At 38.6% G+C, this 247504-nt stretch overlaps 20 protein-coding genes and 2 long non-coding RNA genes across 34 annotated transcripts; 11 read left to right on the forward strand and 11 right to left on the reverse strand.

Moving 5' to 3' along the window:
• Positions 1 to 1556: 1556 nt before the first annotated feature.
• Positions 1557 to 10970, forward strand: LOC116248115 (uncharacterized). The gene is made up of 7 exons (XM_031620724.2): positions 1557 to 1952; positions 2039 to 2108; positions 2187 to 2292; positions 3215 to 3281; positions 8951 to 9026; positions 10181 to 10473; positions 10556 to 10970. Exons 1-7 carry the CDS (start codon positions 1743 to 1745, stop codon positions 10643 to 10645), a joined length of 912 nt encoding a protein of 303 aa, XP_031476584.1. The 5' UTR covers positions 1557 to 1742; the 3' UTR covers positions 10646 to 10970.
• A 2039-nt stretch (positions 10971 to 13009) lies between these two features.
• LOC116248114 (high mobility group B protein 9-like) lies at positions 13010 to 16024 on the reverse strand. 2 transcript variants are annotated; one of them, XM_050076404.1, is made up of 7 exons: positions 15956 to 16024; positions 15460 to 15669; positions 15300 to 15378; positions 14994 to 15159; positions 14691 to 14849; positions 14257 to 14603; positions 13010 to 13317 (listed from the first exon to the last, which is right to left on the reverse strand). In XM_050076404.1, the coding sequence occupies exons 1-7, from the start codon at positions 15994 to 15996 to the stop codon at positions 13084 to 13086; spliced, it is 1236 nt and encodes a 411-aa protein (XP_049932361.1). In that variant the 5' UTR covers positions 15997 to 16024; the 3' UTR covers positions 13010 to 13083. The 2 variants fall into 2 exon arrangements, with proteins under 2 accessions (XP_049932361.1, XP_031476582.1); XM_031620722.2 differs by lacking the exon at positions 15956 to 16024 and having other exon boundaries at positions 15460 to 15746.
• Positions 16025 to 20417: 4393 nt separating this feature from the next.
• LOC116248116 (uncharacterized) lies at positions 20418 to 29906 on the reverse strand. Of its 3 annotated transcripts, XR_004170967.2 has the most exons (4): positions 29452 to 29899; positions 29194 to 29346; positions 23936 to 24077; positions 20818 to 20949 (listed from the first exon to the last, which is right to left on the reverse strand). XR_004170967.2 is itself a non-coding variant. In XM_031620725.2 (3 exons), exons 1-3 carry the CDS (start codon positions 29821 to 29823, stop codon positions 20815 to 20817), a joined length of 660 nt encoding a protein of 219 aa, XP_031476585.1. In that variant the 5' UTR covers positions 29824 to 29894; the 3' UTR covers positions 20418 to 20814. The 3 variants fall into 3 exon arrangements, 2 of the variants coding, with proteins under 2 accessions (XP_031476585.1, XP_049932362.1); XM_031620725.2 differs by lacking the exon at positions 23936 to 24077 and having other exon boundaries at positions 20418 to 20949; positions 29452 to 29894; XM_050076405.1 differs by lacking the exons at positions 20818 to 20949; positions 23936 to 24077 and adding an exon at positions 20990 to 21489 and having other exon boundaries at positions 29452 to 29906.
• Positions 29907 to 35761: 5855 nt separating this feature from the next.
• LOC126409815 (uncharacterized) lies at positions 35762 to 37507 on the forward strand. The gene is made up of 3 exons (XR_007572596.1): positions 35762 to 36132; positions 36511 to 36827; positions 37046 to 37507. It is a non-coding gene; the product is annotated as an uncharacterized LOC126409815 (long non-coding RNA).
• Positions 37508 to 40163: 2656 nt separating this feature from the next.
• On the reverse strand, positions 40164 to 50199 carry LOC116247582 (DUF21 domain-containing protein At5g52790-like). 2 transcript variants are annotated; one of them, XM_031619758.2, is made up of 13 exons: positions 49407 to 50190; positions 49066 to 49142; positions 48888 to 48971; positions 48556 to 48669; positions 46612 to 46698; positions 45215 to 45354; positions 45048 to 45135; positions 44843 to 44916; positions 43963 to 44156; positions 42570 to 42823; positions 41181 to 41227; positions 40837 to 41098; positions 40164 to 40394 (listed from the first exon to the last, which is right to left on the reverse strand). In XM_031619758.2, exons 1-13 carry the CDS (start codon positions 49585 to 49587, stop codon positions 40383 to 40385), a joined length of 1614 nt encoding a protein of 537 aa, XP_031475618.1. In that variant the 5' UTR covers positions 49588 to 50190; the 3' UTR covers positions 40164 to 40382. The 2 variants fall into 2 exon arrangements, with proteins under 2 accessions (XP_031475618.1, XP_031475619.1); XM_031619759.2 differs by lacking the exons at positions 40164 to 40394; positions 40837 to 41098; positions 41181 to 41227; positions 43963 to 44156 and having other exon boundaries at positions 42650 to 42823; positions 49407 to 50199.
• Positions 50200 to 54582: 4383 nt separating this feature from the next.
• Positions 54583 to 67824, reverse strand: LOC116247072 (uncharacterized). Its single transcript, XR_004170788.2, has 3 exons — positions 67619 to 67824; positions 66895 to 67068; positions 54583 to 54934 (listed from the first exon to the last, which is right to left on the reverse strand). It is a non-coding gene; the product is annotated as an uncharacterized LOC116247072 (long non-coding RNA).
• LOC116247071 (signal recognition particle 43 kDa protein, chloroplastic) lies at positions 62734 to 64188 on the forward strand. Its single transcript, XM_031619025.2, has one exon. It carries the CDS (start codon positions 62858 to 62860, stop codon positions 64028 to 64030), a length of 1173 nt encoding a protein of 390 aa, XP_031474885.1. The 5' UTR covers positions 62734 to 62857; the 3' UTR covers positions 64031 to 64188.
• A 5985-nt stretch (positions 67825 to 73809) lies between the features above and the next one.
• On the forward strand, positions 73810 to 77785 carry LOC116249129 (uncharacterized). Its single transcript, XM_031622280.2, has 5 exons — positions 73810 to 74727; positions 75892 to 76359; positions 76466 to 76843; positions 76935 to 77002; positions 77387 to 77785. Exons 1-5 carry the CDS (start codon positions 74065 to 74067, stop codon positions 77598 to 77600), a joined length of 1791 nt encoding a protein of 596 aa, XP_031478140.1. The 5' UTR covers positions 73810 to 74064; the 3' UTR covers positions 77601 to 77785.
• Positions 77786 to 79349: 1564 nt separating this feature from the next.
• Positions 79350 to 87813, forward strand: LOC116249093 (uncharacterized). The gene is made up of 16 exons (XM_031622221.2): positions 79350 to 79725; positions 79819 to 79900; positions 80164 to 80625; positions 81272 to 81437; positions 81542 to 81694; positions 82322 to 82419; positions 83156 to 83247; positions 83832 to 83902; positions 83984 to 84119; positions 84263 to 84322; positions 84404 to 84486; positions 84570 to 84646; positions 86699 to 86769; positions 86852 to 86909; positions 86976 to 87115; positions 87502 to 87813. Exons 1-15 carry the CDS (start codon positions 79481 to 79483, stop codon positions 87108 to 87110), a joined length of 1989 nt encoding a protein of 662 aa, XP_031478081.1. The 5' UTR covers positions 79350 to 79480; the 3' UTR covers positions 87111 to 87115; positions 87502 to 87813.
• A 1763-nt stretch (positions 87814 to 89576) lies between these two features.
• On the reverse strand, positions 89577 to 92143 carry LOC116247484 (uncharacterized). Its single transcript, XM_031619662.2, has 2 exons — positions 91024 to 92143; positions 89577 to 90410 (listed from the first exon to the last, which is right to left on the reverse strand). The coding sequence occupies exons 1-2, from the start codon at positions 92127 to 92129 to the stop codon at positions 89927 to 89929; spliced, it is 1590 nt and encodes a 529-aa protein (XP_031475522.1). The 5' UTR covers positions 92130 to 92143; the 3' UTR covers positions 89577 to 89926.
• Positions 92144 to 101220: 9077 nt separating this feature from the next.
• Positions 101221 to 104802, forward strand: LOC116247592 (uncharacterized). The gene is made up of 5 exons (XM_031619774.1): positions 101221 to 101779; positions 102101 to 102602; positions 103057 to 103258; positions 103350 to 103835; positions 104382 to 104802. Exons 1-5 carry the CDS (start codon positions 101329 to 101331, stop codon positions 104763 to 104765), a joined length of 2025 nt encoding a protein of 674 aa, XP_031475634.1. The 5' UTR covers positions 101221 to 101328; the 3' UTR covers positions 104766 to 104802.
• Positions 104803 to 113162: 8360 nt separating this feature from the next.
• Positions 113163 to 116386, forward strand: LOC116247591 (uncharacterized). Its single transcript, XM_031619773.2, has 5 exons — positions 113163 to 113759; positions 114055 to 114556; positions 114752 to 114953; positions 115065 to 115550; positions 115846 to 116386. The coding sequence occupies exons 1-5, from the start codon at positions 113255 to 113257 to the stop codon at positions 116245 to 116247; spliced, it is 2097 nt and encodes a 698-aa protein (XP_031475633.1). The 5' UTR covers positions 113163 to 113254; the 3' UTR covers positions 116248 to 116386.
• A 973-nt stretch (positions 116387 to 117359) lies between these two features.
• Positions 117360 to 121346, forward strand: LOC116247594 (trihelix transcription factor GT-4-like). 4 transcript variants are annotated; one of them, XM_031619777.2, is made up of 4 exons: positions 117360 to 117613; positions 120241 to 120585; positions 120672 to 120896; positions 121007 to 121346. In XM_031619777.2, the coding sequence occupies exons 2-3, from the start codon at positions 120243 to 120245 to the stop codon at positions 120881 to 120883; spliced, it is 555 nt and encodes a 184-aa protein (XP_031475637.1). In that variant the 5' UTR covers positions 117360 to 117613; positions 120241 to 120242; the 3' UTR covers positions 120884 to 120896; positions 121007 to 121346. The 4 variants fall into 4 exon arrangements, with proteins under 4 accessions (XP_031475637.1, XP_049931742.1, XP_049931741.1 ...); XM_050075785.1 differs by lacking the exon at positions 117360 to 117613 and adding an exon at positions 117682 to 117736 and having other exon boundaries at positions 120991 to 121346; XM_050075784.1 differs by lacking the exon at positions 117360 to 117613 and adding an exon at positions 117682 to 117736.
• Positions 121347 to 132447: 11101 nt separating this feature from the next.
• LOC116247593 (uncharacterized) lies at positions 132448 to 136799 on the forward strand. Its single transcript, XM_031619775.2, has 5 exons — positions 132448 to 132949; positions 133339 to 133840; positions 134824 to 135025; positions 135117 to 135602; positions 136177 to 136799. The coding sequence occupies exons 1-5, from the start codon at positions 132526 to 132528 to the stop codon at positions 136576 to 136578; spliced, it is 2016 nt and encodes a 671-aa protein (XP_031475635.1). The 5' UTR covers positions 132448 to 132525; the 3' UTR covers positions 136579 to 136799.
• A 560-nt stretch (positions 136800 to 137359) lies between these two features.
• On the reverse strand, positions 137360 to 146060 carry LOC116248472 (uncharacterized). Of its 2 annotated transcripts, XM_031621273.2 has the most exons (16): positions 145783 to 146055; positions 144319 to 144710; positions 143971 to 144091; positions 143727 to 143847; positions 143011 to 143090; positions 142839 to 142910; positions 142221 to 142289; positions 142036 to 142116; positions 141832 to 141951; positions 141625 to 141699; positions 141458 to 141538; positions 140360 to 140433; positions 140192 to 140252; positions 138899 to 138954; positions 137905 to 138106; positions 137360 to 137793 (listed from the first exon to the last, which is right to left on the reverse strand). In XM_031621273.2, the coding sequence occupies exons 1-15, from the start codon at positions 145879 to 145881 to the stop codon at positions 138025 to 138027; spliced, it is 1584 nt and encodes a 527-aa protein (XP_031477133.1). In that variant the 5' UTR covers positions 145882 to 146055; the 3' UTR covers positions 137360 to 137793; positions 137905 to 138024. The 2 variants fall into 2 exon arrangements, with proteins under 2 accessions (XP_031477133.1, XP_031477135.1); XM_031621275.2 differs by lacking the exon at positions 137360 to 137793 and having other exon boundaries at positions 137928 to 138089; positions 145783 to 146060.
• Positions 146061 to 148966: 2906 nt separating this feature from the next.
• LOC116248922 (uncharacterized) lies at positions 148967 to 153387 on the forward strand. Its single transcript, XM_031621961.2, has 5 exons — positions 148967 to 149226; positions 150487 to 150656; positions 151667 to 151736; positions 152899 to 152968; positions 153045 to 153387. The coding sequence occupies exons 1-5, from the start codon at positions 149037 to 149039 to the stop codon at positions 153163 to 153165; spliced, it is 621 nt and encodes a 206-aa protein (XP_031477821.1). The 5' UTR covers positions 148967 to 149036; the 3' UTR covers positions 153166 to 153387.
• A 2299-nt stretch (positions 153388 to 155686) lies between these two features.
• On the forward strand, positions 155687 to 164157 carry LOC116248030 (protein FMP32, mitochondrial-like). The gene is made up of 7 exons (XM_031620595.2): positions 155687 to 156456; positions 156612 to 156743; positions 156934 to 156993; positions 163086 to 163162; positions 163238 to 163294; positions 163658 to 163724; positions 163822 to 164157. The coding sequence occupies exons 1-7, from the start codon at positions 156295 to 156297 to the stop codon at positions 163939 to 163941; spliced, it is 675 nt and encodes a 224-aa protein (XP_031476455.1). The 5' UTR covers positions 155687 to 156294; the 3' UTR covers positions 163942 to 164157.
• Positions 164158 to 175147: 10990 nt separating this feature from the next.
• LOC116248857 (cytochrome P450 84A1-like) lies at positions 175148 to 178578 on the reverse strand. The gene is made up of 2 exons (XM_031621867.2): positions 177589 to 178578; positions 175148 to 176030 (listed from the first exon to the last, which is right to left on the reverse strand). Exons 1-2 carry the CDS (start codon positions 178495 to 178497, stop codon positions 175407 to 175409), a joined length of 1533 nt encoding a protein of 510 aa, XP_031477727.1. The 5' UTR covers positions 178498 to 178578; the 3' UTR covers positions 175148 to 175406.
• A 6251-nt stretch (positions 178579 to 184829) lies between these two features.
• Positions 184830 to 189187, reverse strand: LOC126409729 (uncharacterized). Its single transcript, XM_050075754.1, has 7 exons — positions 188431 to 189187; positions 188114 to 188335; positions 187943 to 188019; positions 187813 to 187852; positions 186264 to 186315; positions 186074 to 186143; positions 184830 to 185648 (listed from the first exon to the last, which is right to left on the reverse strand). The coding sequence occupies exons 1-7, from the start codon at positions 189095 to 189097 to the stop codon at positions 185538 to 185540; spliced, it is 1239 nt and encodes a 412-aa protein (XP_049931711.1). The 5' UTR covers positions 189098 to 189187; the 3' UTR covers positions 184830 to 185537.
• A 4979-nt stretch (positions 189188 to 194166) lies between these two features.
• Positions 194167 to 211754, reverse strand: LOC116248856 (cell division cycle protein 27 homolog B). Of its 3 annotated transcripts, XM_050075752.1 has the most exons (19): positions 211636 to 211754; positions 211457 to 211552; positions 210489 to 210870; positions 209067 to 209139; positions 208799 to 208908; positions 206944 to 206990; positions 205772 to 205869; positions 205261 to 205574; positions 203654 to 203806; positions 203097 to 203135; positions 202627 to 202846; positions 201725 to 201939; positions 201569 to 201634; positions 201354 to 201473; positions 200093 to 200169; positions 196341 to 196460; positions 195992 to 196211; positions 195132 to 195413; positions 194167 to 194777 (listed from the first exon to the last, which is right to left on the reverse strand). In XM_050075752.1, the coding sequence occupies exons 3-19, from the start codon at positions 210624 to 210626 to the stop codon at positions 194730 to 194732; spliced, it is 2340 nt and encodes a 779-aa protein (XP_049931709.1). In that variant the 5' UTR covers positions 210627 to 210870; positions 211457 to 211552; positions 211636 to 211754; the 3' UTR covers positions 194167 to 194729. The 3 variants fall into 3 exon arrangements, with proteins under 3 accessions (XP_049931709.1, XP_031477725.1, XP_049931710.1); XM_031621865.2 differs by lacking the exon at positions 211457 to 211552; XM_050075753.1 differs by lacking the exon at positions 203097 to 203135.
• A 4302-nt stretch (positions 211755 to 216056) lies between these two features.
• LOC116248063 (ribose-phosphate pyrophosphokinase 1) lies at positions 216057 to 224957 on the reverse strand. 2 transcript variants are annotated; one of them, XM_031620647.2, is made up of 9 exons: positions 224419 to 224957; positions 223458 to 223631; positions 221765 to 222013; positions 220493 to 220636; positions 220167 to 220334; positions 218061 to 218130; positions 217660 to 217741; positions 216869 to 217028; positions 216057 to 216528 (listed from the first exon to the last, which is right to left on the reverse strand). In XM_031620647.2, exons 1-9 carry the CDS (start codon positions 224590 to 224592, stop codon positions 216490 to 216492), a joined length of 1260 nt encoding a protein of 419 aa, XP_031476507.1. In that variant the 5' UTR covers positions 224593 to 224957; the 3' UTR covers positions 216057 to 216489. The 2 variants fall into 2 exon arrangements, with proteins under 2 accessions (XP_031476507.1, XP_031476508.1); XM_031620648.2 differs by lacking the exon at positions 224419 to 224957 and adding an exon at positions 224068 to 224389.
• Positions 224958 to 228009: 3052 nt separating this feature from the next.
• LOC116248231 (tobamovirus multiplication protein 2B) lies at positions 228010 to 230416 on the reverse strand. 2 transcript variants are annotated; one of them, XM_031620893.2, is made up of 5 exons: positions 230167 to 230409; positions 229157 to 229222; positions 228981 to 229045; positions 228409 to 228502; positions 228010 to 228328 (listed from the first exon to the last, which is right to left on the reverse strand). In XM_031620893.2, the coding sequence occupies exons 1-5, from the start codon at positions 230284 to 230286 to the stop codon at positions 228317 to 228319; spliced, it is 357 nt and encodes a 118-aa protein (XP_031476753.1). In that variant the 5' UTR covers positions 230287 to 230409; the 3' UTR covers positions 228010 to 228316. The 2 variants fall into 2 exon arrangements, with proteins under 2 accessions (XP_031476753.1, XP_031476754.1); XM_031620894.2 differs by lacking the exon at positions 228409 to 228502 and having other exon boundaries at positions 230167 to 230416.
• Between the last annotated feature and the right edge of the window lie 17088 nt (positions 230417 to 247504).

The raw sequence follows: 247504 nt of genomic DNA on the forward strand, positions 1-247504 counted from the left end.
ACGACAATGTAGTGAGTTCAATTGAATTTGATTTGATTGCATTGTGATTTGATCACAATGTGCTGTTAGTTCAATTGAATTTGATTTGATTGCATTGCGATTTGATGACAATGTAGTGGGAATATAATGATTGCACTAAATTTTATACTTTATAAAAAAAAGTTTGTTATGTAGTGCTAATATAATGATTGCACTAAACTTTATACTTCTAGAAAAAGTTTGGTTGAAAACTAATGTGGAAACAATGAATCTATTAGAATTATAATTACTGTTTATCAATTATAAATGAATAATATTTTTATATAGTTGAATAATATTTTTGTATAGTTGTATATTGAGCACAATTTCATGAATATAATATAATATTAGTATTTTTTTATAGGATTTATGAAATACTATTTTAGTATTTCTTTGGCTAAACTCTTTGTGACATTAAAGTAGATTCATGAAATATTACAATGTTCTTATTACCAAATAAGTGTTTAAATGTTCATTTCATGGCTCATAAAGTTACATTATTTTACATTATTTTTTTAAAACCGAACCCGTAGATACGTTTTTTTGTAAAACTACAATAGTAAACATTGAATCATGTTTTGCAAACATATAAGAATAGTTTTGTAAGTTAAAAAAATGACAACTAATTTCTTGAACTTTTACAAACTATAATCATTTTCATTAAGGTTTCCTACAGACGGCAGATTTCACAAAAAAGAAGAAGTAAAAATGTAAAAAATAGGTTTGCTGATCTGTTAATAGAAAGTGCCAACTGTTCCTACTTTATCTTTCCCTCCCCCCCCCCTCTCTCTCTCTATATATATATATATATATACACAACAGATCTGGATCCCGTTCAAGTTCCGATTGAAGTTCACAAATTTTATAGGGATTTAAGATTGGGCATAAAGGGCGTGATCCACTTGCGTAATGAACCTGGATTATTTGAGATGGAAGGTCATTGGTTTGGATATGGATCTGGTCGATTACAAAGCTGGATATCTGTAGTAGGACGAAGTGTGTTGCATCAATTCCTTCAACCGAACACCTACTGTTTCCAAGCATGCATCTGGAAAAGGGGAAGAACAAGTTTAAAACCCAAATCCAGATCATGTAGAGTTTAATACTGTGGATTCGGATATGGATCAGTTTATGAGGCTTTGCGGAGGGATATGGATAGCTCAGATCAATTTTCTGATCTAATTGTATTCTGACCCGAGTACGCTAGATCCATCTAAGGGTGACAGGGGCGGATGGTGTAGATCCAGATCAAAAATCAGTTGCAGGATTTGGGCCCGAATTCAGAGCCGAATCAGATCCAATCAAGTGCAAGTGATAAAATGGGGGACTTGAGATATATGTAACGACATTAGGTGTGGACGTGCCCCTAGAATTTGTTCCCATGTTGGATTTTTTGATCCAGAACTAATTTGGATCGACGAAAAAACTGGATTATGCTCTAGATCTAAACAGATGCAATTCAAACAACGATCAAAATCCATTACGAATCCGATAAAGACACAGATATTCAGCTAGCAACTGTATCTGATCCATTTGCATCCCTAGGGTCCGAGTCCCAGACTCCCAGGAAGAGGGACCGGGGGAAGAAGAAGTCACAACTCAGTAGAGAAGAAAGAAGAAGAAGACGAAGAGGAGGAGGAGGAAACAGAACTGCGGCTGCTCCCATCATCATACTCTAGGCTGCTAGGGAAGGAGGAAGAAAGAAAAGAAATCGAGTTGCAAGAATGGAGTCGGAGTCAGGAGGGAAGGCGTTGGAGGGGGAGATGGAGGTGGAGGCATTCAAGCGACTCTTCCCGCTTCCCTTCTACGAGAAGCACCTCTCCCAATCCCTCCGCCCCGACTCGAGGTCCCTCGACGAGTCCCGCCCCACCATCCTCGTCCTAGGCACGGTCCAGACCGCCGACGGCTCGGCCACCGCCAAGATCGGCCACACTGTAAAAAAAAAAGAAAGAAAAAACTTATGTGGCTTGCTTAATATTCTACTGTCATTTCCTTCCTTATTCTATTGTTTTGCTTGCAGACGATGATGGCTGCAATCAAGTTGGAGATCATGATTCCGACATCTGAGTCGCCTAACGAGGGCGCCATTGGTTGGTAACCATCTCTGGGTCTCTTGGTAGTGGGTTTCAAATTGGGCGTGATTCTTAATGCGGGATTTCTCTTAGCAGCTATCGAATTCCATATGCCCCCTGTATGCTCGCCTATTGTCAGGCCAGGTCGACCTGCAGAGGTCGCTCCTGTGATTTCTAAGCAGCTTTCGGATGTCATATTGAGGTACAACGATTGTCTTTTTTTTTTTTTTTTTTTTTAAAATTGGTTTTCGGAGTTCTTTGAACCCAAACTCATTGCCAGTAAGCGGAAATACTTGAATCATTCGTTCTTTACTTCATTTTATAACTCAAAATGTATGTAAGACATACTCTCCAGTGTTTAACATAAAATTTATATAAGATATGCTTTTGCTAGTTAAGAACTTACGTGAACCAACATCTATTGCTTGTGCTATTGCCTTCGAACAAGTTATCTTGTGAAGCTAGTCATGAGTGGTTCATTTCACTTCCAACCTCTGAAACCAGTTGAGAATGTTCTTTATGTGAATGCGCTGATATGTTTGATTGGTTGGTTGAGCTTCTTAACTTCTAGTGATAGTTAATCTTTCTCCCCTTTTCAGTGGAAGAATGTGCGACTGTGCTAACATGTGCATGAACGTTGTGTGATATGGAGGTCAAAGATGGACTTTCAGATTCTAAACAATGAGATTCACAGGAATTATCTGGTGAATGTTTCCAATTTATGTGCAAAAGTCGTCGTTGCCAAAAAATGGACAAGGAAGAGAAATAGCTAAAAGTAGATACATATTTAGGTTGGGGTTAACCTGTTTGTTAATGAAGGATTCATCCTGTTGAAAAAAACAGAACCAAACCTTTGACTTTTCTTCTTTATGTTTCACTATCTTGACTTTGCCCTTTGATATTTCCAGCATTGCCTTCTTTTGATCGTCCATCTAATTGAGGGTTTTTTATGCCACAAAGTTCATCTACTCCTTTTGGTGAATAGGATGTAGTCTTGCACATTCTTTAATAGTTTATGTAGATTATATTTGGTAAATCTTTTCGTTAGTTTGCAACTTTGTAGTAGCATATAGTAAAGGTGAGACACATGACCGTGATAACAGGTTGAATTTTTGTTTGTACAGTTCTGGTATGATAAATTTGGGTGAACTTTCAATAATTAGTCGAAAAGCAGCATGGATGGCCTATCTGGTAATTCTCTTTGCTACTCTTTTAATGACTTGATTTGATCTAAGATTTTGTAATATCAGATTACTGTCATCCACCAAAGACACGCACAAAAAAACAAGAAAGAAGGAGAAGAGAAGTGCCAAAGGATAGGGACGGCAACAACAATAACTGTCTGTTGAACCCTAAGATTATATTGAAAAATCAATCTTTTACACCATGGACTGATAAGTCCTATTAAAAACAAAGAATATTACAGCCATGCCGTTAATGAGAAAACATAACGTTAAAAGGAAAAACACCTAATATGATGTTTGGATCTGATCCAGATCGTGACGTCATGACCCAAACCTTATACACGTTTTAACACTCTCCTTCAAGTTCTACATGGTCTTGCATCATGTACAACTTGTTCTTTAGCAACCAGAATTGTCGTCTTGTTAATCCTTTAGAAAATAAGTTTGCCAACTGATCTTCAGTTCTAGCATGTTGGAGCTTTATCTCCTTTTCCTCAACCTTTTGTTGAATAAAATGTTGATTGATTTCAATGTGTTTGGTCCTGCTATGTTGGATGGGATTAAGAGCAATGTTAATTGTGCTTTGATTGTCACTTAGGAGCATTGAGCAAGCAATCTTCTCTCCTAAATTATTCAACAAATGTCTAATCCAAGTAGCTTTTGCTATGCTTGCAGCCATTGACCAGTATTCTATCTTGGTACTAGATCGTGCCACAACCTTTTGCTTTTGACTGCTCAAAGACACAAGATTATGCCCTATGAAAACACAATAATCACTCACTAATCTCTCATTTGGATCACCTGCCCAATCTGCATCTGTGTAAGTGATTATCTCATGTCCATGATCCACATTATCATTTTTATGGTAAACAAGGCTTTCTTTTATAGTGCCTTTTAGATATCTTAAAAATGTGTTTCAATGCCTCCATATGACCTTCTCTTGGAGCATGCATAAACTAAGAAAACCTGATTAACAACGTAAACAATGTCATGCTTGGTAAATGTAAGATACTGTAACATACCAACAACGCTTCAATATCTTGTAGGATTGGCATAAGCCTCACCAACTTTAGAACTTAATCTGTGATGTAATACGCTAGGAGTAGTAGCCGGTCTACAGTTTGTCATGCTTGTCTTTTCCAAGAGATCAAGAGTATACTTTTGATGCATGAGTGTCAATGTGTCCCCTTGTCTATCAACCTCTACCCCAAGAAAGTACCTTAATTCTCCTAAATTCTTCATCTTAAAGATCTTCATTGAGCATTGTTTTACCTCTCCCTCATGCTCATTTGTACTTCCTGTTATAACAATATCATCAACATATATAAGGAGAAGAGTTGTGATACATTTCTTTTGGTAGAAAAAATTTGTAAAGAAAAACTCTCAAACCAAGAACGAGATGCTTGCTTTAACTCATACAGAGAGGTTTTCAATTTGACAGCCAAGTGGAAGGATCTTTTTATGCATATCCTGGGGGTTGTTCCATATAAACTTCTGCCTTCAAATCTCCATGCAAGATGCATTCTTAACATCCATCTTTCTGAGTGTCCATCATTGATCAAGAGCTAAAGTTATGATGTTACATATTGTACCCATTTTAACCACCGGACTATAGGTTTCATCATAATCTTCACTCTATTGTTGCGTGAAACCCCGATCCACAAGACGTGCCTTATATCTTTCAATGCTCCCTTCTGGTTTATATTTTATTTTATAAACCCATTCGAAACCAACAACATTCTTTCCTTCTGGTCATGGTACCACATCCCAAGTCTGACACTCATGAAGAGCTTCCATTTCTTCATTCATAGCTTCAATACAGCTTGATTGAGAGAGAGTGGCTCATCCTGCATTGTCAGTTGAAAAACAAGAGAAAATGTATCATGACACCCAACGTTGAATTGGATGCTGAATACGAGTCGATCTCCGCCTTTGTTCAGTGATGGTTACCTCTAGATTACTCGGCCCCTTTTCTATGCCCCTTCTGACATATACTTATCCAAAAAAGTGCTCAATAGGATGTTCTTCATCGGTTTGATGGTTGCTTAAACCCTCACTACTGTTTGAGGATGATTGAATGGTGGATTGACATGTGTGCTCCATATTGGTAAAAAGATCAACACTCAACCATGGATCATACATCTACACTATCTTGGGTTGCACTCGATTTGACACGTCCACGCCAAAATCTTGTTCATCAAAAACAACATTTCAGGAGGTTCTAATACGTTTTGAAGTGGGATCATAACACTGATATCCTTTATACTCGTCTACATATCCTACAAATTTGCACTTTGTCGCCTTGTCCTGAAACTTATTTCTCAAAGATGAATCAATATGCACATTACATACACACCCAAAAGTACTCTGTTCATTATAGCATGGATGTTGATCAAACAAAATATAATAAGGAGATTTCCCTTTCAAGATGGACACAGGAAGAAGATTTATAATGTAGACCGATGTATTAAAGCTCTCCATCAAAAGGGTATTGGGCACATTACTGTCATATAACATGTTTATAACACTTTCTACGATATGATGATGTTTACTTTCTACAACACCATTTTGTTGCGAGGTATATGGGCAAGAAATTTGTCATCCTATTCCATTATCTCGAAGAAAGACAATAAAATCGTTTGCCTCTTACTCTCCTCCACCATCACATTGCAGATGCACAATATCATAGGAAAATTTTATTTTATCCATAGAATAAAAATTTTGAAATACATCGTGTTTATGTTTCATGAAATATATCCTAGTATAGTAGGAATATGAATCAATGAAATGACATAATATCGGCTTCTAGATAAAGAAGGAATACGAGCGGGTCCCCAAACGTCAGAGCAAGCAATTTCAAAAGGCCTCGAAGCTCTTTTGTTAATAATATGAAATGGAAGAACAAGAACATGACTCTTATAGAGTTAATTCAAGCACTTTCTTAGACTTTGAAGGAGATGACAAACTGGACTCTAGAATAAGATTGCTAGAAACAACTTTCAACAAAATTTTTACTACAATGACCCGAACGACCGTGTTAGAGTTCTGATTTATTACAATAGCTAGAGACTCTCAATGAACGAATTAGGACTGAAAAACTTTGATGACTCTGAAGAAGGCTTCGATGTCTTCAATTGAAGAACAGGGACTGAAGAAACTGAAGAGGTGATTGGGTTCTCCTTGAAGATATACATGTCTCCACGTTGTTTTCCCTCAGCGAACATCTCCTTCGTTTGAAGATTCTTAACATTGACAGATGGAGTAAATTCGCTGGTTGAATGCATATCATCAACAAGTTTAGCTACAGACACGTTATTCTTTTTAATGTTAGGAGTGAGAAGGACATTGGACAAAGGAAGAGACGATTTTGACATGTAAATTTGTGCATTTGCCAATATGACTTATGGAGTGATGAGATCTATCACCCGTAACTATACTACCTTTCCCAAGATAAGGAAATAGGTTAGATAAGTTACTTGCATTGTCCGTCACATGTGAGGCTGCCCCTGAATCAACGTACCACAGTCCTTGCTCATTCTGCTTGAACGTCCTTTGTGATAGGGCTGACAATAAGACATGATGTACATCTCCTGGTGGTATCCTCGTTCCATGAGAGTTAGTTGGCCTATTTTCTGGTTTATGCATTTTTCTTTTATTCTGAGGGTTAAACCAACAGTTAGCTTTCACATGTCCCCTTTTATTGCATTGGAAGCATGTGGGGATTCTCTTTTGATTTCCTGTAGTAGAGCTTCCTGGAATGATGGGTGTAGGCAAAATGCCTCGTCCTCCATGTCCAAAATGACCTCTGGCCCTGCCTGCTTGATGTCTTCCATTCCCTCGTCCATAACCTACGAAAGTCTCTGTAGCAGGCATTGAATGAAACTGGTTGAATCTTTCTCTTCTGCTCTCTGCGTCATGATATTCTTGTGATGGAGAAGCTTTGCCTGTAGTTCTTCAAAAGTGGGCAGCTGCGGATGACACTGCAGTGCTATAGTCAGCATGCCAAAATCAGGTCCTAAGCCATTTATAAGCTGTTGGACTTTGTCCTTATCTGAAATAGCACTACCAATGGCTACCAACTGATCGGTGATGGCCTTCCTGCGACCAATATACTCCATGACTGACATCAAACCCTTCTTCAAATTCTGAAATTCTTTCTTCAAAAATAGAACTGTGCCTCTGATATTTGAGAATAAGTCTGAGATAAATGAGTCCATATCTCTGCTGCAGTGTAATCATCTGAAAGAGTAGCCAATATTTCTTGAGAGAGTGTTGAAGTGATGTAGGCAACCAAAGATTGTTCGCGTTTTCTCCAATATGTATATTCTGGATTGTTTGTGAACTTGGAACATGTGGCACCTTTCTCATCCTTAGATTCCTGTACAATAACCTTCGGTGGTGCAGGAGACGAACCATTGTGATGCTTATCGAGATCTTGACCTCATATAAACAGAAGTATTTGTCTCTTCCAGGTCAAGAAATTAGAATGAGTGAGTTTTTCAGTGACTAGCTGATTCAAGAAGTTGGCTAATGGACCAGAATGCATAGAGGAATCCATTGACAAGGGAAGAACAAAAACAAGATCAGAAAAATTCAAAGACAAGTAAGAAAGAAAGACGAATATGAAGAAGGAGACCTCTAATCAGCAATAAAACAGTATCAGCCCCTATCAACCCGCCTTTCAAACAAGGTAAGCTGATATAAGCAAAAAGCAAAAGCTCGGTTTTTTTATATATATTTTTTTAACGAGCCTGCTGAAGGGGTAAAACCTGCTGGAAGTGGGGCAAAGAAAGAAAGGCTTATTGTGAACATTCGTTTTTTTTTCTTTTTTGGGCGGGGGTGTTTTTTTTTAGGTGGGGGGGGGGGGGGGCTAGAAGCCTGCTGGAAAAGAGCAAAGATGGTAACCTGTTTCTGTCAACCTGCACAAGCTTGGCAGATGGACAAAACTGGAGACCAAATATGGAGGAGAATAAAAGAACTACAGAGTAGATAGAAAAATGAAAACGTCAACCAATTGTGATGATAAAGAGTGGTTTAATACTGCTGTTACTAACTTATAAGGAACTGACTAGACAAAAGGGACGTTGGTCTACTGAGAATGGTCAAGACTAATGGGCAGACCTCAAACACGTGCAGGGAGTAGAGAATACAGACTAAAGAGAGGACTATACGGCGTCATTAAGAGCATAGCTTAAAAGGAATACCAAAAGAAACAGTAACAGAGAATGATGAGAGATCACCAAGAATAGAAATAAGAAGACAGGAAAGATGACAGATCAGATTATCGTCAGAAAAGAGGGATTTCTTGAGTGAAAAGACAACTTAGATCTCTTTGAGCATGCCTCTAGTAAATGCCTGCAACCTGGCTTGATACCATCTAACATTTTGTAATATCAGATTACTGTGGCATCCACCAAAGACTTATGCACAGAAAAACGAGAAAGAAGGAGAAGAGAAGTGCCAAAGGATAGGGACGACGGCAGTGGCAGTAACTGTCCGCTGAACCCTAAGATTATATTATAAAATAAATCTTTTACACCATCGACTAATAAGTCCTATTAAAAATAAAGAATATTTCAGCCATGCCATTAATGAGAAAACATAACGTTAAAAAGGACAAACAGTTTCTTGCTATGATGATGACAATGATGGCAATTACTACGTGGGTTTTTGTAGGACATTTACTGTTTGGATGCAGATGGCTCTCTTTTTGATGCCGCATTACTTTCAGCTGTTGGCGCCTTTGTTAATTGTAAGTTATGTCTTTCCTCATTCATGAAATGAATGCTAACTTGTATTGATGGAGCTTATTAATGCACTTTTCTCATTTAGCAGTTCACCCAAAAAGTTATGATGTCTGTATGAGTTTGGTTCATCTTAACAATCCTGGTGTTTCTCTGATCATGTCTATTGACTGTTGTTATGAATTGTTAACTAAAAATTGTAGTTGCTTAAGATCACTGACTGCTAGTAGCTTTTTTCCTCACATGCTTAAATTTCTTTTATTTTCTCTGTTATCCTGGATGGTTACACCTGCAGTTCACCATTACAACCCTTGTGGAGCAAGCTTTGGTGCTTGAAAATCTAAGAATCCTCTTACAAATTATTGGTTTGGGAGCTTTGTCCTGCTGTCTTAACTTCACATGGACATTGCATTTGTCACTTCATTAGACCAGATCCTGAGCTCCACATTCAAAACTTGGAACACTTTATGGAGGTAGCTGAGTTAATCCTTGTCTGAGTTAGGAAACAAGTCTCTCTCAAATCTCATCTTTGTAATCTGCTTCCTACTCGGCTACCTAATTTGGCCAAGCTACTGGGTCAAATTTGTTGACTCCATGTTTGCCAATTGTACTTTTGTATAAGACTTAGGTCTCTAAGTGTCTAGTCAATTGTTATGTTTGCCAACTATATCCTGAGCAGGGATAACTCTTGAACAAGCAAAACCCGCACCTTAGGTTTGATTCATTTGCTTCCCCAATCAAACTTGCATTGTACTTTTGCAACCAATTACTCCTTAGAAACCTTATTTTTAGGAATTTTAGTGCCATTTTCCTCTCTCAGTGTCTTACTTGAATATAATTGCTTATGTTAGTCATTTATTATTTGCATCTAGTCTATATTGTTGAGCATCACCTAGGTGACACCTAGTCGCTAGTTCTATGTAGATCTTGAAGGTTAGAATCCCAGAGAACAAAATTCTTGACTTTTATAGGCTGAATGTTGAACTTCCTGTACTCTTGACTTTTGGTGATGCCATTGCTCTGTTTACTAGGTTTCTCTAATCAACAAGCACTAAATGATTAAAAGTTGCTTCCATAAGTTTTTTTTACCCTGCAATTATTTCAGTTTATCATTTGTGTTGGTAATCGTGGAATGAACCACGTTATTATCACTCCTGTGCAGTGGAAATCCCCCCTGTTTCTCTCAGTGATGAAGGACGGATAACTGTTGCTTCTGCGGAGCTTTTAGAACACACAGAAGTGGTAGGCAGTAAGGAGAAAAGGAAGTTGCAGCTGGGGGAGATTCCATTGTCACTAACATGTGTGCTACACAAGAAGTATATACTGGCGGACCCAAATGCAGAAGAAGAATCCATCATGGACACACTTGTAACCATCGTGTTGGATACATCAAGCCGCCTCCTGTTCTTGTATAAACCAGGGGGTCTATTTCTTGCTAATTCGTCAATGCTCCAGGTTCAATTTCTCTTACTCGTTTGGAATTTGTGCTATTGTTACATTCATGTCTCCTAAGTAACAGATTTGCGGTGAATTACAGTCCTGTGTGCAGCTTGCAAAATCTAGACTGACTGTTTTGAAAGAGATATTGAGAGATGCACTTTCAGAGATGGATGTTGATGAAGAGTAAATTCTCATGTGACCGAGTTGCAATGTGATGACATACTTTTGTGGCATGTGAGAGATTGTTGCAATTGTCTACAATCCGGATGTTGAATTGGTTAGCCACCTAACCCTCTTCAAGTGTGGTTACTGACAATAGGTTGACTTCTAGGTTCAACCCAAATGGGACCAAGAGGATGATCACTTAGATTGAAGTGGTATCATTAAATTCATGCCTCAAGAGGCTGTTTGTGTATCCTAACTTTTTGACAGCCTGCTGTTGCTGCTGTAACAGGAGGAAGAGAAAAAAAAATTGAGGCTAAAAAATCTGAAATTCATTTGATTAGTGGGAATTTATGCAACTTTTGATTTGCTTGGTATGCATTTTCAGTCAACCTTGTTACTTAGACGCTGCCCCGTTTTTTTAGGAAAAAAAAACACGAATAATTAGTTTAACTGATAAGTTCTAGGCTTATGATGATTGGTCATGGTTGTCTGTTGGAATTTTTGAGGTATTGCTCATTTAAGTCAGACACAAGTGGTTGGCATAGCGGGGTGGCGAATTTATTGCAGGTGTTCATCCTGGGTTATACAGGTACAGTAGGGTTGTAGCGTTCTACTTCTCCATAGCCTTCATGTCTGGGTTTAATTCGGGTTGAAATTTTCTAGGTCATTAATGCAGTCTCTAACCTACAAGCCAGATATTATTCACTGATAACGTTCACTGGTTTACAAATTTGGTTGTAGTTTTTGTGGGAAATATCATATTTCGTAAGTTGGTTGTAGCTTTTGTGGGAAATATCATATTTCTTAATGCTACTTCATGCTGCAGCATGACCATTTGAAGATATCTGACTTGAATCCTTGACAAACATTGAGTTTTTCATGGTGGGGGCAAGATTCGAGATCTGTTGTTTGAATGCCTCAAGATATGAAACCTGTAGTTTGAACACCTCAGATGTGGGCGGTTGCCCCTTCGGAAAGGACATGAATGTCGTGCCGAACTCTCAGGACTTGAAGAAGAGAATGAGGTGTTCATTCTTAGCTCTTTTTAGACACAGCTTCAAAGATAACTGAGTTTCTACTGGTTTGCGGTTCAAGCTGGCTGGAAGGCGCTTAAGTGGGCTGAGCTCAAAGGTGCTTCTTCTCCGAGACATGCCATTTATGGGTGTGTAATCCATGACAGGCATTGGGCCAAATCCAGAGGCTCTGGCATGTTGGTAGTTTATTTTTAATGAATATTAATTTTATCATCTTTATAAAAATGTTAGGATACTAATCCATCGATCTCCCCCCTTTGTGACTTCCGAATACATTTGGAACTTGAATGTCAAATTCGAATACTCACACTCGAAATGTTGAATTCTTCGAGTAATCGATCAGCTTTCTCTAATATCTCAGGATTTTACAAAATAAAGTAAAATATAGTTAAAAATCGGACATTTTGTGAGGTGGGTCTGCAGTTGCCTGGAACTTGGATATTGAGTTGGTCACTAACAAAAAAGTAACGGGTAACTTTTACAAAGTACAGCCGCTAAACTGCAATCAGAAATCGACCGGATGTTGACGATGGTGTCATTGATAAGGTCCACAAGGGAAAAAGCTAAAAACTTCAGACTTAATGTCGTTTTAAGGAAATCTATTTTCAATACAAAATCAAACTTCGGTCATCCCAAGACAAACATTAATTCTGTTCTCAATTAATGGCCCAACTGGTTGGCAGGCTGCCATTTATTTTGGTCCTTGTTTCCTTGACCTGTCAAATATTCCTGTTTATTTTATCCTGTTTTCTGCAAATAATGTCCTCGGGAGTCTGCAACAACGCTTGACGGGACCGCACCTTTCCCCGATCAGGAGAGTCCGGAAGGACCAGATCCGAGTATCGGAGTCGAGCATCAGATTGTCAGATCATATATTTGGATATGACGTTTCTTCATGTAAGCTGAGCTATTTAAAAACTATACAAACACCGAAAAAAATACAAAGCAGAGACTCGATACGCAGATCCACATTTAAATAGATAAAAAATCTAACACAAGATTTTTAATCTGCCGTGCATCGTTTTATCAGATCAGTTAAGCTTTCCTTAAGCATGTAACCATCAAACAAATTGAAGTGACAACATTATAATACCATTTTAAATAAAGCTCCCCACCCATTTTGAAGATATTCTCTCCCATTGTTCCACAAGATGCAGCCATCATGACCTGCATTTGCGTGATTCTTTATCCATACGCAGTTGCAGTTGGATATTAACGTCCAAACTCAAGCTCGATAGGACATTCATGACCAAACTAAAAGAGAAAATTGACTTGTAAGCAAAGGAAACCTACCATTCAATAGCGGTGACAATTTTAAATAGCCATACGAAGATATTATCTTGCAAACAAAATCCATGTATTCAACGAAAAGTACATAAAAGGTTTTCCTGTATGTTTCCTGTATGTATATTCACTTTATCACTGTTTACTCTTTCTCATCCACAGTACCCACAGTGGCAACATCAGGTGGTAAACTAACAGCACTTGTTCCAACAGCTGCTTGATCTGGCACTAAACAAGACGATACAGCAGACAGTCTTCTTCTTTGCCTCCTCTCGCTCATCCCTTCATTTGGCTGTAATAACTTCAACCTTTCCCTGTATTCCTGCATTTCATTCTTGTATCTCTCCTTGTCTTTCAACCCACAGGCTTGGTAAACCTGCAGAATAGATACTCGGATCTGAAAAAAAAAACATGGACCAAACAAGAATTTAAAAGCATTTTGGCTCCCCACTACTACTTCATCCTTCCTGAAGGATAACAACTCGTGGTGTCTGGCGACTCTCATGATGGCTAACATATACTATCATACTGAAAAACATAAATCAAACTGGTTATGTTTTTAGTGACTAACTTATCGTGTGAAAGACCTTATGGTTCCTTTGGAAACCACACGAGAAAGAAGCATAGAGGAAATCATCACCGGTATGTAACACAGAAGGAAATAACTCAAGCATGAAAAACATACAAGAAGGTGTTGTGCTGCTACACTAATCGTACTATTCTTAACTCGGGGAGATATCATATTTCGTATAGAACTCTCAGATGTTCTAATCAACGTAACGCCTATGTTCATCTACATACTGTTAACTGGTCTCGAACTTATGTCACATACATCTGATGGGAGTATGATAAGGACAATAATACGCGGTATTATCCCTAATACAAATAAAAACTCACAGCACAGTGAAGCCGAGTAATGTAACCTTAGTTGAAATACTTTCAAAGTTTGAAGCATTTCAACTAAGATTATCCTAGTTGGCTTCACTTCAAAGACGGTTGCGAATTGCGATCAAGAGCTCCACATAATGATCCATACTAAACGATTGAAGAGGCAACGTTTTAGTAAACGACGAATTTCAAAAGGAAAAACACGAAACTACATATCAAACATTGAAAAAAAACTAACAAAAGAAAACACGCGCGGGTAAAACAAGATACTCAACAGGGGAATGGGTCATTTTATCAACTAAAGGTTACGGCTTCTGAGATGGTTGACACTAGAACCACGCTATCTCCACACCGAAATATCATACACAGGGAAGTTTTAGGCTACTGCAAGATCAAATCGTACTAGAAAGAGAAGAATGCAGTTTACCATCCTCTCCTCATCAGTGAGCTTGTTCCAGGATTCCCCAATCATCTTGCTGAACTCACGCTCTCTTTGCGGATACAGTAACTTAAGTTTGGAGTGCTTCTCAGCGAAGAAGAAATTATAGGCACTCCTATTAGGTTTGGGGTGATTGGGATCCCTCCTCCTCCCTTTCCTTCGCCGGCGAAGCCGACCGGCTGCCATGATGCCACTAGCGCTCCCACCATTGTCCTCCGATCTCCCCGGATGATAAAGCACTCCATGAAGAACTTCTGAACCAAGTTTCACACTCACCAAATACCCATGGTCAAACTTTCCATCTATGATCCCCACAACAGTAGAATTCAGTGGTGCTACAACAGAAAAACGATTGGATATCAGATAAATGAAAGAAGAAAAAGAAACAGAAGCTTAAAATAAGTGATCCGGTGAATGGTCACCTCCTATTTGCAGACCGGTCTTGCTTCTTCTCCTTCTCTTGCTTATTTGTATTTCTTCTTCTTGCTGTTGGTCCTGTGATTGTCTCGTAGGTGTCGTGACAGACTCTGAAGCTAAGATGTTTGCAGGCCGGCATGATGGGCTTTTAACAGACAAAGAAGCTGAAGGAAGATACAAAAGGTATAAAGTAAAACAACAGAGAGAGAGAGAGAGAGAGAGAGGTTGTGCATGTGTAGAGAAAGGAGACAAAAACCATGACAGGATTAATAAAAACCAGACAGAGTTCGTTCACTTGAGCATTTTACCTGCAGCAGGTGGAACTAAAGGTCCCCCCCTCTTGAAAAAGTAAACTTGCTCATAATGATGAAGCAAAGTAATGTAATACTTTCTCAACACGAAGGAAGCGCTTGTGGTTGTAGGTGGAAATTTAAAAACAGCAATCACCTCCTTCCACTTCCTGTCTGCAACAACCTAAAAAATGGAAACCAAATGCATAAAATACCAAATATAGAAAACGAAAGGAAGAAAATAATGGTAATATATATTCAGCATTGCCATTCAAATAGAACTTCAAAGAACATAAGCAGAAGGCATGAGCAAGGCAATTAAACCTTTTCCAAACCACCTCTCCGCGTCACTTCCACATAAAGAAGATGCAAATCCAGCTCCTTCCCTCCAATGACCGGAATCCTTCCAATAAAAACGATAAGTCTCTAATATGTTCATCTGCACTCTTTCAGTAGAGTGTGTCTGTGGGACCAATATACTTACATGAACCTCGTGCCAAGGGTAGAATGAAACTTCTTCAGCGTGTCCATGAAACCCACGGGATCCTTGAGTACATCTTCATGTGAGGCAAGAGAACAAGGATAAACCTTCTCATCCTTCGAAGTTTCCGACTTCTTTTCCAGTGGGGAGTGCACATCCTCTTTGCCGTCCACCATGGTCCCAAGAATTTCCGACTGCCCAAATGACCAAATCCTAAAAACCACAAAGTAGAGAGAGAGGAAGAGAGAGAGAGAGATAAGAAGGTAAGGTCACCAACCAGACCTGGGACTTCCCTGTAATCGCTCATAAAAGCAAGATAAAAGGTACAGTATTTTATTTTACGCATATAAAAGCACCGGGGTTGAGTGCTGCTAAGGAAAACCATCATGGTTATGATGGACGCGTGGAAGTTAAACGGCTAGATTATACTGCTTTATCTTTATAAATTTTTTTTTTTCATTTCACGGCTGGTTAGAGAGAGACAGAGGTGTGCTATTACTGAGGAAGGGCGGGTTTTTTGGCGAGACATGCAATAAACATAATTGCTGTTGCAGAATGTCAGCAGCTTCTGATTCTGCTCTCACTTGGGAAGTCGGTACGCTAGCTTTTCTCACTGCAGGCCTACATACAATCTCTCCCTCCGGCTCTCTCTCTCTCTCTCTCTCTAGTTTTTCTTTCTCTCGATTGTTTGCCTCTCTCTCTTCATTCTCTTCCTTTTTTATTATGAGACCGTATCACGTATCGTATCTTGGCCGTACGAATTCAGATCAACACCACCGCCTGCGCCACCTTTGACCTGCTGTGCAGCGGCCATGCAGAAAAGCAAGGGTCAGGCTCAGGCGCTCTCTCTCCATCTCTATCTCTCCCTCACGCTTTCCAAGCAAAGCACAGGGCACCCTCTTTCTCCCTTCGCTTCTTCCATTAATGAGTTATAGATAGCTCACCTACTTCCCTATTTCCCTCTCAGCTGCCAGCTCTCCTAGGTAGCCTCTGCCGAGCCTAGGCTCGAGCTGCTCGGTCTGGACTCATGCGTCGCATCAAACCCCGCCATCACAGGCACTTGTTTCATGCCTTTGCCGAGTACTGCCGTTGATTTATCAATATTCTTCTGCGTGATTGCATTTATTTAACGCGAAGAAGTCATGATGCTTATGGTGGAAAAATTGAACATCTTTTCGAGCTTGGTGTTGGTGTCTGAGAAAGAAGGTAAGACGGGGGAAAATTTGCTCCCACTTGCAGGGGGCTTGCTTTAAGCACACTCGTCGCAGAAATTTTCTTTTAATCGCATGTTTCTTCAACTTTATACGTACCCGTCTTCTTCTCCGGCGAAATGGGTACATTTTCGTAGGAATTCACCTTTTAGAGTTCTGTAAAATCTGCTCTTCTGGGAGATAATATTAGAAAATTAGTTGCATATCCTGTGCAGTTGAACGTATGATCTTACACAAAAAGAGGATAAAGAATAAGGTAAAAGGAAAACTAGCTGGAAAAGTTTGATGGTATCAGAAAAGTTTTACTGACAGTTTAAAATGTTTCACAAAAATAGTTGAAGGAGTTACTTATAATTTTCACTCATTGTCCTGTAAACTAAGTTAATGTTTTCAAGCAAAGGTTAAGTTACCGACGGCATGGGCATGGGGGCCGGCCGTCCAGGTTCAGCCCGATACTCAATACCCAAGTTCACCGTGTCTCGAATCAATTAAAATAAAAAATATTTTTAAATATAAATGAAAAATTTTAAATATACTTCAATTATCAGATTTTGTTTTCAAAATCAGGTTTTAAAAATATTTTAGCTGCCATTAAAGTTAGGTTAAACAAAACTAGTTTCGACAAAGTCAGGTTATGCAAAAGACAGCAAAAAGCATAATCTCCCTCAATTTATTGTTAGAAACTGAGTTTTGGGTGTGCTACTCAAAAAAAACAAAACATATTTATAAAACTCATAAAAAAGTTTTTGAGGGAGGCAGATGAATGTGTCATCCAAACGAGCCCAGATAGTATGTTATTTTTAATGAAAAGAAAAAAGTACTTTCCTTAACTTAATTTATTTTCCCGCAACAACCCTGCTGGGATCGAGGCCCTACTTTTATTCCAACACAACTATACGACTTAACTTCTATAGTTCTATTTACTTCACATAATAACATTAACATAAGAATCATAAATAAATTTGTGATTATCTTCTTAAAAGTCGCGCACTTAGATGGAGCAACCAATGGACATTTTCGGCGTGCAAGACTTCTCCAGGGCTTTACAATGACGAAAACCTTCTTAATAAATGCATTCTTCTTGAGACTGTCCAAGAATTTGAAAGAAAATAGCATTACTCACATGAATGCAGTTCCTATCGAAACCTTCCTTACCTCCTAAATTTTTGGTCTTCTTCCCAATTGGTACTTGGAGGAGATTGTTCCGTAAAATTGTGATTTAACACGTAATTTAACCAGATATAAGGATTTCAACGATTTTCCTTTTTTTGACCTACACATTTTTTCCCGCCTTAATGGAGTTTAAAACTGACCATGGAATGCATAATAGCGTTGTTCAGTTATCCCTGCACAATATGAGTTGAAGAGTTTAAGTAATGACGTGCAAATTGTCCTGCCAACCAAATCGGTGGAGCTGCCAGTTATATATGAATTGGTTAAAAATATAAATAACTAGTTGGACAGGCGGCTATACAGAAGCCACGTATCATCTCATGAGTGATGTTTTTTTGGACTGTAAAAAAGTGGGATCGTGACAGTCAAATTGAAAGAGGTACCATCAGGAGCGGAGCCAGGATTTTCTTTAGGGGCGGGCCGACAGTCCAACCTTTGGATTCGAGTAAAGTCAAACTGAATTCAAATCTAAAAAATACATGGCGCAATTAAAATTTTTTATTTTTTTCAATATAATTTTTTTTTTCATTAGCCAGTGTGGGGCCATGGCCTAGGCCCTCCCCTCCCTCTGCCCCTGGGTACCATATTCCACCCAGGTCCTAATGCAATCCAAAACCCCAAAGGTAGGGAGAACTGCGAGATTTTCGTGTCTTCTTCATGCCATAAGCTGTTAACCTTCTACTCACCTAAAATAATCAACCATTTCAAAATATCATGTAAGCCTGATTTAATATGAGGAAGAGAAGAATCTAATATTGAATCTATTGATATCATATCTAAAGGATCAAACAACAAATTAGATCAAAGGTAATTAGAAACCCTTAGCTTGGTTTATGGCTAAATAATAATTGGAAATGCATCACACACCCAACCACAGGCAGGGTATTGGGCTAGTGGTAGCTGCAGATCCCTTGCCAGGAAGTTGAACAACTCACATTTAAGGGATCACCAAGGGGGTTGGTGCATCGTCCAAGGCGGGGGCTGGTAGGTGGTCACTCTCATTTTCGATCTCTCGTGGTGTCAATTCTCTGTGCTGCAAAAAAAGGGAGCACTGATATGCAAATAGTGCATAGTGAGAAAGCCTCCTCATGACACCACACCTTAAGAGAATGTTTTGGTCTTCACTCAAGAGTGGAATTAGCCTCTTGCTCACCCAAAAACTCACATTCAAGGGGTTTGTGGTTCGGAATCATGGTTGCTATCATGTTCTAGTGCATGGGCTTGGAGAACACTTGAGTTGAAAAGTGTGCCATAAATATACTTAAGCCCCAAAACAAGCTAAAACCTTGAAAATATAAGAATATAACTTTAAAGGTTTTATACCCAAGGCATTTTCCCCCAAGTGAACATTAAGCAATTCACACTAGGGTTCTTAATTTTGGATTTCACATTGACCGCAGAGCACTTTGGAGAGTTCTGGCAGCACATTAAGATACTGCAGGGAGGATGAGATCAACGCCTTGAAGAAGTAAGCCCATATTTTTATTTCGTTCTAGTCTGTAAACCGTGAAGATGTCTCCGATCCGTCTGGTGATCAAATTTTACACCATCCACTTGGTCGGATTTCAACATACCAATAAGCTGGCTTTGCCTGACCGAAATCCCAACCAACCAATCAACGGCAGGCTGAGTTGTCTGAGTTCAACCAAGCGACAGCTTGGTCAAGCTGAAAGTGAAGTTTAGGTGGCTTAAGCCGCCAGGTTTATCTAGTCCTAGATTGAGCGTATAAAATTTATTGTACTCTTATTCCTAATCCATGCTTATGATCCATTGATCCATAACGTGAGTCGAGTGTCTATTTACTTCTACAGAGTGACATAACGTATATGTCTTTATATATTTTATTTGAGTAAAGGTTCCGACTACCGACTATTTTTATTTATTCAATAAATTTGATTGATTGATACGAGTTGATTTTCTGTTACGATAGATCGAAGAAACAATAGCTGGTCCAATAGCTGCTTCGGCGGCTGCAATAGCGATAACAAAGATCGAGAAAACGTCTCCCTTTAATTGGCGACTATCAAATAAATCAGAAAATGTTATGAGATTCATATTAACAGCATTCAGTATAAGTTCAAGACACATAAGTGCTCTAACCATGTTTCGACTTGTGATCAATCCATAGATACCAATAGAAAATAAATAGGCACTCAAAACAAGGAACCTGAAAAGCCAGATGCAACAACGACAATGCAACCTTGACCATAGTTTCTTGGTGAATGTTTGCTGTTATTATAAATATAATTGTCAAAAGCATCTTACCATGTCAAAATTTTCAGAAAGCCAGACCTCTGGCACCAAATCTGATCCAGGTCCCAAGTCTAAGAGCGCCAAGCAACGCAACGCTCTCATCATAATATTCATGAAAATTTCGTGTTTTGGATTAACTAGACCTACACCGGGACTTATATGTGTGTTTGTGTGTGTGTCAGCCTTCTGGAGCCGTCTTACACAAAGGTTGTCGGATCAACAGGAGAAATGCAACGGTGAGAGAAACTTCTCATCAGAATCTGAAGTAATTAACACAGACATGTTAAATATCGGCAGCATAAAGCAGTAGATCGTAAAGCAATGTTGGAAGCAACAAAGTTGTAAATGGCCAAATTAGCATTCACAATGGGGATATGATCTCAATACTTGTACAAGCCAAGAATGGCAGCGCTTAAACTTAAGTCTAGTGTTCTAGCACTCAGGAAATCGTGCCAAACAATTCTTACCCAGTGTCAATGTAGGTGAGTGGAATGAAATGTAATGATGAATCGGTAAGCAGTTTCTCTGATCCTGCCAAGTTATTATGACGAAAAGTATCAGAGAATACAGATTAATCGTGTGCAGACTCTTGCTCCACTTCTGTTGCATTAATACTTCATCTTAACCGCTCCTTTTTTCTTGTTCTTAATGATTCTGCACCTTGCTTTGTTCTCCACAACAGAAATGAATTGATGTGGGGAATGCTCAATTCCATCATCACTTAATCAGCCATTTTTGAATCAGCACCATGTTCATTGTCATTAGACCTTTTACCAGCAGATCCTGCTTTCAGACCCAAATTCAAGTCCAAGCTTGTCTCGCTCACTTCCCTTTTTACTGAAGAGTCCTCAGCTGCCTGAGTATCAGAAAAACAAGATAAGGGAAGGGAATTAACTTGTTGCAAATGTCTCTGCTACATGAAAGAGTACAAAACTCAAAAGAAATTAACTTGTTTGAACATGTCAGCAACAAAAAGGGAGAATCTGCCCATAAACGAGAATGGTGAGAGGATCTGGGCTGTAAAGAAGCTCCTAACCCTACGACTGGCTGTTTGATCTTGCTTCCTACAATAGGCACCAGACATGCAGTTGGTGCAGCTCAGTTTCATCCACAATTTTCAGCAATAATGATCCAAAAGGAAAGGAATTGAAGATGGACACCATGCAGACATTCAAGCCACAGCAAATGCCTCAGAACATCAGAACATCTCTCAGCAAAAATGGACTGTCATGGTTGTTCACATTAGCTTATCCCCTGAACTAGGTAAGTACAAAGTACAAACATATATTTTATACACAAGGAACAAAGAAGGTTTTCCACATCCGAACTTTAAGACAGGGCAGCATATTTTTACTTGACAGGCCTTGCGAAAGTCAGCAGCCACAAGTTTGAACTCCTGGATGGATATCTCCCAATTCCGGGAAAAAGAAAAAAAAAAGTTAAAAACCTAATATGCTTATGAAGAGCAAGGTGTAGTCACAAAGCAGCTATCAGCGGCCAAAACCTGAACCATGGACAAGGAACATGTCAAAAGAAACAAGAGAGTCCAACTTAAACATGTAAAGACAATCTAACAGGGTTATCTAATTGACACCCAAGACATAGAAGAAGACTAATATGAACATCAAATAGAAATCAAAATACTCCTGACATAGTTGAAGTGTACACTACGCCTCTTATTGGAATAGAGAATGACAAGAAAAGAGCACATTTCTAGCAACTCGCCTTGATTATTAGATCCAGTACATCTTGCCAACGACTTGTCAGGTATGTTGTTAAATGTGCTAGGTGGATCTAGGGAATGGACCACCCAAAGTGTCTAGTCGTGTCCCAGCTGAAGGCCTAGGTGGGCCAGAAAAATTAAAAATGAACAGACACTGAACATAATTTTCAGAAATATTCATGTTCACTACAATTTTTTGCAATTTAAGAAATGAGTTGCATATATTTAAATACAATATTCAATATCATTTACTTATATTCAGAGTACTTGTCAACAATAAAATTTAAGAACAAGGCAGGCCAGGCATACTGCCCACGCCCTATGCAGAAAGCCATATTGCCTGCCTGCCAAGTGCCCAGGGTGCAAGACTGGGCATACCTTTGACTAGAAAGCTTGTTGGCAAAACAAACCTTCATTGGGGGAATTTACATACTTCATTTAAATATAACTAACAGGATGGTTTTGGAATGTCAATGGTCCACTACAATCTAGAGATGCTGAATGGTTCATGTATTCAACTAGACCGCTGCAGCCCAGAGTTAGAACAAAATTCTTCCAACAAATTCTAGCGTAGAAGCCACTCCTAAACAGGCCCTTACACATTTAGCGTTGCTGCTCAAGATAATGCCTACAATGGAATGATATCATTTATTCAATAGTTATGGTGCCTAAATTCATCACTAGGAGGCTCTTTGAGCATGGCTGATTGCTTCCTGCAATCAAAGAGGCCATCAATCCAGCAAAAGATGCCAATACTATTTATAGAGAAATGGTTTTGAAGCCCTTAGGTCAAACAAACTTGACCTGAGTATTTGTAATGTCTCATCCGCCATAATGCCCATGTTATGGTTGCTCAATTGCTTAACAAATCGCATCTGTAACTAAGTTGAAACAGAAGAAAGAGAAAGGAACTTATGTTCCTGTGTTGGAAGTCATGCAAGGTAAAAAGTGTGCAGACCATTGTCTTGAACCACTTTGATGAAATGCATTTGAATTCAGAAGCCTCTTTGTAAAATGTCAGATATATGAATGATTGGAGGATGGTTTTGTATCCAAGAAATTCATAATGAACGGTGCCCATCTCCAACTGGAACTAGTTCGTACCTTCGATCCTTCACCCTTTTTGGTGTAGAATTTCAGTTCGCCATTACAGTTGACATCCAAGCCATGTTCCAATTTGGTACCTCAAGGTTGCATATCCCTCGATGGGAATAGTTTGTAATATCATATACATAGGATTTTTTTGAGAATAGTCACATCCAACGAAAGTTGTAAAGAATGATGCCTGAATCGATTTATGCCTAATTATTACTTATATCCTGCTTTCTGTTTCTCTAGATGCCAAGTTGAAATATCACTTTTGGGCCAGGTTTTCTATATTATCCACTAGAGCATTAAAGCTACCATGATGAGGTAATGAACAACTTAAAATGGAAGTTGTTTATATGTAGGAGTCAAGAATAACAAGTAAACAAAACAAAACCTAGGCACCATTTCCTTTTTTGCGCCCCCATGTCCCTCCACCATTTAAGGATTTTATGAAGCCAATTAAAGAAAGAAAAATAGGCAGGTCCATTATCTTCTTAATGGAGACAGCTTGGCCTTTACCAATCCCCTTGAGAATTACTCCCTTGGTCCCTACCTTGTCCATGTTATTTTGTTTTATTATATGCCACTTTCAGTTGCATGTTGACTTATATTTCTTTACGTATGAATCATCCTTAATTGGACAACAAGACAAGGGGATGAAAAAACATCAATCAAGCAAAACAAAGCATGGGAATGCCTGCTGACGTTCATTGAGAAATTATTTCTTCAAGATCATTTCTCACTGGAGATGAAACACCTATATCATGATTGAATTTATCCATATGAAAGAGAATTCACAAAGAAACTTGGTAAAGAAAAAGGTCACTTGGATGTGAATTATCGAACTTTTGACCATTTAAGCAGTTCTGCAGAATATTAAATTCACATCAAGTAGAAGCAGAGTTTTCACATTCACGCAGATACCTGCTGATGCCATGAAGAACAATGCTTATGGTATTGCATGCCATGGCATAAATAGAACTTACAACTGATGCTAATTATGGTGCAAATGAAAACATACTCAGCCTACCTTTTTATTTCCTTCAACGAAGGAGTCAATTCTTGTAGGTATTGGCCAAATTCCAATACATAAGAAGGCAGCCTTTTACTTCCTGGTGCTACTCTTCAATTCATTTGGGAAATGATCAAAATCGACCATATTCTGTTTGAGCCTGAAATGAAAAAGCTTGTTTGGATGGAGAAGGATGAAATGATGTGATCTTCAGCCTCATTACACATTCCCTATCATTTGACCACGTCAAACCATGCTTTGGATGACCATTAACCCAAAGCACTAACATTGTGGTAATAAAAGTACTAAAAGGCAGCTGGAAAGAGAGCTTCCCATGTATACTCTAAGAGATAGAAATAGCAACTGGCTCTTGGCTCACATAGCTTTTCTATAAGCTGTTGTGTATCTGGTGCCCCTTAAGGTGTCCAGGCATCTTTAAGTAATTTTATATTGTTCAGAGATGAGGACTTCCTTCAGTGATGTCACAGGTTAGAGAAAAACAAACGGCTGTTGAGGAAGTAATATGGCTTTATTAATTTTTCTTTTATTCTTCACACATCAAAGGGATAACATAGCTTGTGATAGTATGCTGATGAGATCTTGTAGAACTGCCTTGATGCTTTGATCGTTGTAAGTATTACTCCCACCTTCCCTCCACACCTCCCCACTCCACCCCCCCCAACAAAAAAAAAAAACCAAAAAACAAAAGAAAAAAACTCTCCTCTTCCCCTAACTTCCATAGTCTAAGTCTACACAGTTACATAATACAAAAAATTCTCCAAGAGTAGTTTTTTTAATTTTATTTTATTTTAGGAAAATAAATTGCCATCAGAGAAAATGATAATATGAGAAAGATTAAACGGAGCCAGGACAATACATAAACTAAAGTAAAAACATGACAGTGAAAGATACAAGAAAAATCAGTGTTTTAAAACTCAGCCAGTCAATTAGTCGACTCGGTTGAATCAGCTCAACTCGGCCTCCTACCTGGTGAATCCAGTAGAAGGGCTCATTTATGATTAAATCTCGGCTTGACTCAGCCAAAACTCAGTTTGAATCAGCCATAACTCATTTGACTCTTCACAGATTGGCGACAAACTTTGTATTTTGCAATAAAAAAAGTAATTGTAGGCCAATTACTTATTTTTTCATGAATCTTCTAACCAATTGGAATACAAAAATATAGACTTATTCTTCATTTATTAAGCTTGCCTATTGCAAATGAAAAATAAAGCTGCTTAAGATTTGTATTATGTGAAAGCAAATATCAATCAGTTATTACTGAATGTTGGACTGATTCATTCTAAGCTATGCATGTAATCAAGTCATTCTACACTCTACAGCCTTTGTACATTTAAATCATAGCCACAAATGTCGCGATATTTACGATAAAAACAAGAAAAACAAAAAAAGGCAAAATACCAGGATATTTTCACAATACTGCCAAAAAATATATATCGCGTTTTTATTGCAATAAGAAACTCGATTTTATCACGATAAAAACATGATTTTATCACATTTTTTGTCGCTATTTAAACCTGTGCTTAAACAGGGGCATGCTTAACATAATTTTTAATATGAATTTAGGTGATCCAGTTTTTGTCCTTGACCTAACTGGTCTGGGATATAAACGTTCTTTTACATACATACATACATACCATGTTATTTTTCTCATATTATAACATTATCTTAGTAACCTTATTACAAGAAGAGTGATATATCTGTTTTACATGTTGATGAAATCCTGTTGACTAAATTATAAGCTCATTCATAGGCATTGATAATCGGTCACTCATTTTGTGCTTAGCAGTCAAGCTGTCCCCTTCTTTTTGCATCTCTATGGTGCAAGCCTGCCACATGAACTCACCTAGAAGAGCACCACACCCATGTCAATATGTTTGAACATAGATGAGGAACGGGACACAACTTGAATGCCAATATGATAGTTGATAACTTTTGTTTATTAATTTATACTATATTATATATATATATATATATATACATATATATATATATATATATATATATATATAGAGAGAGAGAGAGAGAGAGACACACACACACACATATACATATTTCTACATTAAAAAAAAAAAACCTTGAGGACAGGTTCTGTAAGATGGTTTTACGAATTAACCTTTCTTTAACTGACGTTGATGAAAAGTTGTAACTTCAAGCTGCCAATACTTACATAAAAGTATTTTTCTGAAAATGACAACACTAAGAGTAAATCTATTAATTTTAAGAAATATTCATGTGTTTACAGGTCCACATTTGAGATGGTGAGAAGCAGGCACCTATGTCATTAGAAAATACCTTAAAAATTTATCACGCCTAACACAATCCATAACTTAAATCATAGATTCATAGACTATCAATGAGTTATTTCTAAAATTAAAAAATGGAAATCTTACTACAATTTCAAGATGATGTCCTTTTTTGTTGTTCTCTTGTGTCAATTATCTCGCAAACAATTTGCATAGACCGGCCTAGATGCTAAGCTAGCCAAGATCAACACTTGATTCAGGGTTTTTGCCCCAGCAGACAACTGCCCATAACTTGATTGCGATTACTAAACAAGCATAAGCTACACAACAGAGACCAGTTATTATGGTCAAACAAGAAACTTGATGGATGTAAAAACGAAATAACGACATAGCTCCCATATTAGAGAAGCCATCACTTTCACCTTCTCCCATCTGAAGCAAAACGTTTCTTCTTATTCAGTTTATTTAGCACCAGATTGTTGTCTTTTTCCTTATGAGACAGCAACCTCAGTACGTCCAATTATTATGCAACTTTATGAGGAGCCACAATCCTACTCTAAACAACACAGAACACATATCTCATCCTTAGAAACAAAGACATCATGAGAGAAAGCTTATTCAATTAGGAAGCAAAAGAGTTACATACAAACAATATCTCTAACAGAGATCACACACGAAAAAACATTTTAGGAATGGATATCAAGATACAAGGAGCTTCTATTGAACTACAACCGGAAAGTTTTCCAATATGATTGCCTGCAAAACTCTAACCACAAAAGGTTGATGTGTTACATTAATGCATTACATGTTCTTAATGACACGAGGCTTTTATGTTAGTTAAATTGATCTACTGATTAGTTTTTTCTTTTGTGACTATGTAATTTTTGTACGTGTATCAGTTACTGAGGTCAAACTGCAGCAGTTGGCTAAGTTTTCTAATCAGGTGGACGGACCTACTCCTGCTCTATTAATTCAAAGTAACCCGAGTATCTCTTCCACTAGTGAGAACCCATGTGTTTTTAGTTAGTTTAGCTACGATTTTCTTGTACGCTCTTCATGCTGATTATGGAAGTAAGTTGGACTAAGTGAAAGGGGATATTTTGGCAACTAAAACATTTAAGAAATAGACTCTCATCCATCTATCTAAATGAGCCACCTATCGAATCATTGCAATTGATGTCACATCCCGAAGAGAGGAAGAGTTCTTCGGGAAATAGAACTTTACAAACCCGATACAGAATCAAACTTATTTAAATGCTCCAGCTATTCTATATTTCCTTAAAAAAGAAGCTCAACCCATGGGAACTGTTCATAATATTTCAAAAAAAACAGAGGTATTTAAGGAACTTCGAGTGACTTGGCTCTGCTCAAAGTGAACAGTGAACCTTCTGCTAGGAGCTTAGGAAGAAAATAGGGATAAGAGGAAACCAAACTGTTGGTATTGATGAAGAAATACCATTCCAACAAACTTTGATTTGTGCCATGCAGGAGTAGCATGGAAGCAAAAGAAAATTACATGCTTATTAAGCAAAAAGAAGCAAGGTTGAGAGTAGATCTAACACCATTTCCAGAATGAAGGGAGGTATTTATGGTCCATCAAACCCAAGGTCATCTAGATCTATTGATTCTCAGATCGTGACCTTAAATTTCATAACTTGAACTCTTGGAGGAGGTGATCCATCTTACTTGCTTCACACAGAAAAATTATCGATGCATGCATTGACCTAAATGAATGGTGATCTAGAGCACCTTTTAACTTTGGAAGGAACGACTATTCCGATACGAAATTCAGCCCTATGTTTCAAGGCAAGATCTCTTATTTGTTTCAAATGAGTGGATTGGTCCTATAAAATAGGAAAATCTAGTGACTTCCATCACTAAACTTGGGCAAAGTTGTACCTCAGGAGACCATTAATCTGAATTCATGAGTTTGGCAACAATAAAATGGATGATCAAATTCTTTCAAAATTAGAGGTTCTATGATTCCATCTATCATTGAACAGATGGCCTTCACTTGTAATCTTTGAACCTCTATAACAAATACTCTCACATTTGCAATTGTCAGGAAAAGGTTGGAAAAAATGAAAGTAAAGGTCGGTTGATGTCTGGATTGCATCTATGATCCATAGATAGCTCATAACACCCGAAGAATATATAAAGAGGTGAGACTAGCCAGCAAAATACCCATACATCTATCTGGATGGATTAAGTTTACGAACTTCAAGTTGAAGGAAGTCAAGAGTTGGATAACTTGGGCGCATCTATTGGCATAATCTGGCAGAAGTATGCCTGGCTGCAGCTTGCCAATCAAAAGGGGAAAGCAGAAAAAAGGACACAAGGCACAACGGTTCACGTCTTACATTTATAGAATATAAATAGAGGAGGCATCATTGATTATACCATGATTACCATGAAAAGCTTCGTCCATCTCACGTGTGCAAATTGCTAAATTTTCATTGGATGATTCAGGGACAACTTAGTCCACAGTCACAGAAGAAGACCCCAGCATACAAAACGGATCAAATATGAAAGAAACATCACTCCTTGGTCGACTCAATGAGACTGAGTTAGTTATTCATCCTTTATGCAATTTCTCTAGAAGATTAACCGTGGAGGTGTAATATTTTGGCTAACCCAGGCTCCTAAAATTCGTCTCGTAATACCACGTGACTGCAAGTGTCTTCAGTTAGTTCCGCAACTCCTTCTCCACTCTCCAGTATGCTACGTCCCCACTACTAATCAAGCTAAATGAAACTGCAAGCAAGGGTTGAAATAATGTGGCTCCTCTCGAGATAAACCTAAAATCTTCGTCCAAACGAAGACCCTGCTGGTTCTATAGAATGATTAAGCCGATTAAGACAGAAACAATGAGAACTCATTCCTTCGCCGTCTATATATTGCCGCAGACAATCACGATAATGGAATAGACCGTCAATCAGAAATACCCACAATGGCACAGGAGAACCAAATTGATCAAGACAAAAGAAAACGCGAGAAAACCAGGTAAACCTGAGAGTCTTCCATCTCCAGATCGGTGGAATTGGGCGCCGTATCTCCGTCGCCTTTGTTCCCTTCGGTAGAATTCCCGTCGTTCTGCCTTGTTTCTTCATCAACCTCCGATGAAGCCTCTTTCTTCTGTTCCTCCTCCTCCAATGCAACAATCTACAAGACGAAAAAGGGAATTGATTCAACGTGCCCATCACCAGGGCATGAGAGAGAGTAGAGAGAGAGAGAAGGAGAAAGAAGAAGAAGAAATGGGGATCATACCGGAATATAACGGAATTTCCGGCGGGGAGGCTCCTCGGAGGGCGTGGGAGAAGAATCGTCCTTGTTCCCGTTGCTCGCGGTGGCCGTGCCATTGGCGGTGGCGCCATTGCTGGAGGCGGTCGCGGGGGTCCATTTGTAAAGAAGGAGGTGTGAGGAAGAGGAGGCGGAGGTAGAGGAGTTATGGAGGGAGGAGGAAGGTGGGTTGTGGCCGTGATTGTGGTTGTTGCTACTGCTGTTGTTGTTGTTGGCGGCGGAGGGAGGGGATATCTCCACCCACTGCTTCTTCCACTTCCTGACCGGGCCGCTGAACACCGTCGTCGACACGTATCGTGTGGACGACCGCCCCAGCCGCGTGCTACCCGCCCCCTCCATCTCACACTCTCTCTCCCTCCCTCCCTCCTTCTTCTTCTTCTCACTCCAGAGGGGAAAGTTCAGGCTCCTTCCGCCTGAGGTTGGGTATAGTCCATCGGCTGGTTCGACCCAGAACCTTTCGGGTCGACCCTTTTCATCGCTGCTTGTTTGATATGTATAATCCAACTTTTTTAACGTCGAAATATGATTGGAGTGTGTTTGAGAAGGAACAAATTGTGTCTGAGATACATGTTTGCTTCTGATGTTTTCCTTTCATTAGATCCAAGAATGCAACACTGGACATAATCAAGCCATGTTTATTAGAAAAGAACATAATGTCCTTATATATAACATATGCTCTTATAGAATATGTTCTAACAATATGGTGTACTTACCAAATGCCCTTTTTGATTACGAGCAATAGTGACGAAAACTAAGAGACTCTAATAAGCAAGTAGGCGAACCCAACTCCGGCTAGATTTGATTCTCAGGCTTAGGTTAGAGCAAGATTAGATCAGTTAAAAATTCAAGTCTCAGTATTTTAAAATTATAAGATCTATTGGACGTGGAGATTTCACACTCGTTCAACATAAAATTTCAATATTCGAGACACAACGCACCGCTCAAGCCAAAAGACCCACGAGACAGAGACAAAGAGAGAACATATCTACTAGCAGCATGAAAAAATAGGTGTGCATTTTGAAGGGGCGTTTAATTTTTCCTGATCTAGAATTATAATGATTTGAGAATCATAGATTTAATATTAGGCTTTCTCTTAAGTGTAGATCTTAGGTCTGGCCTAAATGAACCATGAATTTTGCCATGCATATTTTATTATATTAGCAAAAACATGTCTCATCATATCCATATTAGATACTATGAAATTCAAATCTAATGTAATCAAACGCCTTCTGTTGACAAAAGGTAAAAAAACAGAAAGGAAACCATTTTATAGGTAAGAATTTCTTTTTTTTTGTTTTTATTAGTCAACGATGATACAAGTACAAAAGTCAAATAAGACTGTTCTAACTGACGATCAAATCAAGGCTGACTTGTGAATAATCCTTGGTATCGGGCCTAATACCCGACAGGCACCCGCTACTGCCCGATAGGCCCGTAACTCATGCCCAAAAAAATCAGCCTGTGCTGACCCGATAGGCTCGATTCTATCTGTTTTATTTTTTAATATTATTTTATTTAATAATAAGACATATTCTATTATTAAAAATATATTTTATATTTAAATTTTGTTATTTTATATTTAAAATAATATTTTTTTATCTTAACAGGGCCTGGCCCAGCCCAAGCTAGAATGTCAGGTCTTAGGCCATGCTCGGACTTGATTTTCGGGTGTCAGGCCATCCTGGGCAATGCCCAGACCTAACTTTAAATCCATGCTGCTGTTAAATCTACTTTTTAAGGAAGCAGTGGGTTTCAATGGCATGGATCTAAATTATTCGAGATCTTTGGCTATCAAACACAAAGATCCGTGGCTATCAAACACAACCTTACTTCTTCTTGTTTCATACTTATCCAAAAATTTGATGGGCATGTGAACACTTCCATTTAAGCGACTTTTTAAATATTACTCATAAATTAACAGTTCATATTTAGTTGGTAATTTGAGAAGTTCCTTGTTCTTCCACAAGAACAAAAAGGTATTGAACAACAACATCACATGAGACTTTTATACCGTAAGAAACTGTTTGCATGGGGATATCATTGCACCAAGTTTTTATCCGTTGCCTTACGTTAAGAATAAGACGATTATTAATTAATGAATGCATAATGATCAAACAGGGTTTTCTAGCTCTCATGGGCCCCTAAAAATAGTGGCCATATCTCACAATTCTTTTACAAGCTAGCTATGTCGCAGGGACACTTGGAGCTTGATTGCTATGTCTTTCAATACACATCAAACAAAATAGTACACCTGAATAAATTCTTTTAAGGGGCCTTTTGGAAACAGTAAGATTATGTTCCAAAAAATCGGTTATATTCATTCGACACTTTAAAATGCATGCCATGAATCAGTTAATATATTGTTACTGTTTCCAAACAGCCTCAGGAAAAGGAGCATTGTATTATTCTTGAAATATACATTCTTATATAAAAAACTACTTCAAGAGCAACGTGCTGATTACATATCATGTCTAATATTTTGATCGTTGAATTTATAAACGATGTATCTATAATCACATAATGTCTCAGAACAAAAATATGCATGATTTTTAGATCATACATTTCAATAGCATGTGTTTCAAACTTAAACATAATGCTTTTTAGTAAATGCCTTCACAGACATGCAAACAGGGAAGCTTTTAAGACTCTCGACACAAGTTTTTGCATTTCTTAAATGTCCACCGGTCGTATGGTTTACCATGCATGGAATTCATAGAGAACAACGGTACGACCTACACACACACACACACATATATATATATATATAGTTTACCATGCATGGAATGCATAGAGAACAAAGGTAAGAGAGTGTTCAAAATACCACACCCCGTGTCCTGTTTCCAGTACCATGTGAAGTATAAGTAGATTGGGCAAGAGACACTAGCAATCAAAGGTTGGTGATTATAAGAATTTGGTTGGCCAGACTGAGAATGAAGTCAGGCCATGTACGAAGCTCTTCTGATCAGTAGACTCTTCGTTGTAATGTTCAGCACAAACCCCAATGGAGAAAAGAGAAAACTAAATATGTTGGCACAAAGATTTCAAGAAACAAAAAAGAGAAAAAATACAAGGAATTAATGAAGGTGCAGCATGCAGTAAGGAAGGTCTTACGAGGCTCATAAATTTTGGTCTGAATGCCTTCCTTGGTAGTGTCTTGATCATATTACGCCTTACAGAGAATCTTAAATCACGAGCCTCATTAATATATTATTTTGGCAACACAAAATTTTATTGTCTTTTTCAAATTCAATGATGCAATTTTAGTTCGTCTTTTGCTCTTTTCCCCTGATCAGTTATTTCATGTAGGTGGCAGGATTCGGGAGTCGTCCTGTAAAGCTGAACATCAGAGAACGAATATTGCAGTTGGCTGCGTGTTTGAAAAATCAAACAAAGGGATGCCTTTTTCCTGTATGGCGAACATAGTGAGATGTATGTATAGGTTATCGAGCAAGAGCAGCATTTCACATAATGAATACCTAACAAAAGGGCTAAAGCTCACACCTTTCCCCGTCCCCTCAAGATATCAAGCAGCTTGTTTTTGGTGCTTCGGAGCACAGCTACTATGTTTTAACTTGTATATTGATATTTTCCATATTAAAATACAGGAAGTTGATGTATCAAAAATTTGAAACAAAAACTGACTGCCTAATAGCCACACTCCGTTCATTTTGCCAACCCCTTAAAAATTACTTACATAATAATCAATTTATTTGCACAAACAAATTTAAGGGCAATGTAGTTAATCATCTTAAAGGCATTCCAACTTCTTTGAATGAGGAGAGAAACAATTGATTTGTCTGAAGCATCTTTACCCATCCCCATTTTGACCGTTCATTGATTAAAAACGTCAGGTACTCTTTGCATTGCCTATGGAAGATTTTTCCTGTTGCAAATATGTAGACCTCATGTCTCCTAAACTATAGACAATCTTCATTTGAAGAGTTTTTTTTTTTTTTTCTTTAAACTTTGTGATACCCAGTCCGGGAGACTTTACAACTTTGCCCGTGGTGTAAAACCTCATACAATGGCTCTCTACACCAAGCCTTGAAATTCTTTGAATTGCAAGGAGATGAGAATCTCCAGACGTCCGATAGTTCTCTTCTTGTCCCCGGGCAAATTGGTGAACAGCTCGGGCTTCCTAATAGAGTAGAGCAAGTTTTCCCTTCTTCTTCTGTAAGTATTTGAAAGACTTTGTTTTGTTTTGTACAAAGGATTGACACCCACAAGAATCAAACTAGCAACTGGCCTTCTGCTAACTCGCTAACCTGTCCAACGACCCCAAACCCCTTGAGGCAACTTCAGATCAGTTTCATGGCTAGATACGTTTAGGTAAAGTGATGATCACTAGCTGGATGGTTGGCCTCACAATGGTTGAAAGAAAGAAGGCTCATTTGCAAGATTTGTTAGATAGGAACTATTCCATCAACCATTAGTGTGACCGAATGCCTTTAATATGAGACTAAAAGTGATTTGAGCTCCTAAAACTCAAGATCCCCAAGATTTCAGATCCATGGTTTTCATCATAAAATTAAAGTTTTTCTTCTAAAGATGCATCGTAAATTTTTTTTAACCTTGCATACATCATTAATTGATGCATCTGAAGCCAGTCCTTTCTCTGGCTATCGATCCATCATTTAAGAGATAACAAGGATCTTGAATTTATGGCTTGATAATACAAAGTTCGACAAAACCATAAATTTTAAATGGGTCCCATGATAGATCTGAGATCCATAATAATCAGACACCCCATTTAGAGTGGTTTTGAATTCTTGAATAACCTTCACCTACACATAAAGGTTGTCGGGAGGTGGGTGCAAACATATGCGCTAATCCATGTCTTGAATGATTTCTTCCTTCTCACAGTGAAAAAGAAAAACTTTCCTAGATTTTCAATCGAAACAAACGGACTGGAAAATTTATGAACTTTTTTGAGTTAGACAAATAGAAAAGCTGTTCCACACGGCAAGATCTACAAATTTATGCTTTTGAATCTACATTCAAAAGCGAGATTCCTTTTTTTTTCTAACAATTTCAAGAAAGTCAAAGAAAAGTACTACCAAATGTAAATGATGCGTACTACCTTCGAACTGAAGTGTTCCTGGTCCTTTTGCTTTTTCCCCTTTCAAATTCAACCTTGAGGACACGCCTACCATCACCAACTCTTGCGTGTCAAAACTCAAATCTTCGTTCCTTTAACCAAAAAGCTACGCCCTTCCTTCCCCATAAATATTGCTCACCTAAATCCTTGACTATTTATTGTCAAGTTTTATTAAATCTTATCAAAATTCAAATACTAGCATACAAAGAGGCAGATAGGGTCCTGTAAGCATATTTCAATACCTTTTGTTCTCAGACTCACATACTACGCTTCATCCAAATATGTGGTTGCGGTTTTTCTTGTATAAATTTAATGTAAACAATGGTCTCAGTGGGCGTAATATAGCTGGTCAACAGAGGTCCTGCAAAAAGGCACAACTTTAGTTTGATTCTTGTTGGGTGTTATTTTTTTGAACTATAAATGATGGGATCACAACACTCTAGTTGACAGATATATAGTGTCACATCCATATACCAATGCAACTCATGACCCTAAGGATAGAGAGAATGAGAAGGAAGGAGGCTTTCGGACCTCTTTTCCAAGTGCTTCTGCTCACCTGAAACTAAATAGGAAAGTTAAGTACCCTTATTTCCATTTGCCTCAGATTCTGGAAGTGTATAAGAGTTTGTTGGGAAGACTGCGTAGGGTATTCATAGATGCTGGATGAGCAGAAGCCACCAAGAAGAGAGCGTGAGCCTCTCCTTCTCCTTGCATACATTGCTTGGAGCGGTATAGAAGTTTGATGGGAAGACAGTGTACCATCAACTTGGTATTGGGCTAGTTCACTGTAGTTCAGGAGATAAAGTTTTGAATGGTTTATAACCAGATTTTGTGAACCCATAAAGCCAAAATGGTTGTTCTTGAAACCCCTTAGAAATTCGATTTACAGTAAAATCGGTTCCAAATAGTGGATAGCACAGTTACCCATCCTTTCATAAGCTAACCCGGTGCAAACTGGATTTACATAATTTTTACCTTGGATCACTTGCTTACTCATGAGTCATGTCTTGGCATATTCTCTTGCACCATTTATGAAGCAAGCTCATATTGTTCATGAATGATGAGCTTTTATATATATATATATATATATATATGAGAGAGAGAGAGAGAGAGAGAGATCGTTAATGGGATAGCAATAACTCCCCAGAAACAGTGGTGTGCGGTTCTTGGGAGGGGCAAAGGGCGTGTGTGCAACTGCAACGGTTCGGTGATGGAAACGTAGAGAAAGAGGAGGAGGAGGAGAAGGAGCAAAGGAATATTGTGGGATGTGTTTCCGTTTTAATGGCTCTGCCAACTCCTCCTGCTTTCTTTCTCCAAATTTAATGCTCTCCCTCTCTCACTCTCTCTCCTCAACCCTCTACTTAAGTTCACCACCACTGAAGGACATTCCCTCCCATCGACCACAGCACTCTCCGGCTCAAGTCCCAACTAGGAGAGCCTTCCCTGTTCCTTCCTTCAACTCCCCATCTTCCTTTCTTCTTCTTCCTTGCTTCCCATCTTCCCTTTCGCATCCTTCTGCGAAATATCTCATGCTTCATTTTGATCTCTGGGTATGCAGTCCTCATTCTTTGAAGCTGGTGATGCCGATTCGTTTACTTATATATGGGTCCTTTTAATTTCTAGTATTGTGGTTGGGGAGATCACGATCTCTTTATTGATGCGAATGTTGTAATAATAATCATATGTTGATCATAGATGCATGGTGATTGCGATGTTGGCTCGGTTCAATCAGAAAACACTGCTCAGAACAGCTGAGTCGTGTACTTTGATTGAGCCGTGCCAATATCACAGTACTTGTCTCTCTCTCTCTCTCTCTCCATTACAGGGAAGTGCAGAATTAGACAGACCGCCCCCTCGTTCTCACATTGACGTTGTTTTCATCGTTTTTCTTTCTTCTTTTTTCGCACTTTCTTACGCTCTTTTTGCAGGTTTCTTTCTTGAAGATCAACGTGTTAAGTTCTTTTTGCTGTTCCTGTGTCTCAAGAAGGGTTGAGCTGCCTGCAGAGAATAACTTTTTTGTTGCCATCTTCACTATCCTCTCAACGGACGAAGAGAGACAGGGAGAGAGCGAGAGGAAATAAATGAGGGGGGTGAGGGACGGAGGGTCTCTTTAATGAGGGTAGTAAATGTTATTCGGCGCGGTTGAAAGAATAGAAACTGTCGGCATTTAAACAAAGGTGACCACGCATTTATAATGGCAGTCAGACAAAGATTCCTCTACTGCAGACCCTCATTACTTCCACCAGTAACTCCCTTTCTTCCTCTCCCTCTCTCTCTCTCTCACGCACACATTTACTCACTTGTTTAAAAGTCTTTTTGGAATTAAAGACTACTCACACTTACTGGCTGTTTCTACCTCTTTCTTGATGATGACAAGAAGTTCTTAGTTGCTACCGAACAAGCGAATGCTCTCGCTTTTACCTTTCCTTGAGTTGCTTTTCACACCTCTTCATTGCCGTGTAGGACGAAGGTGGTTGATACGTAAAGAAGAAAACTTGGTGCAGTTACAGGGGTTGGTGAGGAAGATGCATGATGCAATCCTTTTGAGGAACGAAGTCTTAATTACGCTGTCGCGTCATAGTCTGTTTCTAATCCAGACTGAAACTCTGCTTTATGAATCTTCCAACTCGGTTGTTGGTTCATCTCTCTGCTTACAGCTTGGAACGTTATGGTTGGACTTGGGCAACTCTTCGAATCCTTGAGCTTGAATGCTTTAATTCTTTTGTCTACTTCCAACTCCGTTTGTTGTTGGTATGCCCATGTAGCAAAAGTTGCAACTTTCAGTTGATGCATTTGCCAATTCAAGCTCTTCTTTTCCCTGCAGCGTCGTTAAAAATATCAAATTAGTTACATTATCAAATCTAGAAATCTTTTGAAAAAAAGTCGTCCTTCTTCCTTTTTTTTTTCCTCCATCTGCTTTCACCACCCACTTTTCTGGTGACTTGTGTAACGCGTCGTGACGTATAACATTCCATTTAGTACAAGCCCCACTTTAATCTGGTTCATGCCATGAGTACTTAGCTAAAGAATTCAAAGTATCTACTCACATTATTTCAGATACTGGTAAGAACCGATCTTGAAACCCATAAATTATTACATCTTTTTCCTCTTGGAGGATGAGGAACCCTTCAAGAAGAAAAACCTTGAGTGAGCCCCGATCATCAGGGCCTATGAAGAGAACGCCATGTTTCAAAACATGGTGCAATTTGTCAAGCTTGCATCTGCAGTTGCATTGGTTCACTAATATAAAGCAAAGCATACACACTTGGAGCCTTCTCATTGTTTCTTTTTCACATTCTGTAGTTAGATCACGAGACAAGAAGATCAGGAAAAAGCACTAATGCTAGGAACATTTGATAAACCTCTTACATAGCAAGTTAATCACTCTCACACTTTCCATTGGTAGGGCAACATATAATTGTCTCTTAACATAGATCACATTCGATCCCTGCAGCATATGTACCTTTCTCATTGTCCCTCGCATGTTTCTTTGATAATCCATTGCCTGGCATATTAAGCATAATCCTTCCAATGCGGACCTAACCAATCATAGGCCCAAACTCAACCTCTTTTAACTTGGTCTCTACTCAGCCCCTTAAACGTAAGGACATATACAGCTCTTATTGGCACATACATAACCAAGTCCACCATTTGGGCAAGATTGGAGACCAATGGATGAGGATAAAAGGTAGGATACTTGAGCACTCAACTGATGGCAGAATGAAATACTCCTCTTGCCCACCCAAAATACCATGCGAGAATCCTAATTTGAGAATCAAAACAGGCTCTTTCACCGTAGTTTTCATGTTAAAACCAGGTTTGTCACATTCGTTACACGTGATCCGGAGAAGAGAATTCTCTTCTAATGCGGGTACGATGATGAACAGAGCGTAGGACCTTAGAGTGTAAAAGCTTCACCTAGATTAATGCTCTGACACCTTGGTCGGCCTCTCTCACATTTAAAAGAAAGAAGTTAGATTTCTGCTTTTAAGAGTTGCGTTGGGCTCGAGCTGCAGTGGCAAATTTCAAATGTTTTCAAACGCTGCAGTTGATGAATCACAATTAGACAAAATAAACAAACATCAAACCGCATAATTCTTTTGTTGGTCCTCGTTGGCAAACTAGGATTAGGCAGATGCTTGTATCCTAAGCCACAAATCGTTAACTATTAGCCTCTTTTAATGGCATCCATATATCTGCCTCCTACCCAAATAGTGAAAGCTCTTGTTCATGGAGTCAAGAGACTTGGGTGCAGATAAAAGAAAACTCTACAATTGCAACTCGCAAGCTCTTGATCATCTGTTATCTTCAAGTAAAAGCTCTGCTAGTTCGTATAATCAACGTCTCCTTATTGCATCACATCTCATCGCTTCAATAAGTGTTCTTTGTTTTTTGATTCTTTCAACAAAAGAATCTGAACGTATAATACTATTGCTCTGCATTATTATTGATGATGGCTAACAGAAAATGAGTACGAGGAAAGATTTCGAAAAGATGCATCACATGAAGTTTGCAAGAGCGAATAGCAATAGTACTAACGTATTAAATACGCTAGAGGGGCGAGTATGCAGATTGTATTTATTTTTGCAAAATAAATATATTTCTACGATTGATATTTAATTAGACCGAGGAATCAAAAGGAAAACCCATCTCGGGAATGCGAATCGTTAATCAGCCAGACTTAACCGGTTCCCTTCTTCTCATAGTAACCTTGGTGTTTAGATGGAAAGAAGCTTACATTTAAACCTATACAATCTAATGATTTTATGAAGGCCAATCCACATATGGACATTGTTATCTACAAATTTCGGAGTATGAAAAATATTCATATTGCTGCATGCATTGGGCTGCGTGTAAGAGGCTGGAGAATCCGGACGGCCAGAGAAATCTACGTCATGTACTCATGTGCTCAACCGGTCCCAAGGAACGGCCTTTTCACCCTTTTTCTCTATTTTTTGTTTTTTCTTAAGCAAAATTAATCACCTTCAACCTATGGTTAATGGATTTTAGAGATTGTTGGGAACCTAGAAAACCAGTCCAAACATTAGACAGTTTTTACTCATTTCTTATATATACAATTTACCTTCTTGAGGCAGAGCGAGGCCAAGCACTTGCTATGGTAAAACAAGGTTCTGCTCAGACACTACGATTTCCATGGTATTGTTGAAAAGAATAATTATGTAACCAGAACATGCTTACAAACATGTAAATGGACATGAAACTCCTTTTTTTGGGATATGTACAATGAATTTTAAAACCAAACGGATGGCTAATCCACACATTTAAAACATCAATTTTTATAAGCCAAACGGATGACTAATCCACATACTTAAAACAACAATTTTTATATATTCATAATGTTATGGACGTAGAAATGATATATCATAAAAAACGAACCAGTCCCAATTTTTTCATCCTCTTCTCCCTCTCTCTCTCTTTCTTTACAGTCATCCATCTCGCTACAGGATTTGTAGGTTTCAGAAAGCGATTTTACTCATTTTCCACATATGTGTGTGTGTGTGTGTGTACGCGAGTGTTAAACTGCAGGTTCAGTAGGCTGGGTGCTGTAAGAAGACATACGGAAGACTGAAATGTTCAATGTTCTAGGCTTCTTAAAGAGTTGGTACATAACAAAATATAAACAAATCATTCTGCAGTTATTACATTTGCAAGCCTATACACCTCATCTTGGAAATAATTACATTGATTGAATTTGAGATTTTTGGAAGGATGACAAGAGAGATGGAGACGATGCACTTGAATGTCATAAATCATCCATTTTTTGTAGCTCTTCATGGGATTACCTAGAGACCTGCCATCGTAGATGAGGATAAAACTCAGTATGGAGTATGGTCCTCCACAATGTGAACTAAAAAATAACAGCATTGCTCACATAGTGATCATAGTAGTACCCTAAAAAAACATATTTACATGGGTAACAAACAAAATGTTACATGATAAGACAAAAAATCCGTACATTTATGTGTCAATAACAATAAAATGTAAAAGTGGACTAAAGGTCATGATTTTTTCAGAAAAACTATGACATATCAATAAATTCTGGCCGAGGCTTTTTAGAACATCAATCAACGTGGGTAAAAGAAAAAAAAGACTTCAGATATGCCATTTGGAATATAGTAACTAATGATAACACTATGTGAAACGAACGAAGATAAAAAAAGTTTGGGTGCCACATAGATCTGCTAATGTTACACCACTGATAAATAAACATGTAACAGCCATGGTCCACTTACTTGAATGGAAGACGGTGATAAACGACCTTGCACTGCATTGTTCACTGGCGAAGATGTGACAGACTTGTCGGGAGAGAAAGTCTGAGTAGGTCGCTGGCCTGGCACACGAACATAAGAGGAAGTGGGTGACTGCGATGGAGGAGATTGATTATAAGAGGAAAGTGGTGAAGCCCCTGGAGTTCTGCGTGGTAATGAAGGAAACTGTGCAGCTTTAGGTGATTTCGGTGATGATTTTCTTGGAGGCAGCATATTGATTGTGATCCTGTAAGCAAATGAGATTCCCTTATCACGCAAAATGCATAGTTTAACTGGAGAAAGGCTAGAAGAGAAGCAGCAGAACTCACTTGTTGTGGACGTCAACGTATTCATCGGTTTCATCTAATATCTCCTCCTGCATGAGCAAGAAAAGTACTGTGCTTGAAGAGGGTATGACAACACAATAAAGTTCTAGATTCATGGTTGGAGAGGGCGTTTTGTTCAGAAGAAAATTGTGCTCTTAGAACACGTTTCCAAAATGTCATGTTCTTATTCCAAAACATATGGTCCGATTATGGATATTGCTCCTACTAAAAGCAACAATCAAATGTTGGACATTATAACCACATTCCTTGAAACAAGAACCTGGTGTTTTTGAAACATTCATTTTATGAACATATGTACACCAACTTCCAAACACACAATATTCTTCCCACAAAATGCCCTCGTAGATGCATACAAAAGAGAAACAAATACGGTAGTAGCAAACTCAGTCCCATGATCTTGCAAAAAAAAAAAAAAGGATTCCTTGACCAGACAAATATGAAACTGGTTAACACATAGTCCTGCATTCTTAACTCTAAATGCATCATCATGTTCTCTATGGAATATTCCTGACGTTCTTTTTTCATTTTATCAAGCATTAAACATGAGATTGCAAAAAACCTTCTAACCAACACAATAGATGATATATCCAGTTAGACCTTAAAACAATCAGAATAGCGGAAAGTCCATAAATATAGGAAGTGTGCACTAAAGCAGACAGACAAAAGATGAACACACATAATTTAAAGGTGTTATCCAGTTAATCTCCACCAATATAGCATAGTATTACTATCAATCAATTCAAGATATCTCATATTTATCTAGTGGTTATAACGATTACACTTTTGCCAGGCAAGTTCATGGCACCAATTACTATCTACTCATTTTCCTTCTGTGGAGAACCTTGAGGAGCAGATGACATAATACAAAATATAGAATAAGAAACAATACTGAAAAAAAAAACTGGTTTTCTAGTGCCATTTTGCAACAAAATACCCTACCTTAAGCATACCTTTTTCAGTCAATTCCACGGTATAAATGATAGTAATGAAATCCCATTTTTAATAAAATTTTTGTAATATCTATTCAATTTTCTTTCTGTGAGAAACCTTGAGAAGTAGTCAACATATAGAACATGGAAAAAGAAACAATACCGAAAGCAAATAAACACTACTTTCAACAATTTGCACTTTATCTGGCATTCTGTTGGCATTTGAAAATATCTAGACAAAATATGAGTATCAAAAGGTTTGCCATATTTAGGATTATGATACCTTACTAGAATATATCAATACCAAGAAGAAAAGAATATTGGCATGTGATTTCTTGTGGGTGATACTGATAGTTCCGTGGCTCAATAATTCCAAGAATACTCAATCCACGTACAATGACATGAAAAAAAATATTTGTTTGGACATTTCAGTCGAGCATACCTGTAATAGTTCCTCCATAACATCCTCCATCGTTATTATTCCAATAACTTCCTCATCTTCTGGGAAACTGGGAAGGGATTCCGAATTGACATCAAGAATGTCATTTTCACCAGCTCGTTCCCATTTTCTTGGTTGCACAGCCGTTTCTCCATGCCTTTCTGTACCAACTTTTGATGCAGGGCTGCGCATTCCAGTTGTACTAGGATACCCTGAGCATACAGTAATTTGTTCAAGTTGAGTAGATCGAGACCCATCTGCAAAATCAAATCATCAATGGGTTAAAAAAATGCATCGTCTCCAATGTGAGAAAAAAAATCACCCTTCATAGATGTCTTACTATGACAGAAAAGTAGACTGTGTGCAAAAAAAGGCAAAACCATATGTGGCTGGAGTACTCTGATAATGATAAAGCTCTATTCATCTTGCTGACAGTTGTTTCAATTTTCTCATCATGAAAAGTACTTTTGAGAGGTCAACTGAGGTAGCAATTCGTGTATCAAACATACATACAATCAAACTAACTGCTCTCCCCTCCCAACCACCACCACCATCGAATATATGATGAAGTCTCTGTGGATCAAGTTAGTCCAGATCTTGTTTTATTAAGAGAAAATATCATCATACAATCAGATTTGATCTAACTGTGTTGACCTAATCAGCTCAGGCCTGATAACCACAAATGTCATTTACAAGTGATTTTCATTTCCAAGGAAGAGCATAAATGATAGTAATGGTACATCACCTTTCTTTTTATGTGCTAAAGTTTATGCATATCTGAACCTTACAATTGAATCTGATGAAAACCTAGATGGCACACTTTAAGTGCAGCTTCTTCTGTGTTTGCATGTGCACATCCATTTTTCCTACCTGCCTCAAGAGAATGTGAATTCATAGGCAGTTTCATCCAATACTCCCTGCCATTCATTGCCTTTAGGCATGATATTCACATGTTGCAGATGTTCACTATAGCCTCGTATTTGTCAATATTGAGAATAAAACTCAGTTGGACCAGCCTATCGGCATCAACATGAATTTTTATACACCAGGCAGAGGCACTTCATTGCACGATCATGCAGATAGTACTTACATTGTCTCACACAAGTTCTTGTTATCCTCTGTTATAATTGTAATAATCATCAATTCTCTCCTTTGCAATGGTTTTCAGTAAGATTATGTGGACTTTCAAATTAAGAGAATTCCTCCATTATAAAAAAAGGACATGGAGTTCTGGTTTTCTAACTTTAGGATAGAATATTCTTAAAGAAGGTGTTAGCATGTTTCTGAAGAAAAATATCAAATATGCAACACATTGGGCAATTCTGTTTTTGCATGAAAAGAACATCTGCATCTATATACTATCACTATTAAATAGTGATAGGGTCTTAATCCTTACCATGAATTGCCTTCCCCTCAATGTCCCTTCTTTTCTTATTGATGCCAACCCTACTCTCTAGCATCCTGGTTCTCCCGTTTATGTTTTCTGTGGGCTCCATTGTATCTTTGGAACATTTGACAACCACAGCCATGTGACTATGGCCCTTCTGAAATTCATTTAGTAAGGAGTAAAGTGGCAGATACTCACGTACCCTATCAAAGAACAGATAATTAATTGTTTTCTATTTATTGTACCACAAAAAAGGTAAAATTAAAATTACAGTTCAATTTACTTTTAACATATGTAATAAGAGAGTATACATCATGAAGAAAAATATCCATGCCCTAATAGGAGAGTAATTTATCTTAATTGTTATCATTGCTACATTGGTTTCACAGATGATATAGCAGACCTGTCGTCGGATTTCTTAACAAAAATCTACGTTACCAGCATAAAGTATCATTGGTTCTAGCAAGAGTAAGTTTTAGTAATAAGAAACCTTCTATATAGCCTACAAACATTCAAATATTATGAACAAAATTCCACCAGACCACAAAGATGGCAAGCACAACAGCTTTACGAGTAAGAATAAAAGTGGACAAATTTATAAAGAGGCTTCAAGGAAGGAAAAAAGGAGGAACCAGTTGGACAAATCTCACTAGCCTTAAGGTCACCTTATTAGAGATCCAAAAGCCCAGCCAACACTGTGTGGAAATGCCCAAAAGAGGCATCAATGGAGCGTGGCACCTTGCTTTTGGAAAATACGAGAAGCTAGGTCATTGTTGGTCCAATGTATGTCTCACAGTTCTCAAATCCGTAAGATTATATGAAAAAGAACATACAACAGCATATGAAGATATAATACAATAAACAAAATAAGAATGACTTTCTGATCTACCTAGGTATCTTCCGGATAGTAACACTCCTAATAGGAACTTCATCTTCAGGGCGACAAGTAATTAGATTTTTTACCTGAAAACAAAAGGAAAGGTGAACAGATAGTGTGCAAGCACAATTTACTAATTTAGCACACATTTGCTCTTGCAGCATCCAGCATCTTAAATAAAAAAGGATATTGAAATCATATAAAAGAAAAAACTTACAAGAATAAGTCCAACAACGTTAGTAGGATTTCCAGAGTATATAGGTACGCGACTGTGACCTCGAGTCATTATCATACCCATTGTTTGCCTGAACAAATAATAGTTTTAAGAGCATGAAAAGGAAAAAATGTAGTGAAAAGTGAAGTATCCATTAGGTATCACAATACATGTCCAGTTTGGAGTTTATATCGAGAGAGAAAGTCTCAGCTATTGGTGTCATTGCATCTTTGGCAGTCTTCTGTGTTAGATCCAACGCCCCGCTAATTATTGTTGTTTCATCATGAGTCAATTCACCTCCTTTTCCTGCCTACAGACAAGGACCATATATCAGAATTCCATTTGAGCATCTACCTAGACACTTTCTCTATTTCTGATATGCCAGTGCCGGTACAGTCACAAATAACAGCTGGTATGCAAGGATTGCCTAAATGCCAACCAGCTGCAGGATTATGACCAATTGATCATTACGACTTCTAATGCGGTTCATTGCTAGTTACAGTTTGGCTTTACTCGTCCAGAAGATTAGGCAACCACTTACTAACAATTTTGAAATCCAATGCTAACCTGTGATGGCAATCAACCTAGACCATTTGTGTTCATACTTGTTTTAAGTAATCTGGTGTCCTGGAGACAATTCAGCAAGAAGAAGTAAACTCAAGATACAGAATCAAGATGTGTCCATCAGAAATACAGCAACATGTCCAATCTTGAAGGACACAGTTATCAAACAAAAAAAATGACTTTTTCACTAGAGAAAAGAAAATAACAATAAGGAGACATATCAACACAAAAACTTGTCAAGTTAGAGAACTGTTTCCAATAATCAACTAGTGTCTATAGCATGCTCATGACTGCCACAATTTCCATATATCAACAACTTAACCACATTTTACTTAGAAGCATTTGGAGTTTCCAATCTTGAAGGACACAGTTATCAAACAAAAAAGATGACTTTTCACTGGAGAAAAGAAAATAACAATAAGGAGACATATCAACACAAAAACTTTTCAAGTTAGAGAACTGTTTCCAATAATCAACTAGTGTCTATACTCTATAGCATGCTCATGACTGCCACAATTTCCATATACCAACAACTTAGCCACATTTTACTTAGAAGCGTTTGGAGTTTCGTAGAGCATAGCAGCACCTTAGTTGTCTTAACATGTGCACGCCAACATGGTATTCATTACAACAATTACAGGTGAGCTAACACCATTTTAGATGATTGACGTACCTTTTAAACAAAAACCTACACAAATCCAGGTCTAAGGCTTTAATGGTATGGGAATCGGTTCCACCTTAAAAACTTGCTTTGCTACTACACATTTCATTCAAATATTGAACACTGAAACAAATTCTTCCCAACAGTTACATGTGTGCTTTACACCTCCTAATATGAATCTACATTCTTAAAATGGAAAAGGAAAAAGAAAAAATAACGGGAAACATAAGACCAAATCAAGGCCTGTTAATACCAAGTTTCTTTCAAATATTGAGCTAAATAAATTCTTCGGGTTGCTGCAAAGAAAACATCAATAACAGTGAAAAAAAATTGGAGATTTACCTCATTTCCATGCATATCAACAAGCGTCTTCAACTCAGCTCTTCTCAGAAGTACAAAATGTCCCTTTCCCAGCAGCCAGTCCAACAACTGCATAGATTAAGAAAGCTAAAACCTTTTTAACATTTTGAGCAATAACCTAGAGGAAGGACACCATTTAATGAAAATCTCCAAAACAAAGTAAAATGCATTGGTGTGATAGTTGTTCTGATGATAAATGATTCAAGAAGGTGGGGGAAAAAGGGAATGGAGCATTATATCAAGTCACAGAACTAAGACACAAGCCTGACACAACCTCAAACAAAATGAAGACAATAAAATTGTTCTAAGTGAAAAAAAAAAAACTTTAATGGCAAGCTAGGAAAATAAAATACTTTAAGCACATACTTGTAGACAAGGACCCAGAATTCTGATACTCTAAAAATCCTAACATTCATAAAATCCTGGTTTTACAATTCATTGCTTCACACCTGTCTTCAATTTCTTTTCAAACTTCAGGATTTTTGCCAACCTCAGATAAGAAAAATGCTGATGACAGACTATATTCAAACTGCTATTAGCAGCAGACCTATTTCCATCAATAATAGATAAATAATGAAAGGCGGTACCGGTGCAGCTCTCCATGAAAGGAAGCAAGTGCACTCACTATAGCGCACAAATAAAAAGAAAGGTGTGAGAAGTATCTATGTTTCTTCAACTGCTGAATGCATGCTCAGAAATATTATATAAATATTTAAAATGGATGTTTGTTTCCTCAAATGCTTCTATTAAAACCTTAGCCTGACTAAAAATTGTGGTTATCAAACATTTGACACTCCATGATGCAACTGAGAAGCCAAAACTGAACAATCTTCAAAAAAATTTGCTCCTGAAAAATAGGTTTAACAATTTTGAACTTGGAGGGATAATATTGGACCTGGAGTTTGTGAAATAAGTGTAGCATCCCAGAGGGGTTCATTTGTTTTGCAACAAAATAAAGAAGGATCCATAATGAGTCGGATGGGTGCCAGTACCTGGCTGGTGCTAATCCCAAATTCCAGGGATAGTGTAAAGTCCCTGTTCACCAGTATCTAACCTGAATGACACATAGGTAGAAACATGGCTTTGAGATACCCAACTCAAAACAGAGTTACTTGTAATTCCAAGTAAAATTATATTTAAGCTCTCCTGCTATACAACCTGGAAAGAGCATCCATTTTCTCAACTCAGTATATCTGCCTGCACTCTCTAGCAGATTGTTTTGCATAGTAACAACACTGGCTACAAACTTTTTGTCAATACATTGCCTGTCAAACACAACCAAATATGGAATGTGGAGGTATACAACTGATATTGATATTAGCTCACTTGAAGCATAATAAAATTGGTGATAGATTGGTACTGGACCCTTGTGTCATATTCCAGAAGAATATTGACAAGATGTCAAATATGAAACTCATGTTTTCTAGTTCTTCTACCTCTTACCTTTTTCTTAAGATATACCAAAGGGAGCAAATCCATTGGTAAGTTCAGTTATGTGCTCTGGGTTAGATAATAAGTAAAGATTCTGGAATCTTTACTATGAAAAAAAAAAAAAACCATCCGTCAAAACCAAATGATGCAATATTAGCTTGCATTAACGTGGATCACTGGTAATTAATTGAAGAAGACTTCTATGCGTTGAGATAATGCATGCCAGCCTTTATTTGCCGCCTGAGATAGCATTTACTGCTCTTTGCAATTGCTAACGTGTGAACAAAATCCACTTTCAGTACACATCTATCAACACATTGCTCATAGACAAGTATTTATAGAATTTAAGGATAGGTCTCTTATGAAGAATCAAAAGAACCAACAAAGAAAGAGTAGCAAATAGCCTGTGCAACAATTAAGGCACATCAATTGTACTTCAAAGAATTGAAACATAGAATAATACAGCAAAGACAATGCACTGGTAAGTCGATATACCTTACTGATTGGATATGTGATGGGCAGGAAGATCAACAGAAGCACACGAACAACAGAAGCAAGCTTCGCACCAATTTTCAATCCATAACGAGAGCACACTGCCTGAGGAATAATCTGGAACAACCCTATTTTTCACCAGTTTAGTCATGATTTTTCCCATATTCTAAAGTTTTTAAATTATCACGATATATGGAAGGTAGCTCAGATTTTGCTATCTCACAGCATTTGCAAACCCGCAATAAATATTTTCTCATAGTATTCGAAACCACAGGCTATATTTGTTTGTCAAATAATTCATAATGAAAGTGAAAACCATGGGAAGAGGAAAATACCTCCCCAAATGCCAGAATCAAAGTCACTGACATCAAGATCGCACCCCAAGCGGGAAGAAGTGCATCAAGAAATATGGGGAGCGCCTGAACACATTAAAAAAATAACATACTACGTCAACGATTAAAAAGAACAAAGAGAGCCCACCATGGGGACAACAAACCGGTTGCATTTTCTTACTTCCATTGCCAAAGAGTTGCAAACAAGCAACGTACAAAGGAGCAGATGCTGATTCTTTACAACCGGAAGTATCTTCGCTGCAAAAAGCTCCAAACAAAACCACCAAAATTAGAAAGCTAACAAAATCTTGTCTGTACTAAAATTTTCAAAGCCGAACAGCGGAACACGAGAAATCTAGACATGCACTTCCACTGCAATGATCCAACCGCACCACCAAAAGACCGAACACAATCAGCAAAATTGACAAAAATACAGAATAAGTGTAGGACCTTAAAATTCAGGCGATAACAATGAAAAATCACAAGAGAAAAGGACGAAAAAAAAAAGCCAAGAACTAAAACCTGCATGTTTCCTGTCCTGGGGTTTGCCTGCCTTCATCAAGACTTCAAGATCGACGAGGCTCAATGACATGAGGCCCAGGGTAAGTCCGGACATCAACCCGGCGAAGAGTACCAACCCTGTGCAAGTGAGAAGGTACACCCAGAACATGGGTTTGCAGCAAGGGACATCGTTGGCTGCCATTTTCGGAGCTGCCGGCTTTACAATAACTCCAGCTTCTGCTATTCCATTCCTCCAAATGGCCAAAAACCCAGTATCTACAAAGAGAAAAACTCCCCAAAATAATAGATTTTGTGATGGTACCTAATACCCCGACTCAGTATGGAAAATAAAGAATCAGAGAGAGAGAGAGAGAGAATGAGTGGAGGTTTCACAGGCAAAGGGTTTTAATAAGGGAAGGCAAGTGGAGATGGTACTCAGCGTCACGTTTCACTTGGCCGCTGTGCTGCACTATACGACGAAGGAAGACAGTGGTATTTTCGTGTTTTGCCTTTTCGTTAGTTGGATTTCGCCGAGTGGTGAACCACTTCGTTAGACGATCGATGGTCTCTCACCTTTGTTCTTTTTTCACCGTTTTCGCAACTGTTTGATGACACCAAGTAACCGTTTGTCCCACGCTGGGATTATGGATAATGCGATCAAGTTGGGAGTTGGCTTGGCATCAGAGAATCTGCTTATCGGAATTTTCCGTTGCCTGTATCATCCTTTTGCTGTCGTTTGGAAGAACATAGAGTTCATATTGGCTGACAGCCTTACATACGTAAAACATAGAAAGTGAGAAAGAAGCGTAACTATTACAGCACTACACCCTTATAAAAAATTAAGGTACTACCCTCTAACAATATATTGCGGTACACTTCCTAAATATAAATTTCAGCAAGCAAGTTTTCGACCAAATTCAGAGCCCCATCGTAAAGTGTCTCCGAAAGAAAAGCCTGTGTTTGGGTCATACTCAATCTATGCTAAGATCCAATTTTTAGAATGCAGTACTATCCAATCCGACTGAGAAAGGTGGTGGGCAATTGACCAAACGAGGATTTCCCACCTTTGAAGAGTAGTGAATGAAAGCTAGTTGAAAACTTGAATAGCAACAAAGGCTGAGAAACGTCAGCAAATGTGTATAATTACAGAAAAAGCTAGCGACCTAAGCTTTAGCTTATAAGGAAGATGCATCAAGAAAACGTTAAGTGGTTATTTGATTGCGGGGTAAAAACTTATTACAAACTTAATTCCCATGCATTTTGATTCTGGGAAACAAACATCAGAACAGGAATGGAACCAGAAATTTCTAACTAAGGGGCACTAGTAATAAATTTTAATTTTTTAAAGAGCATCAACATATGATAAGAAAAATTGTCCTAAGGTGTCAATATAAAAATAAGTAATTTTTTGTGGGTATGTATGGGCAACCCACACCTAGCCTACACCACTGCATAAGAACTTCTCTTATGCACATTTAGACATTTGGTTTCAAACCTCTTCGTTAGATATGTGGTCATGTCCATTTGAAAAACAAATTGAAGAACACTTGAGATCATTTCTAGAGTAACAATTTCAGGTTGGCGACTTTTACGCACAAACCCTTTTAGAAAGCTCGATTTGAGAGTAACAATGAGAATGAAGCGACAAATGGAGATTGGTTTAATCAACATTATCCAACGTAAGCAGTTTAAAATAACTTATCTCCACCCCAATTTTTACTCCGTTCCCATCTGTGCTCTCATCTCCATATTTCATGCTTCCTCCAGAAACAAGTGTGGCAAGAGGCATTCAAAGCTCGTTATAGATGCTGGGCCAGGCTACATGGCTAGCTACAAGACGGTGGGGCTTTTTTATGGGATGGTATGACAAGCTAGATCCTGTTATGGAAAAGCTTGAACATCGACGCCATGTATTTGTCACAAGCAGAAATGATGATGGCATTGGCACCTTTCATAGAGGCCCCATCGGTGGATACTTGGTTTGGTGCACCGAATTTGCATGCACTATCTTTTTTCCACATTCAAGAACTTAACCAGAATCGGGGAAATCTCCCTCTTGGGCCTTAGATTAATTTGGGGAGCGAGCTACGTACCTGGCTTTTGCTTGCCTGCCATTTCTGGCTAAAAAAGTCATGGTGATGCTTAGATCTCTCTCTCTTTCTCTTTTGCCTGCCCTTTTTCTTCTTGCTACCTGGCCTCCTTTGGTCCCTCTGTCGCGTCACTCCCCCCCGGTCTCTTTGGTCCCCTGGCCCTTCTTCTCGAGCCATTGCTTTTGTTTGGCTTCTTCTGACTGGCCATATCAACACTTTTGATCACCTACAGCGCCTTGGCATCAGTTTGGCTAACCAGTGTCCCATATGTCTTGTTGCGACTGAGTCTCGGGTCCACCTTTTTACTTCTTGCCCTTTTTTCTCTAGTGTCCTTGCTTCTACTTGGCCTTTCCTTGTTAGTAATCTTTCAAACCCACCATCCATTCGTCTTTTCTTCCTCTTTTGTCCTTCCTCCACCTGACTGCTTCCTGGGGTCATGTCTGGAGGCCATGGCTCATTTCAGCTTGGTGGCGCATTTGGGTGGAGCGCAACAACAGGGTCTTCAGGGGCACATTCTCTTCACCAGATTCTGTGGCTCGTCTTGTGCAAGGGAATATCCAGTTCGCCATTCGGTTAAAGCGCCGCCGCCTGACTGCGGTTGGGTGACTGTGTCGTTTCGTCTTTCCTCTTCTCTCCTATTTTTCTGTGCATTGTATTGTTTATGTGTTCCTCCTGCTTGTGTTTTTTTGCGTAATTTTGTTCTTTGCGGATTGTTTTTGTATTTAGGGGACCTCTTGTCCTCAAATTTTGTTATATATTTCCATTTTATTGGTTATATATATATATATATATATATATATATATATATATATATATATATATATATATATATATATATATATATATAGTAAGGTTTTTGAACGGAGAAAAAAGTGGAACAAGATGTCAGATATGATTGATTCAACACGATACCCATCTCATTTACAATTTATGGTTGTCAGTTCCTTGCCTGTGTATGATTAAGAAACATTCACGGGGTAGGCCCACAAACCCCGGCCCACAAAATAGTCTACACTAAGTGTTAGGCACCAAAAGATTTGGAAGTTAAAGCACAATATTACTAGGAATGAGGGATTAACGAACGCTTGGGGATGTACCTTACTACTGTCAAACCCGGTACAGTGCCCAAGCTGAAAGACTTTTACCAACCGAAAGCCTCCAAAAAAATAGCTAGTTCTGCTAGAGCTTTCCAAAAGAATTAAAAAATAAAACAGCAAAGTTGGCGTCACCTGTGGGAGTTTCTGACAACAAAAGGTAGGCCTTTCCATCTCCATCTGTATTATTTTGTACCTTCACTTCTTTTAATAAGGGTTTGAGAGGCCCTAACTCTAGCGAGTTTGCATCTCAATCTGCACAGTGGAATACTGTCACATTCTTTCACACGCACACATGCAACACACACAACACAGAAAAAGGGTGCAACAACAAGGGGTTGGAGTCAGTAATTTTTTATCATAAGAGCCAAAACTATAGTTTTGAAATTTTAACAGAGGTCAAAATAAAAAATTTCAAATTTTGTATATATATTAAACTAAAATTTTGTAGATTTACATATAAATTTTTAAAGTTTTTAAAATCGAAAGGAGGCCAAGACCCCTACCAGCCCCCCTTCCCTTCGCCCCTGACCGCAACCTTTATCCTGAAAGGTCGCATGACTTCACCCTCAGCCTTTAACCTGTAACACTAACAGGCTCACCAGAATCAGGGTGTACGGGAGAGAGAGAGAGAGAAACAGAAAGAGTGAGAGACAGGATCCATTAGAAAGTGTTTTCCATAAACTTCTCCAGGTCCTCACAAAACATGATTCTGCCTTTTTTTATTGACATTGATTATTAGAATTTTCTCATGGTCACTAATTAATAAATCTATGTACTTCAAAGTCGCTTTCCACTTTTGTTGAGGAGAAAATTGAACGGCTTTACCTTCACCTAAACTTGATAATGGAGAATACATGGTTCTTATCATCGACTTGATCCACTGCTTATTCAAGTAAACAGAAGAGGATAAACAACATCTCGTAGATTAAGCAAAATAAAACAAAAGAACTTCCTAGTGTGCTTTCTTCAGGTGCTTAACTGGGGTCAGCAAAAGCAAGTCCTTCCCATTTGCCTAATTGCAGACACATCCCGTCTGTTTCGAGTAATCAGACATTGTAAGTGGAATTAAACTGTTGATTGATCGTAGGATTAAACCATTGCATAATTTTTTTTTTCTCGAAAAGTCTTTTAAAATGTTTATCTTAATATTTTCTAATCATCAGAAAATTCCACAAAAGGGTGGCATTCACATGAACCTAACTTTTGCCTCTACCAAGGTATAGAATCACATCCCAAGACCAAACATGGTGACTTATATATAAGTAAAGAGACAGAAAGGCTCCCCATTCTTCCTGTCTCTAAGGTCCTAAACTGCATGAGCCTTAATTATGACAGTAGTGTATTTTTTAAAAAAGGTACTTTGTTTCACCACTTAATACTCAAAAGTATAGCACGCATGACCTGTCTTTTTAAAGGCCTCTAACACGACCAACCAGCTATGTTATATTTATCAAACTAAAATAGTTCAACCATTTAAGTTTGCTCATTTCATAAATGTTTTTATGAGAAAAGGTCGAAACTCACAACTTTGGCGCACTTAAGATTTTCGTTTTTCGATATTTGATACCTAAAAAACTGACTCTCTCTCTCTCTCTCTCTCTGACTCTCTCAACTGGTTGGACTTGGGTCGTGGTCCAATTGGCTTTCCAACCCAAAACTTTTCTCATCTCACATCTCCGGTATCGAATGAAGCTCCCACTACAAAACAAAAATAGGCTCAAAAGATGCTTCCACCATTTGAGCATCCAACGTGCGGAATAGAAACCGGACGCACTCAAGGGCTCTACCTATCAGAATAATTTTCATTAGAGATCCAGAACTTGGTCAAAATTCCAATAAGGGCCATCAGAACTTTTCAGGGAAACCCGGCTTGTTTGCTGCCAATTGTCACAAGGTTGCTTTCTTGACGGCCCACTGACTCAAGCTAAAATACAGCGTGCTCAATATGAGCCTATATCAGCCTGAATCTGTCAGTGACCCTTTATAATATCAGTTGATTTTCAGCTAGAATTGAAAAAACGGACCAATATCAGTCCCTTCTATATTATTATAGTTGTTCTTTAAAACGTACAATGCCATTTTCTTTACAAAAATCAGACAGTCAGTATTCAAAACTTCAGATGATTCAAAACGACTTTAACTGGAAGTCCTATTTATTAGCAAACAATAGTAAAAATCTGAACTCACAGGAAAATTCAAAAATATGAGTATGGAATATTCCCAGGCCAGTGGAGAGAAATATGGGCATCATTCATATTTGCCAGAAAACGAATCTAAGGCCCGACCCAGTGTCCGCACTTAAGGAACTCATCTCGCTCCACCCTCGACAGATTAAGGTAGGTCCGGTTCCTGAACCCGGTTCCTGAAACCATAATCCAACTATGAGTTGTAGACAAAACCTGGAATCAGGTTCTTATAAGAAAGCCTAAATACAAACGCAACACAACGTAAATAAACATTGACATAGTAAAAGACTTAACAGACTGTTTAGCAACAGTAACAATTCACATGAACCTACTAAAGAAAAGGAAACAAATTCCTAGAACACCATTACAAGTGTTCCAAGAATCTATTCTATTTTTTGAGCAGGAGACAGCAAAATATGTTACCTTTGACAAACAACTTTTAGAGGCTATTGGATTGGTGGAACACGATCCATCCTTGGGTCTTGAGACTCATGTAGGACACGAAGCAGTAGCATAGCTACATATAGGCTGGCGTAGGCAAGCAACAAAATTTTTATTTATGTTACATGTTTTTACATAGATTTTTTACAATTATTTACTTGTTTATATATGTTGTGCCCCTTTAGAAATGAGAATTTCTATACCACAGCCAAAAATTTATGGCTCCGCCAGTGTTCTCAACCAAATGAACTAAATCCATGAGAAATGGGATTCCCTATAACCAAATATTTGCACTAAGATCATATCGGAACCAATTAAAACCCTGAAATTCAGAACCTATGAGCAGCAGTAAGCATTAAGTGGACCGACTTATAGCACAAATCGCGAATCTTACTGTGTCCACAAAAAGGAGTCTCCATGACCTGTTGACAACAACTTTTCACCTAATGTAATCCTACAAGATCTTCTCATACAGTAACCAAACCTCATAAATGGTAATGCCAATAGTTAGTGCAACAATAACCGAGAAATTGCATCTCCTCTAAAGCTTAACGAAGACTGCTCTGTTGCATGGGTTAAGGGGTTGAATTATAGTTAAGGGGCATGTTGCATATTTTTATACTGAGAAATATGCATTAGGACTACACAGTTCTGGTTGGATGTCTATATTCTTAAACTTCATCCCTACTGAAGCTGGGTGTGAGTTGAAATTTTTCCTACATAGATCAGAACATTTCTTGCCTATAAAGGGGTGTTTGTTCGCGGACCAGATCAGGCATTTAATGCATACTTAACCTGCTAAAAGTTATAGTGATATCCCACTTTAGGCCAGATATAAAAAAGAAAGACCATATATATCAGTCCAGATTTTTGTTGTAAGGAGAGGCCTAATTTCTTTCTTAATATATTTAAGTGCACTTCGAGTAGTTCCTCCTAGTTATTGAATTGCTGTTTAGTAAATTTCCCATAAGCTTCATTTTCAAGTGAGTGGGAGGGAATCCCACCAACAGGTGAAAGGCTGAAGCCCCCACCCACCACACCCCCCGGGGCCTAGAGCTACATCGGGACTTAAGTAAAGTTACGGTTAGTTCCTTCAACTCGAGAATAGCTTTGCCACATTCCCAAGCATCTCATTAATGGCTAACTGAAGAGCTGGTAGATGGACTTGGAGAGTAAAATATAACGTATGATACAAGAAAATCAAAGCTATGACACCATCCTACTAATTATATTCATTATATGAAGACTTGGCATCATAAATATGTGGATACGTTCTTGGGTGCAGTCATATAACATACCTTTTGACATCAGAGCACGGTTACTGAAGCACGCGCAGAGAACCTGTGGAATGCTTTCTCACCAGAAAAATTACACGTAAACAGATAGAGAATTTGCCATAACTGAACATGTGATTCATTGTTCCAAAGCAAAATGCCAAAACAAGGAGCACTGGCAAAATCTGAGGCCACATTTTTACCAGAACAGGTAAGCCTGTTCATTATCGTGTAAAAGTAGTCTCTTCATTCTCACATAAAGCAAGAGTCTTGCTTCACTTTTCTGGGATCGAAGTTCTTATACAAGACAGAGACAGAGAGTACTTTTCCCGATCAGTGACAAAAATTTACTCGTGCAAATTCTCAAATCTTCCGTTATGAAAACAAATTATACTACTTTCTTAGGGGCTTGATTGCTACTATGATCGACACATGCATACCCAAGATCATAGCATGTGCATAGATCTAGATATAATGTAAGACAGCTGGTCGCTTAGGGCCTGACCATGAGGGTATTTTCTCCTGTATAACCATATCAGAAACCTTTCAACGTAAAGTTCAATAAATTGAACAAGCTACAGAACCCGTATAACGCTTCTTCACCTGAAAAAGTTGGTCATTTATTCTCACACCAGGAAGTTGTCAGGAGACTCAGGACCCTTCAAGCATATATTTTACTTTCCCAATGCACATACTAAAGAAGGATATTTCAGATAATGGCTTTAGAAGTTAATTTATATCAGTATTTCCTTTTGAACGAACAAATAATACTACTTTCAAGGGCTCTGTGACAAAAATAATTAATATATGCAACGTCACGAGGGCAAGCATTTAGCTATAACGCCGTGGCTGGACCACTAGTCTTCTCCGAAGTCTTTTTCCAAAATGGTCTTGCCATCGTCAGAGCAAATTGGACGTGCCCTAGTGCCGTGCCACCCAAAATATATATATATATAGCGCCATGAATAGAGAAGTGATCATTTACCGTCCAAGTGTTCGCAGTTCTTTTGGAAATATATGCGTTTCTTTTTTCCAATAAGCCAATGAACCCTTACCTAACTATCTTGACAATCTCTATCTACAGTAATGTAACCCAAAAGAGATCATTTGACTTAAAATAATTTATCTTGTTGAAGCATGCGGCAGATAAATGGCTATGGTCAAGAAGATTACTATTTGTCCCTCAGCACGTTGAAAAGGACGAAAGCAAAGATCATGATGGTCTTTTTTTATTTTTTTCAAGTGTGATTGCTAAAGATCCTTGACGTAATTTTTTCTTTTAGTGCAAGCATAACCTTTGAGCCTCAAAGTGCTTCAATATAATTGCTTTAGTTTATTTAAGTCAAGCCCCAAAACTGACTATAATGGATTTCTAGGCACGACCTTTTCTTCTCCTTGCACTGGCTGAAGCAGGTCGGGGGAATTAACTCGATCACCTTTACAACGGTCTCATGTTGGCTGTGGTGCATAGTTTCATGTTATACTTATTTTTCTGTGTTAGGCCTCTCGGTGTCCCTCACTTTCGCCTACTAGCAAAGTTATACCACTGCTTAGACCATATATATGAGGGTACCTACCTCTCGGGGATTAAAGTTTGGACCGCCTTTAACTGGAAGGGTTTAAGCCATCCCACTTCGCCGTGTTTCTAGAGGCCTTTTTCCGCTGAAAGCGGGCTGCAGAATTCCCCAATTCATTTACTAAAAAAGGAATATAAAAATGGAACAAATAACAGCAAAATCAAGAAACTAACAGATAGTTAAGCCATCCCAACCTCCTGCCCCAAGAGCAGGGCAATTACCTCACAGATAAAATCCCGACCACTAGATTCCCGTAGCAGATCGAGCTTTGAAGCAGGGGCGAAGGCCGAGGCCGGTGTGGATACCGTGTGGGCAGTTGATCAAACTAACCCACAAGTACTTATTTTTATGTTGACAACTCTGAAAAAATTTTCTCACTTACATGTCAATGCCCCTAAAAGATTTGAAATGTATTACTAGTGACCCTTAACCAAAAATTTTTAGCATCGTCCCTACTTTGAAGCTCACCGAACCAACCAACCGAACTTAAGCAGCCCCTAAACCAATGCTTCCGTTTCCATCTAACATTATTGGATCTGACAAAGATGGAATGCGCACCGACAGAGGTAGATCGACCAGGAATTCAAAATGGCATTATATGGAAAGCTCCAAACTTCTTGTTGCTTCACCACCACCGTTTGCTGAATATTCCTGTTAAACCAAAACAGCCAGCTTATGCTCTATATCCTGCAACCATTCCAGAAACTATTTCGATCAACCAGCCAGTTGGACCCTTTGTGCTACCTGAGAGGGCTGAAACACAATTGTTCTTCACCACATATGTGACTACGAAGTACGAAGCCCTCGTTGTCACCAGTGAGAAGGGGTTAAATGGTTTGGGTGTAAGTGCAAGACCAAATCGAGTCCCAACTGGCAGCGAAAATCAGATTTCTTCTAACCAAATTCAGGTGCACGAAAATGTGGGATTTTCTCCCGACCAATTTCGAGTCAAGTGGTCAGATCGGGCCGTGTGTTTCGTTGATTGTCGGTTTCACCAAGCCATGGACGCGTTCCACTATTCCATAGGAAGGCGATCTCTATTGAGTAAATCAAGCTGAATTGTGGAACTCGTCTCTATTCTAGGATTACATTTATTCTTATTATTGTTACTGCTGCTGCTGTTGTTATTGCTGCTCCACAAAACTGTCTTCACCAACAATGTTCTAAAAGCAGTATCTGAAATTTTGATGGTTCTATCTTGCTGTTAGGACTAAATGGGTCGATTAATTCATTCCAAGTTTGAACTCAAATGGGCAAGAAAAAAAAACACACATTTCTAGATAAGGTAGTCAACACATGTAATAAGATCCGATCATCTATGAGGATCATACACAGAAAAGGAGAAATCTCAACTGGCGCCTAAATCTAGTTGTTAGTTAGAAATCAGGTATCGATCAGAGCATCTGAGATAAGGCTGTAAAATGCTCAAGTTCTATTATATCTCTAATACCATCCAACACCTCATTTCTGGACATGAATCATCACAGTACGCCCGCAACGGCTACTGGTGTTGGATTTGCTTTTCTAATCAGATTTTGATTTGGCTCGAGACTGCATTTTATTAATCAGTCAACCTACACTTTCAGGACTCCGTATATAGCCACCCGATAAGTGAGTGCGCAAAGCATGCGTAAAATCCCACGGTCTGAGGAGGTAACCACTTCTTTTTCTTTTCTTCTATTGAAAACACTCTCGGCTGAACAGATTTATACCAGATCAACTACGTGGATGGAAACTGAGAATTCCTGTTTCCATTATTGCACGTCACCATATCTTGTTTCCTTCAATTAATCGCCTCCTTCGTGTTGCTTGCCATGTCTGACTCTGAGATGAAATCCTCTGCTTTTATTCTAGCAATTCACCATGCCTTGTCCATCCATAGGACCATAACCTCTCTTCAACTACATTCCTTGCGAGTCATCTTTAATATAAACCAACAAGAAATAATGAGATTCTATCCTACGAATGTCATGCCATTGAAAGAACGGAAGAATCCCAACCTAGGTTCGGAAACGCTTGCTTCACAGGAAGATACATGTGTAGACATCAAAAGCTGGGGCCGAGTGAGGCAGCCCAAAGAACAGAAAGTGGAACTGCAACTGCATGCTCACGCTGATCACATTATTAAACTGTTCTTTCTGTCGATCTCGACCTCATCAAAACTTTATATCGACTTGCATCTTCCTTGACGGTTCACATAGAACTTCTAGATTTGACAAGATTTTTCATACAACTCTCGATGTTTGAGATAACTGAAAACGACCTTTAATTTTATAACATTGCTACATAATAAAACTGATAGACGCAGACTTACCATAAAAGAAACAAAAACTGAACTGCAAATAATTAACTTCGCACTAGCCTTGCTTGGAACAATCAAGAAGTTTATGGAAAATAATGATCATGAGTAAAACTTATTTTGAGATTACTTGATCACTCCCTGAACTGAGTTAATAATTAGGGCTGCATTGACAAAATGAATTAAGGTGTTTGATTATTTTAAATTTAAGACCCATGGATCTAATGTGGTATCCTTTTGTTGATGTGGTAAAAATTCCACTGCAAAATCCATAGTTCATCAAAGTAAGGATCAGTCCGTAGTTCATCAAAGTAAGGATCTTAAATCTGACCTAAAATCTGCACTTGAAATGCTTAGTTTACCTAAAAACATCTTATTTATTTTCATAATGGAGAGGGTTTTATCTCCAATCCTGATGATTTAAAATCAGAGGCAATCAAACGTCCCCCATACTAGTGCTCTTAATAACTATTGTAAACTTAGGAGCCTTCTTGAAATTTTCCTACTTACCAAACAAAAGCAAAAACTTCTTTTGTCTGTCAGGAACTAATGGTCATAAATAAATTTTCGGCATGGTTTTGCTCTAAATTTTATTCATGATACCGTGCTCCGAAGCATTAATGATACGGCGGTATTGGTACTAGTATTGGAATGTTGGTATGACAATGGTATGTTTGGATCGGTTTCAAGTCAGAATTGATCCAAACTAAAGCTAGGCATCTGGTCGGCCTGAGTTAGCCTCAAGCTCGACAAAGTCAGGCTCGGTCTGGCACGAAGCCCTTGCTAGCAACCCAAGCTCAACCCACTTAGTTATTGGGCCGCGCCCAACCGTCAATTTTATGTCCGTCAAGTATTTAGTTTGATGTCCACCCATATTTGAAACTCTTACCATTTCACAGGTTAATATACACGTTAATATCTCATAAACCTTTAGGTTGTATTTGTTTCACCATGGATCTGAGATTCATGGTAATATGAGATTCAAATGATCTTATATCTATAAATTTAAAGTGGGACCCCCTCCTCATCCAACCTTAAATTCATGGTTTTTAACATGTTGCAGGTATTTAAAACCTAGGTCGAGAATCTCCCAAAACACACATTTTAATAAAGCTTTAGATCTTAGCTATCAAACACAACCTTAGTGACGTGTCAAGTGTTTCTAAGGGTAAAGTTTTTAAGGGAGTCATCAACGCTGCATCAAGAGTTTCTAAGTGAACCAATTGCTATATATATATATATATATATATATATATATATATATATATATATATATAAAGACAGAAAAAGAGAGAACAAAATAAAAATATGGAGTGATGAGTTCTAAATATGTATATATCAGACCGAGTTCGGACATGTATATATCAGACCGAGTTCGGACCAGCTCGGCTTGATGAACTTTTTTAATCGAGTTAGTCCAAGTGTCAAATAACCAGCTCAAGCCCAGCCCATCATGAGTCAGGTATCCAGTCCGTTGCCTTTTTCCAAGCCAATTTTTTTTCTTTTATTTTAAGTTTTAAGCATTGTCTTTGTGATGTATTGAGTATAAATTTTGTTTCAAATTTGTATGACCCAATCATATTTTTGTTATTAAAAAAACATTTGAATAACTTAATATATGTTTCTCACCAAATCACTCTTAATATTACATCTATAAGGTTAGGTTGCAAAAAAAAAATATTGTAATAAATAATTTTAATGAGTCTGGTATTTGTTTCTTACGCAAATAGGTCTGGTTTTTACCAACTTCTAGATATACTTTTGTGACTGTGAACTAGTTAATGGTATTTCAAGGTTATGCCCATATTTGGGAGTTGGAGTGACTAGACCAACTTTTTTATGCCTCCACTCCTAGTCTTTGATGCTTAGGGGCAGTTAATTTACATTTATGACACATTATGTGCTATATATCGTAAATATATTTCACAAAATCTAATCCTTTCCCTAAAAAACAAGTCGCTCTTGTTCTACTTATGCAGCCGCTCCTAAAATTGAGCTCGAACTCCGCCCTTCCATGGTATGTCTCTTCACCGTTTGTGAGAACGCTCTTGTCCACAGGGGAGCTTGAAGAAGGGCAGCTCAGCTGGTTAAGCGCATTTGCCAGCCTGAACTATCTTTTTTGTCATCTCTAAATTTCATACGGTTTCTTACCTTCTCCACCTCGTTTTTCAAGCTTGAAGGCTCTAAGACATTGCTTACTTATTCATAACCTAACAGAGTTTAAACTACCCACTTGCTGCCCTTGTCACCGTGAACTAGCTAGCCCACTTTTTATTGGACCACGTGTTCGAGCCTTTGGCGTTGTGGGTCCCCAAATTCAAAACCATGTGGCAGGACCCGGCCCAGTTCTGAAGCTCCATCTTTTGCCCACAGTGCCAGAGAGATGGCACCATGAAACATGAGGATATGGTTCCTTATCCCAAAATCTAGCTCGTTCTCTCTCTCGTTTTCACACTTCTCATAGACTGGTGAAGAACTCCCTGGTTTCTCCTTCCTCTCATCACGCTGATGGATGCCATTCTTACCCACCACTCCTCACTCTCCCCCAAGCCTCCACTGTCGACCCTTTCCTCCAATCTCACCAAATGCCTCCCCTTTACCATCCACATCCCTCCATCCACGAGTTTTGCTGGCACTGGCACTTCCGCCAACATCCAGAGGCTATACTCTGCCATCCATAAGAACCACCAATCTTTCATCCCCAGGACTTCTACGACACAAAATACGAGCGTCCAAGAGGATGAAGAAGCGTATGGAGAAGTGAAGGGGATCATAGGGAGCAGGGTGGTCGAAGGCCCTAGAATGGAGTACCTCATCGAGTGGAAAGACGGGCACACACCCTCTTGGATTCCTTCCCAGAACATCGCGAAGGACGTCATCGCGGAGTACGAGACCCCCTGGTGGACGGCCGCTAAGAAGGCCGACGAGGCTGCCCTGCGTTCCCTCCTTTCCCAGGAAGGCGGCTCCCTCCGCGACGTCGACGCTGTCGACGAGAACGGCCGAACGGCGCTCATGTTCGTCACCGGGCTGGGTTCGGAGGAGTGCATCCGGCTGCTAGTGGAGGCCGGCGCGGCGTTGGATTGGCAGGACGAGGTGGGATTTACAGCACTGCATATGGCAGCCGGGTACGTGAAGCCGGGAGCAGTCAGGACGCTTCTGAAGTGTGGGGCAGACCCAGAATTAGAGGACCAAAGAGGGCGAACGCCGGGGAAGCTCGCGAAAGAGCTGCTGGAGCAGACGCCGCGGGCGAATCCCGTGCAATTTGCCCGGCGATTGAGCCTCGAGTCTGTAATCAAGGAGCTCGAAGGGGCGATATTTGAATTCGCAGAAGTGGAGCAAATTGTGGGGAAGAGGACTAATGGCCGGAGAAAGGAATACTTGGTGCTGTGGAAGGATGGAGGAGACAAAGAATGGGTGGAAGAGAAGTTTGTTGGGGAAGATCTTGTGAGGGACTACGAGGCTGGGCTGGAGTACGCCGTCGCTGAGGCGGTGCTAGGGAAGAGGGAGGGCAGCGAGGAAGGGAAGTGGGAGTATCTGGTGAAGTGGGAGGACGTGGAAGAGCCAACTTGGGAGGAAGCGGAGAACATCGACCCGGAGCTGGTGGCGGAGTTTGAGCGGCAGCATGGTGAAGCCCCGGCTCCTGGGGAGGTTACTGGTGTCGAAGGTCAGACGGATGGCTGATTGTTTGATTCCTTGCAACTTGGCAAGGATTTCGGAATTGTTTGGTACCTCCTTTTTTCTTGTAGTGGATCAATTTTTGTGCTGTGATGGATGGGAGAGATGTATACAAACGCAATGTGGAATGACAACGAGCCTTTCGGGGCTATTTTGTTAGTATATATTATGGATGAACATGTGGAAATGAGAAAACAAATGCAGGTTTCCCTCTCCTTTGTATGACAACTGACAAGACGGATCCTCCGAGAGAAGTACCTCAAAGAAACATTCACTTGATGTGCTCTATAGTAACTCATTTGTATAGTACACTGCCCAAATTTTATACCGATTTACCCATGAATGACTCCATTACTTTGGACAACAAAATCGGTGAAACTTGTAACTCACACTCTAATATTGGAACCTTGTCCTGAAATACAAAAATAATCCACATCTGAATCTATTTCCATTTTTTTCTACTGAAAAGCAAGGATTCACTTTGAAACATATTCTTATGGATCCAACTAAAAATCATCCATAGTTGTTGTCATGTTACTCATGTTGGTGGTGCACTTTGATATTCATTGCGGGATGCAGAATTAAATGCTTTTGAATATCAGCTAAAAATCATGTTCACAAGACTTTGAGAAGTCTATTTTTTGGGTAAGGCACAAATAAAAAGTCGGAGATCAATTATATGAACTCGATATCTTTTTCTCAGCCATGCTGACCATTGTCTTGCTCCTCTGAATGGGCTAAAATGTCACTATTGCGTAGCACAAATGGGAAGACAAATGTAATTCTCCTTGTAAGATTGTAAATAAGGCCTCAACCTATCAACATCTTAATATCTGCCTTACTTGGCCTGATTTTCTCAAAGAGATTGACTACATCTTCTCTGTATAAATTGTGAAAACTGAGATCCATCTACTACCCTAATTAAATTAGCCATGTGTGGCAGCTATGGATGATAAAAATCTTGAAATTAAAATTCTCATATTCAGTCTGCATGAATCATGTAAAATAAATCATGACACTGTTTCCCTTGAAACACTTGCATTTGTACAAGAAGATATCAATCTGACATCATCAATAGATTCAGTCCTTGAAAGTATTATAATTGAATATACTGAATACCAGATGGCATTTATATTCTTCTACAATCTATCCATCTACTTGAAGCAGTATCAGCTTTCTAAAGAATTACCGCTAAACCATTTCTTAATTGATTGGAAGTGATGACAAAGTCGAGGACCATGGCATTATTTTGCGCTTAAAGGAAGCAGCCATTCTGCAGGAGGAGATTCTACAGTAAAATAAGATGGGCCAACAAAACTGTCGTAAAGAAACTAAAAGTTCCATGTTGTCAACAGGTTACAAAAGGTTGAGAAGTGTCAGACTGAAACTAGAGTATATTTGAATCCTGATTCTAAGTGTTTGAAAAGGCATATCTTCACTAACACCGCAAAGTATTTTCACGCTGTTTAGATCATCTTTATACAGCATGTTCTGGAGCATTTCATTGTGCTTCTTAAGTTATTTAATTAAATTTCTGCCAGCATGGGTTTTAACACCTGAAAAGAGATCCATCAAGTTCAGAGTGTATGAATCATGGGATTGTAGTGTATCTTCAATTTAGTTGCCATCGGTGAATTTATGTTGAGGAAGCCAACCATATTCTTTCATTGCCTTCACTATCACCACAACTCTGGAAAAGGATCACTTTACATCATAGAATTCTTGGCAAACAAAAAGAACTGTCCAAGTGATCGTTTAACGAGCTATCAGCCTGCAAGAAGGTCTGGCACTTCCAGATAGCTCATAGAGTTTGACGAATTAAGTAGGTTAAAAAAGAAGAGTTCAATGGTAAGTCACAGTTCTAGATGGGGCGACTGACCATGAACAACAAAGTTTCCAATCATGAAGCTTGGGGATCTATCTAGGGCAACTCCTTCCGGCATGATGCATAGATGTCCCAGTGTGCAACTTCAGAAGATCGAGGAGTGTGAAGTCTCATGAATTGTAACTAAAGCTCAGCATCACCTGTCTATACTGATTGTCAGTGGCTATTTTCATGCTTATTTTATTTTCATGTGGCATCCTGCCTTCTGGACAACTTCAAGTTGCAAGTTTTTCAATTTATTGATCAGTAACTTCAGATGATGGTTTTCTTATCTGAAGATGTCGTTGATATTTGATTAGCAGGAAAAAAGGTGGAAGTGAAATTTATGGACATACACTAGAGAAAATTATTTTTTCCTCATAGAAACAGGCATTATCCTCTACATTTTACAGATTGAGCAACCTCTATGTATGACTAGCTATTGAAAACCTAGGCAATTGGCCACCTTAAAGCGCATCTGAACCTTTCCAAGAATAAGAACGATAAATATTTCTGCATAGAACAATAGCTGCTGTTCAGTAGAATTAGACTCACGAGGATGTCTATAAAAAATACTAAAGGAGAGATAAAGGACATTTTTGTTCGTCAAATGTGCTTTCGTTCAGCATTTTAGTGAGTTTGTGGTGGCTTTCACTCATAGACATAATCGGTTCACAAGGTTTCGCTCTTTACTTGACAAGGAAAGTAGATTAACCCATGTTGACACCAAAACCACTTGAATCCTTAGCGTATTTGCCTTTCGCATTTCCGCATAAGTCAAAATCTAAGGAGCAGAAACCAAAAGGGGGCGTGCAGAAAATCAAAACCGTATATTTTGCAACCAAAGAGGCATCAGATTTGAGCAAGTTCACAATGAAATAAGAATAGATAAAGATAGAACATAAAATTCTTAACATTACTGCAGAAAACTAAGGATATGACTAATTTTCCACAAACTTGCAGGAGAACTTACCGAGATACTAATTCGTTAAGTGATGGAGCTTACCAGACAACGAAGGGGCATCCGCGGTGAATAGGATGACCAATCTAAACTTCTAAACGGTCCACGACGATGAGGGAAAGAGATACAAGAGATCACAGGAGTCTGAATCCAGTTCCGATCATCAGTCGCTGATCTTCTTCACCCTGTTGTTCTTCGCTTGTAACGGCTCATCTTTTGCTGGAAAAAAAAAAGAAAAAATAAAAATCTAGATCATAGGTCTTGGAGATCCGAAGCGATAAGAGAGACAGAGTAAGGTTAGGTTGAGATTATATCTACTTGAGAGAAACAAGAAGCAAACGGCGGCAGGCTTGGGGATTTGGACTGCAGATTTAGAGTTCTAAGGAATCTATTGTGATGATTAAGAAATAGACCAAGATATAGTAGGCACTCGACGACAGCTTCAAAGTTCAAACATTGACTGTCTATCTTCTTCACTCTCTACCAGTTTCCCCCGTAAATGCTAGCGAAAAAAGAATATTAAAAAAAAACCAGATATTAGCTTTCCGAGAAAAGAAATATATGTATATTTAATTGATGGAAACGACAGACAACGGGAATCAAGCTTGGAGAGTTGGATGATCGGTCTAGAGTTCTGAGGGATCCATTAAGAGAATCAAAAGATAGCATGTCTCCAAATAAGTTTCGGTCCCCGATCGCTGAAACTCTCTAAATCGTGGAGATGGAGAGAGAGAGAGAGAGAGAGAGAGAGAGAGAGAGAGATGTTTACCTCAGAGCAACCAGAGATAAAGGGCGCCATGAATAACTGATCGTTCACAGAGGAATTTCGCTCATCCGCAGGGAGGGGGAAATCAAACAGCCAAACAGAGAAGCGCGAGGAAGAAGGATCGAGAAGAACGGGGATAGGGAAGGGATGGGAAAGGAAGGAGATGGCACAGAAAGTCGTGGAAGAAGAAGGAGACGGTTCCCTCTCGCGACTCGTGAGCGCTCCCCCTTTCAGCCTTTTGGCGGGAACTAGTTTGCCTCACCTTTTCCTTTCCCTCCCCTCACAACATATGCCGTCGGCACACTCTTCCGCCAGCATAGACTGTGACTCAAGGCTCGTGTCACAGTGACAAGTAGATGACACGACACTGTAAAGGGTAGCACAGGGAAACTGATTTATAAGTTTTGGGCCTCTAGTCGCAGCAGTGTAGCCACACTTTAGTAAGGTAATTCTTTACCAACGTTTGATGCACAGAACGGTAAAATTATTATGGAAAAAAGTCGGGCTTAGAAAGGTCTAATTTTTTGTGTAGGAATTTTTTTCAAAATCAATGAAAAACGCATGGTAAAGTTTCTTGTTTTGTATGTTGCAGAGGAAAATGGTATGAACAGGAGGAAATTATTTTGATCCACAGTACTTTTCCTATGCATCAAACAGAATACGACACCAAAGTTAAAAAGTTGTATCATAAGTTTCCAAAGCAAGTTTGGATATTAGAGATATAAGGATATACCCTTGAGACTGTTATATTCGAAGGTGGTTTCTCACAAGTAAACATTGAAAAAAAAAAAAAAAACTAGTTTATAAACTACATGAAAAATGAGTGTCGTAATACACAGTGGCCTTTTTTGTTTACATTAATTCTTCATAAAAAACCTGTTTTTGGTTAATTAAACAATAAATCATCTAGATGTCTATCTCTTGATTTACGAACGTGTAAATGTAAATCATTCAAACATACATCATGTTTTTGTTTTTTTCCGTTTGAAAGTTAATTATGCTCTTATAATCTATTCCTTGTGTAAATAATGATCACAAAAATAAAAAGAAAAACAAGTTAGAAGTTAAAATGCAAAACTTTTCAAACAGAAAAAAAAAAAGGCAGAAACCAATACTTGCAGGAGTCATTTGCCTTTCTTAAAAGTAGATGTCGAGTGCACCACGATTCCTGACTGACTCCTAATGAAGAAAGCTTTGCACCAGAAAGTGTATTAAATTGACCTGTACCTATTACAAACAAGGGTCCACGAAACGAAATGTGCATTAAAAAAAAAATGAGATATGTTGGTGCAAATTTATGCCTACGAACCATATCATCCACTTTACAAGACTATTTATCTCACCAAGGTAAGGTAATGTTTGAATACATAATATTAAATGTCTAGCCATTAGTGTCACGGGCTCACCTTCTTCAGCACGTGCGGTGCGGCAATAGCTCCTTCACCATAAGCCTAAATGGGCTCAAGAGTGGGTGCAAGACTTGAGAATAGCAAGGGTGCAAGGAAATCAAAGATTGCAAGAAAATGGAGTGATGCTCTTGCAATGGGCATAGATTGCATTGATTATAAGAACGATGTAAACAAAGAGGTTTGAAAAAAAATCTCAACATTACTTACATAGGATGGCCGAGGCCTCTTACAAAATTCAAATGTCTATAACCCCAAATAAATAATCTCCAACATTCACTTGGGACTTGTGGGAGGATGCTCTAGACAAAAGCATAAACCAAAAACATTGTAAGCAAAATGGAAAGTAAGCAAAAATAGATTCAGAATACCCAGTGATGTTCAAGTGAAACAAAAGTTAGAGGTCCTATATACACCATCTTATATGATGGCACTAAGCTTTTGAGGCATTTTATAACTTCAATGTTTGGTTGTGCATGGAAGTTTTTTTGATGTACAAACAAAGGCTAAAAAGAGATGGCCAAAAGGATTTATCTATACTTAAAAAGTTTCACTTAAAGTTTCACCTGTTTATGTGAAACTTGATTACTGTTATATAAAAAAAATATGAATGGCCCTCATTTGACGTATCAAAATGGCAAGCAAAACTTAGAGTCAACACTCATTCAGTCAGTCGACACATATATATATATATATATATAAATGTGGAGAACTATTATGCCCTTGGCCAATCGTCGTCGTGCCCCTTGTTTTTGTATTAGGGTGATGGGAAAATGAAATCCAAGGGGTTTTAAAGAGCACTGTCCATAACTGTTTGGGAGCAACGCCCGGGTGAGTGTGCCCTTTGGCCATTTCTTTTCAATATCCTGCCAAAAACCCATCCTCGCATTGGGCTTTATTCACTGCGTATCAATTCAAAAGGGATCACATCACATGGTCGGGGAAGGTCAGAATAGAGTGGTGGTAGATCGCTACTCCCAACACCAACAAACAACACTGGACTCTGTGGTCATCTCCCTCGCCCACAATGACAGATGCAAAACTAGGGCCATGAGATCCACGGTTCAGGTTGAAACAGGTTGACCATATTATTATTATTAATTTGTTTATATGTTGTTCATTTTTTTACTATATTTGTTTGAATGCATAGTTCAAGAAAATGTTCCTTTTTTTTTAAAAAAAAAACGAAACAAATTAACTAGTCTTTCAATACTTGAAAAAAAGCGTTTTTTGAAAAAGAAAAGTTACAAACTAAAAAAACGCATTTTTAACATGTTTTTTCAGTTTTTTTAATGTCAAACAATTTCTTTTTTTATTTTTATTTGTTAAAAATCTACTTATCTTTTCGTGTTATTAGTTTTTCACTTATTTTATTTTTTTTATTTTTAATTTTTTAAAATTTTAAAATAGTTATCTTTTTTTTTAAATTCACTTTATTATAAAAAAAAAACTGCTCCAAGACATTATTTTGTGAATATGGCTTGAAGTTAGAATGCAGCAAGTTATACTTCATGACCCTCACCAATATTGTGATTGAAATGACCGAAATGCCCTTGTTAATTAAATGGTAGACCCATCCCCATAAGCACAAAAGTGAAACACTGAAACCTGGAAAAAAATTACTGTATCAAATTACTAAAATATCCTCATGCGTTGTTAATACATACACACGAGTTGCCTTTAAAACTACTTTAAAACGGGAACCTTGTGTTTTCTGGAATGCAATTTTTCGCGAATGTATCCAAATTCACGAAGCAACGTGTGTTTTACTTTCGCTTTAAAAGTTCGTATTTGAAATCGAGGGAAATTTCGCATTGATGGATGTCAGCATTTTTTTTTAATGAAAAAAAGTTTGCTCGCTTTTATGAAGAACCCATTAGTGCCTTTCCTCTCAACGTTTCTTCTGACTTGAAAATAAACTGTGCAAAGGTTCGGTAAAAAAATTGGATATATCATAAGATTATGGCATTGTATTGGATTTTCTTAAAAAGGAAAGATATATATATATATATATATCTGTTGAGATGAGCTCTTAAATGAAAAGTAGTTCTAGATAATCAAATTATATAGTGGGGAAAACGAAAACTATTGGACCAGATAATCATGCACTGAAAAGCAAAAGATTCAATAAGAAAAGGAAGAAGAGCTCCATCTCCAACAGCACGTTGGTTGGCCTTCCACTAGAGAGATAAACCTTGATGCTCTTCTCTTTAGGGGCTAGAAAAGTTCAACAAACCATTTATATAGGCAAGACTTTACCTGAAGCTACCATCAAATTCACCTACGGGTTTGTTTTTATTATTTCAGATTTTAAATTCATAGAACTGATGTGGATCTGACATGGACACGTTTTTGTTGATGTGGTTAAAGATCTATGATAAAATCCATAGTTCATCAAACTAATGATCATCAGACTTAAGATCCATACTTGAGATCCTTATATAAAATGTATGATTTTAAGATTGGTGGGAGAAGAGTCCAGATTTTAAATCCATGCTATTAAATCTCAAGGATCTCAAAGATAAGGCTATCAAACGCCCCTTTGTTTGTGGTCTTAAATCTGAAGCATCCACTAGTGACACTATAAGGCTGTCTTCGTATAAAGGGACTATCAAATAAATATTAGATTAGGGGCACTTGATGTATTTGGAATCATGAAATTTTAGCTTGCTCATTTTTTAAAAAATTGGAATCGTTAAACAAACAAGGTATTTTGTTTATAAAATTAGGAAACTGAAACATGGAATTTTGATTCCATTTCAGTTTGAGAAGGAATTATGACTTGTAATTTTCATTATTGAATCAAAATTCCAAACCATCAAACGCCTCCTAAATGGTAAGCTTGGGAACCATTAATTCAAAATTTTCAGTTTCTCTGGTTCGCATTATTCAAGTTAAAATGAAGGAGGAAAGAGAGAGAGATGCTTTTATGTCACGATGGAATTTATATATTCACCAAGTAAACGATTTGAAGCTCTTATTAAGAATAAAATATTTGAAGTTCTGAAATCTAATATCTCAAATATATCATATCGATTCAAGCATGGTAATCAAATGTTAACTTAGTTTAATCGAAAAAACTGTATTTACTTATACATGGGAACACCATTGTCTAAGAGGACAAGACAGTAGTGTAATGGACAGGACGTCCTGTCTGTCCTGTCCCAACGGACAACAATCAAACGACCTCTTAGTGTCGCTAAATCTTTCATTGCTAATGCTAAGGGATAAACCAACGGTTGCTTGGATGAAAAATAAAGCTGTAAATAAAATAAAATAAAACTATCTACATTTGGCAGTTAAGAAGGTAATGAAGCAACATCTCGTAAACAGCCCTCTAAGGCTTAGTTAGAATAAATTTTCAATAACTTATAGGCGTTTCACAAGATGAACATAATGTAATCCACTTGATCTTTATAAAGTACATGTTTTAAGAACATTATGTTTTCTTTTGGAGAAACATAATGTGATATTCATTGATTCGTAGGTCATCACGATATCTATATTCACATTAATATTTATCGAAAATAAAAACATGGTGTTTTTGATAGATAAACAGAAAAAGAACCTACTTGCCCCTAGTCATTTTGCTGGCTCGTTTGATGGTTTTGAAATATACTATTCACTTAGAAATAAACTTAAAAAATCTAGCCATTGAGGCCGATTGCAAAAACATCTTTCTAGAATTTTTGTCCATGCCCAAGAGGTCGGTCCAAGTTTTTGGAAATGTCAGTTGTGTTTCCAATTCACCAATTTTAAAAACAAAATTCTGAAAAATTAATTCTGTTTTTATATTTCCAAAGCATCAAAAGAGCTCTGAAGTTTAGAGCCGAAAAGCCAAAGCCCTTTTCATCTTTCCCTACTCCTTTCGAGGTTTAGAGCTGTTTCAGGACCTAGATGATCATATTGAACATTATTCAACTCGAGTGCCACACGTGCTACTATTTGCAGTGCAAATATATATCACAATAATCAAACTAAAGAAACTTCGCCACTCAAAACGACTAGGTATATTTAAGCTTATTGAATGCAAAACATTGTGTTACCTTTTCTCATCAAAACAACTTATGAAGACACTAACCACGCATTCATGAATTTTAAAAAGCTTATTTTAGCTAAGATTTCGGTTTCCGCGAATAAAAATGAGATCAGCTTAAGTAAAAGTTAGGAGCAACAGCTTGAAATGAAGAACCATAAAAATTTGCATTCTTCGTTTGGAGCTAAAACGATGCTTCCGTGATAATCTTAACGTCGCACATATAATGCAACACGTGCTCCGCCTCAAATGCACGCGTATATAATTTTCGGCCAAGATTTTGTATTTATAAAATATAGCTAGTGGGAAGCCTGCGCCTGGCGGCAACCCGCCGTCCACATGGACAACAAAGATTTGAAGGGCTATACATTCCACATATTCATTCAGGGGCTCGCATTTTAGGTAAATTTAGAAAGAAGGCTTCGTGTTTCAGGAATAAAATGTACACCACAGACCGGAAGAGTGAAGGTGGCCACGGTTTCTGGCAACCCTCGAACAAAAAAAATAAAAAATCTCTCCTCGAGAAATATGAAAAATCTAGCTATTATGTACTAAGCGAACAATAACCAGGTCAGGCTCTCGTTTGACTGCTGCAAATTGGAAAGTATAGCCTGTACAGAAATCTGAAAGTATATGCGACGGCTTTTAGAATTAAGAAGAAAATGTGGGCTTTTCTGTTTTTTAGAAAATACCTTCAAATTTTTTTTGATTTACTTTTCAGTAAATTTTAAATTAGGGCATCCCCTGCTTTGCCTCGGTCTGCAGACCAAAAATCCGGAAACGAGTTCCTTTCTCTCTGGCGAAGATATAAAAAACCCTCCAAAACCTTCTTTGCCTGGCGACTCTTTGTTCTATATCTGGGGACAGCAGACATACGAGCAGAGAGGACCGAGCTCCATCTTGGTGTTGCAGAAGGAGGAGGTGTTGGTAAGAGGAAGAGGAAACTTGGATAGTGGGTGTGGTGGTGGTCTAAGAAGGAGATGAATGCAAAGGGATGATAGAGAGTGATGCACAAGCTGTGGAGCAGGAGTCCTCCTCCCTTCTTCCCGGTCTCCTCCGCCTTGGGAAGCACCCGCCACCTCTTCGGCTTCCTTGCCATGCCTGCCCTCCCCCGCCCCCACCACCCACTCCCCGCCGCTAAGCCCCTCCGCCGCTACCCTCGGAACCCTCTCTCCATTCCCCCTTCTTCGCACCACCCCAGGCAACAGCCCTCCTGCGGCTGCCGTGCCGTCTACCACAATGGCGTGGCTGCCAGGGTTTGGGTGGTTTATAAGGAAGGGACCGGGGTCGCCGGCGCCGCCTGGCTGCACGGCCGGCCGGCCGGACCTTGCGCCGCGTCCTCGAAGGAAGAGGCTTTGAGTGGCGCGGGGAAGGAAACGGAGTTTGAGGAAGTGGCGGGAGCAGCTGAGGAGGAGAAAGCGAATGAGGGGGTCGCGGGTGGTCGGCAGCAGAAGCGCTTGTATAAGGAGAGACGGCAAAGGAGCTCTTCTTCTTCATCCGCTTCTTCGCCGTCCTTGTGCCCGCCGGGTCCGGCTTGTGCGGGACTTGCTGGTCTTCAGGGGAGTGCCGACCTTTTGACTATTCCCGGCGTCGGCCCCCGTAATCTGAGGAAGCTTGTTGACAATGGCATCGAAGGAGTTGCAGATCTTAAGCAACTGTACAGAGACAAGGTATCAGAAAATGGTTTCTGTTATCAGCTATGAGCGTTACATGTTTTCCTCTTCTTATGGTATTTGGCGGGTGCTGTGTGTGTTGCATTTTCTTCTTTAATAGATTATTCATTGCATTAAATGCCAGAGCTAGGCATATGACAACGAAACCAACCACAGTGTTTTAGTTGTGGAGGTCCATTTTGGAGGCAATGTACTAAATAGATATTTTTTGATGATGCTGCAAATGCATTCAGATGATGTTGACATGACGACCAACTTGTTTTTGTGGGAGTCCATCATTTCTCTCTTGCAAATGGAAGCCGACCACCGTATTTCTGGGTCTGTGATAAATATTTATAGTTAATAAATCTGAAAATTTGCAGGAACTTGCACAGCGTGGGATAATAGTTTTGTCCGGTGAAGCCATCGACACATGAAACATTGATGATGTGTCCATTTCGAAAGAAGTAAGCAACATGGTATCTTTACAAGAGACATGACGCCCTAATAAGAAAGATCCCTTGGATCTATAAGCGCTTTTATTCGATTTTGTTGTTGCATATTGTATATACAGGGCATTGTACAGGGAAGAAAATTTTCCCTCTCGCTCTCGCTCTCTCTTTCTCTTTTTTTTTGTCTTGAATTGCTAAGCTTGCTAGTTAACTTACTGAATGATTATGTAACTTCTGGCCCTTCTTTCTCTACGAGTTCGAGTTGTTGAACAAGTTGTGAAGTTTTTCCACAAAAGAAGTATGGCACCTGTGGATTCTTCCACCTTTTTGTTATGAATCATCATTGATTGGGCTGGCGGGCTTGCAAAGTGACTTATTAGTCTATTGGATTTTGGCTTGTTTCAAAGCTTCGGTTACTATTCGATAATTCAATCTTTGTTAGATTAAAATAGTTTACCGTCGGTGCCTGTCCCTGTGGTAAATTTGTTAGTCCTGGAGGGATTTTTGTTGCCTTCTTTCTTTTTGTTGTGGTTTAAAATCCCTTTTTGGATCAATGTCTTTTGGTGTTTTAGTGCTTATACTCATGTTTATGAAGAGAAATTATACCTTAAAGAAAAAATTAGTCTAGTGAATATGTAATGCATATATCATAATTTTCTCTTTCAAAATTTGATTATTGTACTTGTCATTGTCTGTGCATTTGTTTCTAACCAATTTCATCCTCATCCAGTTCTTTGGAGAATCCAGTCAGAAGATGGTTGAATATTTACAGAGCTCTGTAGGGATCATTCACAAAAACCATGCCGAAAGCATAACCTCCTTTATAAAGGATAGTGTCGATGAAGAGCTTAAAGAGGCAAGCTCCGAGTCTGACAAGCATTCTTCTCAGAAAAAGAGGATTACGTTCTGTGTGGAGGGGAATATAAGTGTTGGGAAGACAACTTTCCTTCAAAGAATAGCCAATGAAACACTTGAATTGCGTGACCTTGTGGAAGTGGTTCCTGAGCCTATTTCAAAGTGGCAGGATATTGGACCCGATCATTTCAATATACTAGATGCATTCTATGCAGAACCCCAGAGATATGCCTATACTTTCCAGAATTATGTTTTCGTGACAAGGGTGATGCAAGAACGGGAATCTGCTGGTGGAATTAAGCCACTGCGTCTGATGGAAAGAAGTGTTTTTAGTGATCGAATGGTATTGCTTATAGCTTCGAAGTGTTCAGTTTTGTATTTGATTTCTTGTTAACTTTTTATGAATGAATTTTGAAGGATGGTTTCTTCTATATGGTGTTGAAATGAAGGTTTTCGTTCGTGCTGTGCATGAAGCTAACTGGATGAATGAGATGGAAATCAGCATCTATGATTCATGGTTTGATCCAGTTGTTTCCTGTCTTCCTGGGCTTATTCCTGACGGTTTCATATATCTAAGAGCCAGTCCTGATACCTGCCATAAGCGGATGTTGCTGAGGAAGAGGACAGAAGAAGGTGGTGTTTCACTGGATTATCTCCGTGACTTGCATGAAAAGCACGAGAGCTGGTTGTTTCCTTTCAAGAGCGGAAATCATGGAGTAATATCAGTTAGTCAGTTACCTCTCCATGTGGACAGCTCCCTTCATCCTGATATAAGAGATCGTGTGTTTTATTTGGAAGGGAACCATATGCATTCTAGTATCCAAAAGGTTGGCATTCATTAACCATGATTAACTTTTTTGACTGCCATGACTGGGAAATGTAAGGAGTCCTTATGAAATTTGCTGTCTCCACATGCAGGTGCCAGCTCTGGTTCTAGATTGTGAACCCAACATTGATTTCAACAAAGACATTGAAGCAAAGGAAAGGTATGATTGCAATTATTATCACTCTTGTGCACCTTGCACTTGCATTTTCCATGTTCTAGATTTTCATATCTAGATCATTATGCAGTCAAATTTATAATATAACTGAGTGTATCTGTCCAAGTAGTTCACTTTGACAACCGTGTGCGCTCCTGTGTTTGTGTGGGAGAAAGAGAGTAAATGATGGTTCTGAAGCGTAACAGGATGTGGTGTTAAAAGAACTTCTATTTGCTTGTTATGTTCTTTATTAGTCTGAATTGTGGAGAAAAAGTAGATGTTTCCAGGAACTTGGAGGAAGTTCCTTGTTCTTCTTGGGTTTTTATCTTTGTTGTATCATGCCTTCTGCTGTATTTTCTAACTGATGCGTTAACGTTGTCTCTCGGATAGATATGCTGGCCAAGTTGCCAAATTCTTCGAGTTTGTCAAGAAAAAGAAAGAAATGCCGTCCACTAAGCCCGATGAAGGCAAAAGCTCTTGTAAGCAGCGGATAGTTCTACCTCATCAAGGAGGTTTCTGGACTCCAGATAAAAGGCTTTTCCCGTCTTCATCACTGCAACAGTTCGATTTCAAGCGGGCAATGTCATCATTCCTGTCGAGTTAGCTGCATACGAGTCTTCTCCTATTTGCCAGTGCCGTCTTTTTTGCTTTTCGCGATCTTCCAGTTTGTGGCTGTATACAACACATACTGATACTCTAGTTCAGTCTTGCGGTATTGTTTGAAGCCTGTGGCATGTGTAAAATCGTATCTGTGTTGCAGTGGAAATTTGCTACGTGTTCCATCGTCTACCTTCTGCTTCTTCCATCTATTGTGCCTCGTTTTGCATTAATGTTGCAAAGGAGAGTAATGGTGCACAAGCTTTGTTGAAATCAAGAACTAAGCACGAATCTTCTACATTTTCCCCATATATATGAAGCAGACTCGAGTATGTCATGGATCTTATCGGAAGTATTTATTTAGAAGTTCGGATCTAATGACAGCCTTATACAAGTAAACCTTTTCAAAAAATCTAATGTATACGTGATTTTGTAGCATTTCAACAATTGACTGGGGTGTGGGTTCTGCGAACTAGAACTTAATATTCTGCATATTTTCATTTTGCTGCTGATTATGAAAGATTAAATCATTAATTGGTTCTTATTTTCATTACCAAGTGAAAGTAATTAAATTCCTTAAATTCAAGTCTGGTTCGTGGCATCTGTACCTTGAGCTTCAACTTGTCATTTATAAACATCTCGTGGCACATCATTATTATTTGGTGCCATAAAAGCGTGATATTAAAAAAATCACCTGTTTTTTATAATATCATCTCATTTTTGCCATTTAACTCTTAACGACTAGTTTCGTATCATAGATTTGTTTTAGTGTCTTGTTTGTAATACAATAAGGTTTTAAAGGGATCGTATGTAATATATTCGCTTCGTACAGAGCAACGATTTTTAGGCGGGAACTTGAAAGAGCGTGTTTTTTCTTTTTCCCGAACGCTTAAAATCACGTAAGGATTCGGGTCATATTTCGGATTAGAACTCATATAAAAAGCTACGTGTTGAAATAAGTTCAACTAGGAGGCGTTTGATCCAATTAAAATTAGTTAAATTTTATAATCATTGTTCTCATTCTTTCGAAATGTGAATTGTGTTATCAAATAAAGAATTTTCATATGCTCATTCCAAAATCAAAATTTTATGATCATAGCATAAGGATAGAAATTATGATTTTAGAATTTTGGAATTTTTTCATCACCCTTTGACGCACAAAGCATGAAGACTTTAATTCATGAATTATATAGTTTTCATCCCCTTTTTATCAAACAAGTCATTTTTAGTTTTAAAATCAAAATTCAATACTATCAAACTCAAAGAAAAATTGAAATTGAAATTTTCGTTGGAATTCCAAGTTGAAGTGGAAATTTGAATTTGGAATTTTCTATTGAATTGAAACTATACTTTTTGAAATTCACAAGGCATCGTCATCAAATGAGTGGAATTGAAACTATATTTGTTAAATATGTTAGCGTATTTATGCAAATACGAGAAAAAATTAGCCAGTTTTTTTATAAATTTTACAAGATATGATTTCCTTAAGAAATTATACTATTAATTAACGCCAAACCATTAATCACCAAAATGATAACGGTGGAGATTTTGGACCTACATAATACAGGGGAAATGAAATGGACATAGGCCAGATCATGTGATCTATCCGCAAATCATATGATTAGTGTTAGACCGTTAAACCATCAAAATGACCGGCGGGGACTTTAGAGCTACACAATGGTGCGGATACCAGCATATGGCAGATCATGTGATCGACCGAGCATATAGGCATAAGGATATCATGTGATACGTTCGCGCTCTGGGCGGAGGAGGGAGAAGCCATTTCCCGCTGCCAAGCGAGACGGAAGTCGAACCGTCTTTTTTGAAGGCAAGACTTTCCCGTCAACCTTTCTCCCGCGGCAACGGTCTTGTTGTGAGAGAGAGGGCATGGCGGTGGCCGATCTCACGCCGACGGAAAGGTACGCGGCGGCGTCGTTGTTTGCTCTCGCCCTGCGCCAGGCCCAAATTCACCAGACAGCTCCTCTTGGCTTCCATCCTTCCGACGGCGACAACGGCGACGGCGACGACGATCAGCGGAGCAGCAATGCGGAACGCTCGAAGAAAGAGCTCGAAGGAGATCAGGAGAGTCTCTGGACTGACAAGAGCTGCGGCCTGCTCCGACCCGTCCTCAGGTTTGCCGGGGACGATCTTTCTTCCCAATTGCTTTCCATTTTCTTTTATTTAGATTTCTTAATTTTGATTCTGATCCACGTTTTCGAGTGCAGTTGCTTGGATGTTGATCGGAAATCATGGTCGGCGATCGAGGAGACTGCAGCGATGCCGTCGCCGAAGCATCACATTGGAGCGGTATGCCTGATATGGGTTTTTTCTTGTACGATTATTGTAGGTTTTTATTTGCCTTCGCCTATTTTTTTTGTACATGAGTGAATTATCTACTGAATTACCGTTTCATTGTCATGTTTTCCTATGTAAAAACTAAGAATGCCGCTAGGTTGCTGTCAAAGTCATTACCGAAACATTTTTTTTTTTTTAAGGAAGTTGCTAATGTTTCTCTGATATTGTTCTGTAAAATAATCTGTTCAATTTCCTTTTTCTTGTTTAATTTGCAGTTTTTGAGGATACTTTCAGAGGAAAATTGTGATAGACCTCCCGAAATTTTGGATCAGTTTCTTGCTTTGGCCAAATCAGTTGATGCGACGGTGATGAGTTTAGAAGATGATCCTGTGTCACCAACGGCTGAGGGTATACATGTTGCATATGATAACAAGGCAGAGGTGGTTTCCAAGTTTGCAGCTGAGTCTCGTAAAGGATTTCAATTGCAAGGTTCAGGTGTATATTCTGATGGAGAAATGCTCGGACGGTCCAGACCCGATGAGAAGGAAATTGTGGAAGGGAAGATGGAAAATTACCACTGTAAATTGGTTGTGATGTATGAACTTCTGTCTGCTTGTTTGGCTGATACTTCTGAAAGAGACAAAAAGAACTCTCGGATGAAAAAAGGTTATGATGCTCGGCATCGTGTTGCGCTTCGTTTATTGGCAACATGGTTTGACATCAGGTGGAATAAAATGGTTTGTATCATAGATTCAAAGTTGCTACTTATTGGTTCGTATCGTAGTTAATTTTTCTTCCTCATGGAGATTTCTGCTTAGGCATGTGTTCATCAAGTCCTCAAGCTCCTTTTTCCTCCTCAGAAGGATAGATGCTTGAGGAAGTGGCACACTTACCAAGAGGCACACTTACCTCTTGATACTTCTGAAATGGTTATTGAATGCATTGACATGGTCTAAAACGAACAGATAGCTGATGCTCATGATAACGTTGAATAATATCAGACAACTAGTGGTATTATGTCTGGACCCTCATATTTGAATTTTAGGAATTCTGTGGTCTATTATTTCAGAATGGCCTTAAACCTGTTCAGGCGGTGGATGTCCACGTAAGACAGTACATGTTCAACCTTGAAGTTGTAGTAGACAAACCATACCGGTGCATTGAGCATCATAGCACATTTAGATAACAGGAAAGGGTTCTGATCCAACATATTTTATTACTATCTTAAAATTGGACTATAAAATTGTCACTTGTATTAGGAAATGGAATACACGTTTTTAGTTATAACCACTTGGCATTTCTAATGTCCATTCTGCATGATTGGGTAGCTTAGTTTGCCAGATTGATATCACAGGGCATTGAAGTCATGACAATCATTTACAGGAAGCATTGGAGTTAATCATTTCTTGCTCTGCCATGGCGTCTGTGAAGGCAAATGAAGCTCAGTCAGAAGTTCATGAAAATCAAACTACATGGTCCAGGTGGAAGCAAGGTGGTATTATTGGTGCTGCTGCACTGACTGGAGGAACCTTGCTAGCAATAACTGGCGGTAATGTTTATGGATGCTTTTACTTGTATGGATGGCACACATGGAATGCAACTTTTGGTGATCTGGTACTCCATGACATATTCATTTCACTTTGTGTTCAATAGGATTAGCAGCTCCAGCAATTGCGGCGGGGTTTGGTGCACTGGCACCCACACTTGGTACTCTTGTTCCTGTTATTGGTGCAAGTGGGTTTGCTGCTGCAGCCACTGCTGCTGGTTCAGTTGCTGGATCTGTAGCTGTTGCAGCCTCTTTTGGAGGTAAACATAGACCTGTTCTGTTCTGTGCATTAGCAGGCATTGGCATATTTTCTCTTAAATATTCTTGGGTAATCAGTTCAAACATAGGCCATGTGGTTTCATTTGGTTGCCTTACTACACTTTTTAGTATAATTCTCATTTTATTATTTAAGTCCATTGATGTATGCAACTAGTTAACCATATGGTTCTAAGAACAAATTCTTAGTTCTAATGTTTTGGTTGACGAGTGGCTGAATAGGACTTCAGAAAGTTGTTCAGGTTGCAGAACATTAAACCTTGCCTCTGGACTGAAGGGGCAGTGACTGTTTTTGAACCCATTCACATGTGATTATCCTTTGTCAATGCACCAGGTGTCTATGGTGGTCACCTGCAATTTGTCCCTATTTCCTTCAATCACAAATCCAAGGGAGAAGGTTCATGGCATTGGCCATTAATTTATTTGCCATGTCTTTCTCTTGACCGTAGCTAGTACTGGAAATCTAACACATGAATGTCATGAATAATGTTCCCTATCATTATAGGTGGCTGGTTCAAATATTCCTCACTGGAAGAAACTGAATCCTGTTCAGCTTGTTCATAGTGTTCAAAATGCTAAACTGAAAGATCTTAATCTGTCACTTGCTGCAGCGGCTGGAGCTGGCCTTGCTGGGACGAAAATGGCTAGAAGAATTGGAGACATTGATGAGTTTGAATTCAAGCGTATTGATGAAAGCCAAAACCAAGGCGTGGGTTGCTTCTTGTGTAGCTGTTCATTATTAATGTTATTGTTAATTCAAATTAGTCAACAAATTTTTCTTCATTGTGTGGGCACTTCACCATCTCTTCCATGTCATATTGACACGAGCACCATATTTACTGGAACATTGAGATAATGAATCTGTTGAACTTGTCCAGATGGTCAATAGTATATCCTTAAGCACATGCATTTTTACGCCTCAATTCTTTAGTTTCTAGGGTTTTGTAGTCAACTTGCACTACGCTGTACAATTTTATCGGATGTATAGCCCTTCGCTCAAGAGAGAGCACTCCCACTCTCTTATAGGCGTGGGACTACTTCCAACTTATATTTGCCCTTTTGAATCTATGATCAGCAAATGCTGTGTTATCTTATTCTATTTTGCAACTTTGTTTCTGATGTAATTATGTGTAACTAAAGGACAACCTGACACCTTGATCTCAGATCTCTGTTTGATAGTTTCCGAGAAGTAACATGCTTTTCAGGAGGCATGAGACTCTCTTACAGATATCAGGTGAAAGAACAAGCTATGTGAAAATTTTCTGTTGTAAAAGATCCCAACCTGGTTTGTGCCCCTCACCTGACTTTTACATGGTCCTATACCGAATGCTGCATAGCAAAATAATATGCCATGCAGAATAAAGTTTAATAAATGGTTCTATTGGGAGTCCCATCATATTTATTAGCTTGACTTATTTCGTAATCTATTCATCATTTGTTTGCAGCGTCTAGCTGTTGGCATCATGGTCTCAGGCTTTGTCTTCGAAGAGGATGATTTCTTAAGACCATGGGAAGGTCAAAGGGGATGCTTGGAGAGGTAATATCATTCTTAGGCAGTTGCATTAGATGCCTCTAGTTTATTGATATTTTTTCTTGTGAGTGTATCTTGACTTTATTAATTTGTGATTTTTTTGTGTTATTTACTAATTATTTTCATCTTAGCTTGGACAACTGTGCCATTCTATGAATGATATAACATGCTGGCCTATCACTATATAAAATGTGTTCTTTCAAACAGTTTCCGTTGCATTCTGCATTTGGCTAATTTATGATATTTGGGTTTTCGTTACCTGATAACCTTCAGTCATATTTTGTTTCCAAATTTTTTAATGACACTATTTCATTCTTGAATATTATATTCATTCCCATGAAGTGGTAAAGTTGTAGATGATTTCTAGTAATGCACACTTACTACCAAAAGATGGTGGAAATAGACTGAAGATAGAAATGATTGCTTTATATTCCTTATCAAAATTATACAGTAAGATTAGGTTTAATTTTTTTTTTAATTCAGTGTCATATTAAGAAGCACCATTATACTGTATTAAAGGCTTTAATAGTATCTTTTTTATGCTATGTTGAAGTTTGACTTTCTTTTTACAAGTTCGCTCTTGCATTTAGATATGCTTTGCAATGGGAATCAAAAAATTTGATTGCAGTAAGCACTGCGATACAGGATTGGCTGACTTCAAGTAAGTGGCATTAATTTTTTTCCTAAATGTTCTGCTTCTTTTTTGGTTGTTGAGATGGTATCGACTTGGTTTCTTATGCAGGCCTGACAACAGAATTGATGAGACAAGGTGCCATGTTGACAGTGTTAGGTAGCCTTGTTGCTGCATTAGCCTGGCCATCCACATTACTAGCAGCAACAAATTTTATAGACAGCAAATGGGCTATTGCTGTGGACAGGTATCTGTTCATCTAAAGTGAGCATAATGTGGAAGTGCATGCTGTCGGCATTTATTCTCGGCTATTGTTGATTTACATGACACCATAGATTTGTAATGAATGTTTAAATTTTCCTTAATCAACCAATAATTTTCATCTGGCAGATCAGATAAGGCTGGGAAGCTTCTTGCTGAAGTGTTGCAGAAGGGATTACAGGGAAACAGGCATGTAACTGGAATATAGGGTTACTGGTTTATTTGATTGATTGCCGATCCTTATTTATTCTTACTCACTGAAACATTCAGGCCTGTCACTCTTATTGGTTATTCCTTGGGAGCAAGGGTGATATTCAAATGTCTTCAGCGTTTAGCCAAATCTCATAATAGTGGTACCTGCCTATCTTGAGTTTACAAGCCGATTTTGTTTACCTCAGTTTACCAAAATTCTGATCCATGAAAACTGGGTCTGCAGCTGAAATTGTAGAAAAAGTTGTCCTACTTGGAGCACCAATTCCATCAAGAGATGAAAATTGGGAGGCTGCTCGGAAGGTAATCCTGTTTACTGCAGTGGTGCAGGTTATGGCATTTTATGCAATCTGTCATCTTTTGATTCTCTTGGTAGAAGACCTAGATGTACATTCATCTGAAGTTTCTAGATGACGTGTTTTCCTCTCTGCCTGTTTAAAATTGTTTCTGTGCTTGTGGAGTTACTGGAAAGTAGAGAAGGCTTTCTATTATGCCAGATTCATAACTCTAATCTTCAGCTTATTCTACATATTAAGTATGTTTAAGAAAGTGCAGATTCGTGGCTCTTATTGTACTTAAGTAGTCACCCAGACTAAACTTGAGCTCAAGTTAAAATGTGTATGTGCAGTGTAAGTTACTAAGTTTCTCGCAATTATCCACTTGTTTCACAGATAAGAAGCTGCAAGTGGTCATCTATTCAACTTGCACTGCAAGATGGCTTACCTCAGAAGGGGAAACCGGAATAGTTGTCAAAATCTAGTTGAAGTTGAAAAACAGAGTAGATAATTTTACTATTTTAGTATAAAGATCTGGAAAAAAGAGAAAAAGAGTTTCTCATCTCCAGCTTCCACCTTGAACTCTCTATCTTATATGAGAGGAACACATTTTAGTAGTTATATTTTAAGTTCATTACGCTAGTGTCAAGTGCAAGTCATATTTGCATTTATATCTGCAACATACACAATTTTGCAGAAGGCGTTAACCTAGTCAATATCATACATAATGCAATCTCAACAGTTAATGGGTTGGTGTAATGGGATGGAAGGGCGTCATACAGGCACTGATTGTTCAACTTGCATGGTCATCACTCATGTGCATGCATGTAGGTGTACAACCTTGGGCAAGGTGTTACACCTAAGAGTTTTATTATTACTCCAAATAAGGTTGAGGCCTAGGTTTCCTGTCCAAATTGATTAATAAGAAAACACTGATGTCAAGTGAATTTCATAGGTTGTATGAATGTCCTCCTTTCAATCACGTCTTGATGTCATGTTAATTTTCAAGTTTCAAAAAAAAAAAAAAGTGAGAAAGAATGTTTGTCCTGGTCTTCCATATGGATTTGTCATTCATTCAAGGACATGAATAGCAACACACAAACTAATGAATGTCAGCTGCAGCTTTACTAATATTTAGACATCTATGGCACTTATGCAAGTTAATGTTTGGACCAAATATTCCTGATCAACCTGTCTCAGTGAACACGTCATTGGGAATTGGGAGGCCTGTACTTAGCATTAAAGTTAGTGGATTGAGTCGTTCAAGTAACCTAGAAACTGAACATTTTAGTGTTTAGGTATACTTTTGACAGAAAAATAGTTATGCAAACTATAGAATCACTGAATGTGCTGTGCAACATCAACAATTAAGCTATACATACAACTTTTATGATTTTTAACATCTATGATGCAATATCTTTAAGGACTACACATTGAAGTCATGAAATGCTTGATAGAAAACCATTGGAGGCACACATCGTTTTTTCTGATTCAGAGGCACACATCGTTTTTTACTTTGATCTTGTCAATGAAATTGGACTCTCATATGCTTTGAGAATTACTTAAAAGTGCATGTGGGCAAGTAACCTTGAACTGATGATTATTTGAGGTCTTATCCGAGTTCCCATTCATTGAGATTTCTAATTAGCACTTCATAAACTCGTGGACTTCTCTATATCGTTACGGATTTAAAGAATATCATGAGAAAAGAAAATAAAAGAACTCTTATTCTTCGGCTTATTCTTATTAATGGTGATCTCACTTACCATCATGAATGCTAACTCTTACAGCTTTGCTGATCTGCTGTGATTTTGTGTTACTTTGTCGATCAAATTTATGGTGAATTATGAAGGAAAATGATGGAGAAGTTGTGGATAGTGGTGGAGGGAAGATTGGAGAGTTCTTTCATCATGGATCATTAATTCCTGCTATATTGTTTGCAAGAAAGAAAACATTATCCTGGTCAATGGCATTTATATAACTGATAGTAGAACGAAAAGGAAATTGCCATTTGAAAAAATATAAACCTATCAATTTTCTTTTAAATGTTAACATATTTAAATCAACTGGCCTTTTGCAGGTTGTGGCTGGCAGGTTCGTGAATGCGTATTCTACCAATGACTGGATGCTTGGTGTTGCTTTCCGTGCAAGGTATCTTTAATCTTGACAGAAAGAGAACTGATGACTAAAGGATTTCTGTGATATTATTTAATATATAACTTTTATTTCTCAGCTTGCTTACAGAAGGGTTGGCAGGAATTGAGCCTGTCGAAGTATCTGGAATTGAGAACGTGAGTATTTTTATTTTGTTATTATCTTTCTGTCGCTGAATCTAATTGATGTCTACGTTGCTTTAGGTTGATGTTACAGAAGTGATTGATGGGCATTCTTCATACCTCCATTGTACCCAGCAAATTGTTCAACGGCTTGAGTTGGACACATATTATCCTGTTTTTTCCAATTCTCAAGCAAGTCCCAAACAATTCGATTAACTAAGGTACGTGTTCAATCACATGCTGAAGTTGATAGGATGATCCTTAATAGAATGTGTTCCGACACTTAACCCTATTTCCTAGTTGTATGATTGTGGCTAACCTATCCCAGTTTTCTTTTATGAATTGTTTCTAGCTTAAGGGTTTTATTGGGTTTCAAATTTTTTTCTGTCAATTGTATATCCCACTTAATGTGGTTGAATGTTCTAGATGGTGATGAGGGTGGTAGTTGCCAGAGGTAATTGTTCTTGTTGCACTCGTGTGGCACATAAACTTTAACATGCATCCTTTCTTACTGAAGATACACTATTACAGTAATCATGGGGAGATGGATTTCTATGTTACCCGTTATTTGGTCCGCTTATATGACATACTTTTTGCTCTTCTGCAGGTGTATCGGGACCTAACGGTAGCAGGTCGTGTAGGGCCTGAGCAAAAACATAGGCAAACTTCCAGTACCAGTGAAATTAATGACAAGAAAAAATATTCCTAGCAGATAAAGAGGTTATGCGTCTGAAAATCGTGGGCAACCATTTCTTGATCAATGTAGGCGGCTTCTCTCTTTTAACCAAATTCAGGGTTAAGGCCCAGCTCTGTGGAGCCAAATAACAGGGTTAGGATCCTTGGCCCTCACGTTGACCCGAAGCTGGAAGAAGGTACAATATTATTTATGTTTCCAATAAAAGAGGGCTATCATTCTGCAGGCTCTTCTGGATAGAGGAATACCTCACAGGCGTTGGGCTTAGAAAAATTTAAATTAAAATAACTCATTATCGGGGAGCCCATCCACTGTAAATTGAACTCTGATTCGGCATATGACTATCATGAGTTAATTTTAAAATGGAGGAAGACTGTACAAGCAAAATGAAACTCCAGAACCACCTACGTCTCGTGAGTTCCTTTTTGAACGACGAAGATTTTGCCAGCGAATTGAAGCCCCGGCAGTCCCCTGCTTTCTTCTGCAATGTGTACTGCTTGGATGCTTGGCATCGACTATTCTCCTAGTGTTTGACCCCTTCACATGGCCATCGCGTGGCTCTGCGAAATATATTTCTTTTTCTAATCGTTTTTTTTTCAAAAAAACAGTATTTTTTTAAAAGTACTTTTTAAACTTTGTCCTCATAGAGGGGTTTTCTTTTTGTTTTGTAAGAGCATCTTGGTCATTTGCTACTGAATATTGACTTTGAATAGGAGGGAGATGTTCCGCTTGGGAATAGGGTCTTGTGAGCAAAATAAGTTTATGAATTCAGATGTTGTCAATGATTGTTCCGTTTCGTACGGGAAACATCGGACAATTATAGATATCGCCTATATGGACTTGGCAAAGTAGGGCAATTTTCTATTTATAAAGTCAATAAACATTTAATAAAGTGATTTTTTTTACCTAATTATGGGCTGGCAGCACATCAGCTGCCAAGACACAAATCGGCTGATAAGCAGCAGAATCTGAAAGCGGTGGTTCGTTCGCCTTAAGCGGATGTCTGGTTTCGGACAACCACAAAAAAATGAGATAGGTTTGATCGAATGTCCAATGCAAGCTCTGTGGTTGTCCGAGCTCTCCATCCCCATACACTGTATCTGAACAGAAGAACTGCGGTCTGGTTTCCTCTTAAGCTGATGTTTGGGTTCATGTATTGTTGACAGTAATGCAACTCCATCTTTAGAACCATTATTGGAAGATCATTGTGAGTGCTTGGGTGCAATTTTACTTCTTAGCCAAAGATTTTGAATGCCCTTCAAGCTCTCCGGTTTTGGATGGACAAAACTGTCAGATAACCAAAAGAAGCAGTTGGTAATCTGAGGAACCAACCGAAACTTCATATTGCTATCAGAATTCTGTGATTAAAATTGTCGCACGTACCAAAAAGAGCATGAAAGTTTTTTGTCATGCCTGCATGAATTGAGTTGCCTGCAGGAGTCTCTTTTCTCGCTATCTGGATCGTTTTATGTATGGTTTAATTGGAAAAAGAAGCTCTGTCGAGAGAGAGCAGAAAAATTAGATGTAACCGGAAAAACAGAAATCCCTAATTAACAGTTGTCTGTGTGTGTGACACACACACGGTGTGAGAGGAGAGAGGGAGAAGGGTGTGAGAGGAGAGAGGGAGAAGGTCGACAAAATGGAAATTTATTAAAAAACAAAAGACGGCAGAAAAACAAAAAACAAAGTAAATAAAAAAAGCCATAGAATAGAGAGAACAAAGAGAAAAGGAAGAGCGAGTATGCGATGGAGTGCAACCGTCAAGACAATGTGCAAGATAGCAGAGGACAAAGGGGTAAAAAAGAGGAGGTGAGCAGAGGGAGGGACAGGCAAAAACTTCAGCAAAGAAGGCCAAGCTGAGGAGAGGATGTCGCCTAAGAAAGAGAGAGAGAGAGAGAGAGAGAGAGAGAGTTTATCCATCAAATAACTGAAATTATATGTAACTAGGCACTTGTTGCTTAATTGACTTGCATTATGGTGTGTCTCAACAGTATATTACAAAAATGATTTTCTGCTTGTCTTAGATCGACACAATACGGAGATAAAAACTTGTTACTTCTCATGTTTAGCAAGCCGTATGCCATGCTTCGTCCAACATACATAATGTGTGTAAGGCACATCATTCATCTAGAATGCACCAACGGACTAAGATGTGACTGTATCCATGATTACAGATCAGCTACTGGGGTCGATATTTAGGAGACGAATACCACCTTGTGAAAGCACCGCAACTCAAATTTCAGTACCCAGCCAGGTTGATATTTCTTTGCTGATCAGAGCATCAGCCAAGTGAAGCAACCATCTCTCTATATCAGCAGTTCCAACTTCCAGCAATCTGTCACCATATTGGAGAGAGTTGGTCAATTTGCCTTGCTGCAGCCCATAGTCTTGGCAGCCCTCCCACATTAGAAGTGTAAAACACCAAATTGGCATCATAACCTATAAAGCCTTGGCTAACAATCTTCCCAGTCCCCACTTCATATATTGATATTTTCTTTGTTCCTTGCCCTGAAGTTGCTATATATGCACCATCATTCCCAACAAATGTAGGCCTGTATATGTTGTTACATGATCTAACAGTAGAACCAACGTGACCAAGAAGCTTCTGAAGGGGTTCGCTTGGATTTCTGACATCATAAAGAAGCAATTCGGGATCTTTGCTTGCAGAAAGAAGCTTAAATTCATTTGATGGACTCCACTCGATGCTGTTGATGCCAGTCGAGTGGTCAGAATTAATCGTCATGGTACACGCCTCTGGCAATCTTGTATCAAGAACGCATATCCTACCATCTGCACCGCAGTCGGCAAGAATATCTGCATCTCTGCATGAAAGCAGAAAAAGATGAATGGCAGGGCAAGTAGAAGTAAGATTCTCCTGCACAAAGTAGGAATTCCACAAGGACTGGGAGGATATTTGCACTCTCAAGGAAGACTCATGATATCGTTGGGACTAACTGGGAGATTGCAGGAAGACACGAAGCATTTCAAAAGAAGCACCCACAGTTTACTATTGGAGACATATCGGGATGAAACAACATGAAAAGAAAAGCATGGTTTAAACCAAGCAAACTCATATGCTACACTTGGAGTTTATCAACCACTTTAAAGAATTAACTGATGTGCTAACCACTGAAAAAGGAAACGATTTTTTTTTTTAATAATAACAACGGGAACGAACAGAAGAAAACCAAATTGAAGCTCATTCACGACTATTGAAAGAACTAATAAGAAAAGTGCTCAGTTTCTGTTTCACTGGCAGTTCCCTTTTACAATGAAGAAATTAAGAAAGTCACATCAAAAACATTTCTTTGTTCTGAGCAACTCATCAATATGGCAGATTGCACATTTTCTTACAATATGTAACACTAAGACGGTCAACTAATCACAACGAAAAAGGGAAAGACGATATGTAACACCATAAAGGAGAGTTTGTACCTGAAACAAACCCCTCTAATCACACCTGAATGATGGCCTGAAATGCTCCTATCTACGAAAACTCCACCACTACCATCCATCCTACAAAATCCCACTGAAGAATCCTTTGATGCTGTAACAATCACATCCTTTAACAGATCCATGGAATATATACCACCAGCATGCAAATCTCTCACTTGTCCCACAACAGGAGGGGACCAAGAAGCAGAATTGGTGATTGGTTGCTTAGAAACATCCCAAACTAGAATTCCACCATCATTGGAGGTAGAAACAACCAGCATTGCATTCGAACCCGCAAATCTAACCCCTGATACCCAACTCCTACTGCTTTTCCATGACATTAGAGGCTCAATGGCTTCGACCTTTTCACCATCTTCTTCATGAACTTGACTGCAGCTATCCATGGAAGTGCCGAAGATTGAAACGAAGCCGCCATGGCCACCTGCAGCCACTAGAGCCCGAGGTTCGCCGGCTCCAGCAGCACACACATCGACGGTATAAATTCTGGCGAGTAGAGGGTCGGCCAACGGCCGACCCACCATCTCAAAGCCGACAAATTTACCACTAGAAGAAACACCACCAACCGATTCTCTGAGGCAAATGCGTTTGCAAGCGTAATTATAGACGCATGAGTGCTCGAACTGCAACTCTTTCACAGGTTCGCCGGGGGAATCGGTTTCTTCATTCGAATGGGGTTGGGTTTGCGGCCGCTTTCGGGCGCTCCGGCGGAGAGGGACCGAAGGGGGCGAGATGGGTGCCGATGATTTGGGGCGCGGTTTCGGTTTTGAGATCGATGGCTTCGTCGGAAGGAGATTAATAGGGGAAGCAAGGCCTAGTTTCTTCAACAGTTCTTGATTCCGACGAATGTTTTCCTCACGCAGAAGCTCATAATCAGAGGCAGCGGTGGTGGTGAAGGTGGAAGAGACGGCCTTACTAGTGGCTGGAACGGTGGCGGAAGCAGCGGGCACGTCGGTGCCGGCCGTGGTGAAGGTGGTACAAGAAGAGAGGCCGGTGGCGGTGGCAGTGGCAGTGGAAGAAGTGAGATTGGTGGTAGCAGATTTTGATTCCGAGAAAAAGGATTTCAGCGATGACTGCCTGAGCTTCATCGCCGCGGGAACGTGAGAGAGCGAGCGAGCGCGTGAGAGAGAGAGAGAGAGGTGGCGGGAAAGACTGGTGACAGCGTGCCTCCGGGTCCGGATCTCATACAAGGCGTCGTAGACGAATCGGATCCAGATCCAACTCTTTGCATGGTTTCCTCCTGAAGCCCGGCTGCAATATTTTATTTTCTCCGGATTAAATCAATATTTCAAAATAAAATTATTCACATTTTTTTTTTAACTAACCAGCCGATGTTCATGACAAAGAGCTATGAAGCATGTCATTTTAAGTGGCCATCAACTCCTTGAAAACTAGTAAACCTAACACTGTTTTTGTCATGGCATGTCCATGTTTCTTCCCTAGCTTCTCGCTTTCGTATGGGAATCAAATTTTCATCAGCCCAAGAACTTAACTTGTGTAGATGGAAAATCAGTTTATTTGCAAATTCCCATGACTGGCAGATCATATCTACTCTTAATTTTTTATATACAACATACAATTGACTTTGAAAAACTTTCCACTAATGACATTAATCAAAGTAATAAGAATATAAATGCTGTTCATATGTCAAAGAACAAGTCCACTGCCTCCATCTTTCCTCATTGACTGTATCATCTTCCTGCTTACTAAACATCTTTCGTTCATGAGAAATGGAGAAAAAAGCTCCATTCCAGAGAGAGAGTAGCAATTTCTTATAATGTTGGCAGCTAATCTTGATAATGTGAGGCAGTTGACCGTTGGTCAAATTGAAAACATTGCCGTGTTTGATCATCTCGGAGATAATACAATATACAATGTGAGATTGAAGGAGATTTGTAAACTCCAGACCTGCCAGTCTGACTCCTCAATCGGATCTCAAAAAAGCACTGTTTATCGATGTAAAATAAAGTTCAAAATCACAGATCCGAGATATATATATTTTTTTAAACAGTGGATCTTTCTGGGGCACGTTTCTCAAATCAGCCTCCAAATTTTATATCTTCTGCTACAAACACACTTGGTAACAAAAACACTGCATTAAACAGCCTTCTTCTTACCAAACGCCTTCGACTAATACAGCAATTGCATGACATTATATGAACCTGCCTCGGCAAATTGATGAAACACTACATGTAATCATTTGTCATTAGCCAAACGACCTTTGGTAAATGGAACACTTGCCGCCCTATAGATTGAGGCAGATTCACGAATGAACACTTAGTTTTAGTGTTTCGTGAATCTATTTCAATTTATAGAATAAATTCATGAAATACTTAGAAATAACTTGAAGTCAGAGTCCCATTATAACTTGGTCGATTCAAAACTCAGAGTAGGAGTAGAGCTCGAGAGCAGGCTTTTAGTATCAAACTCAGGTGTTCCGGGCCCAGCTCGTCTTAATGGTATTTCATACTCACCAGTTCGACATGATCTGGATCCACCTTTGGATGTAGGACATTTTGTTTGAAACTATATTTGATCTGATTCTGGACCAAATTGGATGAATCCAAATCGAAATTCAATCCAATTTCTTAATCGGATATCAAATTTTTTTAAGTGATTTGATCAAATATCAGATCTAAATCAGATTTATTGAAATGTCTATTAACACAGCCATAAGAAAACACATAACCACATATCTGAACGCATAATGATGACAACATTATAATTATGTTCGATTCAACTGAAAGGCATAATCCTAAGTTCAGTCAGTCCGCTTATACCAGAAGGATCAAACGATGACCCTACACAAAGGTTACTTCAGTGGAGATCCTTTGAGATAAAAGAAATTCAAATCCAGATTTGGAACCGCATTTTGTTTTAAGAGTTGAGTTTTTGCCAGCAAAGGAAGGACCCTTTCTGCCCTGACAAGATTTTTCGCATTGACTCACGTAGGCAGTCCGTCCTTAGTTTGACTGAGTGTCTTCCCCTTAAAATTTCATTAAAAAAAATATTTAGCGTATTTAAAAGTTTTGAAAAATTATATTTTGGCCTTTGTAAAATTTTGCAGTTTTAATGAAAATTTTTTGGCTCCGCCACTGATGTCTACCCTCCTTGTGTCAATAGGGTGAAACACTATAACTCTTTAATGCCAATCTTTAGAATTTGGGTTTTATCTGGTAGAAAACAATTCAGACTCAAGCAGGCGCAAAGCCAAGGGGCATTGGCTCCACCTCAATTAAAAAAAATAATTACATGTAAATTTTAGAAAATTTTACTTGTTCAGTATAAAAAATTTGAAAACGATATTTCGACGCGTGTCAAAATTTGAAAACTTTAATTCTGTCTTCTTCATAAAAAATTTCTGACTCTGCCCCTAACCTCAAGTCGTACAAACCCATCGACAGAACTAGCTGCTTGTGATGAAGATATCATGGATAGCTCAAATCTTTGTCTTCAATGCGTTTTCCACATGGTATTCATAATTGGATAGAAAGTTGGTAACCCTGTACATGGTCCAGGTACAAGTATGAGAGACTAAACTATAGTTTTAAAAATTTAACAAGGGCCAAAATATAATTTTCAAAATTTTTATATAGATTAAATCATTAAACTAATTTTTTTCCTTTTTACAAGTGAAATTTTAATTTTATAAAAAAATTGAGGTTGAGATATGGCCCCTACCAGCAGCCCCCCTTTTCTCTGCCCCTAATGAGGGAAGATCTTCGTTGACTTATAAAAAAATATACTACTCCAAAGCAGTTAGATTCTTGCATATTAACACTTTGAAAATATTGCCACAGGTACTAAGAATAAAATAATAATGATTTTGACGACGATAAAATGGTGCTATTTTAAGAGTAAGCATGACACGTTATGAAAGCCTTACAAGCCAAAACTTACCCTTCAACTTGTCTCTTGTTTGTATCTTAAACTAGTTTGGATTTTATCATCACTTCTACGTGTTATCTACTCAAACACCAATTGTTCAATGCGTGCAAGTGATTTTCTTTTCATTATAAATATTTGCATTGGCAAAATTAGAACACAATATTAAAGGGGTATTGGCAATAGAAATACCAAAGATTAAGTTAGATTCATGAAAAACTATATTCTAATGTTCGATGAATCTGCTTCAATCTTTGAGACAAATTAATTAAACACGGTGTTCATATTTAGTGTCTGTTTTAATGCATAACCAAATTGAACAGTTGCCACAGGCAACTGTTCACCAGCCCGAACTAATGCACTGAAATGTATGCAAATTGGTGCATCTAATAAAAATGAAAAAAAAAAGTATGGAATCTTACACATGGATGACACGTGAAAATTGAGAAATGGTTCAAATTTTTCTTGAAATGTTGCCGGTGGTTTTCCTTGAAGGTGGATTGTGAGGAAGAGGAAGCTAGAAAAGGGGAGTTTGATCCTTCGAAGTTCAAAGATCTGCTGCAAGTCTATTTGGGAAGAAGAACAGATGGTTTTCCATGGACTAAAATAAGTGTCATCGTTTTCGTGTGGGGTTAGTTTCTTCTATTCAAGGGAGATTTATTCGTGCTTAGGTTAGCTTCTGCGTCATGGCATGACCACAAATTCTACTTGGATGTGCGACAGTTTGGTTTCGAATTGATGGGGAGCTTAAAAGTTTCTGGATTTAGACCACCATTTTCAATTGAGAAGATGAACTTAAGCGATGACTATTCAATAGGCCGCTACTTGGGCTTCCCTTGTCAATAGAAACCACGTCGTTTTAAGTCTACAAATTTTAATGCATCTTCAACTATTGATTTTTGAATCACTAACAAAGGATTGAGATACATTAGATTGATGAGCCGCAAGAACAAACAACTTCTAGGAGTTAGGGCTGTTCTTGGGCGAGTTCAAGTCGAGTTGAGCCAGCTAGAACTTGGCTCGAGCTCGACTCAAGTTTGATTTCATTAGCTCAAGTTCGACTGGGCTTGAGTTCTTAAAACTCGAATTCGGCTCGATTAAACTCGAGCCGAAGATTGGCTTGAGCCGAGCCAAACATTTCATTAACTGAGTTTAACCGAGCCGAGGCTACTTAACTAAAGCTCAAGTCATTCAAGTTGTCGAGTTCGTTCGAGTCAAGTTTATCGAGCAAGTTCGAGTCGAGCTCGAGTTAGCTCAACTCGTTGAACAGCCCTACTAGGAGTTGGCCGGTACGTTCGAGTCTCATCTAGTATATAAAATTATGAACTTGGTCCGATGTTGGTCGGTCCGCCAAGGTTAGCCGATTAGATTGTCCGAACCAATACGATATAGGTCCCCTTTCAAAGTTAGTAGCAATGTCAACAGTTCCAGATTTTGATATATCCAATCAATTTCAAACCATTTCAGTCAGATTCAATATCCAAAACGGGATCCGAGTCAAACTGCTTTTTGTATCAGACCCAGTGTCCCACTTGGAACCGATCCGAATCCAACAAAAAGACAGAAACTACACTATATACGGTGGATTTTTGGCTAGTTTGATCAAAGTTCGGGTCTGGCTGGCTCCATCTCTCTCAGGCTTGTCTACATGGGAGCGAGGCGAGATTTGAGCTGAGTCCAACCCACTTCAAAGAAGACTTCAGTGGACTTTTTAAGCAAATGTGAGGAAGCCAACTTATTTGACAAAGCTCTTGAGCTGTTCATACATAGACAACAGTAACTTTGGCACCTGATTTGCCTGCATGTACCAAACCAATGAAGAGAAAACCAAAATGTATTTGCCAAGCACCTTGCCTTCGCGTGTCCGTGTCCTTGTATCCGCCGTCCATCTCGAGATCGGAGAACGCCGACCAATGACTGTTGATCTTGCGGCCGAAGAATTTGCGGCTTAATCACTTCTAAGATGAACAAGATCAACGAATAATTGCCAAAAAAGTGTGAACTTCCATGTGTTTCAACACAACTTATCTGTACTTTATCATTTTCCGTCCTTCAAATGATTCAATCTCTATTATTCAAGTCTTCTTTGTCGTGTTTATCAGTAGGAATGAGATCCAACACCAAGGGATTCCACGATAATGAGCATTCAAATAGCGTTTTTTAAGTGCAAATTACAATTTTTTTTCAAAAACCTAACTTTGGCATACAAAACGCGTTCACTTGATTGAAGTAATCTAGGATAAGAATATTTACAAAAGTAACATGAAGGTTTGGTCATAATAGAAAGCATTATTTCAAGAAAAGTCTCATTGTTATTCAAAAACCCATTTAAAAGTCTCATTGTTATTCAAAAACCCATTTAAAAGTCTCATTGTTATTCAAAAACCCATTTAAGGTTTTTCCGTGGTCAACTTCTACACCACCTTTTCCGTCACCACGGTTGTTAAATTAGCAAAAAAAGGAAAAGTAGAAAGAATCTAAAAGCACAACTGACATTCATAATAATGTTCAAAAGAGGTATCTACTTAGAACACTTTCAAAAAACCCCGCAAGTTTTATAACTAATTACAAGAGTTAGCCATATTTCATAAAAGCACAACTAACCTTCTGAATAATGTTTAAAAGCGGCATTTACTTTGAACCCTTTCAAAATACTTTGGAAGTTTTACAACTAGTGTCAATGAGTTAGCCATATGTTTTGAAAATAAGAAGCTGAAAATGGCAAGTGAGATTTTATGGCATTTTACCTGTGACGATAAAATACCTACGTTACCTGACATCATACGGTATAGTATTACATATGAGGTTGAAATCAAATATGGTATTGTAAAAGTAGGCAAAATTGATAACTCCAATGATACCAAATTGAAAAATGATATTTTGGTCCTTATTAAAGTTTTGAAGCCATAATTCGGCGCCTTGATGAAAAATTCCTGTCTTCCCCCTCTAACAACACTTAGATTGAACAATTTTATGTCTCGCTAAAATGAATCAAACCCCAAAACTAGTATTTCTGTTGAATCCACATGATTCATTAACAACATTTTTTAGTAAAATAACAGTTCATGGCACTTTAAGCAATGGTTTACGATGCTTCCAGCAACAAATTTGTACTTTTTAGCAATTCAGCAACATTATAAATATTGGTAGATGCCAGAATAATAAGTCAAATTTAAAAACTAGACCCCATAGTTTTTAATGAAAAATGTGTTAAACAAAATGTAAAGATCCCAATATATTTGTAAAAACTATTTAAATATAATACATGCTTTGATTAAGTTGTTTTTATGAAAAATGCAGACTTCTCTGCCATCAAAATGTTGATATCTTAGCAACGGTTTTTTTTTTTTTTTTTTTTTGCTTATTACAAAGACATTATCAAACTCAAAAAACTGATCAACTTAATAAATGTTTTTCATCAACCCATTCTTATGATAATATCAATTAAGGTTAGATTGCAAGTAAACACTTTAATTGTTGCATTTAAGTAATCTGGTTTTTGTCACTCGTTGGAACCTACTATATATATATATATATATATATATATATATATATATATATATATATATATATATATATATATATATATATATATGGTAAATGAGACACTTCAATGCTAAATGGATAAGGAACAATCTCAGTCATTATGAGCTGTTTGGATGACACGTTCAAAACCTTTGCCCCCAAAACCATTTGACGAACCCAATTTTTACAAAAGTTGGTCGCGATATGGTGATGAAAAAGCTGCAACCCCAAGATTTTTCATCTAAAACCTAGTATTGGTCGGACAGGATGACACAATATATTTGAGAATGCTCTTAATGTTATAGCTATGACATAACTGTATGAACTTGATTTTTTATTTTTTTGTTTGACAAGTATCCTCAAAAACTCATTTTTTGTCATCCAAACACAAACGAGGTTTTGAAAATTGAAACCTAATTTTTGCCTTATCATCTAAATAAGCAAACCAGGTTTGAAAAACCAAGTTTTGAGGAAACCAGGTTTTGGGAAAACAAAGTTTTAGAGAGTAGTGTCATCCCAATACCCCCTTAATCTTTTCTACAATAAGTGAGTTAAAAAAAAAACATGTTGAACTAACTAAATAGAATTGGGGCCTTCTAACTTTTGAGATACTTGTCACGCTATATATTCTTACAAAAAAAAAAAAAATCGGCATTTAATTTTTCTCATATAAATTTACACGTACACTTAATAAAAAATGTACATGCAATCTGCCAATACCATACACAGATGACGGACGTTTATATCTGCTTTTACTTTTATTTTTAGATCAAATTAAAAATATTTTAAGTTCTTTTTTAAATTAAAACAAGCAAGAACTAAGCCAACAAAGGCCAATATTTTTGTTTACGCCATTGATTCAAAGGTTCTACGAAACTTCTAAACCCACCTTTTGGTCTTCCAAGACACCGTTTGACTGAACAAATTTCTCTCTTACTTTGGTTATGGACGCCAGTGGACACTGGACTATATATATATATATGTATGAAGGCTTGGACTTTCTATTGTATATATGTATATGAAGGACTTGGACTTCCTATTACATTTCTCAAATCATTTAGATTATAATGAAACCTCTTGTATTTAACACGTACATACACACAGAAATATGTATTATTTTTTATAATAGTTGTGGCTGTCCTGCAGTTTGGTTGGATTTCAGCAAGGCTTTGGAAATTCAACTCCAACGACCGACTCAAATTTAAAAGTCAAAGAGACGTTGAAATTCGATGGAGGAGATAAATTTTATTGTCTCTTTAATTTTGTGAAATTTGAGATTGTATAAGACTCTTGGTTCTAAATTATTATAAAAGTCAATGTATGTAACGAATTTCGAACATTTTTTTCCAACTTGCATACTTAGTCGGCCCTCCGAATTCATATGCAAAGTCGGGGTTCAAAATTCTTGGTTGTATCCAAATGGTCATAAACAGCGTAAAGCTAAGTCTGGAAGCCATGCACGCGTCATCCTCAACTTATTTAATGTCATGTTTTTACAAATTTAATTTTCTTGGAAAATAATGAAAATTCTATTTATTAGGACTGTTTAGGAATCTTAATGATCTTATTAATATATGCTATAGTATAAAAAAGTAACACCCACGAGAATTAAATTTTTCAAGGTCTGTCAATCCGACCAGCTATGTTGTTTCTCTTGAACACAAATTGACTCTAAACAACTTATAAAATTTGTTCTACATGCCAAAATTTCTTGGTTTATTAGATTTTAAAAAAATGATTAAGAATATCAACCCACTTAGATCATATGTGAAGAATTTATATCTATCCCACATGCAAAGATTTTCTTCGCAAGATTGTCTTGGTAATCAAATAAAACTTAAAATCAGCACAGATCCTTCAAGAAAACAATCCTTAACCTAATCCCGAAGAAAAAGGTAATGATCTATTAGGACCAATTGAAAAATGGCTGAACAATCATAATCGGAAAAAAAAAAAAAAGGAAAAAGAAAACAAACAGTCCACTTAATGTTAGGTCCACCATCCAGAGAGACTCAGTAAGCGTGTGGAGGGGGTCATCGAAAAAATTACAAAGAACTGCCTAACAAGAGGACAAATAACAAATGGGCGCGTTAAGTTCTTAGACATATAAAGCGAAGTGCCTAACTTTCATAAATTTCTCGAGAAACTGCTTTTCGATGAAAAATAGTAAAATATTTGACCAAATTTATTTTCCATTTTTAAAAATTGGACAGAGCTTCGAGCCGGATGAATGAACTTTAAGAAGGGCAAACCTTGTCTTTCATATATATATATATATATATATATATTTAAAAGGCCTTGTTTGTAAATTTACAAAAAAAATTCGCCGCTATTTCGACATGCTTAAAAAGTCAGACATCCATTTGTAATTAGCCAATTTGATGGGCAGTACACCATAAATCATTTCTCGACCGCAAGCTTCTCTGCCTCTCCGCGTAAGTGCAAGCGGCCAATGAAATTAAACGGTCACACTTTTGAAATGGACGGTGCAGATCGAGCCAGCCTGATCGCCTCAATTTCTCCTTGTGTGCTGCTGCCGGCAAATTTTCCCATTTTTCCAAATGCACCCAACGGTCCTTCTTGACTTCGATCAAGTTCATTCTTTGAGATGCAGCGAGGATCAGAAAATAAGTACAAAATATATAGAGAATGTAAACGGAAGTGGTTCACTTAACGCATCTGTCTTCGTCCCATCCTCTCTATAAATATACATTCGCAAATTCTTGGTAGTACTACAAGGTCTCATCCTACCTCTGCCCATCAATTTGTTCTCCTCTCTGATACTACTGCAAGAAAGAGTCCATTCTCTCACCAGTGAGCAGTGAAGAACAAATCAATCCTTCAGGTTCCGATCTGGGCAGGAACAGAAACTTAACCATGGCATCAGGTCCTCTTCTCTTCTTTCGCGATACCAACTGCAACAATGCGGAAAAGGAAGAAGCCAGTACTGAGGAATGGGATAAGTTTTCTGCCATGTTGCAGAAGAGGCATGCAACCGCTGCCGCTTCTCCGGCCTTCCGGGACGAAGTCGATGAGGAGGATGAGAGTGGGTCTTCATCTGCAAGCGATCACGATAAGCAGCAGGAGGCTGCCGAAGATCTCCGGTACCGGGCCGAGTCCTTCCGGGCGCTGCACGAAGGGGTGGTTGATGGCCAAAGCAGCGTGAAGGAGAAGTGTGCTTGGCTAAGGTCTCAGCTGGTTGGGGAGGATGTTGAGTTCGAAACTCCATTTGGGAAGCGCCTCCTCACCTACGCCGACCACACCGCCTCCGGCAGGAGCCTCCACCATATTGAGAACTACCTCATCCAGAAAGTCCTGCCTTTCTACGGTGACCATCTCTTGCTCTCTCCATATCTAGAATTTTATGGAGCTCCTTGCTTTTTAATGCTTAGATTTATGCATTTATAGAGGTAATCTAGGGGCTGATTTTTCTACATTTCGGAAAAATAAATTGTAATTTGCTATGATATGTTCTTCACCATATCATTTTTCATCAAAGTGTCATAACTTCTCCAGCAGGCCTTTTGATGTCTATAGTTGTAAGATGGGTAACTAGAATTTCTAATTTGATCGAGTATTTGGCGGCGAAAAATGGATGTGAGTAAGATAAAACTTGCTAAACACAAAAGCCATTTGATTGTGCAAACAGGCAACACTCACACCGACGACAGCTTCGTCGGCCACCGGACGACGAAGATGGTGCATGAGGCGGCCGAATACATAAAGGCTTGCATGGGGGGCATCGCCGACGATGCCTTGCTCTTCTGCGGCTCGGGGACGACGGCGGCGATCAAGCGGCTACAGGAGGTGATGGGCATCGCCGTGCCGTCCACGATGAGGTCGAGGGTGCTCGGCACGCTGAGGCCGGAAGAGAGGTGGGTGGTGTTCGTGGGGCCATACGAGCACCACTCCAACCTGCTCTCGTGGCGGCAGTCGCTGGCGGAGGTGGTGGAGATCGGAGTGGACGGGGAGGGGCTGGTGGACATGGAGAAGCTGCGCAGGGAGCTGAAGTCGGCCAAGTACGCGAACCGACCGCTGCTGGGTTCGTTCTCCGCCTGCAGCAACGTCACGGGGATCTATTCCGACACTCGGGCCTTGGCTCGGCTCTTGCACGAGCATGGCGCCTTCGCTTGCTTTGACTTTGCTGCCAAGTAACTGCTTTTGACATTCTACTTCGTTTTTAGGTGACCTATAATGACTTTCTTCTACTACTTTCTGAATTCAAAGCAAATGGGAAGTTGCAAACAGAGAACTTTGCTTAGCAATGATTCGGAAAAGTAGCTGAACATATATTTCTGATTTTTTTTATCAAGTGCAAACATAGTGGTAGATGCCGGCACCAAGTTGCTGCCAACTCTGCCTTCAAGTTAAAGTCAATTATTTTGAAATATGTAAACTAAATTGTCTGTTTTCTTACATATATTATCCTTTCATGTTCAACTGTCTTGAAAAAAAAAATCGATGTCACACTCAAAGCTTAGAAAACCAACAAAACACTACCTTCATTACTTCTTTAATTTCTCAAGTCCCAACCAATTTCTTTAACGAGTTCCACCGTTGCTTTACACCAATGTAAATTATTTTGATTTTCGTGGGGGCATGCAGTGGACCATATGTGAAGATTGACATGCGATCCGGGGAGCTCGAAGGGTATGATGCAGTATTCTTGAGCCCTCACAAGTTCGTGGGCGGGCCTGGCACACCAGGGATTCTGCTCATGAGCAAGACCCTCTACTGCCTCTCTTCATCGCCTCCTTCAACCTGTGGTGGAGGCACTGTCGCCTTCGTCAATGGCTTCAATGAGCAGGTACCCTTTAATCGTCCACTACGTATTCAGCAATCAAGAACTGCCCATTTGGTTTCATCTTCACCATCATGATCATATTCATCTTCTCCAGGATACCTTATACCACAAGGACATAGAAGAGAGGGAGGACGCCGGAACTCCGGCGATCGTCCAGAAGATCAGAGCGGCCCTGGCCTTCTGGGTGAAGGAGTACATGGGCTACCACCTCATCGACTCCCAGGAGACCTTTTGGCTCGGACGCGCTCTCAAGAGGCTGCTCTCCAACCCCAACGTAATCGTCCTCGGCAACACCAAGGCCAAGCGCCAGCCCATCATCTCCTTCTTGGTCCGCACGACCTCTCCGGCGGAGACGACGTCCTTCGGCGAGAAAGGGGATCCGAAAAGCGGCGTATTCATGTGGGGGGAGAGGGCCACAAGGAGAGACAAACCCCTCCATGGCCGCTTCGTCGCCAAGCTCTTGAACGATCTCTTTGGAATCCAAGCGCGTGGCGGCTGCTCCTGTGCCGGCCCCTACGGCCATGTCCTGCTGGAAGTGGGCAAGGAGAAGTCGCTGGCCTTTCGTTCTGCCATCCTAAAGGTAGATAATCTTCTCTCGTCGGTGGGCACGCTGCATATTAGATTCCAATAGAATATACCTTTGACCATCTTTGCTTCATATTTTTGGATTTAATTCGATTTCAAATGGAAATATTCAAAGTATATACCACATCTAAATGCTCATTTTAAATTTGAAACCTGAATTCAATTTGAGTCCAACATTTAAATTCATAACCTAATCCTATTCTGCCGCATTGTTATATATTAGGATCCGATTTTTCAGGATATATGACTATATGATATAGATGTTTATTGAGTTTTAAATCTAAATTCAAATATGGATCCAATCATATATTTATTTAAAACCAAATTCAAATCCGATCGAATGTCAGCTTTTAAATCCAAATTTAATCCAATTTCTTGAGAATGTTAGATTTTTTTTCTAGATATAATGACTTTTGTAAGACAATTCGGTCGGATATTCAATCTGAATTAAATCGATTTGAGTCGCACCCACAGCAAGAATTTTCTTGTCTTCAGGCCCAAACATTTTTCCTCATGAGCTAATTAGCTCGACCTTGTTCAGGGTTACAATGGACTCAAGCCGGGATGGACGAGGGTCAGTTTCTCATACTACATTTCCTACGAAGAATTCGAGTTCATACTTGCCGCCATTGAGTTCATTGCGATCTACGGCCAACGCTTCCTCCCGCTCTACCGCTTCAACTGGAAGACCGGCGACTGGACGTTTAGGAAGAGCGCGATCGGCAGCATCGTGAAGGGCAGCCATGAACGAGCAGGCGGAGACTTCCCGCCATCACCTTCCAGTTCGAACACGTCGCTTGTCGAACGCAAGTACGTGTCATATCTCCAGAACGCCAAACTTGTCGCCAAGAACCTTCAAAAATTTCCGGCAGCCCGGCGAGTGCCCGCTGGCGTCGACGTCGACCTCATCCTCTTCAGAATCTGATGGCCAATGTTTTGTATTGACCTACTTTGCCAAGAGAGTTGCAAATATTGATCGCCATAACTCTCAATGTCTCTCGTAGTTTAATTTAGTTGTATATGTAGTTGGCAAGGTTGAATGCTCGAAAAGAAAGGCTCAAAGTCTTCATTACTCCTGCCTCCAAGGTCTTGAATTGGGTCGATATTTGGATGAACAGGAATATGATCAGAAGAACCAATATGAGATCGTCTAAATTAAACGGACAAACGATTAGGAAGCCCGTTTGCCGGAGAAATCTAACGAGAGAAAATGATCGAACCTTAGTAAATCAACTCTTCATATTGTATCTAGAAAGCCAAATTTGATAAAAACAGCTTAAGACATTGAAATTCAAAGAGTATTGTCTTCATGGTCATGTATACCTTTATTCATTCTCTCTATCACGGCTGTTACTACCATTTGCGGCTCATATCGACATTCCAAGTGGTGGAACCGACTATGGGGACGCTGGCCACAGGGTCATGTTGGTGGCCCTTCATCTCCAAGATCCATGGTCGTGATGGTAGAGTATTTTAATAGCGTGATATTTTTTTTATTTCTGTGGATTTTTCATCATTATAATGTTTTCTATATGGGTTATTTTTGGGCATTTTGAAAGATAAACTGATACTTCAATCATCTCGGACCCGAACACCAACTCTCATGTTCAGGCCCGAATATATACGTTTTCCAAAATTTAATTAAGCAAAATATGGAATGCACTAATATACTGCGACGTCTCATGTTTTCCATTGGAAAAGTATGAAACTACAACCAACTTTTCTTCTCATTGCATATTGAGGATGAAACTACAACCAACTTGATTAATTTTTTTAGACAAAAACAATTGTACGTTTTAGATTGTTTGTATTTTGCTGTTGGATTCTTTTCAGATCTATGGATGTTGAGGCAATTAGATCGAAAATGAGAGCTGTCAGTTTGTGAACTTCATAACCAACTCACATAACAAAGAGCTAGAGCTTTTATGGCTTCCGGGGTTTTATGCTGAAGGTGGGTTTCCGAAAGTAAACATTAAAAAAAGACGCTCTTGTGACTTAGAAGTTCACCGCTTAATGAGTTCATCGCTTATGGAGCACAGACAGGGTTTAGCCTCGATGAGCCAGAAATGACTTACTTTGCTCCATTCATCTCGTTTTCATCATTTCCCTAACTTATCTAGCAACATTCTCACTCTCAAATCTCAAGAAACGCCATCTCAATACCTGCGGTTTAACTTGAGAAGAAATTCAGTGTATGCATTCAAACTTGAGGTTAACTACGATTTCAAAAACTTTATCAGAGATCAGCCACTACTCATGTGAGCTTTGGTACCTGAAGGTTTTACATGTTAGTAGAAATGTCAATATATCCGATTCAGATGGGATACCAGACCAAACCATCCTGAAATAAATAGTATATAGAAAAAAATTAATATCTGAGTAACAAGTCAGATCAGTTTCTGATTTAAGAAATGGCATCCGGTCGATTCCTATTCGGGCATATATAAATGTTTGATCAGATTCAGATTCAAATTCAAATCAGATTTACTTGTAAATGAATATCATATATCCAATACTCCTACATTTTGAAAATCATCCAGATTCGTTTCAAATTCTGATTTGTATATGAATGTAAAAGTCCAATTCAGATTGAAATCAAATTTCCAATTTAGATTCTGATATGTCATTTCTTCGTTCGTATTCAAATCTGAGTATGTAAATATCCTAAAAAAATGGATATGATTAAGAAGATATCTGATTTGAATCTGATCCATTGACAATCAGTACATGCCAGTGGCTATTGTTTTTCATCTTTCCTGCTTTTATCACAGGATCATTGGCGTGTTCAAGTTGGCGTTGGTAGACTTAGGATTAACAAATCAATCTTTTCATGGATTGCCAAGTTGGTCAAGTTTATTAACTGAAAATCCATATTAACAGCCCACAATGTATACATAAGTTGCAAACTTTCGTTCAGATATTCTAAAAAAGGGTGTCAGGACAACTACTCCTGAGATCTGCATGCATCACAAAACTTTGCGTGCTTGTCACGAGTACTAAGTAAAATTCATTTCAATTGCATCGATGTGAAGTTTTATATACTTTATAATGAGGATAGAAAATACTAAACCTGAATTCAATAAGCTGTGAGACCACAGCTCATTTGTTCCATTAACTATTCATCAGAGAAAATTCATTATGTTCCTCGTCTGAGGCTATCGTTTCCACCATATATATGTCCCTGAGCTACTTGTCAAGCTCGATGTAAGTTCAGGCGCAAGCATAGATTGTGCGTTTGCATGCTTGAAAAGATAAAATTACTTTCTGATATTCTGATTTCATCTGTACATAATTTTTAGTGAACAAAGAGTGTGAACATAACCAGTTTCGCACATACTCTGCAACTTTAGCTTCCCCTTCTGTTTTTTTTCTCGCACCATATGGTGATCTGTCTCCCTTCCATTCATCGTCGTTGTCACGACAACAACAACACAAACAGTTGGTGTTATTATGGAATGGAGAGCGATTGTAGAATCAAGTACGCTTCTCCAGTACGTGACCTATCAGTTTTTTTGGAAAATATTGGCATGAAACTGCAATGCTGCCAAGGACAGCCATGTTTGTGACTATGCATGGCCTAAAAGAGTTCAAATTGGATCTCTCCTAAGAAGAAGCCATGACCTGATGATCACAAGTCTAAAGACCCAACCAAGAAAATAAAATACGTCAATAATGTCAGTCCTAACTCAGTTGTCGAGTTGCTTCAGTTTGTTTCTTTCACGCTTCTTCTCCGATCTCTTTCGTGTGGCAACACAACTTGGTTGATCGGCGCCGGGCCGACCTATAACTTGAACGAGATGGAAACGCAATTGGACTGTAGAATCGATTTTGAAATTTCTTTATAGTTTGAATTATTAGAAAGATTAGAAATTTATCGTGAGCTAATTCTTGATCCTTTTGAATAGTCATACCATAGACTTAATTGAGTCTTTTCTCTGCACGTAGCATATATATTTCCATGCACAGATGATTAATTGAGTCATTTGGAAGAAGTTTAGTCATATATCTTGTTGTCTTTTCAAGTTCAAAAGTAGGAAAAAGAAAAGATATTGGCATATCGTTATATGTTGTCGACCATGCTAACTTCTTTTTATTTTTTTTCAATTTGAGGAGATAAAAGGCCTCCACTTTTCACTTTCCCCTAAGGTCAAGAGTCACATCAACTTGTATAACGAGTTGACGCTCATGTCTTTACCAGCCACCGGCTTGAAGCGGTGTGACAAAACCTTCAAGAAAACTATGCTAATCAGAATCAAGCCTGCTAGTGAAAATCGAGCCCTCAACAGAATATAAAAATGCTCTATATATATATATATATATATATATATATATATATATATATATATATATATAGAGAGAGAGAGAGAGAGAGAACGTGAGTCAAAGTGATAAGTTTGTAAGTGGAATATTTTTCTTCTGCATATAATATTAACGATGTTGAAAGACTAAGTGGGATACGCTATCAATACCTAACCATGTTATAATTCTTAGTCATCAACAAAGCCCTTTGTCTTCATCTCCCCCAAACTTCTTGAATTGAGATCATGTACTACTTGCTTGTATCTTACTCAAATGACTTCCTTTGTATATTGGAGAGGTGGCGGTTTCCCGTTCTGCTAACATCTTCCTGCCTGCTCAAGAGAAACTATTAACATCATATGCTGATCATTAATTATTTTTCCACACCTAACATATGGTGACGACCTTACCTTTGAATCTTTGATTTCCAAATATTTTAGAAAAATTTCGACTTCTTTCAAGCAATTTTTTTTTTTTTATGAAAACGATTCTTCAATGAATACTGTGAGTCTGTGACTGTGGCTGACGCTGATGAAACTTGAAAGAGTACATCCAACTTAAATATTTATTTTAATTCCTTATATCCATTTCAAATAATTTAAATATTTTTTTAATTCAAAGAATCAACAAGTAAGGCAACCATTAGCAATGCAAATGATATTCTCAATCAGTGAGCACACGCATCAATGTAACGATCTAGCTCACTCCACACCAGCTTCGGGTATTTGGGCATTTGATGGATCTCAATCTCTCTTCTAACAGTTTTAGTTACAATTTCAAAAAAAAAAGAAAGAACCAGGACAATCAACTATTTTAATGTCTTCTTTTGTAAGCTCTTAAAGCTCTCTCTTCAATATAAGACTAAACTTCTCAAAGTAATGCATCAGAGTCTATACTTAATTCAGGATCATCCTTGAGACCATGGAGAGGAGGAACTCAAACTCATAGCTTCTCCCCTGGTAAGGAAGAGTAGAATGATGGACCAACCTAAAGCCATTTTTCAATGGTGCCAATCTCTTCTATAATTCAAATTCATATACTCTAAAATTCAAATTAATTGTCACCCTGCTTCTTTTTGTTCATCTAGTTTATGTATTTTTTTACATTCTTTGGTGCGCATGTGTACTCAAATATTTATGATGGCTGATACAAGCCAATGTGGAATGGCTGATACACAATATTATCTAGGTTCCACATAGAATTTATATATATAGATGTTGCTGAATGATTAAAAAATAAAAAGTTGTCGCTAACAAACAGTTGTCACTGGAGCATAATATCGGTTTATGATGCAGCAACAGTTGATGATACTTTTTAACAACATTTTATATTGCTTTTAATAAAATTTTAAATTTTAATAATCCCCCCGGCAACACCTGACATCCAGCAGTTATCCATCCTACAGCCACTGACTTCTTGTGGATGTGAATCTTCCCTATCAGTTTCAGTTGAAAGGAAGCGGGATGAGCAATCTGAGCTGATACCGACTTCCCGCCTCTAGTTGAGAACGTCATCTGCCATTGAACTTCCTCCATTGGAGGGAAGCCACAAATTTCTTCAGTTCAGGTAAAGGCTTTTACGTCAAAAGATGGCCCAGAATTCTCCCTAGAACTCGAATTTAGTTGGCTTGGACTTTGTCGAAGTGGAATTCTCATACAACACTGGAAAGAGAGAGAAACCGTGTGTGTCTGTATAGGCACATGGCGTCAGCCCCACTGTATTTTCAAAACATTCACAACAAGTGGTGGCATGAGAGAGACGACTCGAAGGTCTAACTTTTTTTTGCGACCACCCAACCTTCAATTCAAATGTCATGCATGCTATCTTTTACGGCCTCAAACAATAACGCCTTTTAGCGACCACCTATCGTTCAATTCAAATGTCATGCATGCCATCTTTTACGGCCTCACACAATGGCGCTTTTTTGCGACCACCTAGCCTTCAATTGAAATGTCATGCATGCTATCTTTTACGGCATCAAACAGTAGCGCCCACATGAATCGAACTAAAAGTTGTCGTATGCACCCTGAAGCAAAATTCAAATTGGACAAATATTTTGTAAAAAACATTATTTTAGCCTTTCTTAATTTTTTCTAAGATAAGCTGTGGAAATTTTCTGTTTAATGTGATTGGGCAGTTGGCTATGGGTTTGGCGGTTTCTTGGCTTGTGTTTGACGGTTTCTTGGCTGGAGTCACTGGTCATTACAATCAGAGGCTGTTTTTTGCATGTAGGTATTCTTTGGTATTTCTAAAATTGAAAATTCCTTTCATTATTATTTTATTAAATTATTTGCCAAGGTAGAGTCAGCTTATAATATTATATATATTACTTTGGAATTGAAAATTTCCAGTCAGTACCGCCCTCCAAAGGGACTGGAAATTTATGTGCAGTAAATATAATATTCTTAAAACTGTACCTTTTCAATTAAGTTGTGCTATAAATATCTTTCTCTACTGGACTGTATTCTATGCGTATTTTTTCCACCTCTTGGGTGGGACAAAAGTTTCGAAAAGAAGTTTTTCAGAATCAACTCAACGGCAAGTTTTTTCATCAGAAGTTTCGTAGAAAGGAAAAAATTTTAAAATTTAAATCCTAACTCCATTGCCATAAGATATTTCATGCTCATCAAACACACCCTTAAGGAATCAATATGAAAATAAGTAATTTTTGTAGCATACGAACAATTACCCACATGCATCAGTCCCTCTTTCCCAACATTATCAGCACCAAAAACCGTGAGAAAGTAAATAATAATATTTTTTTTCGACTTTTGCCATATTGAGATTCATAATGTGATATTTCGTTGTGCACTTTTAAGTTCAAAATTCTTTGCGTTCAAAACAAAATAATAGTATTTTCTTCGATTTTATGCTTTATCGTTCGCAACTATGTTCTAGATGGAAACGGTCAAATCCTTTGCGTCGCCAAGCTTTTGTCCAGAACGAACGAGACCAAAGACACCGCCCCTGGTTAGGAACAGAGCCAGGCAAAGCGGCCAACGGTGTTTGACACGTTGACGTGCGTTCAGACACGTTCATGTGCCCTTATGGAAGTGAAAGCTCGGTTCTAATAGTTCTTTAATTTCTCCCAATATGACCGCCTATGCATGGCCAATTTTTTTTTTCTGAAACAATTAAAAAAGAAAAGGAAAAAAAAAAAACTACATTTGGATAACGCTTGATATCATAAATGTAAGGGCGGAGGGAAGGAAGGCTGGCAGTTTAGGAAAAAAAATAAATTTATGTTTATATTTTTGAAAATTTTTAATTTGGCACATGTAAAAATTATTCTGAAAATTAAGTTCCCATATAAATATTAAAAATACTATTTTGACCCCTCTTAGAAATAATTGGGTGTATCATGAGCGGACTCATTCAAATTGCTGGGACATGATTCTAATTAACTGGCCCCTCAAAGTCTATGACATTTTTATCTTTAAGATCAGCTTCATTATGAGACTGGATTTTCAAGTCTTTTTTTCCTCATAAAATTCACCAAAAGTTAGATGAGAATATGTGTGTGACTTATGATTCTGGTTATTTAGAATCACCCAACCATCGTTCATCGAGTCAGAACCATGTAGATGTTTAAAAGAAAAACAAAGAAAAAAAAAATTATGAATGGATACTCAATGACTAAAATTACCATAATTTTGTTTCTTTCTTTTTCTCTTAATTACATATCCTGTTGAATCGGATAGACCTTGTTAGATGGTTTCCTGACGTTGCAAAGTTAGAGTCACCATCCAATTAATTAATATAAATGGATATTAAATGTCTAAAATTACCATCATTTTCTTTCTTTCTTTTTCTCTTAATTGTCTGTCCTCTTGAATCAGATAGACCTTGTTAGATGGTTATTGACAATGAAAAGTTAGAGTTCAATATATATATATATATATTGGCTGCGACATATTGAAAGGCATAGTTTGTTTAGTACTAAGCATGATCTGTATTAAACACATGACTTAATTTCAAGGTTGCCGCCACTCTAAGAAGTCATCTGATTAGTTGTGATAAAATGATGGGACCTGTTTGGAACCTTTAAGAACATGAACTTGGTCAAAACCCTGTGGGGGAAAATGCCAAAGTTCAGGTATTGCAGAAGTGGCCATGGTGGAGCCAAACACGACTCGCCAATTTGACTGTTTGCACACTGTTTGACGTTCCAAGGCGGGAGAGCTTGGAAACGGTCTGCAATATAAAATATTATCGCTTTTCTGTCCTGCCTTTCTCCCGTTTTAAGGCTAAAGAAATGTACAATACAATTTACACTAGGAAAGTTTTTCCTGCAAACACATTGGGGCGGGCTCCGTTCTGATTCTAGACAATCCACTTTTTTTCTTTTTAGTTAGTTTCAAATGATTTTAGAAGCAGTTAACTATGTTTATAATTTTTTATTTCAGAAAAATAAAAATAAAATAATTTTGTTAACAAATACACGGTCCAAGCTTATCTTATCATTGGGTCGGACAATGAACTTTGCTGACCGGAGGTCCGGCGACGACCGCCTGACAGACGACCGCAGTCCCCAATTTCGAAATAGACCTTTTAGCCGAAAAGGTGGTGGTGGCGGGCCGCGGTTCATCTCGTAGCTTGACTTTCCGACTTGGCGACGGCCTCGCTTGGACAGACAACATTTGCCGTCCGATTTCCAAGATGCACGCTCCAAATTAAAGCAGAGACCTGCTTTTTGTTTTCCCCTTGTCGGCGTTGACGCCAAATCCCGATCTTCTTTGCATTTCTTTCTTTCTCCAGTGGCCATGAACAAGCCAAAGTTGGCCCCCCCAGGCCCACCGCGTTTGCTTCGAGATAAAAAAACAGAGGCGAACACGTCAACACGCGGAAGGATCACAAAACTATTAAGAAACGTAGAAATTAATAATAATGGAAACAGGAATAAAGTCTGGCTGCTTCACAGCTATAAGCAAAGTTACTCTCTCACTTTTTCCACCGCCTCTTTACTAGAAAAGTCTATAAATACAGGACTACGAAAGGCATTTCATTCAAAAGTGGAGAGACGCTCACCTAGCCCTTCAGATTGGTGGTCGTCTTCTTCCTCTGTAAACTAGCCTTTTCTGCCTCCCCATCTCTCCGTCGAAGCCATCACACATCATGTCTTCTGCTTCATTTCTTATGTTTTCTGAGTCTAAGTACAGTGATACTAGAAAAGGGGATTCAGAAAAGGCAGTGGAGAGGGCTTCTTCCTCTATGCTGACCGGCGGCTACCACTATGCCGACGAGGAGCAGCGTGCACCAATTGTCCTGAAACCAGCGGGGCATGGCGCACCTGCTGTTGCTGCTCCGGCCTTCCGTGACGAACTCGATGATGTGTATGAGGGCGGGTCTTCTTCTGCAAATGACGACCACCAGATGGAGGCCGCCGAAGATCTCCGGTACCGGACCCAGTCCTTCCAGGCGCTGCACCAGGGAGTGGTGGATGGCAGCAGGAGCGTGGAGGAGAAGTGCGCTTGGCTTCGGTCTCAGCTGATTGGGGAGGATGTTGAGTTCGATACTCCCTTCGGGAAGCGCCGCCTCACCTACGCCGACCACACCGCCTCCGGCAGGAGCCTCCACCATATTGAGAACTACATCATCCAAAATGTCCTGCCATTCTACGGTGACTATCTCTTGCTTCTTCATTTGATTTACTTTTTCCTTAGCTAGAAAGGAATTCGGGCACCAGTTTCCTGATAATCTTAAGAATATCATTATCTTATCATTATACATCTGTATTCTCATAACTTTTTCTTCTGGTTACGTGTTTGAAAACGCAAGCAACCCACTGCTGGTCTCCACTGCCAGGTGGTAGGTCTTTGGTTGGTAAAACTTTGACTAGCGTTCGATAAACTTGAAGGGACATCTTTTCAGTTTGAGGAAATCTCTTAAATGCAATCTTTCTATCATGAAAACAGGAAATACCCACACAGATGACAGCTTCGTCGGCCACCGGACGACGAAGATGGTGCATGACGCGGCCAAATACATAAAGACCTGCATGGGGGGCGGCGCCGACGACGCCTTGCTCTTCTGCGGCTCGGGGACGACGGCGGCGATCAAGCGGCTGCAGGAGGTGATGGGCATCGCGGTGCCGTCCACGATGAGGTCGAGGGTGCTCGGCTTGCTGAGGCCGGAGGAGAGGTGGGTGGTGTTCGTGGGGCCATACGAGCATCACTCTAACCTGCTTTCGTGGCGGCAGTCGCTGGCGGAGGTGGTGGAGATCGGAGTTGACAGGGAGGGGCTGGTGGACATGGAGGCGCTGCGCTGGGAGCTGAAGTCGGCCAAGTACGCGAACCGACCCCTGCTGGGCTCGTTCTCCGCCTGCAGCAACGTCACGGGAATCCACACAGACACTCGAGCCTTGGCTCGGCTCTTGCACAAGCATGGCGCCTTCGCTTGCTTCGACTTTGCTGCTAGGTTGGACTACTTTCTACGCTCTCACCATTGATTTTTCTTAAACTATGTTTATCTATATAATATAGTCATACATAAAAGACTTCAAAAACAAAAAATAGTCAAAATGCACTATATTTTTCAACTTGAGATTATCCTCTTTAATCGGTCAACCTTCTGATACAGTTTCTGAAAGTCATCGCTTTGAATTTTGTTCAGTGGGCCATATGTGAAGATCGACATGCGATCGGGGGAGCTTGAAGGGTATGACGCAGTGTTCTTGAGCCCTCACAAGTTCGTCGGCGGGCCGGGAACACCAGGGATTCTGCTCATGAGCAAGACCCTCTATTGCCTCCGATCATCCCCACCTTCCTCCTGTGGTGGAGGAACTGTGGCCTTCGTTAATGGCTTCAGTGAGCAGGTACGTACCTTTTCACCTTTTATGGAGCACTTGGCCTATAATATTCAGCAATCGAGGACTACCCAGTTGGCTTCGTCGTCGTAATAATCTTCTTTTTGTTGTCTCGTGCAGGACACCTTATACTATGAGGAGATAGAGGAGAGGGAGGACGCCGGAACTCCGGCGATCGTCCAGAAGATCCGGGCGGCCCTGGCTTTCTGGGTGAAGGAGTACATGGGCTACCACCTCATCGAAGCCCAGGAGTCTTTCTGGCTCGAACGGGCGCTTAAGAGGCTGCTCTCCAACCCAAACGTGGTCGTCCTCGGCAACACCAAGGCCAATCGCCAGCCAATCCTCTCCTTCTTGGTCCACACGACCTCTCCCGCGGAGACGACGTATTCAGGAGAGAAAGGGGACCGGAGTAGTGGCGTGTTCATGTGGAAGGAGAGGGCCACAAGGAGGGACAAACCACTCCATGGCCGCTTCGTTACCAAGCTCCTGAACGATCTCTTTGGAATCCAAGCTCGCGGTGGCTGTGCCTGCGCTGGCCCCTACGGCCACATATTGCTCGGTGTGGGGAAGGAGCAATCTCTTGCCTTCCGATCTGCAATCCAAAAGGTAGTTTGCGTAATTGACTTGATGTGCTCATACGAATCGCTTTAAGAAACTCCAGTCAATTGCTGCCGATATCATTCATTGAATCCGAACATTTCTCAAAGATACTTAGAAAAATGACCTTATCCAATCGAGTACCAGTGTCTCAGCCAATTATAAATGAATAAGACTTTAAAATATAAAAATTCTTACATACTAACGTTGAATTTGCGAAGATCTTTCCTGGTCATTTCTTCTATTGTGATTTGTGATTAATCAAGAACCATATTTCTTATCGTCTTCAACGATTGTGTTGCAGGGCTATAATGGACTCAAGCCTGGTTGGACAAGAATCAGTCTCTCATACTACATTTCCAATGAAGAGTTCGAGTTCATACTTGCCGCCATTGAGTTCATTGCCATCTACGGCCAGCGCTTCCTCCCACTCTACCGCTTTAGCTGGAAAACCGGCGACTGGACGTGCAGGAAGAGCGCGGTCAGCAGCGTCGTGAATGGCAACCTTGAACCAGCAGGCAGAGACGGATGGCTGTCAACTTCTGGTTCCCTAATCTCAAACGGAAACGCCATGACCCTCGTTGAGCGCAAGTATGCGTCGTATCTCGAGAACGCCAAGCTCGCCGCCGATGCCCTCGACAGGTTCCCTCCGGCACGGCAGATTCCTCCAGAAGTTGATCAAGACCTCGTTCTTTTCAGGGTCTGATGTCGACGACGTAGCCTAACCAAATACTTTATGTACACTTGTTTACATGTGAAAGGCTTTTAACACTTTTCCATTAAAAATGTACATCTATGTGATTATCTAAACACGTTTATATGAGTTCCTTACATTTGCTTTTGTCTATGGTGTGCAATTTTTTATTGCAATTATGCTGCAAATTTTTTGGCTTAACATGGGATGAAGAAAAGTATAATCATGCACAAAATAAACTGCTAAGAACCTTTTGGTTGTATTTGGATGATACTTTTATCTTGCCCAATGTTCTGAAAACTTTGTTTTGTGTACACCGAGTATTTTAATAAGTTTTAAAAATTTGGTTTGTTTGTTTGGGTTACATGTCTAGAACTTGGTTTTCTTTAAATCACCTGAGGGGGTCAGGGTTTTCACTCTAGTTTACAAAAGCCAAATCTTGTTAAAACAACATTTTCTTCAAATCTAGACTTTTCTGTTCACATTAGTCATAAACTAATAATATAGTGATCTCCGTAAGCCCTTACGTGTATGAATCGATCTTCTCATTCGTATGGACACGCTGCGGTGGCGGTGCTTATGATTGACGATCATGAAGGAAAAGAAAAGAAGAAAAAGTCGCTGTGCCACGTAGAGGCGAACAACCCAAGATCACAAAATTTTGTGACTTGGAAAGATCGAGCCTGACCCTGTGACTAGGTCAGGGACAGGTCGTCGGTAGAAATTACTTTATTGAAGTCAGAGATTAGGGATGCGGGGGATGGTAGAGGAGTCCTTTGCTGCTGCTGATGGGTTGAAGTAACGGTGGAAGATTGTCAACACGAGCACCACAACATCAACATCTTCATGGTCATCATCCCCCATTCACATCTCAAGCATTGGCAGCAGATGCAGACGTAAGAATAAAACGAAGCCCGGTAGAAATTACTTTATTGAAGTCAGAGATTTGACCAGGGATGCGGGGGAAGGTAGAGGGAGTCCTTTGCTGCTGCTGATGGGTTTGAAGTAAACGGTGGAAGATTGTCAACACTAGCACCACAACATCAACATCTTCATGGTCATCATCCCCCATTCACATCTCAAGCATTGGCAGCAGATGCAGACGTAAGAATAAAATAAAACGAAGCCAAAAGTAGCGTTCTTTACCAGAAAGGGAGGAGACAAGCCTGGTCCGAGTTTAATGAAGTGACAACTCTCTCTCTCTCTCTCTCTCTCTCTTTAGGGTCCTCCTTTTACCTCTCCTTTTTGAGCCCTTGTAAGAAAACTTGAGGATTCTCTTCTACATATTCTGCATACTCAGCTTCTCTCTTTCGGTTAATGGGGAATTTTCTGTGGTTCCAGACGGGAGTCGTTTTGATAGAGCGGACGTAAGAAGAAGGTACCCTCTTCGATTGCGCGTTCTCATTAATTCTTCTGTCTTGCATATGATTCGGACTTTTGGAATTTTGAGACATACTGTTGATGGCCAAATTGATCTTTCGCGACCCATCGATAAAGATAGGTCAGGGAGGATTGCTTCTCTTGATTTGGTGAAAATTGAGTTGTCATGTTTCTTTGGTTTGCTAGTATGCCTTTTCCATTTATTGTACCATGGGAAAGAATCTTGGGCTGCTTGTTCTTTAGGTGCGTTCACTGTGGTTTTGAAGAGCTTTCTTTTTCATCCCCTGCTTCTGGTGCCTTTCTTGCTTGGGCGAAAATTGAGGTGCCATGTTTCTCTAGGTTGCTAATCTGCCGTTTCCATTTATGGTAGCATTAGGAAGAACCTTGTGCTTTGCTTGTTCTTTAGGTGTGTACATTATGGTTTTGAATTTTGGGCAACGTTTGGTCTTAAATTTGGTTCACCAAGTAGGGTCTTCTGGTGGATGACCGTCTTAGGCCTCAACATCACTACTAGGTTTAGTCTGCGGGGAAGTAAATTTTTCTGTAATCCATCACTAGGAGATTGGTTCTCGTCAAGTGGTTCCTATATTGCTGACAGTTTGGGGAATGTAACGGGATGTGGAGGATGTCCTATCAATTTGTCGCAGGAAGGGTCTTGAAGTATCAAATGGTTTGAATCCCGTACTACGATTGTCTTATTTTCTTAGATATTCTTAATAATTGTTTCATTTTCTTAAGGATTCGTATTGATTTGAAGAGGGATTCAAAAGAAGGCTGCTTATTGATAACTTTGGTCTTCACCTCTGTTGCCTTTGATGTGAACATTGGCATCTCCCTTGTTTCTGTCCTATCCTACTAAATTGGTCTGCAAGTTGTGTCTATGGTGTTGTGGTGGTTAAAATGGGGCTTCATTGATTTAAGAGATCCACTCGAACTCTCATCGAGTTTAGTTATAACTTAAGTGGTTTTCACCTCTACCTCCTTTCCATTTTTCAATATTTGCTCGTGTATAAAATTATTTGTTCATGTCATATACTTAGAAACAACGTTTCTTACTTTGTTCCCTTCACTGCCGGCAGGAGAGAGCAGGTGGTTAGGCAAGTTGTGAATATCAAGTCCCAACCATACCATTCTGCACCCTAAGCTTTCATGGTGTTCTTCTCTTAAGGATAATACATGGTGTTTGGGACTCATTAAGATTTTCCTCTTAGAAGCGAGTTCATTAATGTGCCCTGATCTTGAAGGATTCATCGGGGGAAAAAGAAAACCCAAGAAATATATATACTTTGATTTTCACCTGATGCTAACTTTATGGCGTTTGAAAAATATAATCATTGTAAATGGTTCCATTGCTCTGCAATGCAGCAGGCTTCAAGTTTGGTGATTCTCAGGGCCGCAAGCAATCATGCCCTTTTGGTGACTTTGTCTAGATGAGAAAGAAAATATGATTTCTTCCGTTCTTGGACAGTAGGAAGATAAAAATTGTTAGGTATGGGGGAAAATCTCCAGCGTGCGATTATACACCTGTGGTCATTGATAAGACTTTCTATGAGTTCAAGGCTAGTGGATTGATCTGGAAGGAATAGGCTAACTTTATTTCATTTGAAATGTTTCTTTCCTCTTAAGGCCATGGTTCATTTCCCTTAAACATTTGTAGGTGCAAAACCTTTATGTAGATGCCTGATACAGATGGCATTTCTGATTTCCTGAATGCAGAATATGCTTTCACTTTTTCGGTTCAGGTTACAGCAGCCAGTACGATAATATATATATATATATATATATATATATATATATTGTCCTGTATATGTGGCTTCAACTATTTGTTGTTTTAAGTACAAATGTGGTTTACACTAACAAACTAGCCAATGCCAGGCAATATCGACCAATTTCACTGACTTCATCAATATTGATTCTACTAAGATTGTTGCAGTGGTACTACCATTTGACGAATGTCAAGCACGTGCATGTAATACATGATCTAGTGGGTATACATAAATTAGAATTGTATATATTGTTCCCGCACTACACTTTTTTGTTTTGTTTCCATATCACTTTTCATATCATAGCAAGTTTACTGGATATCCAGTTAAGAACTGTTCTTCTGCTACAGAATAACGAGACGCTTGATGATTGGATCTTGTAAAGCTGTATACCATTTGCTAATCTTCTCATGGATGAAAATGTTCGATAGAATATATCATGGATATTCAGTCGTTATAACTGCCAAATTATTTTTTGAAATAGTACAATCAGGTATGTAAAAGGGATATTTTAGAAAAACAACGGCTGTAGTTAGATGCTAGTCTCAGTGGCACAAAGACCCAATTTAGACAACCAGACAGTCCACAGTGTTGGTGTCTGTCTTGATTCAACCTGCTTCACTCAATTTATATGTGCGTCTGATGGTTGCCATCATTGAAGAAGTTGTGTCTGTTATGGGCTGGGGACCTCCTTCAGATCCAGAAATTTGCTTAATTTGAATGATTTTCTGCTATTATTTAAAAGTCACAAAATACAAGATGGAAAAGAACTGAAAAGAGTTCTTCGTCTGACTTGCGTCTCCACTAAATTCTGCTTTGCTATTTTAGCCAGAAAAACTGAAATTGTAATTTATTTTTTCAGTAATGGATGCTTCCCCACTAAATTCAAAGGGGAGATATGAAGATGATAACCAAACCGCAGGAAACGTATTGGGCATAACAGATATGACACCTTGGGATGGTGCCACAGGCTGCAATTTTTCTGCTGAACAGAAACAGGATGTAGGGCGTGTTATTCTGGTGAAGTGGGGCGATGTGACGAGAAAGATTGGAATTGATGGATCTTCAGCTGCAATCAAAGAGGCCATTAGGAATGCTTTCAGATTAAGATCCAAACGATCATTTTGGTTGGAAGATGGAGATGGCGTAGTCAGAAGCCTTGATCGTGCAATGCCGTTGACAACTTATACCCTTCATGTTGATCTTGGTATAGCTGTTGTTGGCTGCTACTTATTAAGACTGCCATTTATCAATTTGCAAGTTTCTCCAAGGAATAAACTCCAACATTTTTAGGTGTCACCATCAAGATTTACCAGTATGATGAGTGCAATCAACACGTCGTGAGCAGTGAGGATGCAACCTTGTACAGTGAAGAGGATTTCAGGGAGCTTCTATCCAGGCTCGGATGGAGAGCGCTGAGAGAGGTTGGGACCTACAAGGATGTTGAATCTATTGCTGAGCTTAGAGAGGATGTTGCATACCATCACAGTGGCTTCAAGACGTGAGACTATGCTTTAGGTGCTGTTCTGATTTCTTGAACTTATGGTTATTTTAACTATTTAACTATGGTTACCCAGATATATGAACTCAAACTACCCATAAGCTTTTCAAGTTGTTTTATCCAACAGGAGAAATGATTGTTAAGTCAGGCTAATGGCATCGCATCTGATACCATGTCCTGGCCACAGCAACCTGCTCTTGCTCTTTGGTGGTACCTTTGTTCTTTTGCGGAGAAAAGAAAGCAGATTCTGGAGATGAAGAAAAGTGGCAAACCGTATTTCCTCGTGTATTGGTTATCAAAAAACTACTTGAGTTGCACAAATTCTTGAACAATTCCAGATGCACCTTCATAGTGCTAAAATGTTTTTTGACTCGTTCAACTTTTAACCTGATTTTTCTCAATGACTTGGAAGCATGTAAAAAATTGTGAGAAGTAGCCGTTGTTAACAAGGCATCTCTTTTCTTTTACTAGAGGTAGCATATTCAATAATATATATGATGTAATATATGCAAGTAAATTTCAACTATTTTTCAAATAAAATCGGGTTCAGTTGAACGGTGGACAAAGAAGAGGTATCTCCGTCTCGTTTTGTCGTAGACTGTCTCTAAACTTGTGCTAATTCACCCAGAACTATCTCATTTATTCGACTCTGATTGGGTTAGTTTCACAAATAGGTGTATAGCTTTAACTGTCGTGTTTTAGATTCTGCGCAAAGAGAAACTCCTGAGGCTTTGTCAAGGGGGGACTACCATGTTTTAGTTTCTACCACGGACTGTCAATATCCCGGTTAAGTTTCAGAAGAAGGAAGCCTCTCCACAGCTTGGGCATTTCAGCAGCCATGACTCTGAACTTCAAACACTTGATCCACCAAACCAGGTGGTCACATTTGGCGCTCGGTTACCATTAAGTCAATGCACCACCATTGAAACAAAGTATTGCCACAGGCGCAAATAGCGCAGTAGGGTTCTGAAAGTATTCACAACACAAGGTATTGCCACAAGTGCAATGCAGTAGCTTTCTGAAAGTATTCACAATCATATTCCAGCATTTTTGCATGTTCTCTAGCAGCAGCTACTTAAAAGTAAATCAAAACCCTGAATGTCTGCAAAAAGAAACAGCCATGTCGGTTTGACAAAAAGTGGGTGATTCTAGTGGAACAAGCTTGACGCTTCAACAAAAACAAAACGGACAATTTAATCTTGGTTCTCTCTGGCTCTACCAGTTCTCGAACCTGGGATTTCAGTATACCATCATCAGGTGATACCACAAGGTCAAGTGAGTATCGGTAAAATGATCAATTTAATCACTTTTGATCCTTTAAACTGACGAGAGTCGGCACAAATGAAGTCCTCACTTTCAGTGGGGCACCCAGTCATAATGACGGCTGTACCACCATCAAGCTGGAAATGCTCTTCAAGATACAAAGATAAAATCTACGGCCTTCTGTCAGAACCAGTGTAGGTTTTGGTGCAGCTTGCACAATTGTCTAGTGAAAAAATGTGCAATCGCTTGATTAGTTGATCATCTCTTCCACCAAACTCTTATGCAACTTCGGCAGTAATACCATTTTGAGTGACTGAGGATAGATTAGTCCATATCGCACTCCAATCTTCGCCAGTTAAACTAATTTAATTACTGATTGGAGCCGCCCATCTGCACATCGGTGGCATGAAGCTTCTAAATCTCTTGCCCCCATCCTAAAAGGAAACCCATGCTGCAAAAGGAGACAAATGTGTTTTACAGTTTGTTGCAGTTAAAGAGCAAATTCACATCGAAGAAACATTTGTTGGGTTTGTGGCTGATATTGCAATTAAGAGAACAAGGTCTCTGCCTCTCCCATCCTCTCATCATCAATTATCCAGTGTCTGCTGACATTTCTCGAGTACAGCAATTGACCAATATGCAAACTCAAGAGAAAATGCAATCAGTAGGTACAGAATAAGAAAATGGGACATATTTGTGGACAATAAGAGAGAAAGAAAGTACAGAAGTGGACTAGCTTCGTAACCATCTTGCTGTCAAACGCTGTGCCAAGTGTTATACAACAGATTCAATGATTATGCATGCCCCACATACAAACACAACCATATTGGTGCGTCAGACCATCAATTGATCACTTGTCCATACCAATGGAAACCTCAGGGTCCAAGGCCACTTCGAGATCTAGTGGGAAGTGCGACACCTGTCAACCCGTCAAGACTGGGTGGGTGAGAATCTGGGGAAGTGGGACACCTGTCAACCCGTCAAGATTGGGTGGTGAGAATCTGTGATTCTTTTATTTAATTCATAGATCTGTAAATTTCTTTCATGTTTTAGTTGTTTTAGGAGAATACGATTGAGATCAAAGACTTGCATGTTGAGCTTGTTAGGTAGAAAAGCAGAGGGAAGAAGAAGATCCAGAGATGGAGGCTAAAGAACATGTTATTGAGAGAGAACTTGATTTTCATGAAACCAATTTTTTACAAAACTTGGTTTTTGCATGATTCCTAACTGATCAGTTCTCTCCTTAAAATACCTGAGATAGCGTGGATGGAGTTAGGCTTTAATATTATGATTCTCACACCTTTTAAATAGGCGTGGCCATCTCAACCAGATTTTACACATGTAGGTTATCTGAGTTATGTATCTTCTAAATTATGTACAGGTGACACCATCGATCAACTGCCTCTAGAAGTCCTATGAATAGAACAGATGTATGAACTCCATTAAGAAGATTGTCTTCTCTGTCAAATAGCGTTACGTGCTTTGTTTGAGCAGGTGTTTAGGGATTGTCGTTGTTATCTGGTACTTACTGAATTACGGGTGTCCACATCCTTATTAACGATTGAAAGCTGAACCATGTTGCTGTACGGATATCCAGAGTCTTGCATCATCTATATGATATCTCAGTGTTAAATAACATTGCTGATGTACATTTTTATGTGTTTTATGTCAGGATTGAAGGAAGGGTAAAAACTATGTTAGTGACATATAAGATGTCATTTTTTTGAGGTTTACAAGGTAATGGATGGGCTCTGCTTAAGTTTTTGTGGAGGTGGAGAGAAAAAAGGAGCACTTTGTTGTTGTTCAAAATGTTCATTGTACATGGCTAATATGAATCAGCTTTAACTGAAAGAATGGATACTGAGCGTTCTAAATACAGTGGGGTGGATAGCATATACTGTCACTTATCATAAGCAGGTTGAGAGAAGCCTTAAAAGATTACAGTTTACATGGTTTTTCTGATGTGAACTTTGTATAATATTATTAACTAGAAAAGATAAACCTTCTTCTCCCTCTCCTCTGAAAGGTTCAGGTTACCTAAGGCGTCTTTGACAACTTGATGTTAAGCAAACCCATTTTTAAATGGGGAGCTTCCTGAGGAAGTCTGTGTCTCAATCACCAGGTTTTGTTTGGGATCCAAATCTGGTTTGCAAATTAGCTAAAGCTATTTATGCCAAGCTCAACTTGCCGGGTGTTGAGAATGGATACAAATCACAGTAACTGCCATCACAAACAGTGCGATGCAAATACAAACTATGAGTTTGGCAACAGTAAGAATTTGTTTCATGAATCTGCCCAAGCTTTAGAGCAGATTTCAAAACTACATCACTAGAGGATAGGCTTCTGACCTATTATTAATCAAGAATAGACTGTACACGGTTTAGGGCAGAATCATTGAACGGTGAAAAATTATTTTCATTGCCAAAGGGCCCCAAAAATGTAGATGATTGAAACTCCTTTCTTGAATGTTAAAAAGGAAAACTAGCATTACAGTTGGGGGTTTAAAAAAAAAGTTCTAATTGATGTGTGAGCATCAGTCCAATGAGGTGCACACATCAAGTTAGTTTGCGCCTCACTTCTTATTTTTGGTGCGTTAATAGGTCTGGTGCATGCCGAGGTGCACGCATTTAACAACACTATGATTAAAATCAGATAAAATGGCAGCCCTTTTTTTTGTTTTTTTTTTTAATTTATTTTGCTTCTTCCTTTTTGCTATTTTTCACTAGAGAATTGTGGAAAAGACTACAAAGACTAAAATGTAAGTTGGAAATTTCGTTCTGTTCAGGTATAATATTAGTGTCCATTGCATTAATGTGATCATATACAGGACGTTCTTTTCAACTTGCAAGAGAGAAAGAGTGGAGTTGCGGAAATCTTTTGGTCATTCAAATGGACAGCAGAAGGAACCCATCCAAAAAGAATAAGAATCATGTACAGCTTTTGGGCGTTAAAAGCAAGGGACGTTGTCGATCTTTGAAGTGGACGGCACAAGGGACCTTTATTATGATTAAAATAAGATAAGATAACATTGGATACATAATATGACACTTAAATACGTGCTGAAACTATAATATGTTACCATTAGATCAAATATCAAACGTAATGCTTGCACATTATGAATGAAAAATATTAGGCCTTTGTGCTGTCGCATGCATAAATTCATATAATTAGTGTATATTATGCTTAGACCACTACAACAAATAGTATGCCGATGCCTACAACATGCCTAACCTATGCTTCAAAATGTCTACAATGAATCTGTGTTTTGAGTAATTGATTGGGTTCTTGCATATAAGTTATTGGCCGAAGAAGGGTCTGCTTTATTGGAATGCAATATTTCTGAATTGCAGCTAAAAATAGTACTCTTATAAATTGCAGAACTTGATGCAGTTGTTGCGTGCAATGGATTTTCATTTTACTAGTGCAGACATTTTCATTTTACATTTTAATGAAAGGTAGTAATTGTGAATGTTAACCCACAGACTCTCCAAAGCATAGATACCAAAAAACATACATAGTTGGCTCTAGTATACAATTGACTAGTCCGTGAATGAATATTAGCATATGAATATCACTAAAATCCAAGAATCACCGTATACTATTTCTGCGGCAGAGAATAGAACAATAAAGCACCCATACAGGTGTCCGATATCTCGCCGTGATAGAACTCTTACCCAACACGGCAACACCAAGCTCTATATTCTTAATATCCATACATCATCGTTGAAAAATAAAACACAAAAGAGAGAGAGAGAAAGAGGGAGTTTTCTATGATGAAGCAAGGAAATGGACGGCGACGAATCAGAGAGGTTGCAGTTTTCTACAGTGAAGCGCACCATTGCCTTCTTTCCCTCTCACACTGTGAAGGACGCTTTGTCCATTTGCCTTCTTTCCTTCTCACACTGTGAAGGACCTTTTGTCCATTGGACCGAGTCAAGAGAGGGATTCTGGCTTCTTCCTCCATCCTTCTCCTCCCATGCTGATTCACTTCCTCTCTTGTATTACTTTTCTTATCTGAAATACTAAGAAAATGTCTCCATTTTCTGTTCATGCCACCTTTTTGAGAGAACTAGTGTTTATATCATTTTCAGTTGTGTTACACAAAACCAGAATCAGGTTCAATTGACTGCCTGTTTTTGTTCTTGAGGTTGGGGAAAGTCATAGTTGAGAGGGAAAGATAACAGGAAACGTAAAGTAACAGAGAAAAAGGGAGAAAGAAAGAACTAATTTTGTGCCAGAGACGTGAATAATTCTCATTCATTTTTAAGTATTACATCAGATATATATATGTATATATATATATGATAGAAATGTATATATAGGTAACAGACACATTACCAACGGGATACAACCGTAGACAGTTATATTACATCTTATATTACATCTGTCTCCTAACTAATTCAAAGCTTTTTGGATGAATTCCTAACATTCTCCCTCTCAAGTAAGATCTTCCATATTCTGATTCCTCACTGAATTTTTTCTCTTAAGAAGTGACAGTCAACTTCAATGTGTTTCATTCATTCGTGAAACACAAGATTATTTATAATGTAAATTGCAGCCTTTTTATCACCGAAGAGGCTCATTGGCTGATCTATGTTTATTTTCATGTCTTGTAGCAAGTATTTTATCCATAGCAGATCACACACAGTGAGAGCCATAGCTCGATATTCACTTTCTGGCACTTGATCTGGCAACAACCGTTTGTTTCTTACTCCTCCAAGAGACTAAATTATCACCAACCAAGCAACGGTAACTAGTGGTTGATCTCCTGTTATTCTGATTTCCTGCTCAGTCGGCATTTGCATACCTATATATTTGTAGATGATTGTTTCTTCTAAACATGATGCCCTTGTTACCTGTCTTCCTAAGATGTCTCAGCACATGATAGACTACTTCCACATGGGATTTTCTGGGGCGGTGCATAAACTGACTTAGCATATTTACTGCATAACTGATGTCTGGTTTAGCAGCTGTCAAATATAACAATTTATCAACTAACTTCTGCAGCAACCTCAAGTTTGCTTCCATTGGAGTATCAACTTCTCTACACTCTGTCATCCCTATTCATGTAACAAATCTGCAACATACGTTTTTTTATACAAGAATATGTCTTTTAGTTTATGTATTATTTTTATCAAAGGAAATAGTGTAATACTCATATATCTTTAATCTCAAGGCATTTTCTCAAAACTTTTTTGGTTTTTTCAAGAAAGCTCAGGTCTTCTAGAGTTCAGATTATATCATCTATGTAAACAATAGCAATAACTGTTCCCTTATGCTACAAATATGGAATGATCAGCACAACTCATTTTATATCTTCCTTCAATTATTTGGAACTCAATTTTGCATACTATGCTTTGGGTGACTGCTTAAGCCCATATAGTAACTTCTTTAATTCGCACACTTGTGGTTGAGTACCATGTTGAACATGTAGTCCTTGGGGCAATTCATATAGATCTTTTCTTTTAAGTTTTTGTGAAGAAAAGCATTCTTTACATCAAGTTGATACATTATACAATTCTTTATTGCAGCTACTAAAAGTAGTATTTGTAATGAGTTCATCTTTGCAACAGGGGGCGAAAGTCATGATAGTCAATGCCTTGTTCTTGTGTCAAGCCCTTATACCAGTCTTGCCTAAGCGCTCCACCTATCCATTGTTGTTATATTTGATTTTATATGTCCATTTGCAGCCAATTAACTTTTTGTTTGAAGGTCTATCTACTAGCTCCAAGTTTGATTTTTTCTTTTTAGGGCTGCTAATTCCTCATGCATTGCTTTCCTCCATTTCTCTTTAGTGCTAGCTTGTTCATAAGTATGTGGCTCTTTTTTAGGGCAGCGAGCTATATTAACTGTCATTCTTCTGAACATGATATATATAGTAATCATTATACATAGCTGGTCTCTTTCTTATGCAATCAACCCTTCTGCTTTAAGCATTTTCAGTCACACCCACATCCAAGTTGGAGTTGTCTCATGTCTCTTCATCAACCAGATTAGGACCATATATTATAAATGCATCATCATTTTTGTTTGCCATCGGAAGTGGTATAACAAGTATAAGATTGTTAAAGGCATGAGATTCTCCCCCTTGCTGAAAGCATCTTGCATAGTTTCAATATAGAATGGTTTATTTTTCATGAATTTGATGTCCCTGTATACTTACATTTTGTTTCTTATAGGGTCATAGTACTTATACCCTTTCTTGTTAAATGAATACCCTAAGAAAACACACTTAACAACTCGTCTTTCAAGTTTGTAACTTGCACTTTCTTGTAAGTGAACATAACATACACATCTGAAGATTCTTAAGTATTGTAAAGAAGGGGGTCTACCATTCAGAATTTCTAGTGGGCTCCTCTTATCTAGTGTGTGACTAGAGGTTCTATTCATAAATTGGCATGCATAGGCCACTATTTCACACCAGAACTGTGGAGGAACATTCATGTAAAACATTAGAGAACTAGCAAAATTTAGCAGTTGTCTGTTACGTCTTTCACTTACCCCATTTTGTTGGGGAGTTCCTCTACAAGTGGTTTGAAGTAACATTCCTTGCTTGTTTGTGAATTCCTCAAATTCTACATTAATGTATTCTCCTCCATTGTCTCACCTTGGTGTCTTAATCTTGTGATTGCACTGACTGATTGTGTATTGAAAAAATTGCTTAAATGTAAGAAATACATTACTTTTCCTTCTCTAAAAGTAAATCAAAGTTGCTCGAGATTTGTCATCTATGCAAATAACAAAGTATCTATATTCAGATTTTCCAATCACAGGGGTTGGTCCCCATACATCAGTATGTATCAAATCAAAGAATGATTTAGCGACATATTCAGAATCTGTAAAAGGCAACCTGGTCATCTTAGCCAAGGTACATGCCTCACAATTATCTACTAGGAATCTAGAGCCTAGAAACATAGTCAACAGAACTTTAATATATGAGCATCTCTTGCAGTCTTTATTGTAGCGTATATGCTGGAATTGTACTCTTGAGTCAGGTAGTACAAGCCATTTGCTTCTCCGCATTCACCAATCTTCATCTGATTCTTGTTGTCTACTAGTATCACATTTTTTTCAACGAAAATTATATAGCAGTTCAAAACATTACTCAGTTGCTAACAGATGTCAAGTTTGTTTCACACTTAGGTACATACAACACATTATGCAATGTAATATGTTGGTTTATGTAAAGAGAGAGTCATACCTTACTACAGATGTAGTAAACCCATCGGCTAGTTTGACTGGTATCTGTTTATCATACTTGACATTATATAACAGCTCTAAACAAGTAGTCATATGATTTGTAGCGCCACTGTCAACTATGCATGTTGAGCTATTAGAACGAGCCAAGAAAGAACATGGTAGTGAGTTTGATGCCTTACCTTTCTTTGTTTCTTGTTTGGTTGTAATAGCGAGGTTGCTGCAAGTAATTTGTTTGAGCAGACGTGTGAGTTCAGCAATATCATCTTCACATCTGGGACCAGGGTTAGGAGCTTGTCCTCTTCCTCTGCTTGGACAGCCATTCAGGTTCCAGCAATGTTCTATGGTTTGTCCTTGTTTATTGCAGTAAGTACAAAACAAAGAACTTCTTCCTCGACCAAACCTAGTATCTGCTACGAAATTGTTCCTGTCTCTTGGTGTAGTTTGAGATTTTTTGTTTTGGCGACGAATGCAACCTTATCAGTAGGTGAATTTTTTTTTCTTGAATTCGTCTTTAGTCTTCGAACTCGTAGCCTGGTCTCTTCTCGTTGTATGATAGAGCAGGCATTGTTAAAGGAATAAAGAGGGTAAGACATAAGAATTTGACTTTCCAGATAATCAAAATTTTCTTCTAGACTAGCAAGAAGCTTGAACACCTTATCTTCGTTAGCTCTCTGTTTCAGCACTTCCATGTTAGGGATAAGGGGACGATGTTGGGATAGTTCCTCTCACATTGCTTTAAGAGAGCTTAGGTACACATAAGACTACTTCTCTCCCTTTGTAAATCATCCTGTTGTTGAAGATAAACTTTGGCCAGGTTTTGGTCTTCACCATAGATCTCTGCTAGAGTGTCCCATATGTCTTTGGCCAAATCAAGGAATAGAAAACTCCCTGCAATGGCGGTTTCCATCGAGTTTAATAACCACGACATTACAACTCGATCATTGGCTTCCCATTCTTCATAGCTAGGATCGTCTTTCTCAAGTGCTTTAATCTTTCCGTTGATCTAGCCGATTTTTTACTGTCCACATAGGTATAAGTTTGCCGATTTCGCCCAAACCACATAGTTTCCACCGTTAAGAGGTGGCATGGTGATTTTGAGAGCTGGATCCGATTCCTTCATGACTGCTTTCACTGGGGGAATTTGGGGATTTTGATTTTTCGATTCCGCCATCATTGCTGAGAAGAAGCGGTGTGTCGATCGTGTCGAGTTGCAAAAGCCGCACCAGTTGGGAAGCCAAGACCTAGCCCATCAGTTCTTCCCTCCTTCTTGGTGGAAGCGATCCTTCCTTCCTCCTCGGCAGAAACGAACCCCTGAACTTTGGGAAGTTCGTCGACACGTAGAAGAACATCAACACTGATGACTGTCGCCTGACCAATTGTAGGTGTTCATGGCTGCCCTCGAGAAGATGAGATTTTAGTATTGTGGCTCTGATACCATCTTGAGGTTGCAGAAAGTCATAGTTGAGAGGGAAGGATAACAAGAAATGTAAAGTTACAGAGACAAAGGGGGAAAGAATTAATGTTGTGCAAGAGAAGTGAATAACATCAAATATATATATATATATATATATATATATATATATATATATTGCTTAGGAGAGAGAGAGAGAGAGTAGGGAGAGTGGTAAGGAGGGATGCTAAAATGTTGCTTAGGAGAGCTCAGCGGGGCTGGGACTGAGTTGCCAAGAACTAGATGGTGCACCTTGTTGCCATGGAGAGTTAGAGGGTGGAGGGCCTCCAAGATGGCCGGCGTGACTCCATTACACAAAGGAAAGCTTGCGGTGACGGTATTATCATAAGATGCATGTTGGAGGAGAAAGCATGTGCGGCCTTCTTCAAATTAGATGCACCTCAAGTGGTAAGCAGGATGGACCATCCCTCAACCTTCTTCAGAATTGACAGATAGAGAAAGCAAGGAACAGAACACCATAATCTTAACTAGAAAAGAGAAACAATCTTTCCTTGACAGCCATAATGCGTGGGTTTTTCTAAAAAAGCATAAATAACCCAAGATTTGATTTAGATGGTGGGAAATTCAAATTGAAATTCAATTAATTTCTACAATCTTGCTCTATCACCCAACAACTAGGAAAGAGGGCATGCATTATCATGTAGATTGAAAGGTGTAACTTCCAAATCCATCGTTATACGACCTTTCAAAGGGAGATTGAGTTGTGTGCAATCAACAAATGTACACTCAAGAGAAAAAGAAATGAGGTAATTGGGGTATTTTAAAAAAAGAAAAATTATATAGATGTATACATTTTAGACTTTTTAATATTTTCATATTTTTTTGTCCTCTCAAAACTCTTCCTTTTGTACTTTGTTAGAGATATTTTAGTCATTATACACTGCAGGATGTGCACGTAACCGGTTTTTTGCCTTCAATGCGTGGTCTCCACCGTTTGCTCCTCAAATGAAGTTTGCCAGCTCCTCGTGGGTCCAAAGGCAAAAATAATTAATTTCTTTTCTTGTAGCTGTTCACTTATTAATTGACTACGTTCCGTGTAGGCATGATATGCCCTCGATTGAGAAAACAGTGGCTCAAGCCACATTTAATTTGATGAGACCAATTAATTGCGCTGCCCACCTCCTTTATTAATCTTACATTATTGAGTTCAGATGATATTGGTGGCCATTTTACTAAAGCCAACTTCTTTTTCTTGTAAGAATTTGTCTTTCTTCTCTTGAAAATACCAATGGTTATCTAACTTCACGACGATTTGACTTTTGTTGTAGAGAACTGGAATCCTTTGTATTTTTGCGGTTGTGTGAACCTCGTCGTCCGTAAATCAACAAGGGCATGAGGGGCATGAGGACGGGCGCAGGTTTAGACAGGTCCTCTTCTTGTGACTCCTTTTTGACAGTTTAGAAAAATAACACGGCAAATGGAAACATGTCATCTATACAATTCCTATCTCGACCAGCTATACTCTCTCTTACCAACTCAACTTTATGAGGGTTTTCTCTTTTTGTTTTTTGGGGATTGTTTTTGTGCCTAGAAGACCACTTGTCCTTTTTTTTTTTTTTTTTTTTTTTTTTTTTTTTTTTTTTTTTTGATCTGCTCTCTCTCTCTCTCATTAAAGCATGTCTTTTGTTTAACTTCTTATTATCCCGTGCGAGTCCAACTACAACGCCATTGGGAAAGAAGAATCAAGAGAGGCATTAGGGAGATCATCTCATATGATGCTTGGGGACTACCTCACCAAATATGGTGACGAGAAGCAGCACGAATCACTCGTCCTGAAACCAGGATCCAGGGCAGTCGCACCTGCTGCTGCTCCTCCGGCCTTGTGTGACGATCTAGATGAAGTGTATGAGATATGTTGGTCTCCATATGCAAATGATATCGATCGGCAGCCGGGGGCCGCTGAAGGTCTCCGGTGCCGGACCGAGTCCTTCCGGGCGCTGCACGAGGGAGTGGTGGATGGCAGCGCGAGCGTGAAGGAGAAGTGTGCTTGGCTTCGGTCTCAGCTGGTTGGGGAGGGTGTCGAGTTCGATACTCCCTTCGGAAAGCGCCTCCTCACCTATGCCGACCACACCGCCTCCGGCAGGAGCCTCCACCATATCGAGAACTACATCGTCCAGAAAGTCCTGCCTTTCTACGGTAATGACCATCTCTTCCTCTCTCCCTATCTATGGATTTTAGCATTTCAGTGATGTCTATAAAGGCGTAAGTAGTGTTTCTTATACATAGCAAGCCAATTTCTTCTTCCCTGATTGGCTGAAGATAATTCGTGTACCATCTTCCGGATATTCAAAAGTATCATGATCTCATCACGAGATAAACTCCTGTTTTAAAATCTTTTGATAATTCATACATACTAGTCCTTTTCTCTATATATTGTCTAAACTATAAACATGGATTTTTTTTTCCTTTATGTTTCATTATTCTTTTCTTCGCAAGCCACTGCTACTTAGCACTTTACTTTGGTAGGACATTCTTTTATTCACTTGAAAATCTATTTAACGCGTACTTTTCTACCTTGAAAACAGGGAATACCCACACGGATGACAGCTTCGTCGGCCACCGAACAACGAAGATGGTGCAGGAAGCGACGCAGTACATAAAGGACTGCATGGGCGGCGCCGCCGACGATGCCTTGCTCTTCTGCGGGTCGGGGACGACGGCGGCGATCAAGCGGCTGCAGGAGGTGATGGGCATCGCCCTGCCGTCCACGATGAGGTCGAGGGTGCTCGGTATGCTGAGGCCGGAGGAGAGGTGGGTGGTGTTCGTGGGGCCATACGAGCACCATTCCAACCTGCTCTCGTGGCGGCAGTCGCTGGCGGAGGTGGTGGAGATCGGAGTTGATGGGGAGGGGATGGTGGACATGGTGGCGCTGCGCAGGGAGCTGAAGTCGGCCAAGTACGCGAACCGACCACTGCTGGGCTCCTTCTCTGCCTGCAGCAACGTCACGGGCATCTACACCGACACCCGAGCCTTGGCTAGGCTCTTGCACGGGCATGGTGCCTTCGCTTGCTTTGACTTTGCCGCCAGGTAACTGCTTTTGTCAATCTACTTCTTTCTTTGATGACCTACAGCAACTTTCTATCAGCTTTCTAGTAAAAAGGGGAAGTTTCTAATTAGCGAACTTACTTTAGCAAAGATTCATTTGGAGAGATGGCTGATATGACATTTATTATGTGGAGATAGAGTGATCCATTCCGCAACCAAGTTGCAACCTCAGCCTTCACTTTAAAGTCAATCTTTTTTGGAAAATGCAAAATTAATGTCATCCTCTCATGTATCACTGTCAAACTAGAAAGCTAACAACAGCTACCTTCTGGACGTCTACTAACAATAATCTGACTTTCACAGACAAGTTAGAACCCATTAGTTATTAATCCAGTGCATCTCCACTCCAATTTTTTTCTTACCGAATCTATGATAACTTTCTTGATTGACATAGAAGTCCTTATGATATAACTTTCTTGATTGACATAGAAGTCCTCTTACATGTAAAAGATGGAGTTCAGTTTTCTATTTTGTACAACCTCCAAATATATCAGCTGAGATTAGTTTGTTTGAGAGACAAAAGGGATTAGCATTTCAGGTGAGCAGGAGAGAACCGTCTCACAGGAATAAAAGGCCCAAACTCCTATCTTTAATTTTCCCTCACCGTTGATGTGTACAGCTTTTTTGGGACTTACGTGAACTTAACAGTGACTATAAAGATTAAAAAACGAAACTGGTTACTTGTACAATCGATGTACATGAGTGTGTAATGATCAAAATGCAGAGATTTTTAGAAAGACGACAGGGGATTGTGAAAATATGAAAAAATTAAGATGCACATACTCTAAGTAAAAAATATTAAAATACCTCTCTCTTTTTTTTTTTTTGAGTGCGTTGCGTGCACACCCCTGTTCATTCGAAATGCATATCTTCCGAGTCACCTTACCACTAAGTTGCGTTAAAGCCCATTGAAGCAACATGTTTGACGTTTACCAACTTGAATTACTTCGACCTTTTGGGGGCAGTGGACCATACGTGAAGATTGACGTGCGATCCGGGGAGCTTGAAGGGTATGATGCAGTGTTCTTGAGCCCTCACAAGTTCGTGGGCGGGCCTGGCACACCAGGGATTCTGCTCATGAGCAAGACCCTCTACTGCCTCTGTTCATCGCCGCCTTCAACCTGTGGTGGAGGCACTGTCGCCTTCGTCAATGGCTTCAATGAGCAGGTACCCTTTAATCATCCACCACGTATTCAGCAATCAAGAACTGCCCATTTGGTTTCATCTTCGTCATAATGATCATATTCATCTACTCCAGGATACCTTATACCACAAGGACATAGAGGAGAGGGAGGACGCCGGAACTCCGGCGATCGTTCAGAAGATCAGAGCGGCCCTGGCCTTCTGGGTGAAGGAGTACATGGGCTACCACCTCATCGACTCCCAGGAGACCTTTTGGCTCGGACGCGCTCTCAAGAGGCTGCTCTCCAACCCCAACGTAATCGTCCTCGGCAACACCAAGGCCAAGCGCCAGCCCATCGTCTCCTTCTTGGTCCGCACGACCTCTCCGGCGGAGACGACGTCCGTCGGCAAGGAAGGGGATCCGAAAACCGGCGTATTCATGTGGGGGGAGAGGGCCACAAGGAGAGACAAACCCCTCCATGGCCGCTTCGTCGCCAAACTCTTGAACGATCTCTTTGGAATCCAAGCGCGTGGCGGCTGCTCCTGCGCAGGCCCGTACGGCCATGTCCTGCTGGAAGTGGGCAAGGAGAAGTCGCTTGCATTTCGTTCGGCCATCCACAAGGTAGTTGACGTAATTGGCTCGATGTCCTCATCCCCGAAAATGTTTGCAGCCAACTCTCTGTCAATATCATTCTCTGAATCGAATCGTTCGTCGAAGATACATACAAAAGCTGACCGGATCCAATCGGATCCCAGCAATTGAAAAGTTCAAATACAACCTTTTCGAATACTTCAGAAATACAAATAACGAATAAACTTCGAAAGTTTGCCGGAAATTTGTTAGTGTTATATAATTTCAATGAATAAAAAAGTAATATTTGGCATTTCTTTAGTAATAAAAAGTGTAAATTGTTACTAGTAATGTCAACAGGATACTACCCATTTTTTTTTATCATGGTTTGGCTCATTTAAATCGATTTTCATTGGACTTATCGGCAAATCCTGATTTCTTTTTTCCATTTCGTACCTATATTACGGCCGCTATACATTCACTTCTAGCTTGTAGCAGTTGACATAAAAATATAAAATTTCTAAGCTATTGATTTCGTCTTCGTGAAACACTTTGTTGGTCATTTCTTTATTGTCATTTAATCAAGAAGTATATTTATGACGATGTCTTCAACGATCGCTTGCAGGGTTACAACGGACTAAAGCCTGGATGGACAAGGATCAGTTTCTCATACTTCATTTCGCATGAAGAATTCGAGTTCATACTGGCTGCCATCGAGTTCATTGCCATATATGCCCAGCGCTTCCTCCCGCTCTACCGCTTCAACTGGAAGACCGGCGACTGGACGTTCAGGAAGAGCGCAATCAACAGCATCCTGAAGGGCAGCCATAAACCAGCAGGCAGAGACGCAGGGTCGTCACCTTCTGGTTTCCTGAACTCAAACGGGAACGCCATGGCGCCTATCGAATGCAAGTACGCGTCGTATCTCGAGAACGCCAAACTCGTGGCCGGTACCCTTGAGAAGTTCCCTCCGGCGCGGCACATTCCTCCGGGAGTCGATCAGGACCTCATTCTTTTCAGGATATGATGTGAAGAGGAACACAAGTCCCTTTCACTCACCAAACAAAATATTATCCTTTAAGCCTCGTCAATTAGGAACTTGCATCCGTTGACTAGTGAATAATTTGATTTGGAGTCTGGACATGCTAGATCACATGCATACGCGTGCACTGAATTTCTTTTCGCTATGACTTGTAGTCTGTTTGCTACTTGGTCAACAACAGTCTGCAACGTTATCATCAAAATTTTACATCAGAAGAAGGCATCCGGATATGCAGTTATTGTCTGAATGATTGGATCGTGCTAATCTATTTCTGAAGTCAGAGATGATGCTGCAAACCACCACAGTGGCTTCAAGACACGAGACTGTGCATCACAACAAGCTGGTTGCTCTGTAGAACTCGTTTTTATTATAATAAGCCCATACAACAATACAGACGGACCACCCATCTGCTCTTTCAGGTGGTTTAATCAACAGGAGAGAACATTATTACACAGGGTACGGGTATTGCATCCGATACCATGTCCTTTCCACATAAACATGGCCTTGCTCTGTGATAGTACCTTTGTACTCTTGAGGGAGAAAGGAAAGCAGGTCACGGGAATGAAGAAAAGTGGCGATACCACATCTTTCAAACTGAACTCGTATATTAAATTCATATATCTTCCAAAATGCCACGGTACTTAAAAAATACTCCAATAAGACAAATTCTGAAACAATTCTAGACACCTTCGTTGTGCAAAAAAGTTTTCAACTCATTAAATTTTTACCATGATTTTAACCCACAAGCACAAATGAGGCGGCAATGTGTAGAAAGGCATCATTCACAATACATCATATTGCAGCAATTTTGCAAGTTCACTAGCAGCAGCTACATAGAATTAAACCAAAACCTTCAAAATCTACAAGAAGCAACAGCTATTTAGGTTTGACAGAAAAGTGCATCATTTTACTGGAGCAAGCCTGAAGCTTTACGAACTAGGAAAAGATCAAAAACGAAGAATCTAACCAGGATATCGATCTTATCTTTGAAATTATCATACAAATTGAGAAAGGTTGTAATTTGTCGTCCACGTTGAGAAAGGCTGCCATCACCGAGGTTTCACCTTGCACAACAATGCAACTAAGCTTTTGATACTTCAAACTGACAAGAGTTTGAGGGCCCACATTCAGCATGGCATCATCGGCTTGGAGAAAATATTATCGTAGCAATCTGTTGACGGTAGGTGTACCACAATCAAGCTGAAAATACCCGTCATGAACAGAAGATAAAATGCATGATTTTCTGTCAGAAAAGGTTGTAGATTTTGGAGCAGCTCACTGAATTATCAAGTAAAAAAAATGGATAGTCACCTGACTGTTTGATCATCTGTTCTAGCAAACTCTCACATGGAGCCTTCACTAATGCTACCATCTCAGCTTACTGAGAACAGATTATGATTTTATATAGTCCAAGCAGCACCGGTTAACTGATTACTGATTGAAACATTCCATCTTCACGTCAGTGACATCAAGCTGCAAAATCTCTGCCCTGCATCCTAAAAGGGAGTTCATGCTGTAAAAAAGTGCAGAAAAAGTTTTGTTATAGTGGATTGCCGTCAGAGAACAAGCCACAAGCAAGAGACAAGTTAGAGTTTAGCCGATGCATGCTTTTTGTGTGAACTCCAGTTTGGTCCAATTCCTATGTCCATATACTGATCAACTTTTATAAACAAATCATACTGGACTGACTAACATAAAATTCGAAAATGCTGCAAAAAAAAAACAAAATCCAGCCAAACAACGTCCAGATAAGATTGGATCCACACCAAACAAGAACCTAAAGTTCTACAGATAATCATAGATGTCTAATAATATGGGTTTGATAACTTGGATCGTAAGTTACATGGGTACAGGTACGGGTATGCATACGCAGATACAGGTATAGACATGACAACTTAAAAAAAATGTAGGTATGGAAATACAGCAGGATATATATATATATATATATATATATATATATACAAAATAAAATAAAAAAGCCAAAATGAAAGCAACATTTAGATAAAGAAAACATATAAATAAAAACATTACATGTTATTGAACAATAACTCTAAAGACAGAATGAAAATTGAGTTGGAAAAAATTAAATCAAGTAAAATTAAGCAGTTTCGATCTAAAAGGTATCCAAGTGCATCCAAGTACCCACTTTGCGTATGGGTACGGCGACACAAGTATGTAGACTTTAGTGAAGTACCCATGCACTTAGCTTGGATCAGATCTAACCTCCCCTTCCCCCAACACCCTGGAAGATAATAATATTAAGGGTTGCAGGAGTTCATTGTCCCAATATAATTACTTGATATACCTTGGATCTGTACGCCCAAGATCTCCATGAACAAATTCTTTTATATAAGTTCCAGCCTGCATTTTTACAATATCAGAAAGCCAAGGAAATATCATGTAAGCTTGTTTTGTGGTTCAATATGTAAATAAGCAGCATAAAAATCAAGAAAAAAACTAAGTATTTTACTGAGCAATGGAAGTTGATAAAAGAACATCAAAAGGCAAAAGGTATTTATGACAGAATCAACTATATTTTTTCAGGTATAAGTATTTGATTGATGCATATATTAATGAATGAGAAGGGCTTCTCCGCAGCCAAATTCAGACAGCAGCTAGGTGTGTAACATATTAGCAAACTCTAAGCAGAGGTTTTAATGTACATATTTGGATTCATCTTAACTGCATGTTACTCCAGCACGATTGACAAAAGGCAACAGCATCCTTGAAAGCAATGTTATCTGTATCGTACGATACGGACGCATATCGTACGATACGTATCGTATAGGTCAAGAAAACCTATACGATACGCTGTTTAAAGACGATACGCGTCTGTATCGTACACGTATCGCACGATACGTGCGATACGGGGGCCGTATCGTACGATACGGGCGATACACCCCCGTATCGTACGATACGGGTTAAAACACAAATTTTTTTATTTTTTAAAGTTTAAATGCTCCTCCCTCTCTTTCTTCTTGTATTTAAAGACTCCAAGAGACGTAGGAGGGAGAGATTTTGCACATTTTCATCAAAAATAACCAAGGATTCATCGATTTGGAAAATATTATCGTTAAATCATGAAAGATGATAAGTTGATAACTATATGTTTTGAACTTATAAAATTGTGATGTAATATAAGTCCTAAAACTCAAAGTCCTAAGACTCTAAGTCTGAAGATTCTATAAAATTTTCAAGTTTAAAATTGTGATGGATGCTTATTATGTTATTTTGAATATCTAATTTCTAATTTTTGAATGCGTTGTTGACACACATGAATGTTCCTTACGTATGATGTTCTTTTTTATATTTGAATATATTTTTCTTAATTTCTGATTTTTTGTTTATTTTTTCAGATTTTTAATAATTTTTTTTTATTTTTTCTGATTTTTAAATATTTTTTAAAATTAAAAAATTAATTTTACGATACGCTACGCTACGTTTACGATACGTTACGATACAGCGTATAGGTCAGCCCGACCGATACGCGATACGCTACGCCTTTTATAACATTGCTTGAAAGTGGAGTGAAACAAATAATGAGGATTACATTAATAAAAGGACAAAGAAATAAGTTTGCTAAAGCTTTTAAACATACCTGGGTACACAAGTGCAGCATAAAATACTGGGAGCTACCCGCAACTCTCTGACCCCTCATCCTTTCAGAAGACAATTTTTCAGGTCATAATAAGAACTCATGCCAAATACTTTGAGACATATCAGTGGATTATCTGCTTAAACGGTAGGAATCTTTACAGGTACATACCAATGAATTATCCTTTTACGCTCTAGAGGACTTCGACGATGCAGAACTCTAATAGGAGTTCTTTGACTGACTTCCTGCACAGAATCAATTCAATATTGCCCAAGTTAGAATGAGAACTAAAGCACACTGAAAAACACAGCCTGAATGCATCCAAAAAGGAAAAAGGAAATTCAATGCAAAGACACCAGAAAGCAAGGTAAAACCTGAGGAAGTAACTGGCAAGTCCCAAATGAGACCCCATGTATCAGATAGAAATGAATGCCAAAGCAGACAAATGCTGTTCCAACAGCAACTTATTTCCCAAAAGGAAAGGAAAATACAAAGAACAGCGATCATAGATTTTACATGAAACTTCTGGATAAATGTTCTAAAATTATAGAAACAAACTTGGAAAAGCATTATACGCCAGTAACTATCAAAGGTAATGAAGGAAAGAGGAGACTTCCTCATTCCTCATTTTGATTTTTTATTGATCATTGTATCACAAATCAGGTTATGAGAGAATGCTTAGAACTGATATAACCCTACGATCAATTCTATATGTTGCTACTTGAGATTGAAAGCATGCATATGTTTCCAACAATTTAAGCCATATGAAATAAATCTGGTTCACTAAGATTTTCTTCAATTCAAGTAACGACTAGCTTCTGGAGCAATACATAATGACATCAAATTTTCCCTTTGACAGTTCGCATCATCAGGTCATTGCCAGTTTGAATTATCCTTATCCTCCTGTATATAGTCTTAAGTGTAAATCTTTTACTTCAAGAACAAAAAATAGAACAGGAGATGCTTCTAATGCTTGCAAGTTCATCCATTAACAGTAAACATGACTGTCCTGCAGATACTTTCCCAGCACCCTAGTTTCTAACTTGCAATTTGCATGATATGTTGGCCTTGGCAATTGCCCTCCAAGTTACTCTAAGTTAACAAAAAAATATATATCCACAGCAATGTGGGTTGATGATACAAGGTCTTTTATAGGCAAGTTTCCCAAAAGATTGATATTGTAAGAAGTAGAGAAAAAGCACGATATCAAACTTCAGAGTCTCAGACTATACGATATGATTTCAATCATACGCACAGGAGAAATCTCACCAAGTCCTTGACGTTAGAAATGTACTCCAAGTCCTGGTCCGTAAGTGGGCGAGAAATCCACACAAGTGCAGAATATTGCTTCTGTACAATATTATTAGCTCTTTCCATCAGACCAGGGGGGAAAAAAGGGTAGATACAAAGTGCAGATGGAGAAAGGGATAGTAAACCTGCTTCTCTGCCTCCCCTTCACGCATAAGGTCCCATGCCTCTTTGCCAACTATCTTGACATTTTTTACCCCAATCTTGTAGAAGAGATCAAGCCCATAAAAGTTAATATAATTAACTTAACTGAAAACAGGAATTCAGCTGCAACAATGGAGCAGTTTTTGCAATTTCACTGTCACCACTTAAGATTTGATAAAATTGCAGCTTACCAATCTACGTTTTTCATTGTTGATTAAATGTACTATTTCTCTGATATCATCACAAGCAGGAATAGTGCGTGCATTCGTAACCTCAACTAAGAAAGGACGACCCGAACCAAGCATCCGCACCTGAGAAATAAAATATTGTCTAATTTAAATCCTATTAGTAAATCACAATGATTGGGGGATAGGGAAGGGAAGTGCAATTCGTACATCAATATCCTCTCTACCAGCAGCATGAAACTTGAAATTCTCAGCTCCTAATTTGCTAATAATAACTTTTCCAATCAACTCCTGCATCACAGCTAACCAAAACAAAGTCACATTATCTGAAACACAGTGATAATGGTATATGGGTTCCAGATATTTAAGGAGGCGAGGACATGGTGATGGCGTACTTCTACGGATGCCTCTCCCATCCTCTCATCATCAATTATCCAACGTGTCTGGCTGACATTTCTTGTGTACTACAGTCGAACAAAAAGCAAATTTAATGAGAAAATGTAAGAACTAGGTACAGAAGAAGAAAATGTGACGCGTTTATCGTTTGATGCACAATAAGAGAGAATGGAAGGATGGAAATTGACTAGACTTGTGAAACCATCATGTTCTTAAAAGCTGTGTCAAGCATTTATATGCAAAAGATTGAATGATTATGCAACCCCAGATCTCATACACAAACACAACCATGGTGCACTAAGCAATCAACTGATGACTTGTTTTCTCCAAAACAAAGATAAGGGCAATTATTTTTAATTAATTAAATTACTTAACCAACGGTCATCAAAGACTTGAATAACAAGGCTCACTAGGTCTAAACTGCACATAGCATTTTGCTATTCCCATTGTTTTTGGGATGCTATGCACAATTGATGTTGTCGTAATTCTTGTTCTTTGTAGCATTCTTATAACATGATGTTGCAATCTGACTAGGATACTGATACATGGAAGAAGCTATTCATCATTTGAAACGCACAGGTAAAAATTTATACCTATGAAATGAGAGAAATTTTTACCTTAAGGTACCTGCCACCAATATAAATAGGTGTTTTGCAAAAAGTTACTTGTAATTCACATGGTTGTTTGCCCTGGAATGTCAAACCAACAAAAGATTATAACAACACAAAGACGCTAAGTAGAAACAGAGAAGATGGTCTTTGAAGATGAGAAAAAGATGATTTGGTTTACCTCCTGTAGTAAGGATTTAGAACCAGTAGGTAAATTATCTTGGTTGATCACTGGAGCTGATTGAGTATCAACATCATCGTCTGCATAGATAGAACTGTATCTATCACACGTAGAGAAATAAGTTTAAAAGTGGCCACAGGATTGACCACTAAAAGCAAAGGATCCACCGACATCTGTATCAGCATATAAGAAAGAGCAGGCAGACCAAAAAGAAATGGAATTTTGAACTACGCACGTTAAACGAGAGCTAGAAATGTAAAAAACAAGAACACTATTCTACAACACACAGATTTCCCTAGAATAACACCAAGCTTGTTAGATGAAGTGAAATGAACATGGACTGTCCATCTCTCTCTCTCTGTAACACATATAGAAGAAGATAATACATGAAAAATATCCAAGAACAACAGGAATCGGCTTCTCTCTCTCTCTCTCTCTCTAACACATGCAGAAGAAGAGAATATATGAAAAATATCCAAGAAAAACAGAGATCGGCTCCCCCTCCCCCACCCCGCACTCTCTCTCTCTCATGAAGAAGAGAATACATGAGAAATATCCAAGTACATAGAAATCGGGTTTTCCATTTGATATAAAAAAAATCCATTTGGCAGAGGAAGCAACATAAATCAAATAGTAAGTCGGCACTACATAGCTAGGAGAAATTCCCACCTAGGCTACCAAATACAATCTTTACAGATATTCAATCAAGAACTTGCCTGCCTTCCTTTTCCTGCAACAATCCAAACCTGAACAAGGATAATCAACAGGGTTGCCTGAGCTGCCCATATGTGTGTATGTCATACGAATTCGAAAGGACTGAGCAGCAGATCTGGTAGCCTGAAAGTCATCTATGAAATATGATTGGATGCCAAAGTGATTTGTTAAATTTATACTCAAGAATGAAAGCCAGCATATAAAGGCAAGGAACTAAAAAACTAATTTTGCATTTAAACAAACTACCAATAGATTTTCAAGAGACTTGGTAATTGACAATTTCAACGTATCCTTCACTGAAAGACGATTGGCAGCAATTATTTTATTGTACCAATCTTCTGAACCATATTTGTTTTTCATGTATGACCTACAACAAGTAAGATGACTTTTCTGTGAGAAAGATGAAGGCATAATGGATAAAAATACCAAAGCTTCATTAATGGAAATTTTAAGAGGTCAAGAACAAAGAATTTACGATTTTTCTTCAATCAGAAAATGTTAAGCCAGTTAGCAGATCTCGGTCTTTCATTAATATCTATTTCAATGTGATAAAAGTACGCAGACTGGTTGTAACAAAGTTATGTATATCATTACCAGATATTTTGTTCGTTAATCATAATAGCTGATGGTACAGAAACTTCAAGAAAAAAACCATCACTCTCATAACCAGCGTTCTTGACCAGGTCAGCAACCAAAACTGCAAGGTCATCTTTGCCACTTTCTTCGGATATCAAATTTGGCTCTTTGTTATAAACATACACAAATTGCAATATCCCAAAGCAGATAATGCACAACTCATTTGTTGCTTCTGATTTTGGAGGAGCTATCACTTTATTGTACTCATGTTCAATGTCATTATCTTTTCCCATTGTCACGATGGAAGTGGTTCTTTCTAACACCGAGCACAAAAATGACTTGGAAAAATGTGAGAAGGAATAGACATTGTCTTTCACACCAAACAAGCGGAGTATGCATCTGGGACAGACCTGCAAAGGCAACACCATAATGTATATCATATTTTCTCGAATTATCCAAGCCAATAATAAAAAAACAAGCAGAAACTTAACATACATTTTCCAGTAACAAACCAAATCTCACAGTGGCCTTCCTGATTTATATAAAAAAAAGCTGTGAACAGCAACACAGCTTTTGATGGCAAAGGTAAATTCCTATTCTGAAGCATCACACTGAAGAATTTTAAGCTAAATGATGCATGTGTTAAGTCATATTTATGCACAACAGAACTCATAACGTAGCAAATCCCTTGGAATGAACGGAAACCCTCAACAAGATCTAGTACAAAAAGTTTGAAACCAAATCAAGTTGTCGATAAACCAGATGTATCAACCTAAGAAAAAGTGAGGTTTGCTTCTCAGTGGAAAATAACTCAATTTCGTCAGGTTTCTTGGTGAGTAAGCCCAATCTTCTCAGCCATGGCCCATGACAGCAAGTTCAATCATAGCTGACTGCAATTTTTCTAATGACGTTGATCCATAAAGGATAATAAGCGCTATATGATACACAATGCTCGTCATACAACAAAAGCATCTCTCTACAAGGACAAACATTATATAGTGATGCTACCGTTACGCTGCTTCCCAACCCATGCACAAGTTTCGGCAGACTCGCATAATATTATGCGATGCGTTTTCCAATTCCATTGATGTCATTATCGGAATCCGTCTAGCTTAAGCAAACAATAGACAGCCATCCTCAACTCACTGAGGAGAAACAAGAATCAACGTCGAAATGATGAAACAGGAAAGCAAGACAAACTAACAAAAACATACAATCAAGTGAACCTGATTCCGGTTTTGTGTAACACAACTGAACTAACACCCACCATGTTGCAACAATCGGCAACTTCCACCCAAAACAACATAGTAACTGGACAATCACCCGCACCAATCTTAAACTATAACAGTTCTGCAGAAAAATGAGGGCCTTGCGGGATAATAAACACGAGTTCTCTCAAGAAGGCGGCATGAACAGATAAATTGAGACATGGGGTAGTATTTCAGATAAAAGAGTAATAAAAGAGAGGCGGTGAATCGTCACCCCAATGGACAAAAGGTCCTTCACAGCGTAAGCAGGAAAGGAGGCGATGGCGCGCTTCACTATAGAAAACTCCAAGCTCTCTGATTCGTCGCCGTCCATTTCCTCGACTCCCCACTCTCTCCGTCTCTCTCTCTCTTCTGAGCAGCAGTCGCCAGTTACTGCGTTCGCTGATGGGGCGCATCAACTAAACGATTCGGGGCTAACGAGTTTGAAAGAATCCATCGAACCTAGCTTTTATCAAAAAATTGGTTATGCATCTGTGCTATCCAACCAAATCGACTGAAATGATATTCCAAATAAGACTTCAATTCGGTAAAGTTAAAAGTAATATCCTACTAAATCTTTCACTTGTTTGAATTTCGCTTAATGGTAGTGGAGAATGAGATTTTGGTGGTTTGCCAGTGTTCTGAGTTTATTAAGAATTTCGTGGAAAATCGAAATTGTTTTCCTCGCACATTTGTAATATGCTAACATTTCGAAAACAATTCACAGGTGCCCAGCACTTTTGAGCCATTTACAATTGCTCAGCCTTTAAACTTTCTAATTTTTACAAGTGTGACTTGATTTATACGCAGATAAAAAGTCTATTTATATTTTAAAAAATATCTCATGATAAGTCAACATTTCTACATCTTTATTACTATCAATTAGTTGTTTTCACGTGTTACACAGTTCTTCTATTGCATTTTTTTCTAACAAATTCTTGCGCATTCATCTCTCATTTCACGGGCTTTTCGTGATTAGAGCGACAAACTGCAAACATCAGCAGTGTTTTTAAAATAACATGACATTTACCTCTTCTTATTACTAAAGATATCTTTAAAAACTTTCTTAATAATTAATCTCCTATTTATTAATCTTTAGAATTTGGGCAATTGTTTGTTATGTGCCTAAGTATTAAGGTCCTTTTCATATTTTTTTCTCGAGGGAAAAAAAGAAGGTAGAAGGTAAACCGAGTGAGAATAAGATGATAAAAATGTAACTAATTTTTAGATGGTGGGTAAAAGTGTTATGCTATCTTAGTAAGGAAGTATAGCATAATTGTCCAGGCAAGCAGTTAATTTTTGTAAGTATTGATCACAACATTATAATTGATGGGTGTATCATATATGACAAGTTCCAAACTTTAGGAAAAAAAATAAGAAACGTTCATGCTTCTTTTTCGAGCGATAGAAAAATGTCATGCTAAATGATAAGAACAAGTACTTAACTTGGTCAAGACAGGTAAGACTATGAGATTATTTCATTATCACGTGAGAACTGAAAGAACTTTAGCGCATTTTTGTCGTCGTGGTTTAATATTAAAACAAGGCATAAGCTTATCAGGTCAGGTGTGCTTGGTAGCCACGAAAGGTCCGATTCTACGTCACAGAAAAGACTAGTTGAGCTTTTATGCCAAATTTTCATTTGGAGGACAGATTTTGAACAAAATTTAAAAAGCAACCTCCATGTTTTGAAATTTCCCACTGATGCACCAAATGTTTTCTACGGGCAAGTATAACTGCCCACTTTCCCCACCTATACCCATAAGACCCAAATGGTCTCACTACAAAGAGCAAAAGTCATGTCTTGTTTCATAAAATGGGAACTTTGTTCCTTCTTATATGTAGATGTCAAATTGTCAATATATCAGAGCCAACTGTTCTAGAAAAAATCAGATATAGAAAAAGTTTAATACATGATTAAAAAAATGAATCAAATTCAGTTTGGACTGAGATAGAGTTTACATAAATATCCAACGGAATTAAGATTCAAATTAAATTTAGTTTTAAATAAATATACTATATCCAGTGCCCCTACATTTGAAAAATCAATGAAATTCGTTCAAATTTGGATTCATATTTGAATGTGAATTTCAGATCATATTTGAATTGGATTCATATTTGGATTCAAGTATGAGTTTTACTTGTGTTTATTTGAATCCAAACATGTGCATGTCTAAAAAAAGTAGATATGATTAAGAGTATATTTGATTTGAATTCAATCTATTGACATCTTTATTCTTTAAATCTTAAGGTATAACATTCTACACAAATAAAAGAATCCATTGCTTATGGATTTTATAACACGTAAACAAGCAATGCTCCGATTGTGATGCATCTAAGTTTTCATAAAATGGTATATATATATATATATATATATATATATATATATATATATATATATATATATATATATATATATATATATATATATATATATAGAGAGAGAGAGAGAGAGAGAGAGAGAGAGAGAGGGAGAGAGACGATAAAATGAGAAATGGGGCGTGGCCAAGTGGTAAGGCAACGGGTTTTGGTCTTGTTACTCGGAGGTTCGAATCCTTCCATTCCAGATCAATTTCATGGGAATGTATATCAAAATTTGGGGACAAGAAGTCCTCTATATACAAAAATTGGGGACAAAAAGTCTCATAGTTACAGTAACAAACCGCAAAAAAGAAACAGAAGAGAAAATATACAATACAACTCACAAAAAAACGAAATAAGAGGAGTGAGAAGAGAGTGGACGGACGGAACGACACCATCACCCAGCCACAAAATGAAGACGCTGCTGCAGCCGAATGACAAAATGAACATCTCTTTGCACAAGCCGAGCGACAGACTCCGGCAAAGAGAATGTGCCTCTGAAGACCCTGTTGTTGCGCTCTTTTAAATGCGCTATTAAGCTGAAATAAGCCACAACCTCCAAACACGACTCTATGAAACAACCAAGTTGAGGGAAGGACACAAGAAGAAAAGAAGACAAATAAAAGGTGGGTCAGTAACAAGTGTCATTCGAATAACAATGGCAGCAAAGAGATCCAATTTGGTGGTAGCCCATGTAGTATTGCACAAGTAAGTTTAAAAATTCTTTATTTTTAGTAACATTTTCTGTTTAATTAATTTTTTTTATATCGTATGGATTTTCAAAATTTTTGTTGCATAGTTTTGTTAATTTACTACTGATTCAACTGAATCGGCGAATCAGCCGATTTACCGAAGGGCTGCTTTGCCGGTTGGGTTCACAACACTATTTTGGTGACACTGATATAAACACAGGCGTTTGTTGTTGGTAAAAGTAGTGGAGATATAAGAAAACATAAAAATATAAGGCCCATTTTTAGATTTAGAGTGAGATGACAGGACCTTGTGGATAGTTTTCATCTTGTGTTCTTTCAGGTTAATTGTCAAAATTACTCAAGATTTCACAGGGGAAGGGGAGAGAGAGAGAGAGCGGGAGAGAGAGCTCTTGCGAAGTGATTTGGCGGTTCGGTGATGCCATACCCGGAGGAAGAAATGGAGACGGGAAGGAAGCCGGAGGATGAGGGGGAGCAGAATGATATCCCCGATACCACTAGCACGAACAAGGGGAAATCTTGCAAGGGTTGCCTCTACTACTCCTCGCTCTTGAAATCCAAACACCGAAATCCGCTGTGTGTTGGAGTCAGCAGAGCCCTCCCTCAAGGTTAGCCGTTCTCCCTCTGTTTTTATTTTCGATGTTTGTTATGGGTGGTCGATGGATTTCGTCATTTTTGCCGGTTTTGTTCTCTTTGGGGTTGGAATTTCGATCTTTATTCGTGTTTGCGCTTGCTGGTCTTTCTGGAAATTGGTCTTTCAGTTAATTGTATTTTCTGTGGTCATTTGCCGTCCTTTCTCCTTCTACAGATTATTTTTTCATGGCCGGAGCATGTCTAGGTGGATGCGTGAGACACTGGTGCTGTTAATTTTGATTGTTTGGCGATCTGGTGTTACGTGATTATTGAATTCGTCCACAATTTCTTTATCTCTTTCTCCATTAATAAGTAGAATTTAGGTTAATAATCTTGAGGACCGGAGCTTTAATCTATAGACAGCTCAATGATGCTTCAGCCCTATTGGGGATAACTGTTTCTGGCATATAGTTTTTAGGTTGGAAGCTAGATGGCATGGTTCATTTATATTTATGACAATCGAGGGCCATTGCTTTGTCCGGTTAGTAATTATGCCTATTATCGAGGCTGCCAGTGAGAGTTAGTGGGTTCGGGCTTTGATGGCAGCGGCTTCTACCAAAGGGAAAGAGCATAAAAAGTTACAACGTCCTCAATAAACCGCTCCCTTCAGTTCATGACTGCTTTTGCTTTTCCTTTTGTTGTTGGGAGGAGGGGGGTGTGGTTATTCTTGCACATGGGGTACGGTGTGTGCGCGTGTGCTTGGCATGTTTTCCGCACAGCCTTTATATGTGCTGTATGCATCTAAAACTCTAAATATAACGAGATTCTCATTGTAATGAAGCATCAGTCACTTATTTCCTGTTCTTGTTGGGTCCCAGCTGCTCTTGGTTGAGCAGATTATGCTTCACAGGCACTAGATTAGGTGGTTCAGGCAGAAATGGGAGCTAGACAGGAATGAAAATCCCGAATCGTGGTTGTTAGTTTAATTTTCTTAGTGTTTGCAGCTCCATTCTCCAGATTATCTAAAAAGATCCATTCACATTTATGGACTTAACATTAGGACCTTGATCACTGATGCTATGTGCGTTCTATTGTTTATTTGAGGGAATGCCATAGTTGAAATGCTTTTACAAGTATAAATCATTTTACAAACCAGAAAGTCAGGCCAAATCCCTATATATTTTCTGCTAGTGCACCCATTCACATGCTTTGTTGTTTTGTCTGGTATGTTAAAGAAGACAATCTCTTGTTATCATGTTTCTGTTGCTAATGTAATCTTTAACTTTTTCCACCAGTGCCTAATTATGTTATTGGTGAATCCGAGTTGGAGGCTTCTAAAGAAGGTCGCAGCTTGGCAGACTTTAAGTATGCATGCGTTGGCTATTCTGTTTACTTAGATAAGAAGGACAGCCCGGCTGGACAGCAAGGAGACCAAGCAGAGTTGCCTTTTTGTGTTGGCATTGAGGTTATAATCTAATTCTAGATTGTACTTGCTTACTTGACCCTTGATCGATTTTTGTAAAAAAGTCACCTGTTTAACCTTTTTCCTGGTGGTGGCAAAATGAATGTAGTGTTGATTTGTTGATTTCTATCATTTCTGTATTTCAACATGTAACAAATGGCCTTTTCTATAGGTCTCACTGTCTCAGCTTCCTATTGTAAGAAGCTTTTCAAGTTAAAAGCATGTCATTTTTTTGGTCAAATATTACATGCAATGATGCAAGGGAAATTATTCAGAATTGTCTTGACTTGGACTGTTACCTGGAAGTTGATTGTGTGTCATGCCTTGTTCACAGACTTAATTTTTTAAGTCTTGATCCATGAGTTAACTGGATCTTATTTTGATTGTTCCTCTGATGATTTTTCTTGTCTCTGTATTAGACTGTTGAATTTCTTAGATGTTCTAAGGAAATTGTTGCAATGTTAGATGTTTTAGTAAATTGTATTTTTCGAATGAGCTTTTCTGTAGTTGACTGTTTTCCTAGATATACTTCACCAGCCAACCTTCTTCGTAACGTGACCTTTAGGCAATATATTTCTGAAATACATGTCTTAGAGTGTTATTGAAAATGGTGAATTTTAGTTTTGTTTTATCAATCCAGGGCAAAAATTTCCATGCTAATTATATACTGTATCCACAGATCTATTTAAAAAATTGTGGTTGCCTTGTTTCTTATTCTTTCCTATCAATGGAACCTTTCAGATTTCCTTTTTCTTTCTACGTGATCCCTATTTACATTATTTATCTTGTTGATGTTGCTTACGCATTATTGGTTGCATTAGGGAGTACTTTTTTTCTTCATTGTCATATGTTCTCCTTTTCTAAGGCATTTAAACGTTTTAAGCTAGAAATTGGTTTGTGCAGCTTTTTCTTGTCAAGCAGGCTGGAAGTACTGTATTTGCTGTTCTTATCGGCCCAATTTTTTTTTAAATTTCTGAACACTGGACGTTTACGAGTGGAGAATTGTTTTGCAGCTTTTGGTGGACAAACGGGCCACAAATACTGAGCATCTTCCTTCTCATGTTAACAATAACACCAAAGAGGGTAGGTTGAATCATATTTGTTGCAGCATGTCTGCGTGTGTGTGTGGTTTGTTAATTCTTGATTTGATCATTTAAACATCTTCTCTGAGAAAAGTGCAGTCAACAATTGTCTCTTGCTAGAGTATGATGTTAATGGTATAAGACATTGACATTGATATGAAGAGTTCAAATCAAAAGAAGCCGTTGCTTAGTAACGAGTAAGATAGGGGGGAAAAAATAGGAAGAGCTGGGGTTACGTTGAGGATTAGGTACACATCTCGTGATGTGTTTGAATCTTGAGATAGTTTGTTGCTTTGTGGAAAGTTAGTGCATCTACTTTGTCTGGAAAGACAGGCAATGGGGATCTCTAGTTGTTGCTTTTGCACCAAAAGCTGCTTAGGGAATGGGAATGCAATTCCTAGAAGCAGGAGAATCTGCTAAATATGGCTTCCATGCAGTTAAAATGTGACCTACCAAGGAGTATGAAGTGCCGATTTCCATAATCTAGTTGGCATAAAGAACAATAATTTTTTTAGGGAGTAGAAGTTTGGAGGCACTGAGTGTTTGCAATGATTTCAGAATAGGTGGAACTAGGTCCGTTGCGCCCTCTGATGTAATTAATGCGAGTGTAATTTGTGTAAATAGCATTCTAGTTGCTGCAACTCTATGGAGTTTGAGTCACCATGTTTAGTTTCTTTGCTATTTTTCCAACTGATTTTCCAATATGAATTTGTCCTCTGGTCTTTAGAAGTAATATCTTGGTTCCCAGAGAGAGGGAGGTTTTGTTTAGGTAGCTAACTGTTCAACAAAGGAAATGACGGAGTGAAGATTAAAGGAGATAGTGGGGATTATTCACTTGCAAGAATAGTGTGGTTTATTATAAAATATAAAATTAGTCATAAAATGGAAGGTGTAACTGGACTGCTAAGAATAGTGTATGGAATGGTTATCTTACCTTTCTGATCTTATATCTGTCCTTGTTCTTTTCTGCTAAACATTTTCTCTTTCAACTCTGGAATTAGATTGTGGATGAAATATGAGCACTAGCATTTGTAAGTTTGTATCTCGTTGAATGCATGCTTTGAACTGTACCCAGTTGTACTAGACTTGTGAGAAAGAAGTTGGCTGTATGATTTTAAAGTATTCCTGTACCGAGCTCACCTACTAGTTTTGTTTTCTACAAGATGCTCCTGTGTTTTCTCAGCCCCGAACATACAAGCCGCCACATTCAATTGGTGATGAATTCTTGAATAGGTATGTATGAATGCAATTCTGCTGCCAATCTATCTTGTCATAATCGTGATCTGAGACTGAATCTCATCATATGCAGGTTCACAAGAAATGCAAGCCTGGTTGCATCTGGTGTGGCCAGAAACCTGTATAGGGTGGGCAATTATATTAAGGACAATGTTGATGACATTCTTTATCCATATCGTAGGCGACCTAAATAATTGGTGTGTTCTCAAATGGATGAGTGTACAGTAATAATTGCCCCCAATACGCGAGGTTTACAGACTGAACTGCACACCATCGCTACAGCCAGCTTTACTGGCTTGCATGTTCATTTCTGCACGTTGAAATTACACCAATCTGTTACCTGGTGTAATTTGTATTTAATTTTGTTGTTTGATTTATTAGCATTACATCATTAAGCAAGTATGTGCTTTCAGTAATTGTGCCCGATATTTTGAATTTTGTTCTCTCGTGTTCATTTTTTTTCTTTGGAGAACCTTACTGGCAAATTGGAGATTTGGCTATCACTGGGTGAAGCTGCCGTAGTACTTAGGTTACCTTGTTAGCAATGTATAAAAGGTGAAATCTCTTAATCTTCAAGGTGAAAGCCTTTCAACTGCAAGAACCTTCACCTAGCAAGTGCTGCGGAGCATTGTAATCCACAGAGAGAAAGAGAGAGAGAGAGTCTTTTGATTTCCATTGTGGTCTCTACGAATGTTTATTGGCTTTGAGATGCTAAACCGTGTTCAGACATGGAAATAGACAAAAATTTGAGCTTTACATGTTTACTTTGGACGAAGATTCTTTGTTTAGCCATATTGAATGTTACACTGTTAATTGAGTGTATCCAGACTCAAGGTGTATGTACAAAAGTTGACATGAGCACTGGTTCGGACTGTAACCTTCATATTATTAATGATCTATGAGCCCATGTGTATACTAATAAAATAAGACAGCCTCATTTTAGTATCGAAACGGAAAGGATGACACCCAAAACCAGACTGGACCTGGTTTTTGGTTGTAAAACTTCATTGTGATAGTAAAATTTGGCCTCATGCCTGCTTGGTTGATACAAAACCTAATGTGGCAAAAAAAGGTTTTTGGAAAAGGTTTTTCATCTTATTGCTGGTCCTCCGCTGATCGGGGCTAAAAAACCGCGAGGTAGGCTTTCTGATAGTTCTCTGTAATGGTGTTAAAGCCGCCAGCATCTTAAGCCATTTCTGTCCTGCCGCTGGTTGGAAATGGTCGGACTAAGGCCACTCTTGAAGGGTGGTGCTGGTCCTACCAATTATAAAATCGCAATTAGTCTAGATATTTGTCTGGCTGGTCGGCAGTTAGAAATGGCCGACTGTTCATTTTTCCTCATCTTTTGCCTAAAGCCATTTTCCAGGCCGGAATATAGGCTGGTCGGAGTCATCTTCTGGCCAGCGGCTTGCCGGAAAATGACGGGCTTTTTTTTTCCTAAAAAAATATTTGCACATTTGGTTTTAGCATCCAAAAAGGAGAAAATGAAATTTCTAACAGGCTCACTTTGTCGAGAAACCAAGTTTGAACGAAACCTGGTTTTCTAAAACAATGTTTTTACATCATGTCTTCCAAGCAGGGCCTCAAGTTTCGTTGACAATTTGGATCAAAGAAATGCACTTGCTTTACAATTGTCTTTCCTTTTCTCGTATCTTTTTTTCATAAGAGAGCAAAAATGCTTGCACAGTATATCCTGGCTGTAGCCAGGGGATTAATCACCATTCAACTTTTGTTAGCGCCGTTGTCTTACGAAAGTCGAAGCAAATTCTGCTTTGCAAAGAAGATTCAGCTAAAAATCACTTGTCAGATTTTCTCTTTATTTTACATTTTATAAATCTAAACCTGCATATGTTAACTTATCCCAAGCGCGGAAGAAAACGATCAACTCGGAAAGAGTAGATCGGGAGGAAACCTGTCTCCTCACATGCTAAGCTTTGTCATTGCTGGCCGAGGTGGACTCTGTTGCCGTTGATGTGCTGTTATCGTTATTATTATTATTATATTATTTTCTCTGTTATTATTATTATTAATCTTCCAACCATCTAACATGCACATGCAGGGTCCAAATAAACGGTTTCTTCGTTTTTTGGAAAGATTTTTTTTTTTTTTTTAAATTTTCATCTAATTGTCTACACGACACTTCATAATGAGAAAAATATTTGTGCAAGGTTCTCTAAAAGGGCCAGTTCGAGATTCAATTTTCAATAAAATTGTCAAATAGAGACCTCTGGTCACTAAGACCTCCCACCTTCTAGCCAAGCACACAAATCTCTCTTTTATTTGGCATTTCCCTAATAGTCTATCTTTAAATTCTATAAACTGTGTGAAGAAGAATGAATTCTATGTTCTTTTGTGACAGCGCGGATGAAACGGGGGTTTACATGTGGTGGGCAGATATTTTTCTTAAAATATTGATGATGCGACGGGATAGATAATGGAGGTTCTTGCCAAATGAGCAGGAGCTGTTAGCTCATGGATGGACATAGGATCTGCCTAAATAGGCCAATCAGCCCCATCGATCACCTCCTATTCAGGGAATTAATATAAAGAAAAAGAAGATTTGACTAAGCGAATTCTTTGCATTTCTTCTTATAAAGTAATTCACATTTGCATGACGACATTGATGGCGTAATAAACGATTATAAGCCAAAAGCACCGGTGCTCAACCCGAAAAGTTCATGAAAAAATTACTGAGGATAATCGGAAATGAAAAATGTAAATGGAGATTGAGAGGGCAGAGCGGACGATGACGAATTCCGGCTTGCAGAAAACGTGGGATGCAAGAAAATGACCGACCAAGATGGACGGAGCAAAGAAAAGGGGGCCACGAAGGCGTTGCGCCGCCGCGTGCCTCGTTAGCCAACCATCTCTTTCCTTCCCCACTTAAAATTAGTCCTCCTCGAGATTTGTGGGTTGTCTTGATTATTTGAGCGTTCAACTCTCCCTCTTGCGTCCCACCGTCGCTTTCCTTGTTGCTTCTTCTTTCTGCCACGCAAGGAGGGCGTCTTTCTCTCTCCTTTTGAACATCATTCTCATTCCAAATCGCAAAAAGAGAATAGGGGAGGGGCAGTTTTCGTAGACGCATCGCCGCTTCCCTGCCAAACTTCTTCTCTCTAATTTTTTCTTGATGGCCGCACTTGTTTTACGAGAAGATATTCGCCGGGGATGCCTTTATGGAATTGGGCATGAGAGTAGACGGTGAAGCAGCTAATTTTCTGTTCCACTTACAGGGCGTTCTCTTTTTTGACATCTCTGGGAAATATCCGAAATTGGTGGTCTGCTAGGTTGTTTTCTTGATTCCTGTTGGGCGGGAAGAGGAAGAAATGGCTAGCGTCGTTGCGGCGCGAAGAGCAGTTCAGCAGGCTTTAGCTGGAGTTTCTGCGGCGAATTACAATGTTGGGCATGCAGGATTTTGGGGTCGGGGGATGTCGCAGCTCGTGAAATCCAACGGCAAGCGGGCGTTTCTCGTGGACACGTTAGCCTTGGTAGGATTTTCCCTTTCTGAAATTCCTTCGCAATAGTTTGTAGTAGTTTGCTTTTACGTCCTTTGATTTCGGATCTGTTTGGATTAGAGTTGGGGAGATTGATTATTGTCAATGATAGAGATGGTTTCTACGTTGTATTCTGTCTGGTTGATTAGGTAAGAACGTTAGAAAGCCAAGGAGTGCCCTCGAAACAAGCTGAAGCGATCACTGCAGCAATAACCGAGGTTCTGAATGATAGTTTAGAAAATGTAGCTCAGTCGTACGTTTCTAAGGGGGAGATGCAGAAGGTATGTTTCTTGGTTCACTACCCATGATTGGTTGCCCTGCTCGGTTACCCTTTCTTCTCTTCAATTTGTTACTTACGCATTTTTAGCCGTTACCTTGTCTAAGGCGTTTGTTTCTGTGATCTACATTGTGGCTCCTTCTCGTATTGAGTTTTGAAGATTTGCCAATAATTTGGTAATATTATTGTGGCAGAGCCAAATGATTCAAGAAGCCAACTTATCCAAATTCAAATCAGAAGTGAAGAGCTCTCAGGTGAAAACTTTCTCCTTTTCGGCGTCATCAGCTCTACGTCCGTTCTTTATCATGCGCTTGCTTTTCACTTTTGTTCCCTTTTGCAGTATGTCACCGGGTTACTCCATTTTTGACCCCTTCCTAGAAATTATATTGGAAACTTGATATGCAATGAAAGACCAAATGTAGGCCATATTATCTTACCTGTTCACGATGGCATGCATAAATCAGATGCGAGGTGGTTTGCCATACAGTGAAGAGCCTTTTTTCTTCGAAATTTTTTATGCACATCAAATGCCCTATATGACAACTTATGGGTGCACGGGAAGGGAAGAGTACTTTCCATGCTCCCAGGATGAAGCACATGGGCTTCTACTAATCTCCCATGAACAGTTGAGTTATACAGGTTTTAGGTCCATGAATTATGGGATTGTTTTGACTGTGATGAAACATCACCTTGAGGTGGATACAGCTACTTTCAGATTTGCAAGCGTTGGTATGTCAATTTCGAAGAATGATAAAATTACACAACAAGGATTTAGCTAGTAATTTGAGATATTGAAGGATTTGAGAGGAAAAGAAAAATAGATAAATTGTCTGGACTTTCTTTAGAACAAGATGGCATTATCAGAGAAACATCTGTGCATTGAAGAGAGAAAAAGGTAGGATCAATGAAAAGAAATAAAATAGGCTGAGGAAAGTAAAGAACAAGAATCACAGCATAAAAGAAAACAACGGGTGGGAGAGTTCGGCACAATCTTGAAAGCATCCATTCTTAGAAAATCAGTATAACCTTAGCCTCCTTGTTGACTGTCTTTCTTCTGTACACGCAAATGTGTTGTTCTTGTACACTGCATGCTGAGGGTATTAAAATATTTGCCTTTTATATCCTTATGTGATTTGTATTTTTAGAGCATTCCTCATGAAAGGGACAACTACAATTTCATCTAAATTTCTCTAGCTCGGAATCTCAGCATTATATTCCTTCTACTGGGTTCAGTAATAGAGGCCACATCTTAGTAAATGCTCAAGTAAGTAGTCAAGGGTACTGGTCAATTCATTGATGTGAGACCCATAGAGGTGCAGTTGGCACTTAACAAGTCTGGTGACCATGCTAAACATTTGAAATGGTTAAAAATTGAAAAACTATAATTTCTAACAAAAAAATTTAGAAGAATAAAAATAAATACATTAAACAATGTATACCATCAATCATTTGATGTTTAAATTACTAAAGCAGCCAAACTGATAAAAAAATATGGTGCTCCTAGCTTGACACCCATATACTATCTCAGCGAGTTCTAGGCTTGTGCCTAGTTCATGCCTTGTTTGTTTTTTCTTACTCACAGTAGTGGGTGGAAAGTGTACTTGTTATGAGTTATAACTTAACAGTTTTGGCTGTCTATCATATTAAAGGTGTGACATGGGAGTGCTTAGGTTTGGCTAAGATTAAGAATAACCTGATAGAAAACAGTGTTTGAGTTTGAGAAACAAATAATTATAAAAGATAGTTTAAAAAGTGCCATTAGCTTATCTTCTGACAAAGTGTTCCTTTTAGGAGACATATTCTTTCATGGTGTTGAGAAGTAGTCATAATGCATTGATAAAATCAGTAAGCTCTGAAGTAAAAGAATAGTTTAGTGATGCTTATGAACAATGGGAGATATGCAAGTTGAAAATAAGCAAGCTGATTCTTGTTAGAACAAAGAATCATGTTTTTTTGCTTTTGGATGGCAACATATCTTTATTAAGAAATACATCAGCAAAGCAATGAGAAGCCAGAGGAGGGAATCAATTTGGATGTGTACAATGGCATCCCCAATGTATTGGAGCCAGTCCGTGACAAAGTTGCAGGCAGTCATGCCGCTGAACACAAAAATTACACTTGAATCTCCTACTGAAATTTTATAAAGTCAGTGAAGAACTATAGAATATTTTTGACTTCATTCCTCTCTGTGAATTAAATATCAATAGTCAACCAAGTTGAAAGAATCTGCTGTTTTGGTAGGCAAGTAGTGCTTCTGTGGTACTATTACATAGTGAGAAGTGACATTGTTATGTAATTTTCATTTATGATAGGGGTTCTCATGCATTGTATGATAACTGTAGCACCATGAATATGTGAAGTAATGATGATTAGGCAGGCCATCTGATACTTCCCTCAAGGTGTAATGGTTGCTGTATCTCTGCTACGGTGCTACCTATATATTTTTGTATGCTATGTAGTAACCGGTTATGTTTTTGGATCGGTTCCCATGTGGGCAGACCCAATAAGGCTATAAATAGGTCGAAGGTCGAATAGTGGGGGCATTTTGTAATTGAGTTCATTACCTCTGGGAAGAAAGATCCCTAATCAGGGGACTAGGGACAGCGTGGGTGAGTTTAGAGGTTTTATCTGTGTGTCCTTGCTTGTGTAACCAACCTTGTTAGCCAGTGGCTAACAGTATTACACAAACATCTTTACTCTGATCTGCAAATCCCTCCTGCAAGTTCTAGACTTCAATAAGTATTTATGTCTGGTTAAAGTTTAAACCATTTAGAGAAGCTGCTGATGCAAGTGACAATTCTGTAACAGCTGACCTGTTGCTTCAACCTCATAGTAGTACTTACAAGTTGACTGTAGATCTGCATCGAAAAGAATGCAGGCAAGCACAAATTCTGACATGGTTGGCAGATCATGGCAGCAAATTTATTTTCTTTGGAAAGAGTGGCCTATGGGGATGGGACTATTACAGCTTCTGCTCTCTCTCTCTCTCACACACACACACATACATTGGAACCCAGCTCATCAGAAGAGGAACTCGAGCAGGCTCCTGAGAACTGCCAACTCTATAGCACGTCTATATATGTGTGTCTTTGTAAATGTATATTGAGTTTTTTTGTATCGATGCATGTTCATGTAGAAATCTCACACGCAGAGGCACTACCACTAAATGCTCTCTATATGCAATCTGCTTTCTTAAAATCCATTTTTTATGTCACAAGCTTCAACATCTCCTCTAAAGACTAACTCCTATTGCCACATGTTGATTTGCAGTCAAGCATTTTACTATCTGTGTAACTGTTGACTGGTGACTTAAACTCCATATGACGATTAAACTCCATATGACGAGATGTAGATCTTGGACATGGTGAATTTGTCTACCTTCCAATATAGAGAAAAGTTTATCTTTCTTCAACTTGTTTTGTTTGTAGGAAAAATTTCTTAACCAGCTAGCCAACCTCTGCAACATCTAAGATCCTTGCTTGAAGCCTTTTGAAGACTTTAATTGCATAAAAGATTTGCTGAAGTGGGCCTCTGTCAACTTAAGAATGTCCTGGCACCTGCTCTTGTACTTCTGAGCATTCTGATAGCCTATGTTTAGCCCTAGATGCAGAAGTGTATCTTATTTTCCGCCTAGCCCTAGTTTTCTCTTGTTTAGAGGTTTTTTTCAGTTACCCTTGCAACCAAGCCTCCCTTCGCCAGAGTGTTGTCACCTTTCTGCGGACACCATATTTGTCTTGAAAATTGTGCATATGGTGTACAACTTTGTCGTATTATACCTGAGAAATTCCTCACTGTATAATTCCTATACACAATATATGTGACAATGATATGAGGGGTTTGCAAGCAGACATGCAGTAGAAATCAACCTCTTTTTTATGTTCTATGGTTATTATATGCTCAACGTTTGGATGAACAAAAAACTACGGTCCTAATTGGCCTGGTCTATGTAAACCCACAACCTCTGGCATCAGCCACAGAAATTGTGTTTTGAAACTTTGAATTAGCTTGTCCTTTTCTGTTTCAGAGCTTGAGTTGCCTTGCTTTCTCCATATTTCTATAATATGCCAACAAATTGGATTGGTGAATAATGGACCAATACTGTTAAATCTTTTTACCTCAAGGATATAATAAAGGCAAAAGACATGGATATGGATATCAGGTAGCATCTTTCGAAGGCATGTCGTAAGGATTTCTTGAGAACACGACATATGTATTGAGGGTAAGCTAAAGAAACCTGACCATGCAAGTTTTAAGAACGTTTCGAGATGAATACACTGGTTTGAGATGAAAAATTGGGTTGGAAAGCAGTGTTTTTTATTTTTAGTTAGTTTTTTTTTAATCTATGCTTTAACAAGTGGAAGCTTGTGAACATCCATAATTTTTCTCATAAATCCCTACCAGTGTCGTACATAAAAGGCTAAAAGCATGCTGTTATTTCGATTTTCTCCAAATTTTCCTATTTTTCTTTGCTTCCAGTTGTGAGCCATTTTACCTCATTAACACATGAAACATTCGGTTGCAAGTCTTGTTTTGTCACTACGTTGCTATAAATCTATTTGGTACCTGTGCACCTCACTTTAAGTAAAGTCAAGATTGAATAGATGGTTGTATAGATGTTTATAAGGCAAAAACTTTGACGTGCAGTTATGGACATTATTAGTACTTCTGAAAGTATCTGCCTTGAAATCCTTCAAACTGGAATTCTGCACCTCGTGCTTTTCCATGGTGTTGCCCTCGTAAAGTTTGGAACTTGGACAAAAAAGGATTTCGAACAGATATTTACATCAGTATTTTGCAATATCCAATCTATAAGTTCCTTTTTTGTTCAAGTCTCAGAGCTGCAACTCTGCACCCTGAGCTTTTCTCTGCTGTTGTTCTAAGGCATGCTGGTTGTGACTTGCCTGCTTTGTCTCTAGGTGGCGGATTCATTAAGTGATCTAGTTGTTGGAAGTCTATTTCTCTTTACGAGAAAAAATCTCTTTGGTAACATAATTTAAGGGAAAAAGTTACTGTCCCAACCAAAAAGGGGAAAAAGTACTCCATGTTTTTAAGACTCCACTAGTGGTGGTATTGATACAATAATGTCATGATTGTTTTCTTCATTTTTCTTTCTGATGTTAATTTTTTTATATTTCTAAAAGCTGTATATGGCAGTGATTTGACTTGCTGTGATATGCCAGGGGTCAATATTTGAACTCATGCTTTGGTCTGATCCATTTTGTAAAGTTTGTAACATGGTCCTGAATACACCTGTATAGGTTGGAGAAGATCAGGTTCAGATAAACCATCTTTCTGCTGAAGTTTCTGATCCAAATGCTGTTGTTGCATCTTTTGACATCTTGACTTCTTCTTTTGCCATGCATGAAGGACCCCTTTCTTTCTGCTTCTCTTGCATGTGGCATTCACATAGTGTTAGTGTGAGAGCCTATGTCACATAGTACGGGTACAGATCATTGTGAAAAAACTTGAGTATGTGGGTACGATTTTATGTATATATGTAACTAGTTAGTGCTTTCATATATATTTTTTCTGCATCTTGGTTTTTTACTTGTTTACTTGTTTATGGCTTATAAGAAATTTAGTTTTTATGATGGAAGTTCTATTTAGAGATTATATTGCGGTTATTTAGAAATCAAGGAACATAAAGTTTTCATTAAATCCCCTCATTTAATACAGTCTTTATGTAGTATGTTCAGTAATTGATTCTCTATCTCGCTCTTTCCTCTTTATTACACCTCTTTTTAGTTGATCTTCATTGTTATAGCATTAAATATACAGTTAAATATTACCACATCTTCATTATTACAGCAGCAATAAATATACAGTTAGCCTTCTTATTACAGTATTAAATAGTATGCATAGCCATAACAGAAAAAAAAACCTAAATTTTGGACAAAAAAAGACTTGGTCAACTTTGTCCGAGTCTTAAAATGAAGAGGTGTGGCCCTGGGTACGTCGACCATACCCGGTACATTTTTTACTGTACCCATACTGTACCCAACAGGGTACTGGTACTATACCGGGTTGGTACGGCACCTATGTGACATAAGTGAGAGCATGTCACAAGCATACAAACTTCTATGCTCATGGTATATTTTCTTGTATGAAGTTGTTGTTAGGTATGGGGTTGTTATTAGGAAAAGATTGGGTTTGGTAATCATGAGATGCTTCCACAACTGTGGTGTCCTTGTGCAATTTATAAGCGTTCCTTGTACTGTCAAAAACAATATAGGTTCTTCAGTCCACGTCATTCTATATGCTTTGGGGCCACTAAAAATTTGCAAAGCACACTACCTTCAGAGCTGCATGGTGATGCACATTTACATAAAGTTACTGTTAATTGCAGGAGCATAATTTCTCTTTACTTCAACGGGAAATTGAAAAGGTTCGGAGTGACATAGAAAAATATCGCAGTGAATTAAGGTTTGTACAGTTCCGACATGTTGAGCGTTGTCCTCTTATGCCATCCCATTTGACACAATGTGTTTTCTAGCCCAGGTACGAGATTGACAAAGTTACAGCTGGACAACGTCTTGATTTAAATCTTGAAAGGGGGTAAGGTTTCTTCCTCCCTTAAAGGACTTTTCCTTTTCTTTTTTATGGGTCTATTAATGAATGGCTTTCCTTTTCTCTTTTTATTTATCAAATGGAGCTTCTCAGGTCCTACAAGTACCCAATTCCAAAAGTAGTCCACTATATTAGGTGTTTTCCCAACACATGGGAAAAGTCTGGATGGATATAAGATAATAAATTTCATATTTACCTTCCATGGACTTTTAAAATTTTTAAGCATTCAAGTAAATGAAACAATACCAGAGCCCCATGCTTGGGGCTACTTTCTCTTTTTGTCAAACAAATTTTCTTTTTATTTTGCTATTATGGATCGCATTGATTGTTACCATTTATTGAGGAATACAGACGAATACGCGATGAACTAGCGAACCAGAATGCAGAGACTGTTAGTTTGAACAACAAGCTTGATAAGGTAAAACTGCCTATTGCTGGATTTTAAGCTTTGAAAACATGTAATTTTGCGTTCACCTGATCCACTGAAGATGAAAGTATACATTCTTTTGAATCAGGAAATCCATGCACTGAGGGCCCAGCTGGAAGCAGCAAAGTATGATCTGATAAAGTACTGTATTGGTACACTAGTCTCCATTTCTGCTGTTGGCCTTGCTGTAATTCGCATCCTTATATGAAGCACATTAATTTTCCCCACGGAATGATTCTCTTATTGACCAAAATGGAACGCTCCCAGAAGTTCCAAACATGATTTTTTTTCCTCTTTGAACGGTTGGCACAAAAATATTTGGAATGTCCAGCCAGTCCATTCTTCAGTTGAAATTCTGTAATCCCATTTAATTGTGTAATTTCAGTATTACCTACAGCGGTTGGAAAAAAAAAAAGGTTGTGTAGATGTTTGTTTTATTTGTTTGATGATGGTTCTGTTGCTAGGAATTTATCGTGCAATATTTTTGATGTGCTAACTATATATTTCTTGAGTGGTTGGACATGAAACACAGTGATGCTGCAACGATCGCTCTTCCCTCACCATTCATCTTAGAATCAAATGCTGAGATGGATGGTGAGGGAAGGGGGACATTGCAGCACTGCTGCATAATAGATGGGCTATTTTAGTCGCAGCAGAACCCTTTGTGGATTCCATGTTCTTGTAGACCGGAGGCTGATATCCAGCCAGTCTATTCTTGACTCCGAACTCTGTAATCCCCTTTAATTGTGTAATGTCAGGGTACTGACACGAGTTGAAAAGAAATAAAAACTTGGTTGTTTGATGATGGTTTCTATTCCTTTTAAAGTGTGAACTATATGTCCCTAGGTTGCACATGAAACAGTGGGATGCTGCAACTATTGCTCCTCTCACCAATCTATGTCGGATCATATGCTGAGATGGATGAGTTAGGAACAATTGCAGGGCAGCTGCATAACAGATGCACTCATTTGACTTCCCACAAAACCTTTTGTAACATCTCCTTCAGAAACAGATTCCTTGTTCTTGTGGATCGGGGCAGTGTGGACATAGAAACTGGTTTCTAATGTGCTATCGGAATGGAGCAGTATAGATGGCAAAAAAGAGGTAAGTTTGAATGTGTTTGAATTCCTGATCTTGGTTAGAGATTGCGAGAAAATCTCTAGCCTGGTGTAGACCCAAAACCTGAGGGCTTATATAGTTTGTTCTAGGTAAATGTGGGATTCCGATTTCCTGAAGTAATTGAATGAAAGACCAACTTTAGAAGAAGAGTTTCTCTGAAATACCTCAAGGAGCATGTCATACTTGGTGGAGTTTGTTAATGGTGGATTTTCAGTTCGATTCCTATGGATGTTACTCCCTTGCGCTGGATGGAGGTGCAGCATGACACTAAGTTGAAGGCGCACTTTGGCCCTTTGAAGAGAAAAAAAATGAAAGAGATTCTTTGGAAGCCTACAGTCGAATTGTTTCATTTTCCTTTGTGGAACTAATAACATAGATGCATGACACTTGATGAAGAAAGGAAAGAAACTGTTTTTTTGTTAATAGATAAATCTTATAAGCTAAAAAATGTTGAACGTTGATTTTAAATATTCATACAACTCCACATTAAAAAATGTATTTTTATTAAGTTTTAAAAGTTTTGCACCTGAAGATGAGGTTCACATTCATCTGTCCAGTAAATACAGAACCATGCCTGCAGCCAATATGTTCTTTGAGGAGAAGGCTGTGCCTTGTACCTTGAGGAATAAGGGGTTAGGTGGAGGCTTCGAGTTAAACCCGATGCTCGAGAGGTCGCGATCGGGCTTAATTATGGTTACATGTCAACTATGGTCTGGGCATACTGTAACCGGAGATGGAGACGTCTCAAATCTGGCAACCAATGGATCCAAAAAAGAAGACCGATACTGATTACCGGCTCTCCCTGGGCCATGGCCATCACCATCGGGGACAAGGAAGGATAGGTCGGACACGATGAATGCGATGCCCTTCCCCATTGTAGTCGTTGCTGTTTGCTGACTGCTCAAATGGATGGCTTGATAACTTACGTTGATGATGATGTTACCACACAGGGATCAAGATAGAGCATCTTCTATAGCTTTTCTACAAAAAGAAAGAAAAAATAAGAGAAGCAAAGGAAAATCTATAGTCAATGGTTGGAAGAGGCCGAAGCTTTCACCCTCCTTCCCTTTTTTTTTCTTTGCCTCCAGAGTGTGGGGCGGCTTGCACCTAGAGGTGAACAACGCTCGAGCTCGACTCGTTAAAGAACGAGTTCGACCCGAATCATTTACTTAACAAGTCGAGATCGAGTTCATGAATCGACTCGTTTAAATAATTGAGTTGAGTTCTAGCTCAACACGTAACTGCCCAGTCGAGCTCGAGCCTTCATCGAGTTTATCAAGTCGATATATTCAAACGATTTTACAAGTTTGTCGAGCTATAATCGAGTCGAACTCGAACTCAACACGTAACGATGAATTATTAATTCTATTCAAATAAGTTTGCCGAGCCTTAATCGAGTCGAGCTCGAGTTCAACACGTAACTACTGAGTCGAGTTCGAGGTTTCATTAGTCGAGCCTAGTTCGAGCTGACTGAACTCGAGCTCGTGTTCACCCCTACTAGCACCCAATGATAATCAAATTTTTACAGGCTTATTAGTTCGATTAGCTGCACTTATCCTCAACATGAAAAGCAACTAAACGAACAAGTAACCAAGAAAATCGCCTACTTTGAAAAACAAGAAATAAAAACGACGAAAGGTTTCATGATAAGCCTTGAAGTTTATTTTCTTTTTTCGCCGTATAAAAGTCTACCCGTTTCAAAACGGGCCCCTCTCTGAGTGCGGAAGCTGGATTTGGATTTTAGTGCATTAATAATGGTGGTCCACCGCCCATGTGCTAAGAATCCACGTTCAACCTCTCCTTTTAAGTTAAAAAAATTCCGGACCTTTAACTTTTCAAGCCTCATACAGAACAATTCATGCATCACAATTAAGCCATCCAAGTTACATACGTAATCACAGATCAAATTGGCACAACTACTTTTCTGTGGAAAATCAAAATCTTATGGCGATATATATATATATATATATATATATATATATATATATATCTCAAGATATCCCACATTAAATATCAACGTACAAGCCATGATATGCCAAATCCAAGGTCAAAGGGACCGTCAGCTAAAAAATTGGTAATCTAATAAAAGTAATTGTTTGTTGACCTTTTGAAATACTTTATAGATATCTATTTGAGCCAACTTCTTTAAAAGTCTAAAAGGTCAAAAGTTTTAAGTTTTTTTTTTTTTTTTCACAAAACCTTATAAAAGTTTCAATAAATCAATCGCGGACAAAGTAGTAGAAACAGAGTAGCCTTGGCTTTCGGAATCATACTAGTGGTACTCCTTCTTAGAGGATAGACATATCCCTACCAGATTATCTCAAGAAATACACTCTTTCGGGTCGAACTCTTCACCTCTCTTAAAAGGTCTTAAGCCCAAGGCCGATAACCAAGTGGTCAAACATCTCGTCGACCATTTGTTGTCTTTCACGTGGGCAAAAGGTGAAGAGCTCCTTTTAGTTAATGCTTTGCGCTAGATCCCAACCGTTCCCCGCTTAAAATCTTGTCTTATTTTATAAATCCCGTGTTTGGATGTGCCTTGACTTATGTCTACCATTCGAGAAAAGCAGATCTTATAACATAATCACAGTATAAAAACTTACGTCGAGTAATCACAGTATCTTCTTCTGATAAAGAAAAAAAAATGAAGAACAAAGACCAATTCATTTGCATACTACATACAAACAAAAATGAGTGCGTGATTGAAGCTGATTTCTCAAATTGGTACAAGTTGATTCAGAAAAACATGGTTCTCAGAAACTGCACGCCATTTGGTGCTGATCATCTGAAAAGCATTCTTCTTCTAAATCTCCTCCGAACTCAGAAAGTTAGAAGGGAGCAAACCAAATTAGAAGCTTTGCAAGGCAGCCGTTACCCATTATTCCTTCCCTTTATTTTTCTTTGAGTTTCATAGTATCATTTTATTTTCCTCCTTTGGGCCAGTAGAACCACTAGCGAAACCAGAAATTTTGGCTAGTAGCGGCACTAGTTCAATGAATAAGTAAAGTTTGTGAGGCTGGTGTGGGCAACTGCCCGCATTAGCCACCATGAGTGGAACCGAGAAACTTTATCATCGCACTTGATTGTCCCGAGGCAAATAGTAATATAGCATCAAACGTTGGATGTCTTCATGATGGAAAAAAATGTTTCATTGGAAAATATATTCCAATTGAGGTTGCTTTCTCCATTGGAAGTAACGAAGGATGGAACTATGCACATTGGGAGCCGCAGCAGCCGATTTTCTTGTAACTCTGTGTAAAGCCAATTGTTTCTCAGGGGTTGGTGGGAGGGGCATTCTCGTTTTGAATTTTTGAGCCGTCAACCAGTTATACTGTAAAAAGAACGGGAGGGGTTAAGAAACTATTGACGTGTAAGTTGAAGCATAGTCAGGACAGCACGTCGAAAAACCAAAAGCAGTTCCTGTATGTTAAAAGAGATAAAGAATTGGATGGCAGTTTTAGTTCTTAAAAAAAAAAAAAATGAAATTCTCAGAGTGAATAGTGAAAGAATGTGTACTTAACCATATAAGGTTAAGTTGGTCTACCAACTAAAATTCTCTTCTTAGCAAATGTGGCACATCAAAAGTGTGGCACATCAAAAGTGTCAAATTGAAGGCCCAACATATTAGTATACTTGAGGGCACATCAACTTTGACCTCCTAGTCCACGGGAGGCGGGCGGCTCTTGTTCGTATTTACTGAACTATGTATCAAGGGCAGAAGTAGAAATTTCCAAGGCATACTAATAACAAAGTTTTAAATGTCTAAAGGACATCAATATGCAAATGAGAAAGATCACCATGAATAAGAAAATTAACATTTTTTTGTGAATCTGTGTGGGCAATGGCCCACACAAGCCCACACCTACCTCCGCCCCTGCTGGTGAACCGTATGGTGATATAGGCACATGCAACGGACCGTTACCAAATGGGATATTCAATTGATTGATGACTGCAGTGCAGAATTGGCAATATTTTCTAACATCAATCACAATAATTCCGATAAGGGTAGGTGAAAAGAGAGGACGCCCGTCACTATTATCATTAATTTATTTGTTTTGTTCCTTCACTAGTTGCCAACTGGGAGATGTTCAGTCGTAGGAGCACGGCCAATTGCTTCTGCTTGCGTCCTAAGTACCACCGTAGCATGGGCCATGCAAAGCTTGAATGTGGACTCTGCGCCTCCTTCGAAGTGGGGCTATATATATATATATATATATATATATATAGAGAGAGAGAGAGAGAGAGAGAGAAAAGTTGGTAAAAACCAAACACTAGGATGAAATTTGTTCAAAAACTATTTTAGATACAATATAAACATCTTAATTTTAATGTAAGAGATGCTTTGATTCAAGTTGTTTTAATGAACAATGCTGTTGATTTTTTTTTCTTATCATGCCATGATGGACCTTCATTTTTTCTTATTATAAGAACACCATTAAAGTCTAACAAATGATCAGCTTAGTATATGTTTTGCATCAACCCATTCTTAAGATCATATCAATAAGGTTACATTGCAAAAAAATACATGTTAAAAAACAAAATCAAAGGGTTTGGTTTTTATTCCTCACCTAGGTGTCTCATTTTTACCAACTTCTCTCTCTCTCTCTCAAATAATGATTAGGAATGTATGAAGAATTTAGCCAAAAATAAATTAGGCTATTGATTACCAGATTACACTGGATGATGTCAGTGCGCTTACATTAGTGGGTTGGGTGCCTATGGGCCATTGACGTGAGTTTGGTGTGGGCACCATATCTGGTTGTGTGGTTGGACACAGGTCCAGCTCCTTCCTAATAATAAAAATTTTCAAGGACTGGTGTTGGCTGGCGTGGTAATGGCCCGCATCAAGTAGCTCTGTTATGGGTGGATCTCAGGTCCATGATTGAAGTCCAACCACCCCCTTATCAACCAATTGTCTCTCAAATCCACACCTTTTCCAACATATGTGGATCTAGAGGTATTCAATCTCCTTGGATGTGAGATTCCGTGAAAAATGAAGCACGATCTAAATTATTCAGAAAAATGGTACCCATAATGATAAATTGAATGGATTAATGTCACTTATTTAAAAATATCCAATGAAGCAAAATTTTGCCAAAACCTTCGACTATAGTGTGGCACACTATACATAAATGAGTATAGTGCTCGTACCTAATGTGGATCAGATCAGACCTTTGATCCAGATTTTTGATCTGAATCTTAAATAGAAATAAGAGAAATAAATATATATATATATAAAATGAAAATGTACAAAAAAAAAAAGAGAGAAAAGAATAATCCTGAATTGACTTACAACTCAGGAAAAGAATGTCATTCTTTAACAGCATGATGCACACATGAGGCTTTGAATGTCATCCCACTTAAGAAAAGACAAGTCATAGCTAGCCCGTCATTCTCATGGAACTTATAATTTTTGTATCTCCATGTTCACCAAATCACCATTGGAAAACATAGCCGCCTCCATCTTGTCATCATCCACTTGGTCTCCACCAATCTCACATGGCCATGAAAGAGAAGCTTTCTATAGTGGAAACACGCATTCTAATATTAATTAATACATAATATCAAACAAATTTGGCATACTTACAAGAGATAAAAGTTGTGGACATTAGATTTGCAACACCTCAAAAGTTTAGTCTCGTATTAAATATTGTGAAGGATCTCTTATAAAGTAGGTTGTTATGTAGTTGGTTGTCTTGGTTTCTAGCCCTTTTGGGTTGAAACAGAAACTACTAGGGGCAGGTTAAGACCTGCCAGACTAGGAGCCCGAGCATGAGAGTGGACCGGGTCATTATAGTTCAATACTTGGACCTGGAATCCTACATATGTCTTAAGATGAGTAGGTCATAACACTTCAAAAGTTTAGTCTAGTATTGATGATTACGAGAGATCGATCGTTAAAAGCTTATAAAAAGGGAGTTGTTAAAGTAATTGTTTGTCCTAGTTTTTAACTTTTTTCGAGTTAAAACCGAAATTGCTAGAAACAAAGTTGGGATCCACCAAACAAGGGTCCAGAGCCGGAGAGTGAGTTAGGTCATTATAAAATCTATCAGCTTCCTTACAAACTTTACATCATTTTGCTAATTGAGTACCCGTCCTTTTCAATTTATCTATCAAAAGCAAGAAATTTCTGCTCTATGGCCAACATAGCATTCCAAATAACTTTAAAAATAGCTTTACTTTTCCAAATAAAAATAAATTTCCGCTCTATGGCCAACATAGCATTCCAAATAGCTTTAAAAATAGCTTTACCTTTCCAAATAAAATATAAGAGATTTATTTACCTAGCCTGAATTTATAGAATAATTCATAGACACTTCATGAATAACAAATGCCAAAATATGCATCAGAGGATTATCCAATCTTAATCTAAAGAATAATTTACTTTAAGAAATACACTAGCCACATTATTTAAGTTAATTTAATTATCCACCGTTTCACATTCTCTTGCTTTTTATTTCTACAAGCACGCAACAAAGGATGAAATTATGAAGGGACCGTCAAAAAAGGTGTAAATTGCAAAAAGAAAAAATCTTTACCGAGACTTACTTTATTCCTTATTGTGGGTAAGATATATTCTTAAACAAATTTTTAATGTTTTAAAGAAAATTACAAGACACGCTTAATATCATGAGCAGAAAATAAATTTTTAAAAGGTAACAAACAGATGTTCCCCGTTCAATTTTTGAGAGAAATTCTCAAAAACCCATCCACTGTAAAAAATAATAATTTTTAATATGAAATAACAAATTGAATACCCCTTGTAAAGAACCACTCATCTCTTGGTTGATGAAAGATAGCTTTTCTCTTTAAAGATAGTTTTTTAGTTATTTTATATCTACAATTAATGTTTTGTGTCAATAGGCGGCTCTTTGGGAATCTCCCTCGAATTAAGTTAAGCAGTTATTGATAATTTCTTATAAAATACTAAGAGGTGGTTATATTATGTGATGACAGCTAGCCATCCATGCCATCGTTGGGTAAAAAAATTTGTTGCCTTCCATCCCAGGCACCCGCGACAGCAAGCAGGGTGCCAGGCGGAGCTAGAATTGTTTAAAAATACTCAAATTTGGTGGGGCACTATATATATATATATATAAGGACAAACAGGGGCGAATCCAAGATTTTTTTTAAGGGCGGGTTAAATGAAAGTTGGGTTTATTAGGTTGGATTTGAGTAGGGTCAAACTGAACTCACATTCAAAAAATACATAGAGGCAAAAATAAAATCAATTTTTATACTAATTTTTTTTTTTCATTTGCTTGGGGTGGGGCCATGGCCTAAGCGCCCCCCTCCCTCCCTCTGCCCCAGAGGACAAATATTTAAGATTCTCATTTAAAAATAAAGAACTTTTAAAAGACTGGCGCCCACACCAATCACTATGTGGCTAGGCCACTGCCGTCCACTGTTCTAAGCAACACAGCGAAGGGGAGGCTGCTGTCAGTGGTGGCAGGTATTGTGTAGTGGTTCAATTGGATGAAGCCATGCATTTTGAGCACGCTGTTTTCGGGAAAAGGTTACCTTTGAAAGACTGATTTGTAAACGAAATTCTCAAGTGTAGTATTTTGTTATATTTGTAGATGTATTTAATGGCATTATTGTGGGTCATGTCTTAAGAGCACATAAAAGGCTACAAATAAAGCTGTTCACATCTGCATTCATATGCTTGGGAGTATATGAATTCTTTGTGTTAATCCAATACAATAGCGATGTTGATGGGTCCGATATCTGATCAAAATGCTTCAAACAATGATGGATACGAAAAAAAAAAAGTTTCAGCATCCGATTAATAAATCAGATCAAATTCAAAATTCAAAAGTGAAATCCAATCAGTTTCAATGTAGATTCTGTTTGAAAAAAAATATCGGACCTGATTTGGGTTCAGATTTAGTTTGAAATAAATATCCTATGTCCAATATTCATGCACGTCAAAAGTCAAACTCAAACATGGTCATGCATTAAAAATTTAGATCCAAATCGAGTTTTAAATTTAAAATTTATATTTGACATGACATACACTATTTTTGTCGTTTCCATTTAATTCCGAACTCAAATCCAAATTTGTATACATTCAATAAATAGAACATAGTAAAAAAGAGTAAATCCAAATTTGTATACATTGAGTAAAGAGGACATAGCAAAAGAGTACGTCCGATTCTAATTGGATCGGCTAACCCTAATTTTACATCAAAAGCATAAAATAAATCCATATATTGGATCATCTTGTATATAATCAATGCACAATCGTAGCCAGGGAAATCTAAGAAGTTGTTTGGAAGTTGGAAATACCATGAACGAATGTTACTTAAAGATTAGAGCACAACATTCATGAAACACTAAAACTAAGTGTTCATGAATTTATTCCAAATTTTGAAATAGGTTCATAAAACACGCACAAACTATTCCATTTCCCAAACGACCCGTAAGGGCAACACTGCTTTTACTAGGTAATGAGACATCATTAGGATCAGGGGCGAAGGGAGAGGGGGGGGGGGGTGGCCGTGACCCGCCCCAACTACTTGAAAAAAAAAATTTACATTAAAAAATTTGAAAAATTTTTGTTGGGTAATGTATTTTTTATATTTGAATTTGTTTGGCCTTACCTAGATTTAGTTTGACTTTACCCGGATACGTTCAATGGACCGTTTGGCCCGCCCTTGAAAAAAATCCTGGCTCCGCCCTTTATTAAGATCCACATATACAACTTTAAATACCAGTCGTCGGCTTGTCTCTATGTGTACTTGTCTTTTTCTCATCTCACTTTCTACCATAATGCATTGCTTTTTGGTTACTTTTTCTTCCCTTGTAATTTTTTAGGTGAGCGAGAGAATTACCACTTATCGTCTGAGCGGCTGGTGCTTTCTCTTCTATGAGGATTTCGGATTGCATCAGGTTTTGATTGCAGTATACCTTTCAATTTAGATTCTGTATTCCACAACTTAGGAAAGAAGAATCAAACTAGAAACACATTTTCTCATGCACTACTTAAAAAATTTGAACTAAAAAACTTATTTCCTTACGTTATCAATGTAACACCCCATAAGTTTAGTCCTTTATCGAAGATTGTGAGGGATTTTCAAGGGCTTATAAAGGGGGCTATTAATGAGATGATTGTCTTGGTTCCTAGCCTTTTTAGAATTGGAACCGAAACTGCTAGGGGGCGGGTTGGGATCCGTCGAACCAAGAGTTCGAGCCCGAGAGTGGGTCGAGTTGTTATAGTGGTATCAAAGCAGTTTCAACACTCGGACTTGAGGTAGACGCGTGTGCCTTAAAGGGGATGAATTGACACACCCTAGAGTGATAGTGGCTATTATGGAAGCGGTTGGCTCCTCTGGATTCTGATGGCCGAAAGCTGGCACTAAGTTAGTGTGGGGTGAAAGAAGATGAGATAAAAGACATGGGATGGGCAGCAGACGTGCTCCAATTCGGGCCACTAATTTCTCAAACCTTTTCCTTTGATTTTGTTTATTGTTATTGGAAAGCTGTGCCAATGGTGGCGTGCGCATCATCTTTCTTTCTGCGGAGTGCCAGAGCCGGTGGCCCTGCCTTTTGCATTCAAACGACAAAAGTCTCCGACGCAAACGGAAGCCTAAACGATAATTGCAGTTGACCAGGTGCGTTTTATTGTATCTTTCGGTGGAGTTTGTAGCAAAAAACAGGCATTGTTGGGATACGTACCTCTCCTTGTTCCCTTTGACGTGGAAATGGATGGAGCCGCCGTCTTCTTCTCCGTCTCGTGACGCTGGTTTTTAACCAAGTACGGTACGGCCCACCGCCGGAGCTCCTGTTTCTATGACATCGGAGATCGATTACGCCGTCCACGGTGCGTCGGAAGTCTTCCTCAACCATCGCCGCTGCAGGCAGCGGAAGAGCGCCTCTTTTTAGCAGCTTTTGTCTAGGAATGTCGACCAACTAGATTTCAATCGTTCTCAAGACAAATAAATTGTATTTAAATCTGAAATTTAAATTCAATTTCAATTTAAATTGAATCTAAATTTGATTTTGATATTTATACATAAATCCGAATCCGAATTTTTAATTGGATGTGGTTGATTTTCAAATATAAGAGTATTATTTGATTTATGATATTCACATAAAAATAAATCTAACCTGAATTCAATTTTATTTATATCCAAATACGTCATTTCTTAAATCTAAATCCGATTTGATTTTTTAATCATATATGACTTTTTTTTCATAACCAATTTTTGAAAATGGTTTCAAACAAACAGTCCATTCAAATCCGATATTTTGACATTCTTGCTTTTGTTTTATTGCGTACACAATCCAATATGTAAAATGACCAATAATTTGGGCATTTATTGACATATTTTTACATTCGATCTTATTTATTTCTCCGAGTGCTTCATAAAAGAAAAATATTTTTAAAAAAAAGGAACCCCGAGAGTACATCAGCACAATTTCCGATGTGAGGAACGTAAAATTTGGATCCGATCTGCAGCATGGTTTAAATTAGAGCGTTCTGTCCGAGATCGCTGCATCAAATTTGGAGGACGGAAGTACGCGAACCGGCCGGACACAAGTGAGGACGAGTTAACAAAGACTATAGAGCAGCCGCGGGGTGGGCACAGCCTCGAGCTGCTTCGCCCTGGGCGCGGTCAGCCCGAACGCATCACTCATGTCAAGCTCCTCCGCCTTCATCTCGTCGGGCAGGCTCCAGTCGAAGGAATGGACCATCTGGGCCACGGCCAGCTCTAGCGTGTACAGACCCAGCTGCATCCCGGGACAGGACCTCCGCCCCGATCCGAACGGGATGAGCTCAAAGTGGTTCCCCTTGAAATCCGGCACGCCCTCGCCGGCGAACCGGTCCGGTATGAACTTGTTTGCGTCCGTCCACGCCTTCTTGTCCCGGCCGATTGCATAGGCATTTATCATGACCCGGCACCGGACCGGCACCCGGTACCCCATGAGCTTCGTCTCTTCGGTGGTCTCGTGCAGGAGCACCGGTATGGGTGGGTGCAGACGGAGGGTTTCCTTGAGCACCCTCTTGAGGTGTACCAACCTCTCTATGTCCCCCTCCTGGACCTGGCGCTCCAGACCCACTTCCCTCCTCAACTCCTCCTGCAGCTCGAGCATCTCCCTGGGGTTGTGCATGAGCTCAGCCATGGCCCATTCTATCGCCGACGCCACCGTCTCGGTGCCACCAAACATCACATCCTGATACACCGCAAGGACAAAAATTTAATTAATTATAATTAAACGCAGCAAAGTTGCCGCTACCAACAAGTAAAAATAAATAAATAAGTTTCCATTTTTGGTCTTATTATTTTGGATTATTTGGTGGCAAGGAATGCAAGATGTTGACCTCATTACTCTGAACCATTGATCTTGATGAACTTATCTAGACAGCCGTCATGGGCCAAACACTTGCACTGTCATTCTCAAACTTTGTAGAGTTGCTTCTACAGCTAAAAATATACTTGTTGGTGGCACTGTATGAACAAGCAAATGGCCCACTGCATATATATATATATATATATATATCTACAAATAATTTTTTACAAAGCTAATGAATTATGGAACGTTGGAATCGACTGAACAACAGTGGTTTTCAATATTTGAAGCAAAGAGTTCAGATTTTTTAAGCAAGAAGGTGGTCGTACCAACGAAACATAAGTCCTAAGTCTAATTACATGATTTGCGAGCGGATTATTAGGTCTTCGGCGTGAGGATTACGCTTATGAAGGTTTCTTTGAAAAATGTATGTTCATAAATGTAAACACAGCAGTTAGAGTGAGTTGCACTTCAGTGCCTGCCCATAGAAACACACGTTCCTTTCTGGTGCAACGATGAGGGCACGCGGTCGACTTGGCTTGGGATGTTCGAGTTTGAAAAAAGTTCTAATGGAACAAAGACTTTACTTTCACGTTTAAATATATGAAATATTGTTCTATAATGTCTAAGTACTGAAAATAAATGATATGCGTCGAATCTAACGGGCGCGTGTCACTGGTTTTCATAGCTGAATGGATACTCATATATAAATATTTGAAAACCTTAATGTAAAGTAAAGAAATATTGAGGGGCTGGTGTGACTCTGCCATAAATATTTGAACATGGAAATGAATTCGGTTCATGATTGACTGGTTCACCACCTTTAAGTTAGAAGGACGTCAAGCGTTCGATGCCTGTACATTTCTTGGTATGAACTGATAAGGTCTAACCTAACCAAGCTTGCTTATCCTAAAGGAAAAGATGAAACTTGAAAACCAATCTTGATGTTTCCTTCTTCTCTAGAAAATATGGTTGGAACTTGGTAAGATTTTGGTGTAAGGAAAAGAAAAAAGAGCGCAAAACTTAGTTATATTAATATATCATACATTAACTAATCTTAGCAATCATATTTACAGATGTGATCAAATAGGTTGGAGAAGGCCGATTACCAATAACATTAGAAGGTCTAGCAAGCAACGTTAGTTCGCACTGCTCAGGAACAGTCAGAATGAATAATCCGAAGAATTTGTGGGTTCTACTTCTACCATGAATGAATGGCGACTGTTCCGATGCACCCATCTCACCGTTAATGGTCTTCCCTCTGTCTTTTGAACCAGACATGAATCTGCTTCCCTTTCTTTTCATTCATGACCTTTTATATTTATAATTACCAAGTCGAAAAATGTAAAGAAAAAGTTGAGGCAAAAAAATCCACCATGGGAAAGTGGCTCTGTGCAGAGAGAAAGCTAAAGAGAATGAGAGAAAGGGGGATGAAGATTACCATGATTATGGCCTTGATGTTATCTCTGGTGAACTTTATAGAGAGGGCAGCTTCATCCTGCGCATCCCCTGCTCCGGCGGAGGCAACATCTCCGAGGAAGGCAAGAAGCTCGTCCACCATGTCGGAGTGGTGGTCAGCTTTGCTCCCCGTCTTCACCATGTGGTCGTCAATGATCCGGTCGATGAATCCGTCCAGCGAGCCCCTGGCCTTCTCCAGCCGCGTGTTCAGCCCCTGCAAGTCGAACCGCTCCAGCCACGGCACGAAGTCGGCGATGTTGAACGCGCCGAACAGCTTGGAAAACTCCTGCAGGATGGATATGAACACGTTCTGGTCGTCCTCGAACTCCGCCCCGAACGCGGCCTTGAACGTTATGTTCCTGGTGAGCGCGAACACCAGCTCCCCCAGGTTCACCCTGCTGCCGGCCTTGGCCGCCAGCGTCCGCATGAACCCATCGATCTCGTCTCTCGCCGACGCCCACGACTCCGCCCGCTTCCGGCTGAACAGCTTCATCACGCACACCTTGCGCATCTGGCGCCAGAAGGGGCCGTAGTTGGCGAATGCCATGTCCGCGCAGTCGTAGCTCAGGTACCGGATCGTCCGCGTCGCCGGCCTGTTGGAGAAGATGCCGTCCTGCTCCTTGAGGACCTCCCTGGCGGCGTCCGGCGTCGATATGACGACAGTCGGCAGGAATCCCAGGCGCAGATACATGACGCCGCCATACTTTCCGGCAAGCCTGGCCAAGCCAGTGTGGGTGAGTTGGTCCATGATGTGCATGTGGCCGATGAGGGGGAGGCTGGGAGGGCCTGGCGGCAGGGGGAGCCTTCGCCTGGACTTGAGGAAACCGAAGAAAAGAAACAGAAGAGACGATGCGAAGAGGAAGGGGAGCAGGAGTTCAGCAGCCATGGCCATGCGTTTCTGAGCTTCTGCTGGCTTGCTCTCTTCGCTGGAGCGGCTGATATATACACAGACACGAGCACGATCTCATCAATGGCCGCTTCTCTTGGGGGATACGACCAAGAAACTCCGCCCGAGTTCACCCGATCAATTGGCGTGGGAAAATGACTCAACTGCCCACCACTCACCAACCAAACCCTTCTTATGATGCAGGACATTATGGTAAAAATGTGTTTTTTGGGTGCCCTCCAAGTCAATTTTTCTTAGGCCCACGTCCCCCACACCAACCCCGAAGGCATCGTAAATATCGGCTTCTGCGTCGGCTTCTATTAAACTCTTTTTCTTAACGAAAAAAAAAATGAGGTTATCGGCCGATAAATTCGAGAGGAGGCCTTGAATTGATCGGTGCAATATTGTTATAATTAAGTTGTTTTTATATAATTAACGGTGCCTTATATTATTTTCTGTGATTTATTATGAAATCCGGCACTTGAGTGGCTTCACTTAGTAAGACAACTTTGAGAGAGACTCGAGTGGACCGACCAGTGCACCAACCACGACCGGGAAGACCAGCTTTAGCCAAGTGCGCCCATGGTCCGGTCAAGCCAGCCAGGTCTGGGCCCGACCACATATCCATATCTTCGGGCCTCCCTGTTGAGCAATGATTGTATTTAAGATCCAAACATTATTGAAAGTGGATCAACAACTTATTACTTGAAGTCGCGCATCCAATTTAACGGAGCTGTAAAAATATGAAGGCAATTAGATCCAAGAGAGAAAGTAGTGGATGGAGTTAATCCACGGGTGAGGATCCCAGTTCGCTGGATCTCTTTGACTACCCAACTAAAAGCTGCAACCCTCTCTCAGTCTCGACCAGAAAGCCATCTACTTCCCTTCTTGAAGATGAAGAATGCTGCTACATACTCTGTCCCCACATTCATTTTCGCTAATTTTTATTACTTATATATATATATATATATATATATATATATATATAGAGAGAGAGAGAGAGAGAGAGAGAGAGAGAGAGAGAGAGAGCTGCCTTCTGTTCAATATATCAAAAAATTAAGTGGAGATAAATTCTCACATGATTTGTGACTGTACAAAATGAAGGACAACCGTCCTTTTTTTTTTTTTTGTTTCTGTGGCCCCTGCCGATCCCCTTGTTCCTGAATGGCATTATGATATATTAAGAATGGAATCTTCCAAATGTATGGACATTGGATATATTATATTTATGGAAAGCACATTCCAATCTAACTCTGCATTTGAATTATTTATCGGAATCCAATGGGTGTCATGTTCTTAAATATGAATCTAATCGTATTATTTTTTAATTGGATGTTAAGATTTTTTCTATATTTATTTATTTTTTAAATAATTTGGTTGGATGTTTGATTTATTACTTAATGAAAAGGCCTTTTCTCATCATAAGAAATTTTGAAGTTTCACGTGGTCCTTTTTTAAAAAAAAAAAAAAGTTTCAGAAAAAGTGTCCCGCACGTATCGAAAACAAGGGCCTACCGTCCACTATTATACAAAGTGTGAAGATTCAAGAATTAGTTAAAGCTAAGGTAATCGTATTAATGACATCAGTTCCAAATTCTTTATAAAGTCACCGCTTGAGCATAAGCTGCTTACTTTCGAGTCTCGTCAGTTGTTAGACAACACTAACAAAACTCCTTCAAAAGAATGACAAAGTTGAGTCGAGCTCGACTCAAACTCGCTCGGAAAAACTCGACTCTCTCGATTTGTTTATAAACGAGTCGAGTTCGAGCTTACAAAGATATTCGAAACGATAAACGAGTCGAGTTCGAGTTTCAGGAACTCGACTCATTTATACTCGACTCGCAAACCGGTACTCTATATAATATTACCAAAACCGGTTCACCAAATAGCGACTTTAACTTTTAGGGCAAAAATAAAATTTCACAAGTTACATTAGTCAAACGAGTTACATGAGTTAGCGCTTCACGTTAAACAAGTTATATGAGTTAACGCTTGCACGAGTTCACGTTAAATGAGTTAACGCCTAAATGAGTTAAATGGGTTAAACAAGTCGAGTTTGAATTTGATTTTGTGTAGTCGAACTCAAGCTTACCATAAGGAACTCGACTCGAGTTCGAGCTGACCAAGCTCGGGCTCGATTCGGCTCGTGTGTAGCCATAGCGATGCCACAAATGGATGATCCACATGGACGGCCCAAACCAATCGACAGATTGATTGGTTGGTATGTGGTGTGAAGAAAGCTATATATATATATATATATATATATATATATATATATATATATATATATATATATATATATATATATATATATATATATATATATATATATATATAGAGAGAGAGAGAGAGAGAGAGAAATGAAAATAAATGCTTTAAACTGATTTTATTAACTTGTGTATTCATGCCAGAAGCTCAATTTCTGTGGGCGCTACTCCCATGAAACGTATGGAGGTAAAAGTTAAGAAATTGGGTGGGCGGAGCTTCACTTTCACGTGGGCAGTCGCTCACCGGAAACTTGCATAGATATTTTGTGTATCTTGTATTATCAACCCTTCTTTGATTTGAATCAAAATTTTGAAAAGACGGACATTTTTAACCATCATGCAAAGGAAATACCTGCTTACGATGTCGTACCAGATTTGCTTTATATATATATATATCCTAAGTCGTGTTGATTTTGAATCCGTCCCTACTTGAATATAGTCGCAAGAAATTCATGCAAACCGCGTTCACCCGAAAAAATAAAAGAGAAAGAAGGGTTATTGTAATTTTCAACTTCTCTTACAAGTTCAAAAACTAATTTTCAAACAAGTGGATTTAGATTAAACGGGTAGGAATTTTTCATTTTTTATTTGTCATCTTACAGTTCAGTTCAAACAAGTCGATTTAGATTAAATGGGTAGGAACTTTTAGTTTTTTATTTGTTGTCCTACATTGGGGAGAAGAGTTAAGTGAAAGCGTCCTCCTCTCCTGGGGAGTTAGGTACTATCAACAATGCAAAGGAACTTGCCTTGGAGACTCTTTGGCATTGAGACAAGATGTAATTATTTTATAAAATTAGAGTAGATTTATGAAATACTGGAACAATTGTCTCATAAATCTACTCCAATTTTGAGGTAGATTCATAAATATGATGTCTCAATTTTTGAAACAGATTCACAAAACACTGATAAAGTGTTCATGTTGTCAAACTATCTTATCTCTATAAAACCCAAAAGGTTCTCCCATGACTCTTTAACCAAAAGCCTTCTTTTTTCATGCGGAGTTAGGTATTATAACTATGCCAAGAGACTTACCCTGAGGGGTGTTTGGCGTTGAGACAAGATATAAGTGTTCCACTAAATTGAGGTAAATTCATGAAATACTCAAACAAGTGTCTGGTAAATCCAGACCTAATTTTGAGGTAGATTGATAGATCACTCACATATCTCACAAATCTAGTGTTTGATGAATATGCTTGGAACAGATTCACGGAACACTTACTTACCCCCTTGGATATTTACTTCTTTTTATCTCTTTCACCCATGGCTCTTTTTTTTTTCTGGTTTGTTAAGTTGATGGAACAACCCAGAATCAAAGTCACACACCATATATTGATTTGAGCCACACGAAAAAATTTTTCCAACCGACATTAGCTGACGCGTGCCATGAATCTTGATCGACATGTGCTGCGAATTTAATATTCACTGGAAACTCCCATATCTTATCCAACCAAGCCAAGCCAAGATGAAGCGGATCTCTTATTCACCAAAAGCAACTAGGGACGAAACCTACCCGTTGATTCTTTGAGTGGAATCAAAGGTTTAGGAGTTTGAGAGGGTCAGTTCTTATTATTAACAAGGGAAAAGGATTGATGGGTATTGTGATCAACATTGTGGATTGCCCAAGGTGTAAAATCTCCTAACTAAGTAGTAGTGCCACCTGTTCTTCGCGTGTAGGTGTCGACCTTGGGTATTGAACTCTTGACCTTTTGCCTCCACTTCTGGGCAAGAAGCCAACATCTGTTTTGAATTTTAGCTCAGACTTTAAGACAAGAAATGCACGCCTCAACTGTCCCATTTCTTGACCTTTTCCACATTGAATCTCTTGAGCCAAGTTCACACTCGTTTTAGATAAAGTGGCTTTATTTTGGGTTTTACTCGGGCTGTCTAAGACTGGTTAGGAATGTCAATGAATTCAATATCCTATTAAACTACTTCAAAAGAATTTTTGAATCAGATAGGAAAAAACATTTAAACATCTGATTATGAAATCAGGTTGGGTTCAAATTTAAAAAATGACATCCAATCAGATTTAGATTCAGATTTAAATAAATATTCAACAGGATATCCTATTTCTGATGTTTATTTGATTTGAAACTCCATTCTTAGCACATTGTGATGTGGTTTGGATTCGGTTTAAAAGTGGACTTCGGATGTGAACTTTAAAATCAGATTTGGATTATAAATTCAGATATTGTATAACTTTTTTTTTTTTCATTTCGATTCCGATCGGAAGATGTGAACATCAGAAGAAAAAAAAAAGATATAATTAAGAATACACCTTATTCAAATTTAATCCATTGACGTCCTAAGGCTGGCCTACGGATCCTGGACCTCACTATTCCTTGTTTGATTTTAAGACCCATGGATGGATGACGTTTCAGCAGAAATCTTTTTACCAAACGCCGTCTCTAGATCCTCATCGCACCCATTAATTGTTGCCGGTGCCTGTTTTCCTTCTAATTAATGTGTTTCCTTTTCTCACTGTCATGTTCTACCGTTATACTCTTCCTACAACTAGGAGAATTTTAGGTAGTAACACTCCACTTTAATAAGTTTAGTCTCCTGTCCAACATTGTGAGATATCTTCAAGGAAATTGTTAAAAGTGGTTAGTTTTTTTTTTTCTGGTTACTATCCTTTTTTTTACTGGAACTAAAACTATTAGGAGATGGATTGAGGTCCGTCGAACCAGAGGCCCGAGCCTAATGTGTGAGTGGGTTGGGTCGTTACATAAGTGATTCATATTCAAGCAGTAAAGCAAAAAAAAAGAAGCGAATCAAATGCCATTTAACTCAGGCAGGCATTTACCTCATATTTGGTCTTAGGTCTGCAGATCCTTGGAAATGCCTATGGATCTTTCCTTCATTTTTATCTTAGGTAAGACCATGAAAAAGTGTCATGAGAATTTCGTTTATGGATTATAGGCATATTGAGTTTGAGTACTAGAGAATTTCACCTTGGCAAAATCAATACGTCATATCAAAATTCATGAATTTGAAATTCTTATACCTAAAGGAGGAGTAGTTTGGCAACCGTGACGCTTTGGCAGTGTCCCATGAATTTGCTCCAAAGATTGAAACAGGTTCATGGGACACGCACAAGGTGTTTCTATTACCAAACAACTGCTAAAGGTGCTAGTAAAAATCTCAAAAGAAGAAAGAGTTGCAAGAAAAAGAAGACAAATTCAATTCACTTGCAACTAAGCACTGGTTTGATTTGAATCTCTGATCATGGCAGCATGAAGGTTTAAGACTATTGGGGGAGAAAAGTTCCAGCAGACGGTTGAATTAAGAGGACAATGGATCAAATCAAAGGCTTGGGACTGTCAGTATGACTTTAGGAGGGACCAGTTCTCATTAAGAAGAGGAAGGGATTGACGGGTAGATAAGATTGGGCCTTAGATTTGCTGACTTTTACACTCATTGGTTGCCAGTTGAAGCCAGGAGAGGGTTTTCTTCATTTTGGCCTTTGGCGCAGACTTAAAGACAAGAAATGCACGCATTAAGTGTTCGATTCCTGACCTCTTACCTAGCTTGGTGCGTCCAGTTTCAGTTCATCATTGACTCGGACACAGAAATTCATGGTTGTTCTACATATAAGAGGAATTGAAATCAGCCGTCCAACGTCCATTGGTAGCATTTTAAATTTAAATTTTGCGACGCTAAAAGGTGTTTCAATCAGCAACAGAAAATCATTGGTCATGGTTTGTGGTTTCTAATTATAGAATGCACCATTTATGACAGTTTTTAACATTGCAAAATTTATTTGAAAAAAAAAAAACCATCTGATCTGACAATGAACATTGGCCGGCATATTTCAAATTTTGTAGATATAGTGGCTTAATTAGTTGGGCTCACCGCAGTTTCTTCTTAATATGAAGCTGGCCTAGTGATCCTGGATTTTACTTCACTGAATCTCATGTATCTGGGAAAATTGTAGCCACATTCCTTGATTCCCTGCATATCACATGTTGTTTCCAATACAGCACAAATGGGGAGGGCTGGAATCAGCCTGAATCTGCTGATCATCGCAGCATGTAGGCTTTCTTACTCGCGCAAAAAGGTGAACACAGAGGAACGCAATAACCAAACATGATTGTCCTCTCGAGAGCAAAGTCTCTCTTCAACGGTCCACAGCATCACGTTTGTGGAAGTATGCTCCTTAAAGGTGGGTGCATGATAAATGGTAGAGTTTGCATGTGAATCTTCTTTTCTTCATAAGCCATTGCATTTTCAGTGTTGGAAATCCATGGGAAGTTGAGATTTTGCATTCACTTATCGCCAGAACAAAATAACAATTCAACTCATTTCAGAAACTTCAGCTCAATGCAGAAAACATCTTACCACGGAGGCTTGTCAGCGTCGTTACATGAAGAGCTTCTGTATCTGCACTTTGCCCGCAAACAGCAATCTGAACAATGTTCAGGATATGCATAACGTAGTTAAGCTTGCTTTTCCGTTTCTTCAGTAGGCAAGGTCTGCCAACTAGTCTAGCCAGATCGATGGGAGCTTAAAAGAAGCTAATTTCATGGCATCATTGTTTTGTAAAATGACAATTTTTACTTTGTCTGCTATTTCAAAGGTTTATTTACAGTAGTCCAGCAGGAATCTACTAGCACCATTTGCAAGTTGTCTCTGTAAATTTCTAAAACTCTGCATTCTGCGTCTAAAACGTAGCTGACTTTGGATCCTGAAATTTTTCTGTTCTCCAAGTCGAACCAGAATAATTTTCTGCGAGGACCTTCCATGCGCCCGAAAGTCGCATCCCCGTAGATCACCGAAGTTATTCAGGTTCTGATTTCTTCAGACAATTCATTCTTCTGTTCTGTTGATCAAACATCTTCTCAAGATATTTTGCATGCTCTTCAATTCTAATCTGCAAATTTCTCTGAATCTGCATAATAAAATGCTTTACACGCTTAATACTTGTTTGTGAGAAATATAAAAATGCTCTCGAACGCTTCAGAAGGATAGTTGGAAGTTGGAATCTTTTCTAATTAATGCACGTAAGTTCTGGCAAAGGAAAAAAAAGTAACGTACAAAGTTTGGAGAAAATGATCTGTCTTGCTTCAATTTTTTTGTAGGTCTAATAGATTGATCTGCTCCAGGATTTGTGACTCTTAATTGCAAAATGTTTTCTCTAGTTTACAAGAAAACAGCATTTTGTTCATACTAGTTTAATTAGTTCAATACTCAAACAAGTCTGTATAAACAAAAACTAATATATGTTTAAAGGGTCAGCATGTAAAAAGGAATTTGACAGTTATTGGCCACTACAGGAAAGAAAAGCAATAGAAGGAACAGCCACCCCAACAATACCTCTAATTGTTCATGCAAGCTCCTTTGGACGTCCATTTGCAGGCGCAAGGCTTCAGTAATGTGCATCCCGCTGTTCGTTGAGCATAATTAGAAAGATGGTAAAGAATTAATAAGATTGGCACTGCTATTCAGTACAAATCGAAACTCCAATTGAGAAATCCGGGAATGTATGCAAATGCAAGGGACTTACTTCGTGAGGTCCATGGGTGGTGTTTCTTCCATTCTGTTTGTCTGGATCTTACCTGAGATATCAGTAACATTCACTCACTACCTTTAAATACAGCAAGATAACTTTATCAACAAATTTTTTATACTTGTCTACTGATCCTAATACCACAGGAGCTTCATTTTCCAACGGTGAGTCTCTGAGAACTTGTACTGTTCGCAGTAGAATCAGTCATTTTTTAACATCAGGTCCAGTAAAATGAGGAAACCATTTTCCTTGTTTCCATTTTCCACAACACTATAACAGTTTATGGTTGTTGACGTGATCGCACCATATCTAAAAAAACTATTCTCATTGTTGAGTTAGAAAAGCTGTGAGCATGCTTGCTTTTTAATGCTATACTGCATGTTCATACTAGTCAATTTCTTGTGGCAAATTACTAGATTCCTGTTTGGTTTTTCTAGTACTGAAAATATTGATATACTCTTTACTGCTGAATAGTATGTGACTTTAGAACTTGAGATAGCATAACAGTTGTCTCAAAGAGTGCACAAATGATCATCATAGCAACATGGTCCAAGCAAGAACCCACCTTGCACCTGTCGTGGCACTTTTAGGCATTGTCCTGCCTATGCCTTACAAGCATCGAAGGGCACCGTGCACTTGTCGTAAAACTTTGGATGTGATAACTACTGATAGCATCCAGTAGAAGTTATTCAAGAAGAACATGCTCAAGCATTTGTACATATATTCCCTAAGAATGTACATCATGACTGATGCACATATAGAGGTATACATACTGTTCAGTAAGTATACACATGTGTATGCACAGATGCAGACAAATGTAAATACGTTATATAAAAAAGGCCATTTCTTTTTGTTCCATAGGACCCTCTGTGTATCTCAGGTGATTGTTAGGGTTCAAAAAAGTTAAATGACAACAATGCAAAAATTTAGTTTCAGTGGTTTGAACTGTAAACATGAAACCGGAAGTACTCTTAAGAACGGGTTGTCAAAAAGAACATGTATGTGAAAAAAGTCTTCTCTCTGATCAATTATTTGATAATATAAAGTACCAGACATTGCATGGATTTATCTATCAAAGAATATGAACTATATACCGTCTGCCTACTACTAGGCTCCTACCAGTCACAGGGTCATAGTCTATGTAGTACGTACTGTTATATTAGGTGTAGGGGCGTCACACAAGCTGTAAGATGCATTTCCCAAGATGGTGAAGTTGACAGGTCACATTTCATGAAGAGAAGGCAGTTTAAGCATCAGTAGGTTCAAAACATCATGTGAAAGTCTTGACATATAAATGAAAGCTAGCTTAGTCTAAACGTGCTTAAGCGTTGTGTCCTCTTGCTTTCAGTAATCAGGTCTATATAAATCAAGTGTAACTGTGTGTGTACACCTCTATATGTGATTTAAGACTAATATGAGTCCTAAGGACAATGCTAAATCCGTTTCTATGTTATGTCAGTGCATTTTCCTGAAGTATTAGAAATGGAAGTTATGCAATTTCAGCAAGTCACATACTTAAGCAGTTATATGGATTACTAGCTTTTACCTTGAACAAAACTTGGTGTATGCTTTGCTATCCGGTATTTCTGTAATGCCATGATAAGTTACCTCATTATAAAAATAATCAGATAATATGGTTCAAGTGAAAGACTGTAAAACAGAGAAACCAAGCTGACCTGCAAATGACTTTTGATGTGGCATATTGTTAGTCCATCTAAGTTCATAAGTTTTTGTATCTCCTTGGGCGTTGCTTCTGCACTAGCAAGTAGCAAACTTCTATGAGTCTCCTACATATTTATCCTTCTGGTAACTTGCAAGATTTTCTAGTAATGGAGGAAGTTACTCACTCTCTGCACCACCCAGACTATTGACAGCTTTAACAAATTCATCATGCAATTCTTGGGTCCACCTGATGCGTGGTTTGTTTGTTAGTCCTGTGGCAGAAGGTACAGAGGTACATCGGGAAGTTGATACATCCTGTGTGGGTTCCTTTGGCTGCTCATACCAGGTCTGATTGGTAATTTCTTTTGCTTGCGGCTCGAAAAAAGGATGACTAACCTGTAATCTCACTGGACAGAATTAGATGAAAATTTTTAGAAAAGAAAAATACATAAAACAGCATCTAATTGGAACACCAATCAGTCCAAATCTAAGCCTCAACGACCTGCCTGGGATTCAATAGCATTCGCGTCAAGGGGCTTCTTCCAACTTATATCTAAAATTTGTGGACCAATCATCCTTGGAAATAATGTTTTTCTGTCACTGCTTTCTCCCTGTAAGTGTCCTCCATTTCTTTGATTAGTAGCACCTGAGAACCAGAAATTACCACATGGTGGACAGTCTGAACCTGAATGATGCTTACCAAATGATACCAAGTTGAGGTTGTCAATCTTTCTTGAATCATAGTGATAGAGATCATGCGAAATCACTGGTTGAGCAACAGTGACACACTTTTCATGTGAACTGGAAACCAACTTTGGCTGTTGAAATTGACGAAAACAGCAAGGGTTTAGCTGCTGTGCATGTGCATGAGAATTAGATGGAGAAGCTCTACATGGTTTCAAGGTTACAGCACTGGAAGTTATGATCTCTGGCTGCCATGATCGGATATCTTGAAAAGCAGATGGGCTGGTAGAGAGTAAAGTCTCTTGTCTCATAGAACCCTTCATTGGAAACTCTCTGGATGAAGCATTCGGATGTGTAACATTTACACATAATGGCTCCTGTAAATTGTAAGCAGTCCAGCTGTCGAGGGAAGAGTCTGAAGCCAGACTATTGACCTCTGCTTTCCCATTCTGCCATACTGCCGTGTCTATGTTGTGAGTGTTCATTCCCTTGAAAAGCTGACTGTTAGAAGCACTTTCTTATAACTGAAACTGGCAGGCCTTTATAGTGAAGCCTTCAAAGAAAGAAGTCCCCGATAGAATGGTAACAGCGGCCTCTAAGTGTTACCTGTTGCTGGATTTTTTCATTGCTGCCGTCTTTTATCGCACAATCAATTTCCTTCTAAGGATTCCAGGCATATACGTAATATTGAATGTGTTTAAGAAATTCAAATGCTCCCACAGCAACTCAGGAAATGCAAGTAGCAGAAATACACGAAGGGATAACTCTCTTTCCGAGAATACACGTGCGACATATATAATATATGTAAGAATTCTTTCAAGTCAATATCCTCACTGCATTCATGCTAGAAAAGACAAGTATAGATTACATCTCCGGTGTTCATTATTTCATAATTTTGGTGAAGCAAGAATGCTTTATGTATAACAATTCTAATAATTTAGGCTATGAGCTGTTCATAATGTTATGCATAGCTTTTGTGTCTGCTGTGTCCTAGAAGGGAAAGGAAGGGGCATATATATAGTTACATAGATAAGGCACACCTTGTACAGTGCATTAACATTGCATATCATATACTAGGCACAAATTCCGCACTTCAATGGATAAAGACAGCCATAATTATAGCCTACCATATAGGAGAATCCAGAAAAGGAATTCATCAAAGCAGAATAATTTTTCCGCTACTTTTGATGATAAGGGTGGATTCTATCTTCTTTGGAGAATATGCTGGCAAATGGGGTGTTAATTATCATATAATGTATTTGGTGAGCAGGTACGATGATGGTCTTTGGCTAGTTTTCTAATGGTAACTCTACAGTGTTCTTTTCCGTTTAGAGTAGCTGTCCGAAGGTCCGGTTACGCCAAAACAAAACATTATAAACGTTGGTCATACATTTCTAAAAGGAAAACTTTGGACCTACCCAATAAAAAGATGGTGATGAGGAGAATAACTTGTTCCTTTTCTGACTTTTGACTAAATGTAAGACTAATTTTTAATGGCTTTGAGCTCTGCAATTTAGAAATTCATAAACAATATAAAGTAACGGTTGGGTTGTTTGACTGGAAAATTTGGGACCAGGTTACTGAAAAGAAAGACATGAAAGTCTGCGGATTAGGGCTCCTCAAAGCAAAATAAATTGTTAACAATCGGCTCCTAAACTTATGCCTCCGTAAAAAGAAGTTGAGGAAGAAATTAAAAATGAAAAGGCTACACCAACCTTGTGACATTTCTCCAAAGAGAACCATATCCTCTCATGTTTTCAAATTCAATCACCACTTTGCTTACGGGAATCTTTCAAAAAGGAATATCACTTTCTTATTCTCTTGTCAAAATTCATTTGGGGACCAGAAAATTTTGGGTGTGGATTGTTCTTTTCTTGTTTGTGAAGGAACTGAAACTTGATGCTTGGATGTTTTGCTTCCCTAAGAAAACCTGAACAGCCATGTCAGTTGGCGCAAAGACAGCCATGTTCAGTTGGCATGAATAACAAGGAAAGACTGATTTCAGGATGGCATATGACATATGCTTTTCATGCATGTTCTGCTGGAGAAACGTACCATCAAGACTTGAGGAAACTATCCTGTCTTTATTATGATCAAGCTGCAGATGGGCAGTTACTGTTTCGTGATAATGCTGCTGGGCTTTATAAATTCAATAGTTCGTAAAGAAGTTGAAGGCTGTTTTAGTTGTGATCATTTGGTATTTAGAATGTTGATGTATTTGTCGAGGGGAATGTTTCTTATGGTTCAAGTGTCGTTGCTATCGCATGACGTAACCAGCTAGATGCTGTATCAATATCAAAACTGGTGGCCATTACAAAAAGTTAACGTGCCTTGCTCATCATGCATCTGTACATGAGAGCTGAAATATTCATGTTGGTAGGCTTATGTTGGTGGTGTCTGTTGGAAAATAGATATGACGACTGAAACAAACCTGAAGACCAAAATTGAGCTGCACTGTTTTGTCTGGTGGGAATGTTTTTTCCAGAAAGATATTCAATCAAAACTTAGCTTCCAACTTGCTCCTCTTGAGAAAAATACTTCGGGAAGCAGACGCACACAAGGGGAATGTGTCATCGAGAGTTGTCATTCTTAGATAAATTTGAACGCGTGCAATGTTCCCTTGTTGCTTATTCTGTGCAGTGGAGATCAATGGGCGTTATCTTGCATAGACAGTTATCTTTCTGCCTAATAAATCCTATCTAAGCATCCTTAATAAAGCGATCCCGAAGTTTCCGACCACGAAATGATAATTCTGCTCGCACCAAAAAGAAAATATTTCAGAGGTGCAACTGTACAAAATTTGCACAATTTGCGTTGCACCCAATGCAAAGCCAGTATTCATAAGTTTGTAATTTATCTAATGCAGGTAGCTACGATATGTATGCGCTTCTGGAGGCTTTCGTTAAGTTTGAGCTAGCAAGCCGGAGTTAGGTGGTAGATATTTTCTTCTTTCTTTCTCTTTTTCTTTACGAACGAGTTCGAGTTAGGTAGACTCCTAGATTATGTCAAGTGGTGTACCTGTGTTCCAACCTGTTGGTCCCTTCAACTTGAAAGCACTTAAATAGCTCTGTTGGACAGGTTGTTTGAATCAAACCAGCACTGAAAGCCTATCCTTTTGCAAATCTGAGAGGGACAGTTCGACGAAAAACGCCACAAATTTGAGAAGATTTCTTGGAACTTTCCGTCTTATCTAACCAACCTCTAATAAACCGGCTTACGTATTCAAATGGAGAATATCACAAGCAATTAGAAATCGAATGATTGGTGTAATCATCTATATTTTAGTATTTGATACTTTGATTCCTTGAGAAGCTTTGGCACTTGTACAACAAAAATGAGATTATAACGTATTGCAGGAAATGTCGGGAGGATCATCCGTCGAGCTGAAGGCACAGGGGTTTCTGAAAATGTGATCCTGGGCCATTGTTAATGTGCCCATGCCATTGTTAATGTGCATATTGCAGCACATTGTCCATGCCCATGTGTTGATCTCTGTAAGGACAAATTCACCGGGTTGCCGCCACGTGACCGTCCAAGCTAGTTTATGTGCTATTGGACGTGGAACAGAAAATGCACATCTTGGGTATTGAGTTCTTGACCTCTTTCATTTTAAGGCCTTCGGTCAGTACACCTACCTGGATGCACAAAATGTTCATCACTGGGTTTGGGCATGACAATATGTGGACATTTTGGCTGAATTAGTTGCGCTTTTTACCTGTTTTTTTGTTTAACTCCGAAGTCCATGTTGATGTTGGCATACTGATCCAGGATCTTACTCCCCAGAACTGATTATGGTTCAGTATGGTGGATTTCTCTTGTGATGAAGACAAACTGGAATCAAACTCCATGTGACCCAAGATATCTTATGTTATTTTCGTCACAGGACCAGGTGTTAGGCTCTAGCTTTTAAATTCAATCTGAGTTCAAACCACAGTTACTAGGATATGAGATGGATAGGGGAAGAGGCCGGAATGGGGGGAAATGAACATTACTCGGAAGTGGGAAGCGAGATATACTTATAGAAGAATTAGATAAGCAAAGGAATTAAGTTCAAAGAGTGCCACAAAAATTACGTAAATTAAAAAGAAACATTTGCGAAAACACACATCAAATTTTGATAAAATACTAGCATGCATAAGTTTCAATTTTCTTTTTTACTTTAACCACCTAGCTTACGTAGAAAACTGTTGAATAAATGAAAGAAATCCAAACTTAGACGTGCCCTTGTTACACCACCAAAACTTAAGCGTGTTTAATTTAGTAAAAACTTTAAACTTAAGAACATGAAAGCACGTTAAAAGGAAGATAAAGGATAATGAAAGGTTAAGTGCAATAATATAATGACAAAATGTATTATTGTGAAAAAAAATTACATGATACAATGAGAAAAGAGTAGGATAAGGCAACGAAAATTTGAAAGGAATGAGATGAAGCAAAAAATAAATTATTTAAGGAGTCGGTTTTTAATTTAACATGAAACGGTCCTTACTGAAATGAGAGACAATTTTCTCTAACCTTTCTCCCTTTGAGGGAAGGGTCAAGTTTCTGATTTTTCAAACATGGTTTTTGGAGAAACGAGATCTCCCTTTAGATACAAGTAAAAGCATTCATGGAACAGCTCACACAGACAAAGGGAGAGAGTTTCTGAAATTCTTTGTTAAGTATCCATTCATAAGGAGAATAAAACATCAGTACATTAATTCACTACACTTGTCAATAACTTGGCAAGGTGCAAAATTGAGATTCTGAGGTAAAAGGGAACTCAAAGACTACTGGTTGCTATCTAAATGAAATTTGGCACATATCATACATCAGAGGATAGATCTATAAAATGCAAATCCTTTGGACATCTAAAAAGACTAAATGAGCATTGATTCTTATCCCCAAATGTTGGTCCGCTTGATAAAAAAAAGTTTTTAATATCAGTTGACCACTCGGACTTGCAAACGACAACACACAGCGTGAGGAAATCAACGATAGGCGTCGAACGTCGATAAGCATTGAACACAGGTTTTTGTTTGCTTTTATTAGCAACCTCGGTTTAGTCAGTATCCCCATCAAACTATAACAAGAAAAGTATGCTGGAAACAAACGCTTGTCCTCCAACATGAAGGCTTTAAGCCAAAACCTTAGCTAGGTTGCATTTATTCACACATATAACACCAGAATGAGATGTGGCAATTTCTGTAAATCGCACGATAACGTATCGTGCAATTCTGTTTACAAGCATGATATCACTTACACCCATCTTCCATGAAAGGATGCAAACCGTTTCGCTTTGGAACAGTCAAGTGGTGGGTCGAACCTGAACGGGTTAATCAACAAATAATAGGGGCAAGAGAAAACCATGCTGAATCAAACACATCCATCTCCCTGCCTCCATGGTGTAACGAGGGGTTTCTTCGTCACCACCGAGTCTTGACCGTAATTCTGCAAAGAGATAATGTTCACTTCTTCATATTAATGAACATCGAGTTCATGATAGACAAAGGGGTTAGCAGAGTTTAAGGTTATTTGTTTTTTTCTGTTGTTCCCAAAAATTCGAATAATCGGAGAACAGCAAAAGATCTACAGAATATTATTTTCTCAAGCATTCCATGGACACATTAACACGAATGGAAGAGATCATCATTCACCTGCTGGAAAAATCTGACTTTTACGCAGTGAGAATGACTAATCAAATTTAAGACAGCATCCGTGGACAAGGTGAGCATGAAAATTCAATTACAACATGCTGGGATGCATGCTTTCCGGGACTATGATAATTATACAAGCCATTTGTGGCACTAGCTAAGAATGCTCAGACATCCAAGCAGTCGCCAGGACAAAAAATTAAAGAAATATATAAAAATCCCTCCAATTTATTTTTCTAATCTAATTTTTTGCCCGTCACCCCCACCCACGTTTATAATACAAAAATGAGACTTCCCGCAAGTAATGTACGTTGGATCAAGAAGTTGTCGCCACTACAAGGTTTGCTTCGATCTGCCGGCAGCAGGTCTTGCTCAGAGGTGCAGATTATGATCACCCAAAAGCACGGAGAGGATCAGGATCAAAACCTGAGAAAGCGGGGATAATCTGATTGCCTTTTGATCATAAGCCTCCAGCTTGTATTTATCACAACACCCCGACTTCATCTGGCACATGCAATTTCTCCATTGCTGACTGTCAATTCACAAGCAAGCTATTAGCAGGATGCCTATACTTCGCCAAGCAAAGGATTGGACCTACTTCCAGGGGTTAATGGTACTTTTCTGATCATGTGAGATTGATAACAAGGATCACTTATGTGAAAGCGTGAAACATATGATGCAATGTTTGCATGAACACCTTAGCTACGAACAAGAAATTCTACCCCTTTTTTATGAGAAGACAACGAAAAATGCACTGGATTCCAAAGGAACGGGGCAACAAGTTTGTAGTCATGCTCAAAAAGAAAGCGATGGCAGGGGAAGAAAAGCTCGCTGCAGCAATGAATGGACATTTGGGATCAGTTAAGCAATAACCAACAAAAAATACCTTAATAGCAGCTACATCAGCCTCAGGTGGTCTTAGATCAAGTGCAACTCCGAAATGAAACATTGCCTTGTCATGTCTGTTGAGTCGCTTGTAAATTTTCCCCATCAATGCATGGACACTGCTCTCACGAGGTGCAAATTCTTTTAGCTGCTCTAGGTGTTGTAACGCTTCATCAAACCTTTCAACACTCGCAAGGATATTGGCTCTCTCGAACATAGGGAGTGGGTTCTTCTCATCTGCTGAGATGGCCTTCTGAAGTATATCAAGTGCTTCATCATTTCTCTGCCATATGGTGGAACAATGAGCCCAAACAGCACGTTTAACAAGGTTATAAGCAGGAAACAAGTTATCAAATAGGAGGTGTATATGAATTCACTAGGCATAAGATCAAAAAGACAATTATAGAGGAACGGGTGACATTATTTTCACATGAAATGATATCATGAAAAGAAAAGCAAAAGTATTGCTAGCAAAAGTCAAACTTCTAAAGTTGCTCATATAGGCCAGAGAGACCAAGCACAGCTTTGTCGATAAAATATGATGTCATTATGGTAGGTGATGATCCTTTTGTCTTGAGAAATTCTTAAAAGTTGGACCAGTGATTCCCTCATGGATCAGGTGAGAGATGGACCAGTGAGTAAGAGTAACCTAGGACCACTGTCGAAACCCATTAAATGTCTCCAGATAGAAATTTTGATGTCATTATCAAGAATCAAAAGTAAGATGCCTCAACCACTTAGCGTGCATACAGCACTTTCTCATTATTTAAAGTACTGCAGCAATCTGATGTAAAAATCCTAAAAATTGTGCCAGCTCATTATTTAAAGTACTGATATATTATCCAATCATTGCAAACACACCTTTAAAGCATGCAAAGCCATCCCAAGATAGCACATGAGAACAGATGAGCGTGGATTTATCTGGAAAGCACTCCGAAAGTGATGCTCAGCAAACTCGAACTTTTCTTGGCGAAGGTATATCATGCCAAGGCCATACCATGCATTATAATGCCTTGAATCTATTCTAAGCGCCCCCTGGTAACACTTCACACCATTCTCAAAATCCTCCATCGACACATACCTGTAAAAATGATTTAGAGTTGCTCCCTAAGCAATCAATTTTTTCATCCAAAAGATTAGCATTTAGAGTTGCTCCCTAAGCAATCAATTTTTTCATCCAAAAGATTAGCATAAAGTCTGAAGTCCATACTCATGGCCGCACAGTGTCTGTCCATAAGCAAACCGTAGGTCCAGATGAACAGCTCGCTGAAAGCTTTTTAGTGCAGTTTCATGATCCTTCTGCAAGCTATAGCAATTTCCTACAGCACACCTGCAGACAGCACATGATGATTACCAATATAATCTGGAATTCCACAAATCAAGGTCAACATTATCATTGGAAGCAATTGTTGAAAGTGACAGTTTATATGGAAAAATTTTTACAATTTTTTTTTACATATCCTTTGAACTGTCATAACATGACCAGCACCATGTTTTAAGATTGAGAAAGCAACATTCTTATAAAACAGCCATAAGATTATTCAAATGATGAAATGCATGTTTTCAAATACACATATTGATATATTCCTTTAAAAGTGTCCCCATTTTTAAATTTTAGTAAATGAGGTGACAATTATTATGTTAACCCACCATATAAAAGATTATTGTATTATCAAATGTGCCAACATATAGACTGGCACACAACAATGTATCATCGTTGTGTTTCCATCACATGGTCAAAACCGACTTCCACCAAAATGACAGAAAAATATAAAATTCGTCATGAGGGATAATATTCATGGAGATGACCAAGAAGTCGGGTGACTGCATTCAATACATGTAAGAAATAGTTAAAGAATCGAGATGGTGTCACTTGTACTTAAAAGAAAGCACATTCAAAGGAACAAAAAACCCGCAAGCTTTTCAATGCAGGTGAGAGGACTAGGGTCAACCTATGAGGAAAGAAAAAAAAAATGAAAATAGATTAAGACCCTCTTTGAAAGCCAAAGGTCATAGAATCTCGGAAAACTGATGTCCTGCTATCACAATTCTCATCAAAGGGTTCAGGACAGATATACATGTAGTAGCCCTTCTGAGGTCTCAACTACAAGGATTAGAAATTTCTTGTTTAGAGAGCACAGCGGTAAAAAAGGGGGGAAAAGTTATTTGATCCTGTATAAACAAATTTCACCCTTCTGGTTATTGTACTCAGAAGTTAGAACATTGATTGCATGCAAAAGCAAGTTCTTTTAACTAGGCATTAACATGCATACAAAGTACAAACATTAAACAAGTAAACAAAAAGCAACAAAACCAAGACAGAACCATTGTCACATTAAACGGGTACGGGTATTATACGGCAAAGAAAAAAACGGGTATAATACGGCAAAGTTATATATCTCGGAAATAAAACGGGAAAAAGACGGCAAATTTTTAAAAAATAAATAAATAATCCTGATAATTATATAAAAAGAAAGTAAATGAGAAATTAAAAAAAAACAGAGAAATTGACTAGATAAGCAACAAATTAAAATTAGATAATGAAAACTAACAGTCTAACAAATGCATAAGCATAACTAACAAATGCATAACTAACAAAATGACTAGATAAGCAACATGCATTGATGCATATGGCAACAAGAAAAATGCAGGGGAAATAACTTAAAGTCTTAAAAAGAGAAAAAAACAAACCAAAACAGCTAAATCGAACATGGAAAGAGAACCTGTCACCGTTCGAATGAAAAAGAGACTTCAACCGAATGAAAACGAGATGGAGACAAAGGAAGTCGAATCTCGAATGCCCTCCTCTTCAGCCGGATGAAAACGAGAAGAAGACGATCAGACCAGACGAAACCAGCTGAATGTCGAATGCCCTGCTCTTTAGAGTTCAGATTCTTCAGAATAATCTCGAACGCCTCTCTGTCTCGAACGGTCGAAGAGAAGACTCACGAAGAACGACGGAAGAAGAACTCAGAACGTCGAAGACTCACGAAGAAAACTCGTCGATTTCACGTTTTTAACCCTAAGCCCTCTTTTGCTATGTGAAAATACTCTTTTGCCACTAAAAGGTCGAACAAGTTTGAAAAAAAACAAATGTTTTAAACAATATTACAACTGTGCCATTTTCATTCTTGGACCGTTAAAGGAAAACGCGAGACGCGTTTTATACGCGTTTTTTAAAATTTGCCGTTTTTTTTAAAAAGACGCGTTTTATTCCCGTTTTTTTCAGCTGATAGCGTATAATACGCGTTTTTTTCAATAGTCACAGAACACAAAAATGGAAAAAAAATGCTTAACAAGAAATAGCAGTCATTGCAGCAAAACACAAAACTGAGAAAGTGAAAAAACTAACGGTCAAATATGAACATTTACTATTTAAGCATAAAACACAAAAATAGAAGCACCTGTGCTATGAGTTGTTAGTTGAATCGCTTGCACAACAAAATGAAATACAAACTCAATAGTGCCATGAGGAAGTGCGGATGGCAGAATCAAAGCCAAAAATAGATAGAAAACAGCCGTTTTGTCGGAAAAAGGATAGAGAAAGATGCAGACGACAATACTACTGAAATAGGGCAGAGAAGTCTTCTGTTCCACTCGAAGACCCATCGCACATTGCAGCCGGAAGTTGTTCAACCCCCTCAGTCGCCGAAAATAACTTTCCATTCTGCTAGATGCTCCAATCAGCAAAACCCACGCAGGGGAAGAGCGCACAGGAGGAGAGGAAGAGGGTATACAATTGTGCCCTAAACCTTCTTTTTAACATTAAAAATTTTTAAAATAAAAAATATCAAAAAAGGACGAAAATAGGCTTGACACGGTTTGACCGCACCCAACTCAAGTCAAACGCAAGCCGAGTGCGTGTCCAAAATGGACGAAAATGATCGGGTGTGGTCAGCCGCACCCAACTCTTGTTGACTTGTGTTGGGTGCAAATCCAAGCCACACCCGCACCCGAGTCATGTCGACACGGGTGCGGCAGTCAATTTGCAGCATCCGTGTAACTTAGGGTGTGAATTGAAGCTGGTCATGGGCAAGCTAAAATCCACCAGAATAAGCTCCCAGGACAGTTTTGGGTGGGGTTCTTACAATTGATATCAGAATTACATTCAACACTCAGATGCAGCGTCCAACTTGCAACTATGTGTTCCTTAAATATGGTAAATAATTAATTCTTTGGGAATGGCTGGGGAACAGTTCAGCTCGGGCCACAACATTTTGCACATGCCTATGCAGCTATGCTAAATCAAACTCTTCGATATGAGAGGCGTTCAAGCACTGCCAAATATATTAGGCAATTAGAATTGTTTACTTATTCAAAGAAAAAGTACCTGCCATAATTGAAAAGTGGAAACATGAATAAACAGAAACAGATTTCAACTTTCAACTGCACTAAAGGGCCTTGAAAAATAATGAAAGAACATGTACGTCTATGATAAGCATCCTAATGATGGGTGACATAACATCCTACTAACGTATTCTGGACCTAACAAAACATTTCATGAGCATCAACAACATTATCAGATGGGCTATGCTACCAGCTACCTCTAGGTCTTGATTCCAAGTTTCTGAGTGAGCAGCCCAAATAATTAAAAGAATCAGTTATTTTGGGCCAGCAAGAAGGTATCTGATTTCCTGTTTTCACATTCTTTTATAGCTAAATGTTCCATTTATATTGTACTGCTTTTAAACAAAGCACCTAAGACTCAAAAGACTTATGTGGATATCATCCTTGAGATTGAAAACAATGACATTGATCGTCTGTTATCCAAAGTAAAAAAACAAAATGTATCAGAAATCCATGTGGAAGAAATATTGACAGCTACCTGAATTTACCAAGTAAAAAGTGCATACCTACTCCACTAAAACTTTTCCAAGCATCATCAATACTTAACAATGTTCTACAGGTAACTGGTAGAAGTAAAAAAAACAATTCCAGCACCAATTAAGTTTAAAAACATACCAAGCTTGAGGTGACAACCGATCTACTGAAATTAACTCTTGGGCCAAGTAGCTCAATTTCATGTCTTCCTTTAAATGCTGCACACAACACATGAGATGAGTTAGGAAAATATTATGAAAATTCTGACTATAAGGAGGTAAATGGCAACAATGTAGTATGGGCTTATTGAAAAAAACAGCTAATGTGGAACTATAGAACACGAGAGTATTGACCACATTATGAAAGTTACAAGGAGCCATAGTCATGGTAAAGTGTTTAAGTAGACAGCACATGCAAGGATAGTCAGATTACTGTTCCGAGTCTCTGACCGATCTGGCTGACTGACCTCAAGGAAGGCTAGAGCAGGGAGACTGGAAGAATTTCACTCATTGGCATGCTGAGGGGCTTCACTCAGGCAACAGTCAATGTTGAAGGTTTTCAAGGACATAAACAGCACAGCAATCCAGTTATTTGAAGCAACTGAAGTAGACATGCTTTTCTAGAGCCCATACTTATGCTGAAAAAAGTTGGAGTGGAGGCCCTAACATTGCAAACGATATTAAAAACCAAAAAATAATAGTAAAGGAATGGCCATTTTGGTCAAGATGATAGCACATCTTTCAAGCCCAGAGTCTCCCACTAATCAAGGTAGCAAATTTCACATGACATGGATAAACTACCATGCATAGCATTAGTGAAGTCCTCTGATCTCCATTTCGCTTGTAGGTTCTAGGATGATAACAAAAAATAACAAGATTCTAAAGCACCAACGCTTCACGTCCAAAGAATCACCAAGTGTGAGATTATGTAGAATACCCAGACACTCTTGTAAGCTTTAAAATATAGTCACAAATAACATCTCGGAGTTTTAAACGGTGAGGTTTTTCTCGGGTATAATACGGCGAGCTTAAAAAAACAAGAAAATAAGTGAAACTAATAACACAAACATCAAAAGATAAGTAGATTTGCAACAAATAAAAATTAGAAAATGAAAAAAAACTGTTTCACATTAAAAAACTGAAAAAAAAACACGAAAAAAAAAGTTAAAAACGTATTTTTTTGTTTTTATTGTTTTTTTCAAAAAAAATGCGTTAGTTTTTTAAGTTTTCAATGGCTAGTTAATTTATCGCATTTTTTCGGAAAAAAAAAAACGTGTTTTCTGTGACTATGTTTAAATGTACCGAAAGGAATGGAAGTGGATGAGACAACCATAGCAACCATAAGTGGACAGCAGGATACATAACAAAAAAGGACTATACAATTGTAAGCACAAGGATCTTACAAATAGTACAGTAGAGTAAACATCCATTTCATCTAACATGTAAGGTGATACACGGCGAGCCCAACTGAAGGCAAGTTCCGCCTCTAAGTAATTGACCATCTCGTAATATGCTTTTCCAACCTGATGGGATTATACAAAGTGAGTTTAACATAAGAAACACATTATGCACTTCAACGTAGTGTAAAAAATCCATGAACTACATGAACAGAATTAACCTGGCAAAGAACCCATCCAGTAGCATATTGCTGGGGAGGGAGTTTGAGAAAGGTCTCCACTGCTTCCTGTTAGAGGGAGATGGGACGGATTAGCTTGACATAAAGTTTTTGTGTTGCAATTCACAACTTCTCACTAAACATCATGCAGCTTCACACCTGGCATCTATATACTCTAGAAAGTCTATAGCCTTCACCAAGTATGCGAAGCAGACCAAGAAGCTCCAGAGCTCCATCACTGAACTTTGAAAGATTTGCTGTTCCTGCTGAAGTGTTTGCTCTGTCCCGATCATAAGGCTTATCATCACATACAACTGAGAGAGAGCATGCAATATCATCTGGGCCATTGTTATCCATGGTATCAGACCGCCTCACTGCAAACATGAAATGTATGTAAGTGACCACAAATTTCTGCCTCCAATGAACCACCTTCCAGCACAATGGGATGGGAGCTTGTTAGGGAAAAAAGATGCACCACAACGAACCGCGCCTTGGTGTACATGCATCCACCTTAGTTGCAAATAAATATCACATAATGACTTGAATAAAGGACACACTTAATAGTTCATACCTCTACAATATTAGTTTTATGTTCCAAGGTCAGATGCATACCAAGATTTAATTGAAATTCTTACGTTATCGTACCCTTTCTCGACAAAAAAAATTAAGAAACTGATAATCTAACACCGCACATGCATGCATATGTCCACATGTGCATCATGCAAATACAAACATGGGAATGCCAAAACATAGGATCAAGTCTACACATGAAAATATCTACATTCTTTAAAAACACCATGCCCAAGCAAAAGGTCAAACAGAACAGATGGCATTGACACCACAGAATAAGGCCATGGTACATGTCGGAATGGGCAATCAATCCTGTCAAAGAACAGGATGTCTTGGCAACCTCATTAAAGCAAAGAGAGACATAGTTAAGGAGCATCACCAGGATTATTGTTGGGAGCATGATTATGAAGTAGCCAGCAGTGCAGTGAAAAAGTTCAGCTGAATTTGAAATTTTCATGCCCAATAATTTACTAAAAGGTGTTATGCATCACCTTTATCGAAGTTTTCTGAAACCCATGCCTGTCCCTTGCGAATAGTCACGGATCGCAATGACGAGTTCATCTTAGAATAATATCCTCCAATAAGTTTGTTAGAGGAATGATTTGTTCCATTTCCTCCAAAATGAGCACCTGAATTTGCATGATTAGTGGCATCACCAGCAAGTCTCGTACTTCTTCGAGGCGCTGAATCTGAGAACAGCCTTCCAGGAACCTATATGAATATGTACTTGTAATCATTACAAGTGACTAACTAACCCATACCTTCCCCACACATCACCAGCAATAGTGCTTAACAATACGAGAAAATTTATAAGACCCAGAGAAACTATAAATGGATTCATGAGCTCAAAATATGACACTTGACATTGTAGAGATCAAGGGAACAATATTTTGCCTCCCCCTGACTGGAAAGCACAAAATGTTCAAAGGATTGGTATAAGAAGAGAGACACGAGAATGCACCTGAGAGTAAGTGGCACGAGCAGAAGTTGATCGAAAGCTCTGCACTCAAGTCCAATCAACATAAGAGAATAAGGACTCCGAATGTTGGAAAGCAAAGATGAGATGCAAAGATATTCAAATGAGAAGACATACAAGTACGGCAGACAGTGGAGGTTTAACATGAATGAGCAGATAGTGAAGGTAATTATCTGGAATCTGGAACCGAAAGGACTTTGAAGGGACAAACGGACAAAAGATCCGAAGGTGTAGAAGGTAAAAGATGGCAGCCATAGCAAGCCAACAAACTTGAAATCTAGACAGTAGACACTCCAGGAGGTAGCAACTTTAACTCCCTAATCATTAGGTAGGTGAAACTACACGATTCCCACTCATTGGTAAAAAGTGCAAGAGTTTGAAGTCAAAAAATTAAGGGCCCCGTTCAGTATCAAGACTAATAACCAGTACAGGTAACAGACCTCTTGGCAAGTGAGAAGATGTTAATGCAACAGACGAGGGAAGTTCGATGGAATGCTCTAGGTCACAAACAACATAGAACAAAGAAAAAGAAGTTAGGAAACCTTCCGAAGTTTGCCTTCATCCATCAACTTTCGCCTAGGTGCCTGACCAACTGCATTAGCAGTAGATTTTGGAGAAAATTCACCACTAAGTGAGCTGATGTTCTGCTGTATATGAACATTTCGATAAACTGGAGGTGGAGCAACACTTGCTAACTGCAAAGAAGTTGGAGAAAAAGGAAGAAATTATAAAACTTATGACCACACAAAAAATCAGAACATGGTCAGACTCCTCTTGAAAAACAAAAGAAAAATGTAACACCACCACCACAAACCAGAGCCTAATCAGCTTAGAATAGATAACTCAAAATGCAAAATAATGCTTTATGAAAGGAACATAATCCCTGAGCCTCCAAGAATCTCTTCAATACTTGGCAGAAATCACCAATCAGACATGTTAAAACTTCAAAGTGAGAGGAAAGAGAAAATATAGAAACATGACAAAGCTACATAAATAAAATTTATATGTCTAATCTTTAGTAGAAGCAACAGGAAGGACACCTAAGTCAGGATAACACCATATGCTGGCACCGTGCCCCAAGTGACAAAATTTTATCAATACAAGCCAAAAGAATTATGAGTTTCACATTTTCTCCAAGCAGATCATTATTCTTGGATGGTGGAATAAAGACATAGAAAACAGCCACATGTATCAATCGCAGTTTTCAACTCCCACCAATCATGCAAATTTCTCCAGAGTTGAACCAGTCTCTTTGCTAGTCGTCAGACTACCATTACCTGCTTACAAAAAAGATAAGAGTCCACCACAATATACTCACGCATGCTTAAACACTGGGGTTTCCTTTCATAAAAACCTACTTTGCATCGGTTAACATCAGCCTTATATACTAAGACTGAGACCCACAGGTCTATTTAAAAAAGTGACCCACAGGTCTAATCTTTAGTAGAAGCAACAGGAAGGACACCTAAGTCAGGATAACACCATATGCTGGCACCGTGCCCCAAGTGACAAAATTTTATCAATACAAGCCAAAAGAATTATGAGTTTCACATTTTCTCCAAGCAGATCATTATTCTTGGATAGTGGAATAAAGACATAGAAAACAGCCACATGTATCAATCGCAGTTTTCAACTCCCACCAATCATGCAAATTTCTCCAGAGTTGAACCAGTCTCTTTGCTAGTCGTCAGACTACCATTACCTGCTTACAAAAAAGATAAGAGTCCACCACAATATACTCACGCATGCTTAAACACTGGGGTTTCCTTTCATAAAAACCTACTTTGCATCGGTTAACATCAGCCTTATATACTAAGACTGAGACCCACAGGTCTATTTAAAAAAGTGACCCAACTCTCTATTCGATGCTATTTATGTACTCATGCTTTCTTCTACTTACATTTGACTCCCCCATATTTACTCAACTCTATCACTCTCATAATGGCCAAACACTCCAGCTTTCAGTGTTTGAACCAACAGCTTGTTTGTTATGTCCAACATTCTCGAAAACATAACAGATAAAGGAGGCCATCCAACATATTTGGCAATAAAAACCTAAAAATTCATCATGTAAATGGGAAGCCAGTTATAAATACAAATTCATGCACTACTCTGATCAATAACATGGGAAAAGAAAACACTTGGGTACCTGGCTTGACACTGGAGAAGGGGTATTAAACGGAGATGTATTTGTCGAGCCAAAATTTATTTGTTGACCAACATGTGCTACTCCTATCGCTGCACCATGCAGGTTACCTGCTGTATCTCTTACATGGCTCGCATGTGATTGTTTTAACAATTTTGGACTCATTTCATCAGAACTGGAAATTTGATTGCATGTTAAACTGTGTTCATCAGTGCCAGTCCGTAGATTGCAACAGCCTGAATCCATGTTAAAACAGTGTTGCTGAAGGCGAGGAATAGCAGATTCCCCAAAAACTTCATTTGCATCTTCTGCAGCACCTGAAATGCCACAGAAAATTTCTGTTGTAACATGACCAATTTAGACGATAATGCTATTATCACCTACTAGTAGATGAAGGAACAAATGCACAATATTTAGACCTAAACCAACTTATAAAAGAAAAACACAAAATTGACAATAATGACCAGAAATCTTTATCCTTGCACAAAGAATGTTTGAAACAATAAAGGCTAACCTAAAATGCACAGCTCCTCATATGCAGCCCACATTAATGGATCCATGGAAAGTGCTTGCATGAAGTGTTCAACAGCAAGCCTCCTTCTGTCAGTGTACCTAAGGAAAGAGAAAGATGGTAAACATAAAAGTTAAACGAAGAGTCTGCTTTGTGCTTTTACATGTATTAACAAAGAGAAGGCCATTGTAACTATTGGAAATGCACATCCATCAAAGAAGAACATTAAAAGGGTGTTTGATAAAAGAACGTTGTGTTTTTAGAACACCAAAAACAAGAACAAAATAATCTTGCTCCTGGAAACACAGTGTGATTATATCCAGTTTTTTATTGTTAAAACTAAAAACAGTGTCCATAATCACTTCATGTTTCCTGAAACAAGAACATGGTGTTCTCCTTCTAGTAACGTGTTTCAAGAGCACAAGATTGTTCTTCTCACCAAATGCCTTCTAAAATGACCACAAAAAAATCGGGCTATGTAGACGGATAAGTCAAAAAGTGCATGCAGCACCCAGAACAAGCCACTACAAAGGCACACTGGATTGTTGCATGAACAAGGGACATCTTAGCCAGAATTTATACTATAAAGGAAGGAAGAGAGAGAGAGAGAGAGAAAGAAAGAGGACAATTCTGTTCAAGAATTATATATATGCTAGTTCATATCCATGAGCCTGTAGCACCAGATACTTTCCATGCATGTATAATCATAACTACAATAATATAAATAAAGTATTTTTCAAGTGAAACAGCAGTTTTTCAAAAAATACAAAGAGACCTGTCACATTTTAGAAAGGAATAGATTTCTAAAAAGCTGGCAGAACAATGTAGCTTAGATCTCAGAAGAAAGCATCATTTTACTTATGGAAATGCCACAACGAGTCCAAATAAAGCTAGAGTATCATTTTACTTATGGAAATGCCACAACGAGTCCAAATAAAGCTAGCTCTCACATAAAACTAAGCATGCATAAACTGCCCAAAAAGCTCGAGAAATAAGAGCACAACATTTGTCAACCATCATATAATTCAAGTTATTTTCCATCCCAAGAGAAACAAGAGAAAAAGAACCAGGGAGATGCAAAAGAGCACTTCCGACAAAACAAAACCGAAAAGATTGGACTAATAAATCACAACTTAGAAACATATCACAATGAGTTAAAGGTGCTGGAATTGAACCTATATATTAGTCCAAGTAAGTAATGACCAGCAGCTCCATTTGGAACCTACATGAGGCAACAAGAAATAATTAGCAAAAGCAAGCCTTTCCTGTGAGATACTTATAGCTTGTAAAGAATCTGACGCATTTGCAACCAAAATCATCCCATTATTAGTTTGTTGGTACCAAAAGCTTCAGCTTTAGTCAATTTGTGAACCATGTTTAAAGCTTGCAAAATATTAATGAGCTCACCTATGCCCCAGGAGTATATGATACCTAAGTCTGATGCTTGCATTATGCAACTGGAGACATTTCTGCCAAGAATGACATGATACGACCACTCGGCATTTATGAAATTTGTAATTCAATAACATATATTGAAGCTAGACAATTTAAATCTAAGATTAATATTAAAAACTGTGGACATTATCTAGGAAAAGAGAGTGTGCATGTTTTATCCGCTTAAATTCAATATCCATGTTGCCTATCCATATGTTTCCTTTAGGAAAATAAGCTATTTGAATTAGTTCCACTCACAGACGTTCTGGAAAGCGACGGTTAAGCCACTTTACAACTGACACATGACCAAGTCAAGAACCACATGAATGAACTGACTCAGAAGAGAAAATAAAGTACAAAGACAGGCAAAAAATGGTCGAAAGAAACAGCCAATACTGTCCTTTAGATTGTCAAATTATAAGGTTCACATTTTATTATATTAAATCATATAAATTATATACAATAATAAGGATATTGACAGGTCAATTTCATGTGAATCTAAGAACTACCAAATAAAACTTACCTGGGTTTTAACTTTCAACTTTGATACAGAGTTAGGTGGAATTTTCAAAAGCTAACCCAGATCCAACTAGCATTATCCAATGTTTACATGTAATCAGGTTGATAATTGATATACTAGTTAGATTCAGATGAATAATGGACTTGAATTCAAAATGCAGAGCAAACCAGCGTCTGAACATCACTTGCAAGTCTTTCTTTTTAACAAGCCAGAGAAAATCAAGTTCGAATCTGGTAAGTAATCAGACAAATCCAACCATTCACAGTCACTTTGATGTCAGTAAACACTAGCTTATACTGGTTCCACATGCTTGCTCAGCCACCCTCTAGACATACTGGTCACTTCTTCCATGGTTGGGTAGGGATGCGTGTGTGCATATATATACATTGCCCACCAAAATGGTACCACCATATTCACCACTCACTTTCCTTTTATAAAAGTGGGTCCCAGCCATGCCATTTAGCAAAAGAAGTCCATCACCAATCTTCAGAAGTCACAACTCTAACTTCTTAGTCTGTTTCTCCCCTCTCCCTCGGCTCACTAAATGTAGTTCAATAAAGGTGATCTGAGAGAGAGACTGAAATAGTAGCAATCTCTTATATATATATAGACACACACACACATGTGCGTGCATATACACAATAAACTAATTCCATCGTGGGATAGGTCTAACCAGACCCTATATTTTTTAAAGGCTTCCTTGACAAAACAATTGTGCAGATCTGGTCTGAACGTTAAGAGCCACACAAACTGACATAACCATGTTCATTGGACATGTATGATGACTTTTAGAAGCCAATACAATCAGGCTATTGACACTAAAAAACTTAAAAAGTCCATTTACACATTTAAAAAGCATAACCTTTTTATGCATTCATATGTTTTGGATGTATTACATCCATAAGTTAAATTGCAAAAGAAACGAATAAAGTTGCAGGAATTGGTCTAACCATTCCCAAAATGAAATGGTTAGACACACACACACACACACACATATATATATATATAAATAGAGAGAGAGAGAGAGAGAGAAAGAGCGAGATCAAATTCACTTTGGAAATCATAACAGATGATACCTCATTATTTGGCTCATTTGGAGGACATAATGCTGCCTCAGCTTCACGAAGAAGATCCATTTGAAAGCATGAAATTGCAAACAAGTAGCGGCACTGAGGCATTTGAGTTCCTTCAGAGTTTAATCAAAATTAGACATCAAAAAATTGTGTTACACTCAAAATAGGCATGTAGACCTGTCTACAAGACATATTTGAAGACAAAGAACTCCACTGCTACATAAACCCGCAAAGATTCCAAAATGGAAAAGAGCAATGTGAGTGAAACTACCTTTCAAAATATGGTAAGCACGGTATGCTTGGTTGTTTTGCAAGTAACATCTTGCTAGAAGTTGTAAATTTGCCTAAACACGAAATATAACACTAGAAGTTAGAAATTATCTTGTTAATGGTGTGCGCTTAGGCAACCTAGGCATGCTCACTGGAAAGAAAAATATCATGTAGAACCAATCAGAAACAGATACACATGCTTGTGCTAGCATGCAGCAAAAGGTAAAGCTTAGTACAGAATACAATCAATGCTTATTGAAAAAATTTAAACTGCATGAAATAAAATTATAACACAGACTCTTCATAAAGGTTGAGGATGTAGGTGCAGCTCTGGTGCAGCAAAAAACAAATTGCTTTCTTTTTTGTTGATTATTAATAAATTTATAGCTTGTTAATCGCCATGTTTGTGGACAATTTATTGCTAATTTTATTTTTTTGTGGACAATCGTACATACATAGTACATACATACATAAGGACAATTTATTGCTAATTTTATTTTTTGTGGACAATTATACATAAATATACATACTTACATATATATATAATTGAATGATGACTGGCTTTTTAGAGTCACTCAGCCCTCTAATCAAGACCGTCAGATCCATCATAATATACGGTTAAAAGAAAAACAAAGAGAAAAAGGTGATGGGTATTTTTGTCATCTAGTATTAGTTCTCACCTTTTTCTCCATGTATTTTCTCTCAATCATCCACCATATGCATCAGATGGACGGCCCTGATTAGATGGCTGGGTGACTCTGGATAGCCAAGGTCACCACTCACACACTCATATATATATATATATATATATAAAACCCGCACTTATGTTTTTTCTGAAGCATCCTCCACCTGCACCCTGTGACATAGGACCATATACACATGGATCGCGATTTTGGTAGCCATTAGAAAACCAAAATCTTAGGTTCAAGCTTATGTATATACGACCAGCCAAAAAGAAAGCATGTATGCCCAAAAATCAATGTCTAAAAAAATGAACAGCATGAGGTTCAAGCACTTAGAACACCGTAGTCAACTATCAAAACCTAAAGGATGTAACGTAAGTACCAGTACCATACGGTTCATGAATCACACTTTCTCAATGACATACTTTACGCAAATACACTCAATAACATTTACAAATTGCAGGTAGTAATGACAATCAATCCAAAATAGTTTAAAACATGCTATAATGCAGACAACTTTCTTGGTCACATGTATGCATGTCAAACAGCTTAGCAGTAGTATCTGGATCAACCAAACATGTGTTACACGATTCTGCTCAAAAGTCAACAATGCCTCAAGGCTGATTCCCTTTATGTCGTACACAATGTGGCAAGGAGAGGCTCGCATCAAAATAATAGCATGCATTCCGGAATCTCATCAAGATAAAATGATAAAATAACCCCAGAAAAAAAAAAAGTACCTCCGATGGAAACTCAGCACAGAGGCGTTCACACAAAAATGTAGCGTTTCGATGCATGTAAAGGCGAAGACTACCATTTACACACTCAACCAGTATTGGTTCCATGCTTGATTTGTCCTTCTCACTGAAAGGATCCATACGTCTTAACCACTATCTCCAATGTTCAGATTACATTGAAGTTTGAACTAGGAAGATGAATTTTCTTTGTTCATGGTCGGAAAAGGAACTCCAAAACAGAACATGAAAATCTTTAACAACGGCATCAATCTGCCTAGATTGAAAAGACTCAGTGGCACGGTAGGATGAAGAGCTAAAAGAGACTTATAAGCTGAGCAGGCAAATATACGGCAAGCCAGATAACAAGTGGTGGCTGAACAGAGACCTGCAAAAAGCAGAAGAGTGTAAATTTCAAGGCCAAAAAACATAAAGAGAGAACAACAACAAGTCCAAAGGCTTACTCGCGCACCAACCTCTTCATAAATATAAGAAGGCATAGCAAATCATTCAAACACGTTTATTAAAAAAAATCAGCTCCCAAGAAAATCAGAACCAATAAGCAAAATAGTCCTGCGGCTCACTTCCAAAAACTCAAAAAAGTTACAGAGAACGTGGGTAGCAAATATATGAAAAATATCTTAAAGTGGTGCCAAGCTGCAGAAACTTCATAATGAACCAATTTGCTATGGGGGAAATCCAGATAAATATTATGGACTTCGTCAAGTTCCACCTGCAAAACCAGAATCATAAAATGTAGGGAAAATATCGCAGAGAAGAGATTTCGCTTCTAAGCTACCCATTAACCCAATTGATGTGGAATAACGTTAATGCGATCAAGTCGGCGCTGAGAACAGTTCTCATCATCAAACCCAAAAAAAAAGGAAGAAAAAAAAACTAAGGAAAAACCCAAGTAAAAACGCTTAAATCTGTAAAGGAACACGATAAAATAAAGAAACAGAAAAAGGAAATACAAAAAGAATCCCAAAGCGCAACGTCTGCTCCTCAGATACCAAAGTGGAAAATTCTTGAAACCAGAAATCTTGATCACCGAACTGACTTAGAAAACCCTAGGAAACCAGGACAGCAAAATCAGAAAAAACGATGAAATGAGAGAGTGGCGGGAAGAAACAGAGAGGAAGAAAGGCCGCACCTAGAGCTGGCAACGGTGTCCCACTGATTCAACGAAGGAGAAGGGAAGTGAAACTCAAGTCGAAGAGAGAGAGGAGGAGAGAGAGAGAGCGGAACGAAGAGAACCCAATAGGATTTTTGAACTACTCGAAATAATGGCACTTGATAAGAACTCATTCAAACAATTGATCAAATCCCCGACGGCTCCTTTCCCAATGGAGTAACCGGGGTCGGTTTGGTTCTAAACTGGATCCGTGGTTCCGATACAGATACTGCAGTGAAATACCCCGGGTCTATTTGGATCTGAAGTGGATCCATGGGTCAGATATGCCCGCTGTTTTTGAAGGGGTTGTTTGGATGACACTTTTTCAAAACCAGGTTATAGGAAAACCAGGTTTTGTGTAAACCTGGTTTGCCTGTTTAGATGCAAACATGGTTTTTGTTTAGATGACAAAAACCTGCTTCTATATGAAGCCTCTAAAAATCAAGTTCAGCTAAATCATAGCAATCACATTTATAACTACTTCAATTATTATAAAATGCATAACGATTTCATATATGCTACTAAATGAAAACAAGAGAATCCATGAATAAAGGACTTATAATAGTACATTTACAATTTATGAATATTTAACAATCCTACCCAAGTTCTTATTTTCTTAAGCATAGACATAAAACTGTACCAAAGCATGCCCGAACAAACGAAATGTTCATCACAAAAGTCAAATTTACATCGGGTGAGGGAAACAGGTTTTGAGCGAAACCCAGTTTGCCGTCATCCAAACACGATGGAAATGAATCTATGATGAGAGAATTTAAATACCATTACCAAGTTTCCATCTATAGTTGAAATTCAAAAACTACATTGAAGCCGAGGTCATGCAACCACAGTCATAAATGACATTTCGGAGTTTTAAGCGGTGATGTTTTTTTCGAGTATAATATGGTGAGCTTGAAAAAAACGGAAAAAAATACCGTAATTTTTTAAAAAAAATTTAAAAACTAAAAATAAAGAAAAAATAAAATAAGTGAGAAACTAATAGCACAAACATCGAAAGATAAGTAGATTTGCAACAAATAAAAAATAGAAAATGAAAAAAAAAACTATTTTGCATTAAAAACTGAAAAAATGAAAAAACACAAAAAAAAATGCATTAAAAACACGTTTTTTTTGTTTTTAATGTTTTTTTTAAACACTTTTTTTAAAAGTTTTAAACAGCCATTTAATTTATCGTGTTTTTTTTCGAAACTCAACATAGAGATCAGCAGAGATTATATAGACCAGAATGACAAAAAAACAGCAAGTAGCATAATAATTGGGACTACAGAAGTCCCAGAAGTACCACGAGAGGAACATATTGAGACTCTCCTCTTCCATCTACGACAAAAATCACAACGAATGCATCTCTCTTGCATTAATGATTAAGCATGTTTGCTGTAGAAGTCATTTAGTAAGTCCACATTCTACTTTAAGATACATATTTCAGTAGTATCATCTTGTCGATTGGAATAAGAGAATATGAACATAATTGTTGATTTTGTATTTAACAATTCAACATTACACTGTGTTGCTCGAGAAAAAAATGCGGTGTTCATTAAACATGAAGCCATATCAAACATGCGCTTCACAAGAAGCTATAGTGGTTGGATAAATGTGAGGCCGCCAAGTAGACCTAATCGCATTAATTGAGTTACAAATAAAGTGGGTACTACGTTACATCAACCTAGCTTTAAGCTGTACATCACAAAAGAACAAGGAAATTTTCATTTTCAAGCGGTAACTCGTACTCGTCATTTAAAACAAGAATGAGCTTCTGTGATTTTCAGAAAAGGGGGCTACAAAGAGCTTGAAATGAATTTCATTAGTTTGAAAGTAAAAAAAACATTGGCTGAAATTTCTTTTTTATTATTACACTCACTCACTTCTAGCTAACCTTTTTGGCATTTGTAGCATTTTAGCTAACTTTTTGCATTTCAAGGCAACATAAATTCATTCCAAATAAACGTTATTTGATGTTCTCCACAAAAATATTGCTCTTTTTTTCTTTTTCTTTTTTTCTTTTTTTACAAAACTACAGAAGTGGCCCCTTTTCTAAAACTATACGCAAAAGGTAAGTCCTAAATATAATTTATTTATCCTGTAATAAAGAAAACCATGACACAAAATATTGAATAATTTTTAAAAATTTATGCTTACCCATTGTTCTTAGAATCTAAGTGGTGAAGTTACTTTTATGCCTAAAATAAAGCATGCATTGTCGGCCGTTAGTTTTCCGACTTAGAAACAAATTTGAATGTTTCCATCATTTTGGAGAAAAAGACAGTATGAAACGAATGCAAAGGGTCACGTCAAGTTAACAAATTTAGGTGCACTTTTAAACTTTGTCCTTTTGTTGTATGAACTTTTTCATGGTGTTGCCTTCTAAAATTTGTTCTCTGGGCTGCAAGCATACCAAAGCTTGCAATGTTGAATATGGTGAAAACATTCAAATGCTTTCAACAGATCTCCAAAAGGCATAATATAACTGGTCAGCTTAAGGATAGCATTAACGAAACATCCTCAGCTCAATTTCTATAAGTGCTATTCTTTTGAACTACAAATAATGGCATACACAACACTCCAGTTGAAATATGTATACCATACAACCACCAAGTTTTCCAAGCAACCATTGACCTTCAGAGAAGCAGAGGTGGCTTCACTTCTCGGTGAACCACAAATGCTTCCTCGAAACTGAGGTAATGTACAACAGTGGTCGACGTGCTTTGTCTGTGATGCTCATTATTTCATAATTTCTCGGAAAGTAAGTTCATTTTGTTCTTGAGAATTTTCTAAATCATGTAAGCCGTTCGTATTGTTTTCTATAGCTTTCGCATCTATTGTATTCGAAAGAAGAACCTAAGGCTGGTTACGTAGATGAATCTTGCCAGTTGTCTAATTTTATGAAGATCATGAACAAGTCACAGCATACTAATTTTTTGATTGAGTGGACAAGGGCAGCCAAAATGATAGGCTACCATGTAGAAGAATCCAGAAAGGAAATGATGGGAACAGAAGAAATTTTCTGCTTCTTTCGATGGTAAAGAGTAGGTTGCATCCTTTTCAGAGAACTTGTTGGCAAATTGGTTTTCTTAAATACCAAGTTGTATTTGGCAAGACAAACTGATGGTCTTTTTTCATTACAACAAAACTTTATGGCTCTGGTGTTAATTTAACGCTAGTACCCATGGACTAGCACGAGAATCTGCTCTGCATATAAAAGTAACAATGTAAATCTTTTATGCAAATACATCTAGTTAAAGAGGAAAAAAATATGCATCCGCGTGAAACCCATAATAACCCATCTATCGTGCCCGCAATAAAATGCTTACCTCTCCTTAGATACTTTATGATGGAAATCAATTTATCCTCTGGGGGTCGATGGTGGGAGCCTGGGAGGAGCAAGATGGCCGGCCCGGCCCTGATTCCACTCCCTCACTGATTTTTCATGAAAAGACTCGGACAAACCACGATCGGGTCGGTCCATTCACCAGCCCCTACCTGCCTGTAACACTTGCACACTTACTTCTGTCAGCTTTCTTCAGCAATACCTGCCGATTTGCAGACTTTCCATTAGTAATTTGTGCCACTTCTTTTGTTATCACAAATCCATACCTGCACATGATATTTGCAGGTGCGTAGGCCAACTTTTGTCGTCCAAAAAGACCCTAATAAGGAGCAGATCAGGCCCGTTTACTGCAGGAACGATTGTCAGACCTTTATATTGGTCTTATACGCCGCTACCTGCAGTCATCTTTTATGAACGCATTCAATAAGGAACTTAAGCCAAATTCTTGATTTTCACAATAGTGCTAACCACTCACGTAAAAGCAGCAGCATGCCCCGCCACAAGGTAATAATAATGACTCATTCAGAAACACCAAAAAGCCTCACAAAAAGTAGTCACAATATAAAATTCAATGGAAGCAATGTGCGGTTCCATCACCTGTCAATTTCAGTATCGTCCAATTTCAGCAAAATGGATGATCAAGTTTTATCTTATACAAAAACAATTGAGATTTGAAAGCAATGTATCAAACAATGAGAGCAGATCCCACCATCGAAAATCAGTAGTGATATTTCTATTTCTTAACAGATGGCCTCATGGAGGCAATCAGGATAAACGATTGTGCACTTACAACCCGCTCAACTTACTGTAACAATGATAAAATCGTTCAAGGGGTTATCTGACATTATGTCCACGGATTGGGAAAGTTCCATATCGATAATGCAGGATCAGATTGGGTTATTTATCAACGTGGAAATACAATAAACATTTGGCACCAATGAGCAAAACTCCAGCCCCAACGAAACCATTCATGATAACCAGATGCCCCCGCGAATGGCAGAGAATAAGAGCACACCTGCCTGCATGCATGCACTCACACACCCCGAATCCCAGCAGATCAGGCTACATTATGGTACATTAACAATTATCGCTTGTGAATGGCAGTGCCCCGACCATGCAACTATACAATATTCTCCTCTCACACTGTGTACCAAAATATCAGGCTAGAAACCTGAATTGTGATTGTGCGTTAGTATCAATCACCTCTTCATGTGTAGTTACATGAAGTTTACAACATTTGCAATTTCAGTAGTGCTAATTTCACATTTGTACAGAATATTAAGGCATGTCAGAAACATGTCCAGGATCCAATTGAACTTGTACAGTACGTACTAAAATTTCCAACTGATGTTGTATAGACATCAGAAAGTAATCTGTGAGCTTGTGGAGACGACTCTTTGTTTGCCAAAATTTGTAAAATCGAAAGTAAAGCAGTGACAAGATGTGAAGATAGACCCAAACATCTATATAATTGCCATCTTCGAAGAGATTCAATCAATTCCCAGGCTGGAAAAGGGTTCAAGGCCACCCTGGCAATCAATGAAATCCAACAAGAAGCTTACTCAGTCTTAAACTGAAATATTTGCTAAAGAAAAAAACTGTAAATTCAAACCCAAGGGCCAACGTCCCCACCAGTGAATCTAAAGAAACAACTATGATGCATGAATTTTGTTGTAGGTCATCGATCACACAAAAAGATGTAATTTTATTGAAGCCAGAGATTTTGGCAAAGAGCTACATGAAGGAGGAAGAGATGATGTTGACAAAACTCAAAAGAGGTAGCAGAAAAGCCCCAACGACCTAAAGGCTGTATAATTGACATTCAACCCTATCACTCGAAAATGCCTATCACTGGAAAATGCTACTCACAGAGCAGTCATCGTGAACTCGCCAAATGGTCTCCCCCAGAAGGTTTGCAACGGAAAGAACAGTCAGCTGTGGGAAGTAATTTTTCTCCATCACGGGAATAGTGTTTGTAATGACCACTTCTTGAAATAAGCCACCCGATAATCTCTCAATCGCAGGAGGACTGCCATTACCATGTCATATAAAAAATATTAAACCACTTAAAATCTGAAGCATGGAAAGTAGAAAATCAATAGAAACAACTAGATTCAGTAAGTTACGAAGATGGAGAACCAATATCATGAAAAACTATAAGCAAACAGTAATATAGTATCCAAAAGAGACTAAGATTGGTCATTAACAATGACGTACAGGACTGTATTATCAGTAGTTGACCTCAATTTTAAGCATCCAAGCTAGGCAGGATATAATAAATAGTTCAAATTTATTTGTTACATATTATGACTGTTGTCCTTCATGAACAGTTTTGATACAACCACCTAGAAAGGACATATTATACCTGCTTTTGCATTTACAGAACAAGAGTGGGATCCGCATGCCTTATTTTTGTTTACATGCAAGGCAGAATTTGTTCTACTTCATAAATGAACATGACATGCCTGTCAGCACCGGTAAGCCGCCCATAAAAAGTTTGTGCACAAAAAAAAGTTCTCCTGTTATCTAGGAATAAAAATAAACTTGCCAGTTGAAATCTTGAGTAAAATTCACAATAAGATTTAAGGAATAGAAATAAGCAAACCATGTTCTTGTACGAGGCTAGCCAAACAAGCACCAATGTATGAAGGGATAGCTACCTGAACACAGCATGAGTGCTGCATGCATAAACTTCCCTCGCACCCTCTTGGTGCAAAAGTTCTGCACCTTTTGCTATAGTCCCTGAAAAGAAAATATAGAAAGGTCAACAATCAGTGCTATAGCAAGATTAAGAAGCATATTCATGTTGCAGTATACACTGAAAATAGTGCAGGTTGCATGTACAGCCATGTACGGAAGAGGCCAACAGCAAAAGCTAGACATCTAGTCTATCTGTTCAGAAAAGATCCACTGCTGAGGCAGTGTATATGCCGATCAAATTTAATGAAAAACGAGCAGAAAGCAAACGGCAAGTAGAAGGAGAAATTAGGTGATCCGTGTTATGTCTCTAACACAATCATAGAAAATGAAATCAACTGTGGGTCTGTAAGAAAGCTCTCACCTGCAGTATCAATCATGTCATCCACCATAACAGCTACCTTTCCCCTAACATCTCCTATCAAATTCATGACCTGCAGTGCCACCATATGCGTCATTACCATATGAAATCAATATCTTCCTCTTGAGTCTAGGCTAATATTAGCAGAAATGCCAGGCAAAATTGATTACGCAAGCTACATATGCAATAAGTGAAAGACATGGATCTTCTGTAAAAACAATTTGGGAACCACAGCTAAAAAATCCAAAAATAACATGATAACAGAGTAGTTCAGCTGCCCAGAACTTCATATAATTAAAGACAATATACAACACAAGATAATAGAAGGAATTATGCATAGAATTTTGATTTTATCACCTAAAAACACCAAAGGCACAAGGAAAAAAAACCAGCACTCCACCTTCAAAATGTGAATTAGTGACCATGTGCTGTACAGAAAATAACGAAAAACAAATCAAATATTCATGTGTTTTTTGCTTTTATATACTTGTTTGCCCCTGGGCCCCAGACAACTTTCCTGTGTGGAAATTTCAACAAAAATAGATCATGCAGGTTACATATGCAATAAGTGCAAGACATGGATCTTTCTGTGAAGACAAGTTAGGAATCAGTTCATGACAAGAAAGTAGGCCAGCCACCTAGAATTTGATATAGATATAGAAATTTTATCACTTAAAAGCGCTAAACAGGTACCTTCATATAGACAGAAATTTTATCACCTAAAAGTGTTAAATAGGTACCTTTAAAGATGTAACACCTCAGAAGTTTAGTCTTGTATCGAAAATTGTGAGGGATCTTCAAGGGCTTATAAAGGGAGGCCATTAATGAGATGATTGTCCTGGTTCCTAGTCTTTTTGAGGCTGGAGCCGAAATTGCTAGGGGGTGGGTTGAGATCCGCCAAACAAGGGACCCGAGCCCAGGAGTGGGTCGGGTTGTTATAAAAGAACTGACATTTAAAAAACTATCTGAATTAAATACATAGATCAAATTCAATCTTTATAAATGCAATTTCATATTCCACCATGAAAATATCAATTACGACCAACTGCCATATTGAAAATAATGAAAAATAGTTAAACATACTTAATGCATGTGTTTTCTGCTTTATATACTTGTGTTCTCCCATAAACTTTTCTTGTTTGGAAACTTCATACCACGAAGATTCTTCGTGATGCCATCATTGCAGGCTGTATACACAGGCTATAAGACACCAGATTATCAAATGTCTACCAGATGTCCCTTTCTATGTGATGTCATCTCCAACATGACAAATGTCTGGCAAGGGCACATAACAAAAAATTGACAGAATCCTATGGCAGATTAAGAGCCCGTAAATCCTGTGGCTCAAGCCTAAAACATAGATCTTATTTTATGAGAACCTCCACCTGTGACCCATAGATATTTAACCCACTTTGTTGTCCCCACTGTAATAACCATGCAATGTTCAGGTAAGATCCAACCTATATCCAACGGAAACCACATCAATATTAAAAAGTCAACAACAGAATATTAGGCAGAATATGATTTGTTATTCAACCATTCTCAAAATTGATAAAAGTCAAATATCCAATATTATCTCCCCCAGTAATTATGGTGGCATCCGTCACTGAAGTAGGAAACTGAATATCTCCACCAAAAGGTTAAAGCTTTGTGGTCATATCTTAAACCATAAATAGTCCTCCAGAAGAAACCTCAGACTTATCAAAATTTTGGTAAAGCAAGAACTATTCACCACCTTATCAGCAGCCATTTCTATGATAATGTACAGCTATAAGTGGAAGAATAGTCATAACTATAAGACACATGAAATATTGAAAGCTATCATACATCCATACAATTGATAATAGTGCTCTGAGATTATTGTTAGGAATAGGTATACAAAGCCCACCGTACAACACTAAGTTCTTCACAGGATGACACGTAAAATCTACCCAAAGTATGACCACAACTTCAAGCCCATATCAAACACGTTGACAGCATAAAAATACCCAAAGAACTTAGCCCTGTCATGACATGATAACTGAGGAAAACACAATTTTGAATTATATTATTAAGAAAATAGACTAAGGTTGTAAGACGCGGAAAGTGGAATAACATGAATATACTTACCTCAGCAACATTATGAGCATGACGCCTTTTATCAACAATGGCTAGAGGAGCATCAGATAGTTTTTTAGCAAAAGCACGTGCCCGAGCAACACCTCCAACATCAGGTGAGACAACCACCAAGTCACTAGAAGAGATAGCCTTACTAGCCAAGTAATCTAGAATAACCGGCTACAGAAAGACATTAAATTGCATGAGCTAATCAGTTACCACCAACTACTCTCTTCCTAGAAGAGCATAAGCCACACCTCATTCATAAGATGTTCAATTAACCGCTAGAGCATAATTTGCTAAAAAAGCTTAACGTGTTAATAAAGATATATAATTACCTGCCCATACACGTGATCCACTGGGATATCAAAATACCCCATTGACTGACCAGAATGAAGATCACAAGCTAGAACACGATTTGCACCAGCCTCTGTGATCAAATTGGCGACAAGCTTGGCAGCAATTGACTCACGGCCCTGAGTCTGCAAAAGGGTGACTTCGAAGTTACAAAAACGTGGAAACAATCAATCACAATTTATCTCAACTCAGAATCACATAACACTTTTATAATGCTCATACACCATTGAAGAGGATAAATTGTTCATAACATGCTTTGCCTTATGACAAATTTCAGAGGTAATGTGCAGGACTAACCTAATGGAGAAAACCAACAAACAATCTGCTTTTATTACCATGGAAGACCAGTGCTTGAGCAGAAACAAACTTCAGCAATGAGATTCTTCATGGTTCACAAGCCAAAGGCTCAATTGCAACCAAGAAGTAGGCAAATATTTCCTAGTTTCATCATGCTGGACGTGCACGCCTTTACTAAAATTGGCAACCACAAGGCCAACAACATTTCTAGACCAGACCTTAGAAATGTTTTTCTAAGTCCAATGAAGTCAAAAGTTTTGCTTTAGTAACCAAGTGCAAGCCAAATCTGATTTTCTGCTGAAACTCAGAAGTGATTCGTTCTCTGGGAAAATTTCTGCTTGGGCTTTAAGAATTATTATCTTAATAAACTGAAGGTTATGCTCAAGTAAAATGACGATGAGATTCAAGTAAATGTTGGGGTATGAACTCCACAATTATATTTTTATTTTGTACCCACTTAGGTCTATATTTTAAGCCATTAAACCAGTAGTTCTCTAACTTGTACAACTAAGAACCACTTAACACAGTGGAATCATGATTAGTGCAAAAATAAATAACGCAAACAACAGATAAATATTGAACCTGCAAAGACATGTCCTCTGTCCAGATATGGCAGCTAAAACAACAGGTGTCCCAATCCAAAGAGCACTATTAACTCTAAGAACTTAGTTTCATTCATATAAATGGAGACCGTATCTGAAAGCATCTGACACAAATAAGTTCAATATTTCTAAAACACTCAAAAGAGCTTCGGCAAGGCCAAATCCTTGTCATAAGCATATAGCTCACGGAGTATAGATAAAACGAAAATATTTTCTATACTGACGCAAACTAAAACATAGTTTTAATCCCAAGCTTCAACATTTCCCATGAAATGCAATATTTAAACACTTCAAAGTAAAAAGATGATCCAGATGCATCCGCAACCTCCACACTGTTTCAATAGCAGGAAATACCTTTCTATCTGCTCTAGCATATCCAAAATATGGAATAACAGCAGTGATGTTCTTAGCAGATGCTCTTCGACATGCATCTATCATAATCAACAGCTCCATAAGATTCTCATTTGCTGGAGGGCAGGTCGGTTGGACAAGGAACACATCACACCCTCTGACACTCTCTTGCAATTGAACATAAATCTCTCCATCAGCAAATCGCTTTATTTTTATTTTTCCGAGTTCCAAGCCCATGTAGCAAGCAATTTCCTATACATATGACAGAAAAGAATAAGGCATTCGTACCAGAATAAATTTGCAAAAAAGAGACAAAAGAAAAACAGTAGCCACTCAAGCTCTGGTTTTGAAAGGCACAAGACAATGGATTAACAAGTATTGTTAAATTGGGCTGAATCAGCCGGATTGTCCAACCAAGATTGAATTAATTCCCTCTCAGTTTGATGCAGAGGCCGATTCAAGGGCCTTAAAATGTTGGCCATTTTTTTATTGAGTTGCCTGAATCTGCCATGAAATGGTTGATTCAGCTGTCATCTTTTTCAGTTATGTTTCAACCTTCTATTATTGTTTAATAAGCTTTTTTTCCTCTTTGCTCCTTGTTGAAAGGAAAAAGGAAAAAAGCACCTATTCTTGCAACTCAAGACAACTATGCCACACACGGACAGACAGACAGACGGACGGACACAGACGCGCGCGCACGCACACACACACACACACACACAGAGAGAGAGAGAGAGAGAGAGAGAGAGAGCATTGGCTGAAAGCTAGTTTTTTTTTATTGTTAAAATGTTTTTTTAATAGGATATTGGCAATAGACGGAGAGAGAGATTTTCTTCTAGATACCTTTTTCCCACTAAAATGGAAATGCTACCCAGCACGATTCATAATATTGTTTCTGTTTTTTACTAAGATATTATTATTAAAGTACTATTGTCATCATCATGTTATTATTTTCATAAGCTATTATTATTCATATTATCATATATAAACTGTCATGATGCTTTTTAAGTTTTTTTTTTATTTTTATTAAAATTTTCAAGCTAAAAAACATATTTTTTAATCAATCTGGTTCACGACTGATTCTGATTCCAATTAAATTCAGCCGATTAGCTGAAAGCCTGAAACCACAAACTTTCTGATTTTATTCAGAAAAACGATCTTGATAGCATTGGGATTAACCGTCAAGTTATGTTTGTCATCTAGAGTGATAGACAGCCCCATGTTGATGACCATTTTTTTCAATGTAGTCTCCCAAAACAGTAATAATAAAGTGCCAAAAGGCCCAAAACAGCAGTCACACTTGTGTTTAATAATAAAATACAGATAATTGCACAATCAAATGCTTCCAATTGCAACGTGTCTTGTATAGAAAAAATAATCAACACCACACTTCCAGACTACAACTTGCGACACATCACAATAATGCATAGCTTAGAAGCTTAAAAAAGTGAACACATCTTTCTAAGCCATCTGAAACCACCAATACCTAGAGTCACAGGATAGAACCGCATGACTCTCCATGCTCAAATCCAATATTTGCCATCAAATTAGAAAAGATATAATTTCAGAGCTCCAAAACATACATGACTAGTTAACTACCACTTGGAGTCACATAATATAACCGCATGACTCTCCATGGCCAAATTGAATATTCGCCACCAAAATAGAAGAGATATTATTTTGAGGCTTCAAGTACCTGAGCAAGTAATGGGTTTGCCGTGCCAGAGAAAATGCGCAACTTTGTATCACTCCTAGGAACCAGCTCCTCTGTATTTCTAGACACAAATAGACCAGGTACGGTCTGTTCACTAAAAACCGGAACTCTCGGTGTGCCATTGTTGAAGTGTAGTGATTCAGCTAGTTTGCACATCTGCATTAGAAGAAGAAACATTAAAAAGCTACCCAACAAATGGACAACAATAAAACCATACGATCTAAGCATAGTCCCAAAATCGAGAAGAAAACCTCAGCGCAACTGGACCATAAGACCAAATAAGAATGGAAAATGACCAGTTCAGTCCTCCAATTCTGCCATCCCAAAACTCACTAATCCTAAAAATTCACTGGAAAACTAACAAATTTGTAGTAATCGATGGTACGTAAATGCCATAAAACCACAAGGCATATGAACTAATCACAGCCAGCCACTCTCCACATATACAGCTGATTCATAAAGTCGGGGACACCGCTTTAAAATAAGATGATTAGAATGGTTATGAAGCTGAAGCGAAAGGCGAAGAGAAAAAAAGAAAAAGGGAGAATCAATTCTCTTGATGGTAAGACGAGGAACTGAGAAAATAGCTCACTACGTGCATCGGCTGGTTCCAAAATGTGATTGATTCAATACTCAAGACAATCAGCACCCTGAACCAAACTCTTTCAGGTATTCGATATCCGTCTCTGCTGATCAAGAGCAACGTCAAGTCCCTTTTCCTTCAAGACGGGAAAATAGACAGGAAGAAAATGAGATTCACCGCTCGACAAAAAGTATCACGCGCCCAAACAGGAACAAGTAAAACGATTGCCTCCCTGAATAATAACCACAACACAAGAATCCACCACGAGGGGAGGCCCCATCTATCGCAAATAACAGAGCTCAACAGGGAGCAAACGGATTCAGTAACCAGAAGGAATCAAGTTGGAACGAATCACCTCACCGGCGCATACCGAGCCACTCCCCCGGAGCGCAGAACCGACTTCCCGATATCGATACGGGCCGAGCCAGAATTTCTAGAAGTGAGGGGGCAGTGAGACGCCGCCTCAATCGGCGACGCGTCGCAGAAGCGCGAACGGCCAGCGAGAATCGAGTTGGACGGCGCGAGCGAGGCCATGGTTCAAGACCTAACACTTCTACCTAAAGAACGCCGGCGAAGGGCAAGAATCCGGCGCGCTGCAGAGACTCACTCTCTCTCGCGCGCGCGCGCGAGTGATCGGAAAGATTCGGAACCACCTGTTCAGAGAGACTCGGGCGGGAAGAGTCTCATGGCGGCGTAAGGAAGAAGGACGGAGGCCGTATTTCAGAGCTGTCGGGAGCCAGCGAACGGGAAAAGACAAATTCTGGCAGAATCCTGAAAAGATAAAAAAAGTATCATGAAATCGGAGTGCTTTGGCTGCGTAAATGCGCGCGGCGAGGGGGAAGTTCGGGAAATTGGTTGCGTTTTTTTCTTCGAGGAGCAAGGGGAAATTGCAAACGTGGAAAGTGCAAAGTTAATAACCGGAGGGAACTTGAATGAAGTGTCCAGAAATATGTTTTCGGGAATGCTGGAATGGGACAAGCGATCATATTTTCCATCATCCGTTTGATGGAAAGGGAATAGAATTCACAAATTTGAATCATATTCTCTCTGTTACAGGAAATCTCCAGGCATTCATAATTTAATTATAATTTAAATATATGCTATGATATTTCATATTGATTATATCCGACAACAGGGCCATGATTTTGATTATAATTTAAATATATGCTATAATATTTCATATTGTTAAACATACTGGATTCTAATTTGGTTAACACTCTTAAACACCATTGTTTTTCTTCTGAAACAGCATTTGATGTATGTTTAAATAGCAGGCGTTACTGTAGCCATTACCTTCGTAATTACATGTTGAGAACTTGAAATGCTGCTACTTAGGTTAATCAAATACAAAGGAGAATTCTAGATCTATCTAGGATGTAAGACACATGTACTCTCTCTCCCTCTCTCTCTCTCTCAATTTTATGGGTCACTCTCCATCTTCAATGCTTATGACTGTTGAACATTGAATGGTGAAAGGAGAAAGGAGTTGCCAAGATACACTTAAGATTTGGTTGTCAATATTTCATCTTTCTCTTTGATAGATACGTGTACATGAGATTCATGAACTATGTGAAAAAAAAATAAATATAAGAAATATGTGAATTGATTATGAATAATTTAACTAATTTGGTTATGATACAGAAAAACACCATGTGCAAGCGTTGAGTTTTTTTTTTTTCTTACTTTTTAAAAAACAATTTTACAGATGACAGGTAATAAATTCGGCATCGGACAATCGACCGTACTTGTAAGTTTTTTGCATACAAATAAGTTTAGTGTGATTTATAATTTTGGTGGAGAACTTATTCACGCATTGTCTGGTGATTTGAAATTTTGAATATCATTTAGAGATTCATTGTACCTTTTATAGAAAAGTTAGTTATGCAATCCATAGTTCTCACGGGAAAGAGATCGACTTGAGAAATTATTGAGGTCAGATTGTCAATATTTATTAAGAAACAACTTTGAAGCATGTAGAGAGTTGAACTTTTAAAAGGCGGTTTAGAAGAACTTGATTACAATAATTTGAAAATGGAATTAGACCTATCCAACACTTTTTACAGTATTGAACAGGAAATAATTCACTAAAATTGATCATGAATATTGTTAATAAATTGGTTGTCATAGTAATCGTCAAAGTGATATGGTTACTTATTCTCTCACTTTAATGGAGTGCTTGGTGCCTTGAAATTGGAAAATGTTATCCTTGCTTGTCCTTATCGAGATGAAAAAGTCGAACCGCCTCGAATTGTGCGTTTCTTTTTCTCTACGGAAATTATTTTCAGCAACTTTGCTCAATCATGGTAGAATGCTACCATTGGCCTTCGCCCATCGTGTACAATAACTTCCCATTTATAATGGATCTCAAAACAGTTTCCAAATATTTCTCCCAGATGATAGGCACTGTTACAAAAAGGGTTCACTTTCTTGTACATAACATTTGGTGACTGCTCCACACATTACCATTCTTTACTTATGATCATCCATGATTATGATCTTCATTAATACTATTAATGCCATCATAGGGCTGGGCAACCAAGCACTATTCTGTTCTGCTTCATCAGAAAAGCAACATAATCCCTTGGGCCTGTTTGGCAAACAATATAGTTTGTAAGTGATCTAGGCCCAAAGTTGAGATGATAAAACACTTTTTAACCTGTTACATGAATTTTCCTCAATATTTGAGCTGTATTCATGAAATAGTTACTTATTGTTCCAAACTAACCTTTTAGTAACACTTTTCAAGAAAATATAAGGCATATATGTCCATGTATATTGCAGCAAGTAAGTAAAATGGAGAGTGTGTGTCTTTTTTCCATCTTTTTTTTTAAATATGATGTTATTCTTGATGGTGTTTCACGCAAAACTATGTATGGATTGTCTTGATGACTGACCATATGCATGACAGTTCTTGGGGAAAAGGAACTTTAGCTCTGTTGCATGCTAACATGGATGCGTTACGTTGTTGCTGCAAAAATGTCACGTACACTTTTCATTGGTCTTCAGGATTACAAGGCAAGAGGAACCCAAGCTGCACGTTATTTTACTGACTTGATACAAGGAATTTGCAGAAACAAAAGGTGTGATTATTCGTGGGGACATTGTATTTCTCTAGCAAGCTAAGTGACTCGAATGTAATCCAGTCTTTCTGAGGGTAGCATCATCCTCCATGACGTTCCAGGTTCGGGTAAGGCCAAAGTTGGGAGCTTTGGAACTTGAGATTTGGAATCATTTTAAGCTTTTTGTAACAGGCTGTTTTATTCTGCAGTTTCAGTATCTTCTCTTCGCTTGACCTCAGCAAGCTGATATAAAGAAAGCCCATGCATCCAGAAAGATATAGTAATCGATATTTTGTGAAAGTTTTCCAGAGAATGAGCAATCAATCAAGCCTAGCTCTGAAACTGAAAGAGTTACTTCACGACATAGCAAATGAGGGCGTTTAGTTTCCTTGTTATTTTTATTCCCCTAAGCAGGCACAGTGCTTAGCAACATTTCTTGGACTCTTGGGGGCACCTTTTGCTTTCCAAGCATTTGTTAAGTCAGGATAGTGCTTTTGTCATTACTGGTCCTTTATTTCTTGTCCCACCTGCAAAGTTGTTTCCATAATTTTGTAGTAGGTGAACATTTTAGAAGCCCAGATCAACAGGATCTGCTTCAAGCTCTTAAATCTGAAAACTAGCTTGCAATGCCGTCCATGAAGGACCAAAACTGCATCTGCTCTTAGCCTTGCAGTCGTATCTCATTACAGCAATGGATCATTGTGCTAGTAAGCGTGATGTTTTGCAACTTGCAAGTATTCAAAGTCCTTTCCATCCCTCTCATGATATCTGTTTACATATGGAGATACTTTTCTCTTTTGAAGAAGAAATGGTTTTGGTGTGTGGGGAGTTGGGTGGGGGTTGTGAAATTCGTAATACGCCTCCGTGAGGGAAAAGAAAAATATACAAGATGTCAAAAATGCTCCTGAGATGCAAATATCAATTGTCACTGCCGTAAATACAATGCATGCTAAGAGCCTGATACAATCATGGTATGTTATGACAGATGAAGCTACCTTTTTTTTTCCGGCTCATGTATGATACAACAAAAGTATTTACATTTCCCCACTGACGCATAGGGAGTTTCTTACTTTAGTAGCAATAGATTCAATAGGATGGGCAGTTCTTCCACTTGCTTACAACAAAGCCTAGTGACTTTTCAAAAGCAGAACACAAGTTTTACTTTGTACTTCAGCTCCTTCCTTTTGACCTTTGAAATATCAATTGGAGCACTGAAATGAAATATACGAACAGTAAAATGCATAGCTATACCAAAATTACAATCCAAATATCTTTAACAAAAGGAATAAACCTCCTCGGATATGCGAATCTGTGATTCGGTGCTCGAATGACAAATTTCTTCCATGTTTTCAAGCAGTTGAATAACAGGTTTCAGGTGAGGAGCACTGCCAGTGCATTTGAAAAGACAATAGAAGTAAGAATTAAATGATAACCTCATAACTAAATTCAGCGGATGAAGATTACTCGTCAAGGTACAAAATTCCTTGAAAGTTGTAATGTGGTAGGATAGAAAGATGGAGCTTGGCAGTTTTTCCACGTACTAGAGACCGTTGGGCATGCATAACTATAAGGACATTAAGTCTAAAAAAATCATTTCGTGTTAAGTGCATAATAATGCAAGATTGACATCCTTGAATTATTTTCATATGAAAAGAAGAAAATCTGAGATTAGCATAAAATCATGAAAGCAACTGTATAAAGCCAAAATCTTCCATAGTTACTTTCCATCCTTTCTGAAAAGCCGTGGAAAAATAGAAATGGAAAACATTGATAAACAAAAGATGAAGACAGAAATGTTTTTATTTCTCTCATAGATGTCAAAAAACAGAGCAAAGCGCAAAACCGAAAGAAAGAAACGTCAACCTGTGTAATCCGTTCTCCAAATTTGCGTCTAAAGCTGAAATTATGCGAGGCATCTGATGCAAAACCTGTCCAACACAACCATATAAGAGATCAAAATGCATTCAGTTTGTCTTAACAAGGAGGTTCCTAACGATCAATGATCACATAAGAAAAAGAAACCTGAATCAGTAATTCACCTGTCCTGTGTTCTTAACCGTGGAGGCCTTTTCGAGAAGGTTCCTCGGCAGCTTCGCCAACCGTTTCTGTGGAATGAACGGAATGAACTCAAACAGTTCACCAACATAAATGCACAAACCAGTGTTATTACAAATTCAACCTAATTTTCTTGTCCAATCCAGATAAACAAAAAGTTCCGGACCTCGGCGATGAGGAATTTCAACACTGAAAACTAATCTTGACCTATTGCCATGGCACCAGAATCTCATTACAATGCCATAAAAGAACTGGAGAGAATCTAAACTAAATCAATAGCGGCCCAATAAAACGATGGGCTAAATACACTTAACAGGATAAGCAAACCTTGATGCCTTGATGGTGGTAAAATGAAAAGTCCAAGGTTCAAGAATTGATAAAGCCAAACAGAAACAGAGATAGGCAAGCCATTAAGATTCATGTTAACGAGAGTTCCTTAATCACATTGTGCTAAACAACGCGTTCCCAATATTCGAACACAACCAATTCTAAATGTTTGTACTGAATAGCACCAACAGAATGAAAATAAAACCAACATTTGTTTCAATCCAGGACAAGGAAAACATAGTGGTCAACAAAATACATAACATGAAAAAATGGTAGCCAACGTGATTTTTTGATGCGCCTCGTTCCCTACTACCACTCCATTCCTGAATACCTGTGTGAATTCACTGCAAAGTTCACAGCACGGCAGTCCGCCCACCCAACAAAGAAAGAATAGAAGCCACCCACCAACAATATGGAAAGTAAGTTGGAGAAATAGGGTGAATTCCTGCAGCTATCAGATGCAATTGATCTCTCGGTTCCCAATAAACTAATTGAGAAAGGACCCACAAATTGCGATCACCACAGGATCATCAACAGCCCAACATGCCCACCTTAAGATGGACCAGCAATATGCTCCAGTCTTTCAGTTTCTCTTCAGCGGCTTCTTCCGGCACAACAATCTCGACAGAAAGGGGAGAGAGAGAGATAGAGAGAGAAGGGCAAGGACCTGAGAGGAGGAGGACTGCTGCATGAGGTGGAGGAGACTGGAGGTGGATTCAATGGCTTGACGGAGCTGCTCCGACGCTGCCGATTTCGCCGACTCTTCCTTCCCCGCCCTCGACGCCATGTGAGAGCGTGTCGCGTCCCTCCGACCTGTTCCCTCGTCAAACTGATCAATGGTCCTGGTAAACGAGGCCAATTAGAACCCTTGGTCGGGGTCCTTCGAAGCTCGGCTCCCTCCGTGTGCAGAGGAACCAAACCGAGTCCATCTCTACCTTCGCCGGCTGAGTGATCATGATCCATCTCCCTTTTCTGGAAAATCTTCCACTTTTTTTCATTTTTCTTTCTAAAGTTTTAATTATATAAACTTTTAACAACACTAATATAATAAATTGACCTAAGAACCATTTTATCCTAGCTCACTACATAGCTGAACTCATTATAAACTGTTACAAGTTGAGCACCAAGGAGAAACGAGAGTTGCGACGAAAATTAAAGGATTAATTTTTATTTCTGCTGACTATATCTTGAAAACTATGTCCGTGATCTTGTGTTTCACAAAAATGAAGTTTTGTGGGACAAATTGAGCTCATATTCCTCTTTCCCTGAATGCTTGTGTGGGCAATGAAAGGTTACACAGACCAAATTTAGAGGGAAAGATCATTCAATTTTTGTTGGGGTTAAATGAGTCCTACAATGCTGCATTAGGGAGCAAATTGTCCTTCTAAACCCTTTGCCAAATGTGATGAAAGTTAAGAAGAAAAACAACTAGAAGCTAGGAACTTCGGCATACCAAATAAAAGGACCAACGTTTTACAAAGTGACCATGACAAATTTGCCAACCGCGACTCTGCCAACTTAATATTTTAAAAAGGTCGAGGAAGTCGGCAACCTAAACCTATACGCAGTCATTGTGGTGGCATAGGACATGTCAAGGAAAAATGCTTTAAGATCATCATATATCTACCGGGACATAGGTTTTATGATCGACATTTTAAACAACAATGTGACATCAAAAGAAGACACGTCAAGTCTGCAAGTGGCCTTCAATGACGACACAAATGGACCTAACAGCAATGGACAATAAAGGAGCAAAAATGAGCGATGCACATCATAAACCTTTATTGTGGCATTTGTTTACCTTGGATGTGAAGTCCGAGATGATTTAGATGCTCGCATTGTCGGGTCTCTCTCTCTCTCTCTCTATATATATATATATATATATATATATATATATATATATATATATATTAGATCTGCGGGGTTTATTGTCGTGACTTTTCGCCAGATAGAATTCACCTCCACCACCAACATTGACAATGTTGCTTAAGATGATGCATGAATTATGGCTCAATTCGCTCCAATAAGACATTGGTAGAGACTTGATAGAAGCATGGTCGGTTAATTGTATTGACCCTTCCTTGTATTGAATGGCCACAGCTAGACAATAAAACTTGATTGACATACTTGTGTTTTCGGTGAACAAAAGAAGTATTTCATTTTATCGTCCGGTTTGAGAGCTAAAGCCCCCATCCTCAAAAAGATTAACTTACTTTTGTTAGAAATAAAAAAACAAACTAGATGTAAATAGGATTCATGCCTTCTCAGTCCAACCTAATCGGATCTGACTTAGATCATATTTTCTGACTCAATCTCAGGTTGTTTGCAGTTATTTTGAGGAACAAATTTGAGTCTAAACCGGTCAAAGTTCAACGATCACAAAACTGCAGCCAATCAAGTCAAGATCTGGATTGACAATACGATAAATCAAATTCATTGACATCCTTGGGAAATAGGATCCCAACCGGTGCATTCATTTCTTGTCATACATGGAAAAATAAGTTCCAGTCACCGAAGGTTTCCACATGGATTCACCAAGTTTCAAACAACAAGGATAACAACTACCAGACCATGAAACTCATGAAACTTCCCACATATGAAACTTTTTGGCATTTGTATAGAGCAAAGTTCTTGGCAGTGGGGGACAAGAAAAAAAAAAAAAGTAGGTGACTTATCAATTTTCTTATCATATAAGAAGTTACTTTTGTTAAAGTTTGCCAAATTTGTTCTTAACTTACACTTTATAAGAACTAATAAAACAAAACAGAAGATTGGCTATGCTCTTCATCCACCACGAGCATGTGAAATGTATCTCTTGTTGACTGTTAGGTGGGACATTTTAGAGAATATGATTAGGAAAATCGCTAGGATGAGCCCTAGCTTTTTTTGCCTTGTTCTCTTCTTTTTCAAGTGATTCCAATGCTTTTCTAGTCAATTATTCATGTTGGCAGCATTCAAGCTCTAGTTCATGTAAAAATACAAGAAGAAAAGTCCCTTTTTTTATTGAAAGGGCCTTCTCATCCCTCTCTCTCTCTCTCTCTCTCTCTTTATATATATTTTATATATATATATATATATATAATATAATATATAATATATATGTATATGTATAGAATGCATGTGGTCTTCCGTGTAACAAGATAAAGAAAAGGAAAAGATACAAGAAAAGAGTTGGGGAAATTAGTCATGTTCTGATTTTTATAGTACTTAGAGACAAAAACCAGATTCTTTAAAATAAGTTGTCAAAGTATTTTGCGCAACCTAACCAAACAAAAATGCATTTAAGAGTGGTTTGATAGAAAAAAAAATATGCTAAGTCAATTAATTTCTGAGTTTAATGTTCTTTTTCATCATAAAAAATTAATGGCTTTTATAACATCAAAACTTTGTGAGTAGAAAAATCAATAATTGTTGTATGAAAATTACTACAAGTTACCATTGCCCCCGTGAAGTTCACGCTCAGGTGTTCCTCATCAGCTAAAGGAAAAAGGTCCTCGCAGTCATGGGTTTGATCTGTGCGTGCAAAGCATTCCTTTATTCTTTGTAATGATTATAACAATCTAAAATGGAGTTCTTTTTTTTTTCCGCTTTTTTTGTTCTTAATTAATCATAGTGTAGCTAGTTGAACTGGCATGCTGAGTGTGGGCAATTGCCTACACAAGCCCCTCAATTTTCCTTTATTTTTATATTAAGGTCTTCAAACATTTACTCTATTACATATGAGAGTGCCCATTTAGATATGAACATTCGTGAATCAGTGTCTCTCCAGGAAATTTTTTTTTGGCTCTGCTACTGCCTATGGGCGCTATTCTTTTGGACTCAAAACCGTGGCTATACGAAACTATAGTTGATGGATGTACCATGTATTTATGTAGATCCCGAAGCAGCCCTAGATCGAGAGCCGCACTTTTAACACACTTCTCCTCCCCCTTGCTTATTTTCTTCACCTCGAGCCATGGCCATGGCTTCCCTGTGTATCACTTGAACCAGGCGAAGAAGATGATGAATTCTAGAAATGGAGAAAGACAGATGGATTAGTTAGTTTCCCAGCTCAAACGCAACAAGAAGAAGGTAGTTGTTCATCACATGGGTCATGTGACAGCTTGCGTTGTATATGTCATTGTCTTAGATCTGCTTGAAACTTCCAAACTAGCCCATCATCAACAACTGTAAGTTGCATTTGAAAGCACGAAACTTGCTCTCTACGTTCTTCACGTAATTACTACTGTTTCACCAACTAAGGAGACGTGAGCCCGTGATTAGGAATGTAAAACGAGCGAACCGAGCTCGGCCAGCTCAACCTCCGCTCGAGCTTGAGTCGAGCTTTATGAACCGAGCTCGAACTCGACTAGTTTAAATTCGTGTCACTCGATTCATACTTTTTTTTTTCTTTAATTGAAAATGAAAAACACCAAAAAAGTGTTAAAATTCATCAAAAATTACCAACATATCCTGTAATATTAAGAAACAGAGAAGACACTAGCCAAGTTGAGTCGAGTTTGTACAAGTCAAGCCTGTGTAACTCAAACTCGCGTTGTTTATAACTCGACTTTTAACTCGAGCATGAGAACCCGTCGAGCTTACAGGATCGAGTTCACTCGGACTCAACTCATTGTACACATCTACCAGTGATCCTTGGCTATTCTGAGCTCACCTCGGCCGATTCCACAATGTGGGGTCTGTGGTGGAGCCAGAAATTTCTAGCTGAAGGAGACACTAATACTTTAAATTATAACTTTTAAGAAGCAGCCATTAATAAGTAATTTATCTGTTTATGTGGCCATTGCCCACACAACCCACATGTATGTGGGGCCTAGTATATGTCATATGGGTAGTGACAACTTGTCTCTTGTGGGCATCAATCACTCTTTGTACTGTTCGAAGCTATTTTCCAACATCTTACGGCAATATATACTCCAAAAGAGTTTTACTGTTGTCCCAAGAAGAAGAGGATAGCACCATGCACTCAATCACTACATGTTCCTGGTCCCTGATTTCTCACATAACATTAGGTTCTACCAAACACGATTCCATGAGTCAAACACCGATCTAGCCAAGGGCAGAGCCAGGGGTCCCGCATGGGCCTTGGCCCAACCGCAACAAATTACTTTTTAAAAACTTATATCTAAATTTTAGAAAAATTTGCTTGTCATATATAAAAATTTTGAAAATTGATATTTTAGCTCGTGTTAAAATTTAGAAACTTTAATTCAGCCTCCGAAAAATTTCTGACTCCGCCCTTCGATCTAGCTAGCAGTGCATGTGGATTGTCAACAATTTATTACTCTTGCTGTTGAGATTGTTAGCTTGAACTACAGTTAGCAAAGCACGAAACGCCTAAAGAAGAAAAGAAATCAATACTGAATACGTGACTGAAAAGTTTTGCATTGAAAAAATGAGCTACAAAGAAATTGAGAAACACGATAAATGGCTTTGATTCGGTTTCTATTTTCGGGAACATGATCGAAGGAGACATTTGTAGGAAAAGTTTTGCGTGTGAATCAAGATAAGACAGAACTGTTTAGAAGTTCTAATCAAGTGAATCAGTGTATTGATCATAACAAAAAGTGGTGTACTTCGATCCATAAGATGGGATTGGTCCAAATTGGAAAATATGGATGTTTTGATCATATTACATAAAAAATTATACTACCAAATTAAATTTAATTAAAGGAAACTTTATTGGCAATAAGGAAGCAAACTGGTCAGATATAGGGATCTGATTCTGTACATGTGAACTATATCCAGATCCGGCCTGTTTGTATCCATTATGGATTCCAATCAATGCCACCAACAAGGGCATGCTACCAACACTTTCATTCTGGCCCCTACCATTTGCAAAGCATCAAACAATTAAATACTACCTTGAGCTGATCGAATGCTATGAGACCACACCTTAAAGCGATTAAAAGTTTAAAACTCTTCTTTCTTGTTAATTTTTTTAGTTGCATCTAATGTTATTCATTCATTTATTTCTTCCATGAAAAAGAACCACTGGATTCTTGTGAACGATTTTGGAGCTGACAACTTAGGAAGTGCATGTTTACCTTGTCTTTTTCTTCTGCTCTCAAAGAAGTCAAGCTCATTGCTTCGAGTTTGATGCCAAAGATGCAAAACCCTAATTATGAAACCCTAGACTTCCTTCAACTTGGAGGCTTTATGCGAACTCATTGTGCCATATGTACAACCTCTTCGTGGACTTCCTTCAACTTGGTGGCTTTTTGCGAGTTGACCTTGCCAGATGTACATCCCTGCGTGGCTAACTGAAGTTTTTGCAATATGAACTTTCTTAGTTTGTGAGGTATATTCAAGAGCTTATAAAAAGGGTTATTAAATAGATGTTTGTATTGCTTACTAGTCTTTTTAGGGTTATAGCCAAAACTGCTAGGGGGTGGGTTGGAATCCATCAAACGATATACCTAAGCTTAGAAGTGGGTCAGGTTATGTTAACACCCCAAATTTTTTCACATCAAAATTGAAGCAATGTGAAAATTTCACAAAAGAATTGTGAAAATTTGCAATTTCAAAGCCAATCTAAAGAACAATTAGATTCAAATCGTGAATTTAACCCGATACACGAATCCCAACGCAGGATTACGAGTCCAAATTCAATTGCAAATGTCATTTGAAATCCAAATCCAATTGCAAAATGCAAATTTTGACTTAGATCCAAGAATTGGATCTAATTCAGTCTAAAATGCTACGTGGGACCCACGTGTGGGCCCCACCTAGCCCGTGTGGTCAAGAGCCCTCCCCAGGGGCCATGCCCCCCTCCATGTCAAAAAAAAAAAATAATAAATAAATATTTTCTCTCAAATTAATTGAAGAAAAGTCATTTTCAAGAAGAAATAAAGGAGAAACCTAGGAAAAGAGAGACATTTATGTCTCTCTCTCTTCTTTAACCAGATCCTTCTTAAAGAAAAAAATCATTTCCAAGGAAGCAATTACTAGACTGGTCAAACTCACCTAACCTACTTAATCCAAGTAGGTTTGACCCGGGTGCACTCAAATGTGGTGCCAATTCCAGCTAGGTTCGGTCACAATGGGCTCAACATAGTCAAAACGTAAGTCTGTCTCATGATCCAATTAATGGACGAAAATAGACTTTGACCGAACCAAACCCACTTTGACTAAACTCAGTCAAAGTACAATTTAGCTCAATTAAGAGCTTTCTTGACCCAAATTTATCAAATTACCTCAAATAAAGTCAAACTACTTGCAAATGAGCTTTGACTTTGGTCAATTGGTCGAAATTGATCAATTTGGACAATTTTGCCCTTCTGCGGTCAACTTAAGATTAAAAAGCCTAAAATGGTTTATGAAAGGCAAATAAACATTTGAATTTGTCAAATGCTTGAATCAAATACCAAATTTAAATTGAATTTCTCAAGTGAAAGTTTGATTCAGTTGAAATCCATTTTCAATCAAGTTTTGGACGAAAATACCCTTTTCGAACCAAATTTGATAAAATTTTTAAATTTTATTAAAATTTAAATTTAATTATCATAATTCAATCCCATTTGGAGCTTAGTAACTAGGTTTTAACCTTATAAGCTCGATTTCAAACAAAAAAAAAATAAATAGTATAAAATAAGGGCAAAACCCTGTGTAAGGGCATTTTCGTCCAAAATTTTGGTCAAAATGGTCACCTAGGTCTGAACCCAAGTTGACCAAACCTAGCCCAGCCCACCTAGCTCGTGGAAATGGGCTGAGAAATGGTCAATTAGAGCCTTTAAAGTCTATTTAACTCATTTTACAAGTCCCCAAGGTCTTAAGTAAGTTCCCAAGGTGAGTTAAGAAGGTGGTTGAACCCACCTCCTCCTCTATATAAACCTCCCCTTGGCCACTAAGGGGGAGGACGAAATTTTGGAGCATTCTATCAAATTGCTGCAGCCAAGGAGCTAGGAGGGAGAAGCCAAGGAAGAGAGAAGAGGTTCGTCCAAGCTCCCTTCCCCTTTTTCTCCCATTCTCTTCTTCACTTTCTTCTATTCTCCCCATTGATTTTGCTAAGTTAGGGTGCTTAAGTGAACCCTTACTTAGGATTTTCGTGGTGAGAAGCCCTCTTTACCACTCCAAATTCCAGCAAGCAAGCTATTTCTTATTCTAGCTTTGCTAAGCTTGAATCCACGGTTGGATTCTTGCTTAGGATTGCTTGGGTTAGAAAACAAGTGAAGACGAAAGACAAACATCAAGACCGACCGCAAGGTAGGTGATCTTAACTCACTTCTCTTCTACTTTAGCTTATTGTTGATTTATTTTAATTCCAACAATTCGTGGGAGGGTTTATTTTCATTTGCTTACGGCTGGGAATGATGTCCAGCTAAGGGAAACCTACGCTTCAATGTACATGTTAATGCATAATGCATGCATATGTCGGTTTTTCTTAAATATGAACCCAAGTATCAAATTTCGAAATGGGCCCCAAGGCCACGTCCCTTTCAAAGGAACCAACTTAATACCATTTTGAACTCCCTACCATGAGAGAATCCCACGGTGAGAAAGTGATTTTGCTACATCACGTATGATGAAAATGCCTATAAGGGATGGATACGTTTTTATGAATGTGATCCACCCTTGCATGGCGAAATGATGGACGAATAAGCTTGAGTATTGTTTTATTTTCTTTCTTATTCACAGTCATTTTGATTCATGTCTTTCAATTTAATTAATCAAGGGTAGTAGGGAAGATTTGAAACAAGTTCTCAATCTTCCTACATAAAAGAACCCAGCCATGAATCATCATGATTCATGAGTCATGCGGTCCCTTGATAAAATTTCATTTTGAAAAGTAAGGTACGTATATGTATACATTGTTATATATGTACATATATGCATCCGATTTCTTGTCAAAAATTACATTCCTCCCTTAAAATCAGGTTGGAACATGTTTCCAAACCGGTCTTTAAGGAAATTGGCCATTTTTATTGATTTTTCTAGTGCAAGATTATAAATTACTTTCATTTCATTTTTACTTAATTTCAGCAAACCCATACGTAAGATGTATGTATGTTGTTGAAATCAGACCATGTTTTATAGGAATTGGTTTAAGAATATCAAAATTTACGTATTTGAAATACCAACCATCCTAGAATCATCCAAAGGAGTTGATGATTTCATTACTACGAAATCTGGAATTTGAATAGATTTGAAAAACTCATTGTTTCTATCTAAGAAACAAGTCCTTATTGGAATCAATGTCCACAATTTTCAGCTATTTAAATCAACACAAGGTCTGATTTTTAGCTATTTTGAGACAAAAGTGGACGTCATCCATGTCTCCCATCCGTTTCAAAGATTGAACTTGACATCATTTATATATTTTCATCATTTTGATAATTTTATGTCAAGCCTCAAGCTTATGGACCACATCTCTAATTCATGTGCTTAATCATATAATGAGCACATATAGAGAAAGTCCTACATTTTAATCAATCTTCATGTATAGATTGTATGACGTGCAATACGGACTTTGAGAGATTATGAGGGAGTGAAGAATGTATGTTTCATATGAATGAATCTTGATGGATTATGAGAGAGAGAAGAATGAATGTTCCATATAGTTTCCATTCTCGTTTCATGCATTCACTTTCACTCAAAATCAATGGCACCACATGCACATTCTCAAGAAATTAAGTGATTCAAATTTAAGTTGCAAAAAGTGACCAAGTCATATTGCAATGAGAATTTGTAAACTTCACTTAACTTCAAAAGAAAACACAAGCAATGCATTCATAATATTTTGGCCAAAATGCATTTGAAAAACAACATGTTTTCTAACAATTTGGAACCTATGTTCTTTCAAAAGAATGAATTCTACAAATCACATGATTTGACAAAAGAAGAGTTCAAAATCAATTTTTATCATAAGATGATCATCATCATCTAGAGTTCACAACAAAGAACTCAATTCCAAATCTTCAAAAATCCTCAAGAATTATGTGTTTTAAATAACACCAAAACAAAGGATTTTAAACCAACTTGAAAACCCCCAATATTCAAATTCATTTATTCAAAAAAATGAATTTCGGTTCTTGAATCCAAAACCTCAATGCATAAGCATATAGGACTTACATCAATAACTCGTATATGATCCAAATGATCTTCAGTCCTTGGTCTAATTACCCCTGTTAAAGGCGGCATGAACGGTTGGACCTCGTACCGACGAGCGGATCCCTTTCTCTTGAAAATTTTCTCAAAACCCCAATTTTAAAAGAATTTTGCTGACTCGCATTTCGACCTTCTTGAAAAGGGAGTGGGGTGCGAACAGATGGCACACCCGGTGGGACCCGTCATTGTTTGTCTAAAGACTTATTTGGATCATATATGACTTATTTTCACCAATGTCGGACATCAATTGCACAAAAAAAAAAAAAAAAATTAAACTCACAAAAATGCATACCGACATCATGTAGTGTACATTGAGGAGATTTCATGAACCTCATTCATTTCAATTTATCCTACCCCTCCTCAATTTAAGGATTGTATGCAGCCCATGTATGCTCTCAAAATTTCAAATCTATCTCTTAGGAATGTATGCAATAGAGCCATCTATTTTGCATCTTCTCATGAATTTTGAAAAACAAATCCTTACCTATATCATATCCCGGTCATCATGTTGCCGGGCTATTTCTAGGACATTAGTCCAAGATATAGCCTTACAACTGGACCACCCAATTGGACTGAGAAGTCCCCCCATTAGTACCGAAACGGACAATAGTCCCGGTATATCGATGGGTGAACAAGGAGAAATGGAGAGCCCAAATCTAGAAAACCCTTGGAGGAGTCAATGCTAGTACTATAAATTAGAATCATTTACCCATTTATTTTCCATAGGTTCCAAGACCAATTTTCAAAATAATGCATATAGGCAAGAGTCCTAGGAATTGCATTATCAATTTTTCATTAACTGCTTGTTTGGACGCATGTGATGTTTTACTTTGCCCCTAAGTCCATGTCCAAACCCAATGTCAAAACTCTTCTCGAGTCTCTATTGGGTCAATTCATGTCAAAGTCTAATACCTTCTCTTGTCTAGATGGACTCAGAAAGTATCTTCCCATATGACCACATCCTATTCGGGTCATGTCAAGGCCGATCCGGACTTCGCATCATCCCAAGTGGAGTCTACCTACCTCAGTGGTATCTTTCATGGTACCCAACTTTTCGGTGTATGTTCCCGGATCACTTAGAGGATTGCGGTCTTGAAGAAGCAGTCAGTCTTGCCATACAGCCTATCAATGGCAATCTAATCCATGCAATTGCTGAAAGATGGAACCCAAGGACCAACACATTCTGGTTTCCATGGGGTGAAATGACAATCACTCTTGATGAGTTCTCCAACATTATGGGTTTGCCAGAACCAAAAGGTGACCCAAGAGGTCCAATTGAAGACCAGTTCCTTGTAAACCAAGGTCAAGTCAAAACTCTAGAAGTGATTCGTAAACTCACAGGGAAAAGGAGTTGGCATTTTCTAGAGAAAGATGGACATCAATATCTTCAACTACAAGAGCTTGGTGAAACATACTCCCAATTTGTCAACCCTGCGTCACTATCTAGAACTGTTGCAGACAAGTACAAAAACTCCATAGTGACTTGTACCGTGGGTCTTATTTTCTTCAATAATGAAGAACACATAATGGATTTCCGCATAGCTCGCCTCTTCAGAAAATGGGGGCATGTCCAAGTCCGTCACATTTCCATAGCAATGGCAGCCTTGGCATTCCTTTACAGAGGGTTGGCCAAATTTTCAATTGGAGATGCAGACTCGATAGAAGGATGTGTCTTTGCACTGCAAGCATGGTTCTACAAACATGTGGGGCCACAATCATGTCATTTTCAAAACACAGACGGTCAGTTATCTAGTATGGAGCACTACCGCAGAAAGATGGAGGAAGTTGATGACTCCACCATCATTTGGGACTTCTTTGATCGAGAGGTCATCAAGTCAAGATACACTTACAACCCAGTCAGAGGAAGTCTTCTATTGGGACCGTTTTTCATAATTGAATATCATCCGGAGCGTTGCCTCAGGCAATTCTCACTGCGTCAGAGGAAGGCATATCCAATTGAGTCGGAAGGAGCCATTGTGGAGTGTGAACTAGACACTGAAGAGTGGTCCGGGATATACACCTATGCCCAGCAACGTTGGGAATCATTTGCTCACTTGTATCTTGTCCTTGGTCCAGGAATGGGTCCCGAATATGTAAAATGGTGGGATGAAGTTCGCCCATCTATCCTTCTGTCCTAGATTGTCATGTCTAATTCATTGTCATTAAGCCAAAATTTGTCAAGTTTTGTCAAGTTATGTTAAACTTTGTCAAGTTTTGTCATTCTCATCTTTCTTTTAATATGTAATCAAAATTTGTCACCTCTCATCAATTCACATCCTAACATTTTCAATTTTTCTTCTTGCAAGGTGAACATCCGCTTTATGGTTGAAACCAGAAGCCAAAGCAGGAGAAGGAGTGAAATGGAGCTTGATCAACCTTTTATAGGAGACAGGGGAGAAGAATCCTCCTCAGAAACACCTCCCAAGCTGGAAATAAATGACCCAGAATTTGAGGAATACAGAAGATTTCGGAAATACATGATCATGTTCAATGAAGAACAAGCGCAGGCAGAAAAAGCCAAAAAGAAAGGGAAGATACAAAAAGAATAGCAGAAGTCAGAATGCTCCAGCCAACATCGTGGCCAACGCTGCAGCCTTCAAGAAAGAAAAGTCCGAATATCCTAAGAATAAAGGGGTAATGGACAAAGCTAGTGGCAGTAGTAGTGGCACCAAAAACAAACATCCTGGATGGGGGTACGATAGAAAATTTACCCCATTACAACAAAGTTATGAAGAGGTCATGCATATGCTAATCGAAAGAGGTACTCTGTTTCTCCCAAAAGTCTCCAACCCCCCACCAATGATGGGGAAAAACAAAGAGCAATTCTGCAAATTTCATCGCGCTCCAGGACATGATACAGAAGACTGCCTTGTACTTAAAAATATTGTGCAAGATGCAGTTGACAAAGAAATAATCAAAGAGGTCAGTGAACAGCCGGACATTCTCAAGAATCCTTTTCCTAAACATGGCAAAGGAATAGTTTCGATGGTCAGATTTTCAACAGGTCGTCAAATTATGGTGACAAACAAAAGGGATACAGCGTCCCTGGATTTCTTTGGATTGCTTTTCAAACATGATAAAGGATCCATCAATGCACAAACCGGACTGGTTAAACAAGACCATCTGACAGAGATTGATCAGAAGTCACAAGTGTGCGACCCTGAACCATTGGAATCCATTTTCAATGAATTGGACCCCTTACCTGAAGTCAAGAAGGGAGGGTTTAGCCCTAACAGGGGGAATGAATGGGCTTTTGAATTATGTGAAAATAGTCCGATCATATTCTCTGATAAAGATCTACCAACTGGAGGTGCATCGCACAATGACGCCTTGCACATAGTGATAGAGACAAGGGGCACCAGAGTCTCCCACGTTTTAATTGATGGTGGAGCAAGCCTGAACATCTGTCCACAACAAACAGCTCGTGAGTTGGGCATAAGACAGGCTGACTATACTCCATCCAAAATTTTCATCCATGGATATGACGGGACAGGACAACCATGCCTAGGATGCATATGTCTGGATTTGAATATTTCTGAGACGTATCATCGGGTTTTATTTCATGTGGTGGATATAGAACCCTCCTTCAACTTGTTGCTTGGCAGGCCATGGATCCATGCTACCAATGCAGTTCCCTCCACTCTACATCAGTGTGTCAAATGGACTTACAACGGGAATTCTATAACCATCTATGCAGAGGATAGGGAAAGTCGGCTTGTACACCCAATGATTCCGGTACCAACATATACAATTGAGGTACCCAGTATTCGAGTCTGCAAAGAAGAAGAAATATCTCAAAGTCTTAGCAGGTTGGCCATTCAGAAACCAAAGAAACAGGTATGGGTGAAAAGGGGTACCAAACTTGAAACAAGTTACAAAAGTCATCCGTTGTTCAAGAAATTCTGCCAGAATGAGAAAGGATTGGATTTACTCATACGCCATGGCTACCAGCCATTTACTGGCCTTGGCAAACATGAAAATGGAATCTTGGAACCAGTTACCTTGACAGGACAACGAGGCACTCAAGCCTTGGGGTGCCAAAGCTATGAAAAAGTGGATGTTGAGGAAGAATTCAAGCCAGTACCTTTCGTCAAGAGCAATACCATAGGCGGATGTTCACCATCAATTTGAATCAACAAATCCGCCATCATTTTGTCATTTTGTCGTCATTGTACTCAAATAGACCAAGTGTCTTCATTTTGTAATACCTTCAAAAATACAATGACAAATGCAAATTACTTCCATATACAATGTCTCAAATTTCATCTAACTTCTTTACAATCTTTAGGATGGCATTTGAGGATCAAACATCAAAAGCTTTTAAGGAGATAAATCCAGAACTCACAGAGGCCGAATGTCCAGAGTTCATCCAAATGAGAAAGCAAGATCAACCGTCACCTCTGATTAATGATCCGATTGAGGAAATTAACATTGGCACGGAAGAGAGTCCAAAGATTTTGCAAATTGGAACAAGTCTCTCAGCAGAAGAAAGAAAAGAGTTGATAGATTTCCTCAAAAAGCATCAAGAAGCCTTTGCGTGGACTTATGAGGACATGCCAGGACTTGATACAAATTAGTCGAGCATCGACTACCATTGAAACCAGAATGCAAGCCAATCAAACAAAAGTTGAGGAAACTAGACCCTCGTCTTGAGGGCAAGTTAAGGAAGGCCTGGAAGACCTACTAAAGGCAGGGTTCATCCGAACAATCGACTATCCTGAATGGTTAGCAAACATTGTGGTAGTCCCAAAGAAAAATGGCAAAATTCGGCTCTGCATCGATTTCAGAGATTTGAATAAGGCTACACCAAAGGATGACTACCCACTTCCAAACATTGACTTGTTGGTAGACAGTACCGCAGGTCACGCTATGTTCTCCTTTATGGATGGATATTCTGGTTATAACCAAATTAAGTTGGCAGCTCAAGATCAAGCCAAAACATCATTTACAACCCCATGGGGTACCTTCTGCTATACAGTAATGCCATTTGGTTTGAAGAACGCTGGGGCAACATATCAAAGGGCTATGGCAGCTATTTTTCATGACCAAATGCATCAAATCATGGATGCATATGTAGATGATCTACTAATTAAGTCAAAAACAAGGGAGAATCACATCAACATTCTCTCTCAAGTTTTTGATAGACTCTTACAATACAAACTTAGATTGAATCCACAAAAATGTGTATTTGGTGTGGAATCCGGTAAGCTTTTGGGATTTATGGTCAGCCAAAAGGGAATCGAGATGGATCCTTCCAAAGCAAAGGCGATCATCGAAATGTCACCCCCAACAAATCTTAAGGAGCTACGCAGCTTGCAAGGCAGAATTCAATCAATCAGAAGGTTTATATCTAATCTCGCCATGAGATGCGAACCCTTCAACCATTTACTGCGGAAAGGAGTCAAATTTGAATGGGGGCATGAATGTCAAGCCTCATTCGAAAAGATCAAGAAGTATCTTCTTTGCCCACCAATTTTAAAACCTCCAATTTTAGGGGAACCTCTACTCCTTTACATCACAGTTAACGATTCAGCCTGTGGTGGATTTCTGGCTCAATATGAAGAAGGATGCCGAATAGAACATGCCATTTATTACATCAGTAAGACATTTGTGCAGTATGAAAAGAACTACTCACACATGGAAAAAACTTGCTTAGCCTTGGTGTGGATGTGTCAAAAATTAAGGCATTATCTATTGGCTTGTGAAGTTAAAATTTTATCCAAACTTAATCCACTCAAATATATCCTCGAACAGCCATTTCTGAATGGAAGGATAGCAAAGTGGCAGGTTTTGCTGATGCAATATGATTTGGAATATGTGTCACAAAAATCAATCAAGGGGCAAGCCATTGCAGACCAATTGGCAGATTTTCCTCTATATGAAGAAATTAGAACAAATGATGATTTTCCAGATGAGCAAATCCTGACAACTGAACCAGAGCCGATTTGGGAGATGTACTTTGATGGATCTAAGAGCACAGCTGGGGCAGGCATTGGGATACTTTTCATTACACCAGAAAGGGAAATGATTCCTTACTCTCTCAAATTGAATTTTTCCTGCACGCATAATATGGCAGAGTACGAGGCCCTAATCCAAGGACTCAAAATGTTGCTCAAATTTAAAGTGCAGAGAGTTCGCATTTTTGGAGATTCTCTCTTGGCTGTCAGTCAGGTCAATGGAGATTGGCAAGTCAAAGATCAAAAATTGATCCCATATCAAGAGTTAGCAGCTTCCCTCTTAAGACAGTTCGAGGAATGTCAACTCTTACATGTCAAAAGAGAATTTAACCCAATAGCAGACGGTTTAGCCAGTTTAGGCTCTACCATTGCCTTCAAACCTGGAGAATCTATCAGATCTTTTGAAGTTGGAAGACTCGAACAACCATCTTTGTCATACCAGAACAGGTGTTGCAAGCAGAAAGTAGAGAAACACCATGGTATCAGAACATCAAGGATTTTCTCCAAACTGGAACACTTCCACCAGAAATGTCTCGAAAAGAGCAAAGAGTTTTGAGACACATGTCTTCAAGATATTTCATTCTAGCCGACATCCTATACAGAAGAGGATTCAGCACAGAATATGCTAGATGTCTCGATGCAAATGAGGCACTAGAAGTCATTCAAGAAGCCCATGAAGGAATTTGTGGGGGACATGTAGGGTATCAGACCCTCGTCAAGCAGATAGTCAGAGCAGGGTACTATTGGCCCACAATGCAAAGAGACTGTCACCAATTTGTCAAGAAATGCATCAAATGTCAGTTGCATGCACCATCAATTCATGCTCCAGCAGCGTACCTTCATTCGGTCAGCTCACCATGGCCATTCTCCATGTGGGCCTTCGACGTAGTCGGTCCAATCAATCCACCTGCCTCAAATGGACACAGGTATTTTCTTGCAGCTACAGATTACTTCACCAAATGGGTGGAAGCGATCACTTTAAAAACAGTCGAAGGACAACACGTAGTGTCCTTCATTCATAAAAATCTTTGTGTAGATTTGGCATCCCGCATGATATCGTTTCTGATAACGGTACTCATTTCAAAAATGAGAAAATGCACAATCTTTGTCATAAACACAAAATACAACATCACTTTTCTGCTCCATATTACCCTCAAGGTAATGGTCAGGCAGAAGCAACCAACAAGATTTTGATTCGTGTCTTAGAAAGGACAGTTGAAACAGGCCGAGATTGGCACGAGAAAATGCACAATGCACTTTGGGCGTATCGAACCACAATTCGGACACCCACCAATGCTACACCAGCAGAATTAGTATATGGAACGGAAATTGTCCTTCCATTACATGTCCAAAAACCAGCAATGAAATTTGCTGCTCTCATTGAACTCCCAATTAACAAATACCAAAAAAAGAGACTTACTCAATTAGACCTCTTAGACGAGAAAAGACTACAAGCGGCAGAGGCATGCCGAAGTCTATCGTAAGAGAGTCGCCCGACATTATGCCAAATCAGTCATTGAAAGAAAATTTCAGGTAAATGATCTTGTTTTTAAGATCCATAGTTCCACTCAGGAGTAGACCCAAAGGAAAATGGGCGCCGAACTGGGAAGGACCATATGTTGTCAAAGAGGTTCTACCTCACAATTCTTATCGACTGATTGATGCCGATGGGTTGAAATCCCCGATCCAATTAATGCTTTGCATCTCAAAAAATTCTATACTTGAATTTGCAATTCAAAAAAAAAAAAAAAAATTCAAAATAGTTGTGCTTTGATAAGCACGTTTGTAACAATTTTCAAACCAACTAAGGGGCATGGTATCCCTTAGGGAAAAGTTTCAAAAATGCATCAAAATTTTCAAACTCAACCCATGTCTTGAAGACAATTGCAAGGGCATCGTCTTGAAATAGGCAAGAAAATTTCACAGACATTGAGGGACTTA

The sequence above is a fragment of the Nymphaea colorata genome, chromosome 2 (genome assembly GCF_008831285.2).
Source record: "Nymphaea colorata isolate Beijing-Zhang1983 chromosome 2, ASM883128v2, whole genome shotgun sequence".
Taxonomy (NCBI): domain Eukaryota; kingdom Viridiplantae; phylum Streptophyta; class Magnoliopsida; order Nymphaeales; family Nymphaeaceae; genus Nymphaea; species Nymphaea colorata.

Excerpts from the sequence above, each read along its gene's own strand:
- LOC116248115 (XM_031620724.2), top strand. The coding sequence starts at position 1,743 with ATGGAGTCGGAGTCAGGAGGGAAGGCGTTGGAGGGGGAGATGGAGGTG. Across the intron at positions 2,293-3,214 it reads CTTTCGGATGTCATATTGAG|TTCTGGTATGATAAATTTGG; the intron begins GTACAACGATTG and ends TTGTTTGTACAG. Across the intron at positions 9,027-10,180 it reads TGTTGGCGCCTTTGTTAATT|TGGAAATCCCCCCTGTTTCT; the intron begins GTAAGTTATGTC and ends ACTCCTGTGCAG.
- LOC116248231 (XM_031620893.2), bottom strand. The coding sequence starts at position 230,286 with ATGGCGTCGAGGGCGGGGAAGGAAGAGTCGGCGAAATCGGCAGCGTCG. Across the intron at positions 229,223-230,166 it reads AGCAGTCCTCCTCCTCTCAG|AAACGGTTGGCGAAGCTGCC; the intron begins GTCCTTGCCCTT and ends TTCATTCCACAG. Across the intron at positions 228,503-228,980 it reads TTGGAGAACGGATTACACAG|TGCTCCTCACCTGAAACCTG; the intron begins GTTGACGTTTCT and ends ATGCACTGGCAG.
- LOC116248114 (XM_050076404.1), bottom strand. The coding sequence starts at position 15,996 with ATGTTTATTGCATGTCTCGCCAAAAAACCCGCCCTTCCTCA. Across the intron at positions 15,160-15,299 it reads GGAGAGGTGGTTTGGAAAAG|GTTGTTGCAGACAGGAAGTG; the intron begins GTTTAATTGCCT and ends TCCATTTTTTAG. Across the intron at positions 13,318-14,256 it reads TCACTGATGAGGAGAGGATG|GTTTACCAAGCCTGTGGGTT; the intron begins GTAAACTGCATT and ends TCTATTCTGCAG.
- LOC116247594 (XM_050075785.1), top strand. The coding sequence starts at position 117,697 with ATGGCCAAATTGATCTTTCGCGACCCATCGATAAAGATAG. Across the intron at positions 117,737-120,240 it reads CGACCCATCGATAAAGATAG|TAATGGATGCTTCCCCACTA; the intron begins GTCAGGGAGGAT and ends TTATTTTTTCAG. Across the intron at positions 120,586-120,671 it reads TACCCTTCATGTTGATCTTG|GTGTCACCATCAAGATTTAC; the intron begins GTATAGCTGTTG and ends CAACATTTTTAG.
- LOC116248856 (XM_031621865.2), bottom strand. The coding sequence starts at position 210,626 with ATGGATCCTTTCAGTGAGAAGGACAAATCAAGCATGGAACCAATACTG. Across the intron at positions 206,991-208,798 it reads CAAATGAGCCAAATAATGAG|GTTCCAAATGGAGCTGCTGG; the intron begins GTATCATCTGTT and ends TGCCTCATGTAG. Across the intron at positions 205,575-205,771 it reads TGAGGAGCTGTGCATTTTAG|GTGCTGCAGAAGATGCAAAT; the intron begins GTTAGCCTTTAT and ends GTGGCATTTCAG.
- LOC116248472 (XM_031621273.2), bottom strand. The coding sequence starts at position 145,881 with ATGGACGGCGACGAATCAGAGAGCTTGGAGTTTTCTATAGTGAAGCGC. Across the intron at positions 143,848-143,970 it reads AGTCTCTTGAAAATCTATTG|GCTACCAGATCTGCTGCTCA; the intron begins GTAGTTTGTTTA and ends GATGACTTTCAG. Across the intron at positions 138,955-140,191 it reads TGCTGCACTTGTGTACCCAG|GCTGGAACTTATATAAAAGA; the intron begins GTATGTTTAAAA and ends GTAAAAATGCAG.
- LOC116247592 (XM_031619774.1), top strand. The coding sequence starts at position 101,329 with ATGGCATCAGGTCCTCTTCTCTTCTTTCGCGATACCAACTGCAACAAT. Across the intron at positions 101,780-102,100 it reads GAAAGTCCTGCCTTTCTACG|GCAACACTCACACCGACGAC; the intron begins GTGACCATCTCT and ends TTGTGCAAACAG. Across the intron at positions 103,836-104,381 it reads TTCGTTCTGCCATCCTAAAG|GGTTACAATGGACTCAAGCC; the intron begins GTAGATAATCTT and ends GACCTTGTTCAG.
- LOC116249093 (XM_031622221.2), top strand. The coding sequence starts at position 79,481 with ATGGCGGTGGCCGATCTCACGCCGACGGAAAGGTACGCGGCGGCGTCG. Across the intron at positions 81,695-82,321 it reads TGTTGCAGCCTCTTTTGGAG|CGGCTGGAGCTGGCCTTGCT; the intron begins GTAAACATAGAC and ends CACTTGCTGCAG. Across the intron at positions 83,903-83,983 it reads ACAGGATTGGCTGACTTCAA|GCCTGACAACAGAATTGATG; the intron begins GTAAGTGGCATT and ends TTTCTTATGCAG.
- LOC116248922 (XM_031621961.2), top strand. The coding sequence starts at position 149,037 with ATGCCATACCCGGAGGAAGAAATGGAGACGGGAAGGAAGCCGGAGGAT. Across the intron at positions 150,657-151,666 it reads CTTTTTGTGTTGGCATTGAG|CTTTTGGTGGACAAACGGGC; the intron begins GTTATAATCTAA and ends ATTGTTTTGCAG. Across the intron at positions 152,969-153,044 it reads GGTGATGAATTCTTGAATAG|GTTCACAAGAAATGCAAGCC; the intron begins GTATGTATGAAT and ends CATCATATGCAG.
- LOC116247582 (XM_031619758.2), bottom strand. The coding sequence starts at position 49,587 with ATGGCAGCCAACGATGTCCCTTGCTGCAAACCCATGTTCTGGGTGTAC. Across the intron at positions 42,824-43,962 it reads TGAGGGGAAGGCAATTCATG|ATGGGTCTCGATCTACTCAA; the intron begins GTAAGGATTAAG and ends TTGATTTTGCAG. Across the intron at positions 41,099-41,180 it reads TACGTTGACGTCCACAACAA|GATCACAATCAATATGCTGC; the intron begins GTGAGTTCTGCT and ends ATTTGCTTACAG.
- LOC126409729 (XM_050075754.1), bottom strand. The coding sequence starts at position 189,097 with ATGAACACTCACAACATAGACACGGCAGTATGGCAGAATGGGAAAGCA. Across the intron at positions 188,020-188,113 it reads TAGTCTGGGTGGTGCAGAGA|AAGCAACGCCCAAGGAGATA; the intron begins GTGAGTAACTTC and ends TTGCTAGTGCAG. Across the intron at positions 185,649-186,073 it reads GCTTGCATGAACAATTAGAG|ATTCAGAGAAATTTGCAGAT; the intron begins GTATTGTTGGGG and ends TTTATTATGCAG.
- LOC116248116 (XM_050076405.1), bottom strand. The coding sequence starts at position 29,823 with ATGGAGGGGGCGGGTAGCACGCGGCTGGGGCGGTCGTCCACACGATAC. Across the intron at positions 29,347-29,451 it reads GGAAATTCCGTTATATTCCG|ATTGTTGCATTGGAGGAGGA; the intron begins GTATGATCCCCA and ends TTCGTCTTGTAG. Across the intron at positions 21,490-29,193 it reads TGGAGATGGAAGACTCTCAG|GAGTTCAAACTTGTGGCTGC; the intron begins GTTTACCTGGTT and ends ATATCCATCCAG.
- LOC116248857 (XM_031621867.2), bottom strand. The coding sequence starts at position 178,497 with ATGGCCATGGCTGCTGAACTCCTGCTCCCCTTCCTCTTCGCATCGTCT. Across the intron at positions 176,031-177,588 it reads ACATCAAGGCCATAATCATG|GATGTGATGTTTGGTGGCAC; the intron begins GTAATCTTCATC and ends GCGGTGTATCAG.
- LOC116249129 (XM_031622280.2), top strand. The coding sequence starts at position 74,065 with ATGCACAAGCTGTGGAGCAGGAGTCCTCCTCCCTTCTTCCCGGTCTCC. Across the intron at positions 74,728-75,891 it reads AGCAACTGTACAGAGACAAG|TTCTTTGGAGAATCCAGTCA; the intron begins GTATCAGAAAAT and ends ATCCTCATCCAG. Across the intron at positions 77,003-77,386 it reads GACATTGAAGCAAAGGAAAG|ATATGCTGGCCAAGTTGCCA; the intron begins GTATGATTGCAA and ends TCTCTCGGATAG.
- LOC116248030 (XM_031620595.2), top strand. The coding sequence starts at position 156,295 with ATGGCTAGCGTCGTTGCGGCGCGAAGAGCAGTTCAGCAGGCTTTAGCT. Across the intron at positions 156,994-163,085 it reads CAGAAGTGAAGAGCTCTCAG|GAGCATAATTTCTCTTTACT; the intron begins GTGAAAACTTTC and ends TGTTAATTGCAG. Across the intron at positions 163,163-163,237 it reads AAATATCGCAGTGAATTAAG|GTACGAGATTGACAAAGTTA; the intron begins GTTTGTACAGTT and ends TTTCTAGCCCAG.
- LOC116247593 (XM_031619775.2), top strand. The coding sequence starts at position 132,526 with ATGATGCTTGGGGACTACCTCACCAAATATGGTGACGAGAAGCAGCAC. Across the intron at positions 132,950-133,338 it reads GAAAGTCCTGCCTTTCTACG|GGAATACCCACACGGATGAC; the intron begins GTAATGACCATC and ends CCTTGAAAACAG. Across the intron at positions 135,026-135,116 it reads TCAATGGCTTCAATGAGCAG|GATACCTTATACCACAAGGA; the intron begins GTACCCTTTAAT and ends CATCTACTCCAG.
- LOC116247071 (XM_031619025.2), top strand. The coding sequence starts at position 62,858 with ATGGATGCCATTCTTACCCACCACTCCTCACTCTCCCCCAAGCCTCCA.
- LOC116248063 (XM_031620647.2), bottom strand. The coding sequence starts at position 224,592 with ATGGCCTCGCTCGCGCCGTCCAACTCGATTCTCGCTGGCCGTTCGCGC. Across the intron at positions 220,637-221,764 it reads ATGCTAGAGCAGATAGAAAG|ACTCAGGGCCGTGAGTCAAT; the intron begins GTATTTCCTGCT and ends ACCCTTTTGCAG. Across the intron at positions 217,029-217,659 it reads AGCACTCATGCTGTGTTCAG|TCCTCCTGCGATTGAGAGAT; the intron begins GTAGCTATCCCT and ends TGGTAATGGCAG.
- LOC116247484 (XM_031619662.2), bottom strand. The coding sequence starts at position 92,129 with ATGAAGCTCAGGCAGTCATCGCTGAAATCCTTTTTCTCGGAATCAAAA. Across the intron at positions 90,411-91,023 it reads ATTAGAGGGGTTTGTTTCAG|AGATGCAGATATTCTTGCCG; the intron begins GTACAAACTCTC and ends GCTTTCATGCAG.
- LOC116247591 (XM_031619773.2), top strand. The coding sequence starts at position 113,255 with ATGTCTTCTGCTTCATTTCTTATGTTTTCTGAGTCTAAGTACAGTGAT. Across the intron at positions 114,557-114,751 it reads TGCTTCGACTTTGCTGCTAG|TGGGCCATATGTGAAGATCG; the intron begins GTTGGACTACTT and ends AATTTTGTTCAG. Across the intron at positions 114,954-115,064 it reads TTAATGGCTTCAGTGAGCAG|GACACCTTATACTATGAGGA; the intron begins GTACGTACCTTT and ends TGTCTCGTGCAG.